Here is a 241,101-nt window from a genome sequence, read left to right as displayed (position 1 = left end):
CCAAACTCATAGGCCTTAAGTAAGAGCACTGGGTAAAGCACAGAACTGGCAGCTGAGACTCCATGTTTCCCCTCCATTGAGATCTGATTCACATTCTTCTTCAGGAATTCTGGAGAATACAAAGGTCTACTGCCGCAGTATAGCCAAAAAAACCAAACCCAGGGCCGTGGAGTCTGTTTCGACTCATAGCGACCCTATAGGACAGAGTAGAACTGCCCCATAGAGTTTCCAAGGAGTGTCTGGCAGATTTGAACTGCCGATCCTTCGGTTAGCAGCCATAGCACTTAACCACTACGCCACCAGGGTTTCCCTGCCACAGTGTAGACAGCAGAAGTTAAGGAAGGGAATTTCTCTAAAGTATGGGGTAAACTCTGTGAGTCTACTGAGAGCAAAAGCAAAGAGTTTTATTGAGGGAATATAAGGATTCTAAAAAAAAAAAAAGAGCATCCAGGAAGGATTTCCAAAATGCTCTACCTTTCTGGAAACAAAGTTGAGCTTTTTATACACTAAGTTATGCATGACTAATCCCACGAACATTTCCAAAACAGCTGTTTGTTCCTATCAGTGACTCCTGTCTCCTTCTAGAAGGCCGTCTGCACAAAACATTCTTTCTGAGGACATTGTATTTGTGTCCCATGCTTCCTAGATGTTCTAAGCACACACATGAGTTTCTTCCTGTCTCCCTCCCCTGCTTACTCAGAGGGAACTGGTTTAAGGCTTCTTTGCGAGCCTAGTCATCAGCCATCTCGGCCTGGCTGAGAGCCTCGACCGGATTTTAGAAATTCCTTATCAGACCTAAAGGATTTAGCAGAGAATCATGATGAATGTACCAAAATTATCTGAAAAAGGTTTATGTCTAAACAAATTTTCACTTTCTAAGTATATCAAAACCTCTCATTTTTTTATTTTTTAAGTATATCAAAACCTCTCACAGACTGTACATGGATTATAAGAAAGGAGATAGAAGAAAATATTTTAAATTACACAGCCCTTTGAAATGATGAGACATCAGGAGGAGTGAGGTTTACTGCAGAATTTTACAGATAATTCCAAGGATGCTAAACAATCACCATAATTTTCCAATAAATTTTAGGAGATGGGAAATACTTATAGTTCATGGATGGAGCTATGCACACATCACAGACTTGCTCACGATTAACAGAGTCCCCCCCTCCCAAGACCTACAGACACAAATCACTCCCTAACCAAGATCTGAAGTTATTACCTGCAAATCAGCAAAGAGACTGGATAGTAGAGTTGGAAAATACATTTAAAACAACTAAAGCATAAAGGATGAATGGTTTCTTTAATGCTGTTGTTGTTGTGTGCCGTCAGGTCGATTTTGACTCATAGTGACCCTACAGTTTGTATAATAACTCTTGAGTTGAATATGACTTACAGCGACCTTATAGGACAGAGTAGAACTGCCCCATAGGGTTTCCAAGGAGCACCTGGCGGATTTGGACTGCAGACCCTTTGGTTAGCACTTAGCCACTACACCACCAGGGTTATGTATATATGTATCATTGGCTCCATTTCTCTAGAGAAACTTGAGATAGTTTTTATCCATTTCTGGCAGCTCTCTTGAGATACAGTTTTGAACACATAAAAACCGCCCATTTTAAGCGCATAGTTCATTGAGTTTTAGTGAATTTACCCAGCCCTGCAGCTATCAGCGTTAGAACATTTTCATCATCCCAAACGTTCCCCATCCTCCTTTGCTATCAGCACCCCCTCCTGCCCCAGCCCCAGGCAAGTGCTGGTCTGCTTTGTCTCTATTGTTCTGTCTTCTGTAGAAATTACATGTAAGTGGAATCTTCTGTGTCTAGCCTCTTTTACTCAGCACGTTTTAAGGTCAATCCATATTGTTGCATGTATCAATAGTCTGTTCTTTTTTACTGCTGTCTAGTATTTCCTTGCATAGATATATCATGTTTTGTTTATCCATTTCCAGTTGGTGGTCATTTGATTTTTTCCCCCAGTTTTTAGCTGTTGCAGATTGAGTTGTATCCCCCAGAAATATGTATTGAATTCCCGGCCCTTGTACTTGTGGATGTGATCCTATATGGAAGTAGGGTTTTAGTCTGTTAGGTTAATGAGATCATGCTACTGTAGGGCGGGTCCTAAACCTAATCATTTCTGAATTATAAAAAGAGCCGTTTAGAGACACACACACGGGAGAAGACAGATGCCCCGTGAGGACCACCTACAAGCCAAGGAACAAAGGAATACTCGGGGCTACAGACAAGGGAAGAATTAACACGGCCAAGACCCTGATATGGACTTCTGGGTTACTGAACCAACTTGTGGTCCCTCTGTTAGGACAGTGGTAAGTAACCAGGGCATAAGGTGTTATGAAAAATGCTGCTATGAGCAGTCACATGCAAGTCTCTGTGTGAACACATGCTTTCGTTTCTCTTTTTTATACCCTAAGGGTAAAAATGTGGGGTCATACGGTAATTCTACATTTAACATTTGGGGAACTGCCAAATGGTTTAATTAGTTTTGATATCCTGCAAGATTCAAGCCTTTTGAAGCCTCCAAAAAAATTAAAGGAAAATGAAGAAGCGTCGTTTTTAAAGAAAACCTGTGAATATCACCTAAGCCTCACAACAGCCTTGGAAAGTAAGCTTGCCATCCAGTTTTTCTGAAGGAAAGTGACTCCAAGAGGTGAAGTCTTTTGTCTACGGACACCAGGTGGGAAAGGCAGAGCCAAGTCACTGTCCCCATACACACGCCTGACTGCCCAGGAGCCTACCCAAAGCCCAAGGATGCGAGCAGTCCAGAGGAGAGAAAGACAGCGCTGCTCTTTGCTTCATCAGGAGACTCGCCAGGCATTCCTGCACCACACCACTCCACATTACACGGCATAAAATTCGGTTGTGCTCCACACATCCGTGGGCATGCAGATGGTTACAATTTGCTCATCAAATCTATTATGCTGACTCCTGTAAACATTTTATCTACTTCCAAGCAATTCTCTGGCTTAAACATTACTCAAAACCAGAATTTGTAGCAATGCAGACGCTGCTACTTAATTTAAAACAGAGCTGCTTACAAACTTGCAGAATAAATAGCGTATTCCTTAGCTTGAGCCCATTATTGGCTTCCTTAGCTTCTCAAACTGGCTCCAGTCAGCTTTTTCAGTTATCTCCTGCCTCTCTCTGATATGCGTGCGATTTCTCCAGGTTTTCAAACACAGGCTGATTTCACTGCGTGGAATTTTTATTCTCAGCCCAGTCCCAGCCCCTCCTAATCTCAGCCCTGACCTCTGACCCCTAATGCCCTGCAAACTCCATTGGCATAATTACTCTGTTCTCTGGACTCGCTCTATGATTTCCGTCTGTTCATATGCCTGTTTCTCTTACTGGGTTGAGAACTCCTGGGAGCAGTGACCAAGGCAGATCCTTTCCCTTCATCTATACTGAACACAGGAGTCAGAGGGGAAGGAGTGTCAAGGGGACTCTGGATACTGTAGCTCTGATATAGAAATGCTCCTGGTTGGATGAAAATCCATAAGTTTTAAAACACGGAGTCCAAACTCACCTCATCAGATTCATCGAACTGTCAAAGATAAGAGAAAGTTTACAATGAAGGAACCCAAAAAACCAAAAACCAAACCCGTTGCTGTCGAGTCAATTCTGACTCATAGTGACCCTACAGGACAGAGTAGAGCTGCCCCATAGAGCTTGCAAGGAGCACCTGGTGAATTTGAACTGCCAACCTTTCAGTTAGCAGCCTTAGCTCTTAACCACTACTCTACCAGTGTTTCCAGGAAGGAACTGGTGGGGGGAAAACACAGAATGTCTTATGTGTTTATAGACAGAGGCACCTTCCCCCCCTCCTTAGACAACTGTCTTTTCTCTCCCTTTCGCCATCTCCAAAATTCTCCAGTCATCAGCATCTGCCCTGGTCACTTCCTCCCAGGCCACGGGTTTCTCATCCCCCAGTGACCCTCCTCTCCTCCCACACGCCGAAACTGCTCTCACCCAGGGCACCACTGACCTCAGAGTAGCCCAATCTGATCCCTGCGTTAGTTTTTCAGCCTTGTTTGTGGCCTGTAACCCTGTTTCCCCATTTCCTCTGTTTTAAGAAACTATCCTCCTTGACTGTCCCAACCCTTCTGCCCTTATGACCACACTTTCCTTTACCCCCCCTGCCCCTGGAGTCTGCCCTTTATGACACCAGCTGGCTGCATTTGCTAAGTATCATATAAGGAGCCCTGGGGGGTGGGGGGAGGGGCAGTGGTTAAGCTCTAGACTGCTAACCAAAAGATTGGTGGTTTGAACCCACCAGCCACTTCATGGGAGAAAGAGGTGGCAGTCTGCTCCCATAAAGATTACAGCCTTGGAAACCCTATGGGGCAGTGCTACTCTATCCCACAGCATCCCTTTGAGCTGGAATCAAGTCAATGGCAATAGGTTTGTTTTGTTTTTTTAAGTATCTTATAAGTCTTTATCTGTGCACTGAAACTTCCATTAGATGTAACGTTAGCTAGATTTCCTTGGAATATAACTCTTTCCACATTGGAATCAAAATTAAAGCCTGCCAAGAGTAGACTTGTAAAAACACATCTTTTTAAAGACCCTAGCATTTCTGGAAAAACATATAAGGAACAATGAAAGTAATGCTCTTAGAAAAAGACCATAACATCTGGCTCAGGATTTTAAGACACTGCTGTAAGTGGAGTGCTTAAGCAAACTTTTAGTCTAATCTCAAGGTTTCATATTTCCAGTACATTTTTTAAATTGCCCCACTATGAACCTGGGGGGCATCAGAGCCGCTAGAAAAGACTGAGTCAGGGAACAGACGTTTAGACTTTCCACACGTGGGCACAGATGGAGCACCATACGTCCATCTTCAGGGTTCAGCATGGGTATGTTGCCAACCCCCCTTGAAATCTAACCCAATAGAGGCCTCTCTAGAGTTAAATCAGAAGGGTGGGAATGGGCCTCCAGAAAGCCCCCGCTGACATACACAAACATGGCGTCTTCCATTCTCCCAGTGCCCAATGGCAAGAGTAGGAAACATCTTGAAAGGCCTGAGTTTCTGTTCTTAAGTCCAAACCAAACCAAACCCGCTGCCGTCGAGTCCATTCCAACTCATAGAGAGTAGAACCGCCTCACAGAGTTTCCAAGGAGCACCTGGTGGATTCAAACTGCGGACCTCTTGGTTAGCAGCCGTGGCACTTAAACACTAGGCCACCAGAGTGACAGAGAAATGAGATAGAGGATGGCAGCAATGGGAAGAGAGGGGATTCCTGGGAGTGATGAGCAACCTGAGACCAGTAGGAACAGGACAATTCAAACTTTTGCCAACAAAAGGCTCTTAAAAACCTGGAGATAGAGGAAGACTTCAAAAAATATATATACTAAAACAGAACACTACTTTTCCATTAAAATTGATGCAAAAGCTAAATATTTATCAAAGTAGAAATACATCCCGCATTTCACGCTCTAGTAGGTGAACATGAATACTTCCTACAAGATGTACTTAAAATATAAAACAATGCAAAATAAACTTTTAAAAAGAAGACCAAAAGTATGCATAGAAAAATGATTAGAAAGACAGACGTCGCGGTGTTACTACTGCTTACCTATGCATAATGGGATTTGGTTTATCTGGGCTTTCTGTTTTTATTTTCTACATTGAACATGTATTGCTTTTATAGCTTAAACAAAAGTAAGATTCATTTATATATATGTATGCATAAGTGTACCCAGTACCCAGTGCCTTCGAGTGGATTCCGACTCATAGCGACCCTACAGGACGGAGTAGAACTGCCCCATAGAGTTTCCAAGGAGCCCCCGGCAGATTTGAACTGCTGACCCTTTGGTTAGCAGCCGCAGCACTTAACCACTAAGCCACCAGGGTTTCCCTATGCTTAAGTATATAAAATGCATGTATATGTGTAGGAAAGGGCAATGAATTATTAATATGGCCTTCTAGCCATAGTCCTTGTGACTCACACACAACGATTGAGTGCGACCATGCAAATAAGGTATATGGAACCCTAACGAACAGATTGGTCAGTTTTGCCATCCTGCGAGGCTTAAAATGAGCTATCCCAGAGGCAGGAAGACAGGGTCTCACCACCACCAAGGAAGAAGAACCAGGAGCAGAGCACGTCCTTTGGACCCAGGATCCCAGAGCTGAGAAGCTCCTGGAACCAGGAAACTGAGCGAGAAAGAGCTGTAACACTGAAGACGGCGAGAAGCAGTAGCAGAGAAATGGCAGCTGAAGCAGGAGATGATGCGGACACCTGGGACCCCACAGAGTGAGAAAGCTAAGAGACTTCAGGCCGAGGTTTACTGGTGGAGTGGGGTGCCTCAGGGCACAGATCAGCAGAGCTAGAAGAGCTTTGTAACACCTGCCGGAGCAGGGCAGAGGCAGAAGGGGCCAGAGAGAGGGAAGAAGCTGTCCTGACGGAAGAACTGTATCCTGAGTGTTCCTGAACCTGAGTTGTGACGTGTTACTTCCCCAGATGAACCCCATAACTGTGAGTATGGTCTGTGAGCTCTGTGAGACCATTGCAATGAATTATTGAAATAAGCAGAGAAGTAGAGAGTGCCATGGGAGGGACGGTTGGTGTCAAAATTGCTTTAAAAAAAAAGGCTGGAGAGAGGAGGTATGTCTCACCTCTGCCTCACAGGAACCAGCCTTGGGCTGTTGATCTTGATTCTCCTTCCCCTTGTGAAGTTAGAGGAGGTCAGATGCCTGTGCCATGCCATTTTTCCAGGTAGATGATAGGTGGGTGGGGGGGTGGGTAGGTAGATAGGTGGGTGGGGGGGTGGGTAGGTTGGTAGGTAGATAAGGAATAAGAGATTTGTTGGGGAAAGGAAGAAGACAGCAAAGAAAACTTCTGAAGCATTTATTTTCTCTAAAAGTTATATAGTGATTATCCACTTCAAGATTTTATTACTTCTATGTTTCATTATATTTGGATATGCAGAGAAAATTAGGGACCGTGGACACTAAGCTCTCAACATTGATTCTCTCCAAAGGAATGACTAGGGGGTGGGGAGTCTCAGATTTCACTTCAAAACACTCTAGATTATTTGAATTTGTTACAATTGGCACGCGTGATTTTGAAAAGATAAAAAATTCACTAAAATGAAAGGTGAAAGCACCATAAATATTTACCAATCCTCTGCCCTGTGGCCAGCATGAAGCTAGGTTCACATGGTTGGCATCACTCCTTCTGGGGCTAAATCGTACACAGTGCTAAGCTTGCCATGGGGCCGGGGGTGGTGCTTAAGGACACGCAGAGGTGAACTAAATGAGGTTTGTGTGCCCTCCAGGAAGATCACAGTCTTAGCAGTTTCCCCTGGTGTGAAACAGGCAAGGGTTTCTGCAATGCATTGTATAATTTAGTTTTCAGTTCTTAGCCTTAAAGAAACATACTTTTTTTTTAAGACTACCCAGAGGGAATGGATCTGCTTTTATTTTCCAAATGCTTACTGTAGTTTCTCACTGCACGATGAACAGATGGGAATTTTAAGAGAGTAGCTATCCTCCATTGTACGACTCGCCGCACCCAGGAAGGGCCCCAAGGCACCTCTCCGTCATCTATAACCCAGGATTTGCCCATCTTTAAAGAAAGGCACCTTGCATCCAAAATCCAGCTGGAGACTTTTATCAGTTATGGTCAGTAGTTCTTCCACAACTGCGGCTCTTAAATACTTTCACACCGGAAGCAGCAGAAATTAGCTTGTCAGATTCTCAGACTATGACAAAGCCGCCCTGCTTACCCATTCTCCCACCTTTCGTATTTGAGTCATTTCTGTTTCCCCAGCTCAGACGGACCAACGAGTCTCCGGGTGGCGCAGAGTTAACACACTCTGCTGCTAACACAAATGTTGGAGTCCACCCAGACGTGCCTCAGGAGAAAGGCCTGTTGATCCACTTCCAAAAAATCAGCTATAGAAAATCCTAGGGAACACAGTCCTACTCTGTCACACGTGAGGTCCCCAGGAGTTGGGTTCACTGTGAGTTAGAGTCGACTAGAGCAACCGGGTCGAAATGGGACACTTATTTGCACATAATAATATTATCATCATTTACCCGATAAGAGAACAGAACCAGAAAACCTCCCTCGAGGCATGGATCCTTCTGGAGCCTGAGGGGGTGGAAGTGCCCAGATCTGCGTTCTAACAGCGCTTTATTCTCCAGAGAACCCGTGGTTTGTACTGCAGCAGTGGACAAACGCCCCTTTAAGAGATCTAAATTTTCATGACCAGGGAACTAATTCATACATCAAACTACTTGAATAAATGCTAATACTGTCACAAAATGTAGGGGAACTATGAAGAAACCCTGATCGAAAGGGGTAAAATACGGAACAGAATTTCAAGTTTCCATGGAATTCAGTCTCTCTGGTGCCGTGAAGGCTGAATGAACCCCTGAAACTATTGCCCCAAGATAGTTTTTAAAACTTAATGCAAAAATATACCCAGAAGTCTTCTTAAAACCACACAGAAGTTTACCTTAACTAGTAAAGAATGTCTGCCTTACAGCACTGCGCTCTTTTTTTTTTGACGGGGCGGGGGGGTGGGGAGGGAGGTGTATATATATATATATATGTATATATATACGTATATATATATGTGTGTGCTTTAAGTGAAAGTTTACAGTCAAAATTAGTTTCTCATACAGAAATGTATACACACATTGTTATGTGACCCTAGTTGCTCTCTCTGTAATGTGACAGCACAGTCCCCCCTTTCCACTCTGGATTTCCCGTGTCCGTTCAACCAGCTCCTGTCCCTTTTTGCCTTCTCATCTTGTGTTCACTTGAGCTAAGAAGCACTGTCTTCACGAGTATCATTTTATGTTTATGGACAAGCCTAATCTTTGAAGAGTTGGCTTCAGGAATGGTTTCAGTTCTGGGCTAACAGAGAGTCCAGGGGCCAAGTCTTCCGGAGTCCCTCCGTTCTCAGTCAGACCATTAAGTCTGGTCTTTTTACGTGAATTTGAGTTCTGCATCCCACTTTTCTCTTGCTCCATCAGGGACTCTCTGTTGTATTCCCTGTCAGGACAGTCATCAGTGGTAGCCGGGCACCATCTGGTTCTTCTGGACTCAGGCTGATGGCGTCTCTGGTTTATGTGGCCCTTTCTGTCTGTTGGGCTAATGTCATGGATTGAATTGTGTCCCCCAAAAAATATGTATCAACTTGGTTAGGCCATGATTCCCAGTATTGTGCGGTTGTCCTCCATTTTGTGGTTGTAATTTTATCCTAAAGAGGATTACGATAGGATTGTAACACCACCCTTACTCAGGTCATTTCCCTGATCCAGTGAAAAGGGAGTTACCCTGGGGTGGGGCCTGCACCACCTTTTATCCCTCAAGAGATAAAAGGAAAGGGAAGCAAGCAGAGAGTTGGGGACCTCATACCACCAAGAAAGCAGCGCCAGGAGCAGAGCACATCCTTTGGACATGGGGTCTCTGCATCTGAGAAGCTCCTTGACCAGGGGAAGATTGAGGACAAGGACCTTCCGCCAGAGCCAATGGAGAGAGAAAGCCTTCCCTTGAAGCTGACACCCTGAATTTGGACTTTTGCGGTACTTTACTATGAAGAAATAAATTTCTCTTTTTAAAGCCATCCACTTGTGGTATTTCTGTTATAGCACCACTAGATGACTAAGACAGCCAATATTTTCCTTGTGTCTTTGGTGTCCTTCATTCCGCTTTGCTCCAGGTGGGTTGGGACAAATTGACACATCTTAGATGGCTGCTCACCAGCTTTTAAGACCCCAGACGCCACTCATCAAAGTGAGATACAGAACATTTTCTTAAAAACTTTGTTATGCCAATTGACCTAGGAGTCTCCTGAAACCATGATCCTCAGACCTCCGCCCCTGCTACTCTGTCCCTCAGAGTGTTTGGTTCTATTCAGGGCATTGTGCTCTTTTAAGATCTATCTACATGGGATCAGATTGACAATGTCAAAGATTAGATAGGAGCCTAAGAGATTAGGTATGTTAATAAAGGAGGAAAAACTCAAAAAAGGGGGGTGAGTCCAGCCCAGGGGCAGGGACTAGGAGACAGCGGGGGACAGGAAAGCCAGTGATAGGGAACTCTATGCTGAGAAGGCAGTGTTGACATGTCCTGGAGTTGTTTACCAATGTCATAGAACAATGTGTGTACTGACTGTTTAATGAAAAACTAGTTTGTTCCGTAAACATTCATCTAAAACACGACAAAAAATTTTAAAGAAAAGGAGGGTGAGAATGGTTGTACAACTGGAAGAAGGTAATCAGTGTTGCTGAACTGTACATGTAGAAACTGTTGAATTGGCATATGTTGTGCTGTGTATATTCTCAACAACAGCAAAAATAAAATAAAATAAATTATTAAAAAAAAAAAGGAAACCTATGTGAAGGGATTTTGTGATGTGGTATACAAATGTCAATTGTTACAGACACACTTTTAATCCTTCTTTCTCTTCTGGCAGTCAGGCCTTCTTGTAGGTGAGCCCAGCATCATGCCAAGACCAATCTTTCTCCCATCAACACTCATCTCCACCTTTAAGGCCCAAGGAGCCCTGGTGGCACTGTGGCTGAGAGCTATGACTGCAAACCAAAAAGTCAGCAGTTTGAATCCGCCAACCACTCCTTGGAAACCCTATGGGGCAATTCTATTCTGTACTGTAGGGTCACTATGAGTAGGAATGGACTTGATGGCAAAGGGTTTATGTTTTTTTCTGGTTTTAAGGTCCAAATCTTCCCACCAAAAGCCATTTTCGTCTTATCTCACCTTGATTCTCAGGTTACAAAGACACACCAAGCTAAGGGTTAGCACTTTCTCTCTAAGCCCCTGTTAGGAGAGTTCTGCCTCTTCTTCTTTACCTCTCTTTCTCATTGACTTTGTCTGATACATACTTCATGTGCTATCACACCTCTTCAGATAAACCCACGGCCATCAAGTCGATTCCAACTCATAGTGATCCTGTACGACAGAGTAGAAAAGCCCCCTCCAAGTCTGTAAATCTTTATGGAAGCAGACTGCTACGTCTTTCTCCCATGGAGTGGCTGGTGGATTCCAACTGCCCACCTTTTGGTTAGCAGCCAAGCGCTTTAAACACTGCACCACCAGGGTTCAGACCTTTCCAGATAGAACCTGAATTTCCTCTTTGATTAGCCAGACCACAAAATGAACATTCTTATTCTTTTAGCATTTTCGCCTCCTTCTTAAGTAAATTTCTCTCGCCCAGACTCAGCGTCAGCTTCATCCCACCCCTGGCTGAGCCTCAGCTCCGGTTTCCTTGTCTCCTTCAGCTCCTTCCTCTTCTCAGATCTGCCCTCCTTTCAGCTGCCTTTGCTTCCAGCTCCCGGTCACACTTGTGGCTTTTCTTCCCCCGCTACTCTGAGGTTTGGTTTCTTGAATACAGTTCACTGTCTGGATAATCTCCTGTTCTCCCTTTCTCCTCCTGTTCCTTGGAGAATGACTTTTATTCCATAAAGTATCCCACCGCAATTATCTAAACTTACAATAACCCCTTGTGGTCATGTCTAGAAATACTATCTCATCCTGTATTTGTGAAATTCACTGTCACATCTTCTTTTGCACGTGAAAAATGAAAAACGTACCCTGTCTCCTAGCCGTAACTAAAAGTTTTTTTGAGGGGGAAAAGCCTTTTAGGTATTCTTGTTTTCCCCAAATCACCATTTCTTGTAATGCCTTTAGGTACTTGTTTTAGAGAAAATAACTTGATATCTTGCTTACAATTCCTTCTATAATAAGAATAAAATTGTCACTGTAATAAATACTAATCTTATTTGGAAAATCTCTTTATCATTTGGGGCCCTGAGAGAGACTCGTGTTTGAGTGTTTCTGCAAAAAGTAGTTTAAAAGACTCTTCAACTGCGTGGGTTTGTATGTTTGCTTGTGCGTTTTGTTTTGTTTAAACCTGACTCTTCAAGCTTATTATGTGATCTCAAATGTTTCTGGAAAACTAAAAGTAAAGAAAATAAGGAAGCATAAAAATAGCCTGATGTACAAAGTGAAGGTCTTTTATTTTACCATAGCTCGCTGGCCTTGAGGCCCCCAGGTCTCTGCTTGCGTGAAAATGTTCGGGGAGAAGTTCTTGATTTCTAAGTCTTTGAGACCTTGAGAACTTGGACTTGGACCAAACGTGTGTCAAGTTGAGCTTCCCTGTTTTGTTTTGCTTCTTCCTCTTCACAACCAAGGCCAAAAGAATACAAAAAACAATTACACTAAAAAAAAAATTTTTTTTTTAATTATGCTTTAGGTAAAAGCTTACAGCGCAAATTAGTTTCTCATTCAAAAATTTATATACAAATTGTTTTTTGACATTGATGGCAATCCCCACAAAGCGTCAGCACTCTCCGCCTTTCTCTTTTCATCCTGGTTCCCCCGTCCTGTCCCTTCTTGCCTTCTCCTCTTTGCTTTTGGGCAGGGGTTGCGCATTTGATCTCATATACCTGGTTGAACTAAGAAGCACGTTCCTCACGAGTGTGATTGTGTGTTTTATAGGCAAGAAAACATCTTAATTCTGCGACCTCCTCATGGTCTTCCCTCATTCTGTTTCAGGTCTGAAAGACAAGCCTCTTGATCAGTCTTCACTGGGACCCACATAGTGAGGAAGCTCAGCCTTCAGGTGGGGTGCTGGCCCAGCCTACCTGTCAGAACAATGGTTCAAACCACCACCCACTGCCGTCAGGTCAATTCCTACTCATAGTGGCCCTATAGGGCAGAGTAGAGTTTCCAAGGAGCGCTGGTGGATTTGAACTGCTGACTTTTTGACCCTAGGCCACCAGGGTTCCCAATGACTCCCAAGGAGCGGCCATCTAGACCCTGACTCGTGGGGGGAGAGTCTTTGTTACTTTGGCTCAAGACCACTAGGGGGCAGCAGCCACTCCTTCCTCTCCCATGTGCCAGAGAATTACAGAATTGCAGGGGAAATTATTTAACTCTTTTGTCTGAAATTCAACCTCCTGCTTGATTTGTGAAGAGCCAGCAGCAAGGCTTGGGGGATGCTTTTAAATATTTTGTGATCTGTCCTTTACGACCTTGCCTCTCAACCTATTGTAAAAGAAACTTAGCCAACAAGGATCGCTTGCCAGCAGTGGTAATATTACCCCCTCAGCTTTCCAGAATGAGAAATCCAACTTGCTTTCCCAAAAATTGTGTGTCTCATCTCCCACCCCACACATTTGCTTCTTACTTAGATTTCTGATCATCTATCTAAATGGGGCCGAGGGTTTCCCAGGTTTTCTAATAATTTTCTAACGGATACCACAATGATGTATTTGGTCCTTATAGAGACGATTTAATTTTGCAAAGAAAATTAACAACTTTTTCCAGCCACGGATTCTGTAACCATCTCACAAATTCTTGTTTTTTCTCATCTCTACAAAAAAGAGTGTGCATAACTCAAGTGACATCTTGAATTACAATTGCCATCAATTCAAGCACGTACCCCTGGAAAATGTGTCCTTTGCTTTGTTTTCAGGAGTTAAAGCAGCGTTTTGTATACAGATAAAAAAGCCCCCGACTTATCACCGGGTTCCATTCCGAAGACTCCATCATACGCCGGTTCTGAGTCAGAACCTCTTTTTTTTTTTTCACTTTTCATTGTTATTGCCTTTTATTACCAGTATCTTTATAAATAGGATCTTTATTTGTCTTTGGGGGCTGAAAATACTACATAAAAACTTACCGATGTATTTTAATATGTACACATATACATGAAAAAATACACAAATCATAAAAATTTACACCGACAGTGGACAACGTTGGCGTTTTGTCAGTCGCAGTATTAGCTCCGCTTGAGGAAGGTTCTAGACCATCTGGGTTATCCCTGGGAATGTGGATGGTGTTTCCAGTCAGAAAATCAGTGAGCGTTGTCTGTATGGTCCTTTTCTTTTCTTTCTACGTATATTTCGCGATAACATCTCACTGCTTCTGGAATCAGCCTATCAACTTTAGCCAAGCAATCAGCATATGGGTCCAGGTTTTCAAGCCCCTGGTTTGGAAAACTAAACCTGTATGGTGGTGTTTTGAACAATAAATCATAAAATTGAACATCTGAGAATGATAACATCAGCAAATTACACGCTGCAACACTGTATGTGGTACACATCACTATCGGTAAGATGTACAAAAAAACTGACCGGTGTAAGTGCGGTTTGTGGTAACTCGAATAAGTGGTAAGTCAGGGACTGCCTGTATACTTCTTTCATTTACAGAAGTTAGAAGAGACGAGGCAATAAGACAAGAAGAGGTGAAAGAGGACTGGAGAAGGCCCTGTGTTATATCTTACCAGCCTGGCCCTCAACTGTCTCCCAGCCCAGGGTTTGGAAGCTCCAGTACTTCCAGTGTCTGGTTCATCACCTAACTAAATCCTTACCGTAAATCCAAATCAGAATCTGTTACTCCACAAAACGAAGAGGGGGAGAAAAAAAGAAATTTCTTCGAGAGCACGTTAAAGGTGCTAAAGATAACCCTGACAAAATGGAAGGTTCACTTCATAAGTGGACATTATTCCACTGAATAATGAACTCTTACAGAGACCAAAGATCTTAGCAGAAAGGAATTCTCTGTAAAATGCTAATGAAAAAGTTACCTTTTCAGAAAGAACATTGCAGACAGTCGGGGAGCATCAGGTTCACTTTGGCTTGTCTGAGAGCTAGGTTTCTGATGAGCCTAATGATTGGCAACGTCTATCAAGATATAAAAACAAATCCATTGTCTTTGGAGAACATGTTTCATTGTGATTCCTTGTTGGCTTCTTTCCCCAAGGGTTTGTTCACTTATATCAATTCTTTGCAAATGAGTTAAGTATTATCGTTACATAGCAAAGTCCACAGTTCTAAGCCTAGAACACAGGCCATTGCAGACTAGACCTTCCCACATCCAAAATTCCTCTGGCCTCCTGCCCCACAGCCAGCCACTGCCTCCCCTGAATGAGCAGCACAGGGCTCAGGTTGCAGGAGCCACGGAGGAGCCAAGCAGCAACCCACGTCCAGGCTCCCTCCCTAGGTGTCATGCTGTTGTTGTTGCTGGGTGCTGTGAAGTCGATTTTCAAGTCATAGTGACCCAGCGTAACAGAGCAGAACTGACCCTTAGGGTTTTCTCGGCTGTAATCTTTATGGGAACAGATTGCCGAGTCTTTCTCCTGTGGAGCCACCATAAAAAAGGAAAAAAAAAACAAACAAACTCACTGCTGTCGAGTCAATTCTGACTCATAGCAAACCTACAGGACAGAGTAGAACTGCCCCACAGGGTTTCCAAGGAGCGGCTGGTGGATTCAAACTACTGACCTTGTGGTTAGCAGCTGAACACTAACCATTGCATCACCAGGCCTCCATGGGTGGGTTCAGACCACTAAACTTCAGTTAGTAGCCCAGCACTTAACTGTTGCAACACTTCATACTGGCTTTGTTACAAATAGATTATGGGGAGATAAGAGTGAAAGCAAGGGAACCTGCTGGAGGCTAGTAAGAGGAGATGTCTCTGACCAACGTGGTAGCGGCAGATGTGGGTAGAAGTAGACAAATTCGGATGTATTTTAAAGGCAGAGCCAATAGGATTTGCTGACAGATTGCATCCTGGGTATGAGAGAGAGGCTTTGAGGTTGCTTCACGGTTTAAGCCCTGAGTTACTGGAAGGATGGAGTTGCCATCAACTATGACTGGGCAGGCTGTAGGAGGAGCAGATTTGGAGTTCATTTTGGATGAATTAAGGCTGAGTCTATTGGACATCCAAGCAGACATGTAAAAGGCAAATAAGATTTATATAAGTACAGGTTTCAGGAGAGAGCTGGGCTGAAGATATAAAGGTGGAAGTCATTGAGAAATAGATGATATTTAAAGCCATGCGCTAAGGGTGAGATAGGATATCACCAAAGGAGAGCGTATAGATAGAGGAGAGAAGAAGATCAAGCGTTGAACCCTGAGGCACTGAAATGTTAGGAGGATAGGATGAAGAAGGAGAACCAGCAACTAAGATTAAAAAGGACCAAGAAGTGAAACAGGAAAAAAAAGAAAAGAAGGAGCCCTGACGGCACAGTAATTAAATGCTCAGCTGCTAACCCAAATGTCAGCAGTTCAAACCCACCAGCCACTCCACAGGAGAAAGATGTGGTAGTCCGCTTCCAGGAAGATTACAGTCTTGGAGACCCTATGGGGCAGTTCTCCTCTGTCCTGTAGGGTCGCTATTAGTCAGAATCGACTCGACGGCTGTGGGTTTGGCTTGGGTTTTGGATGTCCCAGAAGCCAAGCGAAGAAAGGATATGAAGGAGAAGAAGTGATCGCACAGTGAAATGCAGCTGATAAGTAAGAACCCAAGAATTGATCACTGAATCTAGCAACATGGTGGTCATTTGTGACCGTCACAAAAGCTGTTTCAGAGGAGTGATGCAGGGACGTGGGGTGAAACCTGGAATGTAGTGGATTAAAGAAGAATGGGAGTATACACAACTCTTCTGAGGAATTTTGTGTAAAAAGGGAACACGCAAAGGGATAGGAGCTGGCTGCCGAGAAGTGGGGTCCAGAGAGTTTTGTTTATGAAGACATTGTTTGTACTTTTTAAATAAAAATCAAATCACATTGTTCAGATGTATACTGCCTGTAACTTTCTTTGCTGGAGTCTGCTATCTGCCTAATCAATATCTACTCTGCCTTACATTGTTAGAGGTGGCAAGGTACCACAATAAAAACAAAAAACAAATTTCTTGGCTGCATGAGTTGGCTGATGAGACGAAAGCAGAAGTTGCTGAGTGGGAATCCATGATAAACCTTTTAAAGAGGAATTACTCAACTGGAAAGCACCTTTTACCCTTCCTTCTTTCCAACTTCTTCCAGCATGGAAAAACAAACCTGGAAAATGTCTCCTTTAGCTGGGACACCATGTGTGCCCACGGGCCCACTGGGTGGTTGTTGATGGTGGGAAACCAGCAGTCTACCACACACCAGCGGTTGAAATAGAAGGTAGAAAGATATGCACATTTTCCCCACATGTGAAGTTTTCTGGGGTGCAATTTATATTTGGTGAAATTCACAGATGTTAACTGCACAGTTCCACGAGTTTCAACAAATGATTACACCCATGTAAGCCACACCCCTACCCAGATACAGAATATTTTCATCACCCGGAAAGTTCCACCTTGCCCCTTCTCAGTCAATTACTTTCCAACCCCAATTTCTCCAAAAACGGCTGGTGGTGTTTCTATCATAATGGGTTTTGTTTTTTATAGAACAGCATATAAATGGAACTGTACAATATATATATTCTTTTGTACCTGGCTTTCTTCACTCAACCTAATGTTAAGATTTATCCACATTGTTGTGTGGGTAAACAGTTTGTTCTAAGTAGCATTTCATTGTATGAACATATAGTACTTACCTAGTCTCTTGTTGATGGGTACCTGGCATATTGGTTATCAATTTCTTTGTAACTACAAACTTAGAGGCCTAAAACAACACGCATATATTTTATCACAGTTTCTGTGGGTCAGGAATCCAGGCACCTGGGTCCTCTGCTGCAGGATCCCTCACAGGTGTTGGCCGGGCTGGTGTCCCATCTGAGGCACAAGTGGGGAAGGATCCGCTTCCAAGCTCATGTAGTTGTCGGCAGGGCTCCATCCCTTGTGGGTTGTGGAACTAAGGCCTTCAGTTTCTTTCTAGCTGTTGGCTGGAGGCCACCCTCAGTGCCTTGCCATGTGGTGCCCTTCAGATCGCAGCTTATGTCATCAAAGCCTCTAAGGGAGAGAGCTAATAGAGTCTGCTAGAAGGAAGAAGTTACAATCTTATGGAACGTAATTGTGGAAGTGACATCGCATGGCTGTTTCTACATTTTATTGGTTAGAAGCAAGTCACCGGCTCTACCCACACTCAAGGGAAGACGATTACACACGGATGTGAAGGCCAGGTGGTGGGGATGATTGGAGGCGACCTTGGAGCGTACTGACCACACCTGGTGTAACTATTTTAAAAGATGGACACACACTTTTAAGGCCTGTACTAGACTACACAATGTCCTGCTACAGCACAGGATGTTGGTTCTTGTACCGGTCCCAAGAGGTCTCAGAGGAGAGCAATTCATCTCAAAAATACCACTATTTGCTCTCTAGTGCTCAGGGTGCTACCTGGCTGCCAACACTTCTTATGAAGGCTTGGTAACTCTTGCCTCTGTTTTAAGTTATAAATACATGATGAGTTTGATTCTGCATTTGGCTAAATGCCAAAGGCAACCTTTTTACTCAAAAATAAATAAATTGCTGCTTCTAAATATTATTAAAAGTAAGATTTAAAAAAGAAAGAAAAGCTCACTATTGGAAAAAGAGAACATATTTCAAAAGGGCTCCAGCTGAATCCATGGTTAACAGAGCTTATAACTGCAGGGAGATGCTTCACAGACTGTAGAAAGCAATATTTCTTAGAAAATTCAGAAACAGGATGGGACAGAAAGACAGGTTCTACTGCAGCAACAAAGGAAAAGAAGCCAACAACACATTTTTAGGCCTGGAGATTTAGGCCCATAACAGAAAAAAGAGCAAAGGAAAACTTAAATACGTAACCAATTATGTTCTCGAAGCCTAAAGATAGAATAACCTCCAGGCCACCCAGTTGATTCCAACCCATAGCCACCCTACAGGACAGAGTAGAACTGCCCCATAGGGTTTCCAAGGAGCAGCCGTGGGATTAGAACTGCTGACCTTTTGGTCAGCAGCTGAGCTCTGAACCACTATTAGAGGCGTGTGTACCTGATCCATGAGCCTGATGTCCAGAAGGAAAGTATTAGATCAAAACCGGCTCTACACGGGCTTATTAGATCTTTTTCTTTCCCTCTTTATATAGGATCAGAAGGCCCTATATGCAAATACCCAAGTCCTAGGTAAGTGTGTGCGTGCATGCGTACGTGCGTTTCACTTGAATGAATTTTAATAATACAGCAATATTTATTATGAATCCCTGGTGATACAGTGGTTAAGAGCTTAGGATGCCAACCAAAAGGTCAGCAGTTCGAATCCACCAGCCACTCCTCGGAAACTCCATGGGGGAGTTCTACTCTGTCCTATAGGGTCACTGAGTCGGAATTGACTCGATGGCAACAGGTAACAGATACTTATCATACTCCTTAAGACCAGCCAGTCTAGTGTTTGAAGAGAGTAGTCTACCCCAAACTCTGCCTGACCAATTACTTCCAGGCCTATTCCCAGTATCTGTAAAATATACAATATGGCTGCTGAGATAGCAAAGCTGAATTCTTTACCAAGTGAGTCCCATCTATGAACTCTTTGATAAAAACCAAAAAAAACCAACCCCTTTGCTACAGAGTCAATCTCAACTCATAGGGACCCTATAGGACACGGCAGAACTGCCCCATAGAGTTTCCAAGGAGTGACGGGTGGATTCAAACTGCCAACCTATTAGTTAGCAGAAGTAGCTCTTAACCACTATGCCACCAGATTTTCCAACTCTATGATAGGAGCCCACAAAGCAAGTTCCAACATTGTTAAAAAGAAATAAGATCAACCTGTAATCGGTATCTAATGGCAGAACTTTTAAGGCCTCTTTTTTCTTATGGGTTAGTATATATATATTTTTAATTATTTAATTCCTGGGAGAGCTCAAACTTTTATCACACCACCTTCCAAGGATTGAAAACACCTTCCCAAACTCACTCCTCTCAGGAAGATGAATAAAAGTATTTTTCCCCCTTTCCGTTGATGTGGGAACATAGGGTTTTAAAGCTAAAAGGCATCTTGGGATCTAGTCTATTTCTCTCAGTTTGTAGCCAAAGAAGGTAGGTCCCAGAGAGATTAAGCGGTATGAATCATCCTGAGTGGGGGGTAGGACAGACCTCAGCTCAAATTCCAGCTCTGTTACTTATTAGTGTGTAAGCCTCATTTTCTTCATCAGTAACACGGGGATAATATTTATTCCAAAGAAAAATTACGGTGGCAGAAAGATGGAGTAGATATACTTTTCCTTATCCTTCCCATGGAAACCCTGGTGGTGTAGTGGTTAAATGCTAGGGCTATTAACCAAAAAGTCAGCAGTTCAAATACACCAGGTGCTCCTTGGAAACTCTATGGGGCAGTTCTACTCTGTCTTATAGGGTCCCTATGAGTCAGAATCACCTCGACAGCGACGAGTTTTGTTTGTTTTAGGTATCCTTCCCATTACTAAGTACACTAAAAACCCTGGATATTATATGTAAAATAAACATAAAAAGACTCTTAATGGTGGAGAGAAGAATGCAGATTGTCTGGGAATCCTCAGGGCCCAAGGAACAGCCAGGTGGTGAATTCTTTGGGTTTTCTGTTTGCCTTATATATCCCAGACTTAGAGCTGAAGAAGCTGGCAACCTGGAAACACCAAAGACAGTAACAGCTCCCCCAGAAGTCTTTTCTGTCTAGCCAAAGGGCCAGGAAAAGGACAGTATAGCAATACAGAAAACTTTCAGATGATAACTGCTCTACTCCAGCCAAACACCACAGAAAAAACTGTGGCCCCACTTCCACTCCAGCAAAGGCAAAATGGAGAGCCTAGATACTCACCCTCACCAGGCTGTAACGAGGCACCCTAATATACCCCTTCTCCTCCTGGAGTGGCTTCAGGGAAGATTGGGTAGGAAGGCATGACCTTCATCTCTGCCAGGCAGTAAGGAAGACACTCCCACTTTGGGGGTCAACAGAGGCTGAGTGGGGACTCTAGACTGTCCAGTATTCAATAGAAAATCACTTGTCGTTCCAAAACCCAGGAAAATCTCATCATGAATAAGAAACACAATCAACAGATGCCAACATCGGACAGCACGGATGTTGGAACTATCAGACAAGCACGTAAAAACATTAAGAAAATAATGATGATAAGGAATTATGAACATGCAGAAAACAAATGGACAAGTATTAAGTCTCAGCGAAGAAACAGAAGCCATAAAGAAGAACCAAATGAAAAATTTAAGAACTGAAAAATACAATAACCTGTTATGAATTGAATTGTGTCCTCCAAAAGTGGTCAGGTGGCTGCTAACCAAAAGGCCAGCAGTTTGAATCCACCAGGTGCTCCTTGAAAACTCCACAGAGCAGTTCTCCTCTGTCCTATAGGCTCATTATGAGTCAGAATGAACTTGACAGCACCAGGTCTCTGGTCTGGTACCTGTGAATGTAGCCTTATTTGGGGAAATAGAGTTTTTCTTTGAAAATGTTATCAGTTAAGTTAATGAGGTGATACTGGAGCAGGGTGGGTTCTAATCCCTTTTGTGTGGTGTCTTATAAAAGGGGAAATCAGACACAAAGAATCAGACAGGAGGAAGGTGCTATGGGAAGACACACCTACCAGCAGCAGAGGAATGTCTAAGATGGCCAGCAGAAATCAGATGCTGGGAGAAAGACATGGAACAGTTCTTCTCTCAGAACCCTCATAAATAATCAACCCGGTGATACTCTGATTTGGACTTTTGGCCTCCAGGACTGTGAGAAAATAACTTCCTGCCCTTTAAAGGCACCTAATTTTTTTTTTTTTTTTTTTTTTTTTTTTACATTGTAGTATTTTGTTATGGCAGCCCCAGGAAATGAAGACAAAAGAAAAATTTAAAATTCAAAGGATAGATTCAATAGCAGAATGGAGGGGATGGAGACAGAGGAAAGAATCAGTGAACTTAAAAGTAGAAAAATAGAAATGACCCAATCTGAAAAAAAAGAGAAAATATATATCAGGAAAAAAAAAAAGGAACCCAGCTTTGGGGATTTGTGGAACTATAGTTAATGATCTAGCATTCATGTCACCTGAGTCCCAGAAGAAGGGGAAAAACAGGGCAGGACTAAAAAATACTCAAAGAACAATGGCTGAAAATGTCCCAAGTTTGGCAAAAACAAACCTGAGTGTTTTTATCTGGGATAAAAGAGGCTGAGTGGACCCAAACAGAATAAATCCAAAGAAATTCACATTAAAACATATCATACTTAAATTTGGGAAAACAAAAGACAAAGACAAATCTTGAAAACAATGAGAGAAAAATGGTGTCTTACGTATAGGAGAAAAACAGTTTGAATGACTGTAGAATTCTCATCAGAAACCATAAAGGTTAGAAGCAAGTTGTATAACATTTTTCAAGTGCTGAAAGAAAAGAACTGTTAACCCAGAATCTTATGCCCAGTGAAAATATTCTTTGGGAATAAAGAGGAAATTGAGACATCCTCAAATTAAGGAAAACAGGAGAATTTGTTGCTAAGAGACTTACCCTAAAGAAAGGCTAAAAGAAGTTCTCTAAACATAAAGAAAGCAATTAAAAGAAAGAATCTTGGAACAAGGAAGTACATGGTAAGCAAAAATATGGGTAAATACAGTAGGCTTTCTTTCTCTTGAGTTTTCTAAATTATGTTTGATGATTGAAGCAAAAACTATAACACTGTCTCATGAGGTTCGAAATGTATTTAGAGGAAATATTTAACACAATTATGTTATAAATGGGAGAGAGTAAATGAACAAAAAGTAGGTAAGTTTTCTACATTCAGTCAAACAGGTAAGATGATAACACCAGTAGACTGTGTTTTGTATATATAATGTAATACCAAAAAAAGAAAAAAACTATAAAAGAGACACACTTGAAAACACTATAGATAAATCAAATCTTAAAAATGTTCAAGTAATCTACCAGAGGGGAGGAAAATGAAGACAGAAACAAAAAACACAGAGAATAAACAGAAAACAAAAAATAAAACAGCAGACTTAAGGGCTAATACAGCAATGATGACATTCAGTATGAATGTCTAAATATATCAATTAAAAGGCAGAGATTGTCAAAAAATATCTCAAAACATGACCCCAAACAAACAAAAAAAACCCATCACCCAACTGTATGCTGCTCATAAAACTCACTTCAAATATGATATAAGCAAATTGAAAGAAAAAGATATATCATTAAACATTAATCAAAGAAAGCAAAAGTGGCTATATTAATATCAGGTAAAGTAGACTTCAGAGCGAAGAAAATTACCAGAGACTAAAAGGGAGATTATATAATGATAAAAGGGTCAGTCCACCAAGAAGACACAGCATTTCTAAACGTGTATGCTCCAATGAACGAAGCTGCAAAATACATGAAGCAAAAGCTGATAGAACTGAGAGGTGGAATAGACAGGCCTGCAATTCAACACTCTTCTCTCAACAATTGATAAAACAACTAGACAGAAAATAAGAAAGAATATAGAATGACTCAACAACGCCATCAACCAAAAGGGTCTAAATGATATTTATAGAACTTGCTACCCAATGACAGCAAAATGCATATCTTTTCAAGTACCCACGGAACACATACCAAGATAGACTGTATCGTGGGCCATGGGAAAAGCCTTAACAATCTAAAAGACTTGGAACTATGCAGAGAACGTTCTTAAATCACAAAGGAATCAAACTAGAAATCAATAACAGAAAGATAATGAGAAAAACGCCAAACACTTGGAAACTAAACAACACACTTCTAAATAATCCATGGAGCAAAACGGAAATCTCAAGGGAAATAAAAAAAAGACATTGAACTGAATGAAAATAGAGCATATCGAAATTGTGGAACACCGCACAAACAGTGGTGAGAGAGAAATTTAGCACTAAATGCATACATTAGAAAAGAGAAAATCCTCAAGTAAAAAACTCTATGTTCTCACATGAAGAACCTAGGAAAAGAAGATTAAGATAAACCCAAGGGAAACAAAAGGAAGGAAGGATAAGAACAGAAATCAATAAAATCGAAAACGGAAATACAATAGAGAAAAATCAATGAAACAAAGAGAAGATTCTTTGAAAATCTCAGTAAAACAAACTCTAGCCACACTGATGAAGAAAAAAAGAGGCAAGACACAAATTACCAATATCGGGGATGAAACACGAATAACACTGTACACATAAATTTGAAAACTTAGATGACGTGGATCAATTCCTCAGAAAACACAAACTACCAAAACTTCCCCAGTATGATACAGGTTATTTGAATTAAAAAAAAAAAAATACCCACCACCATCTAGTCCATTCCAACTCATTGCGACCCTGTAGGACGGAGTAGAACTTCCGCATGGGGTTTCCAAAGCTGTAAATCTTTACAGAAGCCACTGCCACATCTTTCTCCCATGGAACAGCCCTCCTGCCTTTCTGGGGTTAGTAGCCCAGTGCTTAACCACCGTACCACCGGGGGTCCAGGTTCATTTAAATAATAAGGAGCTCTGGTGGTACAGTGGTTAAGCGCTTGGCTGCTAACCAAAAGGTTGGCAGTTTGAGCCCAGCGGCCACTCCTTGGAAGCCCTGTGGGGCAGTTCTCTGTCCTACAGGTTTGCTATGAGTCAGAATCGACTGGACAGCAATGGGTTTGGGTTTTTTGTTGTTGTTGTTGTTTGTTTTTTTAATAGCTATCAAGGAGATTGAATTCATAATTGTAAAACTCTGAAAAACAGAAATCTCCAGGTCCCGATGGATTTACTGCTTATTTCTACCAAGTATCTCATTGCATCTTCACCCATGACATGATGCTACAGGTTAGAAACTTAATTACGCACCAAGACTTTGACCCAGAATGTCTCTGAATTTCAGTGGAGGCAAAGCTATAAATTCTTCTTGCTCTACTGAGCACTCCTACATTTGATTCATTCCTTTGGCATTTTAGGCTGAAGGCAAGATAGTGTTGTTGTTACACTCTTTGTGCTTTTCTCTAAAATATTCGTTCAGGATCTAAGCCCAGATGAATTGCTGCACACTTATTACTCCTGAGTTCAGATTGTTCACCACATCTCTTAGAGGGAAGGTGATGAAGCTTCCACACGCAAATTTTTTATTTAGTAATTCACCTGGCACCCCAAGTAAGCCAAGTGTTTTCCTCCACAAAAATTTGACTTCAGTTTATCCATTTTTTCTCCCCAGTTAAGTTGGTTAATGACGCCAAATATTGTTTCGAGTTTAATAGCATCATAGCCCTTAAGCAAAATTCAGCCTGACTTCGCTTTTTTCTTTCTTTTTTTTTTAGTTGCCCCTGCATCAACTATGAGACAGGACTCTTACACATAAAATCACTACTCTCACAAACCAAACGGAAACTCTAATCCTTCCCTTAAGATGCTTCATTAGGTTTCCATCCTTATTGGACTGAACTTAAATTCCTTGACGTCATTCTCTAGGCCACCTGTCATTTTACCAAACAGATGCCTCGAACAGGACGGAACCGAACCCATTGCCATTGAGTCAATTCCAACTCATAGCGACCCTAGAGAACACAGTAGGACTGCCCCATAAAGTTTCCAAGGAGCGCCTGGTGGATTCCAACTGCTGACCTTGTGGTTAGCAGCTGTAGCATTTAACCACTAGGCCACCAGAGTTTCCACAGAGGGCCCAGACCCATGCAAACCTCGTTCTGGTTTTCTGGGGCTGTTTTCACTCTGACGAAGGAGAACATAAACGTGAATGTTAAGCGTAAACCTTTAGCAATGCCTGAAGATAGGAACCCTGCCAAGAAAAGATTCAGCAGAACAATGGAGACTCTAGAATCCAAAACGGCTTATGTAAGTAACCCTTTGTCGTTGTGGCTAGGTGCCATTGAGTCGACTTCAACTCCTAGTGACCCCATGGGACAGACTAAAACTGCCCCATCTGGTTTCCTGGGCTGTAATCTTTACGGGACCAGATTGCCAGGTCTTTCTCCTGCGGAGCCGCTCGGTGGGTTCAAACTGCCAACTTTTTGGTTAGCACCTGAGCACTTAACCACTGCACCACACAGGGCTCTGTGCTCTTCATTACCAAGATAGCATTTCATAATTCTTTCCGTAGTTAAATCCCAAATTACCATCAGGAATTCTCCTTGAATAAGGCTTGAAGGATCAAACCTAAAGAGAGAACCATCTGATAACGGTGCTTAGTTCTGGACCAGTTTGCAGGGTTTGTAGAACCAGCTTTCCAGCCGAAGGGACTCTGGCCTCGGACGTCTCAAAACACAGTCATCCTAAAGACAGTAGAGGGCGCTACTGGTAAAGGGTAAAGAGAAAAACAGGCGTCCCAGAATGGAAAGTGGTTGGGGTACTGGGTGAAGTGCACCGTACAACCCACTGTGAAATCTGTCTTGGCTCAGCTAACGTTTTCTATCTGTTTGGTCAATATTCTAGAGCTATGCTGTCCAATATGGTGGATAATAGCCCCCTGTGCCTATTTAAATTTAAATTAATTAAAATGAAATAAAATCCAAAAATCAGTTTCTCAGTTGCACTAGCCACATTTCATAGGTTCAACAACCACATGTGGCTGATAACTACCTGATTGGGCGACATAAATACAGGACATTTCCATCATGGCAGGAAGGTCTGTGGGACAGCATTGTAGAATTCTCAGTTTCCATTATACATGACAATTCACCAAGAATAATCGGGAAATGGAAACCAATCTAGCAGAGAGGCTGAACTCCTGAGGCTGAATGAGCCTGTGTGTCTCAGGTACAGCTGGGATCCAAGGAAATGAAGCTACCTGGCTTCCAATCAGGTGAAACCACCTGTCCACCCTTCCAGGGAATTTCTCTAATTTTATTAGGAGGAAAACTTCAATTGTCTGAGTATCATTTCGGACTTGTTCTCTATCAATAATAGATTTTGAGAACTCCAAAACCAAACCCATTGCCATCGAGTCGATTCGGACTCATAGCGACCCTATAGGACAGAGTAGAACTGCCCCCACACGGTTTCCAAGGAGCACCTGGTGGATTTGAACTGCCAACCATTTGGTTAGCAGCTGTAGCTCTTAACCACTACGCCGCCAGGATTTCCCTTGAGAAGTCAGGGGGCATTGAAACAACATTTTAAAGGTCACAAGCTAAATGAAAGCTTAAATATAGGCTGATATATGCCTACCACAAACACGTATATTTCCAGAGCTGAGAAAAACATGAAGGTTATCTAATGCAAATATTTCATTTTTTGAAAGTGAAAGAAGAGCAGAGACCGCAAAATTTTGAGTGTTTCTCTCACATTCTCAAAACTGAAGAACTCTGTATCCTGACTCGACCTGGTGCTTTTTCCTTTATGTTGCGGTTATATAAAGGGCTTTGATTGAAACGTGGGCCTTCTACAGATTTCAAGTTAAGATAGAACCGTCAGGAAGAGCCTCTGTCTTCGTTTACTGGCGGTTGATACATAATTAATCCAGACCTGTGTCTACACGTATTGCTTCCTCTCAGCCTAACTTCCAGCATAGACTTCAGGAAGGTGAATCCCAGGACCTCAGGTCCCGTTCAGAGTGGCTCCTTTCGGTAAATGCAGGGAGAAAGGATGGAGGAACACCCTCTTGGATTTTATGTAGGAGAAAGTGAATATGTGCCATAAGAAAATGTGACAAAGGAGACGTGCGCTCATTATTTGAGATTTTGGTAAAGATTTTGTTCCCCGGTCCCATCAAATGGACCCACGGAGCAGCAGTTGTAGTGAAACTGAAGGGTGAAGTTCAGCACCTATCAGTAGCCTCCTCCTGGGTCCCCACGGCGATGCGCCTGCTGATGGCAGCAATACAGGATCCGGGAGATGAGCGTTCTATGCCATTGTCAAGGAGATCAATAACGGCGTCAACATTTTAATGGGCTGTTTTATCTGTGCTTTTTAGGGAGGACGCTGAATCACAGCCATCACTTGGAAAACTGATGACTGACTTTTTGTAGGTAACAAACAGCATCAATATTTTAATTATTTTATTTGTGCTTTTTAAGAAAGACCCTGAATCATAGTGATCCCTGGGAAAATAGATGACTCACTTTCTAGAGAAAACAAACAGGTACTTCTGTGCTTCTGTGTTTCAAATAAACCCCCCCAGAAACTAAATCTACCTGAGCCTGACTGCTTCTTTATTAAATCTGAAAATACAGATTTGCTGATCCTGGAAATAAATTTTATTTTTCCTCCTGGATATGTTCCTCAATCATATTCCTCTTCATTAAAAAGGTGAAAATAACAGCTCCTCGGTTGCAGTAGCCACATTTCACAAGCCCAGTAGCCATGGGTCAGGACTACGTGCTTGGGCACCATAAATTCAGGCCATTTCCACCACGGCAGAAAGTTCCATGGGATGGCGCTGTAGAAGTCTCATATTCTGTTATACGTTACAACTCACCAATGGACACCATAAACAGTTATTCCTAGTGAGGTCTTAAATCAGTAACAGTGCAGGGTGACTTGTCAGGGTGATGGTCAACCTTAGGCCTGAACCCTCACGTTCAATCAACGTTTGCTCTCTTCTCTTCAGTCACTCCTCTCAATTCCATCTGGCTGTTGAAGTATGGACTGCTCCAGTTTCAAATATTTTTCAAATTTTATGGGTAAATATTAAGAAACATACAGGCTTTCTCAAATATCATCCAATGTGTGATTTCACCTTCAAAACAGTAACAGATCTTTGCTCCAACTGGTCTTTCTTGGATCTGTTTTTCAGCCTGGCTTAATGAAGGCTGGCAGCCTGCAGGCCAAGGGCACTCAGACGGTGACCATGTTGAAAGACTGCGATGGCCACCGCCCAACGTTGCTGAAGACATGGGTCAAATAAACTTTATTTCAGAGGTGACGTTAGGACGGGTGAAGGAGGTGAAGTAGACAGCCACGTTTCTGACTGGTCGTCTTTCACTCCCTGTCGTTTTGGCTTTGGAAGACAAATCACAGTAGTGCCTCATGTAGGTCAAATACCTTACAGTTCCCAAAGAGCTGCCATGCACTTCTCATGTTTCCGCACTAGCTCTGTGAGGTGGGCAGGACTGACTCTCTGCCTCACCCACCTGAGCAATGAGGATTCAGAGTTTAATTGATAGCACAAATCTTCCTCAGTTTACACAGCTCCTTTTCCCCACGTCTAGAGGAAGGGGCATGTGAGAAGGAACTCAGGTTCTGTGTTCTGTGAGGATGTAGACTTTCTGTATCACAAGGCTTAGAGGTGGCTTCAAAGCTGGATGCGCTAGATGACCCATTGGAATTCAAATGTTGTAATACGCATCCATCTAAAATGTCAGAAAAAATAATGTATTCCTGTGGCTGTAGAGTCAATTCCAACTCTATAGGACAGAGTAGAACTGCCCCATTGGGCTTCCAAGGAGTTAATGGTGGATTACAACTGCCAACATTTTGGTTAGCAGCTGAGCTTTTAACCACTGCCCCACCAGGGCTCTCAGTCATGTATTATAGCCCAATAAAATAAAAATTCATGAATTCATACTGATAATAAATAAACCACCTGGTATACATTACCTCAAACAAGTGGTCAAAGTTGACTTCACCAAAAAATTAGGCAATCTGACATCGTGCTCCTGCTGCTGTGATGCAGTGAGCAGACACAATCTCTCTTGTGTAGCCTTTTTGCCAAAAAGACATAAACTAAATCTAATCATCAGACTGACCCATTCTACAAAACTACTGGGCTGTGTTCTTCAAAAACATCTTATTGAGAAAGATAAAAATGGCTTAAGGGATTGTTCTAGATCAATGGAGTCTAAAGAGACATGAAAATTAAATGCAATGCATACTCCTGGATTGGGGAAAAAATTTGCTAGAAAAGAACTATTATCCCTACTATGCTGTTATTGGAACTGTTGAAACAATTTGAAGACCAACTGTTATGGATTGAATTAAAAAAAATTTTTTTTATTTTTTTATTTTTTACATCCCCCAAAAATACGTGTTGTAAATTCTAACCTCTATGCCTGCGGTTATGATCCCATTTGGGAATGGGTTGTCTTTGTTAAAGGAGTCCTTGTGGTGCAGTGGTTAAGTGCTCGGCTGCTAACCTAAAGGTAGGCAGTTCAAACCCACCAGCCTCTTTGCAGGAGAAAGATGTGCCAGTCTGCTTCCACAAAGATTTACAGCCTAGGGAACACTATGGGGCAGCTCTGCTCTGTCCTGTAGGGTCACTATGAGTCGGAATTGACTCATAGACAGTGGGTTTGGTTTTGGGGGGGTTTGTCTTTGTTATGTTAATGAGGCAGGATTAGCGTAAAGTATATCTTGAGTCAATCTCTTGAGATAGAGATTCAACAAGCAAGCAAAGATGGGGTAGGGGGGTGGGGAGAGGTGCCAAGCACATGAAGATGGCGCAGGAGCAGAAGGTCAGAAGAGACAAGGACCTTCCCCCAGAGCCAACAGAGAGGGAAAGCCTTCCCTTAGAGCCAGTGCCCTGAATTCAGACTTCTAGCCTCCTAAACTGTGAGAAAATAAATTTGTTAAAACCATCTACTTGTGTTATTTCTGTTATAGCAGCACTAGATAACTAACACACAGACTATATATGAGACAATAATAACATATTGTGGTTTAATCTCCTACATTTTATTATTGTACTGCAGCTACGTAAGTAAACGTCCTTGCTCTTGGGAAATGGATGCTAAAGTATTTAGGGGTAAAGGGGCTTGATGTCTACAAGGAGCTTTCAGATGATTCAAGAAATGCTTTAAGTGACAAAGCAAAGACGGCAAAATACTAGTAGTTAGTGAATCTGGATGACATTTACAGCCTTGCAATTCTTTTATATGGAATAATTTTAAAATAAAAGGTTAATAATTTTTTTAAAAACAAAACATTTAAGAATGAAATTTTGTTGATATTTAATATATAAATAGGCAATTTAATATATGAATTGACAACTGATTCATAATCTATTGCTTTGGAACGAATCACCCCAAATTTAGTGGCTTAAAACAACCATGTTTATTGTCTCACAATTTCTGAGGGTCAGGAAGCCGGGCATGACTTAGCTGGGTCCACTGCTTCAGGGTCCCTCATAGGCTGCAGTCAAGGTGTCCAGGGCTGTATTCACCTCAAGGCTGAGCAGGGAAGAATCCTTTCCAAGCTCACTTGGTGTTGTTGGAAACATTCAATTCCTCGCGGGCTGTTGGCCGGGAGCTGCCCTCAGTTATTTGCCGTGTAAGCTGGCTTCATCAAAGCATGCAAGCTGAGAAGGCAGTAGAGAGTCTGTTAGCAAGATGCACGTCACAGTCTGGACAGAAGCAGAGTCACTAGGTCCACCTCACACTCAAGGGAGGATGATTATACAAGGGCATGAATCCCAGGAGGCAGCAATCATTGGGGGCCATATCGGAAGTCTGCCTGTCTCGACAATGATTCTCTCACTCTGTCCCCAGGCTAGTCTCATGTTGCAGACTGTAACCTGTGGGACCAGCGCGGGCTCCACATGTAAGTGATTTCTAGTGTACTATGCAGTCTTTGGTTCACTTTTAGTGTCTTATTATAGTTCTTATGCTCCATGTTCTAATGGATTTACAGATTTTAGTATCTCCTTTAAAGAACCTTCATGAAATAGACAAGTAGCTTGAAAGGATTTCTGCCCAAAAAAAAAAGCATTAGAGATAATAGTTGTTGTTTGGTACCCTCCAGTCAGTTCTGACCCATAGCGACCCTATGTACAACAGAATGAAACACTGCCCTGTCTGTCCTGTGCCATCCTCACGATCGTTGCTGCGTTTGAGCCCATTTTTGCAGCCACTGTGTCACTCCATCTCGTTCAGGGTCTTCTCCTTTTCTTGATGACCCTCTACTTTACCAAGCATGATGTCCTTCTCCAGGGACAGGTCCCACTTGATAACACGTCCAAAGTACATGAGACGAAACCTTGCCATCCTCGCTTCTAAAGAGCATTCTGGCTGTACTTCTCCCAAGACAGATTTGTTCATTCTTCTGGAAGTCCATGGCATATTCAATTTTCTTTGCCAACACCGTAATTCAAAGCTATTGATTCTTTGGTCTTCCTTATTCATTGTCCAGCTTTCACATGCATAGGAAGTGACTAAAAATACCATGGCTTGGGTCAGGTGCATCTTAGTCCTCAAAGTGCCATCTTTGCTTTTTAAAACTTTAAAGAGGTCTTTGCAGCAGATTTTCCCAACGTATCACAGCAATGCACAAGCCACCACAGTACAACAAACTGACAGACAAGTGGTGGGTGCATATGTGTGTGTATATATATATATATATATATATATATATATATATATACACATACATATACACATATGTATTCCCATCACCTATCAGTTTGTCGTACTGCTGTGACTTGCATGTTGCTGCACTGCTGGGAGCTATGCCACAGGCATTTCAAATACCAGCGGGGTGACCCACAGAGGCCAGGTTTCAGCACAGCATCCAGACCAAGACAGACAGGAAGAAAGGCCTGTCAATCAACTTCCGAAAATCGGTCAATGAAAACTCCACGGGGCACAAAAGTTGCTCAGCAGCTAACAGTCACAAGGCCAGGTGAGACACCCATCCTGGTAAGAGAAAAGGCAGAAGAGGGCAAGGGGTGGGAGCAGTGATGGAAACCAGTCCAGGGCTAGAGCTGTGGCTATGGGAGAGCATTATTCCACAGGAGCTAACTTTCCCCCAGAAAACAACTCTCCCTTTTGTAAAGGAGTAGAGCCCTTTAAAATCACTTAGCATTTTAAACATTTGAACAGAATGACTCAAAATCCAGCAAAGCCCACCACAGGAAGGAACCTGGCCTATTTCGTGAAGAGTGATACAGTCCACCATAACTCTATGCCTCCCTGATCACAAATCCTGTCGTCTCGGTCACTTCCCTTGCATGTGTTCCCTGCTGTGTTCCTACCTTGGTTCAGGCTCTTGTCATCTCTTGCCTGGATGGTTTTAATAATCTAACTTTATTCCAGTTTATGGTCTTCCACTCCTACAATGTATTCTCTTCACTGCCACTAATATATACGTTTCACCATGTTGCTCTCCACTTGAACTACTCGCATGCTTCCCATCATGATGGTATCACACTCCTCAGCACTCACACAAGGCCTCCTGATTCCTGCCCAACTGTCCAGCCTCGTCTCACCATTTGAGATGCTCACTCCATCTGTCCATACTGCGCTTTCCAGCCACAATGAGTCACTTGTGGTTGACTGACCCAACGGCTGGCAGTTCTAATCCACCTGCCGCTCCTTGGTTCCTAGTTGACAAAGAACAAACCTAAACCCTCTCCCACCGCACAGCCCTTCAGATACTTGACAAAAGTGGTCATGTCATCCTGGCCTTAAAGCAAGAGGTTAGAAAACTGTTGTGGGATCATAACCTGTTCTCAGAAAGGTAAGCACTGCACAAACACACGAGTGAGGCAGAGTTGCGCGGGTGTTTTAGATAGTGTGGATGAAGGAGCGGGAACTGAAATAATAGTGACAAATTTTAGTTATGGTTGACCATGCCTAGTTTTGATACAGATGACTGAGAATGTTGTCTAAGAAGTCTGTTCTCTCAGATTCAGGGTGAGTCATAATTAACACCAATGTCATCGACGGAGGAAGTGGGGAGGTGAGGGACAGCAAGATACTTTTAAAATTTAGCTACTTTCAGAACTTAATCATTTAAAATATGTCGTATTTTTAAAAACTAACTGAAGCTAATCCTGAAATCTGTACTAAAATCTCACAATATCAGTGGTGGCTGGAGGAGATACAGGTAGTGTTGGTATTGTCTTATTTAATGTGCAAGACTATGAAGTTGAGTTTTCTTTCTCTCTCTCTGCTCTTTCTATTCATGTTCCCATCATGTGTTTACCACAAACAGAATATATAATAATAACAAAGATGCTGTTATGGATCGAATTGTGTCCCCCCAAAATATGTGTCAACCTGGCTAGGCCATGATTCCCCATATTGTGTGGTTGTCCACCATTTTGTGATCTGATATGATCATTTTATGTGTTGTAAATCCTAATCTCTATGATGTTAGTATATAATAAATAATTATAAAAGTAATAAAATAACAGTAATGAACAATTGCAAATTAAAATAAAATAAAACATTGAACATTTGGAGGTAATGGATATGTCATATATCATGAATGTGGTGGTCGTTACATGATTATACAATCAAACCAAACCAAACCGGTTGCCGTCGAGTCGATTCCAACTCATAGTGACCCTATAGGACAGAAGAGAACTGCTCCGTATGGTTTCCAAGGAGCGGCAGGTGGATTCGAACTGCCAACCTTTGGGTTAATAGCTGAGTTCTAACCCACATGATTATATACATTTATTAAAATTTGGAGAACTGTACACTTAAAATTAGAGAATTTTATTGTACACAAATTATACCTCAGTCATCAGAAAGAGAGAACACACCTACCATGGACCAGGTTCTAGGAGCTGAGGATACAGGAGGGAGTGAAACAAAGTGTTTCCATTGGACCAGCTTTCTCCTTGCTATGAGGCAGACAGCAGGGAGGTGAACTTGGAAGGCTACTGTAGGCATCCAGGCTACCCATGATGGTGCCTCTAATAGGGAGGCAGAGGAGGTGTGAGAGACAAATTCTGGATCTAAGGTTGTTGTTGTGGTTAGGGGCCGTCCAGTTGGTTCTGATGCATAGCGGCCCTGTGTACAACCGAATGAAATGCTGCCCCATCTTTCACCATCCTCACAATTCTCGTCATGTTTGAGCCCATTATCGCAGCCACTGTCTCATCCCATCTCATTGAGGGTTGTCTTAGTCATCTAGTGCTGCTGTAACAGAAATACCACAAGTTTACGGCATCAACAGCTCTGGAGGAAGGTCCTTGTCATCAGTCTTCCCTTGGTCTGGGAGCATCTCAGTGCACGAATCTTAGGTTTAAAGGACACACTCTGCTCCCGGGACTGCTTTCTTATGAGGTCCCCACGTCTCTCTGCTTGCTTCTCTCTTTTATATTTCAAAAGAGATTGGCTTGAAAGGCGGGGCCAAGATGGCGGACTAGGTAGACGCTACCTCGGATCCCTCTTGCAACAAAGACTCGGAAAAACAAGTGAATCGATCACATACTTAACAATCTACGAACCCTGAACAACAAACACAGATTTAGGGACGGAGAACGAACAAATATGGGGAAGCAGCGACTGTTTTCGGAGCCTGGAGCCAGCGTCCCAGTCAGTGATGGCTCGGAGACAGCACTCGATATCAAACCACATAAAGAAGCAGACCATGACAGCTTCTACAACCCCCCCAAACAAAAGAATCAAAATCTTTCCCAAATGAAGATACAATACTGGAATTATCAGATACAGAATATAAAAAACTAATTTACAGAATGCTTCAAGACATCAGAAGCGAAATAAGGCAAACTGCAGAAAAAGCCAAGGAACACATCGATAAAACAGTTGAAGAACTCAAAAAGATTATTCAAGAACATAGTGGAAAAATTAATAAGTTGCAAGAATCCATAGAGAGACAGCATGTAGAAATCCAAAAGATTAACAATAAAATTACAGAATTAGACAACGCAATAGGAAGTCAGAGGAGCAGACTCGAGCAATTAGAATGCAGACTGGGAAATCTGGAGGACCAGGGAATTAACACCAACATAGCTGAAAAAAAATCAGATAAAAGAATTAAAAAAAATGAAGAAACCCTAAGAATCATGTGGGACTCTATCAAGAAGGATAACTTGAGTGTGACTGGAGTCCCAGAACAGGGCGGGAGGACAGAGAAAATAATTGAAGAACTGCTGACAGAAAACTTCCCTGACATCATGAAAGACGAAAGAATATCTATCCAAGATGCTCATCGAACCCCATTTAAGATTGATCCAAAAAGAAAAACACGAAGACATATTATCATCAAACTTGCCAAAACCAAAGATAAAGAGAAAATTTTAAAAGCAGCCAGGGAGAAAAGAAAGGTTTCCTTCAAGGGAGAATCAACAAGAATAAGTTCAGACTACTCAGCAGAAACCATGCAGGCAAGAAGGCAATGGGATGACATATACAGAACACTGAAGGAGAAAAACTGCCAGCCAAGGATCATATACCCAGCAAAACTCTCTCTGAAATATGAAGGCGAAATTAAGATATTTACAGATAAACACAAGCTTAGAGAATTTGCAAAAACCAAACCAAAGCTACAAGAAATACTAGAGGATATTGTTGGGTCAGAAAACCAATAATATCAGATACCAGCACAATACAAGGTCACAAAACAGAACATCCTGATATGAACTCAAATAGGGAAATCACAAAAACAAATTAAGATTAACTAAAAAAAAAAGCTCATAACAGGGAATCATTGAAGTCAATATGTAAAAGATCACAATAATCAAAAAGAGGGACTAAATACAGGTGGCATAGAACTGCCATATGGACAGTGATACAAGGCGATATAGGACAATACAAGTCAGGTTTTTACTTAGAAAAATAGGGGTAAATATTAAGGTAACCACAAAGAGGTATAACAACTCCATAACTCAAGATAAAAGCCAAAAAAAATGTAACGACTCAACAAACATAAAGTCAAACACTACGAAAATGAGGATCTTGCAATTTACAAAGAAAAACGTCTCAGCACAAAAAAGTAAGTGGAAAAATGAAATTGTCAACAACACACATAAAAAGGCATCAAAATGACAACACTAAACACTTATTTATCTATAATTATGCTGAATGTAAATGGACTAAATGCACCAATAAAGAGACAGAGAGTCTCGGACTGGATAAAGAAACACGATCCATCTATATGCTGCCTACAAGAGACACACCTTAGACTTAGAGACACAAACAAACTAAAACTCAAAGGATGGAAAAAAATACATCAAGCAAACAATAAGCAAAAAAGAAGAGGAGTAGCAATATTAATTCTGACAAAATAGACTTTAGACTCAAATCTACCACAAAGGATAAAGAAGGACACTATATAATGATAAAAGGGACAATTGATCAGGAAGACATAACCATATTAAATATTTATGCACCCAATGACAGGGCTGCAAGATACATAAATCAAATCTTAACAGAATTGAAAAGTGAGATAGATACCTCCACATTTATAGTAGGAGACTTCAACACACCACTTTCGGAGAAGGACAGGACATCCAGTAAGAAGCTCAACAGAGACATGGAAGACCTACTTACAACAATCAACCAACTTGACCTCATTGACTTATACAGAACTCTCCACCCAACTGCTGCAAACTATACTTTTTTTTCTAGCACACATGGAACATTCTCTAGAAGAGACCACATATTAGGTCATAAAACAAACCGTTGCAGAGTCCAAAACATCGAAATATTACAAAGCATCTTCTCAGACCACAAGGCAATAAAACTAGAAGTCAGTAACAGAAAAACTAGGGAAAATAAATCAAATACTTGGAAACTGAACAATACCCTCTTGAAAAAAGACTGGGTTATAGAAGACATCAAGGAGGGAATAAGGAAATTCATAGAATGCAACGAGAATGAAAATACTTCCTATCAAAACCTCTGGGACACAGCAAAAGCAGTGCTCAGAGGCCAATTTATATCGATAAATGCACACATACAAAAAGAAGAAAGAGCCAAAATCAGAGAACTGTCCCTACAACTTGAACAAATAGAAAGTGAGCAACAAAAGAATCCATCAGGCACCAGAAGAAAACAAATAATAAAAATTAGAGCTGAACTAAATGAATTAGAGAACAGAAAAACAATTGAAAGAATTAACAAAGCCAAAAGCTGGTTCTTTGAAAAAATTAACAAAATTGATAAACCATTGGTTAGACTGATTAAAGAAATACAGGAAAGGAAACAAATAACCCGAATAAGAAACAAGAAGGGCCACATCACAACTGACCCAACTGAAATTAAAAGAATCATATCAGATTATTACGAAAAATTGTACTCTAACAAATTTGCAAACCTAGAAGAAATGGATGAATTCCTGGAAAAACACTACCTACCTAAGCTAACACAATCAGAAGTAGAACAACTAAATAGACCCCTAACAAAAAAAGAGATTGAAACGGTAATCAAAAAACTCCCAACAAAAAAAAGCCCTGGCCCGGACGGCTTCACTGCAGAGTTCTACCAAACTTTCAGAGAAGAGTTAACACCACTACTACTAAAGGCATTTCAAAGCATAGAAAATGACGGAATACTACCCAACTCATTCTATGAAGCCACCATCTCCCTGATACCAAAAGCAGGTAAAGACATTACAAAAAAAGAAAATTACAGACCTATATCCCTCATGAACATAGATGCAAAAATCCTCAACAAAATTCTAGCCAATAGAATTCAACAACGTATCAAAAAAATTATTCACCACGACCAAGTGGGATTTATACCAGGTATGCAAGGCTGGTTTAATATTAGAAAAACCACTAATATAATCCACCACATAAATAAAACAAAAGACAAAAACCACATGATCTTATCAATTGATGCAGAAAAGGCATTTGACAAAGTCCAACACCCATTTATGATAAAAACTCTCACCAAAATAGGAATTGAAGGAAAATTCCTCAACATAATAAAGGGCATCTGTGCAAAGCCAACAGCCAACATCACTCTAAATGGAGAGAACCTGAAAGCATTTCCCTTGAGAACGGGAACCAGACAAGGATGCCCATTATCACCGCTCTTGTTCAACATCGTGCTAGAAGTCCTAGCCAGAGCAATTAGGATAGACAAAGAAATAAAGGGCATCCGGATTGGCAAGGAGGAAGTAAAATTATCTCTATTTGCAGATGACATGATCTTATACACATAAAACCCTAAGGAATCCTCCAGAAAACTACTGAAACTAATAGAAGAGTTTGGCAGAGTCTCAGGTTGTAAGATAAACATACAAAAATCACTTGGATTCCTCTACATCAACAAAAAGAACATCGAAGAGGAAATAACCAAATCAATACCATTCACAGTAGCCCCCAAGAAGATAAAATACTTAGGAATAAATCTTACCAAGGATGTAAAAGACCTATACAAAGAAAACTACAAAGCTCTACTACAAGAAATTAAAAAGGACCTACTTAAGTGGAAAAACATACCTTGCTCATGGATAGGAAGACTTAACATAGTAAAAATGTCTATTCTACCAAAAGCCATCTATACATACAATGCACTTCCAATCCAAATTCCAATGTCATTTTTTAATGTGATGGAGAAACAAATCACCAACTTCATATGGAAGGGAAAGAACCCCCGGATAAGCAAAGCATTACTGAAAAAGAAAAAGAAAGTGGGAGGCCTCACTCCACCTGATTTCAGAACCTATTATACAGCCACAGTAGTCAAAACAGCCTGGTATTGGTACAACAACAGGAACATAGACCAGTGGAACAGAATTGAGAACCCAGGTATAAATCCATCCCCATATGAGCAGCTGATATTTGACAAAGGCCCAGTGTCAGTTAAGTGGGGAAAAGATAGTCTTTTTAACAAATGGTGCTGGCATAATTGGATATCCATTTGCAAAAAAATGAAACAGGACCCATACCTCACACCAAGCACAAAAACTAACTCCAAGTGGATCAAAGACCTAAACATAAAGACTAAAACGATAAAGATCATGGAAGAAAAAATAGCGACAACCTTAGGAGCCCTAATACAAGGCATAAACAGAATACAAAACATTACCAAAGATGACGAAGAGAAACCAGATAACTGGGAGCTCCTAAAAATCAAACACCTATGCTCATCTAAAGAGTTCACCAAAAGAGTAAAAAGACCACCTACAGACTGGGAAAGAATTTTCAGCTATGACATCTCCGACCAGTGCCTGATCTCTAAAATCTATATGATTCTGTTAAAACTCAACCACAAAAAGACAAACAACCCAATCAAGAAGTGGGCAAAGGAAATGAACACACACTTCACTAAAGAAGATATTCAGGCAGCTAACAGATACATGAGAAAATACTCTCGATCATTAGCCATTAGAGAAATGCAAATTAAAACTACGATGAGATTCCATCTCACTCCAACAAGGCTGGCATTAATCCAAAAAACACAAAATAATAAATGTTGGAGAGGCTGCGGAGAGATTGGAACTCTTATACACTGCTGGTGGGAACGTAAAATGGTACAACCACTTTGGAAATCTATCTGGCGTTATCTTAAACAGTTAGAAATAGAACTACCATACAGCCCAGAAACCCCACTCCTCGGAATATACCCTAGAGAAACAAGAGCCTTCACACAAACAGATATATGCACACCCATGTTTATTGCAGCTCTGTTTACAATAGCAAAAAGCTGGAAGCAACCAAGGTGTCTATCAATGGATGAATGGTTAAATAAATTGTGGTATATTCACACAATGGAATACTATGCATTGATAAAGAACAGTGACGAATCTGTGAAACATTTCATAACACGGAGGAACCTGGAAGGCATTATGCTGAGCGAAATTAGTCAGAGGCAAAAGGACAAATATTGTATAAGACCACTATTATAAGATCTTGAGAAATAGTATAAACTGAGAAGAACACATACTTTTGTGGTTACGAGGTAGGGAGGGAGTGAGGGAGGGAGAGGGTTTTTTACTGATTAATTAGTAGATAAGAACTGCTTCAGATAAAGGGAAGGACAACACTCAATACATGGAAGGTCAGCTCCATTGGACTGGACCAAAAGCAAAGAAGTTTCCGGGATAAAATGAATGCTTCAAAGGTCAGCGGAGCAAGGGCGGGGTTTTGGGACCATGGTTTAAGGGGACTTCTAAGTCAATTGGCAAAATAATTCTAGTATGAAAACATTCTGCATCCCACTTTGAAATGTGGCGTCTGGGGTCTTAAATGCTAACACTTGGCCATCTAAGATGCATCAAGTGGTCTCAACCTACCTGGATCAAAGGAGAATGAAGAACACCAAGGTCACACGACAACTAAGAGCCCAAGAGACAGAAAGGGCCACATGAACCAGAGACCTACATCATCCTGAGAGCAGAAGAACTAGTTGGTGCCCAGCCACAACCGATGACTGCCCTGGCAGGGAGCGCAACAGAGAACCCCTGAGGGAGCAGGAGATCAGTGGGATGCAGACCCCAAATTCTCATAAAAAGACCAGACTTAATGGTCTGACTGAGACTGGAGGAATCCCGGTGGTCATGGTCCCCAGACCTTCTGTTGGCCAGGACAGGAACCATTCCCGAAGACAACTCATCAGACATGAAAGGGACTGGACAGTGGGTAGGAGAGAGATGCTGATGAAGAGCGAGCTAATTATATCAGGTGGACACTTGAGACTGTGTTGGCATCTCCTGTCTGGAGGGGGGATGGGAGGATAGAGAGAGTTGGAAGCTGGCAAAATTGTCACGAAAGGAGAGACTGGAAGGGCTGACTCATTAGGGGGAGAGCAAGTGGGAGTACGGAGTAAGATGTATATAAACTTGTATGCGACAGTCTGACTTGATTTGTAAACGTTCACTTGAAGCTCAATAAAAGTTAATAAAAAAAAATGTAAAAAAAAAGAGATTGGCTTAAGACACTACCTAATCTTATAGACCTTATCAGTATAATTGCTGCTAGTCCATTTTGTTACATCATAGTGATGGGATTTACAACACATAGGGAAATCACATCAGATGACAAAATGGTAGACATCGTACGATACTGGGAGTCATGACCTAGCCAAGTTGATGGATATTTTTGAGGGGCACAATTCAATTCATGACAAGGGTCTTCCTCTTTTTCGCTTACCCTCTACTTTACCGAGCACGATATCCATCTCTAGGGACTGGTTCCTCCTGATAACGTGTCCAAAGTATGTGAGACAAAGTCTTGCCACCCTTTTTTCTAATGAGCATTCTGGATGTCCTTCTTCTGAGACATTTGTTCGTTCTTCTGGCAGTCCATGGTATATTCAATATTCTTCCCCAATACCATAATTCAAAGGCATCAATTCTTCCTCAGTCTTCCTTCTTCATTATCTAGCTTTCAAATGCATATGAGGCGGTTAAAAATACTATGGCTTCGGTCAGGAGCACCTTAGTCCTCAAAGTGACTTCTTTGCTTTTTAATACTTCAAAGAGGTCTTTTGCAGCAGATTTGCCTAACGCAATATGTCATTTCATCTCTTGACTGCCGCTTACACAGACGTTGATTGTGGATCCAAATAAAATGAAACCCTTGCCAAAAAATTCATTGCCATTAAGTTGATTCTGACTCAGTGATCCTATAGGACAGAGAAAAACTGCCCCATAAGGTTTCCAAGGCTGTAATATTTATGGAAGCAGACTGCCACATCTTTCTCCTGCAGAGCAGCTTGTGGGTTTGAACCGACCTTTCTGATAGCAACCCAGAGCTTAACCACTTTGCTGCCAGGGTTCCTTAAGGTAGGGACAACAGGAGGTGTCCACGGATGTGAGAAAAGAGAGAAGTCTTCAAAGTTTTGGGCGTGAGCAGCTGAAATGATGCAGTTACCACTTACTGAGATGAAGGAGATAGAAGGGAATTGGAGTCAGAGTTGTCTCTGAACATGTTAAATTTGAGGTCCCGGGTGGTGCAAAGAGCCCTGGTGGCACAGTGGTTAAGAGCTGGGCTGCTAAGCAAAAGCCAGCAGTTCAAATCCACCAGGCTCTCCTTGGAAACCCTGTGGGGCAGTTCTGCTCTGTCTTACAGGGTCGCTGTGAGCCTGAATCGACTCAAGGCAATGGGTTTGGTTCGTGGTGCAAACAGTTTTCCTCCATTAAACAAAACCCATTGCCGTGGAGTCAATTCTAACTCATACTGACCCTACAGTACAGAGCAGAACTGCCCCATAGGGTTTCCCAAATGTAATCTTTATGGATGCTGACTGCCATATCTTTCTGCCACAGAGCACTGGCAGGTTGGAACAGCTAACTTTTCAGTGCTCCACTGTTAACCTAAATAATGGTGGTTTGAACCCACTTAGCCCTGTAAGGAAGAAATGCCTGGCAATCTGCTTCCTTAACAGATTACGGCCACAAAATCCCTACGGAGCAGTTCTATTCTGTAATACCTGCAGTCGCCATGAGTTAGAATGGCAACGGGTTTGATTTTTTCCGTCTATTAGACTTTCAAGCGAAGGTTAGTAGTCGAATTGGCTCCACAACATTAGGTTTGGGTTTTTTTTAATACCAGTCTGGAGATTAGGGGAGATATGTGGACTGGAGATGTAAATCTCGGACCTGACAATAATATGTTTTTTTACTGTACTGAGACAGTGAGATGGGACTAGCCTGGAGCAGGGCTGGTTGGGCCTCCCTCACTTCGCACATAGGCCTTGAAAAAGACAAGCAGGACAGAGAGTGGAATGAACAACCTGGCCCACCCACTGGGGATCAGAACAGAACATACAGGCCCTGTGAGCACGGGGTACCGGTTGAGCGGTGGAAGGAACTGAAACGCTGCAAATGAACGGTTAGTGTAGCTGTGGCAGGACTCTACAGGAGCAGAGTGTGCAAGAGAAGTAAAAGTGACTACCGTTTGTCCTTCCTGTGCCCGCCAGCTGAAGGGGGCCATGTGACAAAGGGACCCAGTGTGCCTGCGTCACAGCCCACAATGAGTCAAGGAAAACCGAAGGACTTCCATCTTGAAGACATCCTGTATGTGCGCCTGCATTTGCATAACCCAACCCCCTCTCAGAAATCTCTGTCCTCCCCCCAGAACCTCATGAATAAGCATCAAAACCCTTCCTTCCCCGCTTGTTGAAACCCTTAAATACTTGGCTTGTAGGCAAATCGGTGAGACAGCCTCTCTGAAGGTTCTAGCCCTTACTGTCTCCTTTTGCTAGCTGCTGGCAAAATAAATTTGCTTGTGTGACTCTAAGCGGCCTCCATAGTCTTATCCGGCGGCATGAAACTGGTTCAGTGCAACTGAGGAAGGGGCCCCCAGTAACTTTAGATGAAGGTTTACAGAACAAACTAGCTTCTCATTAAACAGTTAGTACAGATATTGTTTTGTGACATCGGTTGCCAACCCCACGACATGTCAACACTCTCCCTTCTTGACCTTTGGCTCCCCATTCCCAGCTTTCCTGTCCCCTCCTGCCTTCTAGTACTTGTCCCTGGGCTGGTGTGCCCCTTCAGTCTCATTTTGTTTTATGGGCCTGTCTAATTTTAATCTTTGGCTGAAGGGTGAACCTCAGTAGTGACTTCAGTACTGAGCTAAAAGGATGTTCGGGGGCCACGCTATCGGGGGTTTTTCCAGTCTGGGTCAGGCCAGCCAGTCTGTCAACAATAATATTTTCAGCAAGACAAAAACAGTCCTGGAGCACTCCCTTTACGATGCCCAGTGCCAACTCCGGCAACTGTTCTACTGCAACCTGTTTGCCAACTGGGCAGCTTTGCCTCACTCATTATCTATAACTTCCCATGCCCCCCAAAAAGAACGATAAAAGCAAACCAGGCCTCGAACTGCTAACACGAGTCTGCTCTCACACCAAAACACCGTGGGCCAAGCTGCTCGCGCCTGTCAATCACCGGAGCCCGCGTGGTGATTGGTGGAGGGCGGTCGGGGGTGGGGCGAGCCCGGCAGTCCCGACCATCTGCGCGTCGGGAACCGGCTCTGCGGCGGCTGCGGCGCAGGCTGGGCCGCGAACCCGGAAGGAGCGTCCGATGGTTGTGCTTCCACGCTTGGGTGGCTTAGCTGCGCGCGCTGCCCTCGGGTCCCGGGCGCGCAGGCGAGGTAAGGTCGATCTAGGCCTCACGGGGGAGAGGGAGCCGGACCCTGGCTGCAGAGCTATGATCGCCTGGGGAGGAGCCGGGGCCCTGGCCACGCGCGCGGCCTTTGCAGCGCTGCTCCTGTCGGCGCTGGCGCTCTACTGGCTGCCGCTGCGCGCAGGTACGCTCGGCCTCGGGGCCCTTTCTCCCCGGCGGGAGGCCCGTGCCTTTGCCGTGCGGGCGACGCTTGCAGGGGAGCCGCCTGCGCGCGAGGCCGAGGAGGATCGGGGAGGAGCGCCGCCGAGGTTCCCGGAGGCGCCATCGGGAGCGCACTCGGGGTGGCGCGTTGGGAGCGCGGCTGGGGCAGAGCCAGGCGCCCCGGGCTGTGATCCCGCTGGCCTGGGCGCGATCCTGCGGAAGGCCGGCCGGTTGGGGGTGCCTGCACTGGTGCACCCCAGCGAGGGTGGGGGAGGCGGGACGTCGGTGCGTGAGTGGCACCGGAGGGAGGCGGCGGGAAGGGGAGCGGGCGCGGTGGGGAGGGTCGCGGCGGCCGCGGGTGCGGAGCCGGGCACGCGCCGGGAGGTGCATCCGAGGGCTCGGGGCGTCGGCGAGAGGAGGGTGTGCGCTCTCCTGGGAAGGGAGCTTTGATCGGCGCGGCGCGCGCAGAGAGCCGGGCCAGGGCGGGCGCTGGTCGGACCGCCGCAGGCTGGTGGTTCGAGCACCGGAGACGGCACGAGTGACTATCTGCTGCGGGGTCGTCGCTGAGCGCTCTCGCCTCACGGTGTATTTGCATGTGAATGGGGCGCGGAGCGCTGCTCTACACCCCCTTTTAAACTTTGTTTCCGCGTCCGGAGGAGCGCAGTGGGGGCGGCCGCCTCTGGCCTGGGTCCCCCAGTCTCAGGAGAAATGTGAAGCGCAGCGGGGGCGCGTGCATTTGGAGTGTCCCGCTCTGCCTGGCGACCGGGTCGCCGTTTCGTCTGGCTTTTCCTTCCCCGGCCTTTTCCCGGCTCGCGCCCCCTTTGTGCGCGCCCACCCGGGCTGGGATGATGATCGCCAACACCCGGGGCTTCCTGTGGTCAGACCTGGAGACGCGAGCCCTGCTGGGCATCTGGGGCGAAGCGGGCGTGCAGTCGGCGCTGGACGGCAACTTTCGGAACAGCCATGTGTACCGGGACGTGGCGCGCAGGCTTGCCCAGGTGGGCTTCGAGCGGACCCCGGAGCAGTGCCGCGTCCGCATCAAGGGCTTGAAGCGCCAGTATTACCAGGCGAAGGACGGGCTCCCCAAGGGCGGGCCTGCGCGCAAGGTCTGCAAGTTCTTCGACGACATGGACCGTATCCTGGGCGCCCGGGCTGCCGCCGGGGGCCCCGCGCACCCCCGGGGAGGCCCCACGCCTGGAGACGCGGCCTGCCGGGACCAGGCGGCTGAGAAGGGCTTGACCGGCCAGGGCTCCTCGTTCGCCCAGCGTCCGGTCAAGGTAGAGCGTGCGCCCTTTGCCATCCCGGTGCCACCTGGTGATGGTGAGTGCAGCCCTGGGCCAGGGCGTGTGTGTGGGCGCGCGCACTCTCGGGGATGGTTACCCCAAGAGATCACTGTGACCCAGAGGGTTATCCAGGCACCCCAAAGACTCTCATGCCTGACCTTGGCTGTTGGGCTGTAGAATTCCCCAGGGTCAGTCCCTGGACTCTGAGATGCTTTTCAAATGGGATGAACTATATAAGAATTTAGGTATAAACTGAACACGCAGATTCTAATTGTTTGGGGGCCCCATACCTCTCCACGTGACTTCCAGTTTCCTTCTACTCTGTAAATATTAATTTATCAAGTATCTTTTATGCAGCTGGATAGCTTACGTGTGGTAGTATCTCTCACGACGTGGAGAGATTGCCGTTATCCACCTTTGTATAGAAGACAAGTGGAGCCCTGTGGTGCAGTGGTTAAAGCGCTCAGCTGCTAACTGAAAGGTGGGCGGTTTGAACCCAGCAGCTCCAGTGGAGAAAGATGTGGCAGTCTGCTTTGGTAAAGATTTACAGCTTTGGAAATCCTATGGGGCAGTTCTGCTCTGTCCCTCAGGGTCCCTATGAGTCGGAATCAACTCCACGACAGCGAGTTTTGATTTGGTTTGTCTTAAATTCACACACTTAATGATTGGTCAGCAAGATTTTTCTTTGAACTTGTTTGAGGTGTCATTATAAGACTGTGTTGCTAAGCGTTTGCCAGAAAGTAGCATTCTAGATCACTGACTTCCCACCCCAAGTTTTAGGGGGTGCCAGAGTGTATCTCGGTTAGCTTTAGGACTTCTCTGACATGCTAAATTGGTTATAAATTCACATTAATTTAAAGCACCTTTGGCACCGTGATGACAATACACAGAGCTGTAACTGACAAGTCTAAAAAACAGCTCAGACTAAGAAATCCCTGTAATTCTCTAGGTTCCTCGACTAGATGTCTTTAAAACAAACAAAAACCAGACACACCTGACCTGTTTTTCCAGACTCAGAATTGTTGTAAAGATGAAGCTACTTAATAGGGTGAATTTTAAGTTGCCTCTTGTCAAGGCCTTTTTACCCTTTAGAACACTGCTGTTTATATTTAAACAATTCAGTGGCTAAGTCCAAATGGTGTCTATCAGTAAACCACCTGCAACTTCTGATTTACTAAGCCCTGTGGTTAGGTGCTGTCAGTGGATTTCGACTCATCGCAACCCCACGCGACAGAGTAGAACTGCCCCATGAGGTTTTCTAGGCTGTAAATCTTTTCAGCAGCTGATAGCCAGGTCTGTTTCCTGCAGCTGGGTTCTTGCTGTTAGCAGCTGAGCTCTTAACCCTTGCATCACCAGGGCTCCTTTTACTAAGTGTAGAGAAACCTAATTGACCTTCATCTGACCCTTTCCCTAATAGAAGGCGTTTCTTTCAGGTGAATGGGATAGACGTTTGTGAACAGTTCAGATTTATACTTTGCATTCATGCAATTCCAGTTAACATGTTAGCAGTTGACAGGGGTTTTTTATTTCCCTCCCAAGTGGCTCCAGAGGGCATTTGTGAAGGATTTGACTTTTCATTTGGTTGGTGGGGTGAAGATTGATTTGGTTGAGAAATTATTTCTTTTGCCTTAAAATGTTAAAATGTTAGCCTTTTGGCCGAATGGTGTCTTCTGGTTTGGCTTGTCCATTACTGACTGGTGTCTTCACAGGTCTCTCTCTCTGGGCCTTAGTTTCTTTATGTATGAAAGAAGTATAAACTGGCTGTTAATGAGAAGAGTGAGCTAAAAAACAAAAAAAAAAACCTTTAATTCATCAAACATTTATTGAGTGTTTTATTCTGCGTAAGACACTATTAAAAACGGTTGAGGGTCAAAACCAAACCAAACCAAATCCATTGCCATCAAGTTGATTCCGGCTCATAGCAACCCTATAACACAGAGTAGAATGCCCCATAGGGTTTCCAAGGAGCGGCTGGTGGATTCGAACAGCCAAACTATTGGTTAGCAGCTAAACTCCTAACCGCTGTGCAACCAGGTTCATCGAGGGTTTGTTGTTAGGTGCTGTCGAGTCAGTTCTAACTCATAGCGACCCTGTAGTACGGGGACGGAGGCCAAACATAAATAAGACATGAACCCTTCCTTTAAACCGTAGTCTGGGAGGGGCACCCCATTCTGTCTAGGCAAAGTATGCCATACTACCAGTTCAGATATGAAAACTCCATTTTTTACCATCACTTTTTCTGGGCGTTTGAAAGTCTCAGAACGTCGTGTATAACAGCTGCTTTATCTTTAGTGGTTATTTAAGTACACAACAAAAAGCTACCAGCAACTCAGGCTTTTAAAGTATTGTAAAGCTTGACCTATATTTGAAAAGCAGTTTTTCATACGGTAAATCTTCAAACGTTCGGTCGACACGGAGGAGGCTTGTTGTCCCCAAGGATTCCTAGACTCGTTCCTTGTGGTAACATCGCAGCCCATAAGCTGGGGCCACCGATAAATCTAAACAAAGCATTAGGGCAGAAAAGAGGGGAAGAGATGAATTTTGCACGGTGTGGGTTTTGGCTCCAAAATACCAAGTTCTATTTGAGATAAAATAATAGTTGAAAATAGGATTCCTGCCCTGTGTGTTTTCCTTCTGCGTATTATAAAGATTGCTCTGTGAATCTTGTGATGTGAGTTTTTACACGATCAAAGTATGTATTTTTGGTTTACGGTAAGTGGGGTTTAAAAAAATGTTCTTAAATGATGAACTGCTGTAGAGACTTAGCGGCCGCAGTGGGTCAGATGCTTGCATGTTGTATTTGTTACCTAAATCCTTGTTATCTTACCGTTTTCATAAAGCTCGTATCCAAGTGAAGGCAAAATGAGGGTACGCGCGCTCGTCGTTATTTGAGTGACAACAAAAATCATTATTTGCTTTAACAATCGTTGGGGTGCTGAGAACAGCACACCTCCTGTTTGTCACCGGATCCAAAGATCCAAAAGGCGCCGCATCGGTAGGCAGTGAAGATCGGGGTGATAAGGCAGGACGAGCGCTGGGAAGGAAGCCCGTGGCAGGAGGGCCCCGTGCAGGCCGCCGGCCCACCGCAGCGGGCATCCTGCCGGGCCTACGGAGATACTAGTTTTGTGCTATGACAGCAGCTCTTTCTCCTCCGCTAGGTTCTGTATTTTGACACGCAGTAGCTTAGTTTTGTGTCAAATTGTTTTTGTAATACGTGGTGTTTTTTTGCTTGCTCTGAGGCAAAGTACAAATGGGTAATTAAATATTGGTTCGTGATATAAAAAAAAAAAACAGAAAAAACCCATTTCGACTCACGGAGACCCTATAGGACAAAGTAGAACTGCCCCATAGGATTTCCAAGGCTGAAACCTTAACAGAAGCAGACTGCTACACCTTCTCCCGCAGAGCGGCCGGTGGGATCCAGCTGCGGGCCTTCTGGTTAGCGGCCTGGTGGGATCCAGCTGCGGGCCTTTTGGTTAGTGGCCGGTGGGATCCAGCTGCGGGCCTTTTGGTTAGCGGCCTGGTGGGATCCAGCTGCGGGCCTTCTGGTTAGCGGCCTGGTGGGATCCAGCTGCAGGCCTTTTGGTTAGTGGCCGGTGGGATCCAGCTGCGGGCCTTCTGGTTAGCGGCCTGGTGGGATCCAGCTGCGGGCCTTCTGGTTAGCGGCCTGGTGGGATCCAGCTGCGGGCCTTTTGGTTAGTGGCCGGTGGGATCCAGCTGCGGGCCTTCTGGTTAGCGGCCTGGTGGGATCCAGCTGCGGGCCTTCTGGTTAGCGGCCTGGTGGGATCCAGCTGCGGGCCTTTTGGTTAGTGGCCGGTGGGATCCAGCTGCGGGCCTTCTGGTTAGTGGCCGGTGGGATCCAGCTGCGGGCCTTCTGGTTAGTGGCCGGTGGGATCCAGCTGCGGGCCTTCTGGTTAGCGGCCTGGTGGGATCCAGCTGCGGGCCTTCTGGTTAGCGGCCTGGTGGGATCCAGCTGCGGGCCTTCTGGTTAGCGGCCTGGTGGGATCCAGCTGCGGGCCTTCTGGTTAGCGGCCTGGTGGGATCCAGCTGCGGGCCTTCTGGTTAGCGGCCTGGTGGGATCCAGCTGCGGGCCTTCTGGTTAGCGGCCTGGTGGGATCCAGCTGCGGGCCTTCTGGTTAGCGGCCTGGTGGGATCCAGCTGCGGGCCTTTTGGTTAGTGGCCGGTGGGATCCAGCTGCGGGCCTTCTGGTTAGCGGCCTGGTGGGATCCAGCTGCGGGTCTTTTGGTTAGCGGCCGACCGCTTAACCGCTGCGCTACCAGGGCTCCTTTTGGTTCATGATCCTTGCCCTTTTTAATACAAAGGCTAAGTATTTCATACTTGTCTATCGTGTTTTTTTTTTTTAAGGCTTAACATCTGAAATTTAAAATGTAGGTGTTTGTAAGATGTGAACCTCAAGTAACTGAGGAAGGCGGCTTTCTAAAAAATGTACTGCTTCAGTGCCTTTTTTTAGGGTAGGGAGAAAAGTTTATCAAGCACTTCCATTAGTTTAAGAGTAGCTTTCGTCGGGTGTGTCAGATTGGTTTAAAATGTTAGTTTTTAGTAGCCATAAGTTGAGGTCTAGCTAAATTGTTTTATTCCCGTGTGATTTTGTAAGCCACCATTTACATTTTATATGACTTTATTTAATTGGAAGCATTGGTGTATTTAAAGATGCCAAGAGTACATTCATGCGTATAAAGCAGCGATTCTCAGCTGGGGTTGGTTTTGCCCCTCGGGACGTCTGGCAACGTCTAGGGATATTTTCTAGGGACATTTTCGGTTGGTACAGCTTGGTGGGAGGTGTGTGTGCTACTGGCCACTTGTAGACAGAACCAGGGTCATAGCTAAACACCCTACAGTGCACAGGATAGCCCCCAGCTTTCAGCAAAGAAGAAACTCTGATCTATACTTACACATGTTTTCGTGAAGACAAGTGGATTATTTTAAAACCGTAATGTAACCTGCTGGAGGGGACTTTTATGATGGGGTTCATAATGGACACTTCATGTACTCGTGTGTCTTCCTCTCATTTTTTTTCTGTAGTGATCAGACATGAACAGTAAGACAAAGCAACCAAACCATGTGCGTTGGGTCGGCTCAGACTCGTGGCAGCCCCAAGTGTGTCAGAGTAGAACTGTGCCCCACGGGGTTTTCAAGGACTGATCCTGCAGAAGTAGATTGCCAGGCCTTTGTTCCAAGGCACCGCTGGATGGACTCCAACCGCCCACCTTTCAGTGGGCAGCCAAGCACGTAAACCAGTTGTACCACTGTGTGTATAGTAAGGGCTTCGTGAAGTCACTAGTCATATTTTATAACTTGTACAGAAAGTCCCCCCAAAAAAGCTCAGTGCCACAGTGGGGAAATATTAGGTTAATTTTTATTGTGACCTGCAGATATTATCCTGGCTTAAAGAAAAAGTATGTATGTAAAAACTCTGGAAAACAGATTTTTATACATCTTTTTGTGTATATTTAAAGGACAGTTTTACTTGGCTGAGTTTTACTAATAACCTGATTTTTTTTTTTGGTTGTAGAAGCTTTAATAAGGTACTTACCCCTGTAACTAATGCAAGCTCCACAGTTCGATCCTGAATTCTAGTTTAAGGGCAAGAGCTTCAATTACCGCATAACCCAGAAAACCAAACCCAGTGCTGTTGAGTCGATTCCGACTCATAGTGACCATATAGGGCAGAGTAGAACTGCTCCATAGACTTTCCAAGGAGCGCCTGGTGGATTTGAACTGCCGACCCTTTGGTTAGCAGCTGTAGCATTTAACCGTTACGCCACCAGGGTTTCCAAATTACTGCGTAACGGGGGAAAATTATAATAGTAATTTGACACATTTATCTGTGTTTTTCTATGTTTTTAAATTCCCATTTTTAGACAAAGTTTAGGGAGCTTAAACTTACAGAGTACATACCTCTTAGGACATACGTCCTTTAAAGAATTTTATATATCTTTTTATTAAGTGACAAACAGTAAAAATGATCTTCATTTCCCCACGCTGTCTCTCTTTGCTAAATGTTTAAGTTTGTAAATATTATGAAAGACTGGCGTGACACCCATTCAGCTGTGATATTGACTGTAATTAACTCTTAAGTAATATAATGTGACCACTTCCTGACGCACTGTTGAGATGCCAGTTTGGAAACAGAACTCTTTGAAAGCAGGCATCCCTAGCATGTGTCTCTATGACACAAAGAAATCAGCTTGGTCTTAAGGATATTTTATTTGTAGCTGAGAATTTAGTATTTAGTAAAATGGGAGGACGCATAAACCCAAAACATTGTAAGGGAACCAGAACGACCCTTGAGTGGCTGATAAGTTTGGATTCTGTATTTACAGTTCCTAATTGGAGCCCTAGTGGCGCAGTGGTTAAGAGCTCAGCTGCTAACCAAAAGGTTGGCAGTTCAAATCTCTTAGCCACTCCTTGGAAACCCTATGGGGCAGTTCTACTCTACCCTATAGGGTCGCTATGAGTCGAAATCGACTTGATGGCAGTGAGTTTGGGTTTTGGTTTAAACTTTGAAAAGCAGCTGTATTTCTTCTGAGGCATTTGAAGGAGTGAGTATTTTCTAATTTTTTTGCCCCTATTGATCAGTTATATTGTTGTTACCCTAGCTGTGTTAAGGTTTGCAACAAACACACATCAAGCATTTTAGTAACAGCATAGATTCTTCATCAGCATTCAGAGACACTGGAGTTAAATCTAATTCTAGCAACGCTAATTCCTTCACGGAGCTCGTCCAAGGGAGCACCAGGGAAAGAGCGTCCACAACTATGCAGGTCAAAAAGTAGCAGTGGCCCAACGTGCACAGTGGGAGGACAGTGCGTGTGATCTTGGGATCCAGGGTGTGGGGCAGAATGCAGGACGTTGAATGAATTGGGAGGGGAAGAAAGATTGAGAGCAGGGTTGCTTTGGTAGCTCCGCGGCTCACTGCCTTGGCACTGTGGCTCCAGACCAGACGGGAAGCAGTTCTGCAGACCAAAGTGGTTTACTTACTTCTCTGGGAGCAGGATGTCGGTTATAATCAAAGACTGAGGGCCGGAGGGACTAGCCAGCTGTACTGATGGTCGAGCAAGCCTAATTGTGCTTTTCTTGGCCAAAGGTTTACAGGGCTATTCGTTTTGAGTTTTGATCCTGTCCTGGTTTGGAAGAAGGTGACAAGGGGTTTGCCTTGACGGTAATTAAGGTTAATTTTTCATTTTATGGTCTAAGCATGTTATGTGTCAGCTAAGGCATTTACGTCTACTTATTAAAGAAAATCGGTTGAATAAATTTATTGAGTAAAAAATAATTTTTTAAATAAAAAGCAAATTTTAAAGAGTCTTATTAAAGTTTTTACCATGTAGGAGCTGAGTCTGCTGTTGGTCTTTCGTTGAAGTTTTGACACATCTCTGATTTTTCTTGGCTGCTGAGAAAATTGAAAGGATAAAAATACGATTTATATTTTCAAAGATCCTCTGATCCTAGAGGGAATATGTGTTTTATCTGTTCATATATCAGGCTCTACACAGCAATCAGCCTTTGTCTCACAGCAAGCCAGGAAGCCTTTCAGGAAAGAACAATGGAAATGGACCTATTTAGGGGTAATTTTAAATGGTCAAATTATTATTATTATTATTTTTTATTAACTTTTATTGAGCTTCAAGTGAACGTTTACAATTCAAGTCAGTCTGTCACATATAAGTTTCAAATTATTTTAAAATGCCACTTTGAACTCAGTTTAAGATACCTTATATCCCAGGTTATCTGACCAGTCATCTAACTTATATCTGGGTTATCTAATTAATATCCAAATGAGTGTTGGAAATACAAGTTGAAAAATTAGATGGGAACAACATGATAAATCTGTCAGGCCTTAGAATGTGACGGTGGAACGTAACAAATGGGAACTTGCTTTTCCAATTCCAGGGGATAGAAGTGACCTAATAAACTTAACCAAACCAAAACCAAACCCACTGCCATAGCGTCCATTCCGACTCACAGCAACCCTACGGGACAGAGGAGAAATGCCCCATGGAGTTTCCAAGGAGCAGCTGGTGGATTCGAACTGCCGACCTTTTGGTTAGCAGCCGAACACTTAACAGCTGCACCACCAGGGCTCCTAAGAAACTTAAAGGAAGATTGAAATATAAGTATGTATAGTTTATCAAGTAACATTGCTTTTTTAATTTATAAAACTTCCTGAAAGATGAAGGTGCCTTCCAAAGTGTCTGATGCATTTCAAAAATAAACTTGATATCCTGTCGTCGTTGTGTGCTCTCCTGCGATTCCGACTCATAGCAACCCTGTAGGACAGGGCAGAGCTGCCCCACAGCGTTTCCAAGGCTGTCGTCTTTATGGACACGGATTGCCACATCTTCCAAGGAGCAGCTGGTGGGTTCAAACCACCAACCTTTTGGTTAGCAACCGAGCGCTTAACTGCAGCACCACCAGGGCTCCTTAAACTTGGTGTATACCGCGTATATTAATGTTGTGTTCTGATTTCTGAACACCATTTGCTTACAGAAATAAAACAGGGAAACCACTGGGTAAAAATCTACAGTGTTCATGTTAAGTCAGCTTGGGGAAGTATTTCAATGAATGGACTGTTTTGTTTAAGTCTCTGTGCTTTATGTATAAGGAGATATTTGCGTTTCTGAGTGAATTCCATTTTCCTGTTTTTCAGTTTTAGAAAGAGCATTTTCACTACATAAAGCACATTCGATAAAGGATATGGAAAATACTTTCCAGTTGGTGAGAAATATTATACCTCCTCTAAGTGCCAAAAAATACAAAGGACAAGATGGAAGAATAGGCGTAGTGGGAGGCTGTCAAGAGTAAGTGGCAAATGTGACGTGTTAGTGTTTTATCTACGTATCTTTGTATGTATATATGCATGCACGTATCTATCTTTGTATGTATGTAAGTATGCATGTATCTATCTTTGTATGTATGTATGTCTCTGTGGAAACCCTGGTGGTGTAGTGGTTAAGAGGTACGGCTGTTAACCAAAAGGTCAGCAGTTCGAATCCACCAGGCACTCCTTGGAAACCCTATAGGGCAATTCCACTCTGTCCTGTAGGGTCGCTGTGAGTCGGAATCGACTTGACGGCAGTGGGTTTGGTTTTTTTGGTTTATGCACGTATGTGCGGATGTATCTATCTGTCTACCTGTGTGTCTAGTTTGACCCCAGTAATCGTTTCTAAACACAGTCTGATATTATGACACTCAAGGTTTTTCAGTGATAAACTTTCTGATTAAATAGGAGAAAAACTGTAAGATGTGTGGGTTGAATTGTTCACTGACAGGTTTTGCCTATGGTGGGTGATGAAACTATTTTTTCCTATTTTATACTTTTCTGAAGTTACCAGACTTCACACTACGAGCATGCGTTACTTTTGTAATCGGGATAAAAATACTCAGTGTCTGTTTACTAGATCAATTTAAAGGTATTCCTGGAAGCTATTTATTAAATTTAACAGAGATTCGCTTTCTTCAGGGGTCTGTTTTACCTTTTTGTTTTGTGTATTTTACTGGTATGTTGTTTGCACGTAAAGATTGATAGTTTGTCCTTTTTTGCCAATGGTGTCTACTACTGTTGACTTAAATTCCACTGTAATTACCATTTCTGTTTTTGCTTACTTTCCATTTACATTTATGTGCTATCTCTTTGCCCATCCTTTTATTTTCAGTTGTTTATCATGTAGTTGGAGCTCTGGTGGCGCGATGGTTAAGAGCCTGGCTGCTAACCAAAAGGTCGGCAGTTCAAATCCACCAGCTGCTCCTTGGAAACCCTATTCAACTTGACAGCAACGGGTTTGGTTTTGGTTTCAGGCAGTTCAGGAGTCCCTGGGTATCACAGATTGTTAAGTACTGGACTAGTGCCAGTGGAGAGGTTGGCAGTTCCAACCTGCCCAGAGACAGGCCTGGCGATCTGCTTCCAAAAGGTCACAGCCTTGAAAACTCTATCAAGCAGCTCCACTCTGCACAAACAGGTCCGCCATGAGTCAGAATGGACCCGATGATAACTAACGACGAGAACAACAATCACATGGTTAGGTATATTTATTATAAATAATATACAGCTAGATTTTGTTTATTAACCCAATCTGACAGTGTCTGCTCTTTTTAATGGGGGAAATAAGTCTATTCATGTTTAGAGTCTATCTGATGTACTTTCGGAGCCCTGGTGGAATAGTAGTAAGAGCTCAGCTGCTAACCAAAAGTCAGCAGTTCAAATCCACCAGCCGCTCCTTGGAAACCCTATGGGGCAGAGTTCTACTGTGTCCTATAGGGTCGCTGTGAGTCGGACTAGGTGGTAACGGGTTTTTGATGTACTTTCTAAGATTTAGTATATTTACTCTTTATTTTACTTTGTGTTTCCATTTTTCCTTTCCTTATTTTTTTACTAGGGTTTTTATTAATTTGGAAATTCTATTATACTTTCAAATTTAGCTAGTGGCTTCCCTTTCTAGCTATCGTAACTAAGTCAAAATGCATAACGCACCTTGGGGGAGAGACAGAGTTAGTTATTGTTGTCCTGCCCCACGCTCCCCCATGAAGCCTTCAGTTGACGTTTAGTCCCTACTTCACCCTCTTTGTAGTCATGCGTCTTTAGGTTACAGTCATGCCAGGAATTCCTAGCCGAACTCTTAGCTGTTACATTTAACTTTGTATATCGCAATATTATTGACTTTTGTTTTCCAGTCTTCCTTTATTTGTAGTTTGAGCAGGAATACTTGAAGTTTTTCTGTAGCGTATTCTTTGGGCAGCTCTGTGGGGCAGCTCCACCCTGTCCTGTACGGTTGCTATGCTTCACAGTCAACTTGGCGGCAGCTGCTTCTCACCTGTTCTTATTTTCTCCCACTTTGTGTTAGACTCATATCCATCCTCCAAAACCAAAAAAAACCAAACCCGTGCCGTCGAGTCGATTCCAACTCATAGTGACCCTACAAGATAGAGTAAAACTGCCCCATAGAGTTTCCAAGGAGCGCCTGGCGGATTTGAACTGCCGACCCTTTGGTGAGCAGCCGTAGCACTTAACCACTACGCCACCAGGGTTTCCATCCATCCTCCAAGTCTCTGACATTTCCTTTTGCAATTTCTCTTTTGTTTTTTTGTTTTTGTTCTAATACTCTCCCACTTGATCTTTGAAACTAGAAAGTCATGCTTTTTAGTTCCGTTTTTATTAAAACTCCCCTTATTCCTGCATTTACTCGCAATCTCTCAATACCTTTAATTAAGGTTTTTTAAAAACAGTAAAACCTATCTATTTTATTGGTGATGGGGGTTTGTAGTCCCAGGTACTTGTGGTGGGCTGGGTGCTTGCTCGCTGCATAGGGTCTTCAGAGCTCTGCCTTGCCCGGTCAGTAGGCACTTCCTAAAATCCATACCGCTTCTGCCTATTCCGGGACTGCAGTTCTGACAGAGATGTGCCCTCGAAATTCTGGGCTACGGTGTCTCTTTTGGAATCGGACTCTTGCTTCCCAATAATTCTCTTTTCTCTGAGAGGGAGGTAGTTCACGTGGGTGTATTTTCCCCAGCCATCACCAGACAAGAGTTTAAAGCTGAAGATGATCCTTGGGTCCAAGGATGGGGCACCCCGTTCTTCTTAAGTGCATCACTATACTTCTCTGCCTGCTCCTGGCTTTGTCAGGTCCAGCTGATAAGGTCCCTCCAGTCTGGGTGAACTCTTGGGTAGTGGAAGATGTCAGTGTTCACTGTTGTGGATCAGCTGTGAACAACTTCACCTAGCAGACTGTAGCACTTGTGCGCCGGGAGACTGTCTGCCCGGGAGGATCACAGACCTGTTGCAGACCCTTGGAGCCCAGCTCCTGGCCCCGATCTCACTGTCATTGGTCCTTCGATTCCCACCTGGTTCCCACCTGGTGCTGAGGGGAAGTAAAGACCCATCCTGATCTCTTTAGTCCAGAAATCCTGGACCGTGCTCAGATGTACCCGCTGGGGCTGTGCCTTCCTCCTGTGAGAGAGCTGAGAGAGAGGGTCAGGGATATTATTTCTCAAATCCTCTCCTCCGGCCTTATATTTGGGGAAGACTTTATGGCAGAATTGGCCATCAGTTTTCCTTTTGGGATGCCCGTTGCCATTGAGTTGATTCTGACCCATAGCGACCCTATAGGTCAGAGTAGAACTGCCCCATATGGTTTCCAAGAGTGGCTGGTAGGTTCGAACTGCCGACCTTTTGGTTAGTAGCCAAGCTCTTAGCCACTGCACCACCAGGGCTCGCCTTTTGAGATAAGTTTAGTAATACAGCATTCTAGAGTATAATTATCTAATTTAAGATATGTCTGTTAGCTTTAGGGACTAACCTTTAAAAATGGAAATATCCTTATTCTGATTATATAAAAAAAAATACTTACTGTAAAAAAAATTCTAGCACTATAGAAATGTATAAAGTGAAAGCCCTACAATATTCCACCTAATAATAATAAATTATCTACACATTGTTAGCCTTCCAGACTTTTCTATGCTTGTAACTTTTTTACTTCATGCTGTATCCTGGATATCAGTCATGTGGATTCATATAGATTGTTCTTTATAAGGGAACGTGTGGGATTTATTTCAACTAATTCTTGTTAATACGCAATAGGCTACTTCTGTTCTTTTTTTCCTATTAATAGAACGATTATAGACATTACTGTACATACATAGTGGTATGTACCTATTCAGCTATTCCTGAAGAATTAACTCCTACAATTTTCATCGGATCCAAATACATAAACATTTTTTGTAGAACAAAATTCTAACTCACACACACACAAAAAGGACCAGACTTACAAGTCTAACAGAGACTGGAGAAACCCTGAGAGCATGGGCTCCAGACACCCTTTTAGCTCAGTAATGAAGTCACTCCTGAGGTTCACCCTTCAGCCAAAGATTAAGACAGACTCATAAAACAAAACGAGACTAAATGGGCACACCAGCCCAGGGGCAAGGACTAGAAGGTAGGAGGGAACAGGAAAGCTGGTAATAGGGAACCCAACGTCGAGAAGGGAGAGTGTTGACATGTCGTGGGTTTGGCAACCAGTGTCACAAAACCATATGTGTACTGTTTAATGAGAAACAAGTTTGCTCTGTAAACCTTCATCTAAAGCACAAAAAAAAAAAGTATGTATTTTAAATATTGATAAACATTGCCAATTGGTTTCCCCCACAATACACTGGTATATACTGTCACCAGCAATGCTCAGGTGTGCCTGTACTAGACCCTTGCAAATTGTGGGTATTCTCAATCTCTGAGTCCAGCAGACACATAGTTTTTTTTCATCTTAATGCATTTCTTTTGTTAGTGGGGCTTATCTCCGTGGGTGGTGTGTGTTTGTGTGTGATTGCGTGTTCTGTCCTTTCTTTTGCTAGCGCGGCACTCTTTCTTACGGCTCAGCCAGAGAGCTTCGCACACGTAAAGTACACCAGCCTTCCTCTTCTTCGTGCTCAGTGTTGTTCTCTCCTGTTTGTTTTAACTTGGTTAATATTACTGCGTGGAATTCACATAAAAATTAGTCATTCAATGAGATTCAAAGATTTTCTTTTCTGTACTTGAAATGACATTAAAAATTAAGCCACAGTAGCTTTGGAAGCAGGTGCGGAAGGCGTATGCAATGTCTCTTTATCTGTCCTGGAAGGCCCACGTCTGGTCCCAAATACAAGATGACGCTTGTCTGCTCAGTTACTTTCTGAGAACTGTGTCCTGTCTCGTGTGGGACACTGTCTCTCCCTCTGGCTTCTCAGAACCTCAGGTCACCTCCAGACTTGGTAAACTTTCGCTGTCTTTCAGCCCTTCATTTAGAACGTACACGGTTGCACAAAGCCAGGCTTTGACTCTACGGAAATTGTGCAAAGGTTCTAGATAAAACATTCGCTTTTCTGGTTCTGTTTCGTGTTTATTGAACACTCACTAAGTGCTGATCACTGTGCTGTATGCTTCATGTCTGTATCGTTTATTGATAAGCCTGGGGTCCAAGCCTCATTCTCAATAGCTTTGTGACTCTCAACATCTTGTTTTCAGGTACACCGGAGCCCCGTATTTTGCAGCAATCTCAGCTCTCAAAGTGGTATGTCTACTTAAAACTTCTTTATTGGGATTTTTCTAGTGAACATTGGATCATTTAGACATGATTAAAGCAAATGTTTTCTGATAGAAATCTAAATAGCATCGGGTAATCATAGGTAATAGGAAAACCTTTAAATCTATCCTGACTTCTTGTCCAGTGACAAAATAACTTGAATTAAACCCTTTTTTTTTTTTTAAACAAAAATTTTATCAGTATCATACTTGACAAAAACCACCCTGGATGCTTTTTCAGGTCCTAACTTAGGCAGTTGAAACCTATTAAACTAGGCCATTTCCTTGGGTTTTGACCGAGTCCTCACTGCCCGGGGAGACGCGTTAGTGGGAAACAGGCTGGAGTCCTGTGAACCTTCGCAGATGCTGGAGTTTCAGGGGGAAATGTAACTTTGAGTCTGAGCTGGATGGAGTTCACATTGTATGGCTGTGACCCTGCCTCGTAGGTGGTAGCAAAAATCCGACTTTATTTGTAGGCATTTCCTTCATGCTTCTTGTCTCTCTCCTAAGGCTCAGAGCCGCAGTTTAATGGCCATCATTTCATTTTTTTTTTCTTTTACCTGTACACTGAGTAGTTTGGTGTCTGACAACCAGTTTTGGGGTTTTTGTGCATCAGCTCCCCTGTTTTACGTTTGTCTCTGGTGCCTCCTTTCTCAGGGTGCAGATTTGTCCCATGTGTTCTGTACCAAGGATGCGGCACCTGTGATCAAGTCATACAGCCCGGAGCTGATTGTGCACCCCGTTCTGTGAGTGTGTGCGCGGGTCGCGGGCGTGTTTGTTACCTGGAATTTACACTCATGCAGAGTTTTGTAGTGGGTGCTGTCCAAAGCAAGAAAGCTGTCATTAACCCATTGTTCTGTGATCAGAACCAGACAAATACTTGTGTGAAACCACGTGGGAGTAGATTTGAAATACCAAGGTGATGTGTCAAGAACCATTCCTCCGTGGCCCAAATGCCAGAGGCTATTTCCACGTGCACTCTTGTGGCCTGTGGGACGTGGCTGGATTCCTAGGACCAGGGAGAGTTCTGTGGGCCTATGTATGTGGACAAGGAGCCCTGGTGGCACACTGGTTAAGAGCTCAGCTGCTAACCAAAAGGTTGGCTGTTGGAACCCACCAGTGGCTCCATGGGAGAAAAGACCTGGCGATCTGCTCCCATAAAGATTACAGCCTACAGAGCAGTTCTGCTCTGCCATGCGGGGTTGCTATGAGTTAGAATCGACTCAGCAACTCACAGCAACAACATGTATGTGGACAGTGTTGCTTATGGCAGAAAATGAGGGGCCTGTCAGGCAGCTAAAAAGATCCCTCATTCATTCAGCAACTGTCTACTGTGCAGACAGTGTTCTGGGTCCCACGGAGACACCCTTGAACCAAACAGACAAAATATCTGTATCTGTGGAGTTACCCTATGGAGCAGCACTTCCACAGAACGTTCTGTGACAAAGGACACGTTCTCTGTCTGCATTGTCCAGAGCAGCAGCAGACACACGTGGTTAGTGTGACCCAGGAACTGAACTTTCAATTTTGTTTCATTAAATCTAAATAGCCACATGTGGGTAATGGCCGCTTCATTGGGCAGCATTACTCCAGAGACAAACAAGATGTAATATGTCAAATGGGATAAGAATCATGGATAAAAACCAACGAGGAAAAGGGGTGGGAATGGTGGGTATATGTGTGTATGTGTCTTGTACTTGTAAATAGGGTGGTTGGGGAAGGCTTCATGGAGAGTGACATTCAGGGGAAGCCGTGAGGAAGATGAGGGAGAGAAGGCTGGTGGCTGTTTGCACACCGGTGTGTTCTTTGAGTGCAGCTACTCTAGTCAGCCACATAGAACCTGCACTAATAAACTGAGTGTCTGTTTAGTTTATCTCTGCGTTGTTGTCGTTAGGTGCCATCGAGTGGGTGCCAACTCCTGTGTACAACAGAACTAAACACTGCCTGGTCCTGTGCCATCCTCACAGTCCTTGCTACGTTTGAGCCTGTTGTTGGAGCCACTGTGTCAATCCATCTCATTGAGGGTCTTTTTCTTTTCCGCTGACCCTCTACTTTAGCAACCATGATGTCCTTCTCCAGGGAACGGTCCCTCCTGATGACATGTCCAAAGTATGTGAGACGTAGTCTCATCATCCTGGCTTCTAAGGAGCATTCTAGTTGTCCTTCTTCCAAGACAGACTTGTTGTTCTGTATGGATGAGAGTGGGGACCATGGTTAGTAAACTCCATCAGAATATTTACCATGATCTGGACAGACTTGTTCTGTATGGATGAGAGTGGGGACCATGGTTAGTAAACTCCATCAGAATATTTACCATGATCTGGACAGACTTGTTCTGCATGGATGAGAGTGGGGACCCTGGTTAGTAAACTCCATCAGAATATCTACCATGGTCTGTAGAGTCTCTATGAGTCAGAATAGACTTGCTGCCAGTGGGTTTCGTTTTTTTAAATATGGGATCAGATTGACAACAGCAGATCAAAAGGTTAGACAGGAAACTCAAGGAGGGGGTGAGCTTATATTAACGGGGGAGGAATAACTCAGAAAAGGAGGGCGAGAACGGCTGTACAACTTAAAGAATGTAATCGGTGTCACTGAATCGTACATGTAGAAACTGTTGAATTGGTGTATGTTCTGCTATGTTTATTCTCAACAACAAAAAATAAAATACAAAATACATATTTACCATGAAATAGGGAAAGGTTTGATGCAAAAATATGAGGGGACCAGTAGTCAAAATACAAACTGTGTTAGGTATTAGATTGGTTATTTCAAAGTTTACCTTTTAGAAGTTTTTAGCCTGGAGGCTGAAACCAATGCAGAGTTTCTAGGCATACCTCTGGGTCAAGAGCATGTCTGCGTGGTCAGCCCCACAGAGCGTGTATCTCTGGCCCACATGGGGTACCCAGGACAAGTCAATACCTACAGAGTGGAGGTGGTTCATTTAGTCTTTTATGAACTGTTGCAGAGTCTTGTTAGGTAGCTCAGTGTATTAGACTACGGCTCACATCCTGTACTCTTACTAGCCATGTGACTAGGAGCAAGTTTCTCCTGACTTGTTCACTTCCTTCTAAATGGAAGTCGATACCTGTCTTACAGGACTGTTGTAAAGATCACGGTAGGTAAGGTGTGTGTTGTGCCTTAACACCCCTTCACTGACGGGATAAAATCGAAAACTGAGTTCAACTCTTTATGAAAACTTGGAGCTTATCGATGGTACTAATAGAGCTTAGTAGCCTGAGAATCACCAAGGCCAGAAGAGTTCAAGGTTTAGGTCACAGGCCTGTGCATAGTAAAACCCCCAAAACCAAACCCATTGCCATTGAGTCAATTCTGACTCCTAGTGACCCTAGAGGACAGAGTAGAACTGCCCCATAGTTTTCCAAGGAGCAGCTGGTGGATTCGAACTGCCTGCCTTTTGGTTAGCAGCCAAGCTCTTAACCACTGTCCCAATCTGATTTGATTGACTCAGAAGAGGTCAAAAGGGCAGAGAATCCCAGAGTTCCAGATTGGGGTGTTATGGGTTGAATTGGGTCTCCTAGAAAGGTACACTGAAGTCCTAAAGTCCCTGAAACAGCGGCTGTGACCTTATTTCGGGAAATGGGATTTTTCTCTGCAGATGTTAATAATGAAGTCGTGTTGGAGCAGGGTGGGTAGCCACCCCAATTCCGTCTGAGTGGTGCCTTACGAAAGAGAAAGACACAGAAACACACAGGAGGGGCACGCGAGGATCTGTCTGCACACTGAGCAACTCCAGGAAATGCCTGGGGCTGCCGGAAGCTGAAAGAGAATAGAAGGGTCCTCCTCTAGAGCAGACAGAGCATGGCCCTGCTGACGCCCCGAGTTCAGACTTCTGGCCTCCAGAACCAGAACCAGTGTCTCTATTTCCAAGCCCCCCTGACCTGTGGTGTTTTCTTCATGGCGGGCCTGGGACACTAAGACGGGGTGACAGACAGACTTACTAGCTGTGTGATCTGGAGACTACCCTTGTCTTCCCTGGGCCTCTGTGCCTTCATCTTAAAACAAAGAAATGAGACCAGACGTTTTCTGAGTCTCTTTATAACCCCGAATTTCTGATGCTATAATAATTCAGAGTACGTTTTACATGCTGATGGGTCCATCTGTAGAAAAAACATTTAGGTTCAGTAAACCCTGCAACCAGCAGCATACCAGAGGCCAATCTTGTTGGGAAAGCACGCCAGCCATACAAGATCGTCTTTACATCAGCGTGGCCCTACAGGTCGTCAGTAATCTTGCAGGAGAATTACGTGGTGCAAGTCTGCCGGGAATAAATCTCATACTTGGCCAGTTCCGTTGAATAGCACACGAAGCTGGATTTTGTTACTGATTCTGCACTTTGTCAAGGAGTTGTGCAAAGGAACAATGATCGTTGTGTCTGTGCGTCCTCTGCTCTTCGTTCATTCATTGGATTTAGGGCCCACTCTACATCCAGTATGATGTCATCTTAAGATCTTTAACTAATTACATCTGCAAAGACCCTGTTTCCAAATAAAGTCATGTTCTGAGGTTCTGGCTAGACGTGAGTTGTTGGGGTACACTGTTGAACTCACTGCAGAAGCCTTTAGGCCTTCCTGTGGCCATCAAGTCGATTCCAACTCATACCGAGCCTGTAGGACAGAGTAGAGGTGCCCCGTAGGGTTTCCAAGGGTGTACATCTTCATGGAAGCAGGCTGCCATATCTCCAGCGGAGCAGCCCTTGGGCTGGAATCACAGACCTTTGGGTTGGCAGCCGAGCGCTTAACCACTGTGCCACCAGGGCTCCCCCGTACCTAGACCACTACCTTGAAAATCATAGACCCTCAAATGTTTTTCGAGCCAACTTGAATCAAAACTTGCTTCGTCCTGTATTAAAATTGATTTGCATTCCCCGTGCGGGTGACAAGATGAAGGTGCCAGCTTTAGATTAAAAATTTCTGTGGATAATTAAAGGTGTTAATCAGCACAGGCATTCTGAATTGTAAAAGCTCACCTTTGAGGTGACTGTGGGTGTCATCCCAGCAGGGAAGGATTAATTAGCTTCGTGAATAACCATGTAGTTTAAGCTTGAAAAGCTAATTGCTTGTGTACGTAAATGCTGCTTCTTTGAAAGACTAACAGGCGGACAGCCACGGTTTCTCAAGCTCTGGTCGAGGCAGAAATCTTATAAGCTCTAGTGTGTAACAAATACGTCAGTGCCCACCTGTGTGCCAAGCCCTGTGCAGACCTTGTGCTCAAAGACAGCAAGGCACGTGCTTGTAACCGAGTGTGGTGAGGACTGGAGAAGCTGTGATGGGAATGTTTATAGGATGTGAGGACACCAGGGCCACCCAGTGGAGACCTGAGCATTGCAGAAAGCCTCCTAGAGCGTCCCCCACCCCAAGCAGGTCTTGAAGGATAAGCAGTTGGAGGAGGTTTCCGGGCTCAAGCAGCAGCTTAAGCTGCTTGAACAACTGGCTCTCGTTAAAGAAGGCAGGGGGTCCCTGGATGATGCAGATGGTTAACGTGCTCAAGGTTGGAGGTTTGAGTCCATCCAGAGGTGCCTTAGAAGAATGGCCTGGCAATGTACTTCTGAAAAACCATCCATTGAGAACCCAACGGAACGCAGTTCTGCTGCGACACACGGGGGGTCACCCTGAGTTTGAGTTGGCCCAACAGCAGCTGGTAAAGAGCAGACGGTCCTGTGTGCGTGCCTTTGGTGGTGTGATGGCTCCTGCTGCAGTGGTACGTTGGCCGGGCTTCCAGGTATACGTATGTATATTTTATATCCTTCTAGTCTAGTCTCTCTCTGTCTTTTATCTGCTTTTCTCAGTTGAGTGAGCAGAAATGCATTCTCTTTGGCTAAGTTGTACTTTGAGGGAGAAAAAAAACTGACGAGTTTTTTTTTTTAATTCCTGAAGCCAAAACTATGCTCAAGTGCAATGCTTATTTCAAAATATGTCAGTTGGTTTAGAATTAAGCTGAACCAATTGGCGTCTCCTTGTATATGAATCTGTGTTCTATTGTATTCAGATGCGGGGATCTTGGTGGCCCGGTACTCAGGCGATTGCTGACATTGTGATGCTGATTTTTCACCATTAGCATCGTCTTTAGGTCCTGGTGGTTCAGTGGTTAAGCCATCAGCTGCTAACCCGAAGGTCAGCAGTTCCGCTTCTTGTTCTACTTTGTCCTGTAGGGTGCTATGAGTTGGAATCGACTGGACAGTCACGGGTTTTTGGTTTTTAGGCCCAAACCTTTGGCATGCCTTTTTTTCTTGAATTGAAAAAACAAAAACAAACCCCTTGTCTTTAGGTCTATTCTGACTCATAGCGACCCTATAGGACAAAGTAGAATTGCCCTATATCGCCCTATAGGGTTTCCAAGGAGCAGCTGGTGGATTCAAACTGCCAACCTTTTGGTTAGCAGCCAAGAGCTTAACCACTGTGCTACCAGGGCTACTTTTTTTTTTTCCTCCCTTACTAAAAAAAACTAGGAAAGAAAAGTAGAACGCTAAATGAAAGCAAGTCAAAAATACATTATTTCCTGATAGGTAAAAGTAAGCCATTTGTTTTCCTGATCTTAATCAGTTAAAAATCATATTTTACATTTTCAGGTAGGGCGCTCTTTTGACTTTGCACATGTAACCCTTGGTAATTTTCTGAAATGGTCTGCCTTTGAGATAAATCTGGTCATGTGGATCTTTATGCTTTAAGTTCTCCCCTGGTGCCCCGTCACCTTTAGGGGCCATGCAGGACGCGCCCCAGCTCTGCCTTCTCCCAGCCTGGTCTCCTGGCTCTCCAAGCCCGAGATTCCGCCTGCACTGGGCAACTCCCTTCTCCCCTCAAGGGCTGTACAGGCTCTTGTCATCCGCAGATGTCTGGTCCGGCAGGGTGATTGCCCCTTCTCCTTTTGCCTGGCCAGTTCTCTGCTCAACCTTCAGTCCTGCTAAGGTGCCACCTCCCTCGCGAGGTCTTTCGGACTCCCCAGTCTGCCTGATTTCATTTTACTTGGATCCACAATCAACACCCATGGAAGGAGCAGTCGAGAAATCAAAAGACACATTGCATCGGGCAAATCAGCTGCAAAAGAGCTCTTTAAAGTGTTGAAAAGCAAGGATGTCACCTTGAGGACGAAGGTGAGTCTGACTGAAGCCATGGTGTTTTCAGTCACCTCACGTGCATACATGTGAAAGCTGGTCAATGAATGAGGAAGACCGAAGAAGAATTGACGCCTTGGAATTGTGGTGTTGGCGAAGAATACTGACTATACCGTGGACTGCCAGAAGAGCAAACAAGTCTGTCTTGGAAGAAGTACAACCAGAATGCTCCTTAGAAGCAAGGATGGCGAGAATACGTCTCACAGACTTTGGACATGTTGTCAGGAGTGGCCAGTCCTTGGAGAAGGACATCATGTTTGGCAAAGTACAAGGTCAGTGAAAAAGAGGAAGACCCTTAATGAGATGGATCAACACAATGGCTGCAACAGTGGGCTCAAGCATAGCAACGATTGTAAGGATGGTGCAGGACTGGGCACTGTTTCCTTGTGTTGTGCATAGGGTCGCTATGAGTTGGAATCGACTCAGTGGCACCTAACAACAGTCTGACCGAGGTGGGGTCCGACCGAAGTGGGGTCCGACTGAGGTGGGGTCCGGCCGAGGTGGAGTCTGACCAACATGGAGCCTGTCTGAGGTGGAGTCTCGCGTTGGCAGGTGAGTAGGCCCCCATCACAGCTCTGTCTGCACAGCATCTCCACCATCGATTCAGTCACTCTCTTCGTTGCTCTGTGAACTTCTCCAGAGCAGGAACTTGTGTCTTGTTCAGTGTCTGGCACATAGATGTTCCCTGCGGATAATCAGTGGAACTTTGAAGAGGTTTTCTTAGCTGTTAAATTCCAGAGAACCCAGGCCCATAAAACAAACAATAACACACATAGCTCAACCATGTATAGGAGACTAAATGGGCACACCAGCCCGGGGCAGGGACGAGAAGGCAGGTTGTAGTTAGGGGCCATCCAGTTGGTTCTGACTCATAGCGATCCTATGTACCACAGAAGGAAGCACTGCCTGGTCCTGTGCCATCCTCACAATCATTGTTATGCTTGAGCCCATTGTTGCAGCCACTGTGTCAGTCCATCTCGTTGAGGATCTTCTTCTCTTTCGCCGACCCTCTACCTTATCAAGCATGGTGTCCTTCTCCAGGGACTGGTCCGTCCTGACAACATGTCTAAAGTATGTAAGACGCAGTCTCGCCATTCTTGCTTCTAGTGAGCATTCTGGCAGGAGGAGACAGGAAAGCTGGACAAATGGAAATGGGAAACCCAAGGTCAAGAAAGGGAGGGTGTTGACATGTCATGGAGTTGGCAACCAATGTTACTGTGTGTATTAATTGCTTAATGAGAAACTAATTTGCTCTGTAAACCTTCACCTAAAGCACAATTAAAAAAAAAAAAAAAAACCCCTGTTTTTAGAGAACCTGGCTTATTCTACACCCAAGCAAGGGTACACAGGCCATGAGTGCGTAGCTGAGGCTCAGGTGAGATGTGGACTGTGAACTCCTGTTTTGGCTGCTCAGAGCTCTTTGAATGCTGACCCTGCAGGCCTCTGGCTCTGTTCGTTGGTTGATGACCTTGCCAGATGTCCTGCTTTTCCAAAACCCATCTGTGACTGCCATCCTTTAACTAGAGTGATCGCAACAACAAGGAATATACATTCAGAAAGACTGTTGTAGAGACTTTCGTGTCTCTCCCAAACCAGAATTCACCATTTGGCTTAGTTTTTTTCCCCATAAAATAGAATAAAGTCAAACTGAAAAACTTAGGTGGCCCTTCAGGGCCTTCATGAGGTTACCTGTTAAGTATTAAACCAAAAAAAAACCCCAAAACTTGTTGCCGTCAAGTCGATTCCAACTCATAGTGACCCCGTATGGCAGAGTAGAACTGCCCCATAGGGTTTCCAGGGAGCGACTGGTGAATTGACCTTGAGGTTAGAGACGAACGCTAAACCACCTGCCACCAGGGCTCCATTAAGGATTAGGCCATTGGTATAAACTCTAGGCCTGTGCGTCTAGTACCACTTGTGGTTGTTGGGCACTTGAATGGTGGCTAGTCCAGATTGAGATGAGCTAGACGGTAAAACCCACATACTTTTGAAGACTAAATACGAAGAAAAGTATATAAAATAGCTCGTTCATTTTTTTTTAAATTAGTTTCATATTGAAATGATAATAGTTTGGGTGTATTAGGTTAAATACAAATACATTATTAACATTAATGTCCCCAGTTTCTTCTTCCTGTTTTAAAATGTGGCTACTAGAAATTTTTAATGACATGTACAGCACACATATTTCTATTGGACAGCACTGTTCTAGACCAGGGTCAGCGAGCTGGGGCCCAGAGGCCAGATCCGGCCCCACCTGTCTGTGGCGGCGTTCACACTGCAGCAGTTGTTGGGAGGTCGCGACAGAGACTGCGTGGCTTGCAAAGCCTAAATAATTTACTTTCTGGCCCTTTACAGAGTTTGCCGGCCTCTGCTCTAGATCCTTGGCACCCAGCCGGCAGTGCTCTGTGACCTGGGAGGTTCTGCAGTTTTGCACGGGGTTGTTAATGAGCAGATACAATGAATATTAACATACACATGGACACGTTAGATATTAGGAAGAGATTGGCATTCCAAAAGCACACTGTCATCTGGGAACTGACGAGTTTAAAGGGCACTGAAAAGTGATGAGGAGAGCCGAGGTGTGACCTTCCTGCTGTTGCCAGGGTGCCGTGCTGTCGCCAGGGTGCCGGCAGCGGCTCTTTCTCTCGCTCTTTAAATGGTAGAGTCAGCCCTGCTTATTCATAAACTCTGCTGCATTGCTACGCATTTCAACAGTCGTCTGTCCTTGACCTTCTTAAAACCAGGATACTTGCGTCTCCTCCTTGGCTTGGTGTTGTCCACCTCATGCTTTGTTCAGCCGTCTCCGTGTCTTCGGCTCAGAAGGAAACGCACCATCAGCTCTCCCGTTAGCTTCACAGAATACAGGGACAGACACATCAGAGGGGGCCCTGGGCGGTTTCCCATTTCTGCTCCTTGGGAAGGTTTCTGCAGGCTCTGGGCTTTTTCTCCCTTAGAGTGTTACCCATGCATAGCTTTACACTACAGTTCATCTTCTCTTTACCTTTTTCCAAGGTTGTACTTGTTAACGGACTTACTGAAACGGACTACTCACTCAAGGAGCCCTGCTGGCGCAGTGGTTAAGCGCTCAGCTATGAACCACTGGCCGTTCCTCAGGAGAAAGACCTGACAGTCTGCTTCCGCAGAGATCACAGCCTTGGAAACCCTATGGGGCAGTTCTCCTCTGTCCTGTAGGGTCGCTGTGAGTCGGAACCGACTGGATGGCACACACCACCACCACCCGCTGGCTCACTGGCTCGCCTTTGTTACCCTGTAGGGTGGAGGTTATATGCTGTCAGCCTGTATGTCAGATGTAGCTTCCAGGTGTGCGTGGTTTCGTTTCTATGTCGTATGGATTTTTTTAATCTGAACAAATTTATGAAATTAGGGAGCATCACACTTAGAAATCCAGATGGAGGATCCGCAGGCTGAGCCCACGTTCCATCACGGTAGTATCGTCTTCAGCTGAGTAGCATTAATTCCTCATGAGCTTCAATCCACCGTGGTCTTCTCCACGCACCTAGATGGGTATCCTCATACCTGGCCCGATGCGTTTAAGGTTTTGAACTCTGGTGTAGTGCTTACGGAGTTCTGGTGGCGTAGTGGTTAAGTGCTATGGCTGCTAACCAAAAGGTTGGCCATTTAAATCCACCAGCTGCTCCTTGGAAACCCTATGGGGCAGTTCTACTCTGTCCTATTCAGTTGCTGTAAGTTAGAATCGACTTGATGGCACACATCTTTCTCCCGGAGAGCAAGCGGTCAGTGGGTTTGAACTAACAATCTTTTAGTTAGCAACTGAGTGCTTAACCATTGCCCCACCAAAGCAAAGTCTACATGTATAAAAAGTCTGTTGCAGCAGAGAAATGGAACTGTTTGGTAATGGAAAGACCCCCCACCCCCACCCCACCACCACCACCACCAGGACTGGGGATCCTTGAGTTCAGAGCCAGCCTTGCCACAGACGCTGATTCTGCTGAAATGATTAACCTTTCTGTTCAGTGGTTTCCAACACATGGGAATGGGGAATGCCTGTCCCAGCTACCCAGGAGATGTACTTAGGGCAGAGAGCTTTAATGGGAACATGGAGACGCTGGGGCGAGTCCAGAGGTCGGGGACAGGGTGTTGAGGTGTCAGCCAGCGAGGTCATGAGAGGGGTTGGGGAGGGGGTGTGCTTAACCTGGAGAGGAGAGGACTTGAGACTTAGGGTGCATGGAGCCCAGGTGGCGCAGTGGGTAAAGCAGTCAAGTGCTAACTGAAAGGTCGGCAGTTCAAAAACACCAGCAGCTCCATGGGAGAAAGATGTGGCAGTCTGCTTCCATAGAGATTTACAGCCTTGGAAACCCTGTGGGGTTGTATGAGTCGGAATCGACTCAGCGGCAGTGGGTTTGGGTTTTTTTGGTGGGTCAGCAGCCCAGGAGCCTTGGTGACGTAGTGGTTAAGCACTTGGCTGCTAATAGAAAGGTCAGCGCTTCAAACCTACCAGCCACTCACAGGAGAAGGACCTGGTGAACTGCTTCCGCAAAAATTAAAAAAAAAAAAAAAAATTACAACCTTGGAAATCCTATGGGGCAGCTCTGCTCTGTCACATGGAGTTGATATGAGTCAGAATCAGTTCGACTGCAATGGGTTTGGGGTTCGTGGGTCAGGAACCCTGCTGATAGTAGCTGTCTTCAGATATGTGGCTAGCGTCTTAGGGAAGAGAGAGGGAAGATGTCCTGTATCCCAAGCTGAGAGCCAAGATGGCGGCTACCTCGGCCTAGAATGCTTTTCTATCAGCAGTCACTCGGTAGCTTTATAGGAAGGCCTGATTCCGGAATCACTTCCTCTGACGTTCTCAGGCAGAGCTGGTGATTTCCTTGGGGCCTTGCGGGCTTGCATCTCTCTCCTGGTCCTCTGTGTACAGCATGAGTGGAGTAAGGTGTGCTGTTTGTTCCTCTCCGTGCTTCTCCGTCAGGCTAGGAGCCTATGAGAGAAGGAGAGTCGGCCTCCTTTAACCCTGGACCCCACATGCCCACGGTAGGCACTCAGGAGTTATTTGCTGAATGAATGGAGAAATGTTACAGGAAGGCAGATTTCCATGGACCTCAGAAGTGTGCAAAAAAAAGAAAACTGCTCAACCACAGGATGACTGTCCAATTCAGCCTTTAATCAGAGCGAGAGGCTAGAGGCATTAGAAGGAGTTCCTGCTTTAGCTGGGAGGTTAGGGTCACCACTAGGATCTTTTCGTTTCAAGAGTCTTGAGTCTCGTGAAATAAGATGACAAATACGAAGCTGTTGTGAAGAAACAACAAAATAGTACACAACTGTAGAGTGGTTTTGTGCTTACACATAAAAGGATTATAAAATGATCCATCATGTGAGTCTTTCAGATAATTTCTTCTGTACATTTAAGGTGAGGTATAGTTTATAGGTATATAGAGTATATTTTATACCTGCGCATACATGCGACGGAAGCAAACTGGTTAATTTTAGAGGACAAAGATGATTTTGAAAGTAGCTATAATGTCTTATCCTAACTTGCTTTAATGTTGAAAACCAGACATCGACATTGGGGCATTTAAAAATACTCCAAATGGACTACAGGTACCACAGCCTTCACCAGACTGAGTCCAGCACAACTAGATGGTTCCCGGCTACCACCACCAATTGTTCTGACAGGGATCACAATAGAGGGTCCCGGACAGAACTGGAGAAAAATGTAGAACAAAATTCTAACTCAAAAAAAAGAACAGACTTGCTGGTCTGACAGAGACTGGAGAAACCCCAAGAATATGGCCCCCAGACACCCTTTTAACTCAGTACTGAAGTCACTCCTGAGGTTCACCCTTCAGCCAAAGATTAGACAGGCCCACAAAACAAATACACGTGGCTCAACTGTGTATTTGAGACTAAATGGGTGCAGCAGCCTGGGGGCAAGGACAAGAAGGCAGGAAGGGACAGAAAAGCCGGACGAACAGAAATCAGGAAATCAAGGCTGAGAAGGGGAGAGTGTTGACACGTGTCGGGGTTGGCAACCAATGTCACAAAACAACACGTGTATTAATTGTTTAATGAGAAACTAATTTGCTCTGTAAACCTTCACCTAAAGCACCACAAAAAAACAAAAAACTACTCCAGTCTATGGAGAAGATTAAGGAGGTAAGACAGCTAAATGTAGTGTGGGATTCTGGGTTGGACCCTGGATCAGGAAAAAGGGCATTATTGGGAAAACTGTGAAATCAGAATAAAGTCTGTAGTTTGTGGTATTGTTCTGATGTTAACGTCTTAGTTTCAACAACTGGAATGTGGTTTGTAAGTTGCTAATATTAGGCAAAGCTGGGTGAAGGGGATATAGGAACTTTACATACAATTTTTGCAACTTTCCTGTAAGGCAAAAATGTTTTTCAAAATTCGCAGTTTTGAAAAATAACCAAGTAAATGAAGAATTTAAGTAAACCAAATCTTCCCTTCTTTTCCTATTTAGTGACAGCCCGCACGCTGTCCGTGACGTGGAAACATGGTTAACCCGGCTGCACACCCTCGTCGTGGGACCTGGCTTAGGGAGAGACGACGTCCTTCTAGAGAATGTCAAGGTGATGTATGTCATTGTTAAAGACTCCGCTCGTGATAGACTTAAACCTTAGACCTCTCGAAGTCGAAACAGAAACACTTTTCTTGGATTTTAAAGGCAAAAATTACATTGTGTTGTTTAGTACTCTTTATTTATTAATTAAGATGGATAAAAATCGGTGTGGGGGATAGAGGAAGAACTAGGCATAAAGGTAGTGAATTCTGCGTCAAAGCGAAAAACGAAAATCAGGCTGAATGAACCTCTTTTTCAGCCTTGGGGCACGAGCTATATTCTTACAGAATAGCCATAGAAAGTAAATATGGAATTGCTCAGACATTTGGTGGGTGTCACTGGTTTGTATGTTTTACATCTAATATGGTCAGAGATTCAAGGTCACAGTTGAGCAATACTGAGCAGTGGACACAGGTCAGAGTCAAGGCTCAAGTTCACCTCCCATGTGACCCCCATACTTGCTTTGGGACCCTGGTGAGTTACTCAGCCCTTCCAGGCCATCGTTTCCTCTGTTATAAAGGGGGTAGTTACACCTGCCTGAGGGATGATGTGAGTAAAATGGTATAAAATGCCCTTCACAGTGCCCAGGTAGGCACAGTTTACGGCATGTTCTTAGCTGAGGTTGAATCGGCCCCCGACTCGTGGCAGCCCCACGCACAGCGGCATGAAACGCTGCCTAGTCCTGCACCATCCCCGTGATCAGCTGCGGATCAGACCGTGGTGATCCATGAGGTTTTCACTGACTGATTTTCAGAAGTACATTGCCAGGACTTTATTCCCCGTCCATCTTCCTCTGGAAGCCTCGCTGAAACCTGTTCAGCATCATAGCAGCACGCAAGCTTCCGCGAGGTGCACAGGAATTCCGCAGGAATCGAAACCGGGTCTCCCGCGTGGAAGGCAAGAATTCTACCACTGAACCATTAAGGGTATTTTCTATAAGGATATTTTCTGTACCAAATCTTCCACCTTCATCTGTAAGCAGATGAAGTTGGAAGTCGTCGTCACAAACAACCCATTAGAGTGTGACATTTCCGAGACTAAATTACTGTAAAAACTTAATTTTGTTCTAAGTTGCACGTTCAGATAACAACGCTCCGTGTTGTCAGCTGGCTTCCTTGAAAGCTCTGTTAGCCTCATTTCTTAGCCAGGAGGTCCCCATCGTGTCTAGAAAACCCCAGGCTTTGGGTCCTAGTAACTTTGATTTGTGGCTGGCACCGTCTTTGACTCTATTCTCTGGCGTCCTTTTCAGATAAAACACAGCACGGCCACTTGCGCTCATGGCAGATGTGGCTGTAAAATGACTTACGAGTGGGTATGAGACCCCATTTCACGCCCACACGTACACATCTGTTCGTTTGTCATTTATATAATTCCTTATTACTCAGTATTTACTTTATGTCTGCCTTAATCTAAAAGAATGAAAATTTTAATTCTTAAACATTTGAGATTCAAATAAATACCACCCGGGATCAGGGAAGATAGGAGAGTCAGGATAGAGTGCCAGCCTCATGCTGCGTAGCTCCACGAGCTCCCCCTTCCACCCGGTCTGCTCGGGTTTCTGACGCTACCTGGGGTGTCTGTTCTCCCGGGTGGGTATGTCTCAGGGACTTTCCCTTCCCAGGCTCCTGAGTTCCCAGGCCCTCATCAGAGTTCCCGTAATGCCTGTCCCTGCGGCCGTCTCGGGAAGACAGTGCAGTGCGTTCAGTGTGGCCTGGTTTCAGGTTCAGGTCAGCGAGCTCGCGGGCCTGGGTCACAGTGTGCTCGTAGGTAACCTCCTGGAAGGTGGGCCTCGGTGGGTCAGGCGTAGAGTTCTCGCCTTCCGTGCGGGAATCCGGGTTTGATTCCTGGCCAGTGCACCTCAGGCAGCAGAGCCACTGCCTGTTTGTCATTGGCGGCCTGCATGTTGCTATGATGCTGAACAGGTTTCAGCGGAGCTTCCAGACTAAGACAGACGAGGAGGAAAGGCCTGGCAGTCTGCTGCAAATCAGCCAGTGAAAGCATAATGGGTTACAGTGGTCGACTGTTTCATTCCGAGGCGCGTGGGATCGCTAGAGTTGGGGGCAGACATGACCACAGCTGACGACAACAGTAACAAGCCTGATGGGGGTAGTGAGCTTTAATGAGTGAATACACACAAACTCCGTAGAAGTTCACTAAAAGGTTAGTGATAGTGCTATGCAAATATTTACCATCGTGGCACTGTGTTGCAGTTCTTAGTTGAGTTAGGTTGCTCTCCGAAGCCTGAGGTTTTGAAGGTGGGGTGTCTCTCAACCCCACATCCCCAGGGCTGAGCATAAACTGGAGGGAAGGGAGGCCAGGATGAAAGAGAGGACTGCACGGCAGGGCGGACCCCAGTTAGGAAGGAAAAGAGAAGACTGCAGGGCAGGGTAGACCCCAGTTATGAGAAGGAAGGGAAGACTCCAGGGCAGGGTGGACCACAGTTAGGAGGAGGAAGAGAAGACTGCAGGGCAGGGTGGACCACAGTTAGGAGGAGGAAGAGAAGACTGCAGGGCAGGGTGGACCACAGTTAGGAGGAGGAAGAGAAGACTGCAGGGCAGAGTGGAACCCAGTTATGAGGGAGACGAGAAGACTGCAGGGCAGGGTGGAGCCCAGTTAGGAGGCAGAGCAGCAGGCGGTTCCCTCAGGTCAGCTCTTGCCCTTTGAATTAAATTGAACAAAAGCTCAAGTTAAAGGTGTCAGGAGATGTTTTTGTTAGTTGTGTTTTCTTAGCCATCTTGTGGGTAAAGAACGTTGGGGTGGGGGGAGATAGAAATGTGTTTGCTTTACTAGAATTTAGTGAGAAAATAAAATTTAAGGGTATTTTCTATACCACATCTTCCAATTCCAGCCTTTTGTGGGGACAGTTGGGTTTTGAAATTCACTTTGCTCAGACCCCCAGTTGAGAATTATCACTGACAAGAAACAGTAGCCATAAGTGACCAGGGATTGGGATGAATTAATATTGAGCAGTATGTTTTTTTACTTTAAAATTGATGGTGAATCCATTTATTACTGCTGCTTTCACAAGGTAGAGCCCTGATGGCGCAGTGGTTAAGAGCTTGGCTGCTAACCAAAAGGTCGAGAGTTTGAATCCACCAGGCGCTCCTTGGAAACCCTATGGGGCAGTTCTCCTCTGTCCTGTAGGGTCGCTAGGAGTTGGAATCGACTTGACGGCAACAGGTTTGCTTTTTTGGTTTTTCAGCAAGGTTGTCTGCGTTGAGCCTGACGCTTGGGTACTCATTCAGTGAACTGTTTGCTTGTTGACAACTTACTGTTGGTACCGGAAACAGATAACGCCTGCAAATACCTTTCTTCTCTATGTCTCTTACTGCTTTGGGTTTAAAAATTTATCTTTTTGTCTAATGAAACTTCTCGAAACAAAAAAAAGAGGCCCGCTGTCTAGAACTGGAAGGCACCGACAAGGAAGCCGGGCCGCCTGAAGGTGGCGGGACGCGGGAAGATGACGCCCTTAGTGGCAGAATGCCTGTCTCCGGGCAGGTGACCGCTGAGCTCTGGACTGAGAAGCTGCGATAATAGAAGCACTAGTCGTAGGGGAGGTAGCTGCTCATTCCTTCTGAAAAGAGCTGAGAGAATAGTGAGTGATTAAGGAGCCAGCAGTCGTGCACTCAGGAAAAATAATCGGGGAGGCAATCAGATACAATTTAGAAGTAGCTCTCCATGACACATGGTGCAGACGGGAAGCTTTTAGGATTCTCCTGCTTCCGAAGACCGCAGAAGTAGCAGGGCCAGTGCCAGTCGTTTGTCAGGTGCTGCCACTCAGATCTTTGGAAACATTAGCCGCTTGCTGTAAAATAGGAGTTAATAACAGTTTAGGAGCGATAGGCCCTGGCGTTCACCCGAAGGGGAGAACACTTCTCTCTGGGGCGCTCCCATTTGTAAGTAGCACGTCTCCTCTGGTCGTCCAGCACTGGGCATCCTGGGGGTGCTGGGTGCATTCATTGTTCTCTCTGCTCTGGTTGTCCAGCGCTTGGCGTCCTAGGGGTGCTGGATGCATTCATTGTTCTCTCTGCTTTGGTCGTCCAGCACTTGACATCCTGGGGGTGCTGGGTGCATTCATTGTTCTGTCTGCTCTGGTCGTCCAGCACTGGGTGTCCTGGGGGTGCTGGATGCATTCATTGTTCTGTCTGCTCTGGTCGTCCAGCACTGGGTGTCCTGGGGGTGCTGGGTGCATTCATTGTTCTCTGCTCGGCAGGGTCTTTGCTTGTGCAGGTCACAGAGACACAGCAGTGATGACTATGCCACTTGACTAGGCGGCTTGTCTTTGGAAATAGAGGCAAACAAGGATTTTCTGCCAGAATAGAGCCCAGACTGTTGGATCTCCCCGAGGAGCCTCGTGACGAGAGGGCTCTTGAGTTTTCAGGACGTGCCCGTTAGCCTCTGCAGCACAAGGCAGTCCTCTGACCCCTGTTTTGCACCTGCATCCTTTAATGCCCTGATTGCCCTTGATTCTGGAACCTTGACAAGCATTTTTTGCTTAAATATTTTGGAGATTTATACATGCCGTTGGTGGAGATAGGTTTGAGCTCGCTAATAGCGACTGTAAGATTCAGGCTAGTTACTTCTGCAGCAGAAGCCTCTCCAGAGCAGGCGATTCAGGGTTGACCACACCATCTGCCGGTGTAACCGTGGTACGTAGGCATCACAGCTGGGCCACAGTTTGCTTCTGAACACAACATCCATCATGTGTGTCTTTAGGAGCCTTGATGGCACAACGGTTGAGAGCTATGGCCAGCTAAGGCTACTAACCAAAAGGTTGGTAGTTCGAATCCATCAGCTGCTCCTTGGAAGCTCTGTGGAACAGTTCTACTCTGTCCTGTAGGGTTGCTGTAAGTCAGAATCCACTCAGCGGCAGTGGGTTTGGTTGGATTTGTTAAACTCTGTCTTAGTTATTTAGTGCCGCTATACTGGAAATACCACAAGTGGATGGCTTTAACAAAGAGAAATTTATTCTCTCACAGTTTAGTAGGCTAGAAGTTCACATTCAGGGTGCCAGCTCCAGGAGAAGGCTTTCTTTCTCCGTTGGCTCTGGAGGAAGGTCCTTGTTATCAATCTTCCCCTGGACTAGGAGCTCCTCAATGCAGGGACCCCGGGTCCAAAGGATGGGCTATTCTCCTGGCTTTTGTTTCTTAGTGGAATGAGATCCACTTGTCTCTCTGCTCACTTCTCTCTTTTATATCTCAAAAGAGATTGGCTTAAAATGTAACCTAATCTTGTAGATTGAATCCTGCCTCATTAACATAACTACCTCTAATCCTGCCTCACTAACATCCTAGAGGTAGGATTTACAACACATAGGAAAATTACATCAGGTGACAAAATGGTGGACAGCCACACAATACTGGGAATCATGGCCCAACCAAGTTGACACACATTTCCGGGGGATACAATTCAATCCATGACAGTATCTAATTGTTGTGGCATCATTTGTTGAAAATGACTATTCTTTCCACCACTAAATCATCTTGGCACCTTTGCTGAAAGTCAATTGACCATAAACCTAAGGATTTATTTCTGGAATCCCAGTTGTGTTCGGTTGATCTATGTGCCTGTCTTTTTGCCTATACCACACTGTGTTGATGAACGTGCTTCAGTAGTAAGCTTTGAAATTGGACATGTGAGTCCTCCAACCTTATCTTCAAGATCGTTTTGGTCAGAGAGTCCTGGACAGAGCAGGAGAAAAATTTGCATAAAAAGGCCAGACTTAATGGTCTGACAGAGACTGGAGGAACCCCTGAACCTATGGCCCCCAGACGCTCTGTTAACCCAGAACAGAAACCATTTCCCAAAGCCCACTCTTCAGCCAAAGATTAGACAGGACCATTAAACAAAAAAATACATGTGAGGAATGTGCTTCTTAGTCCCGTCAGATACACGAGACCAAATGGGCAGCTCCTGTCCAGAGGCAGGATGAGAGGGCAAGATGGGACAGGAACTGGACGAATGGGCACAGGGATCTCGGGGTGGAAAGCGGGAGTGTACTGTCACATTGCAGGAATTCCAACCAATGTCACAATATGTATATGAATTTTTGAATGAGAAATTAACCTGAGCTGTAAACTTTCATGTAAGCACAATAAAAAAAAAGATTGCTACGGGAGTGGGCTCAAGCGTAACAACGATTGTAAGTATGACGTGCAACTGGGTAGTGTTTCGTTCTGTGGTACACAGGGTGGCTATGAGTCAGAACCAACTTGACAGCACCTCACAACAACTACTATTTCCATTATCAATTTTAGGATCAGCTTGTCAGTTAATGCAAGTTTGATAGAGGTGACATTGGATCCAGTGATAATTTGCAGAGCATTTTGTTCTTATCAGTAGCAAGTCCCCCAGTCCCCGAGCGGGGTTTTCAACAGTAGTTTTTCTGAATCTAGAACGAAAGCTCTTTACTTACAAACACACGGTGGCCTCACGTTGTTTGTGCTCTTTTGCAGCCCGTTCTTTTTGTTTAACTTTATGCCCTGGAGATTTTTTCCCTTTCGGGATATGCAGACATTCTTATTCTTAAAAGCGAGCGGCATTGTATTTTTATGGATATTCTAGCAGGTATTAATTAGTCCTCTGCTGGTGTTCATTAAGACTGTTTTCAGGGTTTATTTTTTTTTTCCTTTCAGTGATGCATTGAACATTTCTGAATATATATTTTGTCCACTTTGCAAGGGTATTTTCTTTAGGATAAATTGGTAGAAGTTCTATTGCTTGATCGGGGTATGTACATTTAAATTTTTGAGAGGTGCTTCCACACTTCTCTTCAGAAGGTTGTAGCAGGTTGCTGTCTCACTGACGGGGCCTTTGTCAGGACCGCCTATTGGATGTGGTCATTCCTTGTCATTTCACCAGCCTGTTGCAGGGAAGGAACACCTGGGTGGTACAGCAGTTCATGCTCAGCTGCTAACCAAAAGGTTGGAAGTTCTAGTCCACCCAGAGGCACCTTGGAAGGCCTAGTGATCTACTTCCAAACTCAGCCATTGAAAACCCCATGGAGCACAGTTCTACTCGGACACATACGGGGTCACCGTAAGTTGGAACCGACTCAACCCCAACTGGATGGGGTTAAGTGGAAAACGTCTCTTTGTCTTATTGTCTTATTACAGGAAAGGTCGAGCAGCTTCTCACCCGTCATCCAGCCTTTTATAATCTGCGTGTGGCTTGCTTATGTCCTTTGCCCGTTTCTCTATTAGGTTAGATGATTAACTGGGGTATAGGTGAAGCAGCTGGAATACGGGACTCCAAAACACAACAGCTCAGATAAGACAGATGTTTACTTTCCTCTCAGAGGTGGGCAGCTGTATTGTCAGGATCGTCCATGAATCCAGGTTCCTTCCACCCTGTTGTTCCTCACTCTTAGGCTTTAGAGACATTTGGGTCTCATGCCTTTTAGGGTGGAGGCAATCTTTCACAACCATTTCTGTGTTTTTGTTTGTTTCGTTATTGTTGTATTCAAGTATTATATCTCAGCATCAATTATATCTTCTTGTAAAGTGCCAGTGGTTCAGGATTTTTTTTTTTAATTGAATGAAACGATACATGTTTTTGAGAACCCTGGTGGTGTAGTGGTTAAGAGCTATGTCTGCTAACGAAAAGGTTGGCAGTTCGAATCTACCCGCTGCTCCTTGGAAACCCTATGGGGCAGTTCTGCTCCGTCCTACAGGGTTGCTATGAGTCAGAATCAACTATAGCAACAGGTTTGGTTTTTGGTCTGGTATAAACGTTTTCATTCATTTAATCTCCCTGTGGTTGTCTTAGTTACTTAATGCTGCTGTAATAAAAATGCCACAAAAGGGTTACTTTGAAGAGGAGAAATTTATTTTCTCGTAGTTTTGAAGCTTAGAAGTCCAAATCAGGGTACTGGCTCTAGTAGAGGGTTCTTCCTTGTTGGTAGCTCTGGGTGGTCCTTGGCTTGTAGGGGGAGCTTCACATGGTCTCTCCCCACCGTGTGTCTGTTCTACTCTTTATAAGACACCACTCAGAAGGGATTAGGATTAGGACCTACCCTAGTCAACTCCAGTATGTTCTCATTACATAAAAAAGAAAACCCCTGTTTCCAAACAGGGTCACATTTACAGATAAAGGGGTTAGTACATCAACATATATTTTGGGGGGGTGCAATTCAGTCTGTAAAGTGGTTAAATTCTTATCTTTTTGCTAATATAGTATATTTGTATTTCTTTTTTTCTTCCTCAGATTTGCCAGAGATTGGTCTATTTGATTCGATATTCTCAAGAATTAGATCGTGGTTCTACTTTTTATGGCTGATTCAGTAACCTCTGCCTTTGTCTTTATGTTAAAAGACTATTTATTTGGTTACTCATTTGGAGTTGAAAGGGCCTAGACATCCTTTCAAAATCTCTAATCTCCTAATCTCCAATTCCTTCTCTAAATAAAAGTATTTTTCTTAAGAGTACTTACATCCTTTTTTCTTATCAGTTTTGTTTTTAATTCTTTTTATGGCAGAATTAACCTTGTTTCTACATTGTAAATGTGGTTTGGTGTGTGGTAGTGTTTCTAGGCAGGAAATTCCTTCCGGGGATTTCTTGGGAAATTTGTATGTTTTTCTGAAGTTGAGAAATTGGAAACAGGAAAAATACTGGAATTCTGTGAGAACTAAAGCTTAACAATCAACACAGATGTAACGGATTTGAAGAAATCCACTTGTATGTCACGTCAAAAGCAAGAGCAGGAAGTGCTGGCATGAGGAGTTGAAAGTCTAGGCTGGCATTTCCGGACCCAGGAGAGGCGTTGGCAGGACAGAAGTGGTCATGATTTAATCAGTCAGCCTAACTTGTAACTCTTGGCCTGTTTGAAGCAGGGCCTTGAACCAGTTTGAACAAGTTCAGTCATGGCCAATGAAGCGAAACTGGAACAAACCCAAATTTTTACAATTTGTGTGATCTGGCACAGTAACCAGACTGGGAAAAATTAGAGGTCACAGCCCTGGAATGGGAGACTCAGAAGAGGCTTAGTGAGCCCTTTCAAGAGCCTGATGTGTGAGACTGGATTATTGGCAGGACTGTGGAAAACAACATACATTCAACAGGATGTAGTTGGCCGCCATCTTTGAGCAGGGCACTACTGTTTCTAACTCTGCTCAAAATCCAGTGGGCAAAAGATTTGGTTGCTATGCAACGCTTACACTGCCCTTGTTTTCTACAAGGGAGATGAGGTTTCTAGCAGGGCTTCGACCTGTAATTTTTCCCATTCCAGTTATCATCCTGGTTCCCCCAGATTTTTAAAATTTGGGTCTGTTCCAGTTTCATTCCCTCAGCCGTGACTGAACCGGGAAGAACCTTTCAAAGCCCTGGTTTTACGTGTGTGCTCTTGGCCCTGTCTGCTGTTAATATGAGTCATTCTTGAAAATCAAATAAAGAGTAATAAGTTTAAATGCATAGTATGTTGTTGTTAGGTACCATTGAGTCAATTCCAATTCATAATGACCCTGTATGACAGGGCAGAACTGTCCCATAGGGTTTCCAATGCGGTAATCTTTATGGGAGCAGATCACCAGGTCCACTCTCCCATGGAGTCGCTGGGTGGGTTTGAACCGTTGACCTTTTGGTTAGCAGCTGAGCGTTTAACTGTTGCACCACTAGGGCTTTATCCTTCGGATGATGTTTCAGGAAACAAGTTTTGGGAGGAAAATAAGGCATTAAATTGGTGATTTTGATGCGATTCTATGTTAATCTTGCTGTTGTTGGCTGGCATTTGCTAGTGTTCGAATATTCGCTGTAGGCTGCTGTCACCTGCAAATACTTCAACAGAAAAAATGCGGAATCAATGTTGTTGTCAAATACTGCAACATGAGATCAGAAACTGATCTAAACGCTGAATTAGCAGAAACTATCAATTTCAACGCTAAAACCAAAGTTGGGACAAACAGACAAACTGCCTTCATCTTAATAAAAGGAAATCAGCTTACACGAAGCCACGTACACCCTAACCCCCAAGTTGAGGGTGCTTTTGGATACAGCCTTAACAATTCCACGAGTATCAAGGCAAAATAGAAGACATGCCTCTATACCTGGAACATTCAAAAACAAAGATCAAGAGTATCTGGGAGGGGGCAGTTGATGCTTTGTGGGTTTTCAAATTTCCTTTCTCAGTATAACTTTTAAAATAAGTATACGTGGATTTATCTTTCAGTATTTCAAATGCTTTTTACTTGGCATATATTTTGTGTTTAAAAAAAAAATATTTTGTGTTAATGCTCTCAGTGTTTTCTGTTATCAACTATCAGGTAGAGATCATTATTACAGGTTATTGAAATACATAGGCTTATAATATATTGGTTCATAATAATAATAAGCAACCATATATTGATTATATATATATAATAAGTGAATTTTATAGACATTTTTTGTAACAGAGCCCTCGGTGGCATAAACTGTTAAGTACTTGACTACTAGCTCAAAGGTTGGCTGTTCAAACCCACCTAGAGGCGCCTCAAAGAAAGGCCTGACCATCTGCTTCAGAGAGTCCAACGTGAGAGCCCCGTGGAGCGGTTCTGCTCTGCACACGTGGGTTCGCCGTGAGTTAGAGTCAACTCAGTGGCAACTAACTTGAGATGTTGGCGGTCCCCGAGAATTCAGAGTTCTCGTCTGTGAACCCTGAACATTAATATTTGTTGGAAATTTGGAAACGCTAGTTAGGGGCGGGTCTTTGGGGGCTAGCCTAGGAACGTGGTCACTTTGTATAACGCTCTCAGCGGGCAGGTGTTTTCAGAGTTCCAAATGACCTGTCTTACACAGAGATCCTGTCTGTTCATTTGGCTCTTTTCATTATTTTCTGTTTCTTAAATTTGTTTTCTGTTGATTAGTTGATGACCTGATGTTGAAATTTATTACACAGCTCCTTCATTTTGAAAGGAGCGGCTCACTTTTCTTTTAATTCTCTTGAGAGGTAACGAATTGTTGCTCAACATGTTTTTCTCTTCTCGTAGGGCATTTTAGAAAAATCAAAGGCCAGAGGTATCCCTGTTGTCATCGACGCAGTAAGTGCCACCCCGTCCTCTCCCGCATGTGGTAGGGCCCCCCCCGACAGCCCGTGGAGTAAGTGGCGCTACGTGGCAGGGGCGCCCCCGACAGCCCGTGGTGTAAGTGCTGCTGCCCTTGTTTTACGCAGGATGGATTGTGGCTGATCGCTCAACAGCCGTCCCTCATTCAAGGTTACCGGAAGGCGGTTCTTACTCCCAACTACATGGAGTTCACCAGGCTCTACGAAGCTGTGGTGAGTGTGTTAACCACCCAAAGGACGAGACGCTGCCCTTCTCACCTTGCACCAGGAGGGCGAGGGGAGTGCTGCAGTTCTGCCCCCAGTGTTTAATGACCCCGCTGCGCCCCCGGGGCCCATCTTTGCCGGGATACACGCTTTTTCACAAGCGACCATCTTTACTGTCGGGATGCTCTTTACAAGCGATGGTGCGTCAGCTGAACTGGCGGCATCTCTCCTTTCTGGGTGCACATACGACAGTGGTGCATTTTACAGTCAGTGACGGCGTCTCTGACTGGGTGAAATGTGGGGGGCTGGGGCAGAGGACAGCCCCCTTCCACTGTTCACCTCTGCTCCCGCATTGCCTCATCTGTAAAACGTCAATAGTGGGGTTTTTTTGAGGAAGAAATGAAATAATACATGTACAGTGGTCAGTCCTTACGTATTAAATGCCCGATAAATGTTCACTCTCGTTATTACTAGAATATTAACCATGGGCAGTATTAACTGTGATCTGACGAGGCAGAGACGAGATACCTGGAGCAGTATCTCTGCCACAGGCACCTGGGGCGGACGGCACCAGCCTGGAGTACTTGTTAAAAACACCCAGTCGGGGCCTCCCACTGCACTAACAATGTGTGTCTCCGGAAGTGTGGGGCCAGAAATCTGCATTTGAACAAGTGCCCAAGTGATTTCTTTTAGACACGAGGGTTTGAGAATCCCTGACATACAAGACAGCAGCTCTCCGTCAGTCCTATCTCGTGCGTCTACAGGCTCCTTTTTAACCCTGTAAAGATGGTGATTTTTCTCTCTGGTGTCCCAATATCGCAGCTTAGGGACCCCTTGGACAGCAGCAGTCACGACGGAGCTGTCCTGAGGCTCAGCCAGGCCCTCGGGAATCTGACCATCGTTCAGAAAGGAGAGAGAGATGTGATTTCAGACGGTGACCGGGGTGAGTGGTGTTTTCTTCTCTGCTGCGTTACCAGCCCCGTGTCAGCTAACCTGTCCACGTCGGGTGGTGAGCCGTGAAGGACCAGCCCCAGGTGCACTGGCCGTGCCACGCTGGTGTATGCCAGCGCAGCCCGGTGCCTGTTCGCACACGATCACGTACGCTCAGCAAAAAGAGGCCCTTCCTCGTGAGCGTATCAGCCATGACTTCTTCAAAGTCCACGTTGTGTTTTACTTTTCCCTCTATTGCAATAGGGAGCAATAGTCATGAATGAAATATTTAAGATGGCATCCTAGTTCTGTGTACATTAGCTAAGTTTCTATAATGATTTACAGGAAACAGCCCCGGTGATAGGATGACTCTAACCAGACTGTCATTTGTTTCTATGCTCCTTTGATCCCGTAGTTCCGTGTAGGAGAAGCCACAAACCACATTTCCCCCCCGTTTTCAATGACATCTTAAAGAGGCTGTTTCTTGGGACTCTGAGAGCTTTGTGTGAAATTTTTAAGCAGGTGTGGAAAACACAGGTTTCCTACGGTTTACCAGAACATCACATAGGGCACAGCGCTGAACTCTGAGAGACGCCTGGCCCCCAGGAAAGAGTGCCGAGAGCAAGGAGAGGGGCGAAGCAGGGGGCACACACCTGCCATCTCTGCTCGAGCTCTTCTTCCTGAGGCAAACGAGAACGACCCGCTGGCCGGGCCCAGATGTGGGCCGTCTTACAGGAGGCAGCTGACGGGCCTTTTGCTTTTACAGTTAATTACTCGTAATGAACGTGGCCATTTTAGAAGTTAAATTATCCAGATCAAAAATGATCTCAAAAGTGCACGCGAGTATTTTAAAGGTTGAGGTATCGTTTTTCTTCTTTAATGTTCCCCAGAAATGACTCTCCCGAAAGACTAGATTTAGCTTTTGTGTAACATTTTGACCAAGAAGAAAGTAATTTCCTTTTCCCTGACCTCAAGTGAAAATCAGAATAGCCTTATAAAATACTTCAGATGTGGGATTGTCACTCTGAGGACTGAGGTGCACCTGACCCAAGCCATGGCGTTTTCAATCACCTCATGTGCACGCAAGGGCTGGACAGTGAATAAGGAAGACCGAAGAAGAATTGACGCCTTTGAATTACGGTGTTGGTGAAGAATATTGAATAGACCGTGGACTGCCAAGAGAACGAACAAATCTGTCTCGGAAGAAGTACGGCCAGAATGCTCCTTAGAAGAAAGGATGGTGAGACTCTGTCTCACCTACTTTGGACATGTTGTCAGGGGGGATCAGCTCCTGGAGGACATCATGCTTGGTGAGGTAGAGAGTCAGCGGAAAAGAGGAAGAGCCTCTACGAGATGGATTGACACAGTGGCTGCAACAATGGACTCAAACATAACGACAATTGTGAGGATGGTGTAAGGCCAGGCAGTGTTTCGTTCTATTGTACTTGGGGTCGCTATGAGTCTGAGCCGACTTGACGGCACCTAACAACAACAACTTAACTGTAACCTAGTCATCCCCCTTTATAGGGGGTTTGAGTGATCAAATGCAGGTGGTCCTCACCCTTCCTGTGGCCCTGGCCTGCTGACTGAAACGCCCAGTCCTCTTTATGACTGGCGCACCAGGTGGTCACGTCTCAGGTGACTGTGCAGTGGTGCCCGTGGCCCAGTGTCTCCACTGCGTCATCTTCGTCTCACCCGTGGCATGTGTGCAGTTATTTGAATATTTCATTGCATTCTGTACCCGTTTTATAAAAAGTGACTGGAAGGTGAAGACGACACAGACGCAGCACACTAGCCATGGCGATCATCGTCAGGTGTGAATGTGACCAATCACGTGTCGCTGTCTCTCACACGTGAGCCTGATGAATGTTCAGCAGAAAGAGCTAAACCAAAAGCACAGATGTTAAATGCTGAGGATACGGCATCGGCGCTGGTGCCTGAAATGCGCGGTGCGGAACCAGGGATTATGTATCGTTTTTAGTTCCCTGAAAACAGAAACCTCCACTGAAATCCCATCAGGAGAGGAACCGTACCACTTATTTTAACAGAGACACATCGTTTAATACGAAGAGTTGCTAACTAGGTATAAAGTGGCTGAAGTCGGGGTAAAACGAGAATGCTGAGGCGTCCTTAAGGAGCCCTGGCTGTGCAACGGTTAATCACTCGGCGCCTGACCGAAGGGCTTGTGGTTCAAACCCACCCAGCAGTTCCGGGGGGGAAAGACCCGGGGGTCTGCTCCAGCCAAGGTTACAGCCCAGGCAGCCCCGTGGGGTCGCTGGGGTCGGATGCGATTGGATGGTGCCCAGCGAGGCATACTTAGGCACATGATACATGCACACGTGCGCGTGCACGTACACACACGCACACACACACACAGATCTATGGACAGGAAACGCAGAATTCAGTAGGGGACTCCGAAGCTTTCAGAATCCAGTAAGATTGGATTCTTATTATTGGAAGTCTGTCTTGATTCCAGCACACTCCAGGGATAGAAAAACTTGTTTTTAAAACATTTACCAAAGAAATAGAAAAGTCTGATACATAAGCCATCGCTACCCTGAGCTGACTTCACCATTAACTGCTGAAGTTAAAGTAGTTACCTAGTGAAGATACGCTAGAAGGGGCAGTCGGGGTGGCGCGGAGTGGCCGTTCCCCCCGCTGCAGGTGGATGTATTTGAAGTGTGGGGTACAAACGCGAGCTGGTCGTCCTCTGTGGTGAGTTTGGGTTTTCAGCACCTCAGGAGTCACAACTGTTTATATAAATACATCCTTTGTGGACGTTGTCTCGGCAGATAAATCCACGTCTCTCCTCCTCAGTGTGCCCTTGCCACTGCCGTTCCGTGAACTGGAGGGGCCTTCCCTGACCTACCCGTGCCTCACAGGTGGTTCTGTCTTCCTCCTCCGTTAGCCCTGTGTTTGGGGGCTAACCTGTGGGCTTCAGTGCCCTCTTCTGTGAAAAAGAGGCGGCCTCGCACCTTTCCGAGAAACAGGGAAGACACAGTAGCTGATCTAAACTGGGCTTCCAGCCTTGGGCAAGAGGTCAAGCAAGGTCTTGCAGCCTGTTGCTCCCTCTGAGAGTGTCCTGGATGCAGAGGAAAACCCCCAAAGCTAAGGTCTGCTTTTGTCTGTTTCGTCTAGTGCTCGTGTGCGGTCTAGAGGGCAGCAGCCGCAGGTGTGGTGGGCAAGGAGACCTGCTGTCAGGCTCCCTGGGCGTCCTGGTTCACTGGGCGCTGCTTGCTGGATCTGAGAAAACAGACGGGTATGCTCACGCCTTAATTTATAATACTTTTGAGATTTCTAAGTTTTGTAAGATATTTCATAGCTCAAACATTTCAAAGGAGTCCCTTCAAACACTGCAAGTAAGATATTACTGTTGCGTTGAAGACACTCCAGGGCAGAGGTTAATCCTGCCATCTGGGAAGCCTTTTGTGGGCACCGCTGGCTGCCTGGTGGTCCATATCCCAGTCAGGCTCTGTGTGTAAGTTAATTCATTTAAAAAGCTTTCCAGTTAATTCAAATGAGTGGATAGGTTTTGAGGACCACTGTTCTAGGAAATTCAGTGATGTACACTCTATAAAACAAAATATAAAAATAGAAAACAGAGTGAAGTTACAGCTTATCTTAGATACTTGGCCTTAAAAGAGGTGATTTCTTTTAAGAGGCAGCAGAATTCTAAGATCCAGGCTCTGCTGTCAGAGAGCTCTGTGAACCTGAACAGGCCACAATAGCTCTGCGGGCCTCAGTTTCCTCATTTGTAAAAAGATCCTGGTGACCACTATGGCCTCACGTGCTCCATGTGGAACCCCCAGCTCCTGGAAAGTGAACCTGTTGTCCAGCACACCTCGCCTGACACCTGGCGAAGCCACAGTGGTGCCAGCGATGTCACGTCACGTCATGTCACGCCTTAATGTGAGCACGGGGTGGGGGCTGGGAGCTGAGGCCTACAGACCAGGCACCGCTCACCAAAACGGGCGCATCCACATAGTACTCTTGCCCTCACGTGGGGCCAGGAGAGGGTCTCCCTGTTAACTCCTGCTAAGACAGGGAAGCAGAGAGTCTAGTCCCCCCTCCATGCCCTGGGATATGCTAGTCTTTTAGTGACGGTAACAAAAACTGCATGATCAGATCTTGAGTAGTCCATATTGCGGGAAAACGGAAGAGCAGTGTTAGAACACTTACAACCAGTAAGTACTTGTCTAGTTTTTCAACATGGGGAAAAAAATGCTTTCCACTGCTCAGTCCTGTCGCATTCTCAAAGTGGGTAGATGTTTTCCATGTCTTTTTGTCACGGGATACCCAAATCAGAGGATCAATGATTTTTTTTTTAACTGTTGTAAAGGTATATGTACATATACATATGTGTCTATAGGAAACCCTGGTGGTGTAGTGGTTAAGTGCTATGGCTGCTAACCAAGAGGTTGGCAGTTTGAATCCACCGGGCGCTCCTTGGAAACTCTATGGGGCAGTTCTACTCTGTCCTGTAGGGTCGCTATGAGTTGGAATCGACTCGACGGCAGTGGGTTATGTGTCTGTATGTAACATCTGCCGATATACCTTTTTTCATATGTACAATTTAGTGATAACAATTACATTACTCACGTTGTACAACCACCAGCCTATCGTCATTGCCGAGTTTCTGTCACATAAACACACACTCTAACAAAAACTCCTCCTCGGCCCCTTGTAACCGCTCATAAACTGGGGTCTCTAGACCCTTGCCTATTCTTGTTATCTCATGTAGGTGCGATCATGTAACATTTGTCCTCTTGAGATTGTCTGATCTGAGTGAGCACAAGGTTTCCGAGGTTCGTCCGTGTTGCAGCATGGATCAGGACTAGATTTCTCTTTAGGTATTTTTAACTAACAAAGCAAAAACCAGAAGGCCCTGCTTGGAGGCTCTGGGAATCCTTCTCCTCAGAGGCCTATCAGACTCAGGTTGTCAGTTTGAGGGCCAAGGGGGAAACTAGAATAGAAACTGTATGTTGTAGTAGCTGCAGGCTCACTCACCTTAAACATCCCCAAGTTGACGCCCTGGAGGCTTTTTATTTCCCAGTCTTGTGGTTTCTTGCTAATGGCTTTCTCCTTCTTCTCCAGTTTAAACCCTCTCCTCGTGGCTGCATTTGGTGCCTGCGCGCTCACAAGGCAGACCAACAGCCAGGCCTTCCAGAAGTACGGACGCTCCATGACCACCACGGACATGGTTGCAGAGGTCGGCACTGCGTTCAGGAAACTCTTTGAAACCTGAGCAACTGCAAGCAGGAAGAACAACGGGTGCCACTGGTAGAGGAAAACTGCGTTTACATTGGGGAAAAAACGGATTTTCATGTATGTGATGGATCCTTTGAACGCTGTAACAGCACAGATCTCTTGGTAGATATTGCAAGTCTAGGGCAAATTGGCTAATGCGGAAACTTTCTACCGCATCTAACAATTTTGGGCTAAAACAGTATGTAGCTGGAGATGTTATAATGAAAACTAGACAAAGTATTCCTGAACTTTTCTTAGTTTCTCACCAAGAACTGAGAAAAAAATTAAAGAGAAATCACATAAGGATGAAAAATTCTTTCACCAGCTCAGCTGGGTTTCTTGGCTTGATTTCTCCAAGATAAGCAGATTTCTGTTTTTGGTCTTTCTGTACTTTCTCATTTTTGTTCTACAAATTTAATTTTTCTTTTATTTATGCAAGTAGTTCCTTTTATTCAATATTCCTGTAGAAAGGACCCAATCAGCTGCTTTCAAGTATCTACGTGAGTAATGGCCGGTTTTTTTTTTTTAACTGTCGTCCACCAAGGGATTTGGCTTTCATTCTTCAGCTCATTTTTGTTTCAAAAAAAGGTGATTGGGTTGAAAAATCTCTGTGCTGAAATACTAAGCATTGGCTCTTTGGGTTGACTCATTTTAAGTCTTTCAGAATAAAGTGATAACTGACTTTAGAAATCATTTAAGATGCAACATGGGAAGATGAGACAGGAACTTAACATGACAGCACTGACGCTTGAGATGGATGGTCAAACATGGAGCTTGCTCGGTCTGGCGTGATGCTAGTGCTAAGGGCGCCCGGGAGGCAGTGCTAACTGACATCATTCTGTCTGCTGACGAACAGGACAGCTGTGTCCATCTGGTTTGAAAACGTGCACGTCCTCGGGAATATTTCCAATCCATTAAAGAAGCTAATTATCTCTTAGATTTTAGTAAACGAGATGTTTCACTGTTAGTAACCTCCAGTTGGCTCAGACACTTGGCTTTTTATATATAATATAATGAACATATATATGAGACACTTCTATCTAATACAACGTTATCAAGATGTTGAAATTTTCTTTACCCTTTTTTTTAAAAATTGTGCTTTAAGTAAAAGTTTACAGAACATGTTAGTTTCTCGTTCAACAACTCCTACACAGATTATTTGGTGACACTGGTTGCAATCCCCGCAATGTGTCAAAACCCTCCCCTTCCCCACCCCGGGTTCCCCATTTCCATCCATTTCTCTGTCCCTTCCTGCCTCCTCGTCTTGGCTTTCAGGCAGCTCTTGCCCGTCTGGTCTCCTTTACGTGACTGAACTAAGCGCGTTCCTCACACGTGCTTTTGTTCTGTAAACCTGCCAGACACGTGTCTCATTCGCACGGTTTCCTTAGAGTGACGTCGGCTTTTAAAGTGGCTGACAACGGCTTACTTTCTGGTGCTGTTTCTCAGTGGGATTTGGTGCATATCACATGCGGTTGAGCCAACTTTCCGTAATGCTTTTTCTACAACAAATGCAGAATCCGTGTGCTTCCCTTATGGCCCGATGATTGATCTTGGGGTCGATACTCTGTGATTCAAACCACCTCGCCCCCAACTGATTTTGCTTTCCTTAAAACTATTAAATCAGCTGTTAACCATTGTTAAAAAATGTTTGCTACTGTTATTATTTCACATCTTACTTTAAAGGCTTTACTATCTACACGTGAGCTTCTCTGCCCAAACTGGCAATGAACATCTTTTTCCTCTGAGTCATTACATCTGCACACTGGTAACTACTAAAAGAAAAAGAAGAGCCTATTTATTTAAATGTGGAGTTTTTTTTTTTTTTCCTAAAATAAAAATCCAGAAACTATCTTTCAACTCTTCTAAGTGACAGCGTTGTCTGATACTCGGGAGATAAACATAGAGAAGCCTGTGTGTATAAAATGTATGTTTTCCACCAATGTATACTAACACTGTTCCAGTTAAGGAATTTAAAGGAGAAGCCTGAAACACAAGCATTTCTTTCCATAGAAAATAAAATACATCAAAGCCACAGGAAATGTTATTTTTTGTTGTTGTTTTTCTTAAATGGGAGATAAGGAGTACACCCAAGGCTGATTTTTTTTTTTTTTTGAAGGAAGTTATTAACTGCTACACTGTTCTTTTACAACAAACCAGCGTTCACTCACCTGCTCCAGTGAGAGCAGCTGAAGCCCTTCCTCTCTTTCTCTGAGTTTCCTTAGACCAGGATCACAACATCAGTGAGTCTTCGTTTGGTCAAAGTGAAGCTTCTATGCCATCAGGTGAGACAGTCTGCTCCCTTGGAACTCTGCACTGACCCTGTCTGGATGTTTTAAGGAGCTCGCCTGCCATCTGGGAATCCTAGCTCTACCGTTTACTAGTTGGGTAACTTCTAGGGTCAGCTTCTGCACCCGCTTCCTTATCTGCAGAGCAGGAAAACCAGTGACCGCTAAGGGTCACCAAGATCCAGTGATAATGTGCGCAAAGCTGCTGAACTCAAACTGTCAATAAATGTACGCTGCTCTCCTAGCCGCTTGCCTGGCTGTTGTCTACAGCTCCATCCACAAGTTTAATAAATGTTATCACTACAGTGACCCTATCAAGGGAGTAAAAGATGATGATATGCCTGGTCCAGGATCTAAGAGCTGGAGAATTGGGCTGAGGAGTGTCACCTAGTTGTCTGTTCAGTCACTTAACAATTCTTGCACTCTACCCCAGAAGGAGCCCTGGTGGCACAATGGTTAAGTGCTTGGATGCTAACCAAACAGTTGGAGGTTCAGACCCACCCAGCAGCTCCTTGGGAGGAAGGCCTGGTGATTTGCTCCCATAAAGCTTTGTTGTTGCTGTTAGGTGTCAAGTCGGTTCTAACTCACAGCAACCCTGTGTACAACAGAATGAAACACTGCCCAGTCCTGCACCATCCTCACAATCATTGCTATGTCTGAGCCCAGTGTTGCAGCCACTGTGTCAATCCACCGTTGAGGGTTTCCTTGTTTTTCACTGACCCTCTACATTTGCAAGCATGACGTCCTTCTCCAGGAACTGGTCCTTCCTGATATAACATGCCCAAAGTATGTGAGACAAAGTCTCACCATCCTTGCTTCTAAGGCTGTACTTCTGAGACAGATTTGTTCGTTCTTCCGGCAATTCATGGTAAATTCAGTATTCTTCAACACAATTCAAAGGCATCAATTCTTCTTTAGTTTTCCTTATTCACTGTCCAGCTTTCACGTGCATATGAGGCCACTGAAAATATCAGGCTTGGGTCAGGTGCACCTTAGTCCTGAAAGTGACATCTCTGCTTTTTAACACTTAAAGAGGTCTTCTGCAGCAGATCTGCCCAGTGCAATACGTCCTTTGACTTCTTGACTGCTGCTTCTGTGGCACTGGTCGTGAATCCAGTTGAGATGAAGTCCTTGACAACTTCCCTGTTTATCACGATGTTGCTTACCGGTCCAGTTGTGAGGATCTTTATGTTGAGGTGTAACCCGTACTGAAGGCTGTAGTCTTTGAACTTCTTCAGTAAGGGCTTCAAGTCCTCTTCTTTCAGTGAGCAAGGTTACCTGCGTAACACAGGTTGTTAATAAGTCTCCCTCCAACCCTGATGTGGGGTTATTCTCCACATATTCCCCCTTCTTGGATCGAGTAAGCATGGTGAAAGGATACAACCCTTTCCTGATTTTGGACCACGCAGTATCCCTTTGTTCTGTTTCAATGATTGCCTCTTGGTCTGTGTAAAGGTTCCTCATGAGCACAATTAAGTGTTCTGGAATTCCCATTCTTCCCAGTGTGAGCCATAATTTGTTATGATCCACACAGTCAAATGCCTTTGCACAGTCAATAAGACACATGTAAACATCTTTCTGGTATTCTCTGCTTTCAGCCGGGATCCCTCTGACATCAGCAATGATCTCTCTCGTTCCATGTCTTCCTTTTCTGAATCCAGCTTGAATTTCCGGCAGTTCCCTGTCAGAATGTACTGCTGTAACCCTTTCTGAATGATCTTCAGCAAAATTTTACTTGCGTGTGATAGTAGTGACATTGTTCCATAACTTCCTCATTCTGTTGGATCACCTTTCTTTGGAAGGGGCACATATATAGAAAACCCTATGGGGCAGTTCTGCTGTCACATGGGGTCACTCTGGGTTGAAATCGACTTGATGCCCCTAACAACAAGGAGCAGTCCACCTGTTACGGGGAGGTTGTGAGAACCTGAGTAAGGATGGCCTTTGCAGTTACCCATTTTCTCCTCTGTGCTTTCTGCCACCGCCTGACGTCATCAGCTCAGCACTCACAAAGCCACTCTGTGTAGGTGGCTGTCACCATCTCCAAGTCTCCACACATTCTTCCGACACCTTGTAATCACTGCTGAGCTGTCTGTGTCAGGTTCTAGCCTTGGACGCTCGCACCACCTCCCTGGTTTTGCCCTCACACTTGTGATCCAGCTGCTACAGGACGGGCCCTACAACACACCCCCGACTGCCTCACTGCTCTGCTCAGAAGCTGTCAGGCTTAAGGTTTATGGGCAGCAAAGTACCATACACCATAAAACCAATTTATTTTTCTTAAAAGACTAGGCACAGAATGAACTAGGACAGCTATCAAAATACTGACTGTGGTGATGGGACTGCAGGTGACTTGCTGTTTTTTTTTCCCCCTATGGCGGGACGCATTCGTTTTGTAATCAGAAAAATAAATGTAAAAATTTATTATCACCTCTGGGGGAAAAGCCTGCAGTATTTGGGACAGCGTAGTTTCTGAGATGCCAAGTTGCTTCCCTTTGCCCGTTTTCCTCTGCTTTAGACCAGGCAGGGCAGCAGCCGCATTCCACGAGTCCTAAGGCGGAAGGGATATCATTGAAGCTGCTGCTGGTATCCTCCCTTCAGGAATCCTGTTACCCCTTTGCAAAGCAGCCCCACGCCATTCTGTGGTCCTGACCCTCCTCTGTACCCAGGCACCATCTCCCTTTTAGGGCTGCCTCACGTCACTCTGCTTCGGGTTCATGGCCTTATTGTCCTCCTACACCGTCAGGTCCTTGGGCGCAGGGACCAGCTGGCTTTATGATGCACAAATTTTGCTGAATTGATATCCACTATCTGACCCACCACCTGTTGTGCTGTGCTGGCTCCCATGTTGCTGGGATGCTGGAAGCTGTGCCACCAATATTTCATACACCAGCAGGGTCACCCACGGTGGACACGTTTCAGGAAAGGCCTGGTGACCTACTTCCCAAAGTTAGCTAATGAAAACCTGGATCGCAACAGAACACAGCCCAGCCTGCTCGCCTGGACACGTCATCAGGAGGGATCAACGGCTGGAGGAGGACACGGTGTTTGGTGAAGCAGAGGGCCAGCGAGGCTGAGGGAGACCCATGGTGAGAGGAACTGACACAGCGGCCACCATGATGGTCTCCAACATGCCGGTAATCGCGAGGCTGATGCAGGACCAGGCAAAGCTGCACTCTGCTGTATATAAGGTCACCAGGAGTCACAGTCAGCTTGACGACGGCTAACAAACAGATGACATGATTTTACTAAATCCAACTGTATGTGTGGCTACTGGTACAATAAAAAATTAGCTTTTCAGCCATCGTTACTAAGAGACACCAGTGGGATGATACCAGTTTATTTTAATGTTGACTTAATAGCCACAATAGAAAACTTTAATGTAAAGTTTTTATCGTTTTATAATAAAGCATAGAAGCTGTATCATGAAAGCGTGGTTCCACGTGGCTTCGTTTAATTCTCAGTTCCCTGCAGTCTGGTCTTTTGTTCTTTGATCCAGCAGTTCCCATGTTGACACTGTACTGCTTCTGTCCTGTAAAAAGAAAACTAAGATCTGTCTAGACTCTCTGAATGGGTATCACATTGGCTGAAGGGGTTAACGGGCACCATCAGAGCTTAGCAAGCGAGCCGGAACACACCGCTCACCCTGATGTCTTAAAACTTGTCCTCCCTAGAGGAAACAGCTGCATGCTTTAAAAAAAAGAAATTAAGAAGCGATGTTGCTGCCTTTTACCAGAAGGCCCAGTGCAGCCCACCTGGTCTACGGCCCACCTGGTCTACCACCCACCTGGTCTAAGCAGAGGTTGTGTTAAGATTAGGCCATGTGGTAGAAAGAGGGTGGGACTAAGCAGGAACCCTGGTTCTTTGACCTGATTCTTTAAGCTCACACACGTACCAGTCTCAGTGGCTCTTCCAGCTGACACCCCAGGATATTGGAAATAAGGCTCATTATGAAATAAGGCAGTAATTTCAAAGTCTGCCCTCCCCCACCACCCTCTCCAAATCTGCCAGAGGGGTGGGTTTCTTTGCTCACTATGGAACAGCAGCACAACCCCTGAAACTACTGCCCTGAGATCATCTTTAAACCTTAAACCAAAAACATCTTAAAACCGAATAATAGTTTAGCTTAACTAGTAAAGAAAATGTCTGCCTTGAGCATTGTGCTCTTTTAAGAACTATCTAGATGGAATCAAACTGACGACAGCAACCGGAAAGATTGGACAGGAACCTCAGGGGGCAGTAAGTCTGTTAATGAGGGAGTAACAACTTAAAAAGGAGGCTGTGAATCGCCACACAACTCCAAGACTGTAATCAGTGTCACTGACCTGTAAGAACTGTTGAACTGGTGCATGTTTTGCTGTGTATATTCCCAACAACAACAAAGAAAATTTAGAAGGAAAAACAGCACTGGCACAATGACAGTGTTTGAGATTCCAAATGCTCTCCCGTGTCCTACGCTGTGTGATGCCTGTTAATTTACAAGCCCCTTGTACACATACACCATCTCAAGTGTCTCAGGCTGACTCCCCTCCAGCGTCAGGTGGAGGGTTGCAGCCTTGGTGGTGGTGGCTCACCTTAATGCTGATGCCATGGACGGTGAGGTCCCTGCGCAGAGTATCACACGCCTCGAGCAGGGGCTGCCTCTCCTGAAGCTGCTGCCGCCGGGCCTCCTGGGAGGCCTCCTGTGTGGCCAGGGCGTACTGCCGCACCTTCTGACGGAAGTGGACCAGCTCGTCCACCACACTGCACAAGGTGGCTGAGCTGCTGTCTCCTGAAACAAACTAAATACAGGCCACAGGGCCCTGCTCAGCAAGGTTACGTCTGCGTCAAGACAGGGCCCAGAAGACCACACCCTGCTGACATGTGTACAGTGAATTCCATGCAAAGACCAAAGGGCACAAGTCTTTTCTTTGAGTCCCTAAAGCTCTTTATAATGTTCTTTATAGACAGCTCAACGGCCGGCTGTTTCCATCAGGAACGCAGGGGGAAACAATACGTGCCGGGTTGTTTAAGAGTCTTCAGTGGCGCTAGGCAGCAGCCCTTACTTCCCAATTCCCCTCATCTTTTCTGGATGTTGCGACACTACTTGCAAATCATGCAGGAGCTACGTGGAAAGGGCTGGTGGAATGTACACAGTCACCCTCTCCTTCCTCATGGGTGGCCCTGACACCGGCTTGTTGGAAATGCAGATTCCAGGGCTCCCACTGCAGACCTCACAAGATCATCTGAGGGTGAAGCCAGCGAACCAGCCTTAACATCCTATCGTGGGAGTCTTATGCGAATATTTTGAGCATCACTGCTCTAGAGGATTAAAAGATGTTTCTCATCTCCTTAGAGCGTAGAAGTCTAAACCACAGGGACTAAGGAAGTCATTTTTATCAAATATATTCACTGTAACCACATAGGGTTTCCAAGGAGCAGCTGGTAGATCTGAACTGCTGACCTTTTGGTTAGCAGCGGAACTCTTAACCACCGTGCCGCCAGGGCTCCAAAAATCATGTAGATGTCCATAGGTTCGTGACACGCACGTATAAACACATACACGTTAATGCTTTAACTGAATACCCTGAGACCAACGATCTCAATGACCAGCTAGACAAATTCATTGATCAACGATGATAAACCAAAGTGGTGTGTGCCAGATAAAATGGGGGTTGCTCGCAGCCAGCAGTCCTCTCTCCTTCCCTCCATTTTTTCCTTTCACAACAGAGAACGGATCCTAGCGATGGTTCAGAAAGTGAAGCTGCTATTTGCTAATGCTAACACATGGACAATAAGAAACAAAACCCACGTGTCAACTTCCTAAAACTCGTATGATCCTCAGTTACTGCTTCCCAAAAGCAAAGATAATTGTTATTGTTACAAAAATGTGGCCGAAGTGGGGCCAGCTGCCCACATCTGAGTTTGGGGGAAGGTGAAGTAACCACTTTTGACAAGGGCCAGACACAACGTGGCCAAATGAAGACCCTTTTCTTACTCAATAGCTGTATCTGGGAAGTCTCATCTAAAAATGAACACAGACACTGCAAGAATGTGGTTGTCTCAGACCAGCAGTTAAAGATGTTCCTATGAATGGCTGAGCAGACCCAGGGCTTCCCAGAAAAGGAAATTAAATCTGCCAGGTAATAGCTATGTATACAAACAAATCAAGCTTCAGAATTACCACAAAGATGTAATTCTTTTTGTGTTAAGAATCAGAGACGTTCACAGTAGTAAGTAAAGATCCTTCTGTCTATTATACACAGGGCTGCTATGAGTCAGCACTGACTCGATGGTAGCTAACAGCAACAAAGGTCCTTGGAGACAAGGCGTCCCCTCCCTGTGCCGTGGAGGAGCCGCAGAGCTGGCCCGAGACCAGATGCTGAGGCCCGTGACTCCCACTTTAGCCTGAGTCCAGAGCGGGGGTCCTGGCCGCAAGCAGCTGAGCTCAAATGGCAGTAGGCCTTTCAAAGCAGAGCACCCCTACAACGTGCTCAAAGCACCCACGAATCTCAGAAGTGCGTGGTGGTGGCCATGAAGGAACCAGCCCAGGCGGGCAGGGGCTCGGAGAGTGGCTGGGGAAGAAGGTGCCTCCGCCTTACCTGTGACAGCTGCTACTGCACAAACTACGCTCCAAACGGTTTTCCATGTTAAGAAAAAAAATGGTTGCCTGTAAATGTTTTTTTAAATGGGTGTTTTAGCCCTTTCTTTTCCCTTCCAGAGCAATTCAGTCCTTAAAGCCGTCAGCAGAGCAAAGCGGGGCATATGCAGTAAAGCATGGGCGGGGGCAGCCTGGTAGGGGTGAGGAGGGGGCCCTGTAGGGGCCACGAGAACCCAGTGAGGGCGTCCACGCAGAGGGCGGCCTAGGGAGGAAGGGGTGAGGAGACTGTCAATGCTGGGTTGCGGGGGTGGCCTGGTGGGGGTGAGGAGGGCCCAGTGGGGGGGTGCAAGAGCCCCGTGAGGGCATCCATGCAGAGGGTCACCCAGTGAGGAAGGGGTGAGGAGGGGGCCCGGTAGGGGCCATGAGAGCCCAGTGAGGGCGTCCACGCCGAGGGCAGCCTGGGAAGGAAGGGGTAAGGAGACTGTCAATGCTGGGTTGTGGGTGTGGCCTGGTGGGGGTGAGGGGGGCCCGGTCCTGAAAGGCAATGCTCCAGCAGAGTGAGGAGGGTGTCCCCATGGGAGGGGGTGGTAGGACATCCAGGAAGAAGAGTAAGACAAGTAAACTTACTCAGCATACAGGGAGCCGGGTTTCTCGCCATCAGGGAGGGGAGTTACATATGAAGAAAACTAGAATGAACCCTTTGTAGTTGGGCTGTAATTGAGATATTGGGGGTAACTCCTAGCTTTCAGTAAAAGCAGACTGATACAGAAATAACTAGACATAAATATGTGTGTGTGCGCATATACACATTTCCTTGCTCTGCTCACTGAGAGGGCCTAGAAGCAGCGACAACTCACAGCCAATGGGCATATCTAGCGCTCAGACCTTCACTTCTAGATACCATTCATTTTCTACCAAAAGAAACCAGGGCTCCTTGGAGACAAGATGGCTCTGTGGTTGGTGGGGAGACAGCATAGGGGGACCTGCAACACCTGGTGCCGAAGGCAAGAAGTTCCACAAGAACGACGGGGACACATCAGAAGGATACAGACGCCAACCTGGAGGGCTCCCACTGGCTGCATCTGGGACATTCCGAGCATCGTAATAAACAATGATAGCTAGCCTGTCGCCGTCAATTCCAACTCACAGTGACCCTACAGGACAGAGTACAACTGCCCCATAGGGTTTCCAAGGAGCAGCTGGTGGATTCAAACTGCCGACCTTTTTCTGGTTAGCAGCCGAGTTCTTAACCACTGTGCCACCAGGGCTCCAATAATGATAGCAGTGGATTTTTATTCACTGAATAAAACAGGAAACCACTAATCTATACTGATAAAAATGAACAAAATGAAAATCTGAGGAACAGAATATCAGTGTAGTTTCAAAATCTCTCTCCACAGTATACTTTTTAATTACCGGGGGAAGGGTAACTTAACGGTGGAGAAGCCTGGTAGCCTCCCGCCTTAGTTCTGGGATCTGAGCAAACGTCACCAGTGGCGGGACAAAGCAAAAGCAGGCAGCGCCTGAGTGGATACACTGAGAAAAACAGAGTGATGCTCCCGCCAAAGACGCACTCTGGAATCAAGTCACGAGGTGACGGCGGACAGACCCAAACTGAGGGACATGCTACAAGTAACTGGCCTGCCCTCTTCAAGTGTCAAGGTCAGGAAGTCAAGGAGAGACTGAAGGGACTGCTGCAGGTGGAAGGAGACTAGACAGACACCTAAACGCCACCTGTGGCTCTGAACCTCTGAACCAGGTCTTCTGCTATAAACAAAACAAAAAACCAAACCTGTGGCCCTGGCATCCATTCCGACTCACAGTGACCCTAAAGCTATAAAGGTCATTATTCAGACAACTGGCGAGGCCTGAGTGGCCTGGGGACTGGGTGGCACCAACGTGTCAAAGTTAATGTCCTGATTTTGATGGCTGTCCTTCAACTACGAGGGAAATGTCCTTGTTTACAGGAAGCATGCGCTGAGATTTCAGGGGCGACGGGGCTTCGAGCTGGCAACTCACTCTTAAGTGGTTCAGGGGGAGAAATGCCCTTTTACTGTGCTTGTAACTTTTCTATAAACTCAGAGATTCTCTTGAGATGAAAAATATACAAAAATCAGTGTGCAAGAACTGATCAGAGCCTACTCTGTGTAGCTAAAATCGACTGATTTCTGGTTCTGCTAATGAAAGTTGGCCAACTGTTTCAATTTGAGTTGAAAACTGGATCTGTGTTTGTTTTTTTAAAAGTCATATTTTTAAGCATATAAATGAATTATTTTGGTGTAATAATTATCTGTTAAAAATGAACATTTTAAAAGGAAAAAAAGATCCCTGTTGTCCCTGTAGAGAATCCCACGACAACGCTTTTACAAGAGAAGGACGTACCTTTCGATTCGCCAGAGAAATGCCAACAGTCTCTAAAAACTGCTCCACGTAGGAGACCACGGCGCCAAGCACAGCGGGACTCCGCGGACCAGCAGCATCCTGTAACAGATTACCCAGTCTTGACGTCAGTGTGCCAGGGAAAATCTGTAGTTCTCAACCTGGACGTAAAAGAACAAAGACTCCGGGAGGTCACATCCACCTGCTGCTTTTCTCTGTGTGCAGAGAAGTCACAAGCTCTGGCGTCAGGCCATGTGGGTTAAATACCAGATCTGCCGTTCGATAGCAAGCTAAATGCTGGGCAAGCCACCGAACCTCTTTGAGCCTCAGTTTCCCCATGTGTAATGTGGGGATAATAACAGAACCTACAAGCTCGTGCCCCTCTTGGGGATTAAACCTGAGAATGCAATACAGTATGAGGCGTATAGCAAGCGGAGAGTGAGTGGGGAACGGGATGAGTGTCTGAGTCAGAATAAATAACGAGGAGGTCCTGAATCCACTTCCTCACAGGCTTGACTACAAGTCACCAAACTGCAAGGAAAGAGACTCTTGTGTGACTTCAGCCCCAGTTTTATCAGGACAGACTCACCTGTGCTATTTAAAACTGCAAAAGCCAGTCCCTGTTAACGGCCCTGCCATCCCCTCCCCAGGAGAGCTGTGACCGAGGGCAGCAGGTTGGGTACACGGGTGGGGTGGAGGTGGGAAACAAATGGAGACCCACTGGTGAAACATGACTAGCTGGCTCACACGCTAGGAACGGTCTAGGCCATTGGAACTGCCCAAATGAGTGACAGCAACTTCTCCCTCAGGGCCACAAACAGCGCACTGGGCCTATGTCATCTGTCTGGCCACTTCCCATTTTTGGCAAAGTATTCTTGTGCCAAGTTTAGATTTAAATTTTATTTCTCCCTCTAAGTGACTAACTGCTCAGTCTGGCCAACACCCGATATTATGCTCCTACAGTGGCAGCATGCTTGTACTGGGGACTCCTGTTCTGAAGCCTGGTACAGGCCTGTGTCCACTGCTGGCTTAGCTACCTCAGAATTACCCAAGAAGCCTGCTTAAAAGGCAACCTTTGGTCCCATCTGCAGGTGATTCTGATGCAGGGTTACGTCTGGGAATTATGGCCAGGGACAGAGCCCTTCACTGGGATGAAGGGTTTGGACTGGAAGAATTAGAACCCAGACTTACACACAGCACCAACGGGGAGTGAAGGGCAAAAGGATGACCTCAAATAGGGCCTTCACCACTACCTCAACTTTTCACATAACCCAGTGAGTAAATGGGACCCTAGAATGGACTGCTCCAGGGGCAAGAACGAGGCCTTGACATCTCACATACCAGCCCCAGGACCCGGCAAGCTCAGATGCTACAGCTTCTCTGAGCAAACAGGAGGGTTGCAGAGCAAATGTGCTAGCAAACGTGAAATGTCTACTGGTCAGTGTGCCAGGTACTGTTCCAGGTGGTCTACATATGTTGTTAGTCGCCGTCAAGTTGATCCTGACTCATGGTGACCCCATGTGTGCAGAGTAGAACTGCTCCACAGGGTTTTCAGGGCTGTGACCTTTTGGTAGCAGATCGCCAGGCCTGTCTTTCGAGGCGCCTCTGCATGGGCTGGAGCCGCCAACCTTTCAGCTGGTAGTTGAGCGCTCAGCCATGTGCACCACCCAGCAACCTGCTCTGCATGTATCTGTATTTAATTCCCACCGCCCTTCAAGGTTGGAGGGAGCCATTAAAATTCCAGCGGGGTGTGCGGTCCCCACTGCAGGTGCCAGCAGAAGCAGACCATAAACACACAAGCGCCAGGAGCTCTTAGAGGAGAAGAGCGGTATTTAGTAGGTTCCTGGAAGCCACCAGCCGTGGGAAACGAAGTTACCCCAGAGAGCTGGCATACTCTGCTTCTGTTCTTATTGGAAAAAAACAAAATGGCTAATCTGCCAGCCTAAGCAGGGGGACTAGGGGAGCTGCGGAATCCTGACGAGTTACCTCAGTAACTGCCTTGAGCTGTCTGTTTCCGTGGTGAATGAGGTCCATAAGGGCATCAATAGCTCTGGGCGTGTCAAAGTCGTCTGCAAACGCAGCCTTCACAGCCACCTTGGTGTTGGCCAGTCTTCGAGGAAAAGGAAGGAGAGAAACAAACGGGGCAATTATCCTAACAGGAAACCTTAACAAGAAGCAAAGCCAGCACGCAGTCCCTCAATCAAGGGCGCCCGACCTGGCCATTACCAGCTCACAGTCTCAAAGTGTCTTGTCAACGTTTTCAGGGAGCAGACGCACCCTTTTCCAAGGGGCAGGTTTAGTGGCTTTACCTGTGGGGATTCTTTCTGTGAAAGTCTTCCCCTTCCTCCTCTTAAAGCTGTACTCGGGAAGATGAAACTAATTCCCTGCAGGATCTTAATTATAAGATCAACTCAAAATCGTCTTATTATCCAAATTAAAAACCCTGGAGTGGGGTAACCTGTAAAACTTGGGTCTGAACACAGGATACACAAGCAGACACGGCCATAAGGGTTTTAAAAACCAATAGTGAAATTAAGTGGAACCGGTGTAAAATATTGGGTTTGGTGTAAAATAACGTCATAATCTTAATTCACACATACCACGAATGTGGTATCCAGTGAAGGCTGAGGCGGGAGGGAATGATGGCCTCACGTTCACATCACTCAGCAAATAGCAAGCAGGGTGGTGGGCACCACACTCTCCCCGGTGGGGTAGAGAGAGTCCTGGCACAAAGGGAGGACACCTGGATCTTAGCCCGTGCTCATCACTAGCTTTGTGACCTGGGGCACAGGCTCAGCCACCCTCCCTGTCTGGAAAGGCAGTGGTAAGGAGTTACTGAGATGATGAACCTGAAAGAATCTAGAAAAGTACAAACTCATTGCCGTCCAGTCGATTCTGACCCGTAGTGACCCTAAAGGATGGAGCAGAACTGCCCCATAGGGTGGCTATGAGTCAGAATCGACTTGAGGGCACACAACAACACTGTTTTAAAGGAACACAGGACTGGAGCCCTGGGGGCTGGATGTGCCTGGAAACCATTGCCCTGAGATAACCTTCAAAGCTTAAACCAAAAATACCCTCTGAAGTCTTCTTAAAACAGTTTAGCTTAACTAGTAGAGTGTCTGCCTTGAGCACTCTGCTCTTTTAAGAACTATCTATGTGGGATCAAAGTGACAACTTGAAAGATTAGACAGCAGCCTCAGGGGGCTGTGAGTTTACAGTAATGGGGAAGGAACAACTCAGAGAAGGGTGAGAACGGCTGCACAACTCGAAGAATGTAATCGACATCACAGAATTGTACACGCAGGATGCTTGAACTGGTGTACGTTTTCCTGTGTATTTTCTCGACAACAAAATAAAATTAAAAAAAGCAGCAGCAGCAGCACAGGACTCTGCAGGTGGGGGAGAGTGAAGGGCACACTTGGTTGACCCGTGGGCTCGAGACACCTGGGGACCAGAGCCTGGGAAGGACGTGTACTGAGCAAAATCGCTCTGTGTGCCAGACTGTGGGTCAAATGCTTTTATGTGTGCTCTTGTCATTTAACGTTGATCACCCTGAGCGGTGGTTATTCATGACTCTTCTAAGACACGAGACTCCTTCACACGGGATGTGAATGTTCAATCACCTGGAATCTAAGCAGCAGGGCTCAGTCACCCCAAGGCTCCTATGACTCCAGGTAGGCTTGTTAGGACTAGAACCCCCACTTCCTGTCTGGATCCAAGGCTTGGTAAACTTCTTTTCCAAGAATCACCAAGAAATATGAAGATCAGCAGGTGGGAACCCCCTCAACTCCCTGCTGGCTCCCCACTGACCTATTCATACCCGCAGCCCCCTTCCCAAGCAGAGCCCGACTGCCTGTTCTGCAGAAGCCACAGCTCCCCAGACACCCCTTCTCTTGCCCCTCAGCCATCTCTTTCCTCTCAGCATACAAACAAGCACATGCTTCTCATTTTTGTCACCTGCCCTGGTGGCACAGTGGTTAAGAGCTACAGCTGCTAACCAAAAGGTCAGCAGTTCAAATCCACCAGTCACTTCTTGGAAACCCTGTGGGGCCAGTTCTACTCCGTCCTATAGGGTCCCTATGAGCTGGAATCAACTCAGTGGCAATGGGTTTGGGTTTGTTTAGCTATAGCGCTCTCTGTTTTCTTTGCTTTCAAGCTTCCTCAGAAAACAGTTTCCAGTGAGGGCCCAACTTCCTTACCTTCTTTTTACTCCCTAGCCCACGGCAACAAAGCTGCTCCTGCTTGAGGTCACCAGCGACCTCCTATTTTTCAGTCTTCCTCTGACTAACCTCTCTGTAGTCACTGACAAAACTCACCACAGCTCTCCGAAAAAACTGTTTCTTGCCCTCCAGCCACTGTTTTCCCCGTCTCCTCCTGTGACCCCAATACCCGCCAGCTTGTTTTCTCCTTTTCAAAACAGGCGACTGAGATCCTGACATAACTAACGCCATGATGAACCTGTAAGTTTTTTCTCTGCCTGCCTTCTCCTTTCCGCGTGCTTTTGTTAACGACTTTGTTTTGCTCTGTCCGGCCACCTGTGACTTAGGACCCGACCCCCCGCATGGACAGTAGAGCCCAGACGTCTGGCTTGTGTATCTTTAGCCTGATAAGGAGATGTCCAGCATGTATCTCTTTAGTCTGATAAACAGTCTCTCGTCATTATCTTGTAATGAATAACTCATCCGGCTATGCCATCTGTGGGCTACAAAGACAATTCTAACTTTCCTAAATAAACTTTCTCTTTCTGACACTGGTAACTGCTCCAGGGCATGGACCCTAACTGGACAACACTCCTCCTCCTCCTCCCTTCCCACCCCCTAGTTCCTGGTGGCCTCCGGAATGATCCAGGGCCGTCTAGGCCTTCTTTTCCCACTCTCCATACGTTTTCTCCTGCACACCTATGGCTTCAATCACTGACCCTCCTAAGTATCCCCGGCCCAAACTTCTCCTCAGAGTGTACGTGGATCTAACCGCCCGCCAACCATCTATCTGCTATCTGTATCTATGGCTAGCTGTTAGTGCTGGTCGCCCTATTGTTTCTGGCCACCTCCCCTCTCTGGGAATGTGGTAGGATTGTGCTTCTGAACTACCTCAGTCGGGCGGTGCCCTGTGACCAGTAACACGTAGCCATGGAGTGGATTCCGACTCACAGTGACCCTGTAGGGCACAGAACTGCCCCAGAGGGTTTTCCAGACTGCAATCTTTACGGAAGCAGACTGCCACATCTTTCCCTCACGGAGTGGCTGGTGGGTTCCAACTGCCAACCTCTTGGTTAGCAGCCAAGCGCTCTAAACACTGCACCACCAGAGCTCCCCCTGTGACCACTACTGGTCACTGAATTGTGAGAAGTGACGTGCCACCCTGCCTTCCCCAACTGACCCCGGGGCGAGTCCAGGGTTCCTTATTCCTCGGAGGAATTCCTCAAAGGAGGGGGACATGCTGTGTTAATCTGTGGGCTCCCTGCTCCAAGCGTAGTTCCTGGCATACAGTAAGCATCCAGTGAACATCCAATAAACTCATTACACTTCTTTTCCTTCCCAATTTCCACAGAGAAGTTTCTCTAGCTTCTATAAACCATTCTGGTTTCTCACCATTTATCAGAAAGCTGTTTAATGTCAATCTAAATCTTTCAAACTTAAAACACAACGTCTAACATGCTTAACCATTTGTATAAAGCAGCAGAACCAAACTTTAGTATTTCCATATTTAACGCTAGGAGTCCAATTTTTCTCCTCCTTGCCACTCGACTTTTAATTCACTGTAGAGGAGTCTCTCTTCTTTTTCAACATTTTTTTTCTCGGTTCTGATTCTACACGGTACACCCCAAGCAGCTCTGTACACAAACGTCAGTGTGTCCGCTCCTTTGGCGACAGCACGTTGTTAACTGAGAGGGGAGACAATGTGACGTGTTTTACCTCCAGCAGACAAGTTTCCTAATCCCTGGTGCGGTCAACTTTTCTCACTGGGACCTCTGACCTCTACCCACTTGTGACATTCCACACTTTCTTCAAAGGTCTAACCCTTCTTTTGTTGTTGTTAGGTGTCATCAAGTCGGTTCGACTCACAGTGATCACACGTACAACAGATCGAAACGCTAATTACCGGAAAATCTTCCTTTAATTATGAAGGAATGGTGATAAAAACCACCATTTATTCAACACAAATAAATAGCAAGCCACTTAGCCCAACATGGGGAAAGCACAGTTCAGGAATGTACCCTAATTATAACCTTCACAACCAGCCCGCAAAGGCAGGATGTCCTCATTTCTAACCCCCGAAGCCACACAGCCAAGAAGCAAGGAGCCAGAATTTCAAGTCGGGTCTGCGTGGCTCCAAGGCCAACATACCTTCCACGCCACCCCACTTTCCAGTAAAAGGTCCTCAATTTCTAGGAAGCCTGTTAGCCACCACATCTAGCATCAGATACAGTCCTGCATGTGGACACCAGGAGCGGAACACGGGGCTGTGTGGCTCACCTTTCCCACAACTGGTCTTCCCTGATGGAGGCACAGGCCACCTGGCCTCTCATGTAGGCTCGTGCATCCTCGACAAAGGAGGCCATCCCAAGGAGGAGACGCTGAGCATCCTGCATGGCGCTGTCACTGTAGTCGATTCCTGAGAAAGAAGAGATGGTTACCTGTGGTGAGGTCAACATTTAACATGTCCTACAGCAAGCAGGCGATAGAGTGGTTAAGAGCTACATCTGCTAACCAAAGGTCGGCAGTTCGAATACACCAGGTGCTCCTTGGAAACCCTATAGGGCAGTTCTACTCCGTCCTATAGGGCCCCTATGATTCGGAATAGACTCGACAGCAATAGGTTTGGCTTGGTTTAACAGCAAGCAGACTCTGTTACAGTCCAGAGTGGCCTGCTCCCCCGCACCAGAAGCAACAGAAACAAGAAGCTGCTGTTCCTGTCACCCCGTTCCTTGAGTCACATCTGACAGACCAGAGTGTCCTGACTAATGTGCCAGGCCACCTTGGAAGAAACGACGTGGTCCATGGAAAAACCTTTAGATTCCTGTCAGCCAAGGGGGCTGATTCTCACTGACACACAACAAGGGCCAACAATGAAAGGTGGCGGGGACTTCACCCTGGATGCCTGTTCGAAGATCAGAAGCTCCCATAATGAAATGTGCTAACTGGATGCAGTGAGGATTTTAGCTTCATATTTCCGGAAAGGGATGAGAGAAGTGGTCCTCAAACCCAGAGCTTTACAGTATGTAAAAAATAGGCTTCAGAATACTTATTTCTACAAAGCAGCTTGGCCTCCTGGATCACCAGCCACCACTCTGAGTCTAGCCCCTCCCCACCACAAACAGGGAGCGGTCAGCTGCTGTCATTCAGCCCCCGACTCACGGGGACCCCGTGCACAACGGAACGAGACGCTACCCAGTCCCGCCCCACCCCACGATCAGCTGTAGGTGGGGCCGTTGTGATCCATGGGGTTCTCACTGGCTGATTTTTGGAGGTAGATGGCCAGGCCTTTCCTCCTAGTCTGTCTCAGTCTAGAAGCTCCACTGAAACCTGTTCAGCATCACAGCAACATACAAGCCTCTGCTGACAGACGGGCGGTGGCTTTTTGTGAGGTGCACTGGCTGGGAACTGAACCCAGGCCTCCTGCACGGAAGGCGAGAATTGTACCCCTGAACCACAGTGCCTCCTGGGAGGGAGAGGGCTGCGCGTATGACTGGAAGAAGACGCAGGGCACACCTCCAGCAGTGAGGGTGCTAAAGATGGATGTGGGGACCCCAAGCAAGGAAATGAGTCAATGCTTCTCTGACCAGATCACAGAGCTCCAGGAGCCTGTTGAGAACATGAGAGGGAGGACAGCTGAGGTCCTCTCTCCCTGCAGGGGGATGAGCCAGCTAGGGTCACTCCTAGATACCAACGCTGAAACTGTAGTTCTCTCCTCTGGCAGCCTTTCAAAATCATCCATGTCATCTTCTAAAACAGCGAAATCTCTCTGCTTCAATCGATCGTGTGGTTGTCTTCACATGAAAGAACTGATTTTTATGGATCCCCTATTTCATCAGAGCAGTGAGAGAAAATACTGAGGTGTGAGAAACACCGATGACGACCAGCAGCTCTGGGATTCTTAAGAGACTATGGAGAGAATTATCCGCTCAGCATACAGACTAAGTACAGTGAAGGGACACAGCCCTGATGCACACCTCTCCTGACTTTAAACCATGCACTATCCCGTTCTGTTTGAATGGCTGCCTCTGGGTCTGCGTACAGGTTCCTCATGAGCACAGTATGTAGTTTCCCTCTTATTCACATAAATACTCAGTTAATGCTGACATTTCCCTCGTGTTTTAGAGCAAGACATGCTCTACCAGAAGGTGGCATTGCTATCAACTGTTCGAAGATGACCAGGGACACGCACTCCCACATCAAGAGGACACGAAGGATAAAAACCAAAATTAAGTGGTCATTTTCTGAGCACTGACTGGCAGAGTGGATTTCATGTCATCTTCAAGAAACTGATGTGCAACCGTAAACTAAATTTCAGTGTCCGGATAAGTCATAACAAAACAGAGTTGAGGGTTAAGGAGCTAAATTCAGGCTTTGTGCAACGGAGGTTATTTCAGAAATACCATATGAACCCAAATCATCAGCAAGGATTCTGGGAGTAGTGCTTCTCCTCCTAAGATCTGAAAATGTGGAGACAAAAAAGAACAAAGACATGGGATGGCCTAGATCATCCATTTCCATCCATTAAAAAAAAAAAAAAAAGATCTTTTAAGCAGTATCTGATCTTTGCAGACCACTGACACGTGTTTTTAAGAATATAAGTAGGTGGACAACAAAAAGACAACCCAATCAAAACATGGACTAAGGACTTGAATAGACATTTTACCAAGAGGACACTCAAATGGCCACCAAACACATGCTCACCATCGATAGCTATCAGAGACATGCAAATCAAACACAGTGAGGTACCATTTCACTCCCACTAGGAGCTAAAGGGAGCCGGTGGTGCAGTGGTTAAGAGGTCAGGCTGCTAACCAAAAGGTCAGCATCGTGGAACCCACCAGCCATGCTGCGAGAACAACTGGTCTCTATCCACCTGGAGCAGCCAAGGAAGAAGGAGTGTCAGGAGTAGGAGGGGGACACGGAACGTGGGGCTAACTGCCTCCATGAACAACTGCCTCCTCTGCCATGAGACCAGAGGAACTGGGTGGTGCCCGGCTACCATCACTGAACACTTTGATCAAAGATGTTATAGAAGACTCTTGATCAAGAGGAGGAAAATGGAGAACAGAATTTCAAATTTTCATGGAATGCAGGCATCCTGGAGCCGTGAAGCCTGGAGGAACCGCTGGAATTACTGCCCTGAGATAAATCTTTAAAACTTTAACCAAAAATATCCCCAGACGTCTTCTTAAAACCAAACAGTAGTAAAGCACAGTAAAGAATGTCTCCCTTGAGCACTGTGCTCTTTTAAGGACTATCTATATGGGACCAAACTGACAACAGCAACTTGGAAGATTACACAGGAAACTTAGGAGCAGTGAGTTTATATTAACGGGGGAGGAACAAGTTGAAAAACAAAGGTGAGCATGGTCATACAACTCAAAGAACGTAACCAATGGCACTGAATTGTACATGTAGAAATTCCTGAATTGGTCTGTGTTCTGCTGTGTGTATTCTCAACAACAAAAAATAAATTTTAAAAAAGAATACAACAAAAGTATGTATTTCAAATTATGTTTAATTGTTTTACACCAAAAGAACGTGCAGATGAAATGAGGTGGCCCCTGAAGTAGTCTCCTTTCTGTATCAGTTGTCGCTTCTTTCTCTTTGTTGCTGGACACCTGAAAACCCGCTTAATGTAGCTGTACCAAGGCCACAGACAACAGTCGTTGGTAAGCAGTATATTCACACGACCTCAGAGGGAGAGGGTGCAGTCACCCACCGCCTGTCAGAACACACCACGGCCTGGTGCCCAGATCCGTGCAAGGGGCGAAGGGAGGGAAGGAGTTTGATATGCATATAAAATATAATCAGAATAGTTATTTTAAAATATGAGCACACATACCTGGATGTCAGCAATGTCCAACCATCATGTATTTCTAAACCCTTACTCCTAACTTCTGTACTTCCCTCTGTTTGGGACCGGTAACAAACAGCTCGCAGGCTGGCTTGGGTCCACACACCCTGCTTCAGTATTGCTGCTTGAAACATCCTTTTGAAAACCACAGACATAAAGGGAGCTTATCTGGACACAGGGTACCCTGGTGGTGCAGTGGTTAAAGCGCCCGGTTACTAATCAAAAGGTCAGCAGTTTAAACCTACCAGCTGCTCTACGGGAGAAAGACGTGGTACTCTGCTTTCATAAAGATTACAGCCTTGGACACCCTACGAGGCAGTTCTACTCTGTCCTACAGGGTCGCTACGAATTGGAATTAACTCGACGGCAACGGGTTTGGTTTTCTTGGTTCATCGGGACACACATGCCCAAAATGATGTCCTGTTATGTGTAGAAGTATCAGTTTCAAAAAGAGAATCCCCAAGTTAGGCATGGACTCAAGCTGGGAGCAACACAACAAAAACCTACTTTCAGTTCCTTGATGCCTTTCTTAGAATCGTTTACCCTTTTCAAAAATCCGCTTTCAGTTTTGCTTTTAGAAAGCTTGATTCTAAAGGGGAAAAAACCAGAAAACCACAACACATCTGATAAAATTGAAAACAAAGATAAAGTGAGAAGGGACAGGGTCACGTGAAGTCTGTAACTGGGAGACCTTTGAAAGTAAAACTACCGCTAGTGACACAGCAAGAACCGTCATCCCAGACAGGGAGGGGCAGAGACAGCCCGCCTGCCCGCAAATAACTCTCGGCCCTCAGGTTAGGGAGAAAAGCATCTTCCATGTAAGGGTCCTATCTTACAGATGGGGGAAATTAGGCAAGGAGACAAAAGTGGCTTTTTCTGTCTCTAAGCAACACTTGCTGAATAAGGACTGCAGTCTCTTGCTGGCGACTGTTGAGTTTCATCTACTCCACAACGTCCTGGCAAACGCCTCTCTGAAGGTGAAAAAGCAGCCTAGTAAGAGAAGGAAGTGAACTTTAACACCATGAGAAACTGACAGCCTTGTGCTCACAGGGAAACTGAGGGAGCAAGTCACCAGACCCAAGGCGTTGCTGTCCTCACTGCTCTCATCTTTGAGGGGCGTCATATTTCTAGGGGGTCAGTCCCACTATTATTCAAAGCTGGGGCCACAGGAGTCCACATATGCTGGCTATTCAGAGATCTATCCGTGTTTCCAGAAATCTCTCAGTGGCAGGTAAGTGCCCCCTATATCCCACCGGAAGCCCTGGTGGTACAGTGGTTAGGAGCTCGGCTGCTGACCAAAAGGTTCCAATCCACCAGCCTCTCCTTGGAAACCCTATGGGCAGTTCTACTCTGTCCTACAGGGTCGCTATGAGTCAGAATCAACTGGACAGCAATGGGTTTTAGAAAGCAGCTGCCACTGCTTGAGTAAGCCTCTTTTCAGACCAAACTTTGCATTCAAAGTTCAAAAGGAACTACGCACAAGCAGAGATTAAATACTAAGACGAGGCCCCGCGACCACCTCCCTTCCAGTCTATGAAGAGGAGGCAGGAGCGCAGGCCGCCAATGGTGAACGGCCTCCGGGAAGCGCTGAGAATGGAAGGTTTTTTAAAGGCCCAACGCTGCTAACCAGGATGCACCCCTGGAGCCCTGCTGAAAATTACAGTACCTGGGGAGTCACATAAACCCACCTGTCCTTCCTTCACCTGAGCACAGAACGTGAAACTACCGTTCTCTACCGAACACGTCACTCAGATCAGCAAGCTGCTTCTGCCCGTTCTGCCAACAGGTACACAACAGGAAGGGATAAGCACACATCATCAGGAACAAATTTTGGATTGCGCATGTACAATCAGCATTTGGGTGTACGAGAGCCACTGCACTGTTTCTCTCTGAATGACAAATCTCTCCCCCTTTATACCCAGACAGAGCAAGACGGAAACAATGAATTTTTCAAGTCAATTTACCTCTTGGAGTTTTTCTCTCCATATACGGCTGGGCTACATGTTCAAACACGTATTTAAAAAAAAAAATCCTATATACAGATGTACCATCAGACACAGTGACTTCTGCCTACTATTTGCATCAAGATTGACAACTGAAAATAACTGAAACCAAGCAGTCAAGCAAGAGTCACGTCCTACTTCTTGAGAATGGCGCCTCTTATTGCTTCAGGGAGCTTAGGCCCCCCAGCCTGATCCTCTGCAGTTCGATCCCACAGGGACAGGCTAAAATAATCCCTAACGCAGACAATCTGGGCTTAGCAGTATAAAGCCAACAGCTCTGCTGTGTGTGCATCAAAGCCAGGATAAAGACTTGGGCAAAAGTAGCAGCAAACAAACCCACATCCCTCGGACAGAAGGCTTGGATTTAAACACAGGGCACTATCTGCAAAGCCCATCGCTGTTCCTGGCCGAGTCTCGGCAGACTCTCATCCGTCTCTGTTCCAAAGGACAAGCCTCGCCTTGGAGCACCGCTGCATTCTTTCCAGGCACACTGTAGGCTATTCTGCAGTGTCTGGAAGTATGCACTCGGTTTTTCTTCTGTACACTGTGCTGAAGGTGGCTGCATCCAGCTCGCTGTAATCTCTGCTCCACACACATTCTGTGTGGCAGAGTCGATTCTGAACCAGCATTTGCTGGATGCTGAGGGACTGGCTACAATCAGGGACCTTCAATTTCCTGATCCCACCTTATTGAAAAAAAAAAAAAAAAAAAACCAAACCGGATACCGATGAGTCAACTCTGACTCATGGCGACCCAGTGTGTGCCAGGGTAGAACCGTGCCCCACAGCCTGATATTTTTGGAAGTAGACAGACAGGCCTTTTTTCTGAGGTGGCCCTGGAAACTCCCAGGCTTTCAGTCAGCAGCTGAGCACTTACCTATTTGCACCACTCTGGGGTCCTTCCCATTGTCATTCAATACTGAACGCGATGTATAAACTTTTCAAGTCAGGGGTATCTGTTTCTCTTCACAGAATCTAGGCATACGACACTGTACTTTGAACATATTTAATAAGTACCTGATTGATAAACGTTAATTAATGAGTAAATATTTAAAGAGAGCTGTAATGTGCAAGGTACTACACTTAGTGTTAACTAAATTATGAAAGATGTAGAGGCTGACTCACCCTTCTGAAAGTCTGCCACCTAGCTAGAAAAATAATTACCTACTTATCCTAAAAATGTCCTAACAATATAAAGCAGAAAATGCCAAGTGACTAAGTGCTAAAGAAATGTAGGAGGTAAGTTGCAGGCGTGTCTGTTTCTGGTATATTTTGAGAGTGTTTGTGTGTGTGTGTGTGTGTGTGCACGTGTGTTCAGGTGTGTGATCAACGTGTGCAGTTGTCTGCATGCTAGATCACCTGAGCAAGTGTCTGTGTGTCCATGTAGCTGGAGGAGGGCAGATGAGATTCCAGTAGGTACAGAAAAGGGGAGGGGCAGTACAGGCAAGGGGAACCACAGGGGAAAAGACAACCTGATGGCAGCGCCAAGGGTGTTCGACCAAACTGTCCAGAGAAGTGCGTTGTGTGTGAGACAAGTGATACTGCAGGGCCACATTCACCTGACTGACGAACTGGGAACCCAGTATGTTTCGGCTGTACCACCCCCCAATGTCTTCATAAAAAAATGAGAAATCATCAAATTAGAGCAAGAAAGTAGGAAGGGCAAAAAGAAGGACAAGGAGAGAGATGGAGAGGACCTGAAAAGGTGCCAGTTCAGAAGATCTCAGTGTCAACGGAAACAGCACAGAACAGAGCCCAGAGGCAGAGGCCCGGAGTCAGTACCCCACCTTGACGGGTCGATGGCCTGGAAAGGGAAGGCATTAGACAAGACCAGGGAAGGCTCAACAGAGCTGGTTCTGCACACGGAGATGGCAGAGCCGTAGGAGGTAAACGCATGGTCAGCTGTACAGCGGAGTCGGGGGGGATGTCAACACGCCAGGAAGAAGTGCTGGGTGAACACGTAGAAATCAGGAATGAAAGGTCGCGGGGGGGTGGGGGGGGGGTCAGGGACGTGGTGGCACCTCATGAAGCTGCTCAAGGGGCTGCGTGGACTGGAGAAGTGCGATGGTCAGGGTGGCCGGCCCTGCCAGCCTTCTAAGCCAGGGCTTCCCAGCTCAGCTGTCAGCACACCACCACCAAGGACTGTGCCAAATCCAAGTATGACTGTTGAATGTTTAGCTTGTTTCTCTGTATACATCACCCCAATTTTTACACTTCATAAAAGTAATTTCCAAAGGAAATTATATATCACTAGTATAAATGGAAAGCCAGTATAATTCCTAAACTCCTATTAATATAACCATTTAAATAAAAACCGTTCCTCTCTGCACCACACGATGATCCTGCACAGACCACGCCGCAGGCCTCCTTCCCTCTGGGAAGCCCTGACTCCCCCATGATACTGCATAGGCCACGCCGCAGGCCTCCTTCCCTCTGGGAAGCCCTGACTCCCCCATGATCCTGCACAGACCACGCCGCAGGCCTCCTTCCCTCTGGGAAGCCCTGACTCCCCCATGATACTGCATAGGCCACGCCGCAGGCCTCCTTCCCTCTGGGAAGCCCTGACTCCCCCAGCCCTCACCCGGCTGCCTTCACAGAGCAGGTACAGGTGGTGGGGAGGCATTTCAGTCTGGACACACCCCCAGCCCCTACATTACTCACCTCTTCTGTCCACCACGGACGAGCCCTCACTCTCCCCATGGCACTCAAGGCCACTACTCTTCATACAGCTCTAGTCACTGAATCTGGAGGCCTCATGGAGGCCATTTTTGCCAATTAGATTGGTCAAACCAGACTGGGCAGTGCCTGCTGTCCCCAAAGCTGAGCCTCCCCTTCCTCCAGTCCCTAAGGACACCGCATGAGACCACTTCTTGACCAGAGAGTCCACTCCTACAGCAGCATACAGTTCAGCATGGCGGGAATCAGGTATTACTCTGAAGAGATTCCGTCTTGTCATAAACTGTGGCTGCTGACACGTTTACCCCAGTGGGACAGCGGTGATGGTGATGGCGCCATTTTTCTAGTGTTCCTGTTTCAGGAACTCCAGAACACTTAATTGTGCTCATGAGGAACCTGTACACAGACCAAAAGGCAGTCATTCAAACAGAGTAAGGGGATACTGCGTGATTTAAAGTAAGAAAAGGTGTGCATCAGAGTTGTATCCTTTCACTGTGCTTATTCAATCTGTATGCTGAGCAAATAATCCGAGAAGCTGGACTATAAGAAGAAGAAAGAGGCATCAGGATTGGAGGAAGACTCATTAACAACCTCCAATATCCAAATAACACAACCTTATCTGCTCAGAGTGAAGAGGACTTGAAGCACTTACTGATGAAGATCAAAGACTACAGCCTTCAGTATGGGTTACACCTCAACATAAAGAAAACAAAAATCCTCACAACTGGACCAAGAAGCAAAATCATGATAAATGGAGAAAAGACTGAAGTTGTCAAGGATTTTGTTTTACTTGGATTCACAATCAATGCTCATGGAAGCAGTAGTCAAGAAATCAAATGACGTATTGTATTGGGCAAATCTGCTGCAAACGACCTCTTTAAAGTAAGTGTTAAAAAGCAAAGATGTCACTTTGAGGACTGAGGTACACCTGAACCAAGCCATGGTATTTTTAATCGCCTCATATGCATGTGAAAGCTGGACAGTGAATAAGGAAGACCAAAGAAGAGTTGATACATCTGAATTATGGTGTTGGCAAGAATACTGAATATGCCACGGACTGCCAGGAGAACCAACAGGTCTGTCTTGGAAGCAGAGGTGAACCTGAGCCTGACTTAGAAACACATGCACCTCTGCAAGATGACTCCCACTCGGGAACGTCACTTCAGGGATCTTCTGGCTGATTCCTGGTCCACAACGCTGGGACCTCGTCAAAGTTCACCCTCTATGTTCACTTGCAGAGCCCAAACGGTAAGGCATAAACAGCAATTGCACTCATAATACCATCCTTATTTTAGCCCATATCTTGAGATCCTCAAATACCATCAAAAAATTATTTTCTGAGCCATACGTGAGTAAAGGAGCCCTGGTGGCACAGTGGTTAAAGTGTTCAGCTGCTAAACAAAGGTCAGCAGTTAGAACCCACCAGCTGCTCCACGGGAGGAAGATGTGGCAGGCTGCTCCTGGCAAGATGGCAGCTCTGGAAACCCTATGGGGCACAGGGTTGCTATGAGCCGGAATCAACGCGACAGCGGGTTTGGTTCCTTTTTCAGTTTTACACGTGAGCAAATAACGTGGCAGTGAGATCCTGGAAGACTATATTTTCAGCTGTTTCCTTACCTGACCTGTAATTGCTCCGCATACAAAAAAGCCGGAAGACATCAGGTGAAAACTTCTTTAGAAAGTCCTAATAAAGCAAGAAATAAAGTCCATTTACAATGTTTTTCTTTTACATTTTGCATGAAGCAGAGATTATCCTTATCCAGTTTACTGCAATTACATGAGCTGATAGACACATGCCAACAAATCAGAATTTATGAAAAGCTTTGTTTCCGAACTCTCACTATCACCACTTTTTCTGGCAATTTCCCCCAATTTTATGTATGCAAAATTATACACAACGAAACATACACCACTTCAACAATTTCTCCACGTACAATTCAGACACCGGTTACGTGATCTTCAAGTTGTGCTGCCCTTCTCCACCTTTTCCAAACCATTTCACTACCATCACACCCTGACTGCCCCCTAAGCATCTTGTCTATCCTTTCAGGTTGCTGTTGCCTGTCTGATCACACACAGATAATTCTTTGTAAGAACGTAATCCTTAATGCAGACACTCTTTTCTAATTGGGTTTAACCGTTATTTGGTTCAAAGATGATTTCAGGGGACAGTTTCAGTTCGAGGTTTAAAGATTTCCTCAGGGTAATAGTTTGGGGGTGGGTCACCCAGCCTAAAATGGCTCCAGAAAGTCTGGATTCCATGAGAAATTGAAACTCTCTTCCTTGTTTTCCCCCTTTTGATCAGGATTCTGCCATGGAATCCCTCGGTCGCCAGGCATCATCCCCTAATGAATTTTTAGTGTTTGAAGAATCTCAATACTTGGTGGGAAAGCCCTCTTGTCCTGAAAAATCTGCTCTCATCAGGTTCAAGGAGAGGTCTGTTCTGTTGTTAACTTTAGGAGCTCTTTCATCCACGACAGGATTTTATGACTCTCATCCTAGAAGACAAGAACTCAAGCAGACCTCTGCCACACCGTCGGAGGACTGAGCAGAATGCTGCTGTGTGCTGGGAGGGACAAAAAGCCAGGTGGGCAGCTCAAAGCACTTCATTTCCAGACTGAGCGAGAATGAAGGAGGGTTCCAGAGCAGGGAGGAAAGCTTCCAGGAAGCTCCTGACAGTGGCTAACGGTCAGAGTAAGCCGACATGCATGTTTATGGTCAGACTGAGGAGAAAAAGGCCGATCTCGTTCTATCTGACACAGGTCTGTGGCACACGGAGGTTAAGGTATGCACTAAACATGTTTCTCAAAAAATAAACCTTCCCGCCTCCGACACTTGGTGCTAATAAAAATAAGAAACAACCTTTTTTAAAGAAGTATTTCTCCCCTAACTCAACTGGCATCAGTCCAGAGATTATATAATTTCTGGATACGAAGAGAAAATTCTATATTAAGTAAGGTAACATGGAAAAACTTAGCAGAAATAGCCAGAGGTGACTGTGAGAACAACACAAACATTCAACAAATCCTCTGTATATGCTGGTCAGTGTTAAAAAAAAAAAAAAAAAAAAAAAACCAAACCCATTACTGTCGGGTGACCCTGCAGAGCAGAACAGAGCTGCCCACAGGGTTTCCAAGGAGCACCTGGTGGAGTCAAGGTGCCGACTGTTTGGGTTAGAGGCCACAGCTCTTAACCACTGTGCCACCAGGGTTTCCTCAGTGTTCAGAGTCCTGACAACTACTTGAAAGAGATCAGATGTAGGATGGAGTGGGGTGAGGAAAAGGGGCTCGGTGTAACTAGGGTCTTCAAGTGTTGTCCCAGAAGAGAAAGAGCAAGCTCACAATTCAGCCGCTGCCAGGAATGCTCTCGGCCTGCCACGGGCGGGGGGAGACAAAAGGGGGCCCCCGAACAGCGTTTCGCTGCAGCACGCAGGACACACACAGCACACAACGCCCAGAGTGTGCGACGCCCGCAGCATGCGACGCCCACACGGTTGCCTCAGACACCGACTTGCCGAGCCAGAGATGGAAGCCTTCTGTCTACGGGCTCAACGTGGCTCAGGTACGGCCACATGGATACAACGTGTCTGCACCGAGACATTCTGAAGCCTCCTCCCATGGGTCTCAGTTAATAAAGGGAGACGTTTTCAACCCTTCTGCTGACTCTTCTCTCCCTCTTGCTCTCCAGGGGTTATTCCTGTCCTCCAGGCACCAAGAACAACACAACATACAAGAGCTGATCAGAAAACACCCATTACATGATCCTGTGATGTTGCTGTTTAGAAACAAAGACGACCTTGACGCAGTTGCTCGGGGCGGCAGCTTACTGGTTTTCAGTGAAAAGGATTTACAATAAGCAAGGAGCCCTGGTGATACAACGATTAAGTGCTTTGCTGCTAACCAAACAAGTTGGCGGTTTGAACCCACCCAGCTGCCCCACAGAAAAAAGACCTGGTGATTTGCTCTTGTAGGATTACAGTTAAAAAAACTCCATGGGGCAGTTCTACTCTGTCACCTTGGGTCACTGAGTCGAAACTGACCTGGCGGCACCCAACAACAAACAACAGGGACAGCTGGACTTACCAAGTCACTATCAAGAACGGTCTACCAGACTGGTCCCAAGTGCCTCAATAACGAACACCTCCCCTATCCAGCACCACCAGGCGGCCGGCCTTGCTGGCCGGGACACCTAACAGGAGAAGAGCTATTTCAAAGACAAACGCCTGGACTCGGAGGTGCCAACATGGACGAGCTCCAATCCTCTGCTCTCAGGCAGTCCGATTTTCTCCAGAGTATAAGCTGGTTATTACAGAAGATGTTTCTCCCCCTCGCCAATTCACAGTATAACGCCAAGGCTATCCCGAGGCCTGATAACACTGCAGACCTGGATCCTAGTTTGACATACGTAAAATGAAATATCACAGCTAGGAACTGAAGGGATTCCTCAGGGCCTAATACTAAATGGGTCCGTTAACCATGGCAGATTTCAATACATTTCAGACTTACAACAACCACAACAAGCAATTTATTTTCCCAACTTCTACACGGAGCCCTGGTAGTGCAGTGGTGAAAAGCCCAGCTGCTAACCAAAAGGTCGGCAGTTCGAATCTACCAGCTGTTCCTTGGAAACCCTATGAGGCAGTTCTACTCTGTCCTGTAGGGTCTCTATGGGTCTGTATTGACTCAAAGGCAATGGGTTTGGGCTTTTTTGGGTTTTATACGCACGTGGGGGTCACTGGGTAGTACAAACGTCTAATGTGCTCAGCTGCTAACCGACCCGTTGGAGGTTCAAGTCCAACCAGAAGCACCTCAAAAAAAAAAAAAGCCTGAAGATCTACTGCCAAAAAATCAGCCACCGAAAACTCTATGGAACATAGTTCTACGTGGATACGCATGGTGTCGCCATGACCGAAAATCGACTCAGTGGCAACTGGTTACCGGCTACATGCCTGTAGCTCTGACAGGGGCCCACCAGCACAGGGTCAGCCTTGACAGCAGCCAGTCTTCTCTGTCCACAAGAGGGCTCACTCAAGTCAGCACGGGCAACTTGCCCCTTAGCCTCGGACTCCCTCCCCCACAGGCCTTCAGGCTCCAGGGATTAGGGAGGATACTGCAGGATGGTCAGGATGAGTAAAAAACAGAAAGCCAAAAAAACCATCTGAAAGGCAGGAAAAGCAAAAAGCTGACTTCGAAAAAAAAACCCATGCCTCTCTAACTGTGAAAGCATAGGCTGGCTACCTAGGATACAGGGGAATTGCTGGCCGGGAGCTAGGAGCTTCCTCAACCCCTCTGGGGGTCTCACATAATTCTGTAAAATATTCGTGGGGGGAGGTGGTTACAAACAGAGTACTCACACCAAGGTGCCTTTGAGCTCAGGCCTCCCACAGCCTTGCAGCCCACCCTGCTACCCTGTGTCCACAGGACACTCCCTCCATTAGGTCCTTTGGAGCTTCCACTGACAGGACCACATTCTCCTTGATTTTTTTGTCTTGCCAACAACTCAGGAGATTATTTATTTAGCTGGTTATTTTCCCAAATGCTTCTCCAACTGTCCCCTCAGGCCTCACTTCTTAGAGAAGCTAGTGGGGCCCCTCAGGAGTGGGACCCAAGAGCAATGCAAGAGGCCCAGTTATATTCCCAACCCTTACCTGAAGCCCTGGTGAAGAGCTTGGCTGCTAATCAAAAGGTCTGCAGTTTGAATCCACCAGCAGCTCCCTGGAAACCACACAGGGCAGTTCTACTCTGTCCTAGAGGGTGACTATCAGTTGGAATTGACTGGACAGCAACAGGTTTTTATTATGGTGACACAACAGCTTAAAAACCAAATCGGACAGTGTCAGAGGCCATACTCAAACTCCAGCCCTGTACTGTTTCCATTACTAAATCGTTTTTACGTCCTAATTCGCTCAGCCATATCCACAGGGTGGCCTTCTGAGTAAGTTCAGTGTTTGCTCTTCTGGACACTGCTCCTCTGAACAGTTGTTTGCATACACCAAAAAGTGGCCGAAGAGTCCCTACGTATGAGCCTGTGTCTTACAATAATGACTCCTTTATATTTCTTCTAGCTAAGGCTTGGTGAGATGGATTCCAGAGAATTCAATACGAGAGTACTGTGTCTGGAGAATGGAGAGGTGCGTACAGACGACTCCTAACTAGCACACACAGCACACAGATGACTCCTTACTAACCTAACTAGCACGCACAGCACACAGATGACTCCTTACTAACCTAACTAGCACATAGATGACTCCTAACTAACCTAACTAGCGCCCACAGCACACAGGTGACTCCTAACTAGCACCCACAGCACACAGATGACTCCTAACTAACCTAATTAGCACACAGATGACTCCTAACTTACCTAACTAGCACCCACAGCACACAGGTGACTCCTAACTAACCTAGCACACAGATGACTCCTAACTAACCTAACTAGCACACAGCACACAGATGACTCCTAACTAGCACGCACAGCACACGGGTGACTCCTAACTAACCTAACAAGCACACAGCACACAGATGACTCCTAACTAGCACACACAGCACACAGATGACTAACTAGCACACACAGCACACAGATGACTCCTAACTAACCTAACTAGCACACAGCACACAGATGACTCCTAACTAACCTAACTAGCACACAGCTGACTCCTAACTAACCTAACTAGCACACAGATGACTAACTTACCTAACTAGCACCCGCAGCACAAAGGTGACTCCTAACTAACCTAGCACACAGATGACTCCTAACTAACCTAACAAGCACACAGCACACAGTGACTCCTAACTAGCACACACAGCACACAGATGACTCCTAACTAGCACACACAGCACACAGATGACTCCTAAATAACCAAACTAGCACACACAGCACACAGATGACTCCTAACCTAACTAGCACACACAACACACAGATGACTCCTAACTAACCTAACTAGCACACACAGCACACAGATGACTCCTAACCAAACTAGCACACACAGCACACAGATGACTCCTAACTAACCTAACTAGCACACACAGCACACAGATGACTCCTAACTAGCACACACAGCACACAGATGACTCCTAACTAGCACACAGCACAGATGACTCCTAACCAACTAGTACTCAGCACACAGATGACTCCTAACTAACCTAACTAGCACACACAGCACACAGATGACTCCTAACTAACCAACTAGTACTCAGCACACAGATGACTCCTAACTAACCTAACTAGCACACACGGCACATGCATGACTAACTAGCACCCACAGCACACAGGTGACCCCTAACTAACCAAACTAGCACACAGATGACTCCTAAGTAACCTAACTAGCACACGCAGCACACAGATGACTCCTAACTAATCTAACTAGCACACACGGCACATGCATGACTAACTAGCACCCACAGCACACAAGTGACCCCTAACTAACCAAACTAGCACACACGGCACATAGATGACTCCTAACTAACTAGTACACACAGCACACAGGTGACTCCAACCTACTAGCACACGAATGACTCCTAACTAACCCACTAGCACACACTCGGATTTACGGCCATCCTGTTTTTAATTTTTTCTCTTCTTTATGTATTATTTTCCTAGAAATTCATTTCCCAAAGCACAGTCTATAAACTGCTTTACAGCCTGTCATAAATTGCTTTACTGTTGTTTTTTTTTCTCCCCTGGAAAACAATACCAGTATACCTATTTCTCAAACGCCATGTCAATATTGGATGCATTTTTTTTTTCCAATTATCACTCCTATTGTTTTGCTTTTTATAAATTCTTGCCAGATGATAGGTCTGAACAGGTATAATGTTGTTTCCAAAAAAAACAAAAGCTGTGTATTCTTCCTCAATATGACTTGCTATCTAGATTTCTCTTGCAAATCCTTGCACTCACCTGACGATCTATCAAATGAAGTCTAATACAGCTGTATAAGTTCTCTAGATATCTGCAGTTTAAAATAAACTAGATACCTTTTCCCACTCACTATTTTTTGTATTTTGTTACGGATTTAAAAACTATTAAGATGTATGGATATGGTATCCCTGATGAAGTTCTCTGGTTTTCCTAAAAGAATTCTCTCCCCTTCAGAACTGGAATAAAAACAGTATTTTGTATTTTCTGGGTAGCCACACACTCCACTCCAAAAAGGATGTTAAACCAATACCAAACCCATTGCCACTGAGTCAATTCTGACTCATAGCGACCCTACAGGACAGAGTAGAACTGCCCCATAGGGTTTCCAGGGAGCGCCTGGTGGATTCAAACTGCTGACCTTTTGATTAGCAGCCGTGTCACTTAACCACTACACCACCAGGGTTTCCAAATGGATGTCAGATGGCTTTATTTCAAGCAATTTTTCTCCCATTCAGAATTAATTGCAACATACGTTCACAAATCTATGTTAACTTTTCTCCAAAATCCCTACAGCATTAAAGGGTGTTGATTTTCCCCACTCTACAGTGCTCCTGGGGAGCTACAGTCGCACAAACACAGACATGAAATCCTGTCTTTCCAGAGCATTCCGTCTCAATGGACTGTTCCCTAACGATAACATAAAGGAAGGAAGGAAGACGTATTGTTATAAATACTTTATTACTCCTACGAATGCCTGAGTGACCACATTCTGATGCTAGTGTGATGAGGTCTCGAGTTATTACTGGCTTCCATGTATATTAATTTTTTATAACACGTTCCTGCTCTGTTCTTAAATCACTTAAGTTTCCACACTACTCTGGTTCCACCAACAGTGTGGCCGTGAGCCACTGCAGAGGGTGACATGTGAGAACAGCCGTGTAAGTTCGTGCTGCAGAGACCTCAGAATGAGGGAGGTGATCTGGAGAGCCCAGGCCAATGGGACACGCCTGTCCCTGCATGGCCAGCCACTGGTGACAGCATCAAGCGCGTCTGAGCACTGAGAACTCACAAGCGACCGGGCAATGAATGCCCGGCAGGAAGCCATCTGTCCGTCTGAGCCCTACGACCCCGCGCCGCGTCCAGTCTATCACTGGAGCCACCAGCAGGGAGAGGGGAGTGAACCCCCCGAGCCTCCGTCATGGCACAGGCCCTTGCTTACAGCCCACCACATAATGTAACGTATTGTTTTGTGACGTTGGTTGCCAACCCCACAACACGTCAACATTCCCTTCTCCACCTTGGGTTCCCTATTACCAGCTTTCCTGTTCTCTCCTACCTGCTCATCCTTATCCCTGGGCTGGTGTGCCCCTTTAGTCTTGTTTTGTTTTATAAATCTCTCTAATCTTTGACTAAAGGTTGAACCTCAGGGATGACTTCATTACGGGGCTAAAAGGGTGTCTGGGGGCCGGCCACACTTTCAGGGTTTCTCCAGTCTCTGTCAGACCATTAAGTCTTTTTTTTGGTGAGTTAGAATTTTTTTCCACATTTCTTCTCCAGCTCTGTCTGGGACCCTGAACTGTGATCCCTGTCAGAGCAGTCAGTGATGGTAGCCAGGCACCATCTAGTTATGCTGGACTCAGTCTGGTGGAGGCTGTGCTGGTTGTGGTCCCTTAGCCCTTCAGACTAATCTCCTTGCGTCTTTCGTTTTCCCATGCTCCAGACGGGGTGAGACCCGTGGAGTATCTTAGATGGCTGCTCTCAAGCTTTTAAGATCCCAGATGCTACTCACCAAAGTAGTGTCTTTATAAACTGTTACGCCAGTTGAGCTAGATGTTCCCTGAGACTATTGTCCCCACAACCTTCAGCCCAGCAGTTCGGTCCCTCAGGGAGTTTGGACGTGACGTGTCTACGGAGCTTCCGTGACCTTGCCTCGAACAAGTTGTGCTCGCTTCCCCAGTACTGTATGCTGTCATACCTTTCACCAAAGTTACCATTTATCTATTGTCTATTTAGTGTTTTTCCATCCCCACTCTTCCCTTCCCTTGTAACCATCAAAGATTGTTTCTTTTTATGTGTAAACCTTTTTATGAGTTTTTGCAGTAAGGTCTCATACGATATTTGTCCTTTTGTGATTGACTTATTTCAAGCAACATAATACCCTCCAGATTCGTCCATGCTGTGAGATGCTTTACAGATTCATTGTTGCTCTTCATTGTTCAGCAGTACTCCATCCTGTGTGTGGGCCATCCTGTGTGTGGGCCATCCTGTGTGTGTGCCATCCTGTGTGTGTGCCACAGTTTGTTTATCCATTATCTGTTGATGGGCATCCAGGTTGCTTCCATCTTTTTGCTATTGCGGAGAGTGCCGCAGTGAGCATGGTTGTGCATATATCTATTTGTGTGATGGCTTTTATTTCTCTAGAACATATTCCTAGGAGTGGGATTGCTGGATCATATGGTATTTCTATTTCTAGCTTTCTAAGGAAGTGCCATATCATTTTCCAAAATGGTTGTACCATTTTGCACTCCGACCAACAGTGTGTAAGAGTTCCAGCCTCCCCACAGCCTTTGAAGCATTTGTTATTTTCTGGGTTTTTTTCCATCTGTAGCTATTTTTATTTTGTATTTTCTTTAGGCTAGCCTGCACTTGTCCTTTGCTCATTTTTACTTGACGATATTAAGCTATTGCCCCAATTGTTAGGATTTTTTTCAATTTTGTCTTTTTATTCCCATTTACTGGTTTCTATCAGACGAGTGCTTTTTCTGCGAATCCTCGTTATTTTGAGAACCATTCACTGGATTTTTATAGTTGTCTGCATGAAAACTCTTAATTCTTTCTGCTTAAAGGAGGCTGAAAAGAGCCTGAACTTTAGAGTCCTGATATGGGTTCAAAACCTTGCTTTACTAATTTTGGGGTTATGATTTAGGACTAGTTACCAGACTGCTCTAAGCCTTAGTTTTCTCCTTCTCTAAAATGCAGTAATAACACCCACTTCTGTAAACCTACATCCAAAGTACAATAAAAATAATTAATAAATATATATGTGTGTAAATTAGACGTAACTAATAAAGAAACGGAAATTTAAAATCAAGATGCCATCTTTCACCAAATAACAAGAAAAATATTTAACTGATTAGGATTCTTCTAACCTGCTGTTGTAAGGGAACTGGGAAACGGACATTTTATACACTGTTAGCGGGGAATATAAACTGGTATTTATTGCTAAATTATCAGAATCTGTACCCAAAGCAAGAAGCCCAGGTGGCACTGTAGTTAAGTGCTCGGCTGCTAACTGAAAGGTCAGGGGTTGGAACCCACCAGCCGCTCTGCAGAAGAAAGAAGTGACCATCTGCTTCCAGAAAGATTACAGCCTTGGAAATCCTATGGGGCAGGTCTACTCTCCTGTAGGGTCGCTGAGTCAGAATCGACTCGATGGTGTCCAAGGCAGTTTGAATGTGCATATCGTCAGGCACTCAATTCTACCTCAAGATATTTACCCCAAGGAACTAATCGCTGGTGTTGCCGTTGTTAGCTGGTGCTGAGTCCGCCTGGTCCTGTGCCGTCCCCATGATCTGCTGCAGATCAGGCCATTGTAATCCACATGGTTTTCTTTGGCTGATTTTTAGAACAGATCACCAATCCTTTCTTCCTAGTCTGAGTGTGGGAGCTCTGCTGAAAACTGGTCGGCATCACAGCAACACGTAAGATCCCAGTGACAGACGGGTGGTGGCTGCACATCCGGGGAACTGGCCAGGAACTGAATAAAGCTAACCCTTAGATGTGCATGAGTGTTCAGCCAGAGGATATTCATCACAGTGTTGTAGGATACAGAATACGAGTCTCGTAACAGTTCAACAATACAGCAGTAATTAAATTATTTATACCACTATGATGAGCCATTTAACGTCATTAAAAGTAATACTGCTGATAAATTAAAAAAAGAAAAGAAATATACAAAAAATGTTAATGGAAGCATTTACTTGTAAACAGCCAAAAACTGGGTCGGGGAGGGGGGAATCCATGAAGTTTAAAATGAATAAATACATTGTCCTATTTAAAAAAAAAAGGGAATGCTGACTTGGCAACTTCTATGAAAACGTTAAAATGCACCCACCCTCACAGAAAATTTGATGTGACTTAAGTGACCATTAAAAGGGTTGTTTAAATTAATTAAAATACACCCATGTAATGGACTACTATATAGCTATTTAAAAGAATGAAAGACTCCAAGAGCAGAAAACTGACCAATCCAAGGACTGATTAAGTGAAAACAGCAAGTGCAAAATAGTGCTACCATCTGTTCGAAAAGAAAAAACGAGGAATATATTTATAGAGTTACATAAACACACACACATACTTTGACTCATAAGAAACTGGTAATACTGCTTTGGGGGAGACAAACCAGACAACGGGGGACACGGCTGGGAAGATCTGCTCTTCACATTTTGTATCTTCGTATTTTTACACTATGTCTTGTCTGTATTATACAAACTTTCTGCAAGAAAATATATTAATTCTATCATCAGATTAAAACATTAAACTGTTAAAATGGCAAGGTGGAGAACAGTGTATGTTGTATATTCTACCTCATGTAAGAATTTATGTATATATTTTCTTATTTTTGTAAAATAAACCCTGGGAGGATAACCTAGACACAAGGATGAGGTGCAAGAGGTACACAGAAGGGAGCTAAGCGAGACTTCTTTACAGTGTTCACTAGTAAATCCTGTAAACACTTGGCATATTTTAAAAATAAAAGTAAACCAAAAAGGGGGGAGTGGATACCATCAAATTGGAAAAAAACTGAACAAACGAGCCTGTGCAATAAAGAGAAAACCAGCACACAGAGAGAACAGTTACTTTAAGAGACTCTCAAGCATATACTGTGACCACACACATAACCTCACCCAGGTATGTTCCATGAGAAAAAGGAAATACAAGCCCAAAAAAGCTAACATTCAAAATGGCAGAGTAGGAAGCTCGAGGGGTTGGTCCCTCCATCCAAACAGCAATTGAACTGAAAAGAGCAACTATTTCAGAACTCTGCAGTCTGATCAGACAATGTTATCAACCGGGGGAAGAGCCTCATGACAGGGGAGGCTCCGCATCTTTCCTAGATAAGTCACACAGGCCAACCGGCCACCACCCCATTCCTCAGCCCGGCTGCAGCAGTGGGGGCAGCTGCCATGGTCCTAGAACACCTGGCTGGTGCCCTCGCAGCCATTAGGGACCGTGTCCTCCAGGGACCCGATCGGTACAGACTGCCGCAGTCCTGACCCTCTCACAGCAGTGGCTACTCCCAGCGGCAACAACTTAAAGGACCAGCACACTGTTTTTTTTTTTTTTTCTTCTTGTTTTTTGGTGAACTTTGTCAGGCTGACTGCAGAAATAACAGAAAGAAACTTCAACGACCACACACAACTGGAATATACACTTTGCAAACAAAGATGGGAGAAGTCCATTAACAGATGAGTGCAACCTTCATCGAGTAACAGCAGGAATCCCTGAGGGGAGATTAGATTCCCAGAGCTACTACAACCCAGGACGTCCAGTTCTCAAAGAATTATGAAACATACAGAGAAGTGGGAGAGTGTGGCCCAATCACAAAATGCATTTGACAGAAACCATTCCTGAGGAAGCCCAGACATCTGAGTTACTAGTCAAAGACATTAAATTGGCTGTCTTAAACATCCTCACTGAACTAAAGAAAACCATGGATGAAGAACTAAAGAAAGTTAGGAACACGCATGGACAAAATGAGAAAGTCAATAAAGATACAGAAATTACACAAAGGAACCAAACAGAAATTCTGGTGCTCGAGAGAACATTAACTCAAGTGAAAAATTTACCAGAGGGGTTCAACAGCAGATTAGAACAGGCAGGTGAGAGGAGGATCAACGAGAGTGAACATAAGACAATACAGATTATCAAGTCTGGGAGCAGAAAGAAAAAAAGAACGAAGAAAAATGAACAGAGCCTGAGGCACTTGTGGGACGCCATCAAGCATACCAACACACGTAGTATCACAGGAGTCCTACAAGGAGCAGACAGAAAGAAGGGGAGGAAAAAATATCTCCAGAAGTAACAGCAGCCTAGCACTTAACCCTCTGTGCCACCAGGGCTCCTTTTTAAAACAAGGAAGACTCACTGGTTTAAATTGGCAGGTAGGAAAGGCAGGTTAGGGCTAAGGGAAAATGGGTTGGAGTATTCAAAGAATCAGAGACTTCGTGGTTCTCACTCTATACGTTAAGCCTTTACAGCAGATCCGGCAAATCATCAGCGACTCAGAAAATATAAAAAGCACAGTGAGCGTCTTCGAAGGATAATGGAAAAATCTGGAAATGAATCATGCTGATGGTTGACCAACATGAACACAAATGCCACTGATCTGTGCGTGTGAAGAACATTTTATAAACCTATACATGTGCCACAGTGAAATAGTCATTTTAAAAGCACATTACCTTAATTGTAATGTAGTTTTTTAATGATTTGGACATTTTTTCTTCTTTGCCTTTAACGTGCAAATGCCCTAAAATAAAAACAAAATCATTAATTCTGAAGTGGGTGGGAAGAAGGCAACTCTTCTATCCACAGAGGAAGAGAAGTGCTCCTCAAACTTGGCTGCAGTAAGCCACATGCCAATCTCGTTCACGCATCACCATAAAATACTTAATAACCTTTGCATTCTGTAATATTTAAAAGCCCACATATATACTGATATACAAGTTTCTCCTCAAAAATTTTCATCCACATTTGGCCCCCCGGGAAGATGTAACAGACATCTGTGTTTGTTCTATGGCTTCAGGGACACCCAGCACCATGCTGGGGGCAGGTGGGGGGACAAGGACCCCTGGTACATGGCGGCCACCACTGGCTTACTCAGAACTCAGACAAGGATATATAACTATGACACTGAGAGCAACACTTCGTATTTTTTCCATTTCCTGTAATTTTAGAAACATCTGAAGAAATGACAAATTTTTCATTTCACCAACAAGGCAACAGTAATAAAAGCTTGCTTACAGTTGTTCAAAATTGTGGAACTGAGCTTGCAGATCTCTGAGTATGATCGATTTAGATTTTTTTATTATAGTTTGTTTTCACAGGTTTATCAAGACGGTGATATTATTTCAACTCCTATATATAAAAGAGAGGAGAAAAACCACACTATTTAAGGACCTTCTAAACCTGAGCCTGGAATTCTTTGTTGTTGTTGTTAAGTGCCACCATCTCAGTTCCAGCTCACAGTGATCCTACGTACAACAGAAAGAAACACTGCCCAGTCCTGTGCCATCCTTACAATTGCTGCTTGAGCCCACTGTTACAGCTACTGTCAGTCCTTCTCCTTGAGGGTCTTCCTCTTTTTCGCTGACCCTACACCTTACCAAGCATGATGTCCTTCTCCAGGGACTGGTCCCTCCTCATAACATGTCCAAACTACTCGAGACGAAGTCTCTTTAGCCTCATCTCTAAGGAGCATTCTGGCCGTACATCTTCCAAGACAGATTTGTTTGTTCTTCTGACAGACCATGGTATATATTCAATATTCTTCACCAACACCGTAACTCAATGGCATCAATTCTTCAGTCTTCCTTATTCACCGTCCAGCTTTTGCATGCACATGAGGCGACTGAAAATACCGTGGCGTGCGTAAGGAGCACCTCAGTCCTCAAAGTGATATCCTTGCTTTTAACACTTTAAAGAGGTCTTTTGCAGCAGATTCGCTCAGTGCAATGCGTTGTTTGACTTCTTGACTGCTGCCTCCATGGGTGTTAATTGTGGATCCAAGTAAAAAGAAATCCTTGACAACTTTAATATTTTCTTCATTTATCATGATGTTGCTTATGGGTTCAGCTGTGAGGATTTTTGTTTTCTTTATATTGAGGTGTAATCCACACTGAAGGCTGTGGTCTTTGATCTTCCACAGTAAGTACTTCAAGTTCTCTTTGCTTTCAACAAACAAGGCTGTGTCATCTGCATATTGCAGGTTGTTAATGAGTCTTCCTCCAATCCTGATGCCGTGTTCTTCTTCATATGGTCCAGCTTCTCAGATTATTTGCTCAGCAGACAGACTGAATAAGTATGGTGAAAGGATACAACCCTGACGCACACCCTTCCCGATTTTAAGCCACGCACTGTTCGAACAACTATTCAAACAACTGCCTTTTCGCCTATGTACAGATTCCATACGAGCACAATTAAGTGTTGTGGAATTCCCATTCTTCAAAATGTTATCCATAATTTGTTATGATCCACACAGTTGGGTGGCGTTGCACAGTCAATAAAACTATGAATTGTGGAATTCTTCTGAGACCGTATTTTTAAAAGATTTATTTCCAAGCAAGGGTGTTTCCTAACAGAAAATCCTTGTTTACTGACACTACTTCAAAAATAAGGGTGGTTCAAGGTTAAGTTTTTTTTTCTTTTTCTGAAAACTGGTTAAAATGTAGCTTCCAAAAAGAAATACAAACCTGAATAAATAATTCTATACAACATGTCATATACACCACCCCAAAATCCACTGCCATCAAGCAATTTCAACTTATAGCGACCCTACAGGACAGAGTAGAACTGCCCCACCGAGTTCCCAAGGAGCAGCTGGTAGATTGGAACTGCCGACCTTTTTTGGTTAGCAGCCAAGCTCTTAACCATTGAGCCAACAGGGCTCCCATATACACCAACCACAATTAGATTTTATTTTTAATGGACAACATCTGGAAAACAAAACACACCTGACTACTTAACACTATCTCCCAGCCCATTAGGAAAAAATGTATTAATTCTCTTACGTGTCAGGAGACACGGTTGTTTTTTCCAGGATAGGGCTGAAGTGGAACGAAGAAGATTCTAATTGTCTTAACAAGGAGTAACAGTCATCATAACAAAAACACCAACAAAAAACCCTTTCCCGTTCCCATGTTGCAAGGTAAACAAAGCCTGCTGCTTTATATACACCAAATACCTCTTTACTATCTCACAAGGGTTGAAGAAGTCCAAGCATTAGTACTGCTAAGTTATCTTTTTTGATCCCTGGATCCACAATCTGCTCAAGGACTTTACTATGTTCCATTTTCTTAACCAACTATAACCCACTCAAGAGAATTAATCAACGGACAGTAGGAGCATCTGCAGAGGACTGACCCTGAAAGGTTTCAGATAGTGAATACGGCAACGTGGGTTACCGAATCTGAGACAAGGGCTACAAATATCTCCATTACTGAGATGCAGCTCTTCAGACCAAAGACCCACAATCATTTCCTCCAACAGGCTCTGTTCACATTTACTCTGCTAAGGATAAAATTCAGAAGTCCTCACACCAGAGGAGAACAGACTTTGTTTCACAGGATTTCTAAAGTGAAGCGTGGGCAGCTGGCTGTTGACATACGATGGGTTCTCTGAGAAGTCATTTTTCCAACACTTTCCCACACAGGCTGGGTCCATCTCCCCTACCCTCATAAGCACCAGCTGAAATCAAAGGTAAGACTGTCAGGCTTTCAGCCTTCTATTTTGGGAAATCCACCTAGCAAGATACATCACTGGCAGAAATAAAGTGGATTTTGGCAACTCTTGAGCTCTATCCAAGGAAATGAATTGGAATACTAGGTAACAGCTATTAAGTCCATAAACATAGCTACTCAGCCAGCTTTGTTTCTGTTTTATTTTTAGGCGACTTGGAGGCATTACAGAAATGAGCTGGTCACTACAAAGAACTGAGATCTTGAGACACCGTGAGAGACACACACAGCAATGGTTGGATGGAACGCGCTTTGCAGTCCCCTGGGCTCCCAAGGGTAAGCTTGGGGTGCAAAGAAAAGACGGAAGTGAGTATACTCTGGGGCAAGCAGCCTGGTCTTCTTTACTTCCATGAAGAAACTCAAACGAGCCCTTAGTGTAGAGTTCATAGAATCTAATGCATACGATAAAAATGGGACACCTCTGCATTTTATATTACCCCGGCAAAGGGTTTTGTAATGGTGAGAACCTAATTTTCTTAATTCAAAAACATACAGAATAATAACTGTAACTTGCTATACTTTAAACGTTGATTGCTTTCATTTCCAAACCCTGTCACTAACCAGGAGCCCTGGTGGTGCACTGGTTAAGAGCTACGGCTGCTAACTAAAAGGTCGGGAGTTCAAATCCACCAGCTGCTCCTTGGAAAGTCTATGGGGCAGTTCTACTCTGTCCTATACGGTTGCTATGAGTTGGAATTGACTCGACGGCAAGTCTGATTTTGGTTTATCACTAACACTAACAGTCTTTATCTTCCTTCTTCTCAAACACCTGAAGCGTCCCTTCCAAAAAAGATAATAAGACTGCTTAATTCTGGCCCCATGCCCTTTATCACAATCTGTACACATGAATCTTCCTGTGAACCAAAGTAAATTTCAAAACTGCTATGCTAAAGATACCACTTGTTTCGTAATGTCGTATCTGCTTTTGAGAACTGACGGCTGGTGTTAACTGATTATGTTCTTTCTGAATAATGAAACAAAAGATAGTGTGACAGACATGTTATGGTGACCTTACTAGAGCTTAAAAAAAAAAAAAAAAACGAAACCCATTGCCGGCCAGATGATTCCAACTCATAGCGACCCTATAGGACAGAGTAGGACTGCCCCACAGCGTTTCCAAGGAGCCCCTGGTGGATTCAAACTGCTGACCTTTTGGTTAGCAGCCGTAGTTGCTAATATAGCACATTCAAAATTACTATTAGATCACACCACTCAAAATTGCTGAAGTTTTTATTTGAAAGGAACTTAAACAGAACAGCAGTGTAAAACACCTTCTATATTCTAGTCAATTGATATTTCAGTTCCAAAAACGCATGTTTGTTATTTCAATCTGAGGGAAGCTCATTTTCAATGGACCGAAATTCATAAAATAATTTAAGAGAGAAATCCATTTCTGAACCTGTACGTTTACCTATGTATTTCCTAATGAAGCTGTTTTACCAATACAGACAGAATCCAAATAGAACAAACTAACTCGAAGCCATCACTTACCAGAATGCAGAAAATAATTTCCCCATTGCTTGCACTGATGGAAGGCCTCACACTGCGCGATTTCATTTTCGTGATGCGGAAAAGCTAAATCGATCCCACCCGAGTGGATATCCAATTGACTTCCAAATATCAAACTGCAAGAAACAGCACCGTAGTGAATTAATTCACTCGAATAACATATTCTTCCAAACTGTATTTTATATTTAATCCTGCCGGCTTTTTTTACGCAATGAAAAAAAAAATCTCAATTTTAAATCAATTTGCATGATTATTTAACTGATGGAAATTTAAAATTGAAATTCTATTTTTACTTCCTCGTAAAGTCCCTAATCCACAGCTTTTCCTCCTACTAAACTTTGCTTCAGACACAATACATGGTTGAAAAACACAAAACTGCCTCTTCTCACTCTCAGTAAGAGTTTAGCGGGCTTTCTGTTTAACAAGAGGTGGAAATATGAAATAATGACATTTTCTATTGTCTTTTGAAAATTTATCTAATTGTTGTATGTGAATAACAAGGCAATAGGATTTAAGGCAATATATTTCAGTTGTGGGCATTTCTCCTCTAACGTTACGCTCTCCACCCCCGGAAAACCTCGTAGTCTACAAACCTCGCACCACGATCGACACGGCTGGTAGGAGAGCCGGGGCTGGGCAGACCACTCGGAACCCGTGCTGCCACCAGAGCACTCGTGAAAACCCAGCTCATACCTGTTCACCATGAATGCTGCCACCAGAGCACTCGTGAAAACCCAGCTCGTACCTGTTCACCATGAATGCTGCCACCAGAGCACTCGTGAAAACACGGCTCATACCTGTTCACCATGAATGCTGCCACCAGAGCACTCGTGAAAACACAGCTCGTACCTGTTCACCATGAATGCTGCCACCAGAGCACTCGTGAAAACACAGCTCGTACCTGTTCACCATGAATGCTGCCACCAGAGCACTCGTGAAAACACGGCTCATACCTGTTCACCATGAATGCTGCCACCAGAGCACTCGTGAAAACACAGCTCGTACCTGTTCACCATGAATGCTGCCACCAGAGCACTCGTGAAAACACAGCTCGTACCTGTTCACCATGAATGCTGCCACCAGAGCACTCGTGAAAACACAGCTCGTACCTGTTCACCATGAATGCTGCCACCAGAGCACTCGTGAAAACACAGCTCGTACCTGTTCACCATGAATGCTGCCACCAGAGCACTCGTGAAAACACGGCTCATACCTGTTCACCATGAATGCTGCCACCAGAGCACTCGTGAAAACACAGCTCGTACCTGTTCACCATGAATGGGTCAGGCTGACTAGAGGCTGTTTCAGAAAAAGCTAAAGATGCAAAAACCAACACGGTGGGGATGCTGGCTCCTGGAAACTTAGGCAGCACAGATGGACCTGGGGCTCTAGGCACTGGAGGAAACGCACCCTCCACCAGTGGAGGCCCGGCAGGGCGGGGATGCAGTCGGACATTCTTTAATTTCCTTAAAATAGTTTAAGGAAGGCCGCCACCGCCAGCTGAGGTTCTTCCTTTTCCGCTGAGGCCGCAGCTCTGCTCCCCTGGCCAGGGAGAAGTGCAGGTGCACCGGCCACGTCTCAGCAGCAGACCAGGCCATACGCTATTTTTACATCTTTAGTGGTGGGTGTTAGAGTACCTCTAAAATCACTTAAAATTCAAAATGCTATGAAGGAGAGAACGATTATCTCTGTGAGGTGACAGAGACGGAATTTGGAAGGAGTATACAAGAAACCTGAGTTTTACTTGTGACGATCAATTCATTTTTCAAAAAAGATCTGAAGCAAATAATGTTAAGGTTGAACAAAGATCAACTGTGGGTGTTCACTACACCAGGCTACTCTCGGCTGTGTGGTAGAATTCTTTTAAAAGAAGAGAAAAGCTGAGGAGAAATAAAAGTCTACTTTCATAGTTTAGGTTTTTCAACAAACATAAATTATTTAATAACGTTACATCTGAAACTTACTAAATGTTTTCTTCCTACTTCAGAGAAATGATCCGAATCTAAAAAATAAATATCTTAAGGGGGAGTGTGCTGTCACGTTACAAGGACTGAATCTCCTAAGGGGGAGTGTGCTGTCACGTTACAAGGACTGAATCTCCTAAGGGGGAGTGTGCTGTCACGTTACAAGGACTGAATCTCCTGAGGGGGAGCGTGCTGTCACGTTACAAGGACTGAATCTCCTGAGGGGGAGTGTGCTGTCACGTTACCAGGACTGAATCTCCTGAGGGGGAGTGTGCTGTCACGTTACAAGGACTGAATCTCCTGAGGGGGAGTGTGCTGTCACGTTACAAGGACTGAATCTCCTAAGGGGGAGTGTGCTGTCACGTTACAAGGACTGAATCTCCTAAGGGGGAGTGTGCTGTCACGTTACAAGGATCGCAACTACTGTCACATAACAATATGTGTATGCATTTTTGTATAAGAAATTAACTTGAGGTGTAACCTTTCACCTAAAGCACAATTAAAAGAAAAAATAAAAAGAAATATCCTTTGGCAACTCAATTGTTATCCTACAGTCTGCTGTTAAACCAGTAAGCATTTACAAATATATATATGACTGAGGGCTGGCTGTAGCTTTGTTTTTTACTTTTTAATGAAAAACTAGACCCACGCTTCACACTAACATTAGCGTTTGATGACTCAGGAATTACTGGATCCATTTCCAAACGAACCGCCGGTGAGGGTGGCACGGAGCAGCTGTAGGGAAAGGCTGGACTTCCTGCTGGGTCTTAAACAGAATGAAGAAACTCTCGACAGGCAAGTAGCGGTGACCGAGGCATTCCTGCTGAAAGACCAGGCTGGACCCTAAGTAGGCTGAAAACTAGACCAGTTTTGGGTCAGTGGATGAGACACGAGGAGGAACACAGACTTCCGACAGGGGGTAATCAGCCCTGTTAACGCATGTTTACACCTAACCAGATGACAGACGGCACCCCATACAACGGCTGATCTAAAACTGACTGGATTTGTTTACTTAAGAGCAGCTTATCAAGGGGCCCTGGTGGCACAGTGGTTAACCTTTCAGCTGCTAACCAAGAGGTCGCCAGTTTGAAACCACAAGCCACTCTGTGGGAGAAAGATGTGGCAGTCGGCTTCCGTAAAGATTACAGCCTTGGAAACCCTATGAGGAGGTTCTACTCTGTCCTGTAGGGTCTCCATGAGTCTGAATCGACTCCGTGGCAATGAGTATATTAACATATAGAATATCACAGCCATAAAGTTTAAACAACGGTGTAAATGAGTTAAAACATTAGAATATTCACGCAAATATTTTATTTTAAAATTTAAATAGAAACGAAATTAAATATATATAATTGTTAAGAAACACACAGTGGCTTAAAATGTAATCAAGATTTCAACAAATTTCAGAATGTTCCGGTCATATAAATGCGACGTTAATTACTTTGGCTACGGCGTGCCTCTGTTGCTGATGCTGTGGTCGTTGCTGAGCTTGTTTAGGTTAAAACTTCTGTAATGATGCACCTCAGAAATACACCAGAAGCACTGCTACCACTAACAACCCGGTCAAAACAGTCACGGTGAAGGGTATGAGGACGTTCATTGCACTTACATTTCAGATTTTCTATAATTAAAAATTTTTCAAACTAAAAAATGCAGAAAATACCTAGGACCCAGATCTCTGTTTCCAAACACTATTCTTCACTAAAAGAAACTAGGGCTCTTTGAAGAATGGCTGATTCTATTAGTGGGGCAAGAAGGTACAATGTGAGCGCAGGGTACCTTGTGTCAAAAAACAAAAGACGTGCTTGAGAATAATGGGGATGTATCAGAAGCACACAGGTAGCAGCCTGAAGGGGCAAACTGGGAACAATCTGAGCATCAAAATAAATAACCACAGTTAACAGATATAACCGAGTGAATGAAGTAAACATCCACATGCCCACACTGATATAAACAAATAAGCAAACAAACAAACAAGGGCAGGTCCTTCCTCACAGCGAATCTCAGCTAATAGACGAGAAATGACAGAACTTCAAAAATCACTTTTTGAAGACCACCATAGTAATAATTAACGCAGGCAAGAATCATCAACAGAGGCTAAAATGACTCCATAAAAGTTTCCTGAGAACAAGATATTTATATAGCCTCAATTATTAATTAACTACAAGGAAACCCTGCTGGCGCAGTGGTTAAGAACTTGGACACTAACGAAAAGGTCAGCAGTTCAAATCTACCGTGCACTCCTTGGAAACCCTGTGATACAGTTGTACCCTGTGCTACAGGGTCGCCATGAGTCAGAATCGACTCGACAGCAACGGATTTTTTATTAATTATAAAGGGAAAAACACTAAATTTATAGTGTAGAAACCTGAAGACACCACATTAACCAAATGAAGTAAAAGTTACCACCACCAGTAACGGGACAAACTGACACTGTGTATTTGTAGTGCAATGCACTGGAAATACGGCATTGCTTCTGTATTACTGCCCCAGATGCCCACCTCGGATCTAATCAAGCAGAACCATCAGGCAGACCCAAACCAAGGAGCACTGTGCAAAAAAACTGGCCTGCCTGCTTCAAAAATGTGATGGTTATAGAATATAAGAAAAGACTAAGGAAAAAGGCCAAACAAGCTGAAAAAAGAAAATAATAAAAATTAGAGCAGAAATTAATAGAGAATAGGACAAAAAAGAAAATCAATGAAAATAAAAGTTATTTCTTTGAAGAGATGACTCAAATTGCTAAAGTCAAAAATAAGAGAGGAGGCATTACTACTGACCTTATAGAAAGAAACAAAGCATTATAAGACAGCATTATCAACAACTGTATGCCAACAAATTAAATAACACAGATGAAATGTGCAAACTGCTGGAAAGACACAAAGTACTGAAACTGACTCGAGAAGAAATAGAAACCCTGAATAGGCAAGAGACTGAATAAGTAATTTTCAAACTTCCCACGAAGAAAAGCCCAGGCAGCTTCACCACATAATTCTACCAAATATCCAAAGAAGCATTAATACCAATTCTTCAGAAAGTCTTCTAAAGCTAGAACTTATTCCAACTTACTCTAGGAAGCCAGTACTATCCTAATAACAAAACCAGACAGACATCACAAAAAAAACTACCAAACAGCATCAATATTCTTATGTCACAGATGCAAGATTCCCCAACACAATGCTAGCAGACCAACTCCAGCAACGCGTAAAGAAGACTATGTACCTTGACCAAGTGTTACTTATACCGGAAACACAAGATCAGTTTGACATGTGAAAATAAATTAATGTAAAGTACCATTTACGGGCAAAAACCACATGATCAACTCAATAGCTGCAGAAAAAGTATCAGAAGGAAGCCCAATGCCCTTTCGTGATGAAAACCCCTTAACGAACTAAGAGGAGACGGGAACTTCCTTGCCATCTATGACAAGGCCACAGCCAACCAGACACGTAATGGTGCTCACCTCTGACTGAGACCATCCATACTGAACTGTCTCCCTTCCTGCCTAAGTCAATCATTTTCCTCTCAGAAAAGGCAACGTAATAGTTACTTCATTTTCAGCAAACACGGATAAGCTAACTGATATGATCTGGGGAGGGACGAGAAGAGGAGACACATCCCGTTTCTAAGGAAGGGGACCTCATGCTCCTAGTTCACTCTACACAGATCCTGGACTGAGATGCTGCCCTATGGACTTCAGTTCTTTGTTCTCTTCTGGAACATTGACAAAATGATGTCTAATAATCATCTGCAAAAGTGCCAATCCCCCCCAAGCTACAAGCTCTGCGATAGGGAACCAATGTCACATCCAACGCCTAGCAACCCAGGAGGCATGTGCAATTAAAGCATTGTTAATCTGAAGAGCACACACTTCAGTTCAACCCAGATCTGAGTGCCCATGTGTCAGTACTGTGCTACAGCCTTGCTGGGTGGGGGAAAGAGGACCGGAAGGGCTGGACAAGGGAGATGAGACCAACATAGTCTGCCCTCCAGGAGTTTACCTTTAATGACTCCAAAATAGTAAAGGAAGGGATCAGAGAGAAGATATTCAAGAAGCTGAAGGGACAAAGGAGAAGAGGTGCCGGCCCAGTCAGGGGTCTCCGGGGTCTCCTAAAGGAGGTGACACCTCTGCTGACCCCGGGGGTAGACAGGAGCCATTCGGCAAAGAGGAGACGAGGACTTCTCAACAGAGAAAACAGCATAAGCCGAGACAGCTGGCGTGTGGGGGAACCTTAAAAACTCAGCACTGCCAGAGTATAAGGTTCAAAGCACAAGTAGTGAGAACAGGAGCTGGAAGATTACCTAAGGAGCACAGACGTCGTAGTGCAGGCAATAAGGAGCCCTGTGATCATTTAAGCAAAGGAGTTATGCGGCCGGATCTGTATCTCAGAGTCACCCCAATGGCAGTGTGAAGGCTGGACAAGAGAAAGGTACACTAAGAGGGTACGTAATAGTCCTCCACCGTATCTCCGTCCCTTTGTCCCATGTGGTGGCTGGAAACTGTGCCACCAGTATTTCAAGTACCAGTAGGGTCACCCACAGTGGACAGGTTTCAGTGCAACTTTCAGACTAATACTAGGAAGAAAGACCTCGCAATCAAATTCCAAAAATTAGCCAATGAAACCTCATGGATCACAAAAGAACACTGTCTGACTCACTTGCTTTGGACATATCAGCAGGAGGGATCAAATGCGGAAGGAGGACATCGCGTTTGGTGAAGCAGAGGACTGGTGAGGGCAAGGGAGACCCTCTGTGAGACTGGCACATAGCCACAACAATGGACTGGAACATGCTGGCGATCTTAACGATGACCCTGTACCAAGCAAGGTTTCCTTCTGTCGTACGTAAGGTCATCAGGAGTTGAAGTCAACTCAACAGCAGCTACCTATCTGTAATAGTCCTGATGAAGGCTGAAAGATCTCAGATCAGCAGAACTGAACAAGAGGGGAGCACACACCTGAGAACTATTAGACAGGAAAAAAATACACCAACAAGACCTACTGACAGACGGGATATATGCCATAAGGAGAGGTTCCAGACCACGCTGTCCAACAACTTTCTCCACTGATGGACAAGCTGTGTATCTGTGCTGTCCAATATGGTGGCCACTGGCCACGCACAGTTCTTGAGCAGTGCCGTGTGGCTAGTGTGACCGAAAAACTGAGTTTTTAATTTTATTTAATGTTTATTAATTTAAATTGCCATGTGTGTATGGCTAGGGCAACTTCTGTAGAATAGCACATTTGTACAATCTCTATTAAATTCTACCTTGAGTAACTGGCGAGACGGTGATGCCGTTAGCTAAGACAGGGACCGTGAGAATAAGAGTAAGTCTGGGAGAAGATGGGTAAATTCACCTTCAGAGCTGCTGACTGAGGTGCCTTTGCAGCACCAGGTGCCTCTGTCAAACAGACAGCTGGACTCAGAATCAGAAGACCAGCCAGGTATGAGTATGGCAGGTAAAGCTAGGGAAGAAGGAAGGAGAACACAGGAGGAAGACATAAGAAAAAGAGGCATTTGGGCCAGGATAGAGCCACAGGGAGTGCCTGATATTTAAAGGGAAGTCTGAAGAGAGGGTCACAAATGACATAGTGCAGACTCACTCAGAGACGCAGAACACCAGAAGAACGCTGTTTCACAAAAGCCAAAGAAAGCGAGAGAACTGCGAGGAACCAGAGTGCAGGCTATGGCAGAGGGACCACAGAGAAGTGAGCAGCTTCCTCCTGACCGGGCATGGACACCAAGACCACGGTGACCTGGACAAGCTACGGCAGAGGGCCACAGAGAAGTGAGCGGCTTCCTCCTGACCAGGCATGGACACCGAGGCCACGGTGACCTGGACGAGCTACGGCAGAGGGACCACAGAGAAGTGAGCAGCTTCCTCCTGACCGGGCGTGGACACCAAGACCACGGTGACCTGGACGAGCTACAGCAGAGGGCCACAGAGAAGTGAGCAGCTTCCTCCTGACCAGGCATGGACACCGAGGCCATGGTGACCTGGACGAGCTACGGCAGAGGGCCACAGAGAAGTGAGCAGCTTCCTCCTGACCAGGCATGGACACTGAGGCCACGGTGACCTGGACGAGCTATGGCAGAGGGACCACAGAGAAGTGAGCAGCTTCCTCTTGCCCAGGCATGGACATCGAGGCCACAGTGACCTGGACGAGCTACGGCAGAGGGCCACAGAGAAGTGAGCTGCTTCCTCCTGACCGGGCGTGGACACCAAGACCACGGTGACCTGGACAAGCTACGGCAGAGGGACCACAGAGAAGTGAGCGGCTTCCTCTTGACCAGGCGTGGACACCGAGGCCACGGTGACCTGGACGAGCTACAGCAGAGGGCCACAGAGAAGTGAGCAGCTTCCTCCTAACCGGGTGTGGACACCGAGGCCACGGTGACCAGGACGAGCAGGGAGTAAACCAGACAGCCGTGTGTCACACAGTTCGTAAGAGGTGTGGTGAAGACAGAGCACCTCTTAAAGAAGCTTTGCTGACAAAAAGACAAATAAGGTGGACGCTAGAAGGGAATCCAGGATCAAAAGCGGATCTTTGTTTAATCATTGGAGGTTTCCTAATACAGAGAAGTCTTGTGCGTGTTTGCTGCCTGAGATGAAAGAGCTGGCACAAAGGGGCAAGATTCTGGAGGCAGGAAAGTGAAAGCAGATGGGGGTGCTGGATGAGATTCCACGGAGAACCAGCTTTGGGAGTTAGTGCGTGGCGGGGGGCACAGATAGCTGGTCTGCTCACTAGTTAATAAAAATGAGGCTCCCAAAAAACCATCTGTCCGTGAAGAGCACACGAGCACTGTGTGGCCCAAGGAAGGTTGCACACTCCTGAAGACACTCAAGCTGCTGGGTCGGCAGGTGTGGAGTCACTCTAGATGTCCCCACTCCTCGACAAACTTTTTCCTAAACCCACCTCAGAAGAAAAATTAAGGTAAACCTGGGACAGCCTTCGACATGGAAGGAAGTTAAGACCTGAACTGTAAATCAGCCTTTCCACTAACACACGGAAGGGCTGATGCAAGGAGAGACAGATAAGCAGTGGTTTTGTTTGTTTTACTTCTTACGGCTAGTCATACCAGCACTAGCTTTTCTTCTCAGACAGCCTGCCTCCTTAGCACTGGTTCTCAGCCTGAGCTTGATAACATCTATGCCCTCTGCTGACCAGACCACGCACTGCTTAACCTTTAACACAAACACAGAACACATAAAGTATCCAGGAAACCCTTACCTTGACATGGTAGAACATTCAATGTGCCAGCCAGGTCTTCCAAGTCCCCAAGGTGATGTCCAAAAAATCTCCTGGGGTTTAGATGCCTTCCATAGGGCAAAATCACTGGAGTGTCGTTTGTCAGAATCAACTGCCAATAACAAATGGCTAATGAGCAGGGTAAAATTTAAAATTAGCACACAAACAAAAGTCACCATGAGAGTGTGATGACAAGAAACGCATCTCAAAGATTCTATTCACTCTTACAAGTAACTTCACATTTCCTCCTTCATATATTTTCCTCTTTCCAGCAAGACAGATGGAATGACTACTAAATAATTTTATATAAAATATGTCAGAAGCATGAGGTCTATCAACAGAGAGGACAGAGTCACTATATTAAATAAGTAAAAATTTCAAATACACACAAAAACCTTGTTTCCAACAGAGACACTGAACTGAGTAGTCTCGTTTTTCCTTACCCTTTGTGTGAGCACGTTATATTTATCTACAACCATGAGCTTCAGAATAATTTTTTCCAAACAAGAGAATAATCATATACAGTGAAAGAAAATTGCCAGAGCATTAGTCACAGACAAAGGGTAACAAAGCTCAGAAGAGAAAGGTTATATGAGTTGTTCTGAGTTTTACAATGAGTCAACATCAGCTTCTATTTACTTCTAAATCCAAAAAAAAAAATTAGGACCTACTATAGCTCTGAAAATGTTACTACACCTGATTTTCAAGGCATCTCCTGCCCCGTTTTAGTAAAACCTGACAAATACTGTACTAGTTTAAATGCTGGCTGTTCACATCCAACTCAAGGCCTCTTAACTGTCGTTAATCAATGATGTCTGCCTTGTGTCGAGTATACACAGTAATGGCGATGAGAGTTCAGATCAGCTGGAGACCACTACTCCCTAGGAAACACACACCGCGTTTGAAGTGCTACCTATCCAGCGATGAGTAAGACAGACTTGCTGCCCTCCAGGAGCTTACAGGCTACAGGGCAAGACAAAGACGCAAACAAACAATGGCTAGGAATGAACAGCCAAGGGACATAAGTAATACAGAAGGGGGACGGAGGGGCTGCCTGAGGAAAGGCTTCCAGGTTCTGAGGAGAAGGGGCAGGAATTCGCCGGGCAAACACAAACGAGGAAAGCAAGCTATCCAGGTGGAAGGGATGGCACGGACAGAGCAGAAACGTCAGAGTCTGGTGCAAAGAGAAATGCGTCACCAGTATGTGTACGATTTTAACACTGAATCAGTCTCGCTTCCTAAAACACATCTCATTTTCAACACTTCCTATGTTTAGAGCCCAGCAGTCAAGAGCTTGGCTGCTAACCAAAAGGTCGGCAGTTCAAATCCACCAGCCACTCCTTGGAAACCCTACAGGGCAGTTCTACTCTGTCCTACAGGGTCGCTATGAGTCGGAACCGACTCAACTGCAACAGGTTAGGTTTCGGTCATGTGTAGGGGAATCCAGTTGTATGTACTGGGTTGGAACATACATATGCAACACAGTGTCCATATGAGGCAACTTACCTTTTTCAGTAATGCTCTAAGTGTTTTTGGAACTCCTCTGTGCCACTGTTTTTGAATAGTCTCAGTGGAGGTAAATAACCCTTGAAAAGGAAGACCTGCTTGTCAGATCCATGTTAAAGGGAAGAAAAGTCAGTGACTGAAGATTATCGTCCTGCCAGATCACATGGTTTGTGACCAAACGGGAAGATGCTCTGAGCTAGAACACCAGCCGCTGTCACCGTGCAGCCCCTATCCCTGGGCCAGGTCACCAACACTCACCATAACCTCTCTCACTGCTTGACCAGGACGGACAGACTCTATGAGCACAAAGCCTCCCATAACACCCTTTCCCCTGTGGTACTGACAAGCATTTTCTAAGTTAAACTTGGATGGATTTAAAGATTTAAAACTTTTTCTGTCGGCGCAGACACGCACACTTTTTCTCAGTCAGACTGGACGTACCACGTTCTCATTACTAATAAAAAGACTGGACTTCAAAGTAACAGAAGAAAAAAGAGAAGGAAAAAAAAAAAGATCTTTGGGCCCCCAAGATAAAGGAATAACTCATACATGATGGAAGGAAAATTTATGGATAACATCAAACTTTAATAACACACTGTGCTGGAAGACAATTGAGTAATACAGTTAAAAAATACTTAAGAACAGGTAAGCCAAAGATTTTCTATCTAGCCAAACTTACTTTCGAGTAAAAAGGCAGCAAACTGTCATTAACAGGCAAAGCTCCAGGAACTATCATTCCCAAGGAAGGGCTCTTCCCTCCGAACTTCCTGGGGAATGGGCTTCAGGAAGAAATGACCGTAGAGACGGGTGGTGAGCACAGAACATGCATTTACATGCAGAACAACGACTAAGCAAGGGACACAGGGAGCAGGGTAGTACGTAACCGCAATACGCTAGGACACTAAACACAGTACACCAGCTTTTTAACATGTTTTCAACAATCACATTGGTGGCGGTGTAGAAACTGTTATTCTGAGGCCGCTGGGCTGTAAAGCGACTGAATAAAGCTCTGATTACTGAATAGTCTAACACCCTTGGTATCCTTCAAACCCAAGATTTTCCATATGGGGAAAAAGGAGATACAAAAGTAAAACAGAGGAGGTTAAGTAAACATCCACAGTGGCGAATCTGACTATTCATATGACCTTTTGTGGTATTTTAAGGAGCCCTGGTAGCCCAGTGATTAGGCGCTCAGCTGCAAGCCAAAAGGTCAGCAGTTTGAACCCATCAATTGCTCCATATGAGAAAGAACTGGCAGTCTGCTTCTGTAAAGATCACAGCCATGGAAACCCCATGGGGCAGTTCTACTCTGTCCCATAGAGTTGCTGTGAGTCATAATCGACTCGTCGGCAACGGGTTTTGGGTTTTTTATGTGGTATTTTATTTATAAATATGTTCGTTACCTCTATCAATTGAAAAGGCCTATAAACAATGACTGATGCAGCAGTAAGTATCCTTGGTGCCCACGTTGTTGCTAGGGGCCCTGGAGTCACTTCCAACTCAGAGCGACCCAACGCACCACAGAACGAAGCACTGCCCGGTCCTATGACATCTTCACAATCTTTGCTATGTTTGAGCCCACTGGTGCCCATACTGTGGTATAAAAATACCTTTTCCCATTAAAGGAGAACAGGGCTTACAGGAGAAATGACTTACTCCTGGTCTGGGGCAGGGAATGCACAGAACATCTGGCCGTGTCAGAGAGAGAGCAACACAGCCATCCAGCACTGCTAGGCTTGTGTTTACAGTACTTGTAAGCCAACTGAAGAAGCTCCCACTGGCGAAAGAGGCAATTTGAGGATCAATAAGGATAACAGCAATAGAATTAAGTATATCAAATATGTTTAAGTACTGGAGTCACTGGTGATTAAAAAACAAAAGTCTAATTGGTTACCTTCAGAGAAACCAACTCTGCATTTTGAAGCTGGGTAAAAATAAAGGAAAAGACTTGCATATTTATCCTCCCATTCCTATGCAAAGTGCACCACTGGGTAACGGAAGAGCAGCCTATCTCTATACTGTGGTTACTGTCTGGCGCCATTGAGCAGATTCTGACTCGGCAATCCCATGTGTGCAGAGCAGAAATGCACCGCAGCGTTTTCAAGGCTGTGACCTTTTGGGTGCAGACCCCCGGGCTGTCTTCCGAGGCGCCTCTCGGTGGGTTTGAACTGCCAACCTTTCAGCTAACAGCTGAGCACTTAACCGTTTGCACCACCTAGGAACTCTCAATCTGTCTAGATAAAAGCGTTCCAGAAAACTGACAAAGAAGAAATGCTAGAATCAGAGTATCACCTTTTTGCAACTAAGAATGTAAGCGTGGAGCAATACTGGCAGCTAACAACATGCAGAGAGATCTTACGCATCTTTTGATGAAGAACCACCATCTATAAAGTAGACCTGTCCAGAAATTCATAATCTGATTAAGCCTCTAGATGAAGCTACCAACTTGAAAAAATATACATGAGACAGAGGGAAATGTTACACACCACTACGAGAACACAAGCGGCAAAATCCCACCTCAGGAAACCACAAGACTAATGACGCTTCTTTCATCAAATCAACTGCAAGGGGGAAACCACAGACGAAGAAGCATTCTAAGAGACATTTGTTTTCTCTTGTATCACCACAAGAATAAAAAAGTTAAAAGTTTTGCTCCTGAAATGATATATGTCAAGGAATTAAAAAATTTTCACTGTGTGTGAACAGTCTTATTACCTCTATTTTGTACGTCTGTATTTCCTAATTTTCTGTTATTTTTATATTATATGCAAAAAACAGGAATTTCAGAAAATTTAATTGTGTTCACGCAGAACCTGTACACGGATTAAGAGACAGTTGTTCAAACAAAACCAGGCATGTTGCATGGTTTAAAGTCAGGAAAGGCATGAGTCAGGGTTGTATCCTTTCACTTTACTCATTCAGCCTGTATACTGAACAAATAATCCGAGAAGCTGAGCTAAACGAAGAGCAGGGCATCAGGACTGGAGGAAGACTCATTAACAACCTGCAATATGCGAATGACCCAACTCTGCTTGCTGAAAACGAAGATGACTTGAAGCACTTACTGAGGCATTACATCTCAACATAAAGGAAACAAAAACCGTCGCAACTGGACTGATAAACATCACGATAAATGGAGAAAAAACCGAAGTGGAAAAGCTACTGAAGTTGTTAAAGACTTCATTCTACTCGGATCAACAATCAACAGCCACGGAAGCAACGGTCAAGAAATCAAATGATGTATTGCACCGAGCAAATCTGCTGCAAAAGACCTCTTGAGAGTTTAAAAAGTAAAGATGCCACTTTGATGACTAAAGTGCCCTTGACCCAAGCCATGGTATTTTCAAACGTCTCATGTGCATGCAAAGTTGGACAGTGAAAAAAGGAGAGAGAAGAGCTGATGCATCCCAACTGCGGCTGCTACTGAGGAAAATCAAACGTACTGTGGACCGCCAGGCAGTGAGCGAAGCCATCTTCTAAGACATAGAACCAGAATGTTCCTTAGAAGTGAGGGTGCTGAGGCTCTGACTCGCTGACTTCGGACATGTCACTGGGGAAGACCAATTGTTCAAAAAGGACATCCCGGTTGGCGAAGTTGAGCATCAACGAGAATGAAAGAAACCTTCAATGAGATGACTTGACACAATAAACTTAAACACAGCAAAGACTGTGATGGGAGCACAGGACAGTGTCACATTTTGCTCTGTTACACACAGTTTCCATTAGTCGAAGCTGACCTGATGGCAACTAACGACATTTGTATATTGCTTTTGTACAAGAAAATAATTTTAGTTTTGAAAAGTATTGATGATGCCACAAGGCACATGGCAGCCATCTCCTCGGCGGCCACGCCTCATGCGCACAAATGATCTAGAGACCTTCTGTTCTGGCCGCTGTGTGGGGGTAAGTAGTATACCAGCGATGGGGTAAAAGTGAGAAATAACATTTCTGAGAAGTCAAATAATGCTACTAATTAGACTTAAATGGAATATTTTATGAGGCAGTAGGATAATGCCTAAAAACTGAGATTTAGCTTGAGCAATTTGTCCTGCAGGGCTTCTGCTTTTGTTCTCGTTTGGTTTTCCTAAACAGCATTCTTTTAAAATTATTTCTAATTTACATCTATACACTTATCTCCCTCCAAAAACGAGGACGCTGATCTAACAAATCGTGAGAAAAGAACAGAGTGCGGGACAAGAGCCAAATACACGTGGAAACCTGAAATATCTGCTAAGAACAAGATGTGAAGAGTGTTAAAGTATGCTACCGTGTGTGTGTGTACATGTTTTCATATGGGAAGGAATTCTCAGGAAGGAAACGAGAAACGGGTGAGAAGTGCTGCCTTCAGGGAGGAGAGCTGGGGAACCAATGCAGGAGTGAGACAGGGACGTTTCACTCGCAGTTTGAATTTTATATTCTATGTTTTACCTATTCAAAACAAACAAATTAGATTTAAAACATTACTGAGCTCAACCATACGATCAACATTACCACGCTCTGAGTATGCGCAGGTGCGCAGCTCTGGGCTAGGCACGTGGGAAAGCAGAAAAAGCCAAGTCTATGCGTCCTACAGCCTCCCAAGCAGCTACGATGCCAGGCAGAGGTTACGTGGGCTCAGAGGGCTCAGCTATGGTCAACCCACCTGGCTCTCCAACTGGATCCAGGACCACGCCGACTAGTTTACCGTACTTGTCTCCTCTGGATTTCAGGTCAAAGTAGACATTGCCTATTTTATAAAAGTAATTATGAAAGGCATCATTTCTCCATCTTAAACATAAGCACTTACCTAAGCTCAATATTACTAGACTTTAAAGACGGCCTATTGCATTTGGCCTTAATGTGGTCCCTTTTACTAAACAATGAGAGCAGAATTAAGTCAACAACCCTGTATCATAAAAGCATTCATTTGTATACATCATGAACACATGGAAGTGAACAGGAAAACACAAGTGTAATTCTCTGTCAAACATTCAGACAATCTTCTTAACGGGAATAAAGAAAGGTGTTAACCTTAACCCTCGTTCAGCTCTTGGGCTTTATATTCCACCCCAAGTAATAAAGGAAACTATTTCTTCCTCCAAAAACCTCCTAAGGCTGCCTTTTACTTAGATTAAAAAGACCATCTCCACAGTTGCGGTGGACTGACACAGTGGCTGCCGACAATGGGCCGAAACTTAGCAACGCCTGTGAGGATGGCGTGGGACCAGACAGTGCTTCCTTCTGCTGGACGTGCGGTCCTATGGGTCGGAACCAACTCCAACGGCACCTGACAACAACACACCTGAAGTTATCTATGCAGCACTTCTTTTACTGATACACACATGGTCCTTTTCTCTTTTTCTGAGGTTGAGGGTAAAGATAATCTCAGATCATGAACAGAACCAGTTTTAACCCTTTGCTCTCTCTGACTGCAGGACTTTAAGAAGCAGAGCTGAGAAGTGAGATGTTCAGAGCTAAAAAAACAAACCAAAAAAAACCCGTTGGTGTCAAGTCGATTCCACCACATAATGACCCAGTAGGACAGAGAACTGCCCCACAGGATTCCCAAGGAGCGGCTGGTGGATTCGAATGGCCGGCCTCTTGGTTAGCAGCCTAAGCTTTAACCACTGCACCACCAGGCTCTGTTCAGAGCTAGGAGTCTAACAATAGCCCATGCTAACCCAGGAGCACCCCACAGCTACACAGGCTGCTGCAGATTCCAGGGTCACGCTTCTGCTAAAGAAGAAGACGGTACTGACGCAGGCTGTGAAAGTGGCCATGATAAATATCACAAATACACATCTCCAAACCCGTGTACCCAGGAACCGCATTTAACTTTACACGGCTATCAGGACCAAAGATGCGGCAACTTTCTAATCTTTACACATTTTTGTTTTTAATCTTCATGTTTCTTTTATTAATACTGTTATACATTCTTATCTGTACTATCCTAATCGGGAGCACTGGCCTCCAAAGTAGGTTATTCCAAGATAAAAGAAACTTTGTTATCGGCAAATAACAAGCAACAACGCACGAACCAATGACAGGTTGAAGCAGCACCCAAAGTCGTGTGCACTGGTTCTCATTTTCCAGGCCAAGATGCAGGAAGGCTAGGACAGGTTCCTCGGCCCCAGCGAACCACCCGCGATTCCACACTACCCATCTCGTCAGGTCAGGGCGCCTCCTTTTCATTCACAGGTTACCACTCAGCTCTGACGACGTGGTGACAAAGCAATAAAAAGTAGAAGAGATACTGAGGGACTGAGGGAGCTGCTCTACGTACCAGGACAGACTAGGCTCCTAGTATTATGAGTAACACTACCATATGTAAACAGGACTGTGAAAATGCTTTAAAAGAATAGAGAAAATGCTCTCTAAAACAGGAAATGTTTTCCTTTACTTTTATTTCCCTTTTCAGTTTATTTAACAAATGGTTTCCTCACAAATAGTTCAAAGATCAAATTACAACCAAGTCTCTGTGGAACTGTCACAAACTCCAAATTAATGGAATTTGAGTTAATGTAAATTTCTATTAAATTAGTTATAGTTATGTTACCATCATAAATTTACAATACAGCATAATAATAAAACAAATTGCATTTATTCTTAAGGGATGCCAGGAGGAAGGTCTCTAAACATGAACATTAATTAGCTTATCTTAAACAATGGAAGCACACGGTTTTATGTCTTATTTCAAGTTACGCCACACAAGAAAAACAATTCCTTTGTTCTCTGAAGCAAACGCCAGTTTAGTCACGTAAGCCCTTTAAAATAAGTTTTTCTTGTAAATAAAATCTCAACACAGCAAATCTGGTAAAAATAAGAACACGGCAAGTGCTCCCACATGCCCAGACTACTGAGTAAATTCCGTCCATGTTTACAGGAGTCCTGAGGGTCCCCAGCATTGATTGTATGCTCTCAAGTATAACTCATGAAGCAAAGATGCCCACAGTCCAGTAAGCCCTATAAACAGTGTCTATCACTTGCAGTAAGCATTTCAACACCTGCATATATCCAGCCCCGGACTGGATACAAAGCCCTGGTGGCAAAGTGATTAAGAGCTCGGCTACTAAGCAAAAGGTCGGCAGTTCAAATCCACCAACCACTCACTGGAAACGCTACTCTGTCCTATAGGGTCGCTGTGAGTCGGAATTGACTCAACAGCTACGGGTTTGGCTGGTTTTTTGGACTGGGTACTAGAATGGCTTATTCAATAAAAGCAAAAGACTTTCATGGCCTAAGAATCTACAGCCTAGGTGGGATTAAAGAGCAGACTGAGTCAACATGTAATTGGCCACCAAATGGTACAGAACAGGCTTAAACTCAAAGAACAGCTCCCTCTCTGCTGCATTTCATGGTTGGGGTATGAGGGGTGGGTTGGGTTTAGATTTAAGAAGAATGGCTAGAAAGGAGGAGGTATGGCTGAAGACAACGCTTCCGCTTTTAAGTAGCAAAACGCCAGAATACTAATCTCATCCTTAAGACTACCAGCCAAAAAAGAAAAACCAAAAACCAAACCCACTCCTGTGGAATTCATTCTGACTCACAGCGACCCGCTAGGACAGAGCAGAACTGCCCTACAGGGTTTCCAAGGAGTGGCTGGAGGATTGGAACTGTCGACCTTTTGGTTAGCAGCTAAGCTCTTAACCACTGCGCCACCAAGGCTCCAAGAGGCATCCCTTAAATACACTAAACTCCACCAGCGGAAATCACCACACAAATCCAGAACATGACACTTTCTCTAAGACAATTAAGCTGGTTACTAGGCTCTTCAGAAAGTCCGTAACAAGGGAGAAAAAAAATGGGGAGACTGTTTTAGATTCAGAGAGACCAAAGAGACACAGCAACCAAATGCAGTGCGTGACCTTGAGCAGATTCTGATTCGGGGAGGTGAAGGGAAAGCCGTGAAAGAAACTTAGGGCCAACTGGGTAAATTTAAGTACGGGTAGGCTATTGGGTGTTATTCAGGAACACCGTTAATTGTCTTTGGTCTAATTATGACACTGTGGTCATGCGGAGGAAAGCCCTTATCACTCAGACGCAAGGTGAAACACTGAGGGGCTGCAGTGCTCCCACGTCTGCAACCTGCTTGCCAACCGCCCATCACACACATCGAACAATTACACAGCGCACACAGGAATGAAGGGAGGGGGCCTCTGGAGGTGCTGATTTCCTCCCCAACTTTTTGTTACAAAATTTTTAAACAAATACAGTTGACAGAAGAACACAACGAACGGCTTTGTACTTACCAGCTAGACTCAACAACTGTTAACATTTTGTCATATTTGCTTTATCTAGGCTAGTTCTCTCCCTAGGACTGGGGAAAATATTTTTTAAAAGAATTGATTCAATAGTTTTGCAAAGAGACAAAGTAACTGCAGAAAAGCCCCTAACATTTTCAGTATAAGAACCATACCAAGAAAAACCTTAAAACACTTGCCCTGAGTTCCAACAATTCATAAATATGTCTGTTTTCTCAAAACCTTACCAGTATTACCAATCATCAGTTTTGATATACACCCTACCTTTCGACGTTGAATAAGCATGTCCGTTAGCAATTATTCCCTCAATGAAAGAAATTATCTGAGGAATATTTTCAGTTACCCTCAAGTACACTGTGGGTGGGAGTACCTGAAATAAAGAGAAAATGTATGTGTTTCCCAGAGCCGCCACAACTGGTTTTCATTGTTCAAGCTTTTTATCCCCGGGGATAGGAAAATCAGCAACCAACTATACCTTCAAGGCTGCCATATCTTGTTTAAAATCTTCTTCATAAAAACTGGCAAGAGAAGTGGGTGATATATTCATCTGCAAAAGAATGAGACCAACATACTGAGAAGTCTGGAGTATTTACGACAGAGCCATACAGAAGCGTGATCCCCCACTGCACGATGCCCAAAGCCAGCTCATTTCTTCCACGACAGGGCAGACAGCAGGGACTGGGCTACGTGGCCCCGCCGTGGCTCAGCCTCAGGTTGGCACCGCCCCTTACAAGGGATGCATTTAGCTTTAGCTTAGCTAGTCACAACAGTGTATTGACCCTGTTTTCCAGTTAGAGAGGAAAAAGGAATAAATGTCATGATTTCCATGATGTAATAGCAAACAAACAAAATCAAAACAAAAAACCCTCTGCTTTTCTCAGACAAGGGCAAAACCCATCTATTCTACATAATCACAAGAAACCTGAGTTCCCACTGTACCCATTAGCCCTCAGGATGCAATATAGAACAAGTCAAGAATGCTTTAAAGACCCTACAGAAATATTTTGAAAATAACTACGACACATCAGAATCGGGTTTTTAATGAGGCGTTATGTCCCTCGGGCACTACGAATGGGCTTCTGGGGAGAGGTAACAGCACGAAACAGAAAGTTTAATTCTGAACGTACGCTCCGTTTCTGGGGGCACGTTTATCTGCAGCCTCTGTCTGGGTCTCAAAGGGGCCTGTGGTACGTAACAGGGCTTACTCAGTACTGTTATTACTTTTACAATGGGAAGACATTCTATGATAAGAAACAGGAGACACTGTAAGTTTCTTAACCGGGATTCGTAATTGTTGATTTTGTATGCGTGAACAGTGAGCCACTCAAACACAGTAATGTTTATTTATAAGCGTCTATGATGACATTTACCTTGCCTGATCCTCACACGACCCTGTGAAGCAGAAATCCCCAATTTACGAGTAAAGAAGCATCAGCTCCATACAGTAAACCGCTGTCTCAATCTAAACAGCACGTGTGCAGCCAGGACACCAACTGAGCCCGCTGATGTCCACATCCTCCCACCCCAGGGTTCTAAAACGTCACAACATCACTCAGCAATCAACGTGCCTCCTAAAACCCACGACCAAGGAACGATGACTGAATAAATAAATCTTGTGAAGTAAGTATTGCTACCACAGTGTCTTTTTTAGCTTTGTGGTCTTAGACAAGTCAATAAATGTCTCAGCCTTTGTAGCACAGAGACAATACTATCTAAGAGTTCCTGAGACTGCTGTCAAGATTCAATGTAGTATAAGGGTAAGACAAGTGCGTAAATATAAAATAACACATTACTATCACTATTAAAGAGATAACATACGTAAGATCTAACACATACCTGGTACATACTAATTTACATATTTACATACACACGTAAATTTATTTTTCATTAAGCGTATATTTTATATTAAACTCTTACTGAGCCCATCTTGCAGTCACTGCGTCAATCCATCTCGTTGAGGGTCTTCCTCTTTCGCTGACCAAGCATGATGTCTTTCTCCAGGAACTGGTCCTTCCTGATAACATGTCCAAAGTACAAGAGATGAAGTCTCGCCATCCTCGCTTCTGAGGAGCGTTCTGGCTGTACTTCTTCCAAGACAGGTTTGTTCATTCTTCTGGCAGTCAATGGTATATTCAATATTCTTCACCAACACCACAATTCAAATGCATCAATTCTTTTTTCGTCTTTCTTATTCATTGTCCAGCTTCCACATGCATACGAGGTGACTGAAAACACCATGGCTTGGGTCAGGCGCACCTCAGCCCTTAAAGTGACATCTTTGCTTTTAACACTTTAAAGAGGTCCTTCGCAGATTCTGCTGCATCTGTGAGTGCGACCGTGGATCCAAGTAAAACGAAATCCTTCACAACTTCAGTCTTATCTGTTTATCATGACGTTGCTTACTGGTCCAGTTGTGAGGATTTTCGTTTTCTTTACACTGAGATGTAATCCATACTGAAGGCTGTGGTCTTTGACTGACATCAGTAAGCGTTTCAAGTCCTCTTCACTTTCAGGAAGGTTGTGTCATCTGCATAACGCAGGTTGTTAGTGAGTCTTCCTCCAAGCCTGATGCCCCGTTCTTCTTCATATAGTCCAGCTTCTCAGATTATTTGCTCAGCATACAGATTGAATAAGTACAGTGAGAAGTTACAATCCTGGTGCACACCTTCCCTGATTTTAAGCCATGTAGTATTCCCTTGTTCTGTTCAAACGACTGCCTCTTGATCTATGTGCAGGTTCCACATGAGCACAATTAAGTGTTCTGGAATTCCCATTCTTTGGAATATTATCCATAATCTGTTATGATGCACACAGTCAAATGCCTTTGGGTAGTAAATAAAACACAGGCAAACATCTTCCTGGTGTTTTCTGCATTCAGCCAAGGCCTATCTGACATCAGCAATGATATCCCTGGTTCCACGTCCTCTTCTGAATCCAGCTTGAAATTCTGGCGAACCCTAAGATAGCTATATACCTACAAGAAAAACAGCTGGATCACTGGGTCAAAGAATAACTTAGCATGTATAACCTTGCTGTTGTTGTTAAGTGCTGCTGAGTTGAGCGACTCCACACGACAGCAGAACTGCCTTGTCGGGTTTTGTAGGCTCTGATCTTTACAGGAGCTGATTGCCGGGTTTTTCTCCTGAGGAGTCACTGAGCGGGTTCAAACCGCCCATCTCTGGGTTAGCAGCCAACCGCTCAACCACTGCACTATCAGGGCTCCTACTGACAAACTGCCTTTCCCGGAAGTTGTACCAATTAAAACCTGATCAGCAATGCAAGAAGAGAGTGCTTATTTTCCTGTACCCTTACAGTGGTGTCAACAAACTTTTAGGCTTTGTCAACAAGATAGCTTAAAAATGCTTTTATTTGTCATTTTAATTTTTCCTTCTCTTATTTTGAGTTGAGTTTGAACATCTCATGTTTAAGAACCACTTATTTCAAGTAACTGTAATTACACATACCCATTTTCCTATTGAGTACAAAGCCTTTTCTATTAATTTGTAGTAAGTACCTTATATTAGGAGGCCTGTGGCACAGTGGTTTAGAGCTTGGCTGCTCATCAAAACATGAGCAGCTCAAATCCACCAGCTGCTCCCTGGGACCCCTATGGCGGAGTCCTACTCCGTCCTATAGGATCGCTATGAGTTGGAATCACTCAACGGCAATGGGTTTGGTTTCAAGGGTTTTCTCTTATATTAATGAACTTAACCTTTTATCTCTGATATGAATTTCTCATGGTTTTTCAACTTTAAGGTATTTTATGGCATACAGACAATTTCACCTTTCCATACACATAAATCTTTCATATTTATCAATCTTTTCCCATAAATGCCTTCTGGGTTCGGAAACAGAAAAGCCTCCTCCAATATAAGGTAATAGAAAGTACCACATGCTTTCTTCTACGAATTTGTGGTTTCACTGGTTTTATATCTAAGTATTTGACCCACCTAGAATTTGGTTGTGAAGTTGTCATGGATTGAATTGTGTCCCCCAAAAATATGTGAACTTGGTTAGGCCACAATTCCCAATATTGTGTGGTTGTCCTCCATTTTGTGATTGCAATTTTTAAAGAGGATTGGGGTGGGATATAACACCCCTTGCTCAGGTCACATCCCTGAGCCAACGTAAAATGAGTTTTCCGGGGACGTGGCCTGCACCACCTTTTATCTTACAAAAAATAAAAGGAAAAGGAAGCAAGCAGAGAGTTGGGGACCTCATGCTACCAAGAAAGCAGTGCCAGGAGTAGAGCGCGTCTTTGGACCCGGGGTTCCTACACGGAGAAGCTCTTAGTCCAGGGGAAGATTGACGAGAAGGACCTTCCTTCAGAGCCAGTAAAGACAGAAAGCCTTCCCCTGGAGCTGACGCCCTGAATTTGGACTTCCAGCCTACTAGACTTTGAGAAAATAAATTTCTCTTTGTTAAAGCCATGCACTTGTGGTATTTCTGTTACAGCAGCACTAGATAACTAGGACAGAAGCATGCATCCAACTTTATTTTTTCCCCAGATGGCTACCCCGACTATCAACATCTTTTACTGAACAATCCATCTTTTCCCCCACTGACGTGAAATGCCATCTTTATCATAAGGCAAATTCCCATTGCTTATCGTGTCTATTTCCAGGCTTCCTAGTCTCTTCCATTATCTGTACCACAATATTTAAGTCCTACAGCGTTTATAGTGACAGAAAGCAGATCAGTGGTTGCTTGGAAATGGGGAAGGAAAGACAATATTTAAAAAAATTTTCTTTCTATATTTCTTTTATTTCACTGTTTGCCATTTTAACCATTCTTAAGTGCAGAATGCAGTGACATTCATTACATCCTCCGTGTCGCACCATCATCACCACTATCCATTTCCAAGTATTTTATATCACCTTGAACAGAAACTCAACACCCTTCGCCAGTAATTCCCGTTTGCTTCTTCCCCGCAGTCCCTGGTAACCCCTGGTAAACGTCTGTCTCTATGCATTCGTCCACTCTAGATATTTCACAACGTAGAATCACACAGTTTCTGTCCTTTTGTGTCTGATTATTTCACTCAGCATGGTGTTTTCAAGGTTCACTCATGTCATAGCATGTATCAGGACTTCACTTCCGTTTATAGCTGAAGAACACCACGTATGTACACACCACACTTTGTTTATCCAGCCACCTGTTGATGGACAGTGTGGGCTGGTGCCATCGTCCAGCCAATGTAAAAAATACCTCAATGAACACTGATTCACATGTATCTAAGTTCCTGCTTTCAAGTCGCTCAGTGTATTATCTCAGAGGGAGACTTCTGGGTCATACAGTGATTCTAGGAGCCTTGGTGATGCAAAAGCTAAGCGCTCGACCGCTGAAAGGTTGGCAGTTCAAACCCACACAGCGGCTCCACATGATGAGGATGGCTAAACTGTTTTCAGTTATATTCCCACTAGCGATGCACAAGGATTTCAATTTCTCTTCAGCTGTTTTACCGGTGGCATAGCTTCGAGCATCACAGCCACACACAAGCCCCCACGGTACGACAAACTGACAGACACGTGGGGGACTTACTAATGAAGATCAAAGACCACAGTCTTCAGTATGGATTATACCTCAACATAAAGAAAACAAAAATCCTCACAACTGGACCAATGTGCAACATCATGATAAACAGAGAAAAGATTGAAGTTGTCAAGGATTTCATTTTACTTGGATCCACAATCAACAGCCATGGAAGCAGCAGTCAAGAAATCAAAAGATGCATTGCATTGGGTAAATCTGCTGCAAAGGACCTCTTCAAAGTGTTGAAGAGCAAAGATGTCACCCTGAAGACTAAGGTGTGCATGACCCAAGCCATGGTATTTTCAACTGCATCACATGCATGTGAAAGCTGGACAATGAACAAGGAAGACCGAAGAAGAGTTGACGCCTTTGAATTGTGTTGGTGAAGAATATTAAATATACCACGCGTTGCCAAAAGAACGAACAAATCTGTCTTGGACGAAGCGTGGCCAGAATGCTCCTTAGAGGCAAGGATGGCGAAACTGTGTCTTACATACTTTGGACATGTCATCTGGAGGGATCAGCCCCTGGAGAAGGACACCATGCTTGGCAGAGGACAGGATCAGTGGAAAAGAGGAAGAGCCTCAATGAGGTGGACTGACACAGTGGCTGCAACAATGAGCTCAAGCATAACAACGACTGTAATGATGGCGCAGGACCGGGCAGTGTTTCATTCTGTTGTGCGTAGGGTCACTATGAGTCAGAACCGACTCGACGGCACCTAACAACAACAACAACGACACAGCTGTTTTACATGTTTTAATATCTGGAAACGCGACTCACTCCTCAAGATTCTTTTACAGGCTTTTCCTTGCTGTTCCTATTTTTGTTTTTCCACATCAACTTTAGAATCAACTTGTCTAGTTCCAAAAGGTGAATAATACACAAGCACACACATTTACATACGAACATACACGCACACATACAAACACACATATTTAAATGGCTTGCCAAGCATTAAAAAAAAAAAAAAGGTGCCATCAAGTCGATTCCAACTCACAGTGACCCTACAGGACAGAGCAGAACTGCCTCATAGGGTTTCCAAGGGGTGGCTGGTGAATTCCAACTGCCAACCCTTTGGTTAGCAGCCGTGGCTCTTAAACACTGTGCTACCAGGCTCCTTCCCAAGCATAACATTCCCCAAATACACAATTCTCCTTTTCCCACACATGGCTGTTGCAGCTTACGCTGTGCAACCCTGGAGTCCATGTTCACAAATGTCCATGAATGGAAGTGAACTGTAACTGTAACGTAGTCTGAGCTCAGCTAGGAATACCGTGCTACTGCTGCCGGTGACGAGGAGGGGGAAACGCATTCTAACAGCTGAATTTTTAAACTTAATGTTTAAGTGGTTCATCCTATCACATACTGGGGTAGCACTGTTCTCTCTCACTCACCATAAAACTCTACAAGGTGGTGGCGTTGCTTCAGTCCAGCTCTCCCTTGTCATAAGTAAGTTCAAGTTAGCCCTCTCCCTAGTAGGGGATCCCCACGGGGTCAGACCCTTAGCACTCAGATGGAGGGTCCAGGCTTTCATAAAAGTGTTCTGCTTTCTTCCCAAAAAGCCAGGGTGCTCAAGCTAGGGTTCTGAGACATAAAAAGAGTAACTGTGGTTTGATTCACTCTGAGACACACATAACTAAAATTTAATATGCAAATATGCCATGCCCCTTTTAATTCTTATTCCAGACTTGTTTAAACATTCTCTCTGTTTAGTGTCTTTAAGCCAATTCTACCAATTTTTTCATAATCTTGTTGTTGTTAGCTGTAGTTGAGGTGGCCCCCAATTCACGGAGACCCTGTGTATTACAGAGCAGAACTGCTCCAGTGGGTTTTCTGGGCTGTGATCCCCAGGCCTTTCTGCCATGGCACCACTAGGTTAGTTTGAAATGCCAACCTTTATGTTAGCAGCCAACTGCAAACCTCTCGCACCAGTCAGGCTCTGTTTTCATTATCTAAGCATCAGTAAATTGAAAAGTAACAAACAATTCCTCCTCACGCTGTTCGTAAAATTCTCTAAAGAACTCCTCGCTCTTCCTACCTTTCCACTGCTGATGACCTCCTCCTTCCTGAGATTCTCTCCCCCTGAGGCCTGGCTCTTCATCTACTTCTCTACCTGTCAACACTGCTGCCCCATCTCCTGCAGCACCTGCGGCCCCAGCCTAGCTCTTGACCTTCTCCCACTCCCTCCTCCTACAACTCCTTTTATATTAGGCTCCCTCAAGAACCTGACCATCACAGCCTCATCTACCATGAGACCAGAAGAACTAGATGGTGCCCAGCTACCATCAATGACCATTCTGACCAGCATCACAATAGATGGTCCCAGATAGAATGGAAGAAAAATGCAGAACAAAATTCAAAATCTTAAAACAGTCCAGACTAACTGGACCAGTTGAGACCAGGGGACTCCCTGAGACTGCTGCCCTTTGACTCTCTTTAAATCTCGAACTGAAACCATCCTGAGATCGCCTTTTAGTGAAATAGAAGTACTGTACACAAAATAAAGGGTATTACCCGTAAGAATGGTGTTGTACTAAAAAACTACCTATATGAAATCAAAAGGTCAACACTTACAGCCACAGCTCTTAACCACGGCACCGCCAGGGTCAGAAGTCAGTCATTCCTTTCTCCTGTTTGCCTTCCAAATTCCGCTAGCTAGGTCCACGTCAGATCAGGACTTCTTCTTAGCGTCTCCTGGGTTAACCCTGCCCAGCAAATACCTCTGTTCATTCCATCTTCAACTCACACTTGGACTATCCCAACAGGTTTCAAAGGGATATTGGGACTCTTTGCTTTTCCTTCTCACCTCTCAGTCTGTGCCTAGGTGAGTGAATTTCGGTTTCTTTAGGTACCTCGAACTCAACATTTCCCGGAGTAAATTCCCTCAGTCTCTTCACACATGTGAAACCTGCTCCCTCTCTGTTATCCGCCCAGCCATCCCACCACCACTGCTCCCAAGTGGTCTCTCCATCTCTGGTCAGACCCTCCCCATCTCCAAACACCTCATACCTAGTCTCACACTAGAGCCAGATGAGCTATTGTACAGTTGGCCAAGCTACTCCTTTGCTTAAAATGCTCCAAAACCCCATAGAATAAAGTCCAAGCTCTTCAATAAGTTCTATCAGGCCTGTTGTCTTACACTGGGTTCTCTAGGGAAACAGAACCAGTGAAGCATATAAATATACTTTTAAAAGATTTATATCAAGGAAATGGCTCACACGATTGTAGAGGTTGAAATGTCCCAAGTCTGTGGGTCAGGCTGAAGGCTTCTCCTGATTTACGTAGCCACAGGGGCTAGTGAACCCAAGATCGGAAGGTCAGAAAGCAGGGCTGCTGCTAACAGGCTGCAAAGATCAATGAATCCCAAGATTGGCAGGCAAGACCAAAGGTAAGCTGCTAGCTCAAGTCCTAAGAACTGGAGGTCAGATGAGCAGGAGCCAGCTGCGGCATCCAGAGTGAGCAAAAGCCCACCAGCCTTGCCAGAACGTCTACTTATACTCCATGTAGGCCACACGCCCAAGGAAACTCCCTTTTGGCTGACTGGCTACTCAGAGCTGTTTCCATCATAGAGGTGATCACATTATAGCAAATCTCAACATCATACGACCACCAAATAACATCCTAACTGCCAAACCACTGAGAATCATGGCCCAGCCAAGTTGACACACAACCTTAACCATCACACCCAGGATGATCCGACTATCTGTCCAGCTTCATCCGCCAATGCCCACCACATACTTTTTATCAATACTGGACTTTTTGGTGTCCCACACAGAACACGCCATTTAGAGCTTATCGCTCTGTCTCTTTCCAAGCCCGTCCCTCTGCCCAGGGTGTCCTTAGCAGCTCCTGTTCTTCATGTGTCTAACCCCTCCTGACCTTCAGGATTCTGCTTGGCCATATATCCCCTAATAAGTCATCTCTGAGCTTCGGGAGGCCACGCGATCTCCTGTGCATTTCTCTATCTTGGCTCTGGGCTACATTATACACTAAGCAACTGTCTGCAGCTCCACCTTCCTCCGTGGACCACAAGCTCAAGGGAAAGGGTTATTTCTTGCTCATTTCTGCACACACAGCCCAGGACAGGTGTTCAGGACATGCTTATGAACAATTCTGGAAATGACAACTGATTCTAGGTGATATGATGCGCTTAGAAAACTACCAAAACCAAATAAAAATGGTAAGATCCACTGAGGGTGAAGACGTGAGGAAATATACTCTAATTTGGAACCAATTTACAGCACTGCCAGTAATCTCCCTATAAAACAATTCGACTTTAAGAAAAGTTACAAAACTTATAAAATAAGCAACTCACTCTGTGGCCTGGGAATTACACTTTGGGAGATGTGTTTAAGAAGACAAACAAAAGAAAAACAAATTCACAGCAGGGCTATTTTTAACAGCTAGAAACAACACAAATACTCAAAAATAGGGGAATAGCTAAGCAAACTACTGAATAGCCACATACAATAGAATACTATCTAACCAAAACACAAACAAACCCATCGCAGACTCACAGAAACCCTACGGGACAGAGGAGAACTGCCCCACAGAGTTGCCAAGGCTGTAAATCTTTAAGAAAGCAGACTGCCACATTTTTCTACCGCAGAGCAGCTGGAGAGGTCAAACTGCTGACCTTTTGGTTAGCAGCAGAGCACTCTGAACCACAGTGCCACCAGGGCTCCTTTCGGAATACTATCTAGCTATTAAAAAGAAAACCTGATTGAAAATATGACATCATTTCTATGAAATAAATTTGAAAGAAAACAGCAGAATATGGAAATAACCTCTTGTTGTTAGGTGTTGCCAAGTTAATTTCAAATCACAGCGCCCCCACGTGACAAAGTAGAGCCACCCCATAGAGTTTTCTAGGCCATAATCTTTACACGTGCAGACTGCCCAGCCTTTCTCCCACAGAGCTGCTGGGTGGGTTTGAACCGCTAGCCTTTCCATTAGCAGGAAGCACTTAACCACTGCACCACCAGGGCTCCTCTGGAAAAAACCTAAGACTTCAAAATCGAGGATGTTGTCTCTCCTGACTCCTGGCTCCTCATCTCCTTCTCTGACTGCCCGCATCCCAGCCCTGTCTCCTCCAGCACATCCCGCCCCAACCAAATCGTGACTCTTCTAACAGTTTTACTACCATCACATTAAAAGACATTCATGGGGTCAAGTACTACATGGCTACTTAAAAACGTTCAGAAATATTTAAGAACGTGAGAAAACACTCAAAGTGTAACAAATGGGAAAAGCAGACTATAAAACACCATAAAAATACACTGACTTAAAAATACTACGTACACGCACGTACATGCTTTAAAATCACAAAAGCATAATGTACTCAATTTGTTTTTCTATAAATTTCATAATTTAACAATTTGCAGACATAAATAATTATTAAAATTTCTAACTGGAAAAAGCAAAAGAGGTGATCCTTTAAAAGTAGTTTTTAAAATATAGGAGCGGCTGGTAGATTCAAACTGCCAACCTTTTGGTTAGCAGCCGAAGCTTGTCTTACCTCTTAACCACTGTGCCACCAGGGCTCCGTGGCCATAACAATAATTAGTCCCACAGAGTTCGCCCTGAGGACTTCCTCACCCTGCGTCTCTAACTGCCCACGTGAGATCTAAGAGGAGCACCACGCTCATTTAATAAACAAGAAAATTAAACCGCATATAAGCCAGTGTCCCCAGCCAGAAGGTGGCCTTCTGACTTCCCGTTTCAATGCTTTCATCACCAGTCTGCCCCACTTCTGTCATATCATCCAAAACCTTGCCAAAACGATCACTGTCAGGCGAGTCGGAGCATATTCAAGCGTTTCCAAGAAAGATGGGTGGGGGGGTGGCGAGTTGAGAAAATGTTAAAGAGGAAAGAAAGCCACAGTGAAAGACATGGTAAAATGATTCAAAACTCATTCATTTGAAAAAAAAATATTTAAGAAATCCAGTAAATGAAAACAAAGCACTACAGACACCGTCTAATTAACCAGACTTCAGAAAAGTACCGTATTAGAAGCCAAAAGGGAAAAACATACTCTCAAAGTAATATAGTTGCCAGCTACAGTCACCATCTGGATGCCCAACACATGACAGCCAGAAAAAGCAATGATGGCATGGCAAAACGCTGAGAAATGCTGGAGCTGGCGGACGGGCACATGGGGGTCACCGTACAAAACTCTGTGAAATGCTGGAGCTGGCTGACGGGCACGTGGGGGTCACCGTACAAAACCCTGTGAAATGCTGGAGCTGGCTGACGGGCACGTGGGGGTCACCGTACAAAACCCTGTGAAATGCTGGAGCTGGCTGACGGGCACGTGGGGGTCACCGTACAAAACCCTGTGAAATGCTGGAGCTGGCTGACGGGCACGTGGGGGTCACCGTACAAAACCCTGTGAAATGCTGGAGCTGGGGGATGGGCACGTGGGGGTCACCGTATTACTCTATTTCACGTATGCTTGAAAATGTCCGTAGTATCAAAGTGTTTAAAGAAAGCAGTGCTAAATGGCAATGATATCTGGAGACTAGATGCAGGAAAACTGCTTGCATCTAAATAAGGTCAGCTTTATTAAATTCCCTCGTCAGATTCAGGGAAAGGAAATAAATACTCAGCCATCCTAACTAACAAACAAATGACGATTGGGCTGTACTGCACTACAAACCACCCTGAGTTATGAGACCGGAGAAAAACGTCCGGAAAGGATGGCCCTTAGAAACAGCACCCTAACAGAGACAAGCAAGGGAGAAGGCCATTACAGCCAAGCAGGTCCAGCAAAGAGCAGTGACATTTGATCAGAATAGCTTGTTTATAAGAAAGACCACGTTACCAAAAAGACAAAGTCAAAGAGCTTCGCAAACCTGCTCTGCCAGGAGGGCAGTGATCCGGCACTCGCTCCACGCCCCAACCATCTGAGGAGAGCCCATGGAGGCTCCCCGCGACTGCCCCTGACCTTCCTCTCAGCCACCTCTATCTTGGCACAGCATCTCCCCTGCCCTGGGTGTCTCAGTTTCTACTCTCCTCTTTCTAGAAGGCACTACCTAGAACTGATTAGATTTAGGACTCACTCTGCTCTGGTACAGCCTCATTACCATAGCAAAAACCCTCCTATTTCCGAACAGGATCATATTTATAGGTACAGGGATTAGGACTTAACTCTCTATGGACACAATTTAATCCACTGCACTGAAGACTGGGTATCACGTCAGGAAAAGGCTACAGAGAGTGAAGGTGGGGAAAACCTGGTCATTTTTTTTTTTTTTTTTAACAGTTGCCATGGAGCTGACTCCCACGCACACGTAAAACACAAGTGAGAAATCCTGGCAAAGGGGATTCAACGGTTCTCTCCACTGGTCTTGAGATTTTTCTGTAGGTCTAAAATTACTTCAAAATTAAGTTAAAAAAAAAATAAATTAAACATATGTAAAAAAAGGCACAACAAGGTCTCCTCTGCCTAGCACACAGGATTGTTCTGAGACCAGATGGCAGTAGACACAAAATCTTTTTAAGCCGTCAGGAAGCACAGAAATAAAAGGTACCGTGAGCAGAACTGTGAACGTATCCAACGTCAGGTGTCCGTGGGCCTGATCCGCTTTCCAAAGAGGGGGTTAGTTACTCACCTTGGAGGCTGAGAGGATAGCAGACGGGTTACAGACTCAAGACAGGACACCACCAGAGAATGAAGCAATTTGTTAAAATGTTTTGGTGACCAAAATTAAATAGGCTTTCATTTCCTTTACGAGGACAACAAAGATCGCTCTGGTAACCTGCATTGAGTCATTTAATAAGTTGTACTTGTTGAGTCATACGTGAATAAAAAAATACGACAAAACCAAAAACCAAACCTGTTGCCTCTGAGTCAATTCCAACTCCTAGCAACCCTACAGGACAGAGTAGAACTGCCCCACAGGCTTTCCAAGACGCAGCTGGTGGATTCGAACTGCTGACCTTTTGGTCAGCAGCTGAGCTCTTAACCACTGCGCCACCGGGGCTCCAAAATATGACAACTACTTATAAAATACAACAAAGAACAACTGTCAGATAAAGGTCAGAACGATGGTCAAGTTATCGATAAACATAAGCCTTCCACACTTACCTCACTGGCTCTTCTGATTATTTTATCATCAATATCTGTGACTCCCATCACCATGATTATGTTGCATCCAAAAACCCTGGTCAGGAGCCTTCGAATTATATCAAACCTAACATAGGAGCTGAAAGAAAAAAAAAGATAAGATGCCTATAACACAGAAGATAGCATTGTGATCTTTAAAAGAAACGCATCATATATTTAGTTATAAATCTATAACTGTGTATCATGTAACTGATTGCTCAAGCGGAGTTAGTAAACGCCAGAGCCGTTTTACTGCCGGGTACACCATGTTCCAGCCCCGACAAGTCCTCCCCAGAAAGTGACAAAGGTGCTGCTTCGATCACAGGACCCAACCTTAGGAGTTTTATTGTAGCTTATGTTAAGTGAGTTTGTTGCTTTCAGCTGGCATCTAGTGGGCCCCCGATGCGTGGCAACCCCACGCACAGTGAAACAAATCACTGCCCAGCCCCGCGCCATTCCCACGCTCAGTTTCAGACAGGACAGCTGTGACCCATAGGGTTTTCAGCAGCTGATTTTCAGAATGAGGTTTCCAGGCCTTTCTTCCCAGCTCACCTTAGTCTGGAAGCTCTGCTGAAACCTGTTCAGCCTCATAGCAACACGCAAGCCTCCACTGACAGACAGGTGTTGGCTACTCACGAGGTGCATGGACAGGAATCGAACCTGGGTCTCCCCCATGGAAGGTGAGAATTTTCCTACTGAACCACCCGCCCCCTAAGTGAGTTACATCTATTTGACTGTATAAAAATGTGCTCTTCAAACAATGTCATTAGGTAATTAAAAGTACTAAGAGCTTTTACCATCCTTGTTCATGCCCTAGAGTAACTCTAATTTTTCGCTATGATGAAACAGAAACAAATAATAATAACTCGAGGCACGTACAGTCCCATTAAAGCTATCTAACATTACTCCTAAGGAATGTGGACACTGCTGTGGAATACTAACATACCAGTTTATTTATATACTACGTTGGGTTAACTCAAGCTTTTAAAATCAAAAGGAGTATTTAAGATCCACCGAAAATCTCAAGAACCCGATTTCCCATAAAACAACCTTAAAACTCAAGAGCAGCTAATTTAATGCTCATCTCCATCATCTACGCAGCTTCTCTAAGTTTGAGTTCATAAAGCCATTTTCCTGATAAAAATTCCCAGCTATGTTATGACATCACTTTAACCTGCCGCCTTCATCCAACCTTCCCCCCACCCCCACAAACAGAGCTGAGTCTAAATTCCAATTCTACTGACAAAAGCATCTCCAGAACTCCCGGACAAGATAGTTAACCTCTTGAAACCTCAGCCTGCTTACTGCAAACCAGGCAAAGTTCTGCTAACCCACGAGATTGTTGTACTGGTTGAATACAATCTTAGGGCCCATGGTTTGTACAGTCGTGAGTGTACCTACCTGACACGGAGAAGACCCGAGGTTCAGTTCCCCGACAGACTCACCATCACCCATCTGTCAGTTTGTGGCCTGTGTGTTGTTATTATGCTGGAAACTGCGCCACTGGCATCTCAAATACCAGCAGGGTCACCCATGGTGGACAGGTTTCACTGGAGCTTCCGGACTAAAAGAGACTACGAGGAATGGCCTGGCAATCTATTTTTTTTTAATTAGCCAAGGAAAACCATATGAATCACAGAATCTTATCCAAGACTTTGACTCGCTTACTTTGGACACATCATCAGGAGGGACCGATCGCTGGAGAAGGACACGACGTTTGGTAAAGTGGAGGGCCAGGGAAGGGGGTGGAAATCTCAGTAAGATGAGCAGACACAATGGCTGCAACAATGGACTTAAACGTACCAACCACCATCAAGGTGTGGCAGGGACGGGTGACATTTCGTCCTGTTATACGTCAGGTGGATGGACTTAAACGTACCAACCACCATCAAGGTGTGGCAGGGACGGGCGACATTTCGTCCTGTTATACGTCAGGTCGATGGACTTAAACGTACCAACCACCATCAAGGTGTGGCAGGGACGGGCGACATTTCGTCCTGTTATACGTCAGGTCGATGGACTTAAACGTACCAACCACCATCAAGGTGTGGCAGGGACGGGCGACATTTCGTCCTGTTATACGTCAGGTCGATGGACTTAAACGTACCAACCACCATCAAGGTGTGGCAGGGACGGGCGACATTTCCTCCTGTTATACGTCAGGTCGATGGACTTAAACGTACCAACCACCATCAAGGTGTGGCAGGGACGGGCGACATTTCGTCCTGTTATACGTCAGGTCGATGGACTTAAACATACCAACCACCATGAAGATGTAGCAGGAACGGGCAATGTTTCATCCTATTATATGTTGGGTCACCATAAGTCGACGCCTAACAACTAACAACAGTGCCCGTAGGCACTAACTGCTGCAGACAGAAGCTATTATTACTGTTATCACCACTAGCACCTTTACTAGTCTTGAGTTGGCAAAGACTTTACAAGAAATGAGACTTAAAAAAGAAAAGAGGAATGGCAACCCAAGTCAAAGTGAGAACAAGAGTACAATCACATCCTGGACCAAGCGCAGCTCAAACTGAAGTCGCAGGGCTGCCGTGGGAAACAGCAGAGACAGCGCTGTCCTGGCTGGGCTTTCGGGGACGCTGCAAGGTCGGGGCAACTTGAGTCCCTGAGATGGAGCTACCGCCGGGCCACACCCATGCACACCTGTCCCTAAAAGTGCTGGACGGCCAGAGACAAGTAGCAAAAGACCTCTCGGCACTGGGAACGCAGAGACCTCAGATTCCTTCTGAATCCCCTCCTTACTCTTGTCCAAGTTGATCGACATTTTCTGAACAAGCTGTAACAACCTTTTTGTCTGTTGCTGGGCTGCAGTCTGCCCTGTGATCAGTACGTACCTTGCAGGGACTGGTCAATAGACTATGCAAATGAAGTGGCTATACCCCACTATGTAGCCGTAAACTGTCAGCTGGGTCACCTCACTGCAGAAGATCTCAGCTTTCTCGATCAATAAAATGAAGATGCTCATCTAGATGACCGCTAAGAGTATTCCCAGCGCTGAGGGGTTTTACTGAAAACTCTCCAGTGCTACTTCTCTATCTACATCGAGGAACAATCCAACACTTCAGGCCAGATGATGAAACACCCTTCCCAATCCGGCCCAACCAACCCTCAAACCTCTTTTCCCCAAACGTTCCCTGTGTGAACCAAGCTGGCCTATTTGTTTTCTTCCAAACAGAATCTGCACCCTTCTCTCCAACCCCTTCCTGGAAACCGTGGGAGTCATTTTCAGGATGTTTCTTTTTACTTAACTAAGCCCTACCCATCCTTCAAAGGAGCCCTGGTGACGCAGAGGTCAAGCACTCAACTGCAAACCGAAAGGTCTGTGGTTTGAATCCACTAGCCACTCTGAGGGATGAAGGACCTGGCGATCTGCTCCTGTACAGATTAAAGCCTAGAAAAGCCTATGGGGCAGTTCTACTCTGTCCTGTAGGGTCGCTATGGGTTGGGGTCAACGCGATGGCACACAATACTCACCCTTAAAGTTCTGGCTCTGATTCTGCCCTTATGCACCAGACTCTGTGCTAATCCCAGCTCTCCTCAAGCAGAACTATGACCTTAGAAAGGACTGCGAAGGAGCCATAAAATAAGAGTAAAAGTGGGGGGAGGGGACAGGGCAAATTAGTGACAGTCTTGCTAAGACCTGAGAATTCTGAACTTGCCCTTACTAACAGTGGTGAAACGAGTTCCTTTATGTGGCCATTTGCCTTGGTTCTTTGGAGAAACAGCTTCAAAGATTTTCCCCCCAAGCCCTGAAGAATTACCTTTGCCCTAGTTTTCTGCCCCAGAAGGTCTGTTACTTTTGTCCAGGCTCACTGACATTTCCTGAACAAGCTGGAAACAACTTACTTTTTGTCTGGTGCCGGGATGCAGCCTGCCTTATGACTGGTATGCACCTTGCAGAGACTGGTCAATAGACTATGCAAATGAGGTGAGTATACCCTGCTATTCAAATTAGTCGCATTGGCCTACTGAGAGGGGACTGGTCAGTTTGTATCCCTGTCCACTGGGAGAGGCCATGCCTTGAAATTAACAAGGAGGTAGGTATATAAGCACCCAACCACATAGAAGTTTTTCAGAGAGAGGGAAGAAGGGAGAAGTAGAGAGGAGGCAAGGAACCTCCTAAAAGAGCTGTAACACAGGTCAAGAGCTCTAACACTAAAGCCAGTGAGAGGCCCAGAAGGGGCCCCGCTGCAAAGTCAGTGGTAATAGACAGCAGGGTCAAGAGGAGGCCTGTCCTCAGAGGGCTGGGAGGAGGCCTGCATGGCAAGAGGAGCTAAGAGAGCTGTCCTGCACTGGCAAAGGGAAAAATGTGCTCTCTGCTTCAGGGACACCTTCCACACTTTGCATGCTTCCTGGCCCTGAGTTGTACCCTGCTGTTTCCTTAATAAACCACCTAACTCTTAGTATGGTCTGTGAGTTCTCTGTGGCCACTGCAACAGATCATCAAACCCAGAAGCAGAGTGCCATGGGAGGGACGGCTGGTGTCAGAATTAGTAAAAAGGCTGGAGAGTGGAGCTATATCTGATCTCTACATCACAGGCATCAGCCTTGGGCTGATTCTGATTCACACTATCCCCCCTGAAGTTACAACAGGTGCTGACAATGCTACTACTGCTACCATTCTAATTTCAAACTAGTAACAGAGCCATGGATCCTCTGCAAGGCATCTGCCTGCCCATCTCTGCCCCCAAAACCTCCCTTTCTTCAGAAATCTTACAGTCCTTATGTTTTCTACGTTTTAGGGGCATCTTTGATTGAGTAACTCTTCTTGATGAATGCACCCTATCTTAACATCTAGACTGAATCACAACCATGTAAACATGCCTATCTGATAGTGGCTATGCTTGAATGGAGGCTAGGCAAAGACGGTGATGAAAGGGGACCCAAAGGAAAATTCTGCAGTGCAGGTTATGTTCTGTTTCTTGACCTAAATGCTGTGAACATTCATTCGGCTGTAGGCATAAGATTTGTACTCTTTTCTATATTTTATACTTCAACAAAGAGAGTAAAAATAAGCTTTCTGAAATTAACGGTAAATTAACTCAAATCAGTTGCTGTCATGTTGATTCCAAACTCATAGCAACCCTACAGGACAGGGCAGAACTGCCCCATAGGGTTTTGAAGGAGCGGCTGGTGGATTCAAACTGCCAGCCTTTTGGTTACCAACCATAGCACTCAACCGCTGCGCCACCAGGGCTCCATAAGTTAACCCAAGTGAAGGAAAAAGAAATGACTCCTACATTATTTATGTCATTATAACAGAACAAAAAGTTTACCTTCTGCTAAGGTGATAAAAATAATATTTAAGAAATTATATCGGATAACTGAATGAAAAGCAACTTTACTTTTAGTCTGAATTGAATAATAACAACAAAAAAAATGCCCAGGAGAACTCACAAAATACAGGGAAAGGTGGTAATCTTGACACATGTAGGAAGCAGTATAGCTTACGTTTAAGACGTCAAGATAACAAGTATTTGGCAGCCAGATAAACCCAAGTTCCAGCACTTGCCAAATGTGTGGCCTTGGTTAAGCCACTATCTTCTCAAGGTAGCTGTAAAGAATAATCATTGAACCCTTATAACAAGTCACACATCAGGTAGTGAATTAAGCAACATTTTATTGACATTATCTCACAAGATTGCCATGAAGAGTCAAAAAGACGGACACTATTATCATTCCCATCTCAAAGATGAAGAAAGCAGGTCTCAAAGCAATAAAGCACATATTTCATACAAGTGGATCGTTCCAGCTTATATAAAATACGTAGAACAGACAAATGCATAGAAACCAAAGTTTATTAGTAGTTTCCAGGGGTGGGTGTTGGGGGGGAAGGGAGATTTATGGCTTAAGGGGCACGGAGTTTCCGTTGAGGGTGAGAAAAAAACTGGAAACAGATAGCGGTGATGGTTTCACAACATGGTGACAGTAAATAACGTCACTAAGTCGTATACACAAAAATAGTTTAAATGCAAAGTGTTTTCTTATACACGTTTTACTGCGATAATTTTCTGCTTCCCAAAAAGAAACGTTAAAGTGTTTGTCCAAGGTTGGAAAACTAACAAACGGTGGAGCCAGAAATGACTCCTAACCAGAAAGACTCCAGAGCTCCTTGAAAGGGATCCCTATGTCAGTAAATCAGCCAAAAAACCTCTAATTCCAAGACAGGTTATTTCTTGCTGCTCCATATTGCCTCCCTGAATCTCTTCACCTATAAAAGGAGCGCCAATGCTTAGAATAGGTGCAAAAACCAAAGGAGACTTATCGTGAGGGCTTTCACAATGCACGGAACATAGTAATAACTTAAAGATTTCTAACTGTTACTTGAAAAATGAGGCCAATTCTTTAAAAAAACAAACGGTACCCCGAAGAGTGAAAATTCAAATCCGGGAAAACTCACCAAGCGTGGCCAAGGTGTGCATGATCGTACACAGTGGGCCCACAACTGTACCTGGGAACAAAGTTAAACTCCGTCAGGTCAACGAGCTGCAAGAGCCAGCACTCCATTCCCGGTTTCCATGATCACATAATCACCTCGCTGTTTTTTGTTTTTTTAAGTGACCACTTCTGGGGACTGAGACTCTGGGCCTCTACTGCTTTCATGAACCCCCAGACGGACGGTGAACACGCCCCAATGTCTCCAATGGACTCCCTCAGTGCGTTTTACAAATGCTCGCCCCCGAAAAACCCGACCCCGCTTCCCACGGCACAAAGTCCCCGCCACCCGAAACCTCGCCCTGCAGCTCCCTCCCCTGCCCGGCGCCCCCACCACGCCGCCCGCTGACGTCCCGACCCACGAGGGTGCCCGGGGTACCAGGAGGCGGCTTCCGCGTTGGCCACGATGAAGGGGTCTTTCCTCCGGGTCAGGCTGTTGTAGACCTGGACGCCCGTGTCGTGGCCCGTCGGCGGCAGCCATCCTTGTCCGCGTTCCCCCGACACAGGCCGGCCCGCGGGCAGCCCCCGCTTCCTCGGCCAGAGGCCCGGCGCGGCCGGGAGGAGCCGGGAGCAGAGGCGGCCGAGGCGCGGGCAGCACCCGGGGGGCCGCAGGGCGGTCCCGCACGTCCGCAGCATGACCCGCAGCCCGGGGCGCGCTCCACGGCCACGCGCACCGCCCGGCGCAGGCCTGATGACGCCACCCGGAAGCCCCGCCCGCCCCGCCCACTTCCGGAAGAGGCCGCCGGAAGCGACGCTTGAGGCGTTGGGCCGCGCTACCCGGCCCTCGGGCGCCTGAGGGCGGCGCGGGCCGAGCTGGGAGGGACGCCGGGGCTGCAGGCAGAGGCGGCAGGAGCGCGCTTGCCTCGCCAAAGCGACGCGCTTCTCCTAATAAGCGCGTGTCGGTGCTGGGCGTCTGTGGGACGGGTGCCAACGGGAATCCGGTTCCCCTGTGGCTGCCCGGAGCCAGGCGGCTCTGCGAGGCTGGCGTCGCCCGCGTGGCCCCGGCCTGGGAGCGACCCCGTAGTGCCGGGCATGGCCGCCCCGTCGCGGCAGCCCGTCCAGCCCAGCGGAGCGCGTGTGGCCCCGAGGCACGCACACCCCTCCCCTTCCGGTGGTCGGGATGACAGACGGGAAGTTTCCGCCGTAATACGCGTGTAGGGGGAAATGCACGCCTTATATACCGCGGGGTCAGAAGCCCTGCCATCCCATCAGAACTACCGCGAAATTGCGGTTTAAACGGGCCTTAGGCAGATTATCACTTTTGGTTACTGGAAAGTTACTTCAACAAACGTGCCCCTACGTTTATCTCCGTGGGTGTCTTGCAAAAGTCTCTTAAAAAAAAAAAAAAAACCAAAAACCTTGCTTTTGCAGTCTTCGAAACAACAGATTCCTCAGTTTTGTTTTGTAGTTTGTTTGGGGCATTCCATTGAGAGACAAATGCTAAAGACAAGTTATTCCTAGAGTCCAAAACCCAAACCCATTTTCCTGGGATCATTGCAACTGGTAGCGACCCTATAGAACAGAGCAGAGCTGCCCCACAGGATTTCCAAAGCTCTAATCTTGATGGAAGGAGACTGCCGCATCTTTCTCCTGTGGATCGCCTGGTGGATTCCAAGTGCCATTCACTAACTGAGGGCTTAACCATTGAACCAACAGGGATCTTCCTTTCTGGAGTACTTACTTCCCCTCCCCCCAATTTTTTTTCTTTTTCCAAGGCCCCTGGAGCCCAACCCCGCAATTGTTTCAAGCTATAGTCTAAACTATAGCCTAACATTAAATGCTAAGATGTTAGAAACTTGTTTTGGAACCTACAGTAATGCCAATGGCACGTGCTCTCTGATCTCTCTAAATTCTTTTACAATCTTGTCACTTCCTCACTGCCAGGACAATACTGTATTTACATGCCTTGATATTATTCTGAAATTGTCTCTCGCTTCTAGTTAGAATCCACCAGCCACTTGTTGGAAACCCTGTGCAGCAGTTGTACTCCGTCCAATAGGGTTGCTGAGTCTGAACCCTGGATGGCAACGGGTTAGGTTTTTTTGGTTCTAGTATAATGTTTGTTTTTCTCCCTGACAGAGTACCTTAGATTATAAATTCTTCTTTTGAACTCCCCCATTGTACCCAGCACAAAGTTCAGAAAAAGGTTTATTGGACATTGTTGAATTGATCTCTCACGGAATCCACCTGTTGTACAGGTAGGAGGAAATGTGGTCAGTCAACCATCTTGATAGGGAAAGCTCTGATTATCCAAGTTAGATGTGCCAATAAAATGAGAGTGAACAAAAGCTTGACTGCAATCTGTGATAACGCGAGGAGTGCAAAGAAATAACTAGAATAGACGTTTTGAGAACAGATTTAGCAACACTGAGGACGAATCCTGCACATAAAACTGGGGAGTTGGCATATTTGAATTGGCCATAGAAAACCATGACTTTTAAATTAACAATGGTATCTTTTGTCTTCAGTAAACTACTCGTGTAATCAGTGTTCAGCCCTTGACAGGCAGCAATTCTGCCCCTCCTTAAGAGCTTTTGGGAATATTCAAAACAACCATAGATGTAACACATTGTTTAATGATGGTTACAGGTGGAATATTAAAGTAAAATCTACTGGAAAGATTCATTAGCATATATGATCAAAAAAGAGAATCTTGTTAATCTCAAGTGATCCACTCCCCAATCTAAGATAAACTAAGGAAGTGTATGACAATTTGTTGTTAGTTGCTGTGAAGTTGATTCCCACTCATGGTGACCCCATGGGTGCAGAGTAGAACTGCTCTATAGGGCTTCCAACATCTCCAGACTTGTCTCCTGAGGTGCCTCTAGGTGGGCTTGAACCAAGAACTTTTTAGTTAGTAGTTGAGCACTTAACTGTTTACGTCACCCCCAAACTCTATGAAAATTAATGTTTCCAAAATATCAAGAATGCCATTTATTAGTCCTTAACTACAACAAAAATATAGTTCTAAGTGTTACATTTTCAAGGCAAAAATTTGTAAGTCCAACGTAGAGTAGATATAGCAACATATCGTTAAAAACCCACGGCCATCGAGTCAATTCTGACTCATAGCGACTTTATAGGACAGAGTAGAACTGCCCTGTAGGGTTTCCAAGGAGCACCTGGTGGATTCAAACTACTGCCCTTTTGGTTAGCAGCTGTAGCACTTAACCACTACACCACCAGGGTTTCCTAGCATATTGTTAAGGGCATATAAAGTTTGAGACAAATGTGTTGGTACTAATTTTTGTATTATATATTCATCTCTTATATTTTACTTCCATAGGTTTGAAAGCATCTCCAGTTAAACTAGCAATATAAATTTAGAAGTTTTAACATCTAGTTTTGTAACACATTCCAAAGAGCAAAACTAAAACCACCAAGATTCTCTAACGTATCTTCAAATTAAGCACTTTTCCTAAGAGGCACATTTAAAACTCATGATCACAGTTAACTGTGTTTTATCTATTGGTCTTTTAACCTTATTCAGAAAACTGTGGAGTCACTGGTATACATATATTGTTAGAGCTTGGTAAAGCCATCAGAATTTGTTCTGATTTTTTATCCCAAGGAGTGGGTTAAATGTTTTCTAGAATGTAAGCTCCTAATTCACCACTGTTTCCCAAGCTTATAGAAGAGTAGCTGGCACAGGGTAGGCACTCAGTAAATGTTTCTTGTTATATGAGTAAGATGCCTTTTAATTTGTGTCTGTGAAGTCCATGAACAACATATAAGGAATGAAATACCTATTCAAATAGTATAATGATTTTCTTTTTAAAGACACCTTAGGTCAAACTCCAGCTTGATTATATTTGGAAGTGATAAATTATTCTTTCTCACCTCTATTCTTGTGTTCAAATAAACACTATCAATCTACAGCCAATGAATGTGAGGAGTAAAAGAATGTCTCTTTCTTGTCATTGTACTTTTAATTACTTGAATGCTCTTGAATAAACGGTGTATTTTTTAATTTCAACCTTATAACCCTCTGAAACCCTGGTGGCACTGTGATTAAGACCTCGACTGCTAACCAGAAGGTTCCCAGTTCGAATCCACCAGCTGCTCCTTGGAAACCCTATGGGTCAGTTCCACTCTGACCTATAGGGTCGCTATGAGTTGGAATTGACTGCACGGCAACAGATTTTACATCCCTCTACACTCTCTTCCTGTTTCCACATATCATGGTATTATATAGTCTTTTGTGCAGAGCAGTGGTCAGTAAATGTTTGCTTATGAAATTTCTAACTTTCCTCTTTTGCTTTCAATGGGCCAAGACTGGAAGAAGCGTGAATCTGTAAGGAAAATAACAACCATTTTCCCAAGGATCAATCAAAGTGAACTTTCTCTTGATGTGGAGATAGGATGAGTGGGTTTAAGAGTAAAGGTTAAACCCACTGTTTGGAAGTGTAAATAGTCCTTATCATTTATCACTGCGGCAACATTCCAACGTGAACAATTCATTTCGAAACACAAACACTGCTCGGCTTAGTCTCCTTTCCTGTACTGACATCCATATCACAAACACTCTAGAGATCGTTGGAATGAGCACCACTGCGGTAAGTAATCTATTTCATAAATTTAGCATTAGTCCAGCATTGTACTGGATTACGTAGAAACCCGTTGCCAACAAGTCGATTCCGACTCACAGCGACTCTACAGGACAGAGTAGAACTGCCCTATTTAAGGTTTGCAAGGAGCGGCTGGTGGATTCAAACTGCTCACCTTTTGGTTAGCAGCCAAGCTGTTAACCACTGTGCCACCAGCACTGAATTACACATGAACCCATTGCCCTCGAGTCGATTCCGACTCATAGCGACCCTACACGACAGAGAACTGCCCTGTAGTTCCCAAGGAGCGCCTGCTGGATTGGAAGTGCCGACCTCTTGGTTAGCAGCCGTGGCTCTTAACCACTGCGCCACCAGGGTTTCCGAATTACACACAGTACTTAAAAAACAAAAACAAAAAAAATCCAACGGTCTTGAATGTCTCAGCATTGTTTCGTCAAATATTCCGAATCTTAAACTCATTTGATGACTAAAGCGGTGTATCCGGTATTGCAACAACAAGATAAACCGCGAGCGAGACACAAGCTGAGACGGACACTGTCCGAAATCAGAGAGACGGTAAGAAAAATGGAGAGCCGCCCTGGCACTGCGTCGACGCAGACACCCCGAGGGCCGGCGGTCGAAGCTGATTACTAGAACGTAACACACAGCACCATTGACGGGGATCTCCAAACATTAAAAACACAACCTGGTGAGAAGGTTTAAGGAGCTGACAAGCCGTTCCCTTCCACCTCTGCGTATAAAACGGGACGCAAATATCGAAACGGAGGGGTGCAGCCAGAGTCCAGCCCGGGACAGAGACGGCCGCGCCAGGCGGTGCAGCTCCCGGGGGCCGCGCACAGGGAGCCCGCGGGGCGCAGAGCTGCAGCCCCGGGGCCCTCCGCACGGCGGCTGGGGGGCGAGGCCCCGCTCCACCCAGACAGCACCGGCTGCGGAGAGAGAAACAAAGGCAGCGGCTCCGGGCCGCAGCGGGAGGGGCGGGGCCGGGCCGTGGGCGGGGCCGCCGCGACCGGAAGGGGCGGGGCCGGCGCGCTCCAGGCCTGTTGTCTAGGCAACGGGCTCGCTCTGCGCTGGAGCCCAACAGAAAGCCCTAAATCCGGGAGTTTAGGGTGGGGAGAGAAGATGTGGGGGAGGGGAGAAAAGCCAAGGCGAGAACCAGGAGCCAAAGGGACCCAGGACTCTGGCGGGCTGGGTGCTCACCCGCCCTGGTCTTGGGGGTCTTTCGAGCTGGGTGAAGCGGATTTCATGGCATAGGAGGGGAAGGAAGCTAGGTGTCTAGAGACGAGCTGGGAAGGAAGTGGATAACCCCAGGAGAATGGGGAAGGACTCTCTCGGCTGGCCCGCGCTCCGCTGGGGCTCCGCGCACTGGGAAGCAGCTTCCCTCTCGGGCCCCTTTGTCTGCAGCCGTCCAAACTGCACTCCAGGAGGAGACACAAAGGGAGGGCGGTGACTAACGGCGCAGGCGCGGGAGCTGTCGAGGCTGCCGGGAGTGGTGGTCCAGCCCTGGAAGGGTAGGTAGACTCCCGCGCGGGCCGGCGGCCCTCCCCTGCAGAATGCCTGCGGTGCACGTGCGCATGCGCCACCACTTCCGCTCTCCTCCGGGCCCGCCCCCTCCCGCTCTCGCAATCCCCGAGCCCCCGCCCTCGGGAGGACGTGGTTTTTTAGTAGGGAGAGCCCGGGAGGAGTCTTCCCTGCCGGTCCCGCCTCCCCCTCGCTCTGATTGGGCAGCCGAGGCAAGGCGGCACGTGGGTTGGCCCTTGCAGCTGTCAGCTCCGTGCCCTGCCGTACTTATAGCCCGCTGCAGGGCGGCGGAAGGGGAGGATGAGGGGCTGTGGAGGGTGAGGTAGCGGTTTGTGCGTCCAGCCGTCTCGGCGGCGGCGGCTCTGTCCCCCGTCGGGGTTCAGTCGGGCCTGCCGTGCAAGGGCCGCCACTCTGGTGTCTCCCGGCGGGCGCTCCGCGCCGGGGAGCAGGCTGCGCCGTGAAGTGCGAAACTCCTAGTAAAGTTTGCGCCTCAGCCCTCCCGCCCCCTGGCCCCAGGCGGCCCTCCCTGCGGCCCTCCCGCCCCCCCAGCGAAAATGACAGGCGCGGCCGGGCCCCCGACGCGCCCGTCCGCTGGGGCCGAGCCCCCGGCGACCCCCGCCGCCCGCGCCCCGGGGCCGGTGGGCGCGGGAGTGCGGGGGGCGAGGCGGAGCCCGGGGGGAGGGGCGGTGGCGGGCGGGGGGCGGTGCGGGCGCGGGGCGCATGCGCAGTGCGCGGCGGGGCTGAGTCTTTCCCAAGTGTTTGAAACTGGTATTTGGGTTTTCCACGTTGGATAAGTCGCGCGCGCCCCGCGCCGGGGAGCTCGCCGCCCCTCTCGGCTCCTTCCGCTTTCTCCTCGCCGCCCCGGGGCCGGGGCCGGGGCCGGGGCCGCAGCGGGGAGGCAGGCGCGCGCGCGGCCCCAAACAAGGCAACGGGGCTGCGGCCGCGACTCGGGCTGCTTTCTCCTCCCTCCTGGGTGTGTGCGCGCTCCGTACGCTTGGCTCCCCCCGCGCCCGCCTCCCGCCGCCGGCGGTCGCCTCCATCCCTCCCCGCCTCCCGGCTGCTCGCCCTGCCCCGCCGCCGCGCACGGCCGCTCGGCGCGAGTTACCGGAGCGACCGGCCCTCGGCGCCGCCGAGCGCGCGGCCGGGGAGCGGCTCCTCCGCGCCCCGCTTGGCCGAGGGCAGGGAGCGGCGCCGCGGCGGCAGATGTAGCTCTCCCGGGGCTTGAGGCCGGCGCGGCGGGCAGAGGGAGCCCGGGCGGCGCGAGGGAAGGAGCTTTGCATTTTGCGGTGCTATTTTTTTTTTTTTTTTGGAGGGGGCGGGGGGTGGAGGAAGCGGAAAGCGTGCAGAGTCGCCGGGGACCTTTCGGGTGAACCATGTTGAGTCCTGCAAACGGGGAGCAGATCCACCTGGTGAACTATGTGGAGGATTATCTGGACTCCATCGAGTCTTTGCCTTTCGACCTGCAGAGAAACGTCTCGCTGATGAGGGAGATAGACGCGAAATACCAAGGTAAGGGCCCGGAGGAGGGATGGGGCGGCCGGCCGGGCCCCCTGCCTTTATCCCCGGCTCGCCCGTGCTGTGTGCGGCTCAGTGTGCAGCGCTCCGGCCCCCTCTGGCTCGTCGGCAGGGGCGGGTTCCCTTCCCCGGGAGCCGGCGGAGGCAGCGGGAGCGAGTGTGTTATTGAGCTGGAGAGAGGGGCGCGGGGAGCTGCGGCGGCGGCCCTGGCCGTGGGGCCGAACAAAAGGTCTCGGGCGCCTTGTGCCCGCGGAGGTCCCCTTTGTAAGGCCCGGGGCGGGAGAGCAGGAGGAGGACGGAGGGGTCCCCGCGTACAGCCGGGCTGCCGAAGCCGCTCTTTGTAGTGAAGTGACGAGCTGGTGCCGTGTTGCAGAGGGCGCGGGGGAGGGGAAGGCGGGGGCTTGAGCCGCGGCTTTGGGGAAGGGGTGGCCGACGGGGAAGGGCGGGTGGTCGCAGGCAGAGCCCGGCACTGGGGGTCCGGCGTGCAGGCTGGCCGTGGGAGCTGCGGGAGGGGACGGGGGTGCCGGCCAGGTTGTCGGGACCGCGTCGGTCCGGAGGCACGAACGCCTCTGCCCCAGCCCCCCTCCGTCCTCCGCGGCCGCCGACCCCCCTCGGTCTGTGGATCCGAGTGTTACATAAAGTACCGGGTGGGCTCTCCGCTCGGCCTGGCCTCGGCCCCCCCGGTCCCCAGCCCCTCCGGCCCGTCCCCGGTGCTGGCCGCTCGCTAGACCGCCGGGCGAGGGGAGACGCTGCTGGCTGGGTGTCGCTGGCCGAGGACGAGGGCTTTATTCGGTGTGTGTGCGCGGTGGGGGAGGGCAGGGTGGAGTGAAGCCGAGCAGGTCGCCCGTGTGTGCTGCTCCGGGAGAAGCGGCGGAAAGGTGGCTGGAATGGAGGGCTGTGGCAGGTGGGAGAGCCTGTGGGTCCTCCTCTGCAGACCTGCCCGCGGTGCTCTGCCAGGGAGGAGGTGGAGGGTTAATGTCCGCTGGGAATTGTTAGCTGTTGGGGAAACTTTTCTCCCGGGCCAGGCAAAACGCAAGGGGTTCTGTTTTGAACGTGGATCGTCGCTCTGAGTTTACTAGTGTTCCGAGGGCTGCGCAGCAGGGAATCGGAAAGAGGGGCGGGGGAGAGGTGGAAAGCGATGGCTCGCCCCGAAACATGGAGAACCCCCGCGCTCCGAAGGCGCCCCTGCGCGCTCTGCCAGAGAGGCGGTTTCGCAGCGGTTTTTATAAGGCCTTCATTTGCATATTGCGGACCGTCCCCGCCTCGGCCTCGTTGTGATTGGTCCAGACGTGCCCCCCTCACGGAATGTTCTTTCACTTCACTGCGGCGCGATTGGCCTCCGCGCCAGAGGGGGCGGGCCGTGCGCAGTGACGGGCACCGGTCTCAGTTTCCGCTGCTTGATTTTTCCGCTCGGGGAGAGGGGCGGCGAGCCGAGAGGAGGAAGCGGGGAGAAGCCAGGTCGCGCTGATTTGAATGTTTTGTGGTCGGCCGGCCTCCAGCCTCGGATTGGCACTCGACGCCCCTGGGGAGGGCCGTGCGCTGGACCCTGGGCTGTGATTGGAGCCTCGCCTCGACCTAGGCCGGCACCAAGGCCCCGCCCTCCCGTCTAGCCGCTCCCATAGGTGGCCGCCCCCGGGGCGGGGCACCCGGCGCCTGGCCCGCTCCTCATTGGCCAGTGGCACCTCCTCGGAGAGCCCCGGACCGGGGCCACTTCCGGCCGGGGAGCAATGGCGGCCGGCCGGAAGGGTGGGCAGCGGGGGATGGCTGACCGCGCCGTGGGCTTCGGCGGCCGCTCCCCAGCGTCGGGTGCTGCCCGGGCTCCTCCTGGGCCGCCGGGTCGTCGGGCTCCGGCGCCTCGGCCTCGGGGAACTGTGAGTGACCACGCGGCCCGGGGGGCGGTGTGCGGACCCCGGCCTCCGTCTCCCACCCGGCCCCCGGTCCCAGCCTCAGGGCTTCGCTCTTCCTGCTGGGCCGCACCTGGCCCACCTGACGGGAGGGAGGACGCCGGGCAGGCCCCTCACGCGGCTTCGTGGACTGGTTAGTGAACGGGGGTGACGGCGTCCCCGCCAGGCGGACTGGCCCCCGGCGCCGGCTTCGGGGTTCGAGGGTGGGGAAGGTTCTGGTAGCCCTACGACTCGGCACGCGGGGCCAGGGGTGGGGGTTTTCTTACGGTCTTCACGGATGTACGTCTGCGATTACTCTAGCACGGTTCGTTAGTACTCAGGGGATCTGTGAAATGACAGAGTTCCATTTTTCTTTCCAACATCCAGGTCCTTATTCCCCATAACCACTGCCGTGGAGTCTATTCCAGCTCACAGAGACCCTGTAGGACCGAGAAGAGCTGCCCCATAGGGTTCCCAGGGCTGTCATCTGTCCCCGCAGAGCCGTGGTGGGTGCAAACCGCCGACCTTTGTAGCAGCCGAGCGCATAACCATCAGGCTCCTCTACCCCAGAAAGCCACTTTATCATTCCTTTCACTACTGTGAAAAAGTGAGTGTTGCTGGCTCAGAACCAAAAGTATCTTCTATTAAGGAAATAAATGATCATGTATTTCTAAGATTTAGGTGGAGAAAATCCCAATCCCGCACCATCCTCTTATCTGATAAATACAAACCAAAACCAAACCCACTGCCGTCGAGTCGGTTCTGACTCATAGCGACCCTGTAAGACAGAGTAGAATTGCACCATAGAGTTTCCAAGGAGCGCCCGGCGGATTCGAACTGCCGACCTCTTGGTTAGCAGCCGTAGCACTTAACCAGTAGGCCACCAGGGCTTCCGCTCTGATAAACAGACAGTGCAATTGAGAGTACGCTGGGAAGCTGAAACATTCAGAGCGCGGAGATGCGTGTTCATGGAGTGAATGATGATAACTCATCTAGTTGGTACTTACTGTAAATGTTGAGATATGCGCTATAACCAAAAAAAGAAAACCCAAATCTATTGTCCTCGAGTGGATTCTGAATCATTGCAACCCCGCAGGACGGTAGAACTGCCCCATAGGGTTTTCTGGGCTGTAAATCCACAGTCACATCTTTCTCCTTCAGAGCAGATTGGTGGGTTCAAACCCTAGACCTTTGGGATGCAGCAGAGCTCCTTAATCTCTGTGCTACCAGGATTTTTATATGCACTATAGTTCTAAAAAATGAAGCTTTCGATTTTAAAGAACTGATGTTTTGCTAGTCAAACTGAGTTAACAGTCTTGTTTAGTATCTGTTGTTATGTGCCCTCAAGTCAATTCCGGCTCACAGTGACCCCTTGTGACCAAGTAGAACTGCCCCACGGGCTCACAGTGACCCCAGGTGACCGAGTAGAACTGCCCCACGGGCTCACAGTGACCCCGTGTGACCGAGTAGAACTGCCCCACGGGCTCACAGTGACCCCAGGTGACCGAGTAGAACTGCCCCACGGGCTCACAGTGACCCCGTGTGACCGAGTAGAACTGCCCCACGGGCTCACAGTGACCCCAGGTGACCGAGTAGAACTGCCCCACGGGCTCACAGTGACCCCGTGTGACCGAGTAGAACTGCCCCACAGGGTGTTCTAGACTGTAGTCTTCACTGGTCTGTGAACTGCTGGGTGAGTTCAAATCACCGGCCTCTTGGCTAGCAGCTGAGCTCTTAACCACTGCACCACTAGGAATTCTTGCTTAGTATGTATCAAGTTGGCAAATTAATCTGTCAGAATGGATTATAGTTAGTTTGCTGATTATGAATTATGTTTGAGGCTGTGCGGATTATTTTCCAAGTGTTATAATGGAAATAGCCACTCACACCCACATCCGCCCCCCCACCCCGGAATTTTACGAAGAACTTCAGTGCAACCCTATGTAAAATTGAAATGTATTTGTACTAATTGGACAGATTAAATTATATTTTGCTGCAGTTCCATTAGAGCGCTCTGTAGGTCCCTTCCATGGTACCATTGCATTCTTTGGTGATGTTGGTGTGGGTCATTTTTAGAAAGGGGTTGACAGCGATTGGTGTGAAATTGAGCTGAGTTGATGGACGTGAGGAAGCAGAGGGTCCTGGAAGGACGACTTATTGGAGATGTCTGTCCTACTTCACGCTGGTGTTTCTGTTTACAGATGTCTGTACTTAAGTGGTTTTGTTGATAGAATAATTTGCTTGGAGCACCTAAGAAATACATGCCATTGTATAGGTACAGAACCACTGTTTTGGTAATTTTGGGTGAGATATTTGCTTCCTCCCCAAAAGTGAGGCTTCATACAGATGTAAGTTTGCTTACAATGTAAAGAAACTTTATTTTAAAATTTAAATTAGCAATATGATAGAATCAGTCTCTTTTATGAAATGCTGACGTTGTGTTTAGAAGTTTGATTACTGATGAAACCAAACTGTACCATTTGTGATTTGTAATTCATTTAAAAATAAACAGTACAAAGCTGTATTTTAACATCTGTGAAATGAAACTTGGATAAGTTGAGCACAGCTATTTATTTGCAGAATTAATTACCCTAAGAGACCATGGCATTCCTCATTTCTGGTGTCTTGACAGCCTACATTTTTTCTCCGGAAGTACCTTCAGAGCTATCTTCTGTTTGAGAATATGGGAATATAGCCTGGAAAGTAGTTCTATTTAAACTTGAATGTCCGCCTAAATTTATACGTTTACTCTTCTGTATTTAAAGCTACTTGAAGACAAGGTTTCCAAAGGGTGATGGTTACATTTTATTATTTGTCCCCCTCACCTCCCCACCCCTCCCCTCCGTGCTTTCCTAGTTGGAGAATATGGTGGCCTTATTTTAAGGTTCTGAAAAAGGGTTTCTGGAGAAAAATATGGTACTATTTCATTTAATGGTTACTATTTGGAAAAAAGAATTCTGGAAACCTTTATGTGTGCATCTAAATAGGCTTTCGGCAGTAATACTTATTTTAGCTAGATCATTTAATAACATTTATTTCTTGAGAAATTGCCTATTTACATTTTAAAATCATATACTGTGTCTTCTAACCTGTCCAAGGTTTAAATGTTTGTTTCTGTAAGGAGATAAGGCTTGAGGTTGGAGGGAGTGGTTATGGACCACAGGTTGTCCATTTGAATTTCTGAGCTTGGGAGAGATTATTCAGTCATACCCTCTTCAGCGTGCCCTTTTTTTTCTTTTTCTTTTTGCTCGTCTCTCAGCTGTATAGAATGGTAGAGCAGACTTTCTGTGAGAGTAGTTTGTAAACTTCTCAGAGAGCCCACAACCAAGCAGAGAGGAAAGGAGCACACACGAGTCTCATCTGCTATCTGGAAATGCTTTCAAACTGTTGACATTATCCATGTAAAGATGTTATTGTTTAAAGCAGTAAGTGGAAAAATAAAGTAAATTTGCTGCCTTTGCCTTAAAGCAAGGCTGGGTTCTTTGGTTTGTTGTCTTGTTTTCACTAATACAGAAGAATAAAATTCTGGAATGAAAATGAAGTTACTGGTAAACTGAGGCACTGCGTCACTAAGTAGGCCAGACCCTAGCCTGCTAACCCTGTCCTTAAACCGTAGAAGCATTATGTAAATTTATACCAGTTCTCTAATAGGTCTTAAAATTATTAGAAAAGTACTTGAATAACAATGATGGAAATACAGACATGCCACAATCATGAATTTCATTTAAAAAGTAAATAAAGTTTGGGCTGAAGCATTTTACCTAATTTGAAAAAAAAAAAAAATCTTCTCTTAATTACCTATCACAGGAGTATTTGTCATCCGTGCGTTCTTGGGGCACTTTGCTCAGTGGAAACTATTGGCATCTGTATTTAGTTCCATAGATTTTTTTTTTCAATGGGAAAAAGATAAGTCTGCTAAAAAGACCTACAGCTTGTAGGATTTTTGTACTGGGAAACCTTGCATCGACCATTTCTGTCCTTTGCAGTTCTTTTCCTAGAATAGAGGATTAAATAAAAGGCCTATTTAGTCAGCGTGGATTTCCTCAGGGGTTTATAGTATGGATGTAATACTTCACATTTTTTTTCCTTTGCAGAAATCCTAAAGGAATTGGATGACTATTATGAGAGATTCAAGCGCGAGACCGACGGTACGCAGAAGAGGAGAGTTTTACACTGCATACAGAGAGCCCTGATTCGGAGCCAGGAGCTGGGCGATGAAAAGATTCAGATTGTCAGTCAGATGGTAGAGCTGGTTGAGAACCGGACAAGGCAAGTGGACAGTCACGTGGAACTCTTTGAGGCACATCAAGAGATCAGCGACACTACCGGCAACAGTGGCAAAGCCAGCCAAGATAAATCAAAGAACGAGACAATCACGCAAGCAGAAAAGCCCAACAATAAGCGGTCCCGACGGCAGCGCAACAATGAGAACCGAGAGAATGCGTCCAATAATCATGACCATGATGACATCACTTCGGGAACACCAAAGGAGAAGAAAGCAAAAACGTCGAAGAAAAAGAAACGCTCCAAGGCCAAGGCAGAGAGGGAAGCATCACCTGCGGACCTTCCCATCGACCCGAACGAACCGACGTACTGTCTGTGCAATCAGGTCTCCTATGGAGAAATGATCGGCTGTGACAATGACGAGTGCCCCATCGAGTGGTTTCATTTCTCGTGCGTGGGACTGAACCATAAACCAAAGGGCAAGTGGTACTGTCCCAAATGCAGAGGGGAAAATGAGAAGACAATGGACAAGGCACTGGAGAAATCCAAAAAAGAGAGAGCTTATAACAGGTAGTTTGTGGACATTGATTTAATAGTGAGGAAGACAGAAACAAACCAGTGTATTTATTCCCTTGCCACCTTTGTTGAGGTGTGAGGGTTGTAAAGTGTATATTTTTAAAGAATGTTAGAAAAGGAACCGTTCCTTTTGTAGGGATGGCAGTGATTTTTTTTCTTTTCATTTCATTGGTACACGTGTAATAAGAAAGTGGTCTGTGGATCAACGTTTTAGAAACTACAAATACAGGTTTGAATTAAACGCTCAAATGAGTCTCAGACTGATTTTTTAAAAAAAAAAAAAAAAAAAAAACTTGGAAACAGCCTAACACATTAAAATGTGGAAAGAAAATATTTCATTTAGCTAATATTTTATTTTAATAAAAAAAATTAGGAACAGGTTTTTTTTTTTAATTAGCTAGGCTGTTAAAAATACAGTCCATAGCAAATTTGTTTCTTGCTACCGTAGTGTATATCCACCTAACAATTCAGTAACAAACGTTTAAAGTTAGAAGATTATTTTTTAAAAAGGTAAATGATTAAATTTTACATGACAAATATTTTATATACTGGCCTGTTCCCCAATCAGCCATTTTTAAATGATTGAGTACATTTTATATTAAGCCAAATGGAAGTGGTTTAGTCACGGGACTTGAAATCACGCTCTTGCTACCACAGGTCATGGTGTAAAAAAAAAACCATGACCACAGGTCATGGTGTTGCAGTCTTTAATTTATGAGTTGTATAAATGTACATTTCCAAGTAAACATGCACTTGTATTATTATAACGGGAGGTGCAGCCAAACGCTATTGTGAAGCCAAGGTGTGTTTCCTCTGTACGTATGAGAGCTGTGTAGATGTGACGTTGAGAAATAAATGAAACTTGGCCAGTTTGTTCCTCTAGCAGTATACTTAATTTTGACATAAGTAACTTTTAAAATTCTGTCTTATACACCAGCAGTTTAGACAAAGCCTTAAGCAAATTCTGTATTAGTGTCCTCACTTAATATTAGTAAAGAAGTAGAAGTTACCTAATTGCCAGCGAGTAAGTGTCAAAAAAGAATATATACTTAGACCAGGGTTGGAAGATTACAGCCCATGGATGACCCAGTCTGACCCGCTACCTGTTTCTGTTCGGCCTGAGAGCTAGGAGTGGTCTTTACATTTTTAAATGGCCAAGAAGAAGAATACGTTGTAACACATGAAAGAAATATGAAATTCAGATTTCAGTCTCCATAAAGTTTTATTGGAACACAGCCATGGTTGTTTGCTTATGTGTTGTCTATGGCTGCCTTTGTATGTCCAGCAGGGTTGCATATTTGTGACAGATCGTATGACCCACAAAGCCTAAATTATTTTCTGGCCTTTTACAGAAAATGTTTGTTGACCCCGATGTAGACTAACACATTTAGCATGATAGCATGTCCTTGAAAAAAAAAAAAAAAAAGCCCATGTTGAAAGGGTCACTCAGCTTTTCATTTCTAAGAAATATGTGATTAACTCTGAACGTGGTAAAATTAATTTCTGTCTGTAATCTGTTTTACATTATCTATGAAGCTACCACGAAGGAAAATTGAGTAACCTTATTGTAGAATCTAAGGACCAATATGGCATGTTTTTATTATAACTAAAACAATAAATTGTCTTCTGATTATTCGCTTTATTTGATAAACAACTATCAAGAACTTTGTGTCAGATATAAATTCTCTGATACTTGGTTTACAATGAGTTTCCATGATAGAGGGCTGTTGGTACAAAATCAGAGTTGTAAATCATATATTGAAATTTGAACTTTTTGCATTTCAGTATGTACCAATAGGCATTTACTTTCCAGTAAAGCTCTAGAACATTTAAGAATCTTGCGTGTTTAAGTTTGATGAGATTTTACCTAGATAAACAAAGAACTGGGGGAAAAAGTTCACTATGTGTTAATAAGAGAAAATAATACTTGATAAATATCCAGGAGCAATAAAAACAAAGAATCCTTATATAGAATTCTGGTATTTTACTGGTTTCTTACTTCTGTTTTAATTGGAACTAATAATGAAAACTGAGTTACAGGAGCGAGGAGCCCGTGAACTCAGTTGCTAATACGGGATTTCTTCGTATTTATTCAGTGTTGGTGCAGACAGCTGTGTAGTGGAGAGAGACACAGAGTCCAGACTTCGCTGTGTTTAAATTCTTTGACCCTGAGGGATTTAATCTCAAATAAATTGCTTAACTCTTGACCCACAGTTCTTCACTTTTCAAATGTCTTATTTCCTATAGAGTGGTTCTAAGGAATAAATGAGATTAAGTAAATAAGGGACTGGTATGTAGTTACTCAAATGTTGGATATTTTCCCCTAACTTTAGTGAAAATTCCAGTAAGGACATATAACTGACCATTTTTTCTTTAAAAATGTGAAACATGACAGGCAAATTTTCTTAAATTGGTCATTTATTAAACTTTGTTAATTATAGTGGACAGCAAAAAAAAAGTACTTGTAACCATCAAGATTTAGGATTTAGATCATTATTAGATACAATAAATTCCAGGCAACCCCCTGGGTGAGTTTACTGAAAATGGGATTGAATTCTTTTGGAAAAAAAAAAAAGAGTGAAAAGCAATCTTGATATTCAGTCTGTATTTGTTAATAATAACCAAGTTATTAAGGTTCAGATAAAGGATTTAAAATGTTTCCATTAGAATGTACAACTTTGTATTTTAAATTGGACATAAGAAAACTTGACTCATTCCATTAACAAGTATTTATTGAGCATTGTGCTGCTGGGGCAGGCAGGGAGGGGGTGTATTCCAGGTACTGGGAAGAATACAGAAGTACCAGGGGAGACAGGGCCCTGCCCACAGAGACTTAGATTTCAATGATTTAGAAATTGTCCAGTGGTGATGTTTTTGCGTGACTAGATCTATGTAGGAGCTCCAGTGGTGCCGTGATTAAGCGCTCAGCTACTGACCAAAAGGTCGGCTCTTTGAACCCACCAACCACTCCGTGGGAGGGAGATGTGGCAGTTAGCTTCTGTAAAGTTACAGCCTTGGAAACCCTATGGGGCAATTATACTCTGTCCTGTAGGGTCACTATGAGCGAGAATTAGACTCAACAGCAGTGGGCTTTGGTTTTTTTTGTTTCATTTTTGGTTTTTTAGATCTGTTTCAGTCATCTATCAGTGATTGCATATACTGAAGTAATAAAACATCAAAATAAAAGCCATTTTGTGATTAGTAAATATTTATTTTGGAGCCCTGGTGGGACAGTGGTTAAAAGCTTGGCTGCTAACCAAAAGGTTAGCAGTTCCAATCCACGAGGAGCTCCTTGAAAACCCTATGGGGCAGTCCTACTGTGTCCCGTAGGGTCACTGTGAGTTGGAATCCACTCGGCGGCAATGGGTTTAAATATTTATTTTAGAAAAAGTAGATATTTTACTTGAAATATCCTTTTGTATGTCAAGTTCTTGTAGTGTTTCAGTTAAAATTTATTAAAACATTAAGCCATTAGGCAAAATTATTTTCAAACTTTGTGCAGTTTTAAAGACGTGCTCTTGCAGGAGGTCCAGCTTTTCTCCACTGTTCTCCCTAAAATCATTTATAAACCTTTGGAATTACTGGCATACCATAGAACAAAACTTTGTGAATACTGTCTGTCCCTCTCCCTCTGTGTTTTAGCTTGTAATGCATCCCTCTTTAATCTTGAGATTCAGGTAGTTTTAGGCAGTTTAGGAAGTATAGACTTCTGGATTTGTTTTATCTGAAAATTTTGGTAGTCACTACTTTTCTTGAGTCAACCATGTTAGCTTTTTATCCTCCAGGTTCTAAATTTACAAGGAGCACTGGTGGCACAGTGGTTAAGAGCTTGGCTGCTAACCAAAAAGTCAGCAGTTCAAATCCACCAGCTGCTCCTTGAAAACCCTGTGACAGTTCTACTCTGTCCTGTAGGGTCGCTATGAGTTGGAACCCACTGGAGAGCACATAAAACCAAACAACCAAACCCACTGCCATTGAGTCGATTCTGACTCACGGCGACCCTATAGGACAGAGTGGAACTGCCTGGTAGAGTTTCCAAGGAGCGCCTGGCGGATTTGAACTGCCAACCTCTTGGTTAGCAGCCGTAACACTTAACCACTAGTCCACCAGGCTTTCCGGACAGCACATAACAACAAATTTACATGGAGCACTGGAAGATAACAGTTAACAAGAAAGAGGTAGGAGAGCAAATACATGTAGCTAATTCAGAAGGGCCTCCTGAGGTTTTTTTTTTTGGAGGGGCGACTCGACGGCACTGGGTGGCTGGGTTTTGTTTCAGAATATTATTCGATGTATTTTCTCACAAAACACACTATTGTGCTGTATAATCCCTACCTCCCCCCACCAAAAAAAAAAAAAAGCAAATATATACATAGTTGTAGCAGGTTGAAGAAAAGCATTATTTCTATCTCCTTGCCTCAGAATGGAGCTCTGGTAGTGCAGTGGTGAGAGTTACGGCTGATAACCAAAAGGTCAGCGGTTCAAATCCACCAGCTGCCCTTTGGGAACTGTATGGGGCAGTTCTGCTCTGTCCTGTAGGGTCACTATGAGTTGGTATCGACTCGATGGCAATGGGTTTGGTTTTCCCTCAAAATACTTGGTATTGCTTGACTTCGTTCATGAAGTTGAGGGTGGTATTTCTCCTGCTTAAAATCCAAACTTGGAAGAAGTCGCTACAAACGGAGTAACAAGTTAAATCTTGGGTTTGTACAATCCAGTGCTTTATTAAGCCAGTATTTTTCTACTAAGAAGATGGGTGATGAAACTCATGGTAGGAGATTTGAATCAAAAATTGATTTGAAAATTATTTTTAAGTTATTCAGCACAACTGGCATAAAAAATAACAGCCACCATTACTGTTTACTGTGAGCCAGAAGCTGTGCTAGGTACTTTTTATACTTTATTATTACAACAACCCTGCATGATGTCTTCATTCCTGATGAGGATGCTGGAACTCAGGAGAAGTGAGGGAACCTGGTTTGCTCACACTGTACACTTGGCTGCAAAACCCACATTGTCTCAGCACCATACTGTACCAGGATACCCACCTAATGAGCATTGTGTGGTAATAGTAGAGCTGGGCCATCGAGCTCTGCCCTTTAACGACCCTATGTGGTAGGGATTTAGTCCCATTTTATGACTGAGAAAGCTGAAGAAGGTTTTAGAAACTAGTAGGGTCCCACAGCAGTACAGCCGGAGTAGGAACCCAGGGCGGTCAGCACCTGCTGGGCTTTTTTGCCTGAATAAAATGGGACAAAGAGATCTCCTGTTAAAAACCCGTTGCGGTAGAGTCGCTTCCAACTCACAGCACCCTGTAGGACAGAGAAGAACTGCCCCATAGTGTTTCCAAGGCAGTAATCTGTACGGAAGCAGATTGCCACATCCTTCTCAGCTGGGCCGATGGTGGGTTCAAGCCTCTGACCTTTCATTTAGCAGCTGAGTGCTTAACCACTGCACCACTGAGGCTCCTTCATGGGATCTACAATAGCCACAAAGACTATTGCACCAAGTATATCATATGCATCCAATTTTCCTATAGGTAAAAAAGTACCGTACCCTGTTACAGGACGATTCCTATTCTGCCCTATAACACGCTTCAGTGTTGGAGTTGCCCCTCAGGATTTTAAGCAATTTACCAGAGGCAGCATGTTAGACTAGAATTAGCATGAGATTTTAAGTCAGAAGGTTTGAATGAAAGGGCTAGTTTATCGTATATCTTAAAAAGAAAAAAAACCATTGCTCGTGAAGTGGATTTCTACTCATAGCAGCCCTAGAGGACCGAGTAGAACTGGCACATAGGGTCCCCAAGGCTGTAAAATCTATGGGAGCAGACCACCACATCTGTGGTCCAACCACCAGCCTGTCAGCTGGCAGCCCAGTGCTTCACCACGTTGCCACCAGGGCTGCTTTATATAATCTAAAGTACCCTACAGATATAATTTGAGTAATATTTTTGGTCAATTGTTGATTATTCTAGTTTAATGGATGTATTCTAAAGAGTGGAACCGAGATTCCTTACAGCTTGGTGGGAAACAAGTCCAACCTTAGAGTGTTCACTTCCTACTTCACCTTGCCTAGGAGAACGTTGTCTGCAGCTGCCTTTCCGTAAACAGTGTTGTAGTAGAAAAATAGGGTTTTGATTTTCCAGCAGCAGTGAAAGCCTACTAAGCTGCTTGGCTCACCTTTTAGTTGGACTTGAGAGTAGCAGGAAAATTAGTTCAATCCCTCCAACGTGTAGGTGAGGAAACTGAGGCCCAGAATGATGAATTTACTCAAGGATACTCAGCAGCCAGTTGGCAGTGGAACCGTTAGACTGGATTCAGGTATTGTTTCTCCAGGCCGTGCACTTTCCTTCATGTCATACTGCTTCACTCGTGGACTGGGACTCTTTCAGGCAGGCATTAGTGTGGTTATTTTCATGGTAAACCGAAGGCCTCCAATAAATATTTGTTGAGTAAATAAGAATCAACATTTTAAAATAAGACACATTTTCAAGTTCTACATTGGCTCTAAAAACATACCTCAAAAGGAATTCGAAATTGATTTGTGTGAAGAAAAGATTTGTAGGGTAAATGTATAGGCCATTTGTTGTTGCCACAGAGTTGTCTCCGCTCCATGGCGATGTTGTGTGTAATAGAACAAAGGGTTTCCTGGTCCTGTGCCGTCTTCATGGTCCTTGGTATACCTGACTTCATCGTTGTGGCTATTGGGTCAAGCCACCTCATTGAGGGTTTCCTCCTTTTCATTGGCCCTGTTGGGTCACTGTGAATTGGAATCGACTCAACGGCAATGGGGTTGGTTTGGTTTGGTCTACTTAATATTCCTAGATATTATATAGATAATGTTTGAGATATTGATCACCCAATGAATTTTTCTCAAAGATTAGAAAAAGTAAATAATTGTTCGCAGGGTTTGTTAATTTATCTGTTTACGAAGATGTTCAGAAATGGTTTGCTGTCTCCCAAACATCTATTTCACATGAGGAATTGCTTGATAAACGCTTATTTAAGGAGACTATATTGTTAATGTAAGTTTCCTTTTGGTTGCGAGTAACAGGAATTGACTCTGACTATGCCTTAAGCAAAGATGGGAAAGACATGAGACATCTCCTAGAATCCAAGAAGCAGACCTACAACAAGGAGCACGGCAGCAAAGCATTCTGTCTGCAGAACTGATGTTGTGACTTGATTACAGCAGCGAACTCCCAGCCTCTGCCTCCCACTTCAAAATTCAAATTCCTGGAAGAAAGAATTTGGCCCAGGTGGAGATAGACCCACCTGGCACATTCAAACTATGGCCAACGGGGCAGATGGCATGCTAGACACTGAACTACTGGGAGTCTGTCTTGGGCATTGAGGTACTATATTTAGAGTAAACCTTTCCATTTTAAAAATCCTTCTTGCCCTTCTGGCATTTTAAAAAGATGCTGTGTTTAAAATGGATAGTTACCTTGCCGCCATGGCAACTAGATTATATCTGGCTTTGTTCTTTCCTCGTTAATTGGGCTGTACTCAAAGAATAGAAATTAATTTTTGTTTTTTAAGATAAGTAAAAAATCAGGAGAGGTGAAGAAATTATCATGTCATGATCGATATGCCTGATTTTCAAAATAGTTTTGAATCTCTGTGTCATTGATCTGCTCTGTCAACGTGAAACATTAGAAGTTGACTGATAGTGAAAGACTTTTATGGCACAAAGATCTTCAATAGGATAGCAGTTAGTTGAAGGTAATAATACAGAAGAATGAATTGCTCTGCATTTTCCATAGCTTATCATTCAATATAAAATGTTGCTAAGGAGAATTTCAGTTTACAAATTTTGAAACTTTATTTCTAGACTTAACCAAAAAAGTTTATTTCTTTAGTAAGGGACAGAGCAAATGTTTAGAATTAAAAAAAAAAAAAAAAAAGCCGTTGAGAGCCTTATTTACTAAAGTGAAAATGAGATTGAACTGTAGGAGGAAGAGACGAGAGTAGAACACCTGGGGACAATTATGAAACTGTCTGTGGGGTTTATTGCCTATTTCTCTCAAAAATGACCTAGAAAGTTGAGTGGAGGTGAGCACATTGTTATCGTTTACTAAGCTCTGACAGCACACTGGTGTAGCGCCAGCTGAGGTTACAATTCCTGCCACCGAGTTTGCAGCCTAAAACCTAAAAATATAAGAGAGGTAAAGGAAACAGACCTTAGAAAAGCCAATGTGTTAATACCAGTAAGAACTGAGTGCCAAGATTATTGTAATTACCATAATTAATGTCCTGAGGAAGCGAAATACATAGAAAGGTTTACTAATTTTATTTCCTTTTATATTTCCCTGTGGTCCTTTACAGTATGAATCTTAGGACAGTTTTATTTATTATGCCCAACTGTTATATAATATCTGGCATAGAAAAGAAGCTTGTTGTCAGGTGCCATTGAGTTGGCTCTGACTCATGGTGACCCTCTGTACAACAGAACGAACCACTGCCCAGTCGTGCGCCATCCTCACAATCGTTATGCTTGAGCCCGTTGTTGCAGCCACTGTGTCTATCCGTCTCGTTGAGGGTCTTCCTCTTTTTCACTGATCCTCCACCTTACCAAGCGTGATGTCATTCTCCAGGGACTGGTCCCTTCTGTTAACATCCCCAAAGTATGTGAGACAAAGTCTCACCATCCTTGCTTCTAAGGAACATTCTGGCTGTACTTCTTCCAAGACAGAAAAGAAGCTAATGGATGCTGTTTTTTGGCTTCACCAGTAAAATCATGACACTGGAGTATGAAAGAATAAAGGCTTGTTCCATCAACAAGGAAAATATTTTCTACTAGTCGGTGATGGGGGACTTAGACTCTTTTTACAGTTGAGGGTATCAGGTTAACATTTCTTTTTTGATTTTTTTTTTTTCTGTGCTTTAGGTGAAAGTTTACAGCTGAAGTTAATTTTTCGTTCAGAATTTATATATATATTGTTTCGTGACATTGGTTACAATCCCCACAAGGTGACAGCACGGTCCTCCTTTCTACCCCGGGTTCCTGGTGCCCATTTGTCCAGTTGCTGTCCCTTCCCGCTTTCTCATCTTGCTTTTGGACAGGAGCTGCCCATTTGGTCTCGTATACTTGATTGAGCTAAGAAGCATGTTCCTCACATGTGTTATTGTTTGTTTTATAGGCTCATCTAATCTTTGTCTGAAAAGTGGGCTACGGGAATGGTTTCAGTTCTGGGTTAGCAGAGTGTTGGGAGCTTAACATCTCTTAAGTGCAGAAAAAGCAGAGTGTCAGTCCTAGAAATAGGGATCTGGGAAATAAAATCAGATAGTAAGAGGCCAGTCTAAGGAGCACTGCTGGCGTAGTGGTTAAGCACTCAGCTGCTAACCAAAAGGTCAGTGGTTGGAACCCACCAGCCACTCTGTGGGAGAAAGATGTGGCAGTCTGCTTCCAAAGAGATTACAGCCTTGGAAACCCTGTGGGGCAGTTCTGCTCTGTCCTATAGGGTCGCTGTGAGTCGGAATTGACAATGGCACAACAACAGTAACAACATAATCGGTCTATAGAAGACATGAAGGACTTCTGGTCAATACGATAGACTGAGCAAGCCCCCAAACACATAAAAATACTGGATGAAATGGGGTTTGGGGTTAAGTACATACCCAAGAGCGAGCAAACAAAAAAGTGAGTTCCCCATGTGCCAGAACAAAGGAAATCAAAGCAAGAAAGCAGTTGAAGAGGAGGACATGTGACCCAGCCCTGGTCAATCCATGCTCCATCCTGCTGACCACAGTCATGATTATAAGGACAGGTAAGTAGCCAAGAAGTCACTACAAATCTTTTCTGGAACTTTTTGCTGGACGAGCAAAATTATTTTTTCTCTTTCCATTGGAGGTCTAAGCTGTCAGGATTTGTGCCTGGGGCTTCTGGTGGCTGTCTTGCCCACCACGTGGAGAAAGTCTGCCTAGAAGGTTGGGAGAAATATAAAGCCCTGATGACATCATTTGAGCCTCTGAAATCACATGAGCCCCTGGAATTACCAGTTATGTGAATCAATAAATCCTTTTTTCCTAAGTGAGTTCAAGTTGGGTATGCGCATTTACCAAAGCAGCTACTGCTTCCACTTCCCGGTCCTCCTATGTACCCTCCCAAAGTTAACAGCCGTCAGCAGTTGGTGGTTATCTATCTTTACAGATCTTTTTCTAGAAAATTATACTCACATACCCCATAATTTTAAAACATGCACAAATATGACACTCTTCCCATCAAAAGGTGGAGTCCCATTCCCTCCTGTTGAATATGGCCGCAACGGTTAAGAGCTTGACTGCTACCCAGAAGGTCAGCAGTTTGAATCCACCAGCTGCTCCTTGGAAACCTTATGGGGCAGTGTTACTCTGTCTTATAGGGTCAGAGTCGACTCAATGGCAACGGTTTTGGTTTTTGCTTTGTGAATGTGGGTAAGTCTTCATGACCGCCTTAAGAAATAGAATGCACTGGAAATGACACCATGAGACTTCCAAGGCTAGTCAGAAATAGAGCTTCGGACTAGATCTCTTTCTCTGTAGGAATGCCTACCCTCAGAACTCAGCCGCCGTGCTCTGAGGAAACCAAATAGTCACATGGAAAGTGAGGTCCTCACTTGTTAGTTGCTACGGAGTTGACTCTGACTCGTAGTGACCCCGTGTGTGCAGAGTAGAACTGCTCCATAGGGTTTTTAAGGCTGTGGCCTTTCGGAAGCACTTCACCTGGCCTGTTCTCTGAGACGCCTCTGGATGGTTCGAACCTATAACCATTCGGCTAGTAGTTGATCGCTTAACCGTCTGTGCAACTAATAACCAGCATCAGTCACCAGATGCGTGAGTGAGCAAGCCTACAGGTGATTCAAGCCTCAGCCTTGGAGCCATCCAGCTGATACCAAGTGGAGCAGAGGTCATCTGTCCTCAACAAGCCCTGCCCAAGCTGCAGATTTGTAAGCAAAATAAATGGCATTGTTTTAAGCTGTTAAATTTTGGTGTGAATTGTTACATAACAACAGATGTGTGTGCAAAGATTCAGTTTTGTTTTCTTTGATTCTTACATAAACGGGATCGTGCTCTATGTATTGATCTTTGACTAACTCATTTTTTTCCTATGTAACACTTTCCACGTCGATTCATGTAGATTAATTAACGTATTTTTATTAACTACTGTGAAGAATTATGTCCTATGGATATACCATGATTTATTTAAATGCTCAACATTTAGATCATTTAAATTTTTTGTTTATTGCAAACCATTCTGTAATGAATGTCTTTTATTGCTCTCGTCGTCCACATGTGAGTATTGCTCTGATACTTAGAAACGAAATTTTAGTGAAAAAGATTTTCGCACTTTGTCTTTCTGCCAAATCGCCCAACAGCTCTGCTCCTTTACACTTCCACAAGCCGTATATGAGAATGTTTCCCCTTACCTTCACCATCACTGGCTGTTAATCAAATAAAACTTTATCCGATCTTGAGAAAAAAGTATAAAAGTATATATAATACGTTGGCGTTGTGTGTCATAGAGTCAATTCTGACTCCTAGTGACACTATAGGACAGAGCAGAACTGCCCCACAGGGTTTCCTAGGCTGTAGTATTTGTGGGTGGAGATCACCAGATCTTTTCTCCCTCGGAGGAGCCGGTGGATTTGAACCGCTGAACTCTCGGTTAGCAGCTGAGTGCTTAACCACTGCACCATCAGGGCTCCTAATATATATAAAATACATAAAATATTTTATATACATATTATATATTATATAAATCTGTGTATTTGTGTGTGTAATCTCATTGTTTAATTTGTGTATTCCTTGTTTCCAGTAATTTTGTGCAACTTCTCACATGATTCTGGTCATTTATATTTATTCTAAAAATTGTTCATTTTTCTGTTGCTTTGTTAAATCACACCTATTTTCTCCCAGTCTATTACTGCTATTTTGTTTGTTTGTGGCATCTTTTGTTGTAAGGAAGCTTTAAATTCTGAGATTGTCTACTGAACTTTTTTCCTTTTCAGGTCTTTGTATTATATTTTGCTTAAGAAAGTGTTTTCCACCTTAAGATTGTAAAAATATTCCCCTTTATTTTTTGTAATACTTTACATTTTTGTCTTATATGCCTCTTTCACCCGTCTGGAATTATTTTAGTGTCAGGAGTTACTGAAATTCTTTCACTATGATGGGAGAATATGAGGGATACCACGTGGTGCAGAGGAAAGAACACGGGCTCTGTACTTCAAGTTCTGGCTCTTATAAGCTGTGTGGTCTTTGTGGAGTTTCTTCATCTCTCCAAGTCTCTGTTTTTCCATTAGTAACATGGGTGACATCACCTGCCCCTCAGTGTGTCAACAGGAAGTTCAAATGAGATAATGCATGTGGAAGTGCCTTGAATTTACAATAATATATTAACTTCCCTAAATATTTTCCCAACTAAATAGTCAATAGTCCCAACCCAATATTGAATAGTCCATTATTTTTTCACTCATATGAAATATCAACTCTATTATATACTAAATTTTCATATACAGATGGGTGTCTCAGTTTCTATATTCATTTATTCTTGCCAAAGACGTTCACTGTTTTTTTTTTTTTACAATAGCTTTATGTTATTTCCTATATATTTAATAGAACAAACTGTTTTCTTTTTCATCGACTATTAATAGGATAACCTGGAGAAATGTATGTATTTGCAGTATTCGTCTTTTTGTGCAGGCACAGGGTACACTCCCATCTCCGCCTCTTCTTCACAGCCTGCCATGAAGTTTTACCATTTACTTCACATTCCTTATTGGTATTTTGTACTTTAGTTGCTGCCATAACCTGCTCCCGTCAGGTCGATTCCGGCTCGTAGCGACCCTATAGGGCAGAGTAGAACTGCCCAATAGAGTTTCCAAGGAGCACCTGGCGGATTCCAACTCCTGACCTTTTGGTTAATAGCCGTAGCACTTAACCACTATGCCACCAGGGTTTTTCCGTGACTTTTGTTCTATTGGTTATTATTCGCATTTACAAAAGCAGTCAATTTTTATACCTTAGATCTGCTCACCTTATTGAAATTTCTCACTAGTTCCAGAAGTTCGTCAGTTGATTCTCTTAGTTTTTCTAGGTAGAGGATCGTCTCTGTGGTCTGGCCAGTGCCTAGAACAATTCCATGGCTGCTAGCAGGCACTCCTGCTGCTTTTCATGCCTTATAACCTTTCCTTTCCTTATTTCCTTCTCTCTTACTCAACACCTAGCGTCAGAATCTTGTTCTGATTCTAATAGAAATGCTTTGAGTATTTCACCATTTTCCTCATGTTGCCAGACACTTCTACTAAATAATGTTTGTCAGATAGAGGTAGGTTCCTCTTATGATTTCTGGTATTTTCAGAGCATATCCAGAAATTAATGTTGAATGTTGTCACATACTTTTTTTTTTTTTAATATAGGCTGAGAGTGGGAACGTTACATCTGGTTCTTCTTTAAATGAATTTAATAAAAGTTTTAATTTTGACCCTTCTTGGTCACGATTGGTTATTCTTCTAGTGAACGTATTTGATGTGATAATAGTATCCTTATGTCTGTGAGATTGAGCTTTTAAAAATATTTGCGTATTTAGCTATTCTCATTTTTGCTGTCAGGATTATATTGACTTTATAGAATGAACTTAGAAAGTTTATTCTTTTTTATGATCTGGAAGTATTTACGTAACACAGGATTTATTTGTTCCTTAAATATTTGATAGAAGTAACTAGGCAAACAATAATTTAGCAGTAATTCTTGGGCTACCTTTCCAATTCCTTCTTTTCGGGATCTCTACTTCTTCTTAACTCAATTTACTATTTTATATTTTCTGTATTCTATTTCCCTAGAAAATCATCTATTTCATCTAGGTTTTCAAATGCATTGGCATACTGTCGAAGATATTACTTGTTTATTTTTTGTTTCCTTGATGACTATGGTTAGGTCATCTTTCACATTTCTCACATTATTTATTGTATCTTATCTCCTGTTTCTTAAACTGACTTATCAAATATTTAATTGGTCTATTCAACTGGTCTTTAAAACAAACAAAAAAGCAAACAGTATCTGTAACAGCCCTAACTCAGCAACTCCAAGAACTAGAACGAGAAGAGCAAACTAAGCTTACACCTACTAGAAGAAAGGAAATAATGAAGATCAGAGCAAAAATAAATAAAATTGAAAACAATAAAGAGAATCAAGAAAACCAGAAGTTGGTTCTTTGAAAAAAATCAATAAAATTGACAAACCTTTAGCTAGACTCACAGAGGAAAAAATACAAATAACCAAGATTAAAAAATGAAAGAGGGGACATTACAAGTGACCCAATTGAAATAAAGAGAATTATGACAGAATACTATGAACGACTGTATGGCAACAAACTGGCTAGCCTAGATGAAATGGACAAATTCTTAGAAGCACATAACCTAACGGAACCGGCTCAAGAGGAAATAGCCTCAACAGACCTATAACAAGTGAAGAGATCGAATCAGTGATCAAAAACCTCCCAACAAACAAACAAACAAAATGTCCTGGACAAGATGGCTTCACCGGCGAATTCTACCCAACGTTTAGAGAAGAATTGACACTAATACTGTTTAAACTCTTCCGAAAAAGAAGAGGAAGGAATTTTCCCTAATTCATCTTATGAACGAAGCATAACCCTGTTACCCAAACCAGACAGAGACACCATAAGAAAAGAAAACCACAGGCTAATATTTCTTATGAATATAGATGCATAAATCCACAACAAAATACTAGCAAACAGAATCCAACAGCATATTAAAAGAGGCATATGCCACGACCATGTGGGATTTATTCCAGTAATGCAGGGATGGTTCAACATTAGTAAATCAATCAATGTAATACACTACATCAATAGAACAAAGGAAAAGAGCCACATAATTATCTCTATGGATGTAGAAAAAGCATTTGATAAAACCCAGCACCCTTTCTTGATGAAAACCCTAAAGATTGGAATAGAAGGTAAATTCCTCAATATGATTCACGACGTATGAAAAGCCAACAGCCAACATTATACTTAATGGAGAAAGACTGAGCACTTTCCCCATGAAACTGGAAACAAGGAAAGGGTGTCTGCTCTCACCACTTCTGTTCAATATGATACTAGAAGTCCTAGCCAGACCAGTAAGACAAGAAAAAGAAATAAAAGGTATCCAGATTGGAAAAGAAGAAATAAAATTATCTCTATTTGTGGATGGTATGATCCTATATATAGGAAATCCCAAAGAGTCCACAAGAAAATTTCTAGAGCTAATAGAGGAATTTAGCAAAGTTGCAGGGTATAAGGTCAACAAACAAAAATCATTTGGGTTTCTATCCTACCAGCAATGAGAAATCTGAAGGGGAAATCAGGGAAACAATTACCATACACAGCAGCATCTAAGAGAATAAAAGACCTAAGAATAAATCTAACCAGGGATGTAAAGGACTTGTACAATGAAAACTATAAAATACTGGTGAAAGAGATTGACTTAAATAAATGGAAAGATGTTCCATGTTCATGGATTGGAAAATGTAACATTGGTAAGATGTCAATACTACTCAAAGCAATCTATAGGTTCAACATAATCCCAATCAAAATTCTAACAGCCTTCTTTACAGAAATAGCAAAAGCAATCCTCAACTTTATATGGAATGGCAAGAGGCCTCAAATAGCTAAAACAGTGTTGAAAGAGAAGAACAAAGTCAGAGGACTCACACTTTCTGATTTTAAAATACACTATACAGCTACAGTCATCAAAACAGCCTGGTACTGGTATAAGAATAGATATATAGACCAATGAAATAGAATTGAGTGTCCAAAAATAAACCCACACATGTCAAGTGATTTTTGACACGGGTGCTAAGTCCATTTGATGGGGAAAGAAGAGTCTCTTCACTGAATGGTGCTGGGAGAATTGCATTTCCACATGCAGAAAAATGAAACAGGATCTGTGCCTCACATCATACAAAAAAACTAATTCAAAATGGATTAAGGACCGAAATGTGCAAACTAAAAGCTTAAAATTCTTAGAAGAACAAGCAGGGGCAACACTGTCAGGCCTGGCTTTCAACAATGGATTACCTAATAAACAAAAGAACAAACAGCAAAAGACAAAATAAAAAATGGGACCTCATAAAAAATTAAAAACTTTTTTCATCAAAAGACTTTACCAAAATATTGAAAAGACAAGCTACAAACTGGGAGAATATCTTTGGAAACTGTATATCTGATAAGACTCTAGTAACCAAAATATGTATAAAACTTTGACAACAACAAAAAGACAACCCAGTCATAAAATAGGCAAGAGCTTGAACAGACACTTCACCAAAGAGGACAGTCACATGGCCACCAAACACGATGAAAAGATGCTCGGCGTCATTAGCCATCAGAGAGATGCAATTCAAAATCACAATGAGATACCACTTCACTCTCATGGGGATGGCTAAGATATTTTAAAAAACAAAACAGAACAGAAAATAACAAATGTTGGTGAGAATGTGGGGAAATTGGAACCCTTACCCATTGTTGGTGAGAATGCAAAATAGTACAGCCATTGTGGAAAACAGTGTGGTGGTTCCTCCAAAATCTAAAAATAAAACTCCAAACTCATTGCTATGGAGTTGACCCTGACTCTTAAGAGTAAAACTGCCCCATAGCGTTTCCAAGGAGTGGCTGGTGGATTTGAATTGCTGAACCTTTTGGTTAGCAGCCATAGCTCTTAACCACTGCGCTGCCAGGGCTCCAAAATATTTCTATCACACAACTTTTGCCAATTCAACTTTTTACAGGTATACAACTGATTGACACAAATTACAGTAATCGGCTGTGCAACCTTACCCTTAATCAATGCGATTTTTCCATCACCATTAACCCCCCTTTCTCCCTTCCCTTCTGCCCATCATATGACCCATCAATTCCACTCCTACGTACCCAAAAGACTTGAAAGCAGAGACTCAAAATCAGACTTGTACACAATGTTCGCACTATTCAGAATAGCCAAAAGGTGGAAACAACCTAAATGCCCAACAACAGATGAATGGATAAACAAAATGTGGCACATATATACAAAGGAATACTACTCAGCCAGTAGGAAAAATGAAGTCTTGATACGTGCCACAGTATGGATAGAACTTGAAGATATTATGTTGAGCTAAAGAAGCAAATCACAAAAGGACAAATATTGTATAACCTCACTTATATAAAAAGAAAGAAAAGGCAAATGTATAGAGACCAGAGTTTATTAGTGGTTACCAGAGGCAGGAAAAGGGGGGTTAACAATGGAAAAATCACATTCATTAAGGGTAGGGCTGCACAGCCAATTACTGTCAGTCGTTTGCTGTTAATAAGTTGTACACCTACAAAAAATTGAATTGGCAAAAGCTGATTGATAGACATATTTACAACAATGACAAAAAAAGAGTAACTGCTGAGGCTGCTTATGTACAACCAAACACCTCATGAGATTTGGTTCCTTGGTTTGGAGATTTAGGGTCATAGTTTCATGGGACATCCCAGTTAATTGGCTTAATAGCATGTTTAGTGCTTCTGTTCTACCTCCTAGTTCACTGCATCGTGCCTGGGGTCTTAAAAGCTTGCAAGCAGCCATCCAAGGCACAACAATTGATCTTTATTTGCCTGGAGCAACAGAGGAAGAAGGAAGGTCAGGAATAGGAGAAGGATATGGAATGTACGGCTAATTGCCTCCATGAACATCTGCCTTCTTTGTCATGAGACCAGAAGAACTGGGTGGTGCCCAGCTACCATTACTGACCATTTTGATCAAAGATTCCATAGGAGAATCCTGATCAAAAGCGGGGAAATGGAGAACAGAATTTCAAATTCTCACGGACTCTGGACTTTCTGGAGCCATAGAGGGTGGACGAACTATTGAAACTATTGCCCTGAGATGGTCTGTAAACCCTAAACCAAAAGCGTTCCCTGAAATCTTCTTACAACTAAACAATAGTTTAGCTTCACTAGTAAAAAAGATCTGCCTTTTAGGAACTGTCTATATGGGATGAAACTGACAACCACAATGCAAAAGATTACATAGAAACCTTAGGGGGCAGTGAGCTTATGTTAATGAGGGAAGAACAACTCAGAAAAGGAGTGTGAGAGTGGTCGTACGACTTGAAGAATGCAGTCAATGTCACTAAATTGTACATGTAGAAACTTGAATTGCTGTATCTTTTGCTGTGTATATTCTCAACAACAACAGCAAAAGAAGTAAAATTTGGAAAAACTGTCTCTGGTTTTATCGATCAAATCTGCTATTAGTTTTATTTTGATTTCTTCTCATATCAATTTAAATTTCTTCTCTCTCTGAATTTATTTTGTTGTTTTTCACAGCTTTTTAAAAAAAACTATTTCATCTTAAGTTTATTTGAGCACAACATTAATTTCTGTTCACATAGGCTCAAGCCTCACCTCTATTGCCTCAACTGGCATTGTCTTTATGTACTCACAGCTTTGAAAAACATAAAAAAGAAAAATGAATTAAAAAAAAAAATGTCCAAACCCAGCAAGTGAATGAAGTGAATACTCTCCACGTGTTAAAATGAACATGTCTCTTTTGATCTTTCCCTGACAGTAAATATGAAGAGAACTATTATGGATTTGAAGGTCATGGGATTGGAAAATACGTGACTGCCATGATTGTCACAGGCTTCCTTTTTCTCATCTTGTTTTTCATCATCGAGGTCAACCTCTTGACTTTTAGCTCTCTTTGCTCTAATTTCCTCTGTTGTGACTTCCTCAAAACACAAAGGTGGTGAATAGATGACCATCTAACTTACAAACACTGAATGAAGTCACAGCTTCTTGAGTTTAAAGCATACTTTATATATTTTAAATCTATCTGGTTTTCCAATAAATGACTTCAGTGCTGTAAAATTCCATCCAAATAATCATTTGTTTACACCCCACATATTTCCATATGTACTGTTTACATCATTCTTTTCTGATAGCTTATATTTTCAATTTTATTTCTTATTTGAGTGAATACTTAGAAGTATGTTTCAAATTTTTCGTATGGATAAATTAACACTCCTCCCCTCCCGCCAGCTATCCTTTCAATGTTTATCACCCATTTTATGATGCTGTGGTCGGAGAAAGTGGTCTATATGATTTCTACTTTTCAGAAGTTGTCTAGATTCTCCTGGTGGTCTCATACTCAGGCAATCTACTTAGCTGCTGCTTAGACTTTCTATGTCCTCACTTATCTATTTAATCTGTCAATTTTTGAGAAAAACGTATTTGCATTATTTACTATTGTTGTGAATTTGTCAGCTTCTCCTTGTATTTCTGTGAATTTTCACGTTGCTTCTGTGTGTATTTATGCTGTATGATCGGGTACTAAAAAGTTCATGATTGTTTTATGTTTTTGGTAGAATGTAAGTTTTTCTCCATTGGCAATATGTATAAAAAAATAACTTTAGACTTCATTGTAAATGGTTGAAACCAATCTTCTATTAATTCTGAAATGCAGCGTGTTGGATGGATGCTTCAAGTTCTGTGTCCTTGCATGTCTGAAACTATTTATGCCCTTCCTGTTAAAAAAAAAAAAATCCTTTGGAATTCCTATTGGGGGAAGTTTGGAATTCCTTAATGAGTTATTTGTCTTTTAACTTTTCTTTCATATTTTCTCTTATTTTTGCCCTGTATTCCAGAAGATTCCCCCAACTTTATCTTTTATATCTTCTTATTCTGTAGCCTTACAGAATAATAATAATAAGAATACAGAATAATAATAAGTAATATTTAACTTTTTATTTTTAATGAAGAAGGGATTTATTCTGGGAGTGAAGAAACTCAGGTGTCTTTTTAACATTGCCAGAGCTGTCTTTCCTTCTTCCTTGTCCTTTATAGATGTTCAAAGTTACCTTAAGATTTATTTCATTCTCTGTTAAGATTCTGTACCCACACTAGGAGTCTCAGCACACAGGTAGTTCACTTTTCCACAAATTCCTTTAGTAATACCAAAATTTATGGGGAATAATATATTAAACACCAATATGTCCTCCACCGAACTTGGAAATTCAACTTTACAGATTTAATATAATTGCATTTCTTTACAATTTGTGCTATTTCGTCTTACATAAGAAATCCTTTTTTACCAATGCTGAAAAAGTATTCTCCCTTATCCTTCTCCTAAAATTTGTATTGGTTTGCACATTTAAATTTTTTAATCACCTGGAGCCATTTTTGTATATAGTATTAGGTAGGCATTCAATTTTTTTTTCCGTATGGATAACTGATTATCTCCAAACACCCTTTACTGAACAGTCCTGCCTTTTTCTCCTGATACCATCAGTGCTTATTTCAACATTCAGTGAGTGCCTGGGTCTGGGATCTATGCATGATCTATTCTACTTGTCTTCTCTTGCTGTAATACCACAAATGCCTAAACAATTATAGCTTTATGTTAACTGTGATCTGGAAGGGCCAGTCTCCTCCCTTTGTTTTTCTTCAAGGTTATCTTGATTATTCTTGGCTCTTTGCTGTTTCATATGAATTTTAGAATCACTTATCAGAATCTGTGAAAAGCACTTTCGAGATGTGTCACTATCGTTGCATTCGACATACAGACAGATTGGGAGAATATTCTTTAGCACATTATGTTTTTTAATTTACATGACCTAATTTATTTAAATTTTTTTTGCTTTAATTTTCCTTTAATTTTCTTGTTTCCTCTACAAGGAATTAGCACATCATTTGCTAGCTTTGTTCCTAGAGATTTTTTGTCGTTTTATTTTTATTGATAGTATTAGAAATCAAGATATGAGAACTAGGTATGCTTGCTGCTACTGGATGTCAGTTTTTTTTTAGGCCCTCTGAACTGACAGAGCAAAGAAATATTTGTGTATATACTAACCTGTGTATGTAAGATCTTGTGTTTTGAGTTGCTACTATAAATGGTATCTAAAATTTTTTAATTATAAAATACATATAGAAAACTGCATGAAACACCAATGTAGAGCTCTTGAATTCTTTCAAAGCAATTCCCCATGACCATCATTCAAGTCAAGAAACAAAATTACCAGACCCAGGGATTATATTAGCAGAAAACAAATACCAATTTTGTTTCTTCCTTTATAATTCTACTAGCTTTTATTTCTTACTGTCATCTTACTGCTCTGATGAGGAACTTTTAAACAAAGGTTAATAAAGCTACGATAATGGACATCAATCTTATTCCAAGGAGCCCTGGTGGTGTGGTGGTTCAGTGCTTGCCTGGTTTAAACCCATCAGCCGCTCCACAGGAGAAAGATACGCCAGTCTGCTTCCATGAAGATTACAGACTTGGAAACCCTCTGGGCAGTTCTACTCCGTCCTATAGGGTCGCTATGAGTCAGAATCGACTTGACGGCACACAACAACAACATGTCTTACGTCTGTTCCTTGGTGGTTCTGCTCCCTCTTGGTCTCCTCTGTAACAGTTTATCTGCATTCACATATTTTGATATCTAATATTTTCAGTATTGTTCACTTCTCAATATTTTCTCATTTATCCTTTGATGTGTAAGTTGTTTCAAAGTGTATTTTTAATGTCTAAATATATGGGCGGTGGGATTTGTTGTTGTTGCTATCTTTTAGTATTGATTTTTTACCTTATTTGTGTTATGGTTAGAGAATGTCTGTGTGATGCTAATCTTTGGAAAGTTTTTTAAGACTAGCATTTACCTAGCATGTGTACAATTCTAAAAATCATTTTAACTTCACTTAAAAAGAATGTCTTTTCCAATCACCAAATACTGTATCAGTCAACCTCTCCACAAAAAACTGAAAATATTTTTACACAAAGGAATCAGCATGAATCCAACCCCCCAAAATGTGGACACTGATCCAGTCCCTACTTTCCCATTTCCTAATCATTTCTACCACTGTCTCTCTCTGACCCTAGCCACCGGGAGATAGGGTAGACCCTGTCCGTTAGACTGACGAATAGATGCCAGACGCAAGTTTGGGAGTCCACACGACACCTTTACTTCTACCTGCTGGCTCCCCCTTGTTCTTTGGGTTCGATATTTCACTGGAATGACTCACAGAACTCATGGAATATACTATATTTAGGATTACAGATTTATAATGATCTATAATCCAAAAAAAAAAATCTTTTTTTATAATCCTAAGTATTATAAGTGAAAGGATACAAATGAGGATTGTCATAAGGAGGAAACTCACAGGTGAGGTCTGGGAAGATCCCCCGTGCAGAGCTTCTGTGTCTCAAAGACGACGCGTCACCCTCCCTTGGCTGAGCAGCAAGCTCTTTGAACCTTTGTGTTCTGGGCTTTATTGGCCAGTCCTGCATGATAGGCTAAATCATTGCCTCCTGAGGCCAGTTGATATCGGTCTCCAGGTGGGTCTTTTCTGGTCTGACCTGCCCCCACTCATTAGCGCAAACCTGGGGGATAGCCTGAAAGTCCCAGAGCAAGGCACCACAATTAATCCAAGGGCCATTTCTCATGCATCTGTCAGTTTGTTATTCTGGGGCGGGGGGGCGGGAGGGGTTGCGTGTTGCTGTGATGCTGGAAGCTATGCCACCGATATTCAAATACCAGCAGGGTCACCCATGGCAAACAGGTTTCAACTAAGTTTCCAGACCAAGACAGACTAGGAAGAAAGTCCTCATGGTCTGCTTCCAAAAATAATTAACCAGTGAAAATCTTATGAATAGCAGTGGAACATTGTCTGATATAGTGCCAGAAGATGAGCCCATCAGGTTGGAAGGCACTCAAAATATGACTGGGGAAAAGCTGCTTCCACAAAGTAGAGTCGACCTTAATGATGTCGATGAAGTGTTTGAGACCTTCATTCGCTGAGGTGACACAACTCAAAATAAGAAGAAACAGCTACAAATATCCATTAATAATCCAAAGGTGGGATGCGTGAAGTATGAATCTAGGAAAATTAGAAGTCATTAAAAATTAAATGGAGTGCTTAAAGATCCATATCCTAGACATTAGTGACCTGAGATGGACTGGTATTGGTCATTTTGAATTGGACAATTGTATGGTCTACTATGCCAGGAATGACCAATTGAAGAGGAATGGCATCATCAAAAAGAATATTTCAAGATCTATCCTGAAGTACAACGCTGTCAGTGATAGGATAATATCCATACACCTATAAAGAAGACCAGTTAATACGACCACTGTTCAGATTTACGCACCAACCACTAAGGCCAAAGATAAAGAAATAGGAGATTGTCACCAACATCTGCAGTCTGAAATTGATCGAACATGCAGTCAGGATGCATTGATGATTATTAGTAACTGGATTGTGAAAGCTGGAAACAATGAAGGATCAGTAGTTGGAAAATATGGCCTTACTGATAGAAATGACGCAGGAGATCGCATGATAGAATTTTGCAAGGCCAACAACTTCTTCATTGCAAATACCTTTTTTCAACAACATAAACAGCGACTACACACATGGACCTCGCTAGATGGAATACATAGGAATCAAATTGACTACATCTGTGGAAAGAGACAATGGAAAAACTCAATATCATCAGTCAGAACAAGGCCAGGGGCCGACTATGGAATGGATCATCAATTGTTCCTAAGCAAGTTCAAGTTGAAGCTGAAGAAAGTTAGTACAAGTCCACGAGAGCCAAAGTACAACCTTGAGTATATCCCACCTGAATTTAGAGACCATCTCAAGAACAGATTTGATGCGCTGAACACCAATGTCCGAATACCATACGAGTTGTGGGAAGACATCAAGGACATCATACATGAAGAAAGCAAGACAGGAAAGAAAAGAGGACTTTTGCAGCAGATTTGCCCAATGCAATGCATCTTTTGATTTCTTGACTGCTGCTTCTATGGGCATTGATTGTGGATTCAAGCAATCTAAGATTGACAACTTCAGTCTTTTCTCCATCTATCATAATGTTGTGTATTGGTCTAGTTGTGAGGATTTTTGTTTTCTTTATGTTCAGGTGTAATCCATACTGGAGGCTGTGGACTTTGATCTTCATCAATAAGTGCTTCAAGTCCACTTTCAGCAAGCAAGGTTGTGTCATTTGCATATCTCATGTTGTTAGCCTTCCTCCAATCCTGATGCCCCGTTGTTATTCATATAGCCTAGCTTCTCGGATTAATTGCTTAGCATACAGTCTGGGTAAGTATGGGGAGAGGATACAACCCTGATGCACACCTTTCCTGATTTTAAACTGAGCAGTATTCCCTTGTTCTGTTTGAATGACTGCCTCTTGGTCTATGTACAGGTTCCTCATGAGCATTCTGGATTTCCCATTCTTCGTAATGTTATCCATAATTTGTTATGATCCTTACAATAAACCCAAACCAAACTCACTGCAATCGAGTCGATTCTGACTCATAGCAACCGTATAGGACAGAATAGAACTGCCCCATAGAGCTTCCAAGGAATGCCTGGCAGATTTGAACTGCTGACCTCTTGGTTAGCAGCCATAGCACTTTACCACTATGCCACCAGGGTTTCCGATCCTTACAATAAACCCTCCCCCCCGCCCAAAAAAAACCAAACCCACTGCCATTGAGTCGATTCCGACTCATAGCAGCCCTATAGGACAGGGTAGAACTGTCCGATAGAGTTTCCAAGGAACGCCTGGCAGATTTGAACTGCCAACCTCTTGGTTAGCTGCTGTAGCACTTAACCACTACGCCACTGGGGTTTCCTTACAATAGCTAGTATGAATTCAAATCATAAACTCTTCCATTCCACACAGTATCCAAGTTAAGAAAGTTTCCTTGCCACCCTTTTACTCATGGCAAATTTATTTCTCAATTATCCTTACATTGACGTAAAGTGCAAGCTTTATGAGAATGAATGACTGTTAAGCTTCCCAGCTGGGGCAGGCTTCAGGCCAGAACCCCAAGCAATGTTCTTCAGTATCTGTGAGCCAGGGTTGAGGAAGCTGGGAAGCTCTGCCTCAGGCTGAATTCCCTCCACTCCCACTCTTCACCTTGGGTCACACAAAGCCAACTGGGAAAAAGCCCAAGGAGTCCATGGCTTGACCTAAGTTGAAAGCCATTTTTGGCACTAACAAGGATTTCTCCTTTCACCATTTTTCATCTGTTTGGGTTTTTAAAAAATTTCATACCATCTCAGCAATGCATTAAAAAAAAATTTTTTTTTTTTAAACATATGAATGATTTTAATCTCTAGGATTGTCCAGGGTATCTAGCCTGCCATATTGCTGGCAACAGAAGTCTTCTATTAACCACTCTTGCCCATTAAATGGTGAATTCTTAGAGACATAGAACCATGATTGATTCATCTTTTTATCCCAGGACCTGGCACACATTATTGTATGTACAGGAAATATTATTTAAATGAACCAATGAATGAGTGCCAAAAACAATCATGTCAAGTTCAAGCAATTGGCTGGAAATTCTAAGCACAGTCAGGAAAATTTATTTTCTGAAAATTCTAAGACTGCAACTTGACACCAGAATGTGGATTAGAGAATTCCTTAGGAAATTGGTTATCCACCTGGGCTATCTGTTTTAATCAAAACAACTGGAAAACTGCCGAATTGTACTTTAATTTGAATCACATGGGTTCAATCCAGTAGGATAGTAGGTAAGTTTATGTTGTAAGTGAATTGCACCATTATATAAATTAGACTGTATAGGTTTAGGGAAAAAATGTAATAACAATATTGCCACTTCTGTTACTTTCTAATGATATTTCACATTTCAACCTTGGTACTGACATTTGCTATGATCATAGGATTATCTCATTGAGCCATTTCTTCTTAATTCAGCATTCATCTCTTCAGTCGGCTTTTCCTAAGTGTGTATTATGTGCATGGTGTTAAACGCTGGGGTTGCGAAGATAAGGCGCATTCCCTGCCCTTAGTGACCCACTGTCAGAGAGACTAATGTTAATCAATAATTGTAATATGCTATAAAATAGGCTTGGAGCTCTGGTGGTGCAGTGGTTAAGAGCTACAGCTGGTAACTAAAAGGTTGGCAGTTCGAATCCACCTTGGCAGTCCTACGAGGCAGTTCTACTCTGTCCTATAGGGTCACTATGAGTGAGAATCGACTCGACGGTAATGGGTATAAAATAAGCAGCAACAGAGGTATGTACTGGACTCAGTGAGAACACAAATGAGAGCGTGATCACTGTTCAGGAGCAGCCAGGACAATTTCACTGATAACTGTGTTAAGACTGGAATAAAGGGTAGTTTTTATCACACACCGGGTATGGGACCAGGGAGGCATGAAATAGTGTCTGGCCTAGTCTCTCCATTCTGTGTCTCAGGTTACCCTCCTCTTACTGCCAAGGCTTCTCAAAGCTCATGCATGTTCAGATTTTCTTAGGCCCCAAGGGCTCTCAGTTTTTCTCAACCATTTCCTAGGACACTGTTCATTGGCCCTCCTAAGATGACAGTTACATAATCAGACGAACGTGCCTCCTGTCCTCTCTTCCTGGATAATGTGTACATTCTTAAATGACTTCTGGCCTTAAAGCTCTGTTTTCTTCCCCCCTCTTCCCTTTCTTTCTTCATATTGTATAGAATTTTAATCATGAGAGCGAAATTGAAATGTTTTTAAAAAATTTTTTTAATGCAAATTTAACTTGCCATGAAATGTAAGTGATAACATTTAATACAAACCAAGAGAAAATCCAACCAAAATGCCTAGTTTACAAGTGTCTCCAGCGACATATTCCCTTGCCCTCCTGAGCGTGCTTCCTCTGTTTTTACTTATCCATCGTCTTTCTTCAGCTTACCTTTTCTTGTATCTGAACTGAAATCCATCAGCTGTGACTAACATACAATTTAAAGGGGTAGAAAATCCGAATCAGAAACATGGTCTTGTTTTGTTCAGTGATAAGTGTTTTGCTGTCTTTCTGAATTTTTTTTTTTTTTGCTTTTTTTTCCTAGTGGCAAGAATCTCTGAGCTGCTTAGTAAAGATGGAGGTTCCCGGGAGAGGATGGGGAGACATTCTGAGAACAGCATGGCTTGGCAGCTTCTCCCTCAAACCACTTTGTAGAAGTGTCTACTGACGTGGACCCCATGTGGCCTCAGGATCTGAGGGTCCTTCCTGCCTCCCAGACCTTTGGGGCAAAGCCTTTCTCTGCTCTGTTAATTGGTTCTTCCCAGTCAAGTGCTCGTCTGAAAGCCCAATAAATGCCTACGCATTCTACTGACATTTTGAGAAGGGATAATGAATGTGTCGTCATCATATTTTTTAAAAATGTCCTTCAAACTGAGAAGTCTCCTTAAGGACATGGCCCTGCGGTTCCACAGAAAAGACATCTTAGAATCCTGACCGTTTAATAATTTATGGTCTGAAATTTGCATAAAACTAAGAAAATTTAGCTGCTTCGTTCTCTTACTTAGTGCCGCCATAACACAAATACCACAGTGGATAGCTTTAAAGAAGAGAACTTTCTTTTTTTCACAGTTCTGGAGGCTCAAAGTTCAAATCAGGGACAAGGTTGTGTCATTTCCTTCCATGGGCCTCACTCCTAGTTCTGCTAACAATCCTTGGGATTTCTTTTCTTTGTTTTCAGACGATCTTCCCCTGTGTGTGTGTGTGTGTATGTGTGTGTGTGCTTCTCTATTTTAGTGTTTTTATAACTCAGAAGTGATTGGGTTTAGGATCCGCCTACACTGGTATGACCTCAACTGATTGACTGATTACCTTACCCCGTTCATGGATTGAACTGTGTTGCCCCAAAATATCTGTCAACTTGGCTAGACCATGAGTCCCAGAAGTGTGTGATTGTCCATCATTTTGTCATCTGATGTGATTTTGCTATGTGTTATAAATCCTACCTCTATGATGCTAAAGAGGTGGGATTAGTGGCAGTTATGTTAATGACGCAGAACTCAATCTACAAGATTAGGTTATGTCTTCAATCAATCTCTTTTGAAATATAAAAGAGAGAAGCAAGCAGAGAGACATGGGTACCTCATACCACCAAGAAACAAGAGCCAGGAGAATAATGCATCCTTCGGACCTCGGGTCCCTGTGCTGAGAAGCTCCTTGACCAGGGGAGGATTGATGACAAGGACCTTCCTCCAGAGCTGACAGGAAGAGAAAGCCTTCCCCTGGAACTGGCATCCTGAATTTGGACTTCTAGCTTCCTAGACTGTGAGAAAATAAAATTCTCTTTGTTAAAGCCATCCACTTGTGGTGTTTTTGTTATAGCAGCACTGGATGACTAAGACACACTACATTACATTATGGAAGGTAATTTGCTCTACCCAAGTCAACTGGTCTAATCACATGTAACTAATCCATAACAGCAGGTAGGCTAGCTGGGAACCAAAGCCAAGTTGACCCATAAAATTACCCATCACATTAGTCCAGGTGCCTTTATAACACAAGTCATTCTTAAATAAGTGTTTTACTCTCTCAAACATAGCTTGAATAGTTGCCAAGTTTTTTGTTTTACAAATAAGAAAGCATGGCCAGTCAAGATACCTACACGTAGATTTGGCAAACTCTAAAGGTACATATGATTATTAGATTTCTCCCGTCCTCCTCTCCCACCCCACCGTGCCTTCCTCTTTTTGTCTCCACCCCTTACCTCTAGCAAACATCTACCCAGAGGACCAGCAAGCCTTTGGGAAACAGTTATTTGACTTTCCACTGTCTGTGGATCTCTGTACTCTCTTCCTGTCATTTTGTTAAGTTCTTCTTCAGTGAAGTTAATGCAGTTTTTCATTCAACCAATAGGTGTTTATTTATGACCCAACTTTATATAGGCCCAACCCTTGGGTAAGAGCAAGCCGTTCTAAAAGTGGGGCCTAAAAAAGGCCTAGACACCAGGAAAATCTGGCTCGGAAATCATGATGATTAGTCAGACTCTAAGTCTTCTATCAGACCATTTACGAGAATGGTTTTTAGAGGCAATCATCCTTCTGCAAAGAACTGGTACCTAAAACTACCTAACTTGGATTTCTGCCACTTCCTAGCAGGGTTCCTTATTTAAAGATTTGATTTTTTAATCTGAAAATGGGGAGAAGGAATAATAACACCTGCTATGCTTTTTTTTTTTTTATGCTTAATCTAATGGTGTAACTGTGAAAACTAAATGCAAAAAGGTGAACATATGTCCTGCCTCAGTTTTAAAGTTTAACATCTCAAATTGTTATTATACTTTAAGTCTGACTCCTTTCCTCAGCTAATTAAATTTTTGTTAAATTCTACTGCTTGGTTAAGGAGCCCTCGTGGTGCAATAGTGAAGAGCTTAGCTGCTAACCAAAAGGTGGCTCCGTGGGAGAAAGATCTGGCCATCTGCTCCCATAAAGATTACAGCCTAGAAGAGCTATGGGGCAGTTCTACTCTGTCACATGGGGTTGCTATGGATTGAAATTGACTTGACAACACCCAGCAACAACAACAATGATTGGTTGCTTGACTAGAGCCTGGTCTTAGGCAATGTTATGAATCTAGCAAACCTCAAGAAGCTCCCACTTGATGGGCGGGGCCAAGATGGCGGACTAGGTGGATGCTACCGCAGATCCCTCTTGCAACAAAGACTCGGAAAAACAAGTGAATCGATCACATACATAACAATCTACGAACTCTGAACAAGAAACACAGATTTAGAGACAGAGAACGAACAAATATGGGGAGACAGCAATTGTTTTCAGAGCCAGGAGCCAGCGTACCAGGGTGGTGTGGGCAGCAGGGGAGAGGGAGTTGTCACTGTTTCAAGAGCCTTCTCTTTTCTTATCAAAATTCATTCTCAAAGAACGGCCTCATATCAGATCAGGGGGCCAAGATGGCGGACTAGGTGGACGCTACCGCGGATCCCTCTTGCAACAAAGACTCGGAAAAACAAGGGAATCAATCACACACATAACAATCTACGAACTCTGAACAACAAGCACAGACTTAGAGACGGAAAACGAACAAATATGGGCAGACAGCGACCGTTTTCAGAACTAGGAGCCAGCGTACCAGGCAGGTGACCTTCGGAGCCCGATCTGGGGCAGAGCCCAGGGGGGCAGACGGCACAGAAGGGGGGCCCAGCCCTTCACCCCCGAACCCATCCCGGGAGGAAGTCTAGCTGGTTGGCGCGGTCGGCATAGCGGCGCAGCCGGAGGGAGAAGCACCCGGGAGGCAGTGACTGATCTGGGAGTGGGGAGAACAGCGTCCCAGCTGGAGAGCCGTCCCGCCGGGAGTTTGGCGGGAAGTGGGCGGGGTGCGAGGGGGGGGTCAGATATATTTCCCTAAAGCGACCCCGGGGCGGGGCCCACACGTTCGTGCGGGGGGAAGCACACCCAGTCCGCGCGTGTGGCACGGCGCACCGGAGGGAGAAGTCCCCGGGAGGAAGTGACTGGTCTCGGAGCGGGGAAAGCAGCGTCCTAGCCGGGGTGCCATCCCGCTGGGATTTGGGCGCGCGCGCCGGTGGGGCGTGACCGCAGGGCCCAATTATATTCGCCTGAATAGACCCTGGTGGCGGGCCCACCCGTTCGTGTGGGAAACGCCCACCCAGTTTGCGTGAGCAGTGCTGCGCACCGGAGGGAGAAGTCCCTGGGAGGAAGTGACTGGTCTTGGAGCGGGGAAAGCAGTGTCCCAGTCAGGGACCTGTCCCGCCTGGATTTTGGCGGACGGGGGCGGAGCGTGAACGCGGTGTTCAGCTCTATATTCTGTGGTGCTACACTCCTAGCTCTCTGATCCCTCCCCCACCCTCCCCAGGCGGCTCCATTAACATCTGAATACCCGGAGCCAGAGGGAGAATTCAGATAGGGATCTGACTGCATTTTTTTTAGCTGATTACCTGGAAAATCTAGTTTCCCAGTGATGGCTCGGAGACAGCAGTCCATATCAAACCACTTAAAGAAACAGACCATGACAGCTTCTCCAACCCCCCAAACAAAAGAATCAAAATCTTTCCCAAATGAAGATACAATCCTGGAATTATCAGATACAGAATATAAAAAACTAATTTACAGAATGCTTAAAGATATCACAAATGAAATTAGGATAAATGCAGAAAAAGCCAAGGAACACACAGATAAAACTGTTGAAGAACTCAAAAAGATTATTCAAGAACATAGTGGAAAACTTAATAAGTTGCAAGAATCCATTGAGAGACAGCATGTAGAAATCCAAAAGATTAACAATAAAATTACAGAATTTGACAATGCAATAGAAAGTCAGAGGAGCAGACTCGAGCAATTAGAATGTAGACTGGGACTTCTGGAGGACCAGGGAAACAACACCAACATAGCTGAAAAAAAATCAGATAAAAGAATTTAAAAAAATGAAGAAACCCTAAGAATCATGTGGGACTCTATCAAGAAGGATAACTTGCGAGTGATTGGAGTCCCAGAACAGGGAGGGGGGACAGAAAACACAGAGAAAATAGTTGAAGAACTCCTGACACAAAACTTCCCTGACATCATGAAAGACGAAAGAATATCTATCCAAGATACTCATCGAACCCCATTTAAGATTGATCCAAAAAGAAAAACACCAAGACATATTATCATCAAACTTGCCAAAACCGAAGACAAACAGAAAATTTTACAAGCAGCCAGGGAGAAAAGAAAGGTTTCCTTCAAGGGAGAATCAATAAGAATAAGTTCAGACTACTCAGCAGAAACCATGCAGGCAAGAAGGGAATGGGACGACGTATACAGAGCACTGAATGAGAAAAACTGCCAACCAAGGATCATATATCCAGCAAAACTCTCTCTGAAATATGAAGGAGAAATTAAGATATTTACAGATAAACACAAGTTCAGAGAATTTGCAAAAACTAAACCAAGACTGCAAGAAATGCTAAAGGAGATTGTTTGGCCTGATGACCAGTAATATCAGGTACCAGCACAATACAAGGTCACAAAACAGAACGTCCTGATATCAACGCAACTCAAATAGGGAAAGCACAAAAACAAACAAATTAAGACTAATTCTAAAAAATAAATAAATAAACAAAATAATACACATAATAGGAAATCATGGAAATCAATAGATAAACGATCACAATAATCAAAAAGAGGGACTAAATATAGGAGGCATTGAACTGCCAGATGGAGAGTGATACAAGGCGATATAGAAGGATACAAGTTAGGTTTTTACTTAGAAAAATAGGGGTAAATAATAAGGTAACCACAAAAAGGAATATCAATTCCATAACTCAAGAAAAAAGCCAAGAAAAACGTAACGACTCAACAAGGACAAATATTGTATAAGACCACTATTATAAGATCTTCAGAAATAGAAAAAACGGAGAAGAACACATACTTATGTGGTTACAAAGGGGGGAGGGAGGGACGGAGGGAGGGAGAGGGCTTTTTATTGATCAATCTGTAGATAAGAACTGCTTTGGGTGAAGGGAAAGACAACACTCAATACAAGGAAGGTCAGCCTAATTGGACTGGATTAAAAGCAAAGAGGTTTCCGGGATAAAACGAAAGCTTCAAAGGTCAGCAGAGCAGGGGCTGAGGTCTGGGGAACTTGGTTTGAGGGAACTTCTAAGTCAATGGGCAAAATAATTCTATTATGAAAACACTCTGCATCCCGCTTTGAATTGTGGCGCCTGGGGTCCTAAATGCCAACAAGCGGCCATCTAAGATACATCAATTGGTCTCAACCCACCTGGAGCAAAGGCAAAGGAAGAACACCAAGGTCACACGACAACTAAGAACCCAAGAGACAGAAAGGGCCACATGAACCAGAGACCTACATTATCCTGGGACCAGAAGAACTAGTTGGCGCCCCGCCACAATCGATGTCTGCCCTGTCAGGGAGCACAACAGACAACTCCTGAGGGAGCAGGAGACCAATGGGATACAGACCCCAAATTCTCATGAAAAGACCATACCTAATGGTATGATTGCGACTAGAGGAATCCCAGAGACAATGCTCCCCAGAACTTCTGATGGCACAGGACAGGAACCATCCCCGAAGACAACTCATCAGGCATGAAAAGGACTGGTCAGTGCGGGGGAGAGAGATGCTGATGAAGAGTGAGCTAATTAAATCAGGTGGACACTGGAGAGTGTGTTGGCAACTCTTGACTGGAGGGGGGATGGGAAGATAGAGAGAGAGGGAAGATGGCAAAATTGGCACGAAACGAGAGACTGTAAGGGCTGACTCAATAGGGGGAGAGCAAGTGGGAGAAGGGAGTAAGATGTATGTAAACCTACATGTGACAGACTGATTGGAATGGTAAATGTTCACTTGAAGCTTAATAAAAATTAAAAAAAAAAAAAAAAAGAAGCTCCCACTTCCTTATTGTCTACTAGCTCTTCCAAGTGCCCCAAAACCAAACCCAACCCACTGCCGTCAAGTCGATTCCAAGTGCCCAGCAGAGGAAATTCCAGGTTGGTAGATGACCATGGTGGCATCCAGTCAAACTTGTCCTTTCAGGGCAGCACCAAGCCACTCAAGGATCCCTCTTCCTCCTTTCTCATCTCCACTCCTGAAAGACTTATTTTCAAATCTTTTCCTTAAGGTCTTTGTCTTAGTTATCTAGTGCTGCTGTAATAGAAATACCACAAGTTGTTGGTTTTACCAACAGAAATTTATCCTCTCACAGTCTAAGAGACTAGAAGTCTGAATTCAGGGTGCCAGCTCCAGGGGAAGGCTTTCTCTCTCTGTCATTTCTAGAGTAAGGTCCTTGTCATCAATCTTTTCCTGGCCCCTCCTGGCTATTCTTGCTTGATGGTATCGAGGCCTCTTTCTTCTCTGCTTCTCTCTTTTATATCTCAAAAGATATGGACTTAAGATAGCGTCGCTATGAGTCAGAATTGACTTGACAGCAATGAGTTTGGTTTCGGTTTTTAAGATCCAACCTAATCGTGTAGATTGAGTCCTGCATCATTAGTATAACTTCCTCTAATCCTGCTTCATTAACATCATAGTGGTAAGATTTACAACACAAGGGTGATCACATCAGATCCCAAAATGGTGGACAACCACACAATACTGGGAATCGTGGCCTAGCCAAGTTGACACACATTTTGGGGGGACACAATTCAATCCATAACACCCTTATGTTTTAAAAATTTTGGCCCAAACTAACTTAAGTGCAGTGGATTTCTAGATCAAGAAAGAAATATCTCTGAGTATGGGGAAAAGAGTATAACTTTTCATTGGCCTTCAATTGACCCTAGATACGCTTCTTTAGCCCAAGGATATCAAGCAACTCAGGGTCAGCTGGATCATCAAGAGTTACCCAAATTCAAGTTATTTCCTGAAGACACCTCCTCCCATGATAGTGGGCCTTGTAAATTAATACAATTAAGGGAGAGGTGATTTGACATCTTTTATTTCAAATATTTAAGATATGCTTACTGTTTATCCCAACAATATCACTTCCAGAAATTTTTTTAAGGGAGTAATCAGAGATGTTCTGAAAAATTCATACTTAACTACACACATTACAGTTTTATTTATAATTTTCATTATTATTCATAATTGTTTTTAGAAGTCAGAAGCAGACTAAATATTTATTATTAGGAAAATGATGTAATAATTCATTCTTAGCTGGATAACAGGAATATTGTGGGACCATTGAGAATTTTGTGTTTGGAGAACATTTAGAGAAATGGAGAATTATACATAATTTAGAATATTTAAAAAAGGACTACAAAAACCCAGTGCCGTAGAAACAGTATATAAACATTTTAGTTTCAAGATGGTATTTCCAGTGTGTGTCTATCTCTCTTTTCTCCTGAAGACCAATTTAAATGACCAAAGAAATATAAGAATAAAAATTTAGCATTCATATGTAAATATGATCTGACAATGAAAAACCACTGGGTGTGTGGAATCAATCGTCAGTTTGAAATTGGAGAAAGAAGCTGGGCGAGCCAAGTTCATGGTCCTAGTGAAAGATAACACAGCAGAGAATTTGTACACGCTCTGACCAGTGTTCTTGGGGACATTTTTTCATATGGGTGGTAAAGATATGGGTAACAAAGCATTTGCCATTTCAACAGTCTTCACGTGTTTACTGTGTTCCTCGTGTTGTTCAACCATGGCCTTTAACCATTCCGCAATTTTTCCATCACGCTTAACAGAAGCTCAGTGTCTTTGAGACACTGGAGAGAATGTTTTTCATGCTAAGACAAGAGCAGGTAGCTATGAAGAAACAGTAGTCACAGATTTTCATATGAAATGTGACCCAGCAATTCTACTTCCAGGAATTTACTCTGTAGGTACATTGTTACTGTTAGTGGCCATCGAGTAGGCTCCCAACTCATGATGACTCCATTCACAATGGGATTAGACTCTTGTGATCCATACGGTTTTCACTGGCTGGTTTTTGGTAGATCTCCAAGCCTTTCTTGATAGTCTGTCTTAGTCTGGAAGCTCCACTGAAGCCTGTTCAGCTTCATATCAACACACAAGCCTCCACTGACAGACGGACGGTGTCTGTGCGTGAGGTGCATTGGCCAGGAATCAAACCGAGGTCTTTTGCGTGGAAGGCGAGAATTCTACCACCGAACCACCACTGCCCCCTCCTACAGATACGCAATGCATTATTTGCAAAAGCAAAAGAATGAATAAAACATAAATGTCCATATATTGAAATAATATGCAGTCATAATAACAAAAAAGAATGCTGGAAACCTTTATTTACTGATATCGAAAGGTCTCTAAGATACATCGCTAAACGAAAAAACAAGTGTGGAATACTGTGCATTGTTTCAAATGTGTAAAAATAAATTGGCGGTGGTGGTGTGTTTGTGTGTGTGGTGCAAATGTGTACGTACAAAGACAGGAAGACTATATATCAACTAGCAAATATTTATTTTATACTTTGGGTTGTGCTCCAATACTATATCATTTATTTTATTGTTCCATGGCCATTGGGGCTCTTTAGGTTGGCTCTTGTATCCCTCTGATATAGTTGCTCCAAGCTCATCATGTATTTCCCCTGCCCCAGCCCTAGAATCCACCATGGTTCCCAGGAGCCCTGGTTCCTTTTATTGGAGAATGATACTTAGAAACTAAGATCTGGGCGCTAGGTGTGCAGGTTGCTATTGGTTAGCACTGTTTCCAGCCTCTCTTAGCAGGCAATGTTAGGGAACATATGAATGTATGCTGTCGTTGTTGTTGTTAGTTGCCATCAAACCAGCTCCAACTCATGGCAACCCTATGTAAAACAGAACCAAATGTTGCCCAGTCCTGCCTCATCCTCACAATCATTGGTGTGCTCGAGTCCATTGTTGTGGCCACACTGTATTCTGAGTGCCTTCTAGCCTAGGGGGCTCATCTTCCAGTGCTGTATTGCACAATACTCTGTTGTGATCCCTAGGGTTTTCACTAGCTAATTTTTGGAAGTAGATCACCAGGCCCTTCTTCCTAGTCTGTCTTAATCTGGTTATTAGCCCATGTACACACATAGATCTATAATAGTTTCTGTGTCTATGTGTCTATATGTATATTAATCTGAACTTAAGTCCATACTGATATAAAGAAATGATTGAGTAAATAAATAAAGGGTGGAGAGGAGAGAACTCTCCCTTGCAAAAAATTTCCAAATAATATATATAGAGACTCCCCGCTCCAGGAGATGGAGCTTAATATCCATTTCCACGCTCGCCCCTTGAGTGTTGGTTGGACTTAGTGCTTGCTCTCAAAGAATAAAGTTTGGAAAGGGGAAAATAGTAACTCTACAGTGGCAAGACCTATGGTCATGGTTAACATCATCAGTGATGTTATCATGCACCCCTGATGTGAGGTGATGAGAAGGACACTCCACCTCTCTGGTGATTCTTCCAAGAAACCTATAACCCTAGTGTACACACCAAAGAAACATCAGAGAAACCGAAATTGAGGGACATACTACAAAATACCTGACTAGTATGCCTCAAAACTGGCAAGGTCCCGAAAGACAAGGAAAGACTAAGAATTCATCACAGAACAAAACCAAACCCAGTGCCGTCAAGTCGATTCCGACTCATAGCGACCCTATAGGACAGAGTAGAACTGCCCCATGGAGTTTCCAAGGAGCGCCTGGTGGATTTGAACTGCCGACCCTTTGGTTAGCAGCTGTAGCACTTAACCACTACGCCACCAGGGTTTCCGACTATGTAACAGCTATTAATATTTATGAATCAAAAACATAGCATTACCCTTTTCCTTTCATCAGTGTTGAGGACTTGAATGACTTGGCTGGCAGTTTCTGGGGGCAAGGCTGAGGAGTCAGCTGGTGTGACCAGTGTGTTCATTGGGACTGAGGGCTGAGGTTTTGGCTTGCATGACCAGGAAGTATCTCAGGGTTATGGTCTGAGTTGTCAGGACTGGCAGAGTTGGGCCCAAAGAGATGGCCTACGTGGCCTACATATTGGTCACACAGGGGAACTGAGCAAATAAGTAAACATACTGAGGATAATCAGAGCCATATTTTAAACTCTCAGAGGATTACAAATATGAGGAATGGAAAAGCTTGAATGGACTCTGTTGTGTTAAATTAGATTTAGTGCTATCACTAAATGGTTTTAATACGCATAAATAGATATGTATGTGTGCATACATTTCCTAGTTCCGTCCACTTAAAGGGGTTGGAGTTACTGACAGTCCAGTAGCAATGAGCATACTCAGCACCCCAATCTCGATTTCTAAGTACCATTCCCCACTCTAAAAGGAGTCATGGCTTCTTGAAAATGGCTGATTCCAGGCTGAGAAGTGAAAATACAAGTTGAGCCTGGCATATCTTCTTATGCCAGTTGATCAGGGAAGTACCAGAAGAAGGATAAGAACATTTCAAAATGACATACGAGTCATCTTGAAGGGGCTTCCAATGGTTAAATCTGAACATCAAAATGAATAAGGCTGGTAACAGATTGTAACACGCTGAATAAAATAAGAATTCGTGAATCCATTTGAAATAAATAGGTCAATAAATCAGTAAATATGGTAGAGTGCCAACTAGTCAAAGTAGAATGAATGGATGATGGAACTTAAAGAATTGCCATTCGACATTCATCATGGTAACAATGAAGGCAAGAACAATCAATAATGAGGGAAAGGATAGAGAGTCTCAAAGCATCTAACCACAAACTAATAACTTTACAGGGGAAAAACCTAGAAGACACCATCTTGAGCAACTGATAAAAGTTAACATCAGTAGCAATGAGAAAAACTGGCATTGTGGGGCTCCTGATACGCCCTGAAAAGAAGACAGTGCCACTTTCGTGGTATTCCTACCAAAAATGCATACTCTGAATATAATCATGGGGAAATACCAGGCAAACCCGAATTTAGGGACGTTCTACAAGGTAACTGGTAAGTACTCCCTGAAAATACAACAGCTGTTACTGAGGAACTGTTTCAGATTAAAGAGATATGACGATTAAGTGGAGTGCGTGACCCAGACTGGATCCTGGACCTATATAAGGGACATTATTAGGGTTATCTGTGCATTTTGAATGACGTATGTGGATTGGATGGTAGTATTATTTGGGTTTTATTGTGTCAATGTTAATTTTCATATATTACAGGAGAATGAGTTTATTTTTAGGAAATACATATTTATTTGGGGCAGTGGAACATTGTGTGTGCAACTTACCCTCAAGTGGTTCTGAAAATAATAAATACAGACAGATAAATAGAAAGAGAATGACAAAGAAAAAAACAGTAAAATATTAACAATTAGGGAATCAGGGCGTATGGGGGATTCTTTGTTTTAGTCTTGCAAATTTTCTATTAGTTTGAAATTATTTAAAAGACAAACTTAAAAAATAGTATCCACATTTATAGTGTAAAAACTTTGAGATACAAGGAGAAATTGAAACATACTAACAGCAAAAGAGTAAAAAAAACTAAACCCATTGCCCTTGAGTTGATTCTGACTCATAGCAACCTTATAGGACAGAGTAAAACTGCCCCAAAGGGTTTCCAAAGAGTGGCTGGTGGATTCAAACAGCCGACTTTTGGTTAGCAGCCAAGCTCTTAACTACTATGTCACCAGAGCTCCATATTTATATCAGGAGACTTAAATTTACCTTTTATCCACGTGAGTTCAAATGGATAATAAGTGAATAAAGATGCGGTAATTCTATACGGCATACTTAATGACGTAGGTCTAATTGTTACATAACAAACTTTGTATCCTGAACCAAAGTATACGCTCCTTTCTCATGTCCATTGAAGAGTTACAAAAACTGATTATGTCCCTGAGTCACAAAGAAAACCTCAACAAAATAAATCTAACTGGTATTTGTTTATTTCTGTGAGCAGATCCTGTTTTAAATATACAGCCTTAACCGTTAGCTCTTCCCAAGAATTATCTTTGGTGAAGGGAAGGACAACACACAACTGGACTAAACCAAAAGCTAGGAAGTTTCCTGAACACAGCCAAACACTTCGAGGGACAGAGTAGCAGGGGCTGGAGCCTGGGGACCGTGGCTTCAGGGGACTTCGAGGTCAATTGGTATAACAAAGCTTATTAAGAAAATGTTCTACATCCCACTTTGGTGAGTGGCATCTGGGGTTTTAAAACCTAGTAAGCAGCCATCTAAGATGCAACAATTGGTCCCAACCCACCTGGAGCAAAGGAAAATGAAGAACATGAGAGACATAAGGGAAATATTAGCCAAGAGACTAATAAACCAGAGACTCCATCAGCCTGAGATCAGAAAAACTAGATGGTGCCCGGCTACCACCAATGACCGACCTGACAGGGAACACAACAGAGAGTCCCTGATGGAACAGGAGAAAAGTGTGGTGCAGACTCAAACGCACGTAAAAAGAACAGACTTAATGGTCTGACTGAGACTAGAGGGACCCTCGAAGACATGGCCCCCGCACTCTCTGTTAACCCGAAACTAAAACCATGCCCAAAGCCAACTCTTCAGACAAAGATTAGACTGGACTATAAAACATAAAATAATACTTGCGAAGAGTGTGCTTCTTAGTTCAAGCAGATACACAAGACTAAATGAGTGGCTCCTGTCCAGAGGCAGGACGAGAAGGCAGGAAGGGACAGGAGCTGGTTTGATGGACACAGGAACTCTAAGGTGGAAAGGAGGAGTGTGCTGTCACGTTTATACGGATTGCAACTAGTGTCACACAACAATATGTGTATATATTTTTGTATGAGAAATTAACTTAAGCTGTGAACTTTCACCTGAAGCACAATAAAAACAAACAAACAAAAAAGTGATTAGCTCTACTAACTGGTTTGAACTACTTCAGTTTCTGGGCCACAAATATGTCTTGCCTTTCATCTATTTTGTCTCTGAATAATGGGAAGATGGGTGGCCATGTGTTTAGCCAGAAGTAATTTTATTTCAAGCCATTCTTCAGATTTTTCTTGGTGCCAGGTATCAGATTGTTCTCTGAGAAAATACCACATTAGATACTGTGTCATTTTGCTGGCAAGTCCAATTGTCATTATTTTTTCATTTTCGTTTGTGTGTGGGCGTTTCTATGATGTTTTAAAAAAAAGTATATTTGCTGGTTCTTTTCCCATAAACATTTTAAATACAATATTTATACCTTTTCTATAAAAAAGGAAAAATTCACTTGTCATTTTCTATTTTTAAGTTGCCTACAGAATAAGTGTGTGTACTTTTTATAATCAGGGAAAAATAATACATGTTATGTGTTTGTTTTATGAACCTCTCGTAAGTCCATCCGTGGCAAGGTGGATCTGCAAGGAACTCAAGACACAGAAAGGTGAAAAGAACAAACTTATCTGATACGTTCTGTAAGTGGGAACATTTTTCTGGCAAGTCGTAGAGCAAGGAGCAATCTTTTTTGGCTCATGGAGACCAGAACTCTTGCCATACTCCACATTCATGGTTATTTGTTATTTCTTAAAATATGTTTGCTTACTTCTCTGCAGAGCCAGACTGTTCTTGAGGATGGGGGCTAAAGGGCAGGAGGGGAGGTCTTCTAATATGTGAAATACCTTAGACGGAATACTCTTTTCAACCTTTCAAAATGGGTTAGGAATCAATGCAGAGTTACTCTTATGGGAAAAGGTTAATCGAAATGTTAATGAAAAATTTGACTTTGACGGGATTGGAAAGCAAAGGCATGGAGTTTTGAAGCAAAGCCTTGTCCCACAGGACCACAGAGTCTTAGGTTAGCAGCTGTCAAACTTACAGATGGAAAAGCGGCCACAGGAGACACTCTGCATGGTTCCCTGGATGGCATCAAAACACAGCACGATGGAGGAAAAATGAATGGTTATATACCCCGCGAAACCAGAGCCAGACACTGCATACATAGCTATATTCTGAGACTTTCCAAAGGTCAGCTCTGCAGGAAAATTTCATGACTACTTGGACTTAGCATAATAGCCCAGTCGTGTTCTATTCTTATCTATTAATTACCTAATTTATTCAGGAAATGGGGAATTACTTAGTTGGTCTTATCTCCTTCTCACATAGTCCTGCTTGTAGGGCAGAACAGCAAAGGAGAAAGCACTGGCTTAGAGGCCAGAGCTTATTCCTGTTATTCTCTTACTGTGGTCGTATCAGCATCCTCACACTCCAACCAAGCAGTAACCTACGCCAGGTAGCAGCAGAAGTGGGATTTACCTGACCACCGGCTACTTGGCCTCTCATAGGCTGGATTAAAAAAACAAAACAAAACAAAACAAAACCCTACTATGTGTTAGTCCTTGTTTTTGGTAATGTCAGCATTACCCCGACCCTCAAAAATCAGCTTCCTCAAAAGTGATGGGAAATTTGGCAATGGATATGGGTGATGGTTGTACGACGTGATGAATGGAATTAGTGTCGCTAAATTGTTCACGTGAAACATCTTGGCACGACAAATGTTGTGTTATATATATCTTTACAATGACAATAATAAAAAAAAACCCCAGGTCCCTCTGTGGTGTATTTGGAGAAAAGAGGATCTCTCTCTTCCACTCTTGAACTGGCTTTCCGTGCTGCCTCCCTTCACAGTTCCTCAGGGTTGATTAGTGCCTGGCCCTCCTGGGCCCCTGTCCTACTGACTCATTGCGGCTGTCATTGCCCAGATCTTACAGGAGGGCGAATGTGGGGAGGGAGATCACAGACCCTTTACTCATTGCCCAGACCTCGGAAGAGGGCAAGTATGGGGAGGGAGATCACAGACCCTTTTTTCCCCAGAAATCTTGGTCCCTTATAAAGCCTCCATGTAAGAGGGGCCTGCTAGACTTTATGGACAGTTGATCGATCGGGGTCCAACAGAAAACAGACAATACCCTCAAAATGGGGTGATTCAAGGGGAAGTTAATTCCAAAGGGGCTCTTTATAAGGTGAGGGTGTAGAAGAACCACAAGAGGCAGTGCAGAAACCTAGAACTAACAGCAGACTATAGCCATCAGGCATGGAGGATGGAGGAAGGAAGCGCTTACCAGGCCTAGAAGGACAGAGCAGTGCAGACGCAGCTGTCTTGAGAGGATTGGTAACCTGAGGTCAAAGGACACAGCCAGCCCAGAGCAACACACAGCGAAGAAGAAACGAGCACTCTGACTTCACTGGCCTTTGTGCAATCTCCTGACAGGGTTCCATGTTCGCCAAACCCAACTGGAAGTCAGAGGGCACAGGGCCTGTTGACATGGTCCAAACAAGACAACAAGGCATACAAGGCAGAGACTAGGGTGGGGAAGGGTAGGGAATGGGTCAATCAAAATACCTGAAGCAGAAAGAATCCATTTAACAATGTAATAAATAATTAAGTGCTGCATCTGTGTTGGGCACTGACCTAGGCTGGGTTGATTCAGCAGCGAGAGAAAGACATGCCTGTGCATTCTAGAGGGGAGAGATGAGCAAGAAACTGAAAAAAAAACAACCACAACATCAACAAAACACAAATAAGCAAAAATAATTTCGTGTAGTGCCAATTGCTATAAATAAGACAATGGAATGATGGAAACAGGTGAAGAGGTAGGGTGTTCTTTCAGTTTAGGTGTTCTGAGAAGACTTGTCCGGAACATCTGAGATAAATGATAAGACACCTTCAATTTTCAAAGATCTAGAAATAAGAACATCTTTGGCAGAGGGAACTGCTAAGGCAAAGGCCCCAAAAGGGAATGGGCATGGCTTATTTAAGAAATGAAAAGAACTTGTATAACCAATAGGACATGGTGGAAATGAAGGTGTATGACTTCCAAGGCTAGGTCATAAAAGACACTGAAGTTTCTGCCTTACTCTCTTTTGGATCGTTTCTCTGGAAGCCAGCCGCCATGTTGTGAGGGCACTCAAGCAACTATGGAGAAGTCCACTTGGTGAGGAACTGAGGCCTCCTGCCAACAACAGCCTGTACTGGCTTGCCATCATGTGAATTAACCATTTTCAAAGTGGATTTTCCAGCCCCAGTTAAGCCTTCAGATACCTGTAATACCAGCCTGTGTGTTAACTGCAACTTAATGAGAGATCCCAAGCCAGAGCTGTTCAATTAAGTTGCTCTTGAATTTTTGACCCACAGAAAATATGAAGATAATAAATTTTCATTGTCATTTTAAACCACTAAATTTTGGGATGATTTGTAAGCCGAAATAGATAACTAATACAGCTGCTGTGCCGGACCATTCGTAGTTACTCTGGCATTACCACACCCTCAAAGGAGATACTGAAAACTACATTTCCCAGAATCCCTTTCCCTAGATGGTTCTAGGTTACAATCTGCCAATGAAAGGCATTCAAGCAAGATTTGGAAGACAGAGAGAATGAGAATTTATTACTTTCCAGAGGCAGTTGTAGGCAGATGTGTGGGTAAATGTGGCTTGAACCGCTGACCTTTTGGTTAGCAATCAAGTGCTCAACCACTGCACCACCAGGGCTCCTTAAGGTTCAGTTAGTACATGCTGAAAAATGAGGCTTGATGATATAGAGATCGTTTAAATACTAATATAGGCCAATAAGGGGGAAGTCTCCCTGGGGTATAGTGAGGGGAATGGTAATTAGATGTTGGTCCTGAGCACCAGATGAGAGATGAAATGTCCAACAGTTAATGAGATTCAGAGTGATGGTAATAGTCTGAGAAAATTGAAAGGAAGATTTGCTCCCCCCATACACACTTTTTATGGTGGGGATACAAAGGAGGGAGAGGACAGTGACAACAGGGAGAAGCAAAGCCATTTTAGAATGTTAGATAATAAGGAGAAGGTTGAGTCAGAGGTCAACAGAAAGGAAGAAGCATGACAAAGAGTAGACAAAGAAGGAAGATGACGGTGGGAATCAAATAGGGAAATCCTGAAGGATCTTGTTCCTGTGTCTTGAGTGAAAGCTGACCATTTTATGATACCATCTTCTTGTTCCGTGGGTCTTGGAAAACAGTCTACTTCATGTTGTCATCTGCTTTTGGGGCTTCTTGAGAGAGCTTCAGTTTAATGTCTCATAGCAGGTGAATTTCCATTCGGAGTAAGGCTTGTATTTTTTAAATTGTGAAACATGAGCCCAAGTTGTACTTCTTTGCAGTGGTATTGGTGGTTAGGAAGTTTGGTAGGCTTAATATGGCTCCCCCAAAGATATCCACATCCTAATCCCTTTTACCTAGGAATGTTACCTTCTATGTTAAAAGAGACTTTGAAATATCTTGAGATAGGGATATTATTCTGGGTAGTCCAAAACTAAACCAACCCCATGGAGTTGATTTCAACTTACAGTGACCCTATAGAACAGAGTAGAACTGCCCCATAGGGTTCCCAACGAGCCACTGGTGAATTTTATTTGACCCAACTGAATGTGGAAATTATAGAACAATATCATTAATATCACACGCAAGCAAAGTTCTGCTGAAGATCATTCAAAAACGGCTGCAGCAGTATGTTGACAGGGAACTGCTAGAAATTCAGGCCGGTTTCAGAACAGGACGTGGAACCAGGGATATCATTGCTGATGTCAGATGGATCCTGGCTGAAAGCAGAGAATACCAGAAGGATGTTTACCTGTGTTTTATTGATTATGCAAAGGCATTTGACTGTGTGGATCATAACAAACTATAGATAACACTGCAAAGAATGGGAATTCCAGAACACTTAATTGTGCTCATGAGGAACCTTTACATAGATCAAGAGGCATTTGTTCGGACAGAACAAGGGGATACTGATTGGTTTAAAGTCAGGAAAGGTGTGCAACAGGGTTGTATCCTTTCACCATACCTATTCAGTCTGTATGCTGAGCAAATAATACGAGAAGCTGGACTATATGAAGAAGAACGGGGCATCAGGACTGGAGGAAGACTCGTTAACAACCTGCGTTATGCAGATGACACAACCTTGCTTGCTGAAAGTGAGAGGACCTGAAGCACTTACTAATGAAGATCAAAGACCACAGCCTTACAGTATGGATTACACCTCAACATAAAGAAACAAAAATCCTCACAACTGGACCAATGAGCAACATCATGATAAATGGAGAAAAGATTGGAATTGTCAAAGATTTCATTTTACTTGGATCCACAATCAACAGCTATGGAAGCAGCAGTCAAGAAATCAAAAGACGCATTGCATCGGGCAAATCTGCTGCAAAGGACCTCTTCAAAGTGCTGAAGAGCAAAGATGTCACCTTGAAGACTAAGGTGCGCCTGACCCAAGCCACGGTATTTTCAATCACATCATATGCGTGTGAAAGCTGGACAATGAATAAGGAAGGGCGAAGAATAGTTGATGTCTTTGAATTGTGGTGTTGGCGAAGAATATTGACTATACCATGGACTGCCAAAAGAATGAAGAAATCTGTCTTGGAAGAAGTGCAGCCAGAAGGCTCCTTAGAGGCAAGGATGGTGAGACTGCGTCTTACATACTTTGGACATGTTGTTAGGAAGGATGAGTCCCTGGAGAAGGACATCATGCTTGGCAGAGTACAGGGTCAGCGGAAAAGAGGAAGACCCTCAACAAGGTGGATTGACACAGTGGCTGCAACAATGAGCTCAAGCATAACAACGATTGTAAGGATGGCGCGGGACCGGGCAGTGTTTCGTTCTGTTGTGCATGGGGTAGCTATGAGTCGAAACTGACTCGATGGCACCTAACAACAACAACAACAACTATTTGCTTAGCAGGCAAGCTCTTAAACACTGCACCACCAGGGCTCTAGTGAGCCCTAAATGTAATCACAAGGATTGTTATAAGATGCAGGCAAGAAGGTCAAAGGAGAAAGTAGTAAATAGGATATGTGACAATAAGTAGGATATGTGATGACAGAAGCATGATGTTGCAGTGAGGCTAAGAAGGAGTCACCAGCCAAGGAAGGCAGGCAGCCTCCAGAAGCTAGAAAAGACAAGGAAACAAAATCTTCCCTAGAGCTTCCAGAAGGAACCAGCCCTACCAACATCTTGACTTTAGCCCAGTGGAAGTTTTAGACTCTGGCCTCCAGAACTCTAAGAAAATTAATTTGTATTGTTTTAAACCGCTAAGTGTGATAATTTTTATAGCAGCAGCAGAAAACTAGGACGGTGTTAAGTCCCTTCTATCTGGGTTAAATACTGGTCTTCAGGGGTATTTTTTTCTAGAAGATTAGGTGTCTAAGGGCTGTGGTAATATGCCTGGGGGCAAGGCAAACTTCATCTATCTGTGATAAATAAGAGCATATTTAATAAGACCATAGTGGCATTTAAGGATATTAGATTGGATTGTATTAGAGTTTCCTGATGCCCAGGAGGAGTAAGGGGCCCTCAGCGGCCTGTGGTAATTACTTCTTGAGGAGATAATCAATGTGGACTGAAAGGAGAGGATCATCAGGACTAAAGGCAAGACTTCGGGTCAAGACAGATTGAGTTCTTCAAATAGTTTTGATAGTTTGAATTTAAGGACACTATTGGCTTGTTTTATTTATTTTTATTTTTCAGAGGATTGGGGGTGGATAAGACAGTGGGTTTTTTGTGAGAGTGGAAGTAGTCATTGAGTACCCTGACTAGCCTTATTAGTGAAGTTAATTCCTCTATTGCTAGACAGGAACAAAAAGATTTTCCAAGTGAGGAAATTCTTTCTATTAGCAGCTTAGCTAGAGTGCTGGCAGTATCCCTGAGTTCTGCTTTATTCTTTTTCAAGATTGCTCTGCCTATTCAGGGCACCTTGCAATTCCATATGAATTTGAGGGTCCGTTTTTCCATTTCTGCAAAAAATGCTGTTGGAATTTTGATGGGAATTGCATTGAATCTGTAGATCACTTTGGGTTCTCAACAATATTAAGTCTCCCAATTCAAGAATATGATGTCTTTCCACTTATTTAAGCCTTCTGTAATTTCTTTTAGCAATGTTTTGTAGATTTCAGTGTACAAGTCTTTAATTTCCTTGGTTAAATTTATTCCTAGTTATTTTATTCCTTGGATGCTGTCGTAAATTTAAATGTTTTATTAATTTCCTTTTGGGATTATTCATTGCTGGACCATAGAAACTCAACTGATTTTTTTTTTATTGTGCTTTAGATGCAAGTTTACAGAGCAAACTAGTTTCTCGTTAAACAATTAATACACATATTGTTTTGTGATATTGGTTGCCAACTCCTCAGCATGTCAACACTCTCCCCTTCTCGACCTTGAGTTCCCTATTACCAGCTTTCCTGTCCCGTCTTGCCTTCTTGTCCATGCCCCTGGGGTAGTGTGCCCACTTAGCCTCATTTTGTTTTATGGGCCTGTCTAACCTTTGTCCGAAGGGTGAACCTCAGGAGTGACTTTAATATTGAGTTAAAAGTGTGTCTGGGGGCCATATTCTTGGGGTTTCTCCAGTCTCTGTCGGATCTGTAAGTCCGGTTTTTTTTTTTGTGAGTTAGAATTTTGTTCTACATTTTTCTCTAGCTCTGTCCAGTACCCACTATTGTGATCCCTGTCAGAGCAGTTGGTGGTAGCCAGGGACCACCTAGTTGTGCTGAACTCAGTCTGATTGAGGCTGTAGTGTTTTGGTCCCTTAGTCCTTTGGACTAATCTTTCCCTTATGTCTTTGGCTTTCTTCATTTTCTCTTGTTCTAGATGGGATGGGACCAGTGGAGTATCTTAAAAGGGCACTCACAGGCTTTTAAGACCCCAGACGCTACTCACCAAAGTAGCATGTAGAATTTTCTTTATAAACTACGTTATGCCCATTGAGCCAGATGTCGCCCAAGACCATGGTCCCCAGCCCTCCACCCAGTAATTCAGTTCCTCAGGGAGTTTTGATGTGTCTATGAAGCTTCCATGGCCTTGCCTTGGTCAAATCATGCTCACTTCCCCAATGTAGGAAATACGACTGATTTTTGTATGTTGGTCTTGTACCTTGCAACTTTGCTGTATTCATTTATTAACTCTACAGTTTCTTTTGTGTGAATTCTTTGGGATTTTCTATATATAAGATCATATGATTTGTAAATAGAGATAGATTTACTTCTTCCTCTCCAATTTGGGTGCCTTTTGTAGCTTCTTGCATAATTGAAGTGTTGAATAGCGGTGATGAGAGCAGGCATCCTTGTCTTGTTTCTGATCTTGGAGAAAAGCATCCAGCCTTTTACCATTGAGTATGATATTAGCCGTGGGTTTTTCATATATGCCCTTCTACTAGAAATAGAAGAAAACTCCCTTCTATTCCTAGTTTGTTGAGTGTTTTGAACATAAAAGGATGTTAAATTTTGTCATGTGCCTTTTCTGCATCAATTGAGATGATCGTGTGTGTGTTTCCTTTTGTTTTATTCATGTGGCATATTACACTGATTGTTTTTCTTATGTTAAACCACGTGTGTGTTCTTGGTAGAAATTCCACTTGGTCATGGTGAATAATCCTTTTAAGGTGCTCTTGGATTTATGGTATTTTATTGAAGAGCTTTGCATCTATATGCATAAGGTATGTTGGTTTGTAGTTTTCTTATGTGTCTTTGTCTGGCTTTGGTAGTAGGACAGTATTGGCCTCATAGAGTAAGTTAGGAAGTGTTCCTTTTCTTTTTTGGGGGGAGAGTTTAAGAAGGATTGATGTTGCATCTTCTTTAAATGATCTGTAGAGTTCACCAGTGAAGCCACCTGGTCCCAGTCACATTATTCTGCCTTAGGTACTAACAGTTGTGCCCTAAGTTCCTTAAGTAGAGTTTCTGTCTCTAAAGGAGGTTGAACAATGAGAAATAAGTCGGTGGTTGAGGAAGTTTTCTTAGGAAGTGGCTATCTTAGTGTAATTGTTAGCCATAAAGTTTCCTTTATCTTTGGGGTTCTGGCTACTAGTGTGAACTTTGATTCTGAAAATAGCTAATTCCTTGAGTAGCAGTAAGACCTCCATTTTTTTATGGCTGTCCTGCAACTGTCATGCGCCATATTTTTTTCCCCAGAGTACACCAAAATCATGTACAACTTCAAAAGGGTATCTACTTTCTGTGTAAATGTTAACTCTCTTACCTTGTACTGGTATGCAAGTCGTGGTGAAGGCTATGAATTCAGCCACCTGGGCAATTTAGGGGTTTAGGTAAGGCTCTGAACACAATGGATTGTTGAAAATCTGTGATAATGTATCCTGCTTGAAATTCCCCGTTGTATGCCTGAAGTAAGAACCTTCTACAAAAAGGTGATATCAAGGTGTTTGAGAGGAGTTTTGGAGAGGCTGGGGTGAGGAAGGGTCAAAGATTGTGTGATTGTGGGATAGCTAAGAGGCCATCCCTCAGATAAAAGGGGGAAAGAGTAGCCACATTTAGGTTTTGACAGTGGTGGATAGTGATGTGAAAAGGAGAAAGGCATAGGATTTCATAAGAGACAAGTCTGGAAGCAGACAAATGTTGGGGGTATTCTCAGTTAGTAATAAGCTCTGCATTGTGTGGAGTGCCCTAAGTTTAAGTGAATGACTCAGAACTAAGTCAGCCATGGCCTGGAGCTATTTGGTGGCAGCAGCAACTGTGTGCAAGCAAGGGGGAAATGCCTAAGCCACCAAGTCTAAAGTACCCAGTAGACCTTTGACTTCCATTGTGTTTTTGGATGAGGACTGCTAAAGCAGTCCTTCTGCATCATGTGTAAAAAGGGAAAAGGGTAATGAGTAGTTGGGGAGTCTGAGAGCGGGGGCAGAAGATAGACAGGATTTGAGGTTTTGAAATGCAAACATGGCAGGAGAGTCCTAATTAAGGAGTTCAGGGCCGTCTCCTTAGTCATGGCATATAGGAGACAGGAAATAGCGGAAAAGTTATGGATCTAGTGCTAGCAGTAGCTAATCCTAGAAACCCTTGGAGTGTTCTTTTAACCTCAGGGAGAGAAAAACTGATGATGGTGCTAATTTGGTTGGGGAATAAAGTCTTCAGGGGAGATATCATGTTCTAGATAATGCACCTGAAGGCTGCATAATTGCGTTTTCACCTTTGAGACCCTGAGTCCCCTGCAATCGACAGCTTGGAGCAAATACTAGGTATCAACAAGTGAGCTGTCAAAGTCAGATGAGCAGAGAAGATCTACATACCGGGTAATGACAGAGTTGCAAGGGAAGGCTAAGTCTCTCAGGTTTGCATTTAGGGCTCTTGGCAGTGTCCTGGGGGTTTCATCCTATTCTTAGCCTGTAAGCTCCACTGAAACCTTTAGCACTATAGCAACATACAAGAATAAGAGGTGTTATGGGAAAACTGTTGCCCATGAGTCCATTAGGAAGGTGATGAGGTGTTCATTGATGGGAATGAAAATTTTCCCTGTGCATTGAGTTTGTTGTGGAGAAAAGTCACTGGGAGACATATTTGTGGAGCCTTGATCCCTTTTACATTTTAAGGCTTGGCAATCCCAAGTCTAAGGGCCCTTTCTTTTACAATACCTGTGAGTGTTCTTATCTATGGGGTTTTTGGAGAAGGCAGATTGCTCTGACTTCTTTCCTTCTAATTGCTAAAGTTGTAAAGCCATAAGTTTTCACTGTGTTTTTTTATTTGGCTTTGTTTGCAATGGCGTTTTCACAGTGTTGAGCTGGTGTATGTATTTCAGAGATCGGAGCAGTTTGCCAATTTACATTGTGTTTTTGGATAACATCTCTACTTACTAGTTCTAAGCCAGTGACAAAGTAGAAGCATATGGTTATCCAGAGGGAGACTGCCTTAGTCTTTCCAAACATTTTCTAACCATTGTCTGTAGTTAGAGATGGATTTACCTCTTTGTTATTTGCAATCTTGTATCTTTTGACAGAAAGACAGTGGGGAATGGACCCTGAAAATCTCTCTCCTATTGTTATCTTCAGTATGTACAGCCTCCAGTATTATTTCTTTGAAGGTCTTCTTAAAAAATGACCTATTTGGCTTTTTCAACCCATAAAGTGGCATCACTGGGGCTCACCAGCAGTTTCATATGTTGATATAAACCAGGGACACCAGTGGAATATGTTCAAAATATCAGTCTGAATTGACTGCTGAATTCTTACAGGGGGGAGGAGGGCTCAGAAACAATAACATATTAACCTGAGTGAGATCAAGGTTTAAAGAGTACTTGCTCAGGTGGGCACTCAGGTCATTGATCTTCTGTCACAGGTGGGGAAAGGTCAATAATACAGGTTAGGACAGGGAGTTGGAGAGCAGCAAAGTTTAATGAAGGCAGGGAAGGGTAAAGAGGATTAGTAGGATAACCGGGGGAGAAGGGGAATATACAGAATAAGGAGGAATAACAGGTGGTAAAAAACGGCTGAGGTGGTCTTCTGGGAGGGTTCTGGATGAGGAAAGTTTTGTGAGACTTTGTCAGGGGTGAAGGAGGAATGGGAGGAGAGGGTTGTGATGAAAGGAACACTCCTTAAGGAGATTTACATTTTGAGATAGATGGGGGACATTTTCTTGTTTTTCAGCCTCTTTATACCAAGCAAAATAAGCTGACCATTAGTGAGAAGAGATCCTCAAGGGTGCCTCATAGAGAGAAAAGTTTAGGGAAATTCTAAACGCCCTAAAGAGATCATTAGACGTCTAAGATGCCATTAGTAAAATTCTGATGTTTTAGTAAAATTCTGACATTTTAGAAGAAGACAATGAACTGAGTTATTGTTGTAGTGGTGAAGCATGTAATTAGTGGGAGTCTTCTTCAAGGAGACTGAGAAGAGGACTGAGGTTTATCCCATTGTACTAAGGTTAAACAAAAGCCAACCACAAAACAAACCCAAAAGACCACTCC

The 241,101-nt window shown here is 44.3% G+C and overlaps 4 protein-coding genes across 9 annotated transcripts; 3 read left to right on the top strand and 1 right to left on the bottom strand.

Annotated features, from left to right (window-relative positions):
* The first annotated feature begins 43,395 nt into the window (after positions 1 to 43,395).
* NAXD (NAD(P)HX dehydratase) lies at positions 43,396 to 93,021 on the top strand. Of its 3 annotated transcripts, none has more exons than XM_010594012.3 (10): positions 43,408 to 44,355; positions 54,483 to 54,633; positions 59,823 to 59,868; positions 60,537 to 60,625; positions 73,472 to 73,580; positions 84,528 to 84,578; positions 84,710 to 84,814; positions 85,628 to 85,748; positions 88,874 to 88,994; positions 90,830 to 93,021. In XM_010594012.3, exons 1-10 carry the CDS (start codon positions 44,043 to 44,045, stop codon positions 90,978 to 90,980), a joined length of 1,257 nt encoding a protein of 418 aa, XP_010592314.2. In that variant the 5' UTR covers positions 43,408 to 44,042; the 3' UTR covers positions 90,981 to 93,021. The 3 variants fall into 3 exon arrangements, with proteins under 3 accessions (XP_064131299.1, XP_010592314.2, XP_023408967.1); XM_023553199.2 differs by lacking the exon at positions 43,408 to 44,355 and adding an exon at positions 44,381 to 44,511; XM_064275229.1 differs by lacking the exon at positions 88,874 to 88,994 and having other exon boundaries at positions 43,396 to 44,355; positions 90,830 to 90,943.
* On the top strand, positions 44,944 to 47,092 carry LOC135228555 (zinc finger and SCAN domain-containing protein 29-like). The gene has a single exon (XM_064275230.1). The coding sequence runs from the start codon at positions 45,374 to 45,376 to the stop codon at positions 45,986 to 45,988; it is 615 nt and encodes a 204-aa protein (XP_064131300.1). The 5' UTR covers positions 44,944 to 45,373; the 3' UTR covers positions 45,989 to 47,092.
* A 3,557-nt stretch (positions 93,022 to 96,578) lies between the features above and the next one.
* CARS2 (cysteinyl-tRNA synthetase 2, mitochondrial) lies at positions 96,579 to 175,561 on the bottom strand. 4 transcript variants are annotated; one of them, XM_064275225.1, is made up of 15 exons: positions 175,285 to 175,561; positions 174,871 to 174,921; positions 168,429 to 168,546; positions 155,280 to 155,351; positions 155,069 to 155,174; positions 151,207 to 151,290; positions 145,041 to 145,170; positions 135,827 to 135,960; positions 131,282 to 131,349; positions 118,581 to 118,647; positions 108,706 to 108,844; positions 104,213 to 104,336; positions 102,230 to 102,328; positions 97,842 to 98,048; positions 96,579 to 96,799 (listed from the first exon to the last, which is right to left on the bottom strand). In XM_064275225.1, exons 1-15 carry the CDS (start codon positions 175,539 to 175,541, stop codon positions 96,728 to 96,730), a joined length of 1,728 nt encoding a protein of 575 aa, XP_064131295.1. In that variant the 5' UTR covers positions 175,542 to 175,561; the 3' UTR covers positions 96,579 to 96,727. The 4 variants fall into 4 exon arrangements, with proteins under 4 accessions (XP_064131295.1, XP_064131296.1, XP_064131297.1 ...); XM_064275226.1 differs by lacking the exon at positions 151,207 to 151,290; XM_064275227.1 differs by lacking the exons at positions 118,581 to 118,647; positions 131,282 to 131,349.
* Positions 175,562 to 182,286: 6,725 nt separating this feature from the next.
* ING1 (inhibitor of growth family member 1) lies at positions 182,287 to 193,554 on the top strand. The gene is made up of 2 exons (XM_003413981.4): positions 182,287 to 182,500; positions 188,484 to 193,554. The coding sequence occupies exons 1-2, from the start codon at positions 182,365 to 182,367 to the stop codon at positions 189,185 to 189,187; spliced, it is 840 nt and encodes a 279-aa protein (XP_003414029.1). The 5' UTR covers positions 182,287 to 182,364; the 3' UTR covers positions 189,188 to 193,554.
* Positions 193,555 to 241,101: the final 47,547 nt, after the last annotated feature.

The sequence above is a fragment of the Loxodonta africana genome, chromosome 23, assembly GCF_030014295.1.
Source record: "Loxodonta africana isolate mLoxAfr1 chromosome 23, mLoxAfr1.hap2, whole genome shotgun sequence".
Lineage (NCBI taxonomy): Eukaryota > Metazoa > Chordata > Mammalia > Proboscidea > Elephantidae > Loxodonta > Loxodonta africana.
This window is presented reverse-complemented; position numbering and strand designations above follow the sequence as displayed.

Bases quoted from the DNA above. Each gene is read 5' to 3' on its own strand.
- NAXD (XM_010594012.3), top strand. From the start codon at position 44,043: ATGCCCCCCAAAAAGAACGATAAAAGCAAACCAGGCCTCGAACTGCTA. The intron at 54,634-59,822 runs GTAAGTGGCAAA...TCTTGTTTTCAG, and splicing joins GTAGTGGGAGGCTGTCAAGA to GTACACCGGAGCCCCGTATT. The intron at 73,581-84,527 runs GTGATGTATGTC...CTCTTCTCGTAG, and splicing joins TCCTTCTAGAGAATGTCAAG to GGCATTTTAGAAAAATCAAA.
- CARS2 (XM_064275225.1), bottom strand. From the start codon at position 175,541: ATGCTGCGGACGTGCGGGACCGCCCTGCGGCCCCCCGGGTGCTGCCCG. The intron at 135,961-145,040 runs GTAAGGGTTTCC...TGTTTCTTGCAG, and splicing joins GAATGTTCTACCATGTCAAG to TTTGATATTTGGAAGTCAAT. The intron at 118,648-131,281 runs GTAATGTGCTTT...TTGCTTTATTAG, and splicing joins AAAACTACATTACAATTAAG to GACTTTCTAAAGAAGTTTTC.
- ING1 (XM_003413981.4), top strand. From the start codon at position 182,365: ATGTTGAGTCCTGCAAACGGGGAGCAGATCCACCTGGTGAACTATGTG. The intron at 182,501-188,483 runs GTAAGGGCCCGG...TTTCCTTTGCAG, and splicing joins GATAGACGCGAAATACCAAG to AAATCCTAAAGGAATTGGAT.
- LOC135228555 (XM_064275230.1), top strand. From the start codon at position 45,374: ATGATGATCGCCAACACCCGGGGCTTCCTGTGGTCAGACCTGGAGACG.